Source organism: Aedes aegypti, chromosome 2 (genome assembly GCF_002204515.2).
Source record: "Aedes aegypti strain LVP_AGWG chromosome 2, AaegL5.0 Primary Assembly, whole genome shotgun sequence".
In the NCBI taxonomy this organism is placed as follows: domain Eukaryota; kingdom Metazoa; phylum Arthropoda; class Insecta; order Diptera; family Culicidae; genus Aedes; species Aedes aegypti.
The window spans coordinates 85,367,488-85,655,845 of NC_035108.1; the positions used below are offsets into that span (position 1 = coordinate 85,367,488).

Here is a 288,358-nt window from a genome sequence, read left to right on the forward strand (position 1 = left end):
ACACTATCCGATTAATTAATCAATTGATTTTGTATTTTATTGGTTCCCCAAGTGGAAACTCGAACAAATCACAAGTCACTAGCCGTCAATAGTGGAAAGCCATTCAAAAGTTTTAGTGCAACCTTTTTATTCAAATACAATGGGTTTTAGGTTTTGCTTCACATAAATTATTTTTATTCATATTTTAACCAAAGCAACGTATCAGATATTGATAGCGTGTTTTGAAATGGCCTCTGTAGGTCATTGAAAAGGCTGTGCTACTTTTCCCCGAATGTCGGTTCCCCGAATGTCTTTTCCCCGAACGCCAGTTCCCCGAATGCCTGTTCCCCGAATATCCCGTTTCCCCGAATAACCCACTTCCCCGAACAGTTTTTGGCAATCATAATTGTCATAACTTTTTACAATTCAGGTAAGTGAACGTACTGGTCATCTGATATGCACCCTTCTTTATTTGATTGGCGGTTCTTGGGAGTTTTACCGTCCTCAGCATTTTTGGCAACATATGTATAGTCAAGAAAGACCAAATACCTCCTTCTTTCGATTGCCTATCGTTCTTTCTAGTTCACCATCTTGCTACTTAAAAAGATTAGAGCTCCTATTCGAACAGTACCACTTTTCGGGGAACTGGGTCATTCGGGGAAATGGCATTCGGGGAAAAGGGTCATTCGGGAAACTGGCGTTCGGGGTATATACCAAACGTGTAATAAGTTGGTTAAGGTACAAAAATGTTAATGTAATTCTATAAATAAATGGTCAATCTTGCTTTTTCATGTGCTTTTGATGACAAGCGGCAGAAAACATCTTGCCATTGAAATTGAAATTGCTGTTGCAAGTTACACTACAAGGATAGTCAAAAATGATTTTTATTATTTTCAATGTTTAAACGTGAAATTAGCAAAACTTGTTCATTGTCCTTTTGTACACAATTAAATACAGTAACGGGTAGCAAATACATAGAATAACATTTATATCCCGTTTGTGTGGTACTATGAACGATTTTCATTCTTATTTTTATATGATCAAATGTGTGATATGATTTTCTCCTCCAGCAAACCAAACAAAATTTAAATGATACGCAAATCCTCACCAAAACCTCTATTTTTGTACCTTATGTCATTAACCGGTATACCAAATTAGAATAATTTTATTAAACGCTTTAGAAAACGTCAGTTCAGTTACATGTCGGTGTGTTGCAAGTTTTACCCCTGATGCATGTTACCCCGTTTGACGGTACCGTAATCCGGGGTATCATTGATCAGCGGGGTAACATTGATCGGAATGACTCATCTCGTTAAAAGTTCAAATAAAGATTTATTGATGAAACATTTTCGAATCATGAATGGTGCCTCTCTTTCTTATATTCATAAGCTAATGAAAATTGAGGTTTTTGCCAAAATTGCGTTTAGTTCATGCGTAAATTTGTCAACTTTTTGAAACAATGATTTCTATCATTTTCACTAACACTACCGAAAATTCATGTCGCACATGAGTTCTGCAGACGATGTGATCAAGAAAAATGTGGTTGTTACTAAATATGGCATCGCCGAAAACGATTTCGTTGTCAAATCTTTTATAAGTTTATTCAATTAGTCAACATTAACTAATTACTATTATGAAAGTAGAATTTTCTTAGGAAATTGCCTACTTTTAGGCGTATTCCGCGGTATAATGTGTTTTTAATTTTGAAATAACTCGAAAAGTAAATGATTTGTTAGAGTTTGGTCTTCATATTCGGCTTCAGGGGCCATGATTTTAGTAAGTAACGACATTTCCAATATTACCGAACGTTGTTTACTTGGGTGATGTTACCCCATATCGGCTGAATCAAAACATCACTTAAAACATTTATTTAAACCCGTTTAAATATTTCGGAAAACAAAATAAAGTATATAGTTAGGAGCGGTGCCAGTACTTTATTTTTTAAATATAAAACTTGTAACATTTGTATTGTGGAAAGAAACATTTAAGAAAAACGAAAAAAAATGATCAATGTTACCCCGGATTACGGTACAATTTTTGCGTGTCCCAAAGATCGAATTAGATGTCACCAATTAATTGGGGGTTGCTAAATCCAATGCCGCTCAATACACCACAATTTTAAGCAATAGATCATAAAATTTATGTAAAATACTTATGTTAAAAATTTTGAGTCAAATTTAAACTTTGATCATACCATATCAATGAACCATTCATAAACTCTTTGATTGTTTTATATGGTTTTCGATGCGATACTTTTACAAAAAAAAAAAAAATTGAAACGTACCTTTTAAATATCGAAAATATTACAAATTTCGTTTGTTCCTAAATAAACCAATTGGTCCGTAACGCAGGTAACATACCTTTACGCGGTAAGATCTGCCGAACGAATCGCTTAGCATAATATTTTTTCATACTAAAGTTATATTTCTGGTAATTCAATAGTTTGCAGTATTTAGTCCTAATTACCGGTACCCGTCGGCTTCGTAGCCGTGCATTCGATGATGTACATACAAATCTACAGAAATCGAGCTATTTCCAGATTGTGCCCGGTATTTGCAGCCACTTTTTATGTAATGTATATTTAAAAGTAATGTCAAAATTTATATTTACATTCACAAATTATTTAGTACGCTATAAAAATAATATTAATAAAACCAATATTTTTAAATTATTATTTAAGTGGCTTAAGGGTCCGGTAATGGAGGATCTCCCCTACTCAATTTAAATATTTTGTCGAATCAAGCATATTATGATTGCATTATAAAAGTTGATAAAATATTATAGAGAATCCATCAGAAATGTATCAGATTTTAGGTAATGTCGGTCATTTAGTAATACAAAATCAGGTTCAGAAAGTTCCGTAAATGTTACAATTTCCCACATTTGATCGAAATGAAAATGAAAATCGACACATAAAAATGTAGATTAAATCCTATACCAAAAGAAATGGTACGTTAAGTCAGAGAAAACATTATTAGAAAAATCAAATTTACACCCGATTCTGTTTTTGCACGGATTTATTTTACACGGCCGTGCAAAAAAAGTTTCCATACATATTTTTCCGCCAAAACCTTATTTTTGCATGAATCGTCGAGAAATGGTGTTACTTTTTTTGCACGGTTTTTGAAATTTGAACTGAAAACTTTTTTTTCACGGTACGCATCCCCCGTGCAAAAACAGAATCGGGTGTATTAATTAAAAGAAATTGAGTATAAGATCTAGATGACGCTTTGTTGGTATAATGACATTCCAATACAGTGGTCACCAAACTGGGCAAGGTTTTGTGCGGCCCGCGAACTGATTTAGAATCTGAAAGGGATGTGGCCCGCATATTATGATTTTATTTATCATAATCCTTCTTCGAATTACGATATGAGATAGATGTTGTTTGGTAGCATGCCAAGATTCTTTCACGTTCTTTCATAATAAGGCGTTGAATAGTGATCAGGAATACAAGAATACAAGAATAATGGTTTAAATATCTTAGTTCAGGGATAGTTCTGCATTTTCTATAAGTTTTGAGGTTTTCATGATTCTAAAAGATATACTTAATTTGACCAAGGGTTTTTGAAGTCTTTTAAAACCTAAAACTTAAAGTTTTCATAGTTTGAAAGTAGCCCTGAATAGCATTTTTTCAGTTCAGATAATCTCAAAACTGGGTATTTTTCAAGCAACCAAATATTCGGATTTTACTTAAGCAGTGAACTCAAAACTTCACTTATGGTAGAAACTATATCGCCGAATAAGAGAATATAAAGGACACTTGAAGAACTTGATTTTCTAAAAAATTAAGTGATGCGCCTATCAACAACTAGAGAGCTCAGAACAAGTTCATGACGAACTTTTTTCTTACTTTATGATTATCATCATTCTATTGGAGCAACATCAATTAACTTTTTGTGAACTGAAGTTCGATTACCTGCTAAAAAAATTAGCTGCTTAAGCCAAAACATGTCTTTTTATCTCTACTTCTGGTAGCTTGGGTTTACACCAAGAGAGAAAAAAAAAAGGAATTTGAAGAACATCAACGATTTCCTCGTGTTCATCTTGCCTGACTAGCATTGAAATTTCGATGGTTTTATAAGTCTGAGAAACGTCAGATTCCAAAAAGCTTTAGAATTAGCTTCAAAATTACACTGAAGTTTAGCTTGATTTGAGTGTTTTTAACAACAGTGAGCTCGTACTACTGTTGAAATTTCGATATGTTTGACACAGGGACTTTGGGGGGGCAGGATCCGTCATTGATTTCACAATTTTCAAAAGCAGTTTTTTCATTCAGAATCAATAAAATTTACAGGAAAGTGTGTTCACTGTACAGTCGAATTTCGTTCATTGCACTACGTTTAATTGCACTTCGTTTTAATTGGGCTCCCGTTAAGTGGGCTATAGCCCATCTAAAACGAAGGCAAACGTCACTTTCTGACATAAACCGCAATTTGGTAATGTTGGTAGCCCTGAATTTCTATTGTAATCGATTATTTGACAGCTTAAAACTTAGCCCGATTAGTGAAAGTCTTCATTCAGAAATAGAAATAGTCACAGAATTACTAAAGTTTATGCATTAATGACTATTTGATATCTGCCTCTCTTTCATTCTGCTGTGAATTTCTACGCTAAATGTAATTTCGCCTGAGTTGAAGCTTAGCGATGCTTCAACCCAGGCGAATTGACAAACAGGAATAAATTTCCCTTCAAAATGAAAGAGAGGCAGATAGAAAATAGTCATAAATTACTAAACTTTAGTCATCCGTGTTTCTGAGTGTTCCACTAGGTGGGCCACGGGTTTAGTTCAACGAACGAAAGTTGACTGCATTCTATTCTCCAACCGAAACACAGTGAACACATTTTCATTGAATAATTTTCAGTTTTGAACAGAAAAACTGCTTTTGAAGTTTTGATGATGACGATGATTACGATGACGGAGCGTTGAACGTTAAGGCAATATTTTAATGTTTACCGATTTTACAATATTTGTCTTGAAAACTGAATACTGCTGGAAATCTTTATGCCTTAACTAATAGAACGATTTTTTATGCACTAAGTGCACTTGGTCCATTCTGACCTGAAAGAGAGGAGAGAGCTGGCTTCGATTGTGAGCTCCCAAAAGTCAAGGGAACCTGTCACCAACTGTCACTGGAAATCCGCACAATCGAAGAATAGAGCGTGAAAACCAGTCAAAATTGAAGCAAACGTAATTAAAATTTCTAGGTGTTTTTCGATGATTTCCCATTTTGTATGTAGTAGTGTGTTGGCAAGCTGCGATTGATTTTTTATAATCATACCCTTTTTCATAGTGAACAACAAAAAGTGAATATGTTTTTGATCAAAATAAGTTCATCCGACTATTGTGCACCTGAGAGAGACTCGCGAAGAGGAAAAATATCAACGTCATATGCAGCCCAGATTCCGCTGTCACGAAACGTCAAATGCAACCCATCGTTTTTATGGCTGAAAATGTGAAAAGTTTTGTATTCAAAATAAACTACTATTAAAAAGCTCAGTCAGTGGAGCAGTTTTTCCAAAGATGCTGATAAATCTAAACATAAGACTAGTTATTAATAATGTCTGCTACGTTTCCTAGCATGAAATTTCACTCAAAATTCCGTTTATGCTTCGGCGTGATGCAAACGCAATTGTTTTTTTGCTGAGATGGTCACGTGAAAGCTTGAACGGCTTGCGCAAGATTGATGTACACACTGAGTGGAATAAGAAAGAAACTCAGCAATCGTACAAAAAGAAGGCCGATTCCGCGAGTCTCGTCTCAGTTGTGCACAACCCAAGAATTAAGAAAGAAGTCAAAGTTGTGAGACCAGAGGCAGGTTACGAAGTGGAATCACGCCGTTCGGAGGAACAAACACCGGGAAAATACGGGATTATCGGAGACGATTGTAAAAGCACGCGGCGTCGTTGCGAATCGTTTATTTACTATATTGAAAAAGGATCAAAGTGTGTTGAATGGACAAGGTATGATAACCATATAGTAGTGCGCGATCTTGCAGCACAAGGTGTGTGATAGAGGGGCGCACCGTTGTACCGGCTAACACTCCTCCTCAACGTAAGGCCCTTGATCAGCCGCCAGTCCGAGTTGTTCAGCAAAACGCTTATGCTTCACCGCTCCAAGCGGCTTCGTGAGAATGTCCGCCTTCATCTCGTCAGTGGGACAGTACTTCAGGTTCACAACACCACGGTCGACTAAGTCACGGATGAAGCACTGTTTGGTTTCTATGTGTTTCGACCTTCTAGTCGTTCTCTCCGAGTGCACGAAACTTAGACACCCTTGGTTGTCTTCATTGATCAGGGTAGGGTCCGTTTGTTTCTCACCCAAGTCTTGAAGTAGTCGCCTTGTCCACATCACCTCTTGGCACGCCTCGCCAAGGGCGACGTATTCCGCCTCCATCGATGAGAGGCTAACGCAATCCTGTCGTCGGCTCGTCCAAGTCACAGCTCCACCACCGAAAAACAATACATATCCGGTCATGGATTTTCTCGTCCTGGGGTCACCGGCCCAGTCCGCATCTGAGAATGCCTCCAGCATGGAAGCTGTGTCTCCTCCTAGCCTCAGTCGCCAATCAGCTGTACCTTTTAGGTACCGGACGACCCTTTTTGCTGCTATCCAGTCACTCTCCTTCGGAGCCTCGAAGCTCCTTCCCAATATGGAAGCACTCGTTGCGATATCGGGTCGAGCACAAGTTGCTATGTACATTAGAGCTCCCACAACGCTACGGTACTTCGTGTTGTCCGAGAATGCTTCGCCTTTCTCCTCCAGCTTCAGATGGCCCGTGTCCATTGGAGTTCGTGCAATCTTCGCGTTCTCAAGTCCGAGACTCTGGATCAACTTGCGAATGTACTGCTGTACACCCAAGCAAAACACTCCATCTGCATCTCTACGAATCTCCAATCCCAAAAAGAATTTCGGATCACCCAGCCAGTTCACCTCGAAGTGGTTCTTCAGCTCTTCGTACACCTGTGTAATCTCCTCCTCAACTGCGCATCCAACTAGCAAATCATCAACGTATACAAGGAGATACACTGTTCGTCCATTCCGGGTAGCGATGTACAAGCAGGGATCGGTGGGACTCGCAGTGAATCCCATTGCCTTCAGTACACTGGATAACTTTTTGTTCCAGCAACGGGCGGACTGCTTAAGTCCATAAATGCTTCGTCGCAATCGGCATACCTTCGTCTCTTGGCCGCGTACTGCGTAGCCGGGTGGCTGCCGCATGTAGACCTCCTCTTTAATCTCGCCATAAAGATAAGCGGTCTTGATATCCAGGTGTTTCAAAACCAGCTCATCCCTTCCAGCTATCACCAGCAGTGTCCTCAATGTCGAATAACGAGTAACGGGAGCGAAGATCTCGTCATAGTCGACGCCGAACTTCTGAACGTGACCTTGAGCCACCACACGAGCCTTGAAACGCGTCACTTGTCCTGCTTCATTTTGCTTGACCTTAAACACCCAGCGACTTCCCACAACCTTTCGTCCTGCTGGCAGATCCGCAAGTTCCCAGGTACCATTACGCTCATGCGACCGGATTTCGTCATCCATCGCCTGCTTCCAGGAGTCACGTTCCGCACAGTTTACTGCTTCATTGTAGGTCACCGGCTCTTTCACCATTTGCGTGGCTGCACCCACAACAAAATCGGAATACCGGTTGGGCATTTTACCGCGATTCTTTCGCTTTCCACGTATCTCACTCACTGGATTATCTTCGTCACTCATCAAATCGTCATTGTCACTCATCGGATAGTCAGTGTCACTTATCGGTTCATTTTTGATTGCCAAGGGATCTTCTGCCAATTCTGGCTCTTCCTCCACGTACTCTTCGCACTCATCGAATTCTTCGTCGTTAGACTCTTCGCACTCTTCACCTGGTACAGGGTCAGCAATCGGTTGCTCTCTTCCCTCCAGTTGCCGTGCCGGTGTGAATGGAATACCATCCTCTTCATTCAAGATTCCCTTTTCGCCAGATGGATCTTTCGCTTCGTTCATTTCGAGAAACCGTGCATCACGGCTTATGGTGACCTTCCACGTTGCCAGATCGACGAATCGATAGGCCTTGTGTTGGTCCGAATAGCCGATGAACACCAGCTTCTGAGCTTTACCGTCGAACTTTCCGCGTTTCACCGCTGGGATATGAACCCACGCTTCGCAGCCGTAAACCCGTAAGTGGTTCAATTTCGGCTTCCTACCATGCCACTTTTCGTATGGAGTAACATCAACCGATTTCGATGGCAGCCTGTTCTGCAGGTAAGCAGCGGTAAGGACTGCCTCACCCCAGAACCTATGGTCCAGCTTCGCATCCAGAAGCATCGCTGTGGCCATTTCCTGCAGATAACGGTTGCGCCGCTCGGCGACGCCGTTCTGCTGAGGTGTGTATGCCGTGGTATATTGCACCTTTATTCCCTCAGCAGCGAAAAACTTCTGCAGTCTCGCATTGGCATACTCGCCACCACCATCTGATCTTACTATACGCGGCTTTCTGCCAAACAAGTTTTCTACATACCTGACGTATTCCATGAGTCGATCGGCTGCCTCAGATTTCTTGCTAAGCAAGTACACGACGGTATACCGGCTGTAATCGTCGATTACCGTCATGAGGAAACGCTTTCCTCCCGGTGTGGTGGTGCGCATCGGGCCACACAGATCGGTGTGCACCAGATCTAGGACCTGTGTTGACTTCCTTTCGGCCGTTTTTGGAATGGCCGTTCGAGGCAACTTACCCTCAAGACATACCTCACACATGAGGCGGATTCCACAGTCCTTCACCTTCACACCATCAGCAAGATTACACATTTTCTGCACTATCGTGGGGTCTCGGTGCCCAAATCTTCGGTGCCATTGGTGCTGACACAATTCATTGTGCCGAGCACTGTTCGCACTCCTCACTACTTCGGACACTTTCAGATGATACACACATCCGCGAAGATCACCCCTGGCAACCACCTTTTCGGAATCGTCACAAATGTCACAACTGTTCTCCGCAAACACCACTTTCAATCCTCTTGCGGTGAGCTTTGGCACAGACACCAAGCTGCTGCTCAGCGACGGTACATACAGTACCTCACCAAGAGTAATTTCCACTGTGCCACCAGAGCCATCAACCCCAAACACAATCACTTTTCCGCGTCCCGCAGCCTTCACTGTGGTGCCATTAGCCAGCGACACATCCGGAGTAACGGTTTCGTCGAGCGAACAAAACCATTTTCGCTCGTTGCTCATGTGTGCAGTCGCACCACTATCAATGACCCAATCACAACTATGATTATCACCGGCCATAAACAACATTGCACTCGTACACTCCGCACTGACTTGCTTCGCCTTGTGGGGGCTCTTCTCGTTTTCCTTTGGCTCTTTCTTTGCCTGCAGCAACCGACAGTTGCGACGCAAGTGGCCTTTCTTCTTACAGAAGAAGCACACTTTTTCCGCGACACTATTCGAGTTCTTCACGTCACTTTTCATTACGCGCTCATGCGAGGGACCACCACCTCGCTCCCTGCGCCTTTCGTGTTCGTCGAGGAGTTTTGATTTGACGAGCTCGGTTGTCAAATCTTGGTCAGAGCGACTCTCTAACGCTGTCACGAGCCCACCGTATGACTCGGGCAAACTGCGAAGCATCATCGCAATTTTCATCGGCTGCTCCAGCTTCAAATCGGCATTTTCCAGCCGACTAAACAACTCCTCAACCTCGAACAAATGAGCCTCCATGTCCTCACCTTCCACTAGGTTTAGGTTACACAACTTCCGTAGAAGACTCACTCGAGAAGTGACCGTCACCTTCTCATGATAATCACGAAGCGCTTTCCAAAAATCTTTCGCGTTAGTCGCACCCTTCACGAGGCTATATTGACTGTCTTCAACACATAGCCCCATGGTAGCCCTCGCCTTTTTGTCATCCGTTGACCACTTAGGCGTCACGGGCTCCGGCTTTGGTTCTTCCACCACATACCAAAGCTCTTCGCGAATCAAGAGCATCTCCATTCTGAACTTCCATGACTGCCAGTTTTGGTTGTTCAGTTTGGAGAATTTGCTCAGCGCTTCCATCCCGACACACACGAACGAAACAGTTTTTCGGTCCGGCAAAGCACACGCACACTAATGCACCGCGGAAGCACCCGCCGAAAACGAGCCAAATCGCGACCAACTTTGCACCGGAAAAATCGACCGAAAAAACACTTTTTCCTCGGAACTTCCACCTGGGCCCATAACCTGTGAGACCAGAGGCAGGTTACGAAGTGGAATCACGCCGTTCGGAGGAACAAACACCGGGAAAATACGGGATTATCGGAGACGATTGTAAAAGCACGCGGCGTCGTTGCGAATCGTTTATTTACTATATTGAAAAAGGATCAAAGTGTGTTGAATGGACAAGGTATGATAACCATATAGTAGTGCGCGATCTTGCAGCACAAGGTGTGTGATAGAGGGGCGCACCGTTGTACCGGCTAACAAAAGTAGGCAAGAAAACATGCCAACTGTCAGTGAGCTGTCTCCTCTCTCTCAGATTCTGATCAGACATTACAATCTCATCTGATCCCCTAGATCAAGATTCTTTGAAGAGAGGTTCATCAATCTAAGCCCGTGGTCATCAAAGTGCGGCCCGCACGTGATGTGTGTATCTCTTAAATCTGATAAGTTTTGCATATATTTTCTTCGGGAAGCAGTTCTACTCCCAAAGTTATTAAGAACATCAAACAAGATTATTACGAAAACTAACCACTTTTTGAAAAAAAAAAAAAACAAAATGTTTGACAAAACAGGGCTGAGGATTTGTTTACTCTGGTTTTCACAGCCCGGTGGTATGCCATGTTTTCGAGGTCAGCATCTAATTCAAGAACAACAACGTACATTGGCGTAATCATATTAGGGAAATTTTTCTTCGATATTTAAATGTGTTCCGCGCTAACCATAGCAACTCTAATTACCTTGCTGTACTGCAAATGCATAGTTTGCAACCGTTTGTTTGTGCTAATACAACTGTTATTGTGAGAAAAGAAATTTTCCGGCTAATAAGATTTCGCCTTCCTCGGTTGTTAGTCCTTAAACGACTATTTGTTTACAAACATTGAGTTGTCAGTGGGAACCACTTCCTGTGGGAACCAGAGATGTTTGCTCGTTATTTTCCAATGGGATAGTATTGGCGGTGTCAGGAGGCTGGGTTTTTACTCTACCGTTTCTAAAGGGTTGTTAAGGATTATTGACTGCAACTTATACGATGAATAGAAAATTTTCTCCAGCGTCCATGGGCCTTTTTATCGCGACTTGACCGTCTTTTATTTATGTAAAAATACATTTATTCCGGTGTTAGAAACATTTTACTAAAAAACTTGGCATAGGAATGCCAGAAATGTGTACCGTATGAGTGCTTTGCAACGCCCTACACTCGAAATACATAAACTAGAAAGAAAACAGTTAAATTGATACCAAAACTAGTGAACCTATGTGCCTGATAAGCGAATATTTTTTAGGAACGTTGTATCAAGATAGTGATGATGGTATTATTTTATAACCAAAACAAACTCGCCAGCTGTCAATTCCTATTCCAAAATGGCTGAATGAGAAATACGACAGAGTGAACTACCGTCCTACTAGATATCTTGACTTACATCATCTTTGGATGGTGTTGAGATATAATCGGTATAATCCTCAATTTAATGATCGCTTCGATGAAATTCTATTATTCGATGTGATGCTTGACAGATGTTTTTTAATTATTTTTTTTTGTAAAAATGATGATCAATCCGATTTTTTAGCTAAAGCATCTCAGACAATTTTACGGTATTCTTACAACTAGGCTGTCAGGAGTATTAAATAAAGTAGATCCGTAAATTGACTGGCAATATTTTTCGGCTTGTTGACATAAGTGGCGATGAATTTCTATCGTTTATGGTTTGAAGATTCTCCAATCAATGAAGAAGAGGCTGCCATAAACCGGAAGTCTTTTGTTTAAAAACTAAACAAGTTATACAAATAGACACTTAAATGCTGAATCTCACGTTATGAAATGCGCCGCGAAAACCGAGTTTGGAAAGCTATGCCTTAGAGAAAAATTATTTTCAAAATTTTTGTCAATTGCGGGAGAATCTTCAAGTCACTAAAGAAAAATTGACTACTAAGCCATCTTTGGTTGAAAAAGCAATAAAAACATAAATTTTCTCGTTTTCCTCATACAAACTTCAAACCCACTGAGACTTCCCTGCTTAGACTTGATGGATTCTATTCATATTTTCACAGTGGCTTCTAGGGCTATCTAAAGACTTTTGCACTATTTTTAATTATGGACCTGTAGGTATATGTTCATTATTTATATTCTCATTCCTTACACAGAATTTCAAAATAATTCGTACGATTTTCAAGAAAATTCGTACAAGCCTGAATGTTTGTTCTCTGTGATCCTAATCATACTACCTCGTTCATTCCAGCTCTCTGGATGCCTGTCGGAACAACGATCCGCAATCGAAAACGGTACCATTCTGGAACTATTTCATTCTTAAATACCAATTCTTCATACTGTATTTTCTGGCCGGATTGAAAAAAATGTGCCCTGAATGGCTCTCTGGATATGCAATGACCAACCTAAGCTACCATTGGGTTTTCCTTCCGTTTAGGTAAGACAAATCGATTACACAGCGTAACAAAAATGACATTTTTGCGTGTCTCAAGAATCAAATTATGTTTCTCTAGTAGATTTGGGGTTGCTGAATCTGATGCCGTTCTCAGAAATGTTCCAGCACGTCACAATTTTTAGCTACAGGTCGCCAAAGTTGTATAAAACACTGGTTTCATTCATGTTTACATAAAATTTAAACAATGATTTATCAAAAAATATTATGAACTAATCTACGAAGCATGCAAAATAGGACTTAAACTTTCATTTCAGATATTATTTGATTGAAATTACACGATTAAATTGAGCTTAAATCGATTTGTTCAACCTTTTTCTTCGTTTCTCTTATATGGCAAAATGCAACACTTTTCTTAACCAACAAAAATTAACTTTTGAGCATCGGAATAATTATGAACTTTGTTGATAGGTATTGTTAAACACATGACGTTTGAGTTCTGAGGCTAATTAAGCAAATAAATTGCCATACAAGCTGGAAAACTTGCATGCAAGTTGACTGAAATAGTCAAATTTAGCATTTTTAACAGCCAGTATCTCAAAAACTAGACGTGCTATGATATTTCTGTAAATGGTAATGGATTCAGCAACCCTTAATTAAGTAAATAGCGGTATTTTGGTGCTTGAGACAAAATCGTGTTCCGCAGTGTTATCAACTACACAGTGTGTATTCTTAAGCTGATTTTTTATTTTCTAGATTACTGATGGGCCCGGAACTCACAGATCTGCTGATAATTCATTGGTTCGGCTGCATATTCGACACATCGGTTGTATTTTTCCTAGTGTATGCCCCGACTCGCAAAATAGCCACGCTTTTTGCATGTGCGTTTCACCTGATGAACTCACGACTTTTTCATATCGGTATGTTCCCATGGGTATGCTTAACGCAACTTCCACTGTACTACAGTGTCAGTTGGCCTCGGTTAGTGTGGAAGAAGTTATCAATCAAGAGTCGTGATAGCGATGCACCTGTACCAAAGAAAGTCCCTAACCATGTCAAGCAACAAACGGTCTCTGCCTTGTCATGTCGTAGAAGATTGGCCATGACGGTCATGCTCTCCTACTGTGGATTACAGTTGTTCCTACCGTATTCACACATCATCACCAAAGGCTACAACAACTGGACGAATGGTTTGTATGGATACTCCTGGGATATGATGGTACACGCGTGGGATACCGTTCCCACATCTATTAAGGTGGTGGACAATCATCAAAATCATTCCCTCTACCTTCTACCGTATGCCTTCGTGGATAATGATAGATGGACCAAGCATGCAGATATGGCTTATCAATTCGCTCACTGTATTGATCGTAACATTCGTGCAGAGTATCAAGAGGATCGTAGGCCAATCACAAATTTCTCAATTTACTTCGACATATGGTGCAGCATGAATGGACGATTTCTACAACGCATATTCAACCCTGAAGTGGACATACTGGCTGCTAGATGGTCTCCATTTAAACCGGTTGATTGGTTACTACCCTTGCTTAACGAATTCACCGAGATGCGATCTATGATCGACAAGACGACTCAAGAAGTACACTCTTGGAGCAACACTTCTGACGTTTTGTTTGTTGCTGACTTCCCCAGATTGACGTTGGATAACTATATAGTTCCCGATATGGACAATGTTACATTGACAATACTTGAAGGCAGCGTAGAATATCGTCACGCCAACGACACTAGGACTAATCATCTAAGCAAAGGGCAAAGTCTTTCGAATATCCCACCAATGTTCCACCATGTAACAACGACAAGTGCTTCACCGTCGTCCATGCTCTACACATACGTGAACAAATCGATGAAAGCTGGTCCCACCGATGACGAACTAGCCGAACGGAGACAATCAAAGCCCATTTTACCACTGTGGAAGGAGTTCAACAATCGGTTTGACAACTACGTCCGATTCTTGCAACATGTGGGCAATTCTTTGCTCTACGAAATCTACGGCGTTCCGATGCCCAGGAGGGTGAGAATTTCGCCCAGTGAAACCACGTGGACAACTGAGTGAAATAAAATAAGTGCAATCAAATGGATTCCAATATTATGAAAGAATTCCATATTATACCTTCGACTTGGTTCTTTGCCTTTCAAAAATTGTTCTATAATCAATTGCCTATTATTTGACCATTTCCACATATCTGACCATTTTGTATAGATAAAATGTCTAGGTCTATGTCTAACGGCTGAGTTGGTGGTTGGCGGCACGGGACGTCATCATAATCACCCTATCCATTTGAAGAAGCAAATCCCAAGAACTACTCCATATATCGACGTGAAAAATGTATCAATATGATTCTATATATGTAGTGCACAACCCAATAAAAATTCAGCTTAATCGGTTTACTAAAATTCGAGATTTGACAAAAGATAGGGAAAATAACACGGTCTCCCGTGTCACTTTTATTCACACTTTCACACTTGTGAGGCCGCACTTCGCAGTCCAGTGGTGAAAGAAATACACAATAGTTTTACATGATAATGATGCTTCAAACTCATCCACTGAACACAATAGGACTACACACAAGCGGTGGCGATCGAGGCGAGATATCAAAGAGAGTAGAACGAAAATAGCATGTGCTGATCAGTGCTCCCCAAACACCGATCATGAGGATCAACTCAACATCAGATGGAAATTAGGAACACAAATTTTGTTAAAAGTTTTAATTCTTCTATACAATCTAGAAATAGCAAATCGGCTCTGTTAAGCTGAATACGGCGTGTGAGCCTAAAATAAACGAATTGGTAAAAAAAAAGTTTTACATCTTCTCATAAGCATCCAGGTTGGTTTGAATCCATACTTTTTCTAATTCTTTATAAGTATCATTACAAATATTGCATTTATTTCTTTTATCTAGGTGTTCTGTGTTAGACAACATTATCATCCTTATTTGGTAAAACAAATTTAAGCTTATATTAACATTTTGTTAACTGCATGATTTCAATTACCGTAGCAGTTCAGATTTTTTACAGGTGAGTTGATTTCACCTGCTTATAAGAGAAAAAAATACTTACAATTTACTTAATCTAACTAAACCTAAATATATAACGCATTAATCGTGGCAATAGAATATTGCAACGATTTTCGTCTAAAATTATTAATTATTTTATTTCACTTTCATTCCAATGTTTCAACATTGGATTTGCTATGTAACTCATTGGTATAATAACAGGGAGAAAGCTTCAGGATCATTTTCAAAATTTTATTTTGAATTCTCTGTAGAGCTTTCTTCCTGGTATTACAACAGCTAGTCCATATTGGTATAGCATACAACATGGCTGGCCTGAACATTTGTTTGAATATCAAAAGCTTGTTCTTAAGACAAGGTTTTGATTTTCTATTAATAAGGGGATAGAGACATTTACATATCTGATACATTTGGCTTGAATGCCCTCAATGTGATTTTTGAACGTTTCTGAAATTCTTATCTAACTTGAGCCCTAGTCTACTTGAAGGTTTCAAATAAGAGCTTTTGATTTATGTGGGAATATTATTAGTTGAGTTTTGGAAGTATTAGGAGAAATCTTACATTTTTGCATGTATGAAGAAAAAATATCCAAACTTTTTTGCAATCGACTACAGATGACACGCAGACTTCGTTCTTTGGCGGAGAGGCCTGTGTCATCCGCAAACAAGGATTTTTGACATCTTTGAGGCTAAGTCAGATTTGAAAATATTGTATAATATTGATCCCAAAATGCTGCCTTGAGGACCACATAAGCTCTTACAGGAAGTCTTTCAGACCTGGAGTTCTGATAATTAACCTGAAGTATACGATTTGACAGGTAACTGTGAATTATTCTAACAATGTATGTTAGAAAAATAAAGTTTTTTAATTTTACGATCAAACCTTCATGCTAAACACTGTCAAATGCTTTTTCTGTGTCGCGAACAGCAAGACCAGTAGAATAGCCTACAAATTATTTGGAAAGGATCAAATTTGTTACACGTAATAGCTGATGAGTGGTCGAATGTCCATGGCGGAATCCAAACTGTTCATTGGTCCATTTGTCAGGAAAAAATGCTAATAGGGTCCTAAAGCCCTGTCCCAATTTTGATACCAAACGCTTAAGTTTAGGCTATAAACACATGCTTACTCAATTTATAAATGATTTTCGTTGGTTAAAGTCAATAAAACATTTTTTTATTGTTTTTGAGATTTTGTAACACCCCTTGGTTTAAACTGGGTATCTTTTGTTTTCCGTGTCAGATAGGAACAACCCCAGTGTTAAAACTAAAAGCCCTGTGGTACTTTTGTCGATAAAGTGAACGTCAAACATGATGAAAAGTATCAAAGTTCATATTTGGAACAATTTTTAAAATTAAATTTCAAATTTGTTATAGTTGTTATTTGAGCTGGAAAAATTGCTAAAGTAGTTGCAAGAACATGCTCTTTCGTATTATTGAATAAAAACATTAAACATTAAACATTTTAGGACCCAATTGAAAACATTTGTTAAATATATCCACTAAAAATGATAAGCTACTTTCTGGAAGTTTCTTGATGAGGATGTAGAAAATTCCATCATCGCCAGGGGCTTTCACATTTTTGTAATAATTTGTTTTTCCCTTTCAATGCCGGTATTGTATTCTGAGGTTTTTTTTTTTAAATTTTAGATAATTTCCAAAAGGGCTTAGAGCAGTGCTGGGAATGGTAATAGTAGTAGGCTTAAGTTTTTGCGAAAATCACGTGGCTCTCCTAATACAGTAGTTCAAAATTGTGAATCTCATCAAGTAGCCTATGTTGGGTACATGAATTTTCTAAATGAGGAGTGTCATTGAGGGCTGCAAATGCGGGAAATGCAACGGGAAATAGAACATTTTTCTACAGTAGTTTTGGATTGCCCTTAGCAACGGGTGTTTTGCTATTTTCACGGCATTTTGCCTACAGCAGCGATACGCGTGAGTTTCACTGGCACCGGTGACTGTGATTCGCTATTTCTGCAGATCCTGTTGAAGAATGCAATGATTGTGCCTCGTATGCAAAGCGACAGCACTGGATGTGTGTAGCTGTATGAGTAAGGTGGCGCTGAAGGCAGTCGGAGGTTATTAGAACTAAATTGGAGGTGATGATTTGGAGGTTATTTGGCAATTTGGAGGTTAAAATCCCCTCCAAACACTAGCGATTTTGCGGTGGGATGTTGACGTTTGATGACGAATAGGACGAAGAAAGGGAGAATGGAAAGTTTGCCATTCATCCGTAATGTGATTCACGATCCGTACAGACGTGTTTATAGTAAAGTCGTAAAGTTCTCTTGAGTTCAGTAGTTAATTTGTAGCTGTTTCTTTCCTACACGCTAAGAAAATATTATACTAAATGGCTTAAATACCATTCTAAAACCATATTCGGTCTATTCACTCATTGCTATGCATTTTAGCTTATTAAGCTTGGCTAGTATAAACAGGTTTTATATTGATAAATGATTATTCGGGAAATAAACATTTAACGTATAAAGTTCTAAAATCATGTGCTATGAATATAATCGGCCATTTTTCTTTATTTACGGTAAACAAAGGCCTAGAAAAACTTAACAATGTGAACTTTGTATATAGCGCATTTATTTTCATACCATTGGTCCAAATTTCCCGCATTTTCATATAAAATTGGTTTTATTCTTCCCTTGCTGCAGATGAATTTCCACATGCTCATCTCAGCGGATGTTTGGAGGCGTACATCTGTTTTTCAAAGTCACTTTAAACGGTGCGAAGAAACCCGTTATAGGTTGAAGATCCTTACCGGAAGTTGCGCTTGATAAATGGGGGATCATCCACGAAGTCGTACAGATTCCATCGGTGGTGTTTCTGGATCAGTTTTTTTGCGTTTGAAGACGAATCATATTCTGGGGAAAAGTTGCAATATTTAGAATATTTACATAGTTCCACAGCCGGGATGTACTGTTTGGGGAATACACTTACCAAGTGTGATTTGTTTTCTGTTATTTTGATACAATAAACAGCAAAATAGTGAAACGATAAAACTAGACCCGTGCAAGAAAGAAACTTTTTACAATGCAGCTGGAAAACGACTGAAAGCGAGAAACGTGCAAATTTTACAAAGTCCTCAGAGCAATATCGGACGATCAATATGTTTAGCTAATAATATTTCTAAATTATGCAAAGGAAAGCTTAAAATGACTCTGTTTTCTAAGCTTTGCAATGAATAAAATGTACAAATGAGTTCAATCGCATATAAAATATATTAACTAGAATTTTTCATTCTCTCCGTGTACCGAAATCCTGGTTCCGCGTTCTGCTTCGGTGACCTTGTTCTGCGTTGTGGTATGTCCACCTCTGCCCAACAGATCCTGTCATAGAATTTTCATAGCTAGATCGAGAGTGCGTTGAAATTGCTTTCTTCTCACGTTTTAAGATGGATAAAGAGTTTAAGATCATCGTCTATAATCACGGATTCAAATACTACTTCACATTTTGGTATAGCAATGCCCCTGGCTTCAACAATGGAATTTGTTAAAGTTTCAAGAGCATTGTCAATATCATGTTTTGTTTGTAAAGAAATGTTAACATCAAGATGACTATCGATATATGTTTCATACATATTTCAGTCGACTCGAAAATAACACTACGGAACACGTTTTTGTCTCCAGCATCAAAATACCTCTATTTACTCAATTAAGGGTTGCTGAATCCATCGATGTTTACAGAAATATCACAGCACGTCTAGTTTTTGAGATATTGATTGTTGAAAATGCAAAAATTTACTATTTCAGCCAACTTGCATGCAAGTTTGCCAGCTTGTATGGAAATTTATTTACTTAATTCGCCACAGAATAGGGTCCTAAAGCCCTGTCCTAATTTTAGTGCCAAATGCTTAAGTTTAGGTCAAAAACACATGTTTACTCAATTTTATAATGTTTTCCGTTGGTTTATGTCAATAATGCATATTTTTTAGATTTTGTCACACCCCTTGGCTTAAACTCAAATTTTGGGTGTATTTTGTTTTCCGTGTCCCTTCCGAAATGTCAGATAGGAACAACCCCGGTGTTAAAACTAAAACATCAAACATGATCAAAAGTGTCAAGGTTCATTTATGGACCCAATTTTCAAATTAAAGTTTAAACATGATATAGCCGTTATTTGTGCGGGAAAAATTGCTAAAGTAGTTGCAGTAACATGCTCTTTCGTGTTATTGCATAAAAACAAGATTTTATTAAAAATTTTAGGACCCAATTCAAACTTTATGTGGGGGGGGGGGGGGGTTCCTAAAATTTTTAATAAAATCTTGTTTTTATGCAATAACACGAAAGAGCATGTTACTGCAACTACTTTAGCAATTTTTCCCGCACAAATAACGGCTATATCATGTTTAAACTTTAATTTGAAAATTGGGTCCATAAATGAACCTTGACACTTTTGATCATGTTTGACGTTCGCTTAGTCGACAAAAACACCACAGGGGTTTTAGTTTTAACACCGGGGTTGTTCCTATCTGACATTTCGGAAGGGACACGGAAAACAAAATACACCCAAAATTTGAGTTTAAGCCAAGGGGTGTGACAAAATCTAAAAAATATGCATTATTGACATAAACCAACGGAAAACATTATAAAATAGAGTAAACATGTGTTTTTGACCTAAACTTAAGCGTTTGGCACTAAAATTAGGACAGGGCTTTAGGACCCTATACTCATCATCAAAGTTTATAACATTTTTGATACGGAAAAGTTATTTTTGATGGTTCAGAAAAGTATTGTATTTTTCCATATAAGAGAAATGAAGAATTTTGTATGAAGACTGCAAGCATGTTCAAAAAGATCAGTTTAATCTAAATTTAATCGTGAAATTTCAACCAAAATATATCTAAAACGAAAGTTTAAGTCCTCTTTTGCATGCTTGGCGGATTAGATCACAAAAAAGTTTGATGAAATATACTTCAAATTTTAGGTAAACATCAATAAAACCAATGTTTTATACAACTCTGGCGACCTGTAGCTAAAAATTGTGACGTGCTGGGAAATTTCTGAGAACGGCATCTGATTCAGCAACCCCAAATCTACCAGAGACACATAATTTGGTCCTTGAGACACGCAAAAATGTCATTTTTGTTGCGCTGTGTAATTAAAGGAGGTGCTGATAGCATTGAGAATCGCTTCATGGGATATTGCGACTTTTGCACCTATTTAGATTTACCCCAAATTTCTTTCTACAGTCAACTCTCCCTTACTCGATATTGAAGGGACCATCGAGTTAGGGAGGTATCGAGTTACAGAACACAAAACCAATGCAACTGCGATCCAAGGGACCATCGAGTTAGCCATGAAAACTAACTTTTACTATGGTTCTCTAACTCGATATCGAGATACGGAATATCGAGTAAGGGAGAGATAACTGTATCACAGTCGAATCTCGCACACAATTTCGCGGTGCAAATGTATACAAGCAAGGTCTATCATGAGAAAGGTTGTTTCAGCTTTTTCACAGTTGACCAGTTAGCTTACTCAGTTAAACAGATCTTGCTGTGCGCAACCGTGTGATTAGTGCGCAATAAATCGTACTGTGATAATCGTTGGTATCAGAAGGCCGGCTCCAAAGGCACGTTCCCCACCAGTTGGGAGATTTGTGCCATCGCCATATTTGAGCCTATTTCATCATCTACCCGATGGGAGAGGAAAGGGAAGGGAAAGATGGGAGGAAATAGGAGTGGGGTCCCTTGAAGAGAGAAGATCGCATAAGCGAAATGAGAGCATGTAGCTCCATACCACAATGGGTTCGAACAGCGCCCTAAAAAGGGCACTACAATATGCATGAGCGTAAAGATAGCCTTTAGCTCATTACCACAGCGGGTTAAGAATAACAGGATGTCCTGAAGATTCAGGCTTCTGTATTCAGTTTCACTTAATAAGTGTTTACCAAGTAATTGGAATCGCATTTGCGCAAAAACTGGACAGTTACATATCAGGTGATACGAAGTTCCATAATCGGAGTCACAACTATCACACACAAATGAGTCAGCACGCTGAATATTTGCCATGTGATAGTTGAGTCGGCAGTGGCCTGTCAACGCTCTGACCAAGAGACTGCAATTCTGCTTTGACAGATTTGTTAAATACTTCGCCACCTTTGGAGATGGCTCAGTAATGTACAATTTTGTTTGACGACACGACTCCAAACTATTCCAATATTGCTTGTGCTGAGTTGCCGCCCAAGAGTTTATCTGAAGCTTCACCCAGCACTTCGAAATTGGAATAGCCGGCTCAGGGCCAATGAAGTCATGCGATGCTCCATCGCGAGCTAGCTCATCAGCCAATTCATTTCCAGCGATGGAAGAATGGCCAGGTACCCATACAAGGTTTACAGAGTTGACTGAATTCAGTTCCTCAATTTGAGTTCGACATGCGATAACAAGCTTCGACCTTGAGTTGGCCGAAGCGAGAGCTTTTATAGCAGCCTGACTATCTGAACAGAAGTATATGACTTTACCCATTACGCGCTGTTGAAGTGCTGATTGCACTCCACACATAAGAGCAAATATTTCCGCCTGAAAAACGGTGCAGTTTCTACCAAGTGAGTAAAACTGATTCAGCCTTAGCTCACGAGAATATACTCCTGCACCAGCTCTACCTTCAAGAAGGGAGCCATCAGTGTAACATACTATATTGTTTGATATACTTCTTTCCAAATAGCCAGACGTCCACTCTTCCCGTGAAGGGAATTGTGTGGTAAATGTCCTGTAAGGAAAGTGACAAGCAATTGTGAGATCACTTGGAGCAAGGACAATTTTGTCCCAATTCACCAAAAGTGGAAACAACGAAGTGTGTGTAGATCTACGATTCACTGGATTTTTCTCCAGTAGATCCAGTACCCATAAACGGTAAGAGCAAGAAAGTGCTTCTTGTTTAAGATATATGTGTAGTGGCGCAACGTCGAAAAGGGCCTCGAGCGCTGCTGTGGGAGTTGTAGAGAACGCACCAGACATCGCCATCAAGCACATCCTTTGGAGATGGCCCAATTTTGATTGGATTGTTCACACTTCGCCCTTTTGCCACCACACAAGACATCCATATACCAATATTGGTCGAACAACTGTTGTGTAAATCCATTTGATATATTTGGGTTTGAGGCCCCAAGTTTTACCAAAGGTTCGCCGGCATTGACCGAAGGCCATACAAGCTTTTTTGACTCTGAAATCAATGTGAGCTGTCCATAGAAGTTTGGAATCTAGAATGACTCCGACATACTTTACTTGATCAGTCACATTAATCTCAGTGCCAAAAAGACGTAAAGGTCGAATTCCATCGCGGTTTCGTCTTTCCGTAAAAAGAACAATAGATGTTTTATTCGGGTTAACCGAAAGGCCATATTGGCGACACCAACTCTCGACTACCTGAAGAGCACTTTGCATCAGGTCGAATAGGGTGCTTATGCACATACCAACTATCAGAGCTAGATAGTCGTCGGCAAATCCATATGTTGGAAAATCGCTATTATTGAGTTGCCTCAATAGCGTATCTGCTACGAGATTCCACAAAAGTGGTGACAAGACTCCCCCTTGGGGGCATCCGCAAACACTCAATTTTCGAATCGCTGCTTGACGCAATGTCGAGAAGAGATGTCGGTTTTTGAGCATTTGATGAATCCAATTGGTAATCATTGTAGGTAGCCCATGGTTTCGTGCGGCATCCAATATGGCATCGAAAGACACGTTATCAAAGGCACCCTCAATATCCAAGAAAACACCCAAGCACGATTGCTTCTGAGCGAATGCTTTCTCGATATCGTATACAACTTTGTGTAGAAGAGTCACAGTGGACTTTCCAGATTGGTAAGCATGTTGATTCACATGAAGAGGCATGTTTGCCAAATAAACATCACGGATGTGATGATCGATAATGCGTTCCAGACGATTCTACCCCATTATCCCGAATCCCATTACCCCGAATGCCATTAACCCGAATGCCATTACCTCGAATTCCAAAACCCAGAACGACCCATCACCCCGAATGACATTACCCCGAATTCCAATATCATGGGAAAATGTCATCAATATCATCATGTGAAGATAATTGTAAATTCGGGGAAATAGCATTCGGGGTGATGGAATTCGGGGTAATGGTACATTCTGGGTAATGGAATTCGGGGTGACGGCATTCGGGGAAATGGCATTCGGGGTAATGGGGTAGAATCGTTCCAGACATTTCAGAAGAAAAGAGGTCAGACTGATTGGTCTAAAACTCTTCGCTTCCTCATACGACGCACGTCCTCCTTTTGGGATAAACTTTACAGTAATATCACGCCAGGATTTGGGAATGTACCCGGTAGCAAAACTGCTTACAAGTAGCTTTTTCAAAACATGTTTGATAGACTCAAATCCCTTTTGGAGCAGAACAGGATAAATCCCATCCACTCCTGGAGATTTGAAAGGAGCAAAACTATTAAGTGCCCATTGAATCGATTCAGTAGTTACGATACTGCGAGCCGAGGCCAGAGACTCGTAACTACATGAAAAGACATTTGGTTCATCCGTAGATGCTATGTCCACACATCCGGGGAAGTGTGTATTGAATAAACATTCTAAAACTTCTTCATCGGAAGAAGTAAAGTCACCATTAGGTAAGCGAATTTCGTTCACTTGGAAATCCTTAGACTTTGCAAGAATTTTGTTCAACCGACTGACTTCACTCAAACTGGAAACATTTGTACAAAGGTTTTTCCAGCCGGATCGTTCAGCAGAACGAAGAGCCTTCTTGTAAGCCTTGCGAGCCGACTTGAACGACTCTGATCCAGCTGAACGGCGTCTGTTCCAACTCCTTCTACATTGTTTCCTGAGTCTAGTCAGATCGGAATTCCACCATGGGGTCCCTCTTGTAGTCTTTACAGACCGCAGAGGACATGCTTCTTCAAAAGCTTCCATAATGTAGGATGTTGTAGTATCAACGGCATCATCCAGATCACTTGGATTTTCAATGGATGGAGAATATCCATGAAATTTGGTCGCAACCAATTCAATATAGAGTTCCCAGTTTGTTGACCGGGGATTCCTAAAACGCAAAGTCTGCGCAGTTACATTTGAATGTTCAAAGAAGATGTAGCGATGATCAGATAATGATTCCTCATCTGATACATGCCAATTCGTCAACTCGTGACTGATTCTATTCGAGCAGAGTGTTATGTCTAACACTTCTTCTCTATTAGAAACCATGAAGGTTGGGCGATTGCCTATGTTAAGTAATCCAAGTTCTGTACTACTTAAGTATTCCATCAGACTGGAGCCTCTCAAATTGATATCCGAGCTGCCCCAGATGATGTGATGAGCATTGGAATCACTGCCCACAATCAGCGGAAGGCCTTTTGTTACGCAGTGTACGACAACTCGTTTGAAGTCATCCGTTGGGGATGGTTCATCATGTGGTAAATATACCGAACAATAGACGTATTTCCTGTTGAGGTCACCAACAGAAACATCAATTGTGACAGCACATACATCTCTGGTCGTCAACTCAGAAATGAGTGTAGCAACGATTGCTTTATTAACGAGCACGCATGCGCGGGGCATGGAGCGCGAGTTTGCCATTTCAAGTTTGCTAAAAGTAGCAAAAACTGGGTCCACAAGGTTACCTAGATAGAAGTTCCCTCTACGAAAGTAGGGTTCTTGAACTAGCGCCACTTGGGCTGCACCATTTTGCATGAGTCTGCAAAGATTGATCGTTGCTGTTCTTTTATGCTGAAGATTGATCTGAGCTAACCTAACCGTAGCCACTACCCAAACTAGGCAGGATTAAGCTTTTTGCAATCTCAGCACGAAAAAGACCAGCAACGAAAAAACCAGATCGGTATCTATTTAAAGTCGCCAAAGGCGAAAGAGCACAGAATACACTGTGTAAAACGCATAATGCGAATCCATATAGGTGATAATTTAAATTAAATGTCAACATATTCATAATCCCACCCTTATTAAGCCTCAGGATAGAGACTGAAGAAGGGCAGCCGATTATCTCGGAGAAACACAAGGTCACCTGCACCATTGCTACGGGTAGCACAGGAAGGACTCAATACTGTGGAGGGCGCCCTGGTACCCCACAGGCTCCGTTAGCGGTTAGGTTTTATTTAGACCCCCCTAACCATTCATTCCTAGGCACGGTACGCATCACACCATAAATTAGGGGTCACCTGTGAGGTGGACTTTTACCACCGGAACAGGCAGTCCGTAGTGTTAATTCTTAGCCAGTTGAAACAACCGCTACCGACACTACGCGGCTATCTAGGCTGCTCGGGAAAAGGAGGTTAATATTGATGATTAACTCCTGACGTGCCCAAGCAGCCGCTAACTAATAACGGCTATATCATGTTTAAACTTTAATTTGAAAATTGGGTCCATAAATGAACCTTGACACTTTTGATCATGTTTGACGTTCGCTTAGTCGACAAAAACACCACAGGGGTTTTAGTTTTAACACCGGGGTTGTTCCTATCTGACATTTCGGAAGGGACACGGAAAACAAAATACACCCAAAATTTGAGTTTAAGCCAAGGGGTGTGACAAAATCTAAAAAATATGCATTATTGACATAAACCAACGGAAAACATTATAAAATAGAGTAAACATGTGTTTTTGACCTAAACTTAAGCGTTTGGCACTAAAATTAGGACAGGGCTTTAGGACCCTATACTCATCATCAAAGTTTATAACATTTTTGATACGGAAAAGTTATTTTTGATGGTTCAGAAAAGTATTGTATTTTTCCATATAAGAGAAATGAAGAATTTTGTATGAAGACTGCAAGCATGTTCAAAAAGATCAGTTTAATCTAAATTTAATCGTGAAATTTCAACCAAAATATATCTAAAACGAAAGTTTAAGTCCTCTTTTGCATGCTTGGCGGATTAGATCACAAAAAAGTTTGATGAAATATACTTCAAATTTTAGGTAAACATCAATAAAACCAATGTTTTATACAACTCTGGCGACCTGTAGCTAAAAATTGTGACGTGCTGGGAAATTTCTGAGAACGGCATCTGATTCAGCAACCCCAAATCTACCAGAGACACATAATTTGGTCCTTGAGACACGCAAAAATGTCATTTTTGTTGCGCTGTGTAATTAAAGGAGGTGCTGATAGCATTGAGAATCGCTTCATGGGATATTGCGACTTTTGCACCTATTTAGATTTACCCCAAATTTCTTTCTACAGTCAACTCTCCCTTACTCGATATTGAAGGGACCATCGAGTTAGGGAGGTATCGAGTTACAGAACACAAAACCAATGCAACTGCGATCCAAGGGACCATCGAGTTAGCCATGAAAACTAACTTTTACTATGGTTCTCTAACTCGATATCGAGATACGGAATATCGAGTAAGGGAGAGATAACTGTATCACAGTCGAATCTCGCACACAATTTCGCGGTGCAAATGTATACAAGCAAGGTCTATCATGAGAAAGGTTGTTTCAGCTTTTTCACAGTTGACCAGTTAGCTTACTCAGTTAAACAGATCTTGCTGTGCGCAACCGTGTGATTAGTGCGCAATAAATCGTACTGTGATAATCGTTGGTATCAGAAGGCCGGCTCCAAAGGCACGTTCCCCACCAGTTGGGAGATTTGTGCCATCGCCATATTTGAGCCTATTTCATCATCTACCCGATGGGAGAGGAAAGGGAAGGGAAAGATGGGAGGAAATAGGAGTGGGGTCCCTTGAAGAGAGAAGATCGCATAAGCGAAATGAGAGCATGTAGCTCCATACCACAATGGGTTCGAACAGCGCCCTAAAAAGGGCACTACAATATGCATGAGCGTAAAGATAGCCTTTAGCTCATTACCACAGCGGGTTAAGAATAACAGGATGTCCTGAAGATTCAGGCTTCTGTATTCAGTTTCACTTAATAAGTGTTTACCAAGTAATTGGAATCGCATTTGCGCAAAAACTGGACAGTTACATATCAGGTGATACGAAGTTCCATAATCGGAGTCACAACTATCACACACAAATGAGTCAGCACGCTGAATATTTGCCATGTGATAGTTGAGTCGGCAGTGGCCTGTCAACGCTCTGACCAAGAGACTGCAATTCTGCTTTGACAGATTTGTTAAATACTTCGCCACCTTTGGAGATGGCTCAGTAATGTACAATTTTGTTTGACGACACGACTCCAAACTATTCCAATATTGCTTGTGCTGAGTTGCCGCCCAAGAGTTTATCTGAAGCTTCACCCAGCACTTCGAAATTGGAATAGCCGGCTCAGGGCCAATGAAGTCATGCGATGCTCCATCGCGAGCTAGCTCATCAGCCAATTCATTTCCAGCGATGGAAGAATGGCCAGGTACCCATACAAGGTTTACAGAGTTGACTGAATTCAGTTCCTCAATTTGAGTTCGACATGCGATAACAAGCTTCGACCTTGAGTTGGCCGAAGCGAGAGCTTTTATAGCAGCCTGACTATCTGAACAGAAGTATATGACTTTACCCATTACGCGCTGTTGAAGTGCTGATTGCACTCCACACATAAGAGCAAATATTTCCGCCTGAAAAACGGTGCAGTTTCTACCAAGTGAGTAAAACTGATTCAGCCTTAGCTCACGAGAATATACTCCTGCACCAGCTCTACCTTCAAGAAGGGAGCCATCAGTGTAACATACTATATTGTTTGATATACTTCTTTCCAAATAGCCAGACGTCCACTCTTCCCGTGAAGGGAATTGTGTGGTAAATGTCCTGTAAGGAAAGTGACAAGCAATTGTGAGATCACTTGGAGCAAGGACAATTTTGTCCCAATTCACCAAAAGTGGAAACAACGAAGTGTGTGTAGATCTACGATTCACTGGATTTTTCTCCAGTAGATCCAGTACCCATAAACGGTAAGAGCAAGAAAGTGCTTCTTGTTTAAGATATATGTGTAGTGGCGCAACGTCGAAAAGGGCCTCGAGCGCTGCTGTGGGAGTTGTAGAGAACGCACCAGACATCGCCATCAAGCACATCCTTTGGAGATGGCCCAATTTTGATTGGATTGTTCACACTTCGCCCTTTTGCCACCACACAAGACATCCATATACCAATATTGGTCGAACAACTGTTGTGTAAATCCATTTGATATATTTGGGTTTGAGGCCCCAAGTTTTACCAAAGGTTCGCCGGCATTGACCGAAGGCCATACAAGCTTTTTTGACTCTGAAATCAATGTGAGCTGTCCATAGAAGTTTGGAATCTAGAATGACTCCGACATACTTTACTTGATCAGTCACATTAATCTCAGTGCCAAAAAGACGTAAAGGTCGAATTCCATCGCGGTTTCGTCTTTCCGTAAAAAGAACAATAGATGTTTTATTCGGGTTAACCGAAAGGCCATATTGGCGACACCAACTCTCGACTACCTGAAGAGCACTTTGCATCAGGTCGAATAGGGTGCTTATGCACATACCAACTATCAGAGCTAGATAGTCGTCGGCAAATCCATATGTTGGAAAATCGCTATTATTGAGTTGCCTCAATAGCGTATCTGCTACGAGATTCCACAAAAGTGGTGACAAGACTCCCCCTTGGGGGCATCCGCAAACACTCAATTTTCGAATCGCTGCTTGACGCAATGTCGAGAAGAGATGTCGGTTTTTGAGCATTTGATGAATCCAATTGGTAATCATTGTAGGTAGCCCATGGTTTCGTGCGGCATCCAATATGGCATCGAAAGACACGTTATCAAAGGCACCCTCAATATCCAAGAAAACACCCAAGCACGATTGCTTCTGAGCGAATGCTTTCTCGATATCGTATACAACTTTGTGTAGAAGAGTCACAGTGGACTTTCCAGATTGGTAAGCATGTTGATTCACATGAAGAGGCATGTTTGCCAAATAAACATCACGGATGTGATGATCGATAATGCGTTCCAGACGATTCTACCCCATTATCCCGAATCCCATTACCCCGAATGCCATTAACCCGAATGCCATTACCTCGAATTCCAAAACCCAGAACGACCCATCACCCCGAATGACATTACCCCGAATTCCAATATCATGGGAAAATGTCATCAATATCATCATGTGAAGATAATTGTAAATTCGGGGAAATAGCATTCGGGGTGATGGAATTCGGGGTAATGGTACATTCTGGGTAATGGAATTCGGGGTGACGGCATTCGGGGAAATGGCATTCGGGGTAATGGGGTAGAATCGTTCCAGACATTTCAGAAGAAAAGAGGTCAGACTGATTGGTCTAAAACTCTTCGCTTCCTCATACGACGCACGTCCTCCTTTTGGGATAAACTTTACAGTAATATCACGCCAGGATTTGGGAATGTACCCGGTAGCAAAACTGCTTACAAGTAGCTTTTTCAAAACATGTTTGATAGACTCAAATCCCTTTTGGAGCAGAACAGGATAAATCCCATCCACTCCTGGAGATTTGAAAGGAGCAAAACTATTAAGTGCCCATTGAATCGATTCAGTAGTTACGATACTGCGAGCCGAGGCCAGAGACTCGTAACTACATGAAAAGACATTTGGTTCATCCGTAGATGCTATGTCCACACATCCGGGGAAGTGTGTATTGAATAAACATTCTAAAACTTCTTCATCGGAAGAAGTAAAGTCACCATTAGGTAAGCGAATTTCGTTCACTTGGAAATCCTTAGACTTTGCAAGAATTTTGTTCAACCGACTGACTTCACTCAAACTGGAAACATTTGTACAAAGGTTTTTCCAGCCGGATCGTTCAGCAGAACGAAGAGCCTTCTTGTAAGCCTTGCGAGCCGACTTGAACGACTCTGATCCAGCTGAACGGCGTCTGTTCCAACTCCTTCTACATTGTTTCCTGAGTCTAGTCAGATCGGAATTCCACCATGGGGTCCCTCTTGTAGTCTTTACAGACCGCAGAGGACATGCTTCTTCAAAAGCTTCCATAATGTAGGATGTTGTAGTATCAACGGCATCATCCAGATCACTTGGATTTTCAATGGATGGAGAATATCCATGAAATTTGGTCGCAACCAATTCAATATAGAGTTCCCAGTTTGTTGACCGGGGATTCCTAAAACGCAAAGTCTGCGCAGTTACATTTGAATGTTCAAAGAAGATGTAGCGATGATCAGATAATGATTCCTCATCTGATACATGCCAATTCGTCAACTCGTGACTGATTCTATTCGAGCAGAGTGTTATGTCTAACACTTCTTCTCTATTAGAAACCATGAAGGTTGGGCGATTGCCTATGTTAAGTAATCCAAGTTCTGTACTACTTAAGTATTCCATCAGACTGGAGCCTCTCAAATTGATATCCGAGCTGCCCCAGATGATGTGATGAGCATTGGAATCACTGCCCACAATCAGCGGAAGGCCTTTTGTTACGCAGTGTACGACAACTCGTTTGAAGTCATCCGTTGGGGATGGTTCATCATGTGGTAAATATACCGAACAATAGACGTATTTCCTGTTGAGGTCACCAACAGAAACATCAATTGTGACAGCACATACATCTCTGGTCGTCAACTCAGAAATGAGTGTAGCAACGATTGCTTTATTAACGAGCACGCATGCGCGGGGCATGGAGCGCGAGTTTGCCATTTCAAGTTTGCTAAAAGTAGCAAAAACTGGGTCCACAAGGTTACCTAGATAGAAGTTCCCTCTACGAAAGTAGGGTTCTTGAACTAGCGCCACTTGGGCTGCACCATTTTGCATGAGTCTGCAAAGATTGATCGTTGCTGTTCTTTTATGCTGAAGATTGATCTGAGCTAACCTAACCGTAGCCACTACCCAAACTAGGCAGGATTAAGCTTTTTGCAATCTCAGCACGAAAAAGACCAGCAACGAAAAAACCAGATCGGTATCTATTTAAAGTCGCCAAAGGCGAAAGAGCACAGAATACACTGTGTAAAACGCATAATGCGAATCCATATAGGTGATAATTTAAATTAAATGTCAACATATTCATAATCCCACCCTTATTAAGCCTCAGGATAGAGACTGAAGAAGGGCAGCCGATTATCTCGGAGAAACACAAGGTCACCTGCACCATTGCTACGGGTAGCACAGGAAGGACTCAATACTGTGGAGGGCGCCCTGGTACCCCACAGGCTCCGTTAGCGGTTAGGTTTTATTTAGACCCCCCTAACCATTCATTCCTAGGCACGGTACGCATCACACCATAAATTAGGGGTCACCTGTGAGGTGGACTTTTACCACCGGAACAGGCAGTCCGTAGTGTTAATTCTTAGCCAGTTGAAACAACCGCTACCGACACTACGCGGCTATCTAGGCTGCTCGGGAAAAGGAGGTTAATATTGATGATTAACTCCTGACGTGCCCAAGCAGCCGCTAACTAATAACGGCTATATCATGTTTAAACTTTAATTTGAAAATTGGGTCCATAAATGAACCTTGACACTTTTGATCATGTTTGACGTTCGCTTAGTCGACAAAAACACCACAGGGGTTTTAGTTTTAACACCGGGGTTGTTCCTATCTGACATTTCGGAAGGGACACGGAAAACAAAATACACCCAAAATTTGAGTTTAAGCCAAGGGGTGTGACAAAATCTAAAAAATATGCATTATTGACATAAACCAACGGAAAACATTATAAAATAGAGTAAACATGTGTTTTTGACCTAAACTTAAGCGTTTGGCACTAAAATTAGGACAGGGCTTTAGGACCCTATACTCATCATCAAAGTTTATAACATTTTTGATACGGAAAAGTTATTTTTGATGGTTCAGAAAAGTATTGTATTTTTCCATATAAGAGAAATGAAGAATTTTGTATGAAGACTGCAAGCATGTTCAAAAAGATCAGTTTAATCTAAATTTAATCGTGAAATTTCAACCAAAATATATCTAAAACGAAAGTTTAAGTCCTCTTTTGCATGCTTGGCGGATTAGATCACAAAAAAGTTTGATGAAATATACTTCAAATTTTAGGTAAACATCAATAAAACCAATGTTTTATACAACTCTGGCGACCTGTAGCTAAAAATTGTGACGTGCTGGGAAATTTCTGAGAACGGCATCTGATTCAGCAACCCCAAATCTACCAGAGACACATAATTTGGTCCTTGAGACACGCAAAAATGTCATTTTTGTTGCGCTGTGTAATTAAAGGAGGTGCTGATAGCATTGAGAATCGCTTCATGGGATATTGCGACTTTTGCACCTATTTAGATTTACCCCAAATTTCTTTCTACAGTCAACTCTCCCTTACTCGATATTGAAGGGACCATCGAGTTAGGGAGGTATCGAGTTACAGAACACAAAACCAATGCAACTGCGATCCAAGGGACCATCGAGTTAGCCATGAAAACTAACTTTTACTATGGTTCTCTAACTCGATATCGAGATACGGAATATCGAGTAAGGGAGAGATAACTGTATCACAGTCGAATCTCGCACACAATTTCGCGGTGCAAATGTATACAAGCAAGGTCTATCATGAGAAAGGTTGTTTCAGCTTTTTCACAGTTGACCAGTTAGCTTACTCAGTTAAACAGATCTTGCTGTGCGCAACCGTGTGATTAGTGCGCAATAAATCGTACTGTGATAATCGTTGAGTCTAATCGGGAGAAAATGTCGCAGCGAAATCATGCTTGGAGAGATGTCAAAATTATCACTGAAATATAAACATTCTTGAAAGACCCAATATAAGCCATTTTATGAGACGTTTTGAATCATATTGTGTATTTCTTTCACTACTGGACTGCGAAGTGCGGCTTCGTAAGTGCGAAAATGCGAATAAAAGTGCGGGATTGCATCGAATCGTGTCGGTGTCTTCAGCGGGGTTATTACACTGAGAAAAATCTACACGTCAAGGTCGTGTGTTTTACTTATAGATTTGCGCAATGAGGAAAACCACATGATTTGAGTGTGGTAGCCATATGGATTTCATCATTGATTTCACGGTATAATAACATGTGTATCAACATTAGGTTGTCATGTGAAACAAACATGAATTTCCAAATATTAAATCATGAAAACCAACTGATTTGCTTATTGAATTCGAAATGTAGTAGCTTTAGATAGTCATGTGTGATAGAACATAAATGTCATGGGACTGAAAGAAGAAATTTGGTAGAAAAACTTTTGCTCCCCAAAATATGGATCCGAGGCTCCTCTGCTTGTCGCAAGCTCTCTTGATTTTTTTTTCAAACCCGTGAGCCAGCAACAAGCGGGGCGCGGCAAATCCATAATTTGGGAAGCCAGGGATAAGCATATTCCATTTTTTTCGAAAGTGAAAGCCAGGAAAATCTGTTAGTGGAATCAGATTTTTACACTAAACTATACATTATAATCAATGTTTTCTTATAGAAAGGTAGAATTCTCGTGTATCGATCAACTTCACTAATAAAAGAAAAATCGAATTCACAAATTTTCATCTAACACTTTCAGCTTCAAAATTTGCTTCTTCTCTTTGGAAGCATGATGATGACTGTCGTTCGACACGAGGTCCAACCGCAATTCAGTTCACTATGCATCCCATGGGTTGATCACAAACAATTTAGAAGCTTTGAACATGGAAATCGATAGCATAACTCATGGATTTCATTTTAACAATCTCATTGCGCAAATCAATGAATCGACCAACTTGAACATGATGATTATGACACAAGATAACCATAAGCAAAACACACTGAATCCGTGTTGGGGTGATGATCTATGCGTCCATAGGTTGACACATACGAATCTGAAGAGAAAACTTCGGGAACTTATGTGGAAAAAATATGGAATCCCTGTTTTCGGTTGATGAATCAATCCATGGAGCAAAACACAGGAATTTAATGTGTAACACACACGAAGTTTGTAAGAAAATCATAGCAAATCGATATGGACGTTCATGAATCAATCCATAATTTTAAACACACAGATCGAGCGTGTGGATTTTTATCAGTGAGTGGCCATTAATTTGGGTTGTTTCGGTTCTCCGTGTTTATTGAACGTTTCTAGGCCGATGAGGTCGGTGTGCCGCTTGTGAAAAAGCATCGATATTTTTGACAGCTACCTTTTGTTTTGGTTATCCGTGATTCGCAATCTCGAAGCATCTGGCAAAATCCAAACAAACTCACCGTGGTGACTTGATAAACTGATTGTTTAATAGTAAAATCGACGATTTAAGTACAAATCAATTCTGATTTTGGTCGGAAACAGATCCTCAAAATGTCCAGCGACGAAGGGAAGTTCGATCAGGTTTTGTTCACTCTGGCAGAGCAGCATCCGGGTGGCGTTCCGGACGTAAGTGCTTATTGATTGGTTAACCTCAATTTCGTTCTCGCTAAATCACAAATTATTTTCAGCTCCTCGCAACAATCGCCGGTTTCCTGAACCGGAAAACGGATTTCTACACCGGAGGCGACAAGGGCGAATGGGAGAAGCTGGTGTTGAAAATATTCCGTAAGGAAGCGGAAATTGCTCAGGAGGTTGCCCGTAAGAAACGTGAGGAACGTGAGGCAGCTGAGCGCAGAAGGGCAGAGGCTCGCCGGAAGAAGGAGGAAGAGGAACGGCTTCAACAGGAACAGCAATCAGCTGCCATTACTGAGCTTACCGATGCCGAGGCGGAGAAAATGCAGCAGGAAATTGCTGCCCAAAAGTACGTATCAATGTTTGCTGTAGTGGGTTTCCATGGAATCAAGTTTTACGCTCAACGCTCCGTCATCGTAATCATCGTCATCATCGAAACTTCAAAACAGTTTTTCTGTTCAAAACTGAAAATTATTCTATGAAAATATGGTTTTCAGTTTTGAACAGAAAAACTGGTTTTGAAGTTTCGATTATGACGATGATTACGATGATTACGATGACGGAGCGTTGAGCGTTAAGGCCGCACGGGACGTCATCATAATCACCCTATCCATTTCAAGAAGCAAATCCCAAGAACCACTCCATATATCGATGCGAAAATGTATCACTATGATTCTATATATGTAGTGCACAACCCGATAAATTTTCAGCTTCATCGGTTCACTAAAACTCGAGATTTGCTTCCACAAAGTTTTGATGATTATTGTTAGACTGAGACGAAAGATAGGTAAAATAACACGGTCTCCCGTGTCCCCTTAACGTTCTCTCAGTGCGCATCGTACTCTCGTGCGGTGCGTACACAAATGCCTTCGATTTTTCGTTGGACTCGTTAGCGAATGCTAGCGGTGGTAATCCATTTTAGACATCGTCTTGGGACTGATCAACTACGGGAATTGAAAAACACCTAGACATAAAAAATGAGTTTAATATTGGAAATCGAAAACGTTTAAACTTTTAAATTTTGCATTTTAGGAGCAAGGAGGAATCCAAACCAGTAACGGAGGCCACCCCAGATGCTGATGAGAAAAAGGACGATGACGAAGAACCAGAGGACAAGGGAAAACTGAAACCCAACCAAGGCAACGGATGCGATCTGGAGAAGTACACATGGACTCAAACGCTTCAGGAGCTGGAACTCCGCGTACCATTCGATGTCAAGTTCACGCTGAAGGCCAAGGACGTCGTGGTGAACATTCAACGAAAATCGCTCAAGGTTGGCCTCAAAGGACACCCACCGGTCATTGACGGTGAACTGCATGCCGATGTGAAAATGGAAGAGTCTCTGTGGCATCTTGACAAGAACACCGTTGTGGTCACTTTGGACAAAATCAACCAGATGAATTGGTGGGACAGATTGGTCGTGACCGATCCGCCAATCAATACGCGAAAAATCAATCCGGAATCGTCCAAGCTGTCCGATTTGGATGGACAGACGCGTGGTATGGTTGAGAAGATGATGTTCGACCAGCGACAGAAGGAGATGGGACTGCCGACAAGCGATGAGCAGAAAAAGCAAGATGTGCTGAAGAAGTAAGTCTCGGGTTTTTGGTGTTAATTATACAAATCATTACAAACATCTTTTTTTTCAGGTTTATGCAACAACATCCGGAGATGGACTTCTCCAAATGTAAATTTACATAAACCTATATTGGATTCTGATTTACCAAGAAACAAATATGTTCTGTAATAAGTTCGATACGCTTCCTCTCTTGGTTGGGAGTGCCGTACGCTTAATATAATTTCCATTAAGATATTTTAACCAGTTTTTTTTAATTATGCGTTACATTAATTCATGAATAGATTAAAATAAAAATACTTAAACTATATTGTTTGACTTACTTCATGTGCCGAAACGTCAATTCATATTTCCAAAGGCATTTCAGATTTTTGCCGTAGAAATACAATAATTTGGAAAAGTGGATTTTCTACAATTTGTTCAATTCACGCATCTACTCGTATGGCTCTTGAACCCTTTAGTTTTTTGGTATGACATTGACAGTTGCTTTGATGTAGGGGTCTATTTTATAAGTCGAGTCGATCAAAATGACTCGACTGGAGTCACTGTCGACCGAAAAAATCGCTCGACTCAGCTCTGTCACTCGAGTTTTTCGACAATTGTCACTCTATGTGACTTTATCACTATGGAAGTCGACGGGTGACATCTGAAATATGCCTGCTTACTTTGATCGACAGTGATTACAGACGAGTCACATGATTCTGCTCGATTTACAAAATAGACCTCGTAATATACGTTTGTAAAATGTTACGTTACAGTAAAGCTTATTCTACGAGTGGAGTGTGGGAAGGAATCTCGATTTCGTATAGCAAGATGTCCATATTCGATTCGAATGAAATTACTCGCCGAGGATTCGTTTCATTATTGTTAACCCAGACCGAGATTTCTGCCCTCATTTTAATTGTAGAATAAGCTCATATGTGATCTAATGTCAAGTGTTTATCCAACCCCGGTGTAATTTTCCTGTAGTATGTTTATAAGCGTGATCCGATCGTCCGTGCTATGGATGAATTAAACCTACATTTGGGTAGATTATTACTTCCGTGTAGATGTAGATTCAAAACTTAACGCCAACATGTATACTTGGTATACTTTGTTCAAAAGCTCTTTTTCTTTTGACCCGTGGTGACTGTTGTAATGTTTTATTTCGTGAACGTATACCTACGGTAAGAATGTTCTATTCAGTAGTTGAGTTACGATGATTCGGAGAAGTGCTTTGTGATAACACAAACTATAACGCGTCCTTGAAGTGATTTTTTTCTCGTTTTACATGCATATTGCTGGACAGTGCGCTATGTGTCAGAAATAAAAATTTCGCGACAGAAGTCATTTTTTTTAACCTTTCGATCGTCGCGCGAATTTTTGTAACGCGAGTAGTCGCGCGTTGTACTTTGTACAACACCCTTGGTTTTGCGAATATCCCAGGAGTCTGACCACTTAGAAAGATGACGTCTTCGGCAAAATTCTTCAGTAGCTTAAGGGCTATCACAGATAACAGATGTTCAAGTACGATTACAAAACTGTGTAAAATAATAAACGGTCGTTTTATATGGCAACACAAGCAGCAACACTGTGGTGGCGCTGTTATCGCTAAGTTTCCATGACGATGTGAGTGGTGAATATAAAACATTTCAAGATAATTATATTCACCACTGATTGACGCAATTCGTTGTGTGGCGGCGCTAGTGATTGCAAGGAGTTTCTGTTTGAATATTTACACAGGTTTTCAGAAAATTTTTGTTCTAGCATAAACATCTGTTATCTGTGGGGCTATTATTATTATAGCCAAGAAATTCGGGATTTTGCCACTAGGCGGCGCTAGTGAGTACGAAACTTTTGTTTCTCAGATCTCATGATCCTGACCACTTAGAAAGATGACTTCTTCGGCAAAGTTGTTCGGTAACTCAAGCATTATCATTGTTTGAGCTAGTTGATTCAAAATATTGCCACTAGACGGCGCTAGTGAGCATAAAACATTTGTTTCGCAAATATCTCAGGAGCCTGATCACTTAGAAAGATGGCGTCTTCGGCAGAGTTGTTCAGTAGCTCAAATTCTTTTATTTTGTTTAATTCTTAAAGTTCGATATTTTGCAAAATAATGATAGTCTATGAGCTTCTGAACAACTTTGCCGAAGGTGCCTGTCTAAAAAGTCGAGATCCTGCAGTATGAGATATCTGTAAACAAAAGTTTCATGCTCACTAGCGCAAAATTTTGAATCAACTAGCTCAAACAATGATAGTCCTTAACTTACTAAACAACTTTGCCAAAGACGACATCCTTCTTAATAGCCAGGATCCTGAAATATCTGCCAAACAAAAGTAAAACTTCCATGCCCACTAGTGCCACCTAGCGGTCAAATCAAAGACAAATTAAAGACCTCCATGTCCCTTGCAGTTGCCCAAAATTTTATGGCTCATAAGGTAATCTAGAATGCCGTGAAAAGTGTACTGCGATCTGTACCTTTTGTACTACCGAGGGACCAAATGCAGTACTAGAAGTGGTACCTAATCTGAGCCCGAGGTCAAATTCCGAATTAAATGAGGTACCATCATATAGCGCTTTACCTCCAGAACAACTTTAATAAAGACCCCAAGTTTCTATATTATCTGGATTTTAAGATATGACGATTTCAAACTGTGGTTTCCTCGAACCGTACATAGTGCGTTCATTATTATGCGACTTCCATGTATATTTGTTGATTTTGCCGTATTATAAAGGGCCAAACTGTAAATAAAAACTGTCAAGTATTGTTCTTAAGAAGATTCTTGAGGAATACATTTTGGTTTGGTGTCGATAGATATCTTTGTTGCAAAATGATAGCATATAAATCACAACTGTTGTCGCGCAACAGTAGGTTAAACAGTATGAGCCTCTGCACTTAAAATATTTTTTTTTGCTCTTTTGACTTTTACTGTGCGCCGTGTGTTGGTGCTGTCTCGCTTTATCTCATGGGTAACTTGAAAACAGCGCTCACAGTAAATGTCAAACATTTTATAGCATGCATACAGTGGCCCAATTGCATATTCGTATAGGACACTGGTGTCACATCAAGTTAGTATTAAACTAATAAATGATATATTCAGTTTGAAATGCTTTATCTATATTGATGGTCATATGTGTCATCGATTATTTAACAGTTATAGCACAGACAAAGTTATAACATAATATAATGTTTCCATTTACATTCATTTTTGAATCTGATGGGGGTGGTTCGACTTTGACGTTCCTTGGCCACAGATTTTATAGTATAATCCAAGCAAGCTGTAATCTGAAATTGTTGATTGGACTGTCAAAATTGTTCACTTTCTGTTTTGAATGTGCAAATTCTTAAATCATTCATTGCATTCTAAAATCAATTCTAAAATAATTATCGCTTTCTCTTATTAATCTTTTTTCTTCTACACTATTATAGGCACCTGAGAAACGTAGAACTACTCAAGCTTGTAGAAAGTACTATGGATAACCAATAACCTAGCCATAGAGCTAAATAAATTCATCAAAATCGTCAATGGAAGTCCATGGAATAAAGACGACAGAAATATATTTATTCCATCAAACGACAAGTTTAAAAATTAATTTGCTTGGTTTTTAAACAGCGCCATACATTGCATTGCTATGTGGTTTGCACATCCATTTATAACTTGTCCCATAGCTTGTTCGAACACTTCTTTCATGTTCAAAAAGTACAGTCAGGTCTCCTATTAGACACATGGTTGGGGGGCGTAATAGGAATCTGCGTTATAGGAGACCCAGGGCTTATGGGATTTCATCACTTTGGGGGTGTCGTTGAATATCTCGTATGCCAAAAGAGATAGCACAGTACTGTCTTCGGCGAAGTTTCAGTACTAAGTACGATCTACCTTTAGGAGTTGAGGACCATCCTTTTAGTTGAGAACTTGGCCGGTAGGGGCGCTTTTTCTGATTTGCACTATATGAACCATGAGGGATAAGAATGCAAAATTTTGTAACATATGATATCTCTGAATCCTGATGTGTTGGAAGGTTGGTATCTTCGGAAGAGTTGTTCAGTAGCTCAAAGGCTAACATGTGGTGGTTATTCTGATACGGAATTACGCCACCAGGCGGCGCTAGTGGGCATGGAAATTTTGTTTTGCGCATAGCTCAGTTGCCTGACCACTTAGAAAGATGGCGTCTTCGGCAAAGTTGCTCAGTACCACAAGGGCTAACATTATTTTAGCCGAAAGTTTCAAAATTTTGTCACTAGGCGGCGCTAGTGAGCCAAGAATTTTTGTTTTGCGCATAGCTCAGTAGCCCGACCACTTAGAAAGATGGCGTCTTCGGCAAAGTTGCTCAGTATCATAAGGGCTAACATTATTTGAGCTGAAAGTTTCGAAATGTTGCCACTAGGCGGCGCTAGTGAGCAATGAATTTTTGTTTCGTGGAAAGCTCAGTAGCCCGAGCATTTAGAAAGATGGCGTCTTCGGCAAAGTTGCTTAGTATCACAAGGGCTAACATTATTTGAGCCGAAAGTTTCGAGATTTTATATATACTTACAAATCGGGAGAAAAAGTTTTTTTTTATAAGATTGAATTAACGTTATGAAAAAGAAGGTTTATATTTTAAAAATATTCAAACAAGAGTGTCGTGTAAGTGGTCAGGCTACTGAGCTATCCACAAAACAAAAATTCCATGCTCACTAGCGCCGCCTAGTGGCAAAATTTTGAAACTTTCGGCTCAAATAATGTTAGCCCTTTTGATACTGAGCAACTTTGCCGAAGACGCCATCTTTCTAAGTGGTCAAGCAACTGAGCTATGCACAAAACAAAAATTATTTGCTCACTAGCGCCGCCTAGTGGCAAAATTTTGAATTTTTCGGCTCAAATAATGTTAGCCCTTGTGGTACTGAGCAAATTTGCCGAAGACGCCATCTTTCTAAGTAGTCAGGCTACTGAGCTATCTACGAAACAAAAATTATTTGCTCACTAGCGCCGCCTAGTGGCAAAATTTCGAAACTTTCGGCTCAAATAATGTTAGCCCTTGTGATATTGAGCAACTTATCCCTGACGGTTCATATAGTACAAATCAGAAAAAGCGCCCCTACCGGCCAAGTTCTCAACTAAAAAGATGATCCTCAACTCCTCAAGGTAGATCGTACTTAGTACTTAAACTTCGCCGAAAACTGTACTGTACTATCTCTTTTGGCATACGAGATATTCAACGACACCCCCAAAGTGATGAAACCCCATAAGCCCTGGGTCTCCTATAACGTCCTGGTGTGTCTAATAGGAGTGAGCGTAATAGGAGTGCACGTTATAGGAAAGCGTTTAATAGGAGACCCGACTGTATATATTTTGTGGGTGGAGGGATATTAAATATGCGTAACGGGAGGGTGGTGTGGCTAAGATTTGATTCCCATTTGAAGCATGAACTTAACGTTCATACCGGCATGAAAAACACAAGCTACGTTTTAAAGTGAAAGCCAACAAAAACAGTGATATGGCCACGATCAGAGTAATATCTTGTTTGACCTACTAATCATCCTCCAAACCACTTTGGACTTTGGGGCAAGTGTGCCATAGGGGCAAGTGTGCCACCCCTGCTTTTTATAAAAACTACAATATATATTTTCTCTTTGAGCTTAACATAAAGTTCCCCTATAGTTCACAATACAATGATCAAAATATGATGAAAATTGCTCTATTTTTCACGTATTTACATCGACTTTTGCAAAGACAACCAAATTTGAGTGGATTTTTATAAGATTTCGTTGTTTCTCAATAGGATGGTAAAAGGTAAATTATTAACAGAACTTTCTAATGTACTGTCCATCGTGAAACTATTCAAATGTGTCAGTTATTGTGGCATTTGAATCCCCTTATTACGGTAAACTTAAAATTATTTTTTAAATTATCGATTAGCGTCTGCTTTGTAAGTAATATTAATAGGAAATAAATAAAATTTCATTACAAGTAGAATTACATGCGATGTTCATTCTTGCCCATAGTGTCGAAAAATAGGTTATTTTGGATGATATTTGAAAAGCTCTAAAACTAATACTTTTAGAAATTATTTTCATTTTAAATGGCACAATGGTTATGAGAAGATGTGAAACTAACATCATGAGGCTAAATAGGTGGATTTTATAAGCTTTAGGCAAAGTTAGAGAACAATTTGCTAAAGGTGGCACACTTGCCCCAAATTCCGCTAGGACAAACTTTGGCTAATATTTTTTAACCCTATGCATTTCTAAATTGTAAATTGAAAGTTAAAAAAATAAATATTTACAAGGCTCTAACGCAAAGAGTGTCAGTCGTTACCACAAGATTTAGAAATCTTTCCGTCTTTACAGGGCTGGTAGCGACTGAGTACCTTAAAAATAAGATATTAACGACCTGTTGCCTGAAAAAAAAGGAACCAAAAAGAGGCCTAAAAGAGACCGAACAAGAAACTAGAAAATAAACGAAACTAGAAAATAAAACGAAAGTGTTGCTCAGACTCATTTCCCCGAAAATAACATTTTCCGAACTACGAAGCCACGAACTACTACAAACATGCTCTATCCTCCTAAGATAGCAAAACAGATGGTTAAGCTTGAGTACTGCACACAAAATCGATCAATTTTGATCCCAGAGAGCCACAATTCAAGTTTCGGTGAAATGAAATGAGTGAGTGAGTGAGTGCGAATTATTTCACCGAAACTTGAATTGCGGCCCACCGAAATCGAAACTGTCGGATCCCATGTGAAACACTCAAGCCCAACCAACTCCCCCTCCATCTCAGGAATACAACGCACAGTTATAACAGTTCATGGCTTCACCATTCGAATTTCGGGGAAATGAGTCTGGTCAACACTGATTATTTATACCATATGAGCAGATATATCTCTATAAGAACTTAGACTTTTTATTTGAGAATTCCTTGTGACGTTACGACAAGTATTACTGCTCGCTCTTATTACTGTATGTGTTTTTTTTCCATGATCTTCACAAGCAATTTCATCATAAATTATTTCAGGTTTGTTCGGATATTACTTCTGAAATTTCTAAAGGTGTACATTTAGCTATTATTTCCCAAGAAATTTCTCCACGAATATTCCTATGCAGTTTCTCCAAAAAAAATAAGATACCTCAAACATTCAGCCTTAATTTTCCCATGGTACTTACAGAAATGGAATTTTTACACAGATTATTTCACAAATCATAAAAGTTCTTCCAAAAATTCTTTGTGAAATTTTCTATGAAGTTGTATTTTAGGATGTATACAAAATTTTTACAAGATTTCAACTAGAAATTTATCTGAAAATACCTTCAGCAGATGCTCCAGAGATTCATTCTACGATTTCTACAGAATTTCCTCCCTTATGAGATTTTCTAAAGTAAGTCTTTGAAGTTTTTTTTATGGATTCTTCCAGGAATGTCTTCAGAGAACGCTAAGTTTTTTGTTTCAAAAAAAAAAAAAAATCCATGAGGTATTTCTGAAGAGAATCCTAAAGTAACCTCTGATAAAACCTGTGTAAGTGTTAAAGTCATCCTTAATTACAAAGAAATCCTGGACTTTCGAAGAAGTCTTGGAAGATTTCATGGATAATTTGCTGAGATAATCGGAAAAAAAAATTAATTAAATCTCGGGATAGTGTTTCGCAGGTTTTTGTAAAGGAACTTCTTTAAAAAAATGGACAGAATCTTGAAAGAAATTGTACAGGAATGATTTAAGGAATTATTGGGAAAATTGCTGCTGTATCAACTCATATAAAAACTAAAATAAAATATACTTTTTAAGATTGCATGAGAATGTTTCGAGAAACCTTTTATGACATATTTGGAAAAATTGCAGTGGTAATATTTGGATTGAATACTGGATAATACTCGAATGAAATGATAGAGAAATTCATATAAAACAATAGATTTTTTCGAAGTACTCCTCAAGAATTTTCTGAATTCCTGGGAGGAAACGTAGACGATTTCTTGAAGAAATCCACCCGAACAATTCTTGCATAGTTTCTTCAAAAACCCTAGAGCTATTTTTTTTTCAAAAATTCGGTGTGTTTTCTCGCGAGAAATCCTGTAGAAATCTTTAGAAGAGCTCCTACAGTAACAACTGGAGAATTTGGTTGAAGAATTAGTGAAAAATATGTGGAGGAAATTCTAGGATAGTTTTCGGAAAAAAATAATACTTGAGGAAATTATCAGAGGCAGTAGTTTTGGAGTTTTCACGGATTTCATGGAGCAACTTCTGGAGAAATTCTTCTAAGCATGCTTTGGAAAATCGCTGAATAATTTTCTTCGAGAATTGACAAAGAAATCTCTTAAAGAATTTCAGTAGAGATCTGTCAAGGACACCCTGAAATTATTCTAAATAAAATTACTGTTGATTTCTGAAGATTTTCCTCTGGGAATCTGAGAATTAATTCTTGAAGAGGCTGTTGAACTATTAGATTGTGTTTTGATGAAGCATCTTATTTCGTTGACTGAAATAAATGAGCCATTAGCTATTGTACAGGATGGACTAAGTTCTTCTAGTACATTGGAATCATTTTTGTGCAATTTTACATGGGATAGCATAGACATTAGAGTGACGCAAATTTTGTAATTTTGGCTCCCCTAAGGCATATTTTCTAATGCTTCTTCTTCTTCTTGGAATTACGTCCTCACAGAGCCTGCTTCTCAGTTTAGTGTCATTATGACCACTTCCACAGTTATTAACTTAGAACTTTCTTTGCCAAACTTGCCATTTCGTATACTCTGTGGCAGGTATGATGATACTCTATGCCCATGGAAGTCAAGGAAATTTTTAATTTACATTACGAAAAGATCCTGGACCGACCGGGAATCGAACCTAGACACCTTCAGCATGGCTGTGCTTTTTAGCCGCGGACTATAACCACTCGGCTAAGGAAGGCCCCCGTTCAAATATTTTGATTTGTAGGAATTTCTTTCGATGTAATAAACATGTGACACAGTCATTATTCATTTTATTTATTTGCACAATTCATTGTGTTCATAATTTAAATAAGTTAATAAATATCACAGAAAATAATAATGTAATAGCGTATGTCGTTTGAGGGAAGACAAAGGACAGAGCATAGTCAGTGGAGTTCAAGTATAGGAAATGCCTTCTAGACATTTACTCAAGTTTAAAAAAGGAAAGAATTTGGGCTACTGGATACCAGAACTCCGCAACCCAATAGGATTTCCGAACTAATAATACTAGCTAGGTAGGATTCCTTCGAATCAACCTACTTATTGGCAATGTAAATGTAACTGTGACGTTGATTCGGAAGGATTGATTAATACAGCGGTCTTCGATGAACTGTCGTTCTGATGAACATGAAATCTTGACTAAAATCGTCTGACCGCATAGCACTTTTTTGCCGTTTTGCTCAACTTTGTGCATGAACTTCAGGAATGTTGTAACAAGGGACATAGCGATTGAAAATGTAGTTATTGAGTTTTTAACAGTTCCTGCTTTTTATGTTCTTTCCGGCGTTTTAAGATTGATGTTGTAATAAATAGTGTGCTTGGCTCAGAACTATGTTAGTTTTTTGTTTCACTAGGAATGCTTAGAACTTAGAACAACTCTAGGTTAGGCATCACATTCGACCAAAGTGGATGCTTCGATGATTTTCTGTTCGCTTAATTTTAAATTCAAATATGGCTAGACGTGTGTCGGTTGTGGTATTTGATCAGGAAGCCTAATGATTCCCGAAGAACTCTATCTATAGCGTTTTGTTTTGCGTTGTTCCGATTTCGGTGTTCAGCTTGATGGCGTCGTTCTTCCTCGCGGCGTTTTTTTCTATCTGGGCATTTCTCTGGCTCGCACTGAAAGTAAATGAACAGACATAAAGGTGGTTAAATTAGATTTTAATGGTTTGTTTTAATTCTGAATATATAGCTGAGAATACAAATGAACGTTAGACGAGAACATCAAATATCTTTCTGTTAGTTCCCAGGTATCTAAATTTGAATTTGAGGTTCTGAATTCTAATTCAATTTTTTGATTAGCAGATTTCGTTTGTTAAGGCCCAAGTAAAATTGGTAGAAAAGTAAAAAATGGAAAAGCAGCTTTCTCTATATAAAGCCTGATTCGCTGCTGACAAGTAATTTCTTGGCCTATCTAGATGCATGGGAAATTTCTGCAAGGAATCGATCAAGTAAGCGCTTTTTTCTGATCGCGGTACACAGTTGAAAAGAAATGTCAGTTCAAACGGGAGTCGCTGTAGAAAATTTCTGCAAGGAATTGGCGAGAAATTTCTTCAGCGATTCCTTTCCAGCAGCAAATCAGGCTTAAAGCTAAGTATGCTGTTTCGCTCAAGAAAAGTAAAGAAATTCCTTGACTGAAAGGGTCAAGAAATTTCCTACAGAGAGCCCCCTTTGAAGTGACATTTCTTCTCAACTGCGTACTGCGATCAGAAAAAAGTGATTTTCTTGACCATTTCTTGGGAGAAATTTTCCACACATCGAGATAGGCGATTCCTTTTCTTCTCAGTAGCAAACCGGCCTTAAACCAACAAACCAAAGAAAATAAAAACACACAGCTGTTTTATTTGGCAAATAAAAGAACTGTGTGTTTTCATTTTCTTCGATTTGTCTATTCAAAAAGAGATAACTGCTTTTACACTTTTGATTTTTGCACCATTTTTTCTTGGGCTTTGAAAGTGTCAGATAATATTTCTTAGACAAGACGTCATCAACTCCAACAAGGATCCTTTACCACCCTTATGAAACTTTTCCTGCAAGCTTATAGAGCGTCAAAACACATTTTATTGGAGGGAACTCAAATCGAATGAGACTGTTTAAAGTTTTCCCAATAATTCTACGGTGTATGGGTCAACATATCTACATGTGTTAACACTGATTGAACAAAAACTATTGGGCATCAACAAATTCTCCAAAATCGTATTCCCACATCAGCTCCTCCCAAAATTTTGCCAAAAGGTTTATTCCCCGGAACACTAGAACTATTGCAGAATTTTTATTCTAAAATATTACTGAATTTACTTAAATCGCTTTTTACATAGCTTATAAAAAGGTTCCAGGATTGCAAGATTTTCGGATATTTTAGAACGGAATTGTGCTGATTGATTTTTAGTTTTGTAACTTTCCAAAAACATGTATCATCTGGAAATTGGCTTCATTATTCACTTAAAAAAAGCCATAAACTATTGAAATTGAACGTAAAATAAAAAAAATTGGACGTGTAATCACAGAAAAAAATAGCAGAATAATATATTTTTTAATTAAAGTTCGAGAAAAATCTATTTTTTTATCAAAATGAAATCAATAGAGTAAAGACTGTTTATTTCGTTCATAACCGCTAACAGTTGGCGCCAGCGGCAAAAATTACATACAACAACCTTTCGAACATTCAGTTTCTCTCATTCGCCGCCGAGCAGCGATACTGATGTTTGTATTCCACTCACTGATCGCGCTACGCTGAATTCTCAAATTTCTCAAACTTCCAACACAAGCGCATGGAAGAATGGTAGTCGAGAGCTGTCAAAACTAGAGTTTTCAAATTTCCCGGGATTTGATTTCCCGGGAAACGGGAAATAAAATTACCATTTCCCGGGAAATTCATAAAAACGTGAAAATAAAGCAAATTTGGTGGAATTTTATTTTTTAAATTATTCGTGTTTCGTGTAGGGTCGGTGTTTTCTTAGTAGACAGTCCCCTATTGTCGCACTAGTAGTTTTTACGGCCGTTTTGCTACAAATCGTTGCAAAATATTTTTAACATGAAGCTCGGGAACCATTTACCTAGGAACCATTGATACTCAACTCGATTTTGTTAAAAACAAAAATGATCGAAATATAGTTTTGCTTATAATTTAAGTTCCCTTGCATCTATAGCAAACCTATTGTTCCTATAGTAGCACTACTAAGAAAAATTATTTTTCAAAAAACATAATAATTATTTAAATTAGAACTTTTTATATCAATCAAAAGCTTTTGATCCACTTTTTAAAGCAAAAATGTAAAAGTTTTGTAAAAACACGGTTTTGATTTGTATTTTGCTTTGTATTATAGGCACAAGCGACAATAAATCCAAAAAAATTGGTTTCGTATTTTTTGTGTTTTTTTTTCACAAAACCGCGATAAAAAGCTCTCAGACGTAAAAACAATGCCAATGGCTTTATTTTCCGATTTTATTCGAAAATTTGTTCTTAGTCATGCGGCTCAATCGGTGTGAGTAATTTATTCATGTGTCTCTAAAGAAATGTTAGCTTCATTACAAACGCAAGGCTTCAGAACAACAAAGTTTATAACATTAAGCAAAAGTCCTCGTGGAGTTTATTCTTGATCCAACCAGAGTCTTTATATTGAAAATTGTGACTGTTACATCCATGAAAACTTTATAAGCCTACTGAATTCATAAAAAACATCCCTTGTAAATTCCTTTATTTTATATAGCAAAATTCGTCAAAAACGATATCTATTTTATGAACAACTTTTTCATTACAATAAAAAAAATCAGCATCGAAAGATAACTAGTGATGTAGTGAGTTTTTTGGTTAGAATTATATGATGGTTTTTGTTTGAAAATAGATAGTAATTCCTTTTTTTTATAAAGCTACCCGGGAAATAAGAAAATCCCGGGAAATACGGGAATCCCGGGAAACAGAAAATCATTTCCCGGGAAACGGGAATCCCGGGAAATCTCAATTCCTGGGAAATGTTCCCGGGAATGAAAACTCTAGTCAAAACGTATGGAAAATAATGAAAAACGTAAATTACTTGCAATCAGGAAACTGGATGAGAAAAGTAGTGATTAGAAATCATGCGAAATGTGAATACATAACTTTTTGTGTTTAATTCATTTGCTTCAGGATTTCATTTTTACTACCACTGGAAAAGAGCCATCTTTTGCCTTTTCAGTTTTGAATAACACGCTATTGCTGCGATCAATCTCAGACGTCCTAATCAAAAACCCATTAACAAATTTCGTAACGCTTGAAGGGGTGAGTCGTTGTCCTTACACTGTTACAACTTATATAAAAAGTAGCATATTTATGCAAAGAGCATTATATGGGGGTAGATTTTTATACAGGGTGGTTTTTATTTCCTGCCATCAAAATAAATGATCTTAGAAAAATGATGCTTGAATGAATTTAAATTTCTAGAGTACATCCAATATTGTACATCTATAACAATTGTATTAACTGTGTGAAGATTTTTCTTACCTTTTTGAAACTTTAATTTTTGTCATATTTAATGTTTAAAAGCTTTATGTTATCTAGAACCATATAAAAGGTGTACGGAATCATATTGCACCACTTTCAAATGGCTGTAACCGGTTTACACGTTGGGTGTTTTCTATTGAAATTTTGGGTGTAATTTGTTCAATGTGTATTTTTTTTATGCTGTGTAAGTTTTACTAGCAGATGTGCAATCTTTAAGAAAGTCCTTACATGTAAGCTCTGAACTGAAATATATCTGGTGTAGTAGTCGCTTGCTCCTGCGGGAGTGAGCGTTTGGATCGAAAGCACACTCGTTTAGCATGCAATGCGTATTCGAGCAATATCGCGAATCCGGTTAGGCGTGATTTTATCATGGATCCCACCTTATCCCACTAGCTCAATATCCTTTCCATGACAACTGTGGAGATGCAGATGTATATTCGGTTTCTAGTAGCAATGGTTATCTAACTAACATTCCTTCTCTTCCCTGATGACCGCATTGGGCCGATCGTGGCCGGTGTCGTTATTGACTTTTAAACTTTGAGCTCTTGACTTGTGCACATTGAGAATTGGTAGCTAAACCCATCATTTTCATCAAATTCATCAAATTCATCAAATCTCTGTGCAACTTCGAATGTTCTGGACAATCATGGAGTGCAACTACGAAGCGGTCATCTATGCTCATGCTCATGTAAGGACGTTGAAAGGCAATGATGCTTGGCTCTTTTTACCAATTCTTGAAGCCGCTTTCTTATGGGAAATAATCTGTTAAAATTATGTGTGGAGACACATTTCAAAAGTATTACAATTTTTACAGTGGGGATAATTTTTTTTTGAAGCGTTTAATTAGGGAAAATGTACCAGTTATGGCCATAGTGGTTCCCTGTTTGGCCATATGCAAAATTTGAATAACTTTCAAATTTTTAATCTTTTCGAATGTTTTAACATCAAGATTTATCCTATATCTTACTGCTAAAACACAAAAAAACTTTTCAAATTATTGAGACATTCAAGTTATCACGTATGGCGAAATAGGGAACCACTATGGCCATAACTAGTACACCTACCCTATATTCTGTTTTTTTTTTTCAAAACTTACTATCTTAACATTTTTATACAGGTGAGTGAATAACAATAACCAAAGATTGTCCGACGTTTCCCCGAAAACCATTTCTCCGAATGCAATTTCCTCGAATGACGTTTTCCCGAATGAACTATTTCCCCGAAAATTATTTTCTCGAATGTACCATTTCCCAGAAAAAATCGTAATGTAATTGACATACTTAAAGTTATTCATGATCCTGCTGCTAAATAGTATGTATGTAAAGTATGTTGATGTAAGAGTAGATGAAAATTGATCAATTTGTTATAAGATTCATGTGTTTAAAGTAAGAGATGTTCAAAATAATATGCCACGTGCATTTGACTCAACACAACTAATTTTTTTTTGGATAGCCTGATGAAAAAAAAAAAAAAAAACGAGCCCATGATAAGCAGTTTCATTGGAAGCGGTATCTTTGGAGTATAGTTATTTGGTTTAAGGACATTTGGCCGAATGAACATTCGGCTTAGTTTTGCCTTCTTAGAATAGGCTGTTCTTTATATTTATACCCTCCCAATATGTAGTGGCACTTAGCTGATAATATTTCAATTTGAATTTTATCTTCTTTTCATAATAGTTTGTTCTTTCACATTGTTTCGCATTTGTACACAAAGATGCCTTATTTGGCCAAACGCCCTCATATTATATATTCACTAGATTAAACGTAATTTCATTACACTTAGTGACAGTAGCTACAGTGAGCATATTTATCCTTAGAATCTATTATATCTTGCACTTCGTAATTTAACCTCGAGTCTTCCTTCTAGATATTTTGAAAAGACAACATGCTTCTTTATTGATTTACTGACAATCAATATAAGTTTTCCAGATAAAAATCTTTTTTTGTTTTGGATGGAAACCAAACGTATTGATTCCGAAACGTTCCTAAATGGGTCATCTAGTCAAATACAGAGAGCACGTTAGTAATGAAAACTAAAAATGCTAATTATCACTAATTAGAAATTAAAAACTCTATTTGAAAAAAATATCAATTAAGAGTAGATCGAAAGCATTGAAAATTTTGGATCTAAATAATAAACTCTGAAGTTTTCGTTCTTACAATGACGTTTGAAGTAATAGCATATAATTACCAAAAAAAAATTTGATTAAAGTTTCAGTAGTACAGTTATTTTTTAATGATATATTCATCTATAAAGAACAGCATTTTAATGAAAGAAGGGCAAATTTATGATGTAATGATGCAGCTGCAAGCAGTACAATTCATGTATAGTAAAGCTTCAAAGAACTGCCTACGATGATAAGAAGGCGAGACTAGCTTTAAAATTATCAACTTTTTTGATGCCAACGATTATCAGACCAGTGATATAAGAAATAATAACCTATGTTCTAAAGAAGGGATATTTATAAAATTCAAATCAAACAAGCCTGTTTTATGTTATAACTGTAGTTAGAAAAACAAAGAAATTAATCATCTATTTATGTAAAAAAAACAGAAACTACTAACGCGGTAGTAATGATCGAATGATAGACTGAACCCGGTCTGTCAGATGTGTCTCAAATCAACTTAATGACTCATTTATTATATCTAAGTTTCCATGCAGTCTTCATTGCATCTCATTGCACTTTGAATCCTGCAAGCTGTTTTCAACCAGTTCAACTTTATTTCATTATTCTTCCGTTGCCAGTTCAACCAGATTCAGTGTCATTCAGATGAATTAAACATCAGATTTGTTCATCTCTTGAATATTCTTTCTAGCCCTACCTGCTACATTTGATGCATTTATTACGACTCTTAACATAATAAAATGTTAATACCGGGCTTCATTTTTTAATATATTTTTTAAAGCCAGTGCTAGTAAAAACTGTCATCGATTTCCAATCTATATATCATATTTTTTCGATTCAAATCATTCATAAGAGAATCATTCGTTTGAAACGATTATCAAACTTGCTGAATATTCTATTACACCGATAATTAAAAAATGAATGAAAAATATCTTTAGAGAAAGAGAAGAAATAGTTCATTCGGGGAAATGGTTTTCGGGGAAATGTCAGACAATCATAACCAAAATCTTACAAACAAGAAAGCTTTCCATATCCCGGAATTGTTGCTACGTATCGAACACACTTGTGAAATTTGCCAACGACAAACAACTAAAACGATTGAATATAAGACGCTATTGCCAAAGTAATGCCATCTTCAGCATTTGGGTGATCGTGGTGTCTTTAATAACGACGGTTCTGTGTTGAAAGCCCTGGAGGTCCTTCCGGTTCCAGCAAGAAACCCTAAGCTGACAGTTTTCATTCAGATACTTAAGAGGGGTTCAGGTGTCCTATGATAACGGTTAATGAAACTATTGAAATAATTAAAATCGTGTTTGTTAATTGCTTGAATTATTGTTGAAGTTCAAATAGAAAGAAATATTTGGTAGCCTAAATTTACAATCTTTCGGTGAAAAGTTACCGATCATTTCGGTAGATTTGTCAACTGTGCTCCAACTTGCATGTTACATAACGTTCGGTAAGCATTTCGTTGACCGAAGTGATTTCGGAAAAAAGATTTACCTGATTCGGTAATTTTCTTTGAGCGAAGAGTGGCGGTGGGATTTGAACCCAGGTCCATTCGAATCTTCAGCTTTGTCTTGTTGAACAGCTGCGCGTTTACCGCTACAGTTAGGTATCTGGGAACATCACTTTGCTCTAAATGCACCGTACTCTGTATGAATTCATCTGAGCCAATTGCCACGACCTTGAACGACAGAGTCGTTACCGTTTTGTCTCAATCTACAAACTTGACTTACATTCCAAGCACTGAGCATTTAATAATGATTTTTCAAGTAAATCACTAAAATTTCTTCGCATGATGATCATTTGTTTCACACTACACGTCCACCATTTTAAAAAATTCAGGAAATTTTGAATTTTAATTTCGTATTTGAGCGGTTCCACGGCGTTTCGCAAACCCGATTATTTTTGTATTTTTTTAATCGCCTGAAAATTTGCATACAGATTCTTTATGATCAAAAATGCCATTATGCACTTTCAGACCGCCATTTTGAACCTCGCCTTATTTTTGAGAAGGGCGTATCGGAAAATGCATGGCAAATCTTTAAAAAACTGTAACTCGAAAACGGTTTGTCCGATCGATTTGAGATCTTCTACAAAGTTGTAGGTATTGCTTAGGACTATATGGTGAAAAATATGCACGGTAAAAAAAGATACAGGTTTTTTTTTTATTTCAAAAACAAAGTTTTAAAATCGATTTTCTCCAGAAACGCAGTTTCGATTTTTTTTATTTTTGGATATGTTTTAGGGAACAACTTATGTGATTTATTGCACAATGTTTTTTAAAAAAATACAGATTTTGAAAAAAAATCTAAATAGAGGAAAACAATAATTTTTTATGTGATTTGTTGAAAGTACAGAAAAATTGCAATCGAAAAGTACTTAAGTAAATTTTTTCTAGGTTGCATCAATTTCGAGATATACTCATATTTATATAAAATTTTCAAATAAAAAAAGAAAAATATGCCCTTATCAAGCATATTTCGTATTTCTCCATTCCAGAAAAAAAAATATTTTGATTGAGCGAATCGTAGCTAAATCGTTTATCGTTTGATCAAAACATTTATGCATAAGTATTGAAAAAAGAGTGCACAATAAAAAATATAAACGATATTTTCAAATGGAAATTTGAAGCTAATAGTTCTTAAAAATCGCAACATTGATGTTTTTAATTTTTGGATTTTTGGATTTTTTTACGTTATTGTTCTCCTCTATTTCGATTTTTTTTACAAAATCTGTATATTTTTAAAAAAATCATAACTTTTTTGTCCATAATTCTTCCATTTTGAAACATTGTGCAATAAATCACATAAGTTGTCCCCTAAAACATATCCAAAAATAAAAAAAAAATCGAAACTGCGTTTCTGGAGAAAGTTGATTTTAAAGGTTCACTTTATTCAACAAACTTTGGATGGTTCGCCACTGTAAGTGTCGGCATAAGAATAAGAGTGTTCTATGATGTCCCAACCAATCGAGTTTTTTGTTTCTTTTCAAATGAGTAAAATATAATAACACATGCTTTCGTCCTGACAGCTGTAGGAATGTTACATTTAGGTATTTGTTCAACAAACTTTGAATGGTTCGTCACCTCAAGTGGCATAATTTTCCTCTACATAGAAATTGTTCATATCAAATGAAAATATTATATTTACGTATAAGCATGTATATATCTCACAAATCATTGTTTATCATGGTCTAATCGTTTATCAAAGTGAATCCTATGACCCAACGATCTTCTCCATTAACAAACATCCCTCCCAGTAACCTTTGTGGAGATGCAGAGGCAAACACGGTCTCCAAAAAGCAAAGGTTACACACTAACATTCCTTCCCCCAATCCCACCTGACTGCAAGGACGTGGCCGGCGCTGTTATTGACCCTGTATAAATAGAGGCACTGAATTATGCACACTGAAGAAGATTATGGCCAATCCCAGCCGAACTTCTAGTTGATTCTTTGTGCATTTTCACTGACTTCGGTCAATCACGGAATAGCAACCATTGATATGTGTAGTCTAATATGTGCTAAGCTAAGCTAAGCTAAAAAAAAACCTGTAACTTTTTTTACCGTGCATATTTTTCTCCATATAGTCCTAAGCAATACCTACACTTTGTAGAAGATCTCAAATCGATTTGACAAACCGTTTTCGAGTTACAGTTTTTTAAAGATTTGCTATGCATTTTCAGATACGCCCTTCTCAAAAATAATACGAGGTTCAAAATGGCGGTCTGAAGGTGCAAAATGGCATTTTTGGTCGTAAAGAATCTGTTCAGGCGATTCAAAAAATACAAAAATTAAATTAAAAAAAAATTCGTCATGTTCGGTGGAATTGCTTATTTGCCACTGTTCGAAATCACCGTCCTTTCTAGAAAATTTATTGGAATATTTCATTGAAATGTTTCAACGAAATCTCCATACAAAACGCGAGTGTTCGGAATATGAGTCTTTTGGGAATTCGATGCAAAATGGTAGCTTAGATCAGTTTTTTGAGTTTGTTTTTATACCATATAAAGTAGTCCATTCTATGCAAGTGCACTACGATGAATATTGAAGAAACGCTTTATCACATGTGGTTTTCAATACCAAACAGAACCACTATCATAAACATAGCACGTACAGTCGCCCCAAATGGTTGAATCACCAACAATTATTGAATCGGATGACTTCAAAATGAAAATTTGTACACTAAAATAATAAAAAATCATACTCACTTTCGAGGAAGAACACGGCCGCACAGATTCCAACCATGAAAACGATGCTCATCGTCACGATCAGTATGGTGATCTGGTGTCCACGGGAGCAGATTCCGCCCTTGGGCAGCCGCTGGGGGCCACCCACTCCGTTGACCATGGTGAAATGCGTGGAACTGGCCATCGATACCGAATCGGGATCTTTGGTTTTCGCTGATCGATGGAACGATGGCAGCGAGTGGCGATGCGCTTGCTTCTGCTCATCCGATGCTGACTGGTGCTGCTGCTGCTGCGGAGAATCGGAATCGATTTCTTCGATGGAGATAATAGTCGCCGCGGATGCTGCCGTGGTCTCGTCCGCTCGGGCGCCGTACTTCATGGTGATATTGTTGTTGTACTTGCTGCCCACGGCGTCCATGATGGCTGCCGCCGGTACGATTCCCACCGTCGACGACAGGTACTCCTCCATGGCCTTGCTGGTGCCGTAACTGGACTCCTGCTTCTTGTGGATTTTGGCAAAGTTTTCCAAGTTCGCTACCGTCAACAGTAGCGAGCCGGATGAAGCGCTCTGAAATAGTCACAAAAAACACATTCTCAGCCGATGTCGGCACTTGAACTGGTTGGTAGAGTGAAGGAATGGGCTAATACAAGAGGGCACTATCGACGATCAGCAGTGTCCGTTGGCGTCGTCGTTATACTTGGATGCGCAACCAGAGGGATACGCTTGACTTACTCTTAAAGTGTGCTAGTTTAGAGAATAATTCGGGTTAGTTAGAAACAAAAATACACTTTCATCGAAAAGAAGCTTAACCCGTAAATAATCAGAACACGTTTTATTTCTTATACTACATTTCATAAATGGCTTTCAATGAGCACAGATAAGCAATATATAACTATTTAAAATAATCCATTCAAGCTATGTCCTCAAAGTTTTCCTAAACAAACCTGTTCTAGGCCAACCAAACTACTCTGTAAATACGATCTTCAAGATTAATATATTCTACCGTTCTACCGTCTACCACCTCCAGTTTTGCATGAATATTACGGTTTCTTGAAAGCTCATCAAGCACCTTACTGACACATACAATTTTTGACAATCCGAAACATTTTGGGTGATATTCACATAATCTTTCTTTATAAAAGTATCAAAAACAAACATTGAAGAAAGTTTTGAAATGAACCATTGGGCGCAGTTTGGCCAGTTATGCGAAAAGAATCAGTAAACCTCTTGATTGAAAGAAAACTAACCTCAAAAGGTTGAAGCCACCAAGTTATGAAACTTTTATCGAAATGACATAGTCCTGGGTATTTACGGGTTAAGACGTTCAGAGCGATTCAACCGATTTAGCCCTTAGCCTTTCCAAACTCAAATCAATCGTACCCCATACCAAACAGGTTCTGGAAAATGCATCAACTTACATGAGAACTATGACTACTATCGGTCGATCCCTGCGACGACCTTGATCCACGTTTTGGTGTTTTCGCACTGGTTCCCTTCAGTCTGCTGCCGACGCCGACGCCGCTGCCTCCGTTCTCAGTCGGTGACGTTCGTTCGTGGGTGTCCAAACTTTTGCTACCACTGTAGCCGCCAACAAGTCGTCCCCCACCACCAACGATAAATTGACTACCGTTCTGTTGCCGACGTGGACTAGAACGTCTATTTCTGCCTACTGCTCCCCCTTTGGTGCCCTCAGCAACCCCGCCTCTGCCAACGGCCGCCGACGAGCTGTACTCATCGAACCGTTGCTTCAAGTCATCCATTTTCAGCGCACTCAACTGGGCGATATGGTGCAAGCTGTGGCGTCGTCTATCGCCACTCCTGCGGTCCGATGGATCTACTGGGTAGTGCGAAGTTGCGAATACGAATCCACCTCCATATCCTGCTCCACCACGTGGAAATACTGACTGACTCTGCTGCTCTTGGTGCAGATACGGATCGTACTCGTTATGATGCATAAAACTACGGTTGGCATAGGCGGCTCTTTCCAACATTTTGTGACGATAGTTGCGGTCCGCTTGCCCTTTGGTGGCACTGGATCTCTTATTGCTACTGTAGGGATTTGGTTGGTAATGCGACTGCTGGTATTGTTGAGCGGCGCCGTCGAAATAGTTGTACGCTGGGATGTGCTGGAAGCTGGAACTTGGCGAGCTAGATCTGCTACTGCTACCACCGCTACCAGCTAGGAAGTCCAGCGTTCTGCGCGAGGGCGTCTCCCATTCGTCAGCCATCTGGAGGAGGAAAGAAATACGTAAAGAAGGATATTAGTTTGAAATTACTTCACATGAGTACCGTTTTGTCTCAAATTCCGAACAGACTCATATTCCGAACACTCGGTTTTTGTATGGCGATTTGGTTGAAATGTTTCGTTGAAATATGTCACCAAATATCAAGGAAACGGTAGTCAATTGCAATTCAATTTTAACGTCTCCAATATCATTTATACCGCGGGAGTAGTGATGATTCTCAAGTTTGAGACTAGTAGAACAAGCTCAGATACATTTATTTACGAAATTATTCATTTGAATACGATTTATTCGTGCTGTTCGGAATTTGAATCAAGGTGTTCGGAATATGAGACAGAATGAGCACAGTGTTCGGCATTTGAATCAAAATGTTGTTTCATACTTTAACGTAAAAACAATACTAAAACTAATTAAATTAACATTATTATCGGTACACCCAACAGCTAACAGTTAGACTTTGCGAAGAAATGGAAACTTACACAAATATCAGCCAATTTATGTCAATCAGATGCATTTGAAGTCACTGTTGGCCTTAAGTGTTCGGAATATGAGTCAAAACGGTAAGTAAGACATTGAAATATTTTTCATTTTCCCATGGTATTAGTTATATCTTCAGTTTTTGTTTTCTGTTCTATGAAGAACGTTCTAAGAGAACGTCGTTTAAAGTTTTATAATAAAACTAGTAGTGCCGGCAAACTTCGTCTTGCCATCAAGTAGGCTGTTGATAGCCGTTATGAATCGTCCCATACACAATGACAGTTCCGTTCACTCTCGTTTTTCCGACATTCCCGGTGAATATCCTGGAACTTTTATACACACAAACACGTCGGGACCCTTGACGAATAAAATGGAGAAATAATCATCCAAACTCGTTTACCCGTTCGTAAGCCATTTTGTGACATACAAACACCATTCCATTTTATTTATATAGAAATATTTTTTTAATAATTGGGTTAAGGTTGAAATTATAATCTTTGTTGAGAATGTCAGAGCATCTTTCGTAGGAATCTATTGAATCATGGTAAAAATCATCTCCAAATTAAGGGATAATTATCACATAATCTTGGGCTGATTTTTTACATAATTCTTGATAAAATTTGTACAGAATTCTGGACATAATTCTCATGAAGTACTGTACAGCATGTCTATAAATTCCAGAAATGAGTTTTTGAATGACACATGGACCAAATCCAGAAGAATGTAATATACAATTCGCACAGAATTATGCGTAAGATTCTTGTGAAATATTTTACAGCATTTTCAAGAAATTCGGCACGTTATTCTCATAGAACTCAGAGTAGGATTGTCACATGTCCCTAGGCAAGATTTTCCAACAATTCTAGATAGCATTCTGATGGACTCTATGTAAATTTTTGACACATTTTTAGTAGCTATACCCTTGTTTTAGCTACAGAGGTGTGTGCAAATATTTATAGTAGGCACCCAAATATTTTCCTATACTACTCTCCAGTTGTTGCAAGGATGTGGTCAGAAAAACTCTTGACTGCTGAAAAAGCATCAATCTGGTCTAGATTCTTAGAGATAATTTTCAAATGTCTGTATTAGATAAATGCGACGGGAAGAAGGAAACCACTCATTGTCTTTTCTTTATTCGCTCTTAGAATTCCTCTATAAACGTTTTTCAAAATCTTTAGAATGGGATTTGACGAAGTCATTCGTCAAAACCCATTCTAAAGATTTTGTCCAAACTGTCACCTAGAGTTATGAACAATCAATTATTGATGATTTTACAAAAAGCAGGTGAAATCAACTCACCTGTAAAAAATCTGAACTGCTACGGCAAATGAAATGTAATATGTTGTTAACAAAATGTTAATTAAATCTTAAATTTGTTTTACCAAATTAGGATGATAATGTTGTCTAATAACACAGAACACCTAGATATAAGAAATGAATGTAATGTTTGGAATGATACTAATAAAGATGATTTTATTAGACTTGATTTTTCTGTCGATTACCATCCTATACCGTCAATTTATGATACCTTTTAAACTATGTGACAATTATTTACACAGCTTGACTGCTTTATAAGACTTATCCTATACGTTAAACAATTTTTTCTTAGTGTTACGTCTTTTAGTCTGTGCATAAGCTATTCTGACAGATTTACGAAATATAACGCAAATGTCTCATATAGACTTCAAACACGAATCTGACTAGGTTTTTAAATTACAGTGGAAATCTATCAGTTGGGTTCTATAATTATTCCGAAAGATTTTCGAGCGAAACTTGAAGCCATGAGGATGAATTTCTGAAGTCTAGTTTAAGAACAATTTTGAGAATATGGTTGAGTAATTTGGAGGAAGTAAAAAATCGGAAGCATTAACCCTAAATCCTGAAAATAATGCTTGAAAACGGTGAATAAAACTGAGAAAGCTTCTGGTACTTGTCCGTAATCATTTTGGAAGTAATCCGAAACAGTTATGGAAAAGTTCTGAAATAAAAAGGCTGGAAGGAATTGTAAGAATAAAAGGCGATGTTATCTTTTCAAAGTTTTATTCCAGAATGGTCTTATTTGTCAATGTCCAAGTCAATTCCTACTCATCTCTAGAACTATACACCAAAGCCTACTACAGGAATTAATAGAATTATGGAAGAATTTCACGAGCAAAATAGTAAAAAATTCCAGAATGATTTCGAAAGAACTTCGGAAAGATTTTGTGTGCATCCAATTTAAAAGACATCATATGACACATTAGGGGCGGTCCATTAATTACGTAAGACAATTTTGTTGGTTTTTCGACCCCCCCTCCCCCCATGGTAAGATTTTAAGTATGAAAATTACAAATAATTTGTATGGCGCGTAAGAAATCTCAAACCCCCCCTCCCCCCATAATCCCTTACGTAATTAATGGACCGCCCCTTAATTTTAGCTTAGCTTAGCCTAGACTGACTACACATATCAATGGTTGCTATTCCGCGATTGACCGAAGTCAGTGAATATGCACAAAGAATCAACTAGAAGTTCGGCTGGGATTGGCCATAATCTTCTTCAGTGTGCATAATTCAGTGCCTCTATTTATACATGGTCAATAACGGCGCTGGCCACGTCCTTGCAGTCAGGTGGGATTGAGGGGAGGAATTTTAGTGTGTAACCTTTGCTATTTGGAGACCGTGTTTGCCTCTGCATCTCCACAAAGGTTACTGGGAGGGATGGTTGTTAATGGGGAGGATCGTTGGGTCACAGGATTCACTTTGATAAGCGATTAGACCATGATAAACGATTATTTGTGAGATAACATACTTAGGAATATAATATTTTCAATTGACATGAAAGTTTTTCAAATATGAGAAAATAATGTCGTTACTTGAAGTGACGAACCATTCAAAGTTTGTTGAACAAATAGCTAAAAGCAACATTCCTACAGCTGTTAGGATATTTTACTCAAATTGAAAAAAAAATCGATTGGCTGGACCATCACATAATATTCTTATGCCGACACTTACAGCGGCGAACCATTCAAAGTCTTTTGAATAGAATGAACGTTTTGCAAGTCTACACTTCTAGCACTGACAAACAGACTGAACCATTCAAAGCTTTTTTATTTATAAAAATAAAGGTAAGGGATTTTAAATAAAAATATAGAACAAAAAAGTTATGAAAAAGAGTTTATGCCGACATTCTTGATTTAATCTCTTGAAGAATTCCGGGTGAAATTTCAGAAGGAACTCTTGATGGAATCCCTGGAGGATCAAAACGCATTTTGACTTTCCACTCCTGATGAAATCTCCAGAAGCCCTAAAGGTACTCCCGATAGAATCACTACATGAGCACCTGATGAAATCCCTGGGGGAACTCCTGAAGGAATCCTTGGAACAATTTGTAAAGATATTCTTGAAGGAACTCTGGATGGAATCATTGGAGGAATTTCTGTTGAAATCCCGAGAAGAACTCCCTAGACCAACGACGGACAGAGTCCATGGAGGAATTCCAGGTGGAATCTCTGAAATATCTCCTGATAGAATCCCAGGAGAAACTTCAGATGAAATCTCTAGTTGAGTTCCAGGTGCAATCCCTGAAAGAACACCTCATCGAAAATCTGGAGGAATTCCAGATGAAATCCCTGAAGAATTCCTGATGGAATCCCTAGACGAACATCTGATGAAACCCCAGAAGAATTCTTGATGGAATTCCTAGAGGAACATCCGATGGAATCCGCAGAGGAACTTCCGATGGAATCCCTAGAGCTTATCCTGATAAAAACCCTGAAGGAACAGCTGAATGAAACCTTCGTGAAATTTATGATTGAATCTTTAGAAGTTCTCCTGATGGAATGCCCGGATGAAATCGTGTTTAATTCCCTAGAATAACTCCTGATTCTAGAAGCCTTTCTTAGTTGAGTGATCAGAATCCGCGGCTACAAAGCAAAACCTTGCTGAAATTTCCGGTCGGTCCAGGATCTTTTCGTAATGGAAATTTCCTTGATTTCCCTGGGCATAGAGTATCATCGTACCTACCCCACGATATATGAATGCGAAAATGGCAACTTTGGCAAAGAAAGCTCTCAGTTAAAAACTGTGGAAATGCCCATTGAACTCTAAGCTGAGAAGCAGGCTCTGTCCCAGTGAGGAAGTAACGCCAAGAAGAAGAAGAACTCCTGATTCACAGAGGAATCACTGATGGAATCCCTATAGGAACCCCTTAAAGAATTCCATGAGGAATTCTAGGTGAACTTTCGGAAGGAATTTATAAAGGAATTCTTGCAGGAATTTCTTGTTAAATCACTGGACAAAATGTTGATTACATTTCTGGAAGATGGAATCATGAAGCAGTTTTTTAATAATTCCTAAAGATATTACAAGAGGATTACCTGGAGAAATTTCTGGTAAAATTCCTGATGGAATCCCTGTAGTACAAATCTAGGTACAATCCATGGATGGATTTTTTGAATCACAGGTGAAACTGCTGAGGGATTCACTGAATATATTTCTGGAGAAATAGGTTGAGGAATAATCAAAGAATCCTTGGTGAATTTGCTAAAGAAAACGGTTAGAGATAGTTGGAAACGATAGTGAAATATATAGAAACAACTCAAGAGCGTGCATTTGATAGATTACTATGGCACCGACGCTGCGTAAACTCACGCATTTTGACTTCCCACCCATCTGCATCGACAGTTCATGGGACGTCGAAGCTTCAATTTGACATGATGATATCGGTGTTCGTGCAACATCCCTACAGACGGTACGATCGGTTCGTCGAACATTTGGCTCCGCCCACCGGTGGTTTGAGCAAAATCAAACTCGTTTGATTTTGGCCGACCGATTCGTCAACCGTCAAATTGGTTTCACAAACTGTCAAATTGGTTCGTCAAACAGCATCACACACGGCCAAACATAGCACCAACATGAGCAGCAACCTGGGGGGCGGAGTCAATGTTGGTCAAACCGTCTGAGCGTCTGTGGAGTGCATTACGCAGACATTTTTTTTTATTGACAGAATCGATAATATTCATGTTTCGAAAAAATGTATATTTAGTTTTGTTTTTTTGTTTAATACATACGACATTCTGTCTTACAGTGGAGTAATTTGATCCGATAATGGTCAAAATTAATTAAGTGTTACTAGGAAGCATTTTGAGGATGTCGTGCTTAGAAAAGTGTAGATTGCGCTCAGGGTCACCAGAAAAATCTGACCTTTATTTGGTTTATTTGGTTGTAGAAATATGTGCATTGTCAATAAGGGTCATAACATAAAAAAATGTAATAAAAACTTTTTAGTTAAAAAAAATATGTAGAGAAGGTATCGACCGTGATTGTTTTTATATTATTTGTTATGGCTATATCGGTCATGCGACTCAAAGGAAAAGGGAGTCTATAGAAGATTTTTTTAAATGATGAAATGAATAGGTCGGGATAGGCGTCGCAAGGGAGCGACAAGATTAAAATTAATTAAGCTGAGCATCAAAAAAAAAATGTCACAGTTTTTAAGATTAACCTAACTTTTCTGGCACAGGTCAGTATATATTCTTTACTTGTTTTTTTTTTTGGCATTTTTGCAACAAAATGGATCCGTTTTTGGCAACATTTTTCAATTCTATCAACATTAGTAAATTTTTGTAAACATCATCGTGTTTTATTTATTTATTTATTTTTTTTTCTTTAAAAAATACACTGATACGTTAATGCTTCCACTGGGCATTTATGCCCTTTGAAGGAAGCACCACACTAGACAACGGACTAGCATACAACGCCCAGTGGCACAGTCGGAAAACAGTCCTCACGAAAAGTTTACCGGCCTGAGGCGGGAATCGAACCCACACTCCCTAGCACGATGCGGCTAAATGCCTGATGACACTAACCGCACGGCTACGAAGCCAACAATTTGAACAGCAGGTCAGCTTCACGTTAATCGCATAACAGGGCTCCATCTCAGTCGATATTTCATCAAATCCCACCAATCAGTCGGGATCCCATATGCGATTATTTACTTCGGGATGGTCTTGTGTTCGCAAAGTTTCATGATGTCCTTAATCTCTATAAGTATCTCAACTATAGTTCCAACATGTTTTCTCAGGCATTCATACTGTGTAACCAGCCCACTTGAGTCTGTCGGCAATTGATCTTCTTCTTCTTTCTGCGTTACGTCCCAACTGGGACAGAGCCTGCTTCTCAGCTTAGTGTTCTTATGAGCACTTCCACAGTTATTAACTGAGAGCTTACTATGCCAATGACCATTTTTACATGCGTATATCGTGTGGCAGATACGATGATACTTCATGCCCTGGGAAGTCGAGAAAATTTCCAACCCGAAAAGATCCTCGACCGGTGGGATTCGAACCCACGACCCTCAGCATGGTCTTGCTGAATAGCTGCGCGTTTACCGCTACGGCTATCTGGGCCCCAATTGGGTCGCAATTGATACACTTAATAAAAATCATTCCTTCAGATTTGGAACAACCCGTTTGAACAAAGCACAAGCACTAACACAATAGCTTAGAATGAATGAATGCAATATATTTATGTATTCTTACACAGTTTTGAGGAAATGTACATACTAATAGAATAGAGTTTTTAAACATTGATTGAAGACTTTGCAGCAATAAAAGTGGAACGTCTGTCACAATTAAAGTTACAGGTATATGGATTCATACCATAATTCTATGCTACAGAAATCTGCTTCGAAGTGAATCTTTCCGAAGTTTGGCCGCCATACACACTTAGAAAATTTCACCGACTCCGGTAATTTTTTTACCGAAATATAAACCGCTGAGCGCTCAGTAATCCTTTCGGTAAAGTTAAGAATCACCGAACAATCAGTAATTTAAACCAAAACACAGCTGTCAAAATATTACAAACTGTTCGTTAATGGTTACCGAGCAAATCGTAAGATTTTTACCGAACGCATTGTTTTTATCAGCAGACAGCCAATATTCCATTCCGGATGATTGAAAAACATAAAAATAATGAAATTTATTTTAATAATCGATAAATTTATTTCGGATTCTGTTCTCTATACAAAAAAATATTGAACTGTATATAGACATTTGGAATGCACTTCCACAGCTACAGTGTTCTGAAGCACAATAAAGATCAAGGAATCACTTAATTTACCCGAACATCCTTATACGTGACGTTGTAATTCGTAATTGTAACGAAAACATTTTGCATTTAAAATAAGCTCTTCAATAAGAATCCACTGGTCATACCTACGGATAAGTACCAGACGCACATCTTGCTGCAACAGTTTTTCGAAAACAGTATCCACGTTCGAAAACATAGAATTAAAAAAAAACATTGGAGACGATCCAAAGCGTCGATTTGCACTTCAAAACAAATATGGCGGCATGTCTGCTGATCTCAAAAATCCCAAATTACCATTTGTTCGGTAAACCATTGTGACACTATGTACCGAAGTACGGTTAAATGTTACAGTCTACGGTTAATCTATACTATGTACTGGTTTTTCGGTAAATGAAACGACGATGTCAGTAAAAGAAGATGAATATATTTTCTATCTCCTTATTATTTCAAGTTTTTTCGGTAATTTTAGTTTGCAATACCGAAATTTCAGTAAACTATTTATTTACAGTTCGTTTTCGGTAATATTATTTACCGAACAACGAAAACAAATCTTAGTGTGTATGGTTACGTAGGGATAATAACACCGATTATGTTTGGGGAACTTGTTCATGGACCGCTCAGTGTACATTATATTTCGGAATTCGCTCATCAGGTGGCGCTGCAGCATGATCAAATGTACCTTACACCTGCTCATCCAACCCCCTAAAAAAGTCGGAAGTTCATCTTTGACAATGCGTAACTCTCTTGTTTTCGAAGCCATTTGAAAAATTCTTCCAGCAATGGAGCAGAGCACCATTCACGATCAACGCCCTCTTTATTTAGCTTTAAATAAATGCGAATACTCAAAATAATTTAGCAATAGACACTTCCCTGCATTTTGGAAAATACATTCAGCAATGAAATAAAATTTAAAGCGATGACATATAGTTTTTTATATAAAAGTTATTATAGAAGTGCAGTGAAAATGTTTTAGCAGAAATAGAGTTTTCTGATTACACATTTCTTTGACTAGAAAAATAATAATAAATACCCTTTATTTAAACTGTTTGCTTATAAACAAAATTCAAAGTGATGGCATGTAGTTTCTTCGACATCTATTTGACTGCAGTAGTCCAGTGAACATTTTTTGGGTAGAAATATAAATTATTGATTACACTCAAAATTTGTTCTACTCAAAAACTACAAGATACTTTAGGGTTCTGAGGTCAATCAAAATTTATAGTGATGATATCTAGCTTTTTCGGTATAAATTTGCTAGTACAAGTGCAGTGAACATATTTGAACAGACATAGAAATGATGGATTACACTTTTTTTTACCGAAAACCTACGAGTAACCCTAGTTTTTCAACCTCTCTACCTTTATGTGAATATATAAAGCATTGGAACTTCAGTGAGCATGTTTGGCAAAAAATAGTAAATTTTGAAAACACTCTAAAATAGAAATAGTAAAATTTGAAAACACACTACTAAAAGAGCAATGAAAAAACTTCTTTTGAATACTGTTTGCTCATAAATCGAGTTGCAAAGCAATGACATGTAGTTTTTAGTAATAATTTGATTGTACAAGAACAGTGATTATATGTAAGAAGAAAGATAAATTTTTGATTACACTCAAAATTTCTTTCGCCTGAAAATCTACAAGAAACCATTGTTTTGAACTTTTGGACTATAAATCGAAATTCAAAGCGATGACATTCCTTTTTTGTGCATTGATTTGGCTTATAAAAGTCCGGTGACCATGGTTAGTTCAAAATGAAAACGTCAGTTACACTCCAAATTTCTTTTGCTAAAAAATTGAGCAAACCGTTATTGTTCTAAATTATTTTCTAGTTAATCAAAATTTGAAGCGACGACATTAATTTTTTTGTATAAGTTTCGTTCTAGAAGTCAAGAATCGCATAAATAGACGCTCGATATTTATTATACTTTAAAACTACTTAAAATCTTGTTTGTTTCAAATTGTTTGCCAATAAGTCAAAATTCATGGTAATAACAGGTTTTTTTTCGACAAAAAATTCATTGCAGAAGTCTGTTCAACGCGTCAGAGCAGATATAAAACTTTTTTTTGGCCATTTTTAGCTCTACTAAGAACTCAAAGCTTTAGTTCTTTATTCTGTAAATATGTTTGAGCAAAAAAATAAATTTTAGAAAATTTATTATACAGGTCGGACTCGATTATCCGGAGACTCGATTCTCCGGGAACTCGATTATCCGGGATTCGATTATCCGGAATTTTAGACTCGATTATCCGGAATTTGTTTTTTGATGTTCTTGTTTTAAAATTTTTATGCATAAATCTGAGATAATTTGGTATTGCATGTTTTTGTTATTCTAATAAAAAAATGAGTATTATAAAAACTTTATTTTTCTTCCCAGATTTTCACTGCTGTCAAAAAAGTTACATGTCTTTGTTTAATTAATTGGATGACATCAACAAACAAAACAGGTCAATGACATATAACTCAAAACAGTTACAAACAAAAACACAATCCACGATAAAAATACAAATACAATGTAATTGATCGTCAAAAACAAAAGGAAAACAGCTTCAAACTTTCTACGGATCGTTTGTCGGGAAACGTGGAAGTTGAAACAGTGGTTTATAACTTAAATTAAAAAAAGGGTTTTCGTAGTGAGAAAACATGGTGTCATCGCATTAAGTTTTGATTTATTGGCAAATATTTTAAAATTTGGGGTTTTCGTAGTTTTTAAAATTGAAATCAATTTAAAGTGTAAAAAAATATATATTTCTGCACAAACACATTCAATATACTCCAGCAGTCAGGTTTCAGTTGAGAAAACCACCAGTCATTGCTTTGAAATTTTGCTTCATAGGCAGGCAGTGTAAAAAACATAAATTTTCTGTAGTTTTTTAATCTGTAAACAAAAAAATTTATATCTGCCCAAACATGTTTGCTGGGATCTACAATCAAATTCATGTAAAAAAAACAATTCGAATTTTAATTTATAGGACAGATTTCAAAATAGTATTCAAGGCATCTCGATTAAAACAAATTTTTAGTGTATTTAAAAGTTTACATTTCTACCCAAACATGTAAATTTGGTTTCTACAATTTATTTTTAGCAAGAGTCTTATAATTTATTTAACAACAACCGAAAAGCTAAACATTACATATACTTTGCAATTGGATTAAATGGACAAATTGATGTGAAGTTTTGCGAAAAAGTTACACGTCTACTCAGTGAGAATCGAACTCACGACTCCCTGATCTCTAGGTAGGGCGCGTTACTCCCACGCCATGAGAGGACTCATGAACGCAGAAGTTAACCTGAATTCGATTTCAGCTCAATAATCACGTGGTCCTTTTTCGCAAAGTGCACCTCTTTCGGAAGAATTAGATGCCCATCCAAACACAACGCTTTCTATATATATCCAATGCTTAGCCGGAGAGCGCATTTTTTTTAGGTAATGAAATAGCACGTAGCCAGCAACTGCGCTGGCTGAGGTTTCTATTGTGTGGGCTTCCAATGGGTCGCGACGTTCTCAAACGACCGGTTACGGAACATGAGTCCGTTGCTCGATAAATACTTGTTTTTAATTATGAATCGGGGTTTACGGCTAACCAGCCGAGTGGATAGCCGTAAACTGGTTAGCCGTAAACCACGATTCATAATTAAAAACAAGTTTTATAATTTATTACCTTACATTGTTTAGCTTGTGCAACAAATCCGTACCAGATAAAACTAGGAAGTACCTTATGTGTTTAAAAAAATGCTATGGATATATTATTTATTTACATTTTTTTAAGTGGATATTGACCTTGATCATGTCTGATACCATAGCTGCAAAAAAAAATATGAAAATCGCTTAGAAAACGACGAAGATATGCTTTGTCAAAATAGGACTTTTGAATTTTTCTACGGAATTCTACGGAACTATCAGATATCAACGACACACTTTCAAGAAATTATTTGGATCCTCACCATAGACTTTTATTTTACTGAAACTGTTTATTTTATAGGAATGTAACTGTTGATAACAATTTCAAGACTTAAGCACAATTGTGGAATATTTTGGGCGTTAACGCGGTCTTCTCATCATTATCAACTATCAAACCATACATTTTCAATACTGCCCATTACAAAGTGAATCACGCAAGTGCCCAAGTAGTTCTTTAGTCTATTATTGCATAACCCAATAAAACCATCAGGTCCTCAACATTCATCACACATTCTTTATATTCTGAACCTCTCTGATAAATACATCTCATCATCAAAATGATGCAATCACATTCTTCCTCCATGCAACCGTATTCGCAAAATCGCTACGTTCGTTTTCGCACGTAATCAACGCTCTTCAAAAGATCACTGCCCGACAGAGGGACACTCAACAAAGGACACCGTGTTACCACTTGCAGTGGATCAGAAGCCGATGCAAATATATCTATAGAGCAGTATGCAGTATAGTTGTAAACCAGATATCGTACAAATAACACACCCTCCCTGGCAATTGGAGCGCCCGCCAGTCGGATCGGGACGAATGTGAGCCAGATTGGCGAGCGGAAAATAAATAAAGCAATTCAAACTGGATGCAATCGAGCCCAACAGACCACACAGTAGTCCCGACCAGTGGATTAGAACAGAGTTGTAACAGGTTTTGTTACCTAGTTAGCGCGTTTTTTTTCTAACAAAATATGTAATTAAATTGGTTGGTTAGTAGTTAAAATAACAAGAAATATAACACAATTTCCTCTACACTAAACAGAATTGAAATATGATATTTTATAATAATGTAACTCATTGTGTTTCAAATCGAACAAAAATATAACACATTTTGTTATTTTCTATAACTGAATTATAACGAAATTTGTTATAAGTAATCGCTCTAAAAAAATATAACACATTTTGTTATAATTATGTTATAATTTGAAACAAATTTGAAACATACTTTGTTATTATAACTGATTTTGTTTTAATTATGTTATAATTTCCTCCATCAATTTAAAGTGCTTCTAACAAAAATGAAACAAAATTTGTTATTTGAAACAAATCTTGACATAATCTACTATTTTGTTGTAATCTACTGGTCGGGGTCTGATTGACCAGATTGCAATTTTTTTTGTGAAAAGAATCACATATATTTCTATACAGATTGCGTCCAGATCGAGTGGTATCCTGATTGGGTTAGTTCTGGTCGTCTGACATTGGCTGACTCACTCGGTTATGCAATCGAGAGGTTCGTTCATGTAACAATCAGGGCACTGATTTTGATTGAAATATTTACACGGTATTAGCTGGATAACTCTACAACTTGCTTCACCGTGCCTTTCGGTTGTGTATGTGTTGGAGGAAATGATTAATAACGACCAGTTGCTCCACCCTCACCTTCTAGACGGTCATTCTCTTTTTACTTGATTAAGACATATGTGAAAGGTAGGTATCAGCTGTGCTTCGATTGAGTAATTGCTCAAATGAACAGGTTATCTGTTCGGGTTGAAGTTTCTACTCCTGAACAATGTAGACCTATTCATATTTAAAAAATCAATGGCCGGAAATCTACCGGCCAATCAGTATTTTGATATTTTATACTTATAACAATGTCTGAACAAACATTTAGCTTATTTCATAATAATTAGGATATCCTTGAAGTTCGTTTTAATACTATTTAAAGGATTGAAAATCATAAATAATAAATCCATTTCCAAATATCATTATTTCAAAGATAATTATTCCCTTTTACAGTTTGTCAAACACACTTTTAAGCTTCAGGTATGTTTTAATATTTCTCAAATGTATGTTTATCAATGGAAACACTTCTTAAAAATAAATTTTTTAGAGTGCCTCAATAAAAAAACGTCGACCAAACCATGTTAAACTTGCTCAAATTGTAAAAGTGTATTTTTTTTGAATGCACAGATGTGCAGAAATTTATCTCAATCTCGAGAAGGATTCTTCATGTAATTTGTAAACGAAATCCAGGAGATTGAAAAAAAAATTCATGTAAGTATTCGAAGAAAAATGAAAAAAAATAGGCGACGGCGGCACTCTGGTATAGGTATACTAAACAACGACCATATTAGAATAATTTGCGACAAGATATAGTAAAACTCGAACAGGAGAAAAAATATATAAAAACAGCTTGCAAAACTTTGCATTCATCTATAAAGGTGATTCTATTTCAATATGTCACGGCTATCAGTAGTCGAAAAGAGGCTTCGAATCTAAGGTAAATGCACCAATGTAAATCTATTAAGGAAATTTGCTTTTACAAAAATCCTTTCTGCCGTCTTGAAAGAGCGAAATGACCAATGGAAAGTGATAGAATGCCCTACTTCAAAACTATTCTAAATGGTACAGTTATAGGTACAATCACCCTAGATAAGCTGGGTGAAAAAAAAACATGAGCGCCACAATCCACTGACTAATGCGATGCCACGATGCTCGTGCCACATCAATCCGCAGCACCTCACCTGTATCCAGAGTATAGTGAATGAACGACCTTCGTCCAACACCCGAAGCACGACTGGCTACAGACCGATGACTCCTCCCGTCTACGTCAACAGCAGGGTGCTGCTTATTTTTAAATAATTTCAAACCAAAAAAATCGTTCGCTCTGCTGGTTTTAAATAAAGAGAAACCTCAAAGTTTGAGCATGAAGTATTATGATTTGGAGGTAGTTCAAGCGATTTGAAAATAAATTTTTAAGTTGGCAAAATAACTTTATACAGGGGCATGGTATTTGTGTGTCACGAATTGGAATGAAAACGGGTAAACGGATTGAAAAAAAAAAAAGAGACACCGTGTCGTGTTAATGCTTCCAGCGGACGATTTTCTCTTTGAAGGAAGCACCACACTAGATCACGGACTAGCATGCAACGCCCAGTGGCACAGTCGAAATACATTCCTGACGAAAAGTTTTCTGGATTGAAGTGGGAATCGAACCCACATGCATAACTCGATGCTTGGTAACACTAACCACACGGTCACGAACGATATAACGTTTTTAAAATAAACTTAAGCTTATAAAACATTATATGATATCTACGTTATACGTAAGTTATGTGAAATTCGCACGATGTATTACAACTTGTAAACTTACTAGTTGTATAAATATTATTGATAATGAAAAGCCACCTTTTTATCTTTTTGTTTGGCTCAAACTTAAAGGATTTTCTTTTATGTGATTTGAATTCAGAAGGAAACGCGACCATGTGGTTAAGAACGTAAAAAAAACAAGCCGCACCCTACTTAACAGTCATTATCCGGTCCGAAATGATAAATTAATACGTGTGCAGAGCGTGAAAGGAGCTTTTCGAGGCGTTTTGATTTAGTTTTTATTGCTAGAGTTTGATGTTCTCAAGTGCTGGAGCAGCAGAGGCTACAAAGTGAGACGTACATATCTACTCGAAATTTGCATCAGGAAGCGATAGTGTGCAAGTTCGGGGCACAGCTGTCGACCAGCCCGTTTGGGTTGCGTTAAATGGGATGATATGGCAAATTGGTGTGGAATATAAAATATGTTTGTACCCGCGTGTTATTTGCTCATCAAAATCGTATTGTTCGGCGTGAGGTGATGTGTTTTAGATTCGAGGAAGTTAAATCAGGTTGGTGACCGCACTAAGAGATCGCTTTATCATATTATTTTTTGGTGTAAGCATTGACGTACACTCTTTTCCTTTTACTGCTTCTTTCTCATGGAATTACATCTCAACTAGGGCAGAACCTGCTTCTCGGCTTCATATGAGCACTCCTACACTTAATAATTGAGAGCGTTAAAAGCTATTATTATGGCCAAATCATTGAACTTCTCTAAAATAAAAGGTTGCCAAATAATACGATTTTAATATGTTTACTTCGGACAGCCGCTTAAAAGGAAGACGTTGATTGAAAAGTTCCAATATAAGAGACGCACGGAAATATCGTGGAATGTCTATGTAAAGCTAGTTCAAAACATAAAAAATGGGGTATTGGTCTATCCACATAAAAAAGTTTCTAAATACGTTATTGAATTATTCCGTTTGATTTCTCCCTAAGAGTTATCCGACGTCATACCCGATTTTCTTAAAAACAAATAACGAGCGGTGGAAATTCTACAGAAGACTCGGTGTTAAGCAGCCCACAGACGACTCAGACTGTTTGAACAACACTGACTCCGTCAGCCCTGACACTGTCAGGCCACACCAAGAATTTGTCCATGGATTATACCGAGGATTTCACAAAAGATTCGTTCAGAAATGTATTCAAAGATCCTTCCGGTAATCTCTACATAGTTCCTCCAGGGATATTTTTAGGAATTATTCCAGACTAAGAATTGGTTTAGAAATTACTCCACGCATACCTCCAAGAATTATTTCATAGATTCTACCAAGAATTTCTCAAGAAATTCTCTCAGATATTTCTCTAGGAACTTTCCAAGTTATTTCTCTAGGAATATGCCTCCGGGGATTGATCAACAATTTTCTCAGGGACTTCTTCAAATAATCTTCTAATGTTTCCTTCATGAATTCCACCAAGTGTTTCTCCAGTAAATACTCAAAAAAATCCAATAAAGACTTTCTTCTGAAATTCCTGAAGATATTCCTCAAGTACCTAATCTCTCTTTTAAAATTCCTATGAGGATTCCTCCATAAGTTTTTTCAGTGATATCTTAAAAAAAAAAAATCCTGAACTCCCTCTTGAGATTCTAGAAAACAAAACATGATGAGGAATTCATCCAAGGATTTGCACATCAATTCTTTCGAGGATTCTGCCAGAAATTCATCCTTTAAAAAGTACTTCATGAATGTATTCACGTATACCTCTAGGAATTAATTCAAAGATTCCATTACAAATCATTTGCAGAGATGTCTTCAAATAATCCACAAATTCTACAGGGATACTTTCCAGAATTTCTCCAGGAGTTCCTTTAGAGATTCCAGCAAGAACTCCTCCGCAGATTCTACTAGTCATTCCTCCAGGGGTTCTATCAGGGCTTATACAAGACATTGTTCAAGAATCCACCAGATTTTTTTTTTGCAAGGTTTTTTGAGAGATTTCTCATGGAAATGCCACTTAAATTTTTCAGAGGAATCTTCTACGAATAAATGCTGAGTTTTTCCAGAGATCCCTCCAGGATTTTTTTTCCAAATATTGCTGAAGGGATGCAACCAGGAATTCGTGCTAAGAATTTTTCAGAAATTCCTTCAGGAATATCAACAGGATTTCTACAATGATTCAAAGGATTTCCACTCTGTACTCCTTCGAGAAATCTTCCAGAGATTAATTTAGAAATTGGGATGGGATTTCGTCCCGAAGGAATTCCTGGTTGAATTACTGGAAGACTTCATGGTGTAATTTCTAGAAAAGTTCTGGGTGGAATTCCTGTACGAATTTGTACATATTTCTAGACATATCTGAATGATTTTTTCAATGGAATCTCTGGAGAAATTCCAGATGAAGTTCCTGGAGGTATTCCTGATGGAGTACCAGGAGGAATTCCTGGTAGAAATCCTGGCGAAATTCCTGGTGACGTTCCTGGTCAAATTCCTGAGGTAGTTACTGATAAAAATTTTGGAAATCCTGGAAGAATTCATGAAAGAATTATTAGAGGAATTTCTGGTGAAAATTCTAGAGGAATTCCTGGAGCTTATCCTAATAAATCTTGAAGGTTTTCTTGGTGTCATTCCTGGACAAAGTTCTGTAAGGATTATTTTTGTGAAATCTCTGGTGGAATTCTCAATGATTTTCCTGCAGGAATCCCTGAAAAAATATCTGATGCAATCCCTAGTGAAACTTCCTTGAATTCCGGAAAAAAAAATTGCGTGGACTTGAGTATTTTTTTGGAGAAATTCCTGGAGAAAATTCTGGAGGTATTTCTGTTGTTAGTGATCCATTATATGAAGGATCCATAGGCACAATAATTACCGCGACCACGAAACATAGCACCAACATGAGCATCAACCAGGGAGCGGGGTCAATGTTGGTCAAACGGTGTGAGCGTCTGTGGGCTGCATTAAGGGAGCTGGGCGAAAACGTGGTCAAAGCCAAACGTACCCAAAAAGGTGAGATGCTCTTTGAGTTGAAGGAGAAGTTTGACTATTCTGGAGCGCAGGAGACTGTCCTTGTCTGCAAGGATCTGGTCGAAATTACGTCAGAAGAACAGCTGAGTGGTGTACCTAAATCACAGTGTAACTTGCAAATGGCGATCCGATTGAGGAAGGTGTATGGAGGCACACAGATGGCTTTGATTCGTTTGCCGGTGACCGCTGCGAACAAGGTATTGGAGGTAGGCAAAGTGTCAATTGGTCGAAATGCCGATTGAGAGTCGCTCCGCGATTGAACAAACAGGCAGGAATGAAGTGCTTTGGAAGTCGGGCACTTGCAGATTCAAAATGTATTGGAATTGTGGGGGAACGAGTCATCTTATGAAAGACTGCACGCAGAACCAAAATGAGTGCCATGCACTCCCTGTCTATAAGAGAACATAATAGGCCAATATCAATGCTGGAGATAACCCAGATCAATATGAACTACTGCGACACCGCACAGCAGCTGTTCACGACAGAAAATATGTGTGACGTGGCGATTATTACAGAACCGTATCAAGTTCTACCTGATAACGGCAACTGGGTGGCGGACAGAAGGGGAACGGCTTCGATACATGTTATGGGCTGATTCCCTGTCCAGGAAGTGGTAGACAGTTCAGGTGAAGGCTTCGTCATCGCCAAAATCAACGGTGTTGATGTATGTAGTTGTTATGCACCTCCGAGGTGGAGAGTGGAGCAGTTCAGCCAGATGGTGGATCAGCTAACTGAAAAGTTGATCGGAAGGAAGCCGATACTCATTGAAGGGCCTTCAATGCTTGGGCTGTGGTGTGCGGCAGCAGAATGACCAACGCAAGAGGATATATCCTGCAGGAAACCTTAGCAAAGCTAGATGTACGATTGTGCAATGAAGACTCCGTTAGCGCAGTTCGGAGAAACGGAAGGGAATCCATCATTATGCAGTCCTGCACTGTTGGCGAATATGATTTGGAGAGTTTGAGAGGGGTACACCCATAGCGGCCATCTAGCGATTCGCTATGGGGGAAGAAAGACAAGCGAGCGGAAGTGGAAGATGAAAGCCTTTAACAAGGAGCTAATCGTTGAGGCACTTCGTCAATACGACGATAACGAGGATATCGACGCCACCGAGCTAACACAAAGGATGGTAACGGCTTGTGACGCAACTATTCCGCGAAATCTGGAACAGAGGAACAAACGGCGACGAGCTTACTGGGGTTTACTGCTCAGTACGCTTCGCGCTGCTTGTGTCAGAGCCAGAAAGCCCGCCTTCTGGACGTGGATCGTGGAGGATCTTTTCCCAAAGCACGATCCAAAGTCCTGTCCTGGCAACCAACGCCGTACAGTGAAGACCAGAAGAAATCGCTGAGGAACGGCAAGCGTTTAACGACGAGCTTGTAGAAGCGGCGAAGCAACTATAATCGAAGAAGGTCCCTGGTCCAGATGGAATACCGAACGTAGCGCTGAAAGTTGCCATCCTGGCATATCCGGACATGTTTGGGAAGATGTTGCAGAAGTGCCAGAAACTGGTACTACTGCCAAAGCCAGGGAAGCCACTGGGAGATCCAGCCTCGTTTATGCCCATTTGCCTGCTGGATACGCTCGGAAAACTCCTGGATAGAATCATGCTTAACAGGCTGACAAAGTGTACGGAGAGTGAGCGTGGGTTGTCGCAAATGCAGTTTGGATTCCTTAAAGGCTTATCGATGGTAGATGTGAAAAACGCATTCAACAGCGCCAGCTGGGAGGCCATCGCCGCAGCATTGCACAGCATGTAGGTTTCCGACTTTCTGTGCAAAATCCTGAAGAGCTACTTCCAGAGCAGAATCCTGGCGTACGGAAATAATGAAGAGCAGAAGTCAATGCAAGTGACAGCGGGCGTTTCTAAAGGTTCCATTCTCGGTTCAACTCTTTGGTACGAGATGTACGACGAGTCTTGACGCTGCGGCTACCCAGGAAGGGGAAGATTGTTGGGATGTTTCACTAACGGGGATGGGCGAGACGCTGGAAGAAGTGGAGATGTCAGTTATTGACGCAATCGAGGGCTGGATAAGCGAAATCAAATTGCGGATAGCACACCACAAAACAGAGGTACTGCTAGGCAGCAACTGCCAGGCGGTTCAACAGATGGAGGTCAACGCTGGAAGGTATGTGATTGCACCGAAGCGCGTGTTGAATCCCTAGGAGTAATGATCGATGATCGGCTAAATTTCAACAGCTACGTTGATTACTTGTTGTAGGTTATGGCCTTCAGTCTATTATGCCCAAAAACAGATTTTAAGTTTTCATTCGACGTTTCGGTAAAAGGCACAATAAATGTGTCCGAAACGTCGGATGATAACTTAAAATCCGTTTTTGAGCATAATAGACTGAAGGCCATAACCTACAACATAATCATCACAGTCGTATCCCTGAGAAAGTTGATTACTTTGGCAAACTTAGGCGGTCCAAGCAGCAGTAGGTGGACTGGGGGTAATATGCTCATGTTAAAGAAAGCAGTGAAAGCATTATTTCATGCTCCTTTTTAGATATGGTCGGCTAAACAAACATATTATCTGTTAAATAGTAGAAACAGCTATCAAGTTTAGCCCTTTTGTGGTTGATAAATCAATTTTCTAAAATGCTTGCTTAACTGCATATGTATTGTTTTGCGAAGTAAAACGCCCCGCTTGAGTTCGGTTTTACTCGTGCTGTAAACGTACACAATCATGCTTGCTTATATGCTGCATACATCCGGGCGTTTGTTCAGATGTTATTATTCAATAATAGTATTGGGGATTTTGCCCTCCAATAGACTCACACCTAAAAAATTTTGTCCCACCAAAATATTCTCCCACCATGTTTGCCATATATTGGATGGCCTCGTAGCTAAGAAAAATAACATGTAACGCACATGTAACGCACATGTAACGCACATGTAACGCACACTGTTGGATTGTGTATTGAATGCAAAGTGCGCGCTTCTGCTGAATTGCCATATAAACTGACGTGTGAAAATTTATTTCCTCACGTTGAAAATTTGCACGATAATCTATTCGCCATCAAAACGAACAATATACATGCTGATGCGAAAAATGCGCTTTTGTTAGGTTCCAAATTGCGCGTAGCTTCAACGCGGCATTGTATGGTAGAATTGTAATTCTAACGGCTGTTTTGGTGTTATGAAATAGGGGTGGGCGTTTTGCCCCACGAGTTGACTCAAGTTTAGGTTTTTCAATAAGCTATTTAAGGACAAATTTAACATAGTTTTTAAATGGAATACCAACTATGACAGTGCCCAAGTTGACTCTTATCGATAGTTTCAGAAATTTGATTATTTTTCGACCTTAAAATGGTCTAGAAAATCGCTCAAAGTTGCAACGAAAACAGGGAAAAAACGTTTTTATACATTTTTTTACGACTTTCTTGAGAAAAAACACCTAAAAATATGTTAAGAGAAGCAGTTCTATCTATTTACTACAATTTAGGGTGAAAAACTGCATTCTAAAACACATAGGGTAAAAGCGCCGGTTTTGGCCAGCCTAAGAGACAATGTCAATAAAAATTAAATGGGAAGCCGTATTTATACTACAAACATGTCAAATGCAAGCTTTCAATCCATATTATGTGTGTAAAATATCAAAACTGAGCTAAAACCATTTTTTCGCTTTGAAAATCCCATTGGTCAATACAGGCAAACGGAACCAGTTTCGGCCAGAGATTTAACTTCGGTTCCTTAATTGGTTGGTCAATTGCATTGATTTCTCAAGAGAGTGGCCAAATTAGGAGTGCCCTGGCCAAATTAGGTGTATGGGAGTTAAAATTATAAGGAAAATGAATTGTTTTTCTGATGTTTTGAATCAATCTGAACGAGTAAATGAATGTAGCTCTATCATATGAATATGATCTACTGAACACAAAAGATTCCATGCTGATTGGCTATAATCCACTATGGCTACAACTGGCGTATGACCAAAACCGGTGCTTCTACCCTAGTTCGTCCAAATCGAGGGTGACGCGTTTTGCCCCCTATGGGCAAATTACCCCAAGTTCCCCTATGAGGCGTCTGCTGGCTAACGTTTCGCCATCGATACTGAGGTATGGAGTTCTTGCTTGGGGCCAGGCACTAGAAACAAAGTGGAACCGTGAAAAGTTGAGCAGAGCGTTTCGGCTGATGGCAGTGCGAGTCACGAATGCATATAGAACGACATCGTCAGATGCTGTATTTATGCGTTACAGCCGGTATGATCCCCATTTGCATCACTTTGGCGGAGGATATCGCGTGCTACCAACGAAGAGACGTCAGAAACGTACGGAAGACGGCCAGAGATAGATCTAGGGCGAGGTGGCAGCACGAGTGGTGTCGACTCATCCCAAACCTGTCGACGTGGATGAATAGGAAGCATGGATAGGCGGACTTCTACCTGACACAGTTCCTATCAGGTCATGGATGTTTCAGAAAGTATCTCCATAAATTCGGACACGCAGAGTCGCCACACTGCCCAGTCTACCCATCGAGGAGACATTGCAACATGTAGTTTTTGACTGTTCAAGATACGCTGAAGTGCGGAACGAAATGTTCGGAAGCAGCGACGGGGATTCAAACCCCGACAACATCGTGCAGAAAATGTGTCAACATGTAAGCACCGTGAATAGAGCGATAACGCATTTCATGTCGTCGCTGCAACAGGAATGGCGAGAAGAGCAGAGGGCCTCGGGCCGCAATCGGAGTAGACTATATCCTCCGCCGGAGACTAGCTGAGTAGATCGCGAAACAGCACCGGCAAATGATCGTCGTGGCACCTGCGTACCGGGAGCTTCCGTTCAGTGGAATCGAAGGACCTCGGCATCTGCCCAGATAGCAACGGTCCTGGAGATCTTCCGCCGTCCGGGGAAATCTTCGTCGCCATTGTATTCATATCAGCTAATTGATAACATCTGATACTGTGATTCTTCAACAGTGGCCTTAAAAGTTCAACCTGAAAGCCTTGAACTCTGAGAGTTACTTTTGAATTTACGTCAATGAATGTCCGTTTTTCGAGTGAAATTATAGCGATTTGCTGTGCCTACATCAAGAAGGAAAGCGAGCTTATTTGATCGACTATGGTCGAACCGAGCTCTGAACAAAACCTATTTTACAACACAAATAACCCTATTGTATTACAATGAGCTTCTTTTGACTTCCTAATACACCATGATATCTCCAGTAACTAACAAAGCTGCTGGCACTAATTTGGATCACCGGGAAGGGCATCAATCCCTTTGACGGCGGCGAGTGTTTCCCATCAATTTATGTTGTCGAACAAGTGACTTCAACGCGTCTTCTAGGCAACGAACCCGGATTCTGATTACGACCATTCTTCTCTTGTCTTGTAATTGTACCGTTTTGTGCCGGCAAAAACAGTGAAATCATCCCACATAAAAAAATAGAGAAAACGGAACAGGTTGTCGTCTGGTCTGGTCTGATGCTGGCAAAAAGATGTCTGGCTCTGGATGTGTAATAGGGTGGAGGATGGGATTCTCGTCAGAGTATCTCGTTTTGGTAATCCGTTTTATGATTAGCAAAATGAATCACGATTCTACTGGTTGATTGACTTTTCTTGTTTAAAAAAATCAAAGGAGTTCAATTCAATTCAATCGATGCCATCCCCTAACTCGCTATGGAAATATTTCGTCGGATGTTTCTGGATCACGAAAAATCAACTTGTCATCGTTGTCGTCGTCATCATCGTCGATGCGAGAGCACCAACATAAATTAGCAACTTGTTGTTGTGCAGCTTCCTAAGCCCCAGAATGCTACAAAAACAATCCAAATGCGGATTCTTCTCCGATGATGAGACGCGACTTATTTGCCTTGCGGGCCTACGCTAAGCGAATGGCATGCTTTGTGTGGCGCTTGAGTTGAACGCGAGACAAGATCCGGTTTGACGAGATTGAATTTGGGTTCTTGCGATGGAGTCCAGTCGAAAACTCAATATTCAAATTTTATGGGTTAATGGTGGCGTTCGGGGCCTATTTTTGTCCTAAACATCTAATCTAGTGAAGAAACGAAAGAATTCGTTCGGTATACATTTCTGGAAATATCGCATTGGAGCAAAATGGAAACGTTGACCTTGTCGAAAATTTGTATTGGATGTTTGGCGGCAAAACAAAATACAGTGGGATTTCATTTTTGGAATTTTCCGCTTTTAACACACTCGATTATTGGCAATTGGGGACGTCAACAAAATGGTTTTGTTTGCCGCATTATTGTGGAGAAGAATCAGAAAAAGTGGGTTCCAACTAAAAACTTTGATTTTGTTTCAAAAACGGAATGTCACTGTACTGCCCATCAGCAATTTTTTTTTTGTTATTGAAATTTTTAGCGCTAAGCAGGTTTATCTCAACTCGGTGGAGTTAATCAGTCGTACACATACAAATGATGATCATTTAATGGAACTTGCTCCCATGGTTCCAGTCGCTTCATCGAAGGCACTCGTTTGGCCAATAAAGATAATGTTTTCCCGAGGCGGCCGGTATATCGTTTTCGTGGGTTTTTGTTGTCATTTCGACCATTCAGCCGGCCAGTTTTGCAGATGAAGTCAACACAAAAAGTTCAATGGATTTTAGATGTCTGGTTTTTTTTTTCGGGGTTTTTGTTTTGCGAAAGCCCGTTTGTGTACATGGGAGATAAACTTGGTGCTGCTGCTGTTGCTGTTTTTGGACCATGAAATAGGCGCTTTGTAGTAAAATGGATTTGCCGACGACGCCCCGGTGGAACCGGTTTCAAGAAAGAGGAAGGTCATTGGTGTTTTCGGTTTGTGGTGGTTGAATAAATTTTGCATGTCTTGCATTTTGAATAAACAAGGCATTTCGTCAAATGATGTTTTCGAAAACAACATTTCTAGTGGAATAAAAAGGAATAACTTATGTGAAATTTGAACCTTTCGCTCATCAGCATTACATGATATTTTTCTTTCAAGCATCACGTCCCAAATGAAACAAAGCCTGCTTCTCAGCTTAGTGTTCTTATGAGCACTTCCACAGTTATTATCTGTGCGCTTTCTTTGCCAATTAACCGTTCTTGCACGTGTAAATCGTGTGCGCGTTAACCGCTACGGCAATCGGGGCCTTTAAAATATACAACTCCCACTGGGAGTCAACACTGCTTACTCCTCAGCTCAGTTTCTATGGGCATTTCCACAGTTGTTATCTGATAGCTCTCTTTGCCAAAGTTGCGATTTAGGCAATCTGGTATTATTTTTTCGTCATGGGAATTCCTTTGACTTTTTTGGGTAGATATATATATATATATATATATATATATATATATATATATATATATATATATTTTATCACAAGACGGAAAGTTTGGTCGTTTGATTTATGCGCTTTCTCCTAAGAATTCCAGCGATTGAATCAGAGTTACAATTACCATGGACCCCATCGGAGGCGCGTCCACGTGCTATATCATGGGTATGACAAACGTTGGCAAATATTTTGAGCACAGTGAAGCTAAGAAAATTTAAAGCCTGGACTGGAATTTGAAAGTTACTATATTAGAGGAGCTCAAACGCAAATACACCACTTTGCGTCGGTTTTTAGTTGAGCTGAGGAAATTCTACTGTTTCCATGCGTTCTAACGATATGTTCAGTAGATTTTTCCGCTCAAACGAAAAAAATTACATAATTCTTAGACAACTGGGTTATTGCTTGACCCCCATACAATTTGCATAGAATGTTTTTGTTACTGATACCCCACTTTGCTTCTAACACCCTTTTCTCATGCTAGTAGTAACCTCAAGGCTAAGAAAGTTTTTCTTCTTTACAGGGTTGGTAGTGACTAAGTGCCTTAAAAATAGGAAATTGGAGACCTCTTGCTGAAAAAAAAGAGATTAAAAAGGGAATAAAAAGGGAATAAAAAGAGACCGAAAGAAGATCAAACAGGTACGAAAAAAAAACGTATCCAAATAGGAGCCAGGAGATAGACATATTTTTAAGGTACAAGACTTTTTTTTATAATTCCTCTTGACATTACGACAACTACCTTTTTTGTTTTTCAAGTATATTTCCATAATTTTCTCATCAGTATTTTTTTTTCAGATATTTGCTCAAACGTTCAGATATTACTCCGAAAATTTCTTAAAAAGCTCATTTAGTGATTATTTCCCAATGAATTTCTCCACGAAGTCTTGAAAGTATTTTTTTTTCAGGAATTGTTACAGGAATGTCTCCAGGCAAATGCAATATCCGTGAGGCATTTCTAGAGAAAATCCTAGAGCTACCTCTGAGTTGTGTAGGTTTTGAAGTCACCCTCAATGAACAAGGATCGTTGAAAAAACTCCTGGACTCTTGAGGAAGTTTTAGAACATTTTCTAGATAACTTTCTTAACATAATTGAAAAAAAATCAATCGAATTTTGGGATAATATTTCACAGGATTTGCTAAAGAAATTTCGGAAAAATATTTGATAGAATCTCTACAGAAATTTGTGTAGGAATGATTGGAGGAATTATTGGACAAATCACTGTCGTATAAACTGGTGTGCATGGCAATTTTTTTGAGAAATTTATTAGGAATTTTTTGGTGAAACTTCAGGAATGAAATGCTAGAAAATTCCTAAAAATGATAAATTTGTTTGGAGAACTCATCAAGGAATTTTGAATTTCTGGGAGAAAACGAGGATGAAGGATTTTCTGGCAGGGTTTCTTAAAAAAAAGAAGGAATATCTCTAAGAGTAACTACTGGAAAATTCGGTTGAAGTATTAGTTAAAACATATCTGGAGACAGAGGATAGTTTTGTACAAGAAAATCAATGGCATATCCAAGAAAATAACTGGAAGTTGTAGCTTTGGAGTTCTCAAACATTTCCTGGAGCAAATTCTTCTGAGAATCCTTTGAAATTTCTGGAAGAATTTTCGGACGAATCTGTGGAGCAATCTCTAGAAGAATTTCTGGAGAAATCCCTGTAGGAGGCCCTCAAAGCATTCCAAATAAAATTGCTATGGGGAATCTGAGACCAAGTTCACGAAGAGCCTGTTGAACCCTTCACAGTGTCTGAAGGATTCTTTAGAGCCTGTACAATTATAAAGCAGGTTTCAACGCAAGCAGAATAATGAAAAAATATGCTGGTCTCCTTTTGGTTAAAATAGATACTTTAGAGACCCTCTATTGAAAACAGAGATTTTTTAGAGACTTGCATTAAAAGTTTTCAGTAGTTTGAAAAATTTTTGATCGCACAGAAACTCCATCAAATATTTCGTTGGAATTTCTTCAACAATTCTGTAAAACAATCATTCAAAAAACTTCATAATCTGTTCAAAATAGTTTTATGAACGATGTCACAAAATGTCAGTAGGAATTTGAAGAAATTTCAGTGATTACAAATAAATTTCGGACATAATGATATAATTCACATTAACTTTGTATCATTTTAACGGAGCACCAGTGTAATGTTGTTAGCCGTTCGTTTCATGTTTGTTTAAATCCACTTGACTTAAAAGCAATTAACGATGTAAGTAATTTTAATTATTGTTTGGACTTGACTTTAACAATACCATAATTTTGTAAAATTGTAGTTTGCCCTGAAGATGAGCAAATAAATGCTCGAAACGTCGGCTTTAATCAAAACAATTGTTTTATTAAGAAACCCGAGGACCGATAATACGCCAAGAAATCTTGAAAAGCAGTCCCGACGGTCGATATCCCACCAAATATTTTTGGAGTTTCTCGAAAAATTTTCTCAAGGAGACATTTGCTTTCATGGAAAGCGAAATTCTTGGCAAAATATTTTGAACTGATTCTCTGAAAAATTCTCAACACGAATCATTTTTTTTGAAGACCTCCACAAAGTGGATAAATAAGACGAAGACAGTTCACACTGAGCCAGGAACAGAATTTAGCCAGACAAAACCTCTAGCGCTTTCGAAGTGTATTTTTTGGGTTGTTCTTTAATTTGTTGACAAATGTTAGTTATTCCGCGTCCTAGAGCTTTTGTGTTTTTGGCAAAATTTCAGAACGTGTAAAAATACGACAAGTTGTCGAAGGCACCAAAGTAAATCAGTTAAATTTTACGTTTTTCATACTTTTTACGACAAAATCGTAAAATGCTTCATTTTAAATATCATACGTAGCTTAAATTTGATAACATACATGAACTGTATGAATAAAATTCTTGTTTTAATTAAAATATTTAAATTTTTCAACAAATTATTGTTAAAATATCATAATTTTTAACATTAATTTACATAAAAAGTTGATACAACTACACGCCAAGGCCTACTATATGTCATCGCATTGAATTTTGAGCTACAGGCAAACGGGTCAAAAACAAATAGTGTTTTTCGTAATATTTCACTGCCGTGAATCGCAAGTCAGTCCCATCTGTAAAAAGTAGGCATTGAGAAAATGGGGTGTGAAGTTTCCGAACTCGTTTTCCATACGCATATTAAAAACTTTCCAGAGGATTTGAATTGGTTCAAATCGTAATGATACTTTCACAATTTGCTTTTCACTACGATATCTCTCTGGGAAAAATATTAAGATGATCAAAACACGGTTCATTTTGTGTAACACGGTGCGGAAATCTGTAGTGTTACTGATCTGCGGTTACATTTCATTATGGGACAATTTGACTTGCTGTTTTTTGCAACTTTTTCCGAACAAATCTTATTATCTTATAAGGGCAGCTGAAAGAGCATTGGAAGATATGTTGAAAACTGAACTCAACTCAATTTGGACGAAAATGCAGATGGGACTGACTTGCGATTCACAGCAGTTTAGGTAACATAAACTTCGAGCGTAATCAAAAATTTCGACTTCTACTCAATCATGTTCACTCGACTTCTACAAGTAAATTCTTGCCGAAAAAACTACATGTCATAGCCTTCAATTTTGATTTACAGGCGCAAAAGCTCAGGAAGGGTAAATGGAAGAGTTAAAATGATTGGCGTCATTTCAAGTTTTATGCAAAAATATATTATTTAAACAATAAAATAGGTCATAATCATTAGTCATTCGCTATTCTCCATCAAGAAAAATATGTTTTTGAGAGTATAGGTCGCATTTCTTTTTACTGACTTATTTTTCTGAAATAACTAAAGAAAATTGCTAATTTTATTATTTAAATAATAATTGTTTGCATTAAACTTGCTATAATGACTGCTTCTAGAGAAGTGATCATGATAATTATTATGGTACAGAAAAATTTTGAAAATGATGACAGTTATAGATCCAATTTTGTTTATTTTGCAAATAATCGCTCGGATCCATCAACAGATCCCAAAACAGGTTTCAAGAAAATTTAAATGCTAAATTGTAGATAATTCTTAATCAAAGTGAGGACAGTATATTTTATAACAAAGGCACTATCTCCTCTAGATAAATTAATCTTGAATCCATATTTGGCCCCCAAATTATTAGGTCCCCTATGCTGGACCGATTTTTCCCTGTTTAAATATTGACACCTACCTGAGCCAATTTTATGCACTTAAAATTACCACTTGGCTGACTTTCGTTGGAACTCACTAATTTTCAACTTTTGAACGTTATACTTTGAATTGCTGTCTGAGACTGGACCAAATCTCAAGGAATTCCTAAGTTAGTATCACGTTTGCCGATTTTATCACTCGATTATGTTCTACCGTGTGCTTCAGATACCTTGGGCGAGTTCTGCGTGCAGTTCTGAATCATCTTCTAGACGCCAGAGCAGTGACTAACAAACCAAGAATGCAGAAAATCCCCCTCATAATTATCTTCAAATCTTACGTCACCATAACACAGTAGGAGTTCTATCATGCATGAGGATGTGGTTACTTGAAATTGAAAAGAATGAAATAGACATTCGTAGAAGTACGGTACGTCACGGCCATGGTATTGATGCACGTCTTGGTAATCACGCGGAAGAACTTTCGTAGAAATTGTATTCATATCATGTCTCGACCATAATTAGTATATTTCTCTATCTCCCATTCATGAAATTGATGGGTATCTTGAATACCCATCTTGGACCACGATTTCCCTCGTAATGCCTCAAACGACCAAAAATAGGTGCTTTGTACAATACAGATCAATTTAACGCACCGATTATATGATACATTCTTTTCCGCGAACTAAAGCTAGTAGGTATATGATTGGTAAGATGATGCGAACGATTTGCTAAAGACTAGCTTGAGGCTGCCACTTTAGCAGTTTAGGACTTTTCCACATGTATGCCAATAATTGTTGCATAAGCCCTGCCCGCCCCTTTCAGTCAGTGACCTGAAAGAGAGTTTGAGTTGGCGGTACATTTGCATGGCGAGATACATACAATGAATTGGCAAATAATACAATTTACAAAGACGCTCTGCCAGAGGCTCGTTCGGTTATATTGTGTCTCATCTGCTGCTGCATCAACTACGATGACGGCCGATGCAGTGGTTCCTAAAGTATATGTCTAAAAAGTTGTTCTAAGAATTTTTTTTTGATTTTCTGTTCTGATGCTTAGTTAAATATTACATTCTTAGAAAACATAATGCGACATTGAGATCATTCCCACTGACAAAATTTTATGTATTTTTAATAATTTCAAAATATTCAAAATTTCTCTGTTTAACAAAAAAAGCTTAACATTTTCAAAATTTCTTGTTTTTTCTATTATTAAGAAGAATAAGTGCCAAAAGTTTACTTACCTATCCCAGAAGATTTAATTAATGCAGGACGTAGCTCAAATTTGTGATCATTTTTGAAAGCATTTAAAAAAAATCTGATAATATAAATCTTATAATTATTACCAGTTGTCTCACTTTCAACAACATTCCTGGAACAAATTGTGGATATATTTTTGAGAAACTACTCAACCTCAAATTGGGAAACACCATAGCCAACGTTTGCCAAAGCCGTTGAAACGTTTTGGTTTCGAAGCTTTCTGGTTTCAGAGTGACCTCGGTTGAACTCATGCCTGCCAGGGGAAGCATTGCATCTTAGTTATTCACATGCATCACTCATCTTTTCTCCCGGCAAAAAAGGTGGATACCTGTTCCAGTTGGTCCCAATTTGCAATACAGCGATGTTGTAGACAGGAATGTCAAAGATCAGGAAATCATTCCCATATAAGCGGTGGTGGTGACCTGCCGTATCAAAGACGGCACGAGCAGCTATTAGGAAACTTCAAAAGTCATTTAACCGTCGGGATGGAAGACGACTGAAGTGAGTTTCAGTCTCAGGGGTGAAGTACATTTCGTTTACGACCGGTCGTAAATGGTCAGTTAGTGCCGTGGTTGTGGGATTCCGCATTGTTCCGCACTAGGCCGTAGCGATAATGAGCTCCATCCGAAGCTTTGAAATAGTTTTTTTTTGTGAAGGTTAAGTCAGAAGAATTTCGCAGAATTTCCCAAGATCTCCTTGTTTGGCACAGGTGTGACATCGTTTTGAATGATTTGATTTGGAGGCACTGAGGTGGCTCGTGAACGAATTTATATGAGGAGGTCGTTTTTTGTCCATTGTTGGCGGAAACAGTTTTTGAAATGGAATTAGCAATGGTATTCTTACTCTTTTCACTCCAATAAATGGCATTCAAATGAAATTGAAACAGATCAAACTTTTATATGTTAGACTTGGAGGGGCTATAATATATAAATATAATTATCTCGAAAAAAAAATACTAATTTGCTCGCTCAATCTTCTGGGTTTTAGTTTTTCTTACAAAAGGAACCTTGATCAAAATTTTACTCTTAAACAAATATAATTGGAAATCTTTATGTAGATTATAACATTATTGAAAAAAAAACTTTTTTTATTACAATAATTTAATAAGGTTCGCGAATGTCCGTGAAAGTTTGCGAAGGCCTACTCGGATCTGTGAAAGTCTACACTGACTCTACAGAAGATTTGCAAACGTTCATGAAAATCTAAGAAGAGCGGTTTGAATAAAAACAACCTGAAGTTCTACTAAGGTGTGCAAAAGACTGTGATGGCCCGTGAAACTGGGCGAGTGATGAAGTATTGGATCAAAAAGAGCGCCCATTCAACATAACTCCTAATCCATCTTAAATGCATAAGTCTACTGCTGCTATGCTGGTGGTGATCTTTATTTCCAGAAGAAGTTGTACAACATACAATTTCTGTTGTATTCACTGAAATATGCAATTAAAGTCTTTAAACCTCCCTGAGCATATACAGAGTTTAATTTCTTCCAATAGATAACTAATTGGGTTTGTAGATATCAGTATCATATAATGATTTTTTTTGCATGACCCATATTGTCTGTAAGCAATATTGCCCATCAAATTCTATCAAAATTTCATAAAATTTACGTTCTTGTATTACTTTATACATGTCACTTATCACATCTTGAGACATAGGGGGAGATCCCCCCAGTACCGGACACTTAAGCCACTAAATTCATAATTCGAAAAATATTGATTTTATGGGCTCGTGTTACCCATTTATGATAAATATTATCATTTTTGTAATGTACAAAAATAAATATGAAAATATAAATATGAATTTTGACAATGTGTTCTGATGATGTATTTCAGTACCAAATTGATCGATCTTGAAAGGTGGCACCCAATACCGGACACGATCTAGAAATGCCTCGAATCCTGCAAATTTGAACATCATTGAATGTGTACACTATAGGAATAGTTTATAATTACCAATTCAATGCATTTGCAACATTTACAAGAATAATTTGAGTTTTTCTCAGTTTGCACAATGCCTATCAAAAACCTCTTCCATATATGATGAAAAATAGCACATTTTACGATGTTATTCTGAATGTTCATTCTTCTTAATTTTATTGTATGTTTGATACCATGATCGACGGAACCCATGAAAAATGAAAGTATTTTGAGACACTGACGCACTAATTACAAAGATATCAAATAACAAATCAAGCTGTCCTAAACTGAGGGACAGGAGATGCTTAACGAAAATTGTAATTTGTCCATATTTAGTTCAATTATGGTACAACATAATTCATAATTAGGATTATGCTCGATCATGCTTGCGTGATCCAACGTATTTTTTCATATTCAAAATAATTACTAAATAGGCTCAACATTAAAAGAATATGTCAATTTTTTTAAAGATTTTCAAACTTTTCTACTTTTTTAAAAAGGCATGCATTAGTTTACATAATAGCCTTCTTTTCTACTAATACAACATCTTGATTGGACTATGATTTCTCAATGTTTCGACTTTGTCCGGTATTGGGTGCTGTCCGGCACTGGGGTATCTCGCCCTATGTTCCAAGAAAATTTTGAAATACAACACCCTGAACTTCTTTGCACAAACAAAAATTTTCAAGAATTTAAAGATTACGCTTGTAGATCTATGTTATGTATCCAACCGTTATTATCTATTTAGTTTCGAATTCTATTTAAAGACATCGCTTTCACCTTTCTGTTATTTTTATATTGAACATTCCAAACCTAATCTCATTAAGTTCTGCTTGTTTTTTTTTTATTTATTTAAAACAGTAGGTAAACTAGTAGGAACCCGTTATTCAGAAGCTTTCTATTTTTAATCGATTATTCAAAACACCAGCGCGAAGGTCGAATCCCATATATCAAGCTGAAAAACACAAAACCGGAATCCTCGGTTCTTCATATCCCCCTAGATACCTAGCGATAGCACTCCTTCGTGAAATTCGTAAGCGAACTCAGCCGTGCCGGTCATGGTCAATTCAGCCGAAACAAATAACAGTCTCACGAAAGCACAACAACCTGCTATTGGCTTTCAATGTCAAGCGCTCAATTCTGCTAACAATATTATCGTTTATTCAACGCCTATCACGGCGGCGTCAGCTCGAACTTGATATCAATGTGCCATATGTAGCATAAGAGGGGCGACATTCCGCACCCAGCACGATCGAGTTCATATGATACTCGATCCTTTGCCGGAGTTGAACAATGACTACGGCGGTTGTTCGATATGCAAATCCGACAGTCCGATAGGCACATCGGGAACATGATATGCATACGATTGCCATGTGGCAGAAGTGCCTTTGGTTTGATATGGTTTCCGTATTGACTGCTGACGACGGACATCCATTGATGGTGATGTCCGGGTGATCGGCATGCCACGTTTAGCTGTACCGGGCACACTATGCAATTTGCAACACCTGGTAATACAGACGTAGATTGTATTCATTAGACTGGTTCAATTTTGTAACAGTGGATAGATCGATGTAACGTAACTCGAAGCAGATTTTTTCCTTGATTATGTTCAAACAGATAATGATAGCAGATGATAACAAAATAAACCTTAAATTAATGGCATTTAAATTGTTCAATGTCGGTTTGAAAGGTCTCTCATGAAGAGATCGAAATGGAATCAACTATTTACTTGAATTTTCCCCAGTCCAAGTAATTATTACGAAAAAGAGAAACCAATCTGGCATTCGTCGTAAAGGGCATTCTCAAGATTATTATTAAGTTCACTTCATCAAAATGGATCTAAATAATATTGTCCTATTAGCATAGCTTGTAAAAATTCATGGTGAAATTACTGGAGCATTTGTTTGAAGAAGAGCGCATTGAGCTAGAAATTACTGGAGCATAAGTTAGATGCACGACTTTCCACAACATATCGAGTTGTATAACTCGATGGATTTTTCGGTGCCTTCAAATTTCCATACATTGTGCTCTCCATAACTCGATATATCTACTAGTTGATGTCACGTAATAGGTATATTTGTTTTCATAGCTCGATTCTTATTCGGGGATCCTTGGACCAACTCTTGTTTAGAGGTGAAAAATTATTTGCAAAGTGTAATCTTAATTGAAAAACATTAAAATAAAAATATTGGCTGTCAGTAAGAATAACGTGTTTTTCCGAGCATCTCGAAAAAAGTTTTCAAATAAAAGTTTTTAAAATACTATCAACACAAAAATATAACTTTCTTACAGTAACGATCATATATGTATTGGGAAAACAAAAACTTGTTCCTTTGATTTTGTTTTTTTTTTGTGTCGGTGTATTCTATAACACGATATTTTTTTGAGTCGATGCTCTCCGTTGGAGAGTAAATATCATTGGAAAAATCATTTTAGCCCTATGAGAATTTCTAAAAAGAATTTCAGAATTATTTCACAGACGAATTCTTAGAAACTTCTAAAAGATAATTCATGGAGAAATCACTAGAGAACTTCATATGAAAAAAACTAGAATATAGAAAGATTTTGCATAAAAATGTTTCTGAACTAATACCTCGTAGAAATAATGGCGATAATTAGTGAGAAACCTTACACGATTTCCAAAGCCAATTATAGAGACATGTCACGAATAATTACTGGATTGTTTTTTAAAAGGGTCGTATGAATCTTTCATGGGAAAATTCATGGAGCGAAATAATCTTTAGACAAACTTCCGCAACAATGCTGGAATAATAATTATTTTAGGAGGCACTTCATCATGAATTTATAACGAAATTCATTGAAAACCATGTAGAAATAATTTGATGAAATTTTCAATTAAACAACCGGTCGAATTCTCAACCGGAATTCAGGAAACCTCTAAAGAAGGTCAAAATTTTAGAAGAGAATTTCTTGGAAACACTTCCTGGATTTTTCCTCATCGAATTTTTTGAAGATTTCCTGGACGAATGCTTGAACAATTTCTTTAGGGGACCCGCGGATGAGATTCTGATGAGATTCTTCGAGGAATCATCAAAGCAATCCGTATAGTCAATACTGATGATGAATAAATATAAGAACTCTTGGAGGAATCTCTGAAGAAATGCCTATGGAATTAATAAGAGGATCGTTCGAAAAATTTCTGGTGAAATCTTTGGAACTATTTTTAAAGTAATTCTTAGAAGTGGATGAACATTTGGAGGAATACCTAGAGGGGAATCCCTGTCGGAATTCTTCAAAAAATATCTGGTTTATTACTTAGAGTTGTTTTCCGAACAATCCCAAGAGAAGTTTAAGTAGTAATACTTATAGGATTATAAGAGGAAATCTTGCAAGAAGTACTGAAGGTGTTAGCTCAATAATTGTGGTAGATATTTCAGAGATATTATTGGAGGCATCCATTATTCTTAATGAAATCCGTAGATTAACACCTATAGGAATTCTCGGAGAAATACCTTTACAAATAATATGCCATAGAGCCCATATCCATCAAGAAGACTTTTTTCATGGAAGAAACTTTTGCAACCATAAACCATCCTAATCGCACGTGCACACAAACACAATCACCCATTTATCGTACATCCGTCAATGCAGTCGCACTTGGTTCGGCGTAATTTACTGCAAATGAAGACACCGCACCGGACAGCCCCCGGCATCGGATGTCGACTTCGTGCCGGCGCGGGAGTAAAAGGTTGATCTATGAACTTGAAATTTGCGCTTGCTGGTACCTACTTGTAGATAGGCGATGGTCGCGAGTGGGTAATAAATGTGAGCGAGACGCGCAGATGATCGACGACGCATCAAGCAGACGATTGGGACCGTCAAAACGCTCCGAGGTTGACTTGGACGATTGTTTTGGGTGATATAATGAGCAATTAGCCGGTAACGCAATCCGGTAGCCAACAGGTTGTTTTTATAGAACTTGCAACGTAGTCACAAACGTATTTATGATTCGGTGAAAGGGATAGTTTTTGCAACGCTTGATAAAACAGTTAGAACACTAATATTTATGTCAAATTTGAACTATGTTTTAAAAAACTTTTCAAAGATCTAATCCACTAAGTATGCAAAATAGGGCATAAACATGGCTTTAGGACATTTCGTCGAATGACGTTTGGTCGAATGACATTTGGTCGAAAGTACATTTGGTCGAAAGGACATTTGGTCGAATGGACATTTGGTCGAATTACCTTGGAACACTTATTTTGGTCGAATAACGTTTATTTGAACGAAAATTTGGTTCAAAGCTTATTTTGAAATGGTTTGAAAGATCAATTGGTAAAATTGATTATTGTTTTCCCAGTTTTGCAAAATTGGTAGGATGAGGTTTTTTTTTGAATAATCTGAATCATTAAAATCTAAATAAAAATATATATCTTTTTATTTGTAATTTGAATTTATTCCACTAGAATTTCGATAATTATTCAAATGAACTTTTAAGAAGTAGTTTTTTTGTACATTGGCTAAAATATTTAGCTCTAGTTAATTCATTATTCTTTGAAAATATAATCTTTCTTTCAAAACTGCTTAACAAGTTTTTTTTATTTCTCAACGATGTGAACATAATGTTTTAATTATTTATTATTCTTTTGAAATGTCATCGTTCTTCATTATGAACTGTTGATTTTCATCTGATGGAAGCATTCAGAGAGAGTGCTTGGGATCATTCTTTGAATTCCGGGTCTTGAAGTTTACGGACGCGGGTAAGATTTTTGAATGCGCAAATCAGAATTAAAACGGCAGGAAAAATTCGCTTTAAGGAAAACCCTCATGGCGAAGTGAATGTTAGGTGTCGGTTACTCTACTTATGGCCAATTGTGATGGTTTATTGTGAATTCCAGTTTATAACATTCCTTAAGCTAATATATGGCTTTGCTGACAGTGTTGATGAGCTCGGGTGATTAACAGAGTTCGCAGTAGAAACACTGAATTATTAAAACTGAAAGTTGTGCTAATTCTAATATTGTGGTAAGGGAAGACGAGTTGACTGAGGCGACAAAAGTTGGCTTGCTTCCATTTAAGATCAGCTTATCTCGAATCGCAAAACATGCCTGATCAAAAAAGCAGCATGAAACGTCAAAAACGCAAGAGGTTGATCAATATGTTGGGAAAATTTTGCTAATCGCATATAGGTTGTTGGTAAAATGGCTGATCACTCTTGTAATAGCGACAAATGGCTACTCTAGATGAAAGTCAGACTACAGGTAAAACTTGTTTCCATACTATTTAGATTAATCCTTTCCACGAAATGTTGATTCGACCAAATATCATATGCATTCTGTTGAGACTAAACCTTTTCGACCAAATGTCCATTCGACGAAATGTCCGTTCGACCAAATGTACTTTCGACCAAACGTCATTCGACTAAATGTCATTCGACCAAATGTCTTTCGACCAAATGTCATAGATTCATAAACATTTGGTTTAAATTGCACGATTTCGATTAAATATTTTTTTTGATTACCCACACTCTCCTTACAAATTTTCTTCATTTCTTTATGACCAGATACAATACCTGTCCAAAACATCATTGAATAACATTTGAGCATCAAAAGCATTACAAAGTTTGTGGAGAATTGTTCTTTAACACATGTAGTTTGAATTCTGTGTATAATTAAGCATGTAAATCGCCATACGCGCGGGTAAACTTGCTTGCAAGTTGACTGAAATCGTAAAATGAATTTTCAACAGCCAGTATCTCAAAAACTAGACGTGCTATGATATTTTGAAAATGGCAATGTATTTAACAACCCCTTATCAAGTAGATGGAGGTATTTTGAGGCTTTATAATAAAAAACAGTTCCGCACCGTAATTACCGTGAGGAACCGAAATCCGTACACTTGACCTAATTATAATTAGTTTGCTATTTAAATGGCTAAATACGCAGTTTCAAATGGACACATCTATTTACAATAGATTATAAGTTGCTGTTAATGCCAACTGTATATCAGTAGGCCATGATTTGAAAATTGTAAAAATCAAAACGTGATCGCTTGTTATTGTGCTGTGTGGTTTGTTTGCCTTCTTAGCGATTTGCTAACAAGAGTGGATATAGTTTTCAACAGATTAACAGTGAAACTCCTAAGTTTTTATGCCCGCTGCTTATCATGATGTTTTTGAATAGTAAGTATTTATTATTCCAATGTAGTATATGCCGTTTCTGACCAGTACAATAACTATTTTTGAGGTTTATTGTACTGTACGGATTTTGATTCATATTTTCAATTTAAATCTAAATTCGTACACAGGAAAATTTTAACATATTTCATCATGTTCTAGCCAAAACACATGATACAATGAAGTCCAAATATAGCGCTGGGGATTTGGAAAAAGCCGTTGAAGCAGTGCGCAATGGCCAATCGTTCCGGAAAGCTGCGGATGCTTTTGGTATACCGAAGACCACTGTCAGAGATGCTTTTATAAATCGGTATGCCCTAAAAAAGAAGCTCCCACAGTTTTCACACCCGATGAGGAAGCCGGAATTGTGAACTGGATCCTTGCAACGGCCGCAGCAGGATTATCGGTGGGTGAAAAGCAGGTATGTTAAATCTATCGATTTTGGTGACGTCTGTTCATTTATGCATTAATGTATAGGTAATTTCGTACGTCGGGAGGTAATTTCATACGTCACTGCATTTATTCACATACAATTCACAGTATACGATAAGCTAATGCAAAATATGTTATTTTGCGAAGAATTACGCTTAGCTTAGATTAATTTAGAATGACTACACATATCAATGGTTGCTATTCCGTGATTGACCGAAGTCGGTGAAAATGCACAAAGAATCAACTAGAAGTTCGGCTGGGATTGGCCATAATCTTCTTCAATGTGCATAATTCAGTGCCTCTATTTATAGGTACAGGGTCAATAACGGCGCCGGCCACGTCCTTGCAGTCAGGTGGAATTGGGGGAAGGAATGTTAGTGTGTAACCTTTGCTATTTGGAGACCGTGTTTGCCTCTGCAGCTGCACAAAAGTTACTGGGAGGGATGTTTGTTAATGGGGCGGATCGTTGGGTCACAGGATTCACTTTGATAAGCGATTAGACCATGATAAATAATGATTTCTGAGATATATACATGCTTATATGTAAACATAATATTTTCATTTGATATGAATAATTTCTATGTAGAGGAAAATTATGCCGACACTTGAGGTGACAAACCATTTAAAGTTTGTTGAACAAATACCTAAATGTAACATTCCTACAGCTATTAGGACGAAAGCATGTGTTATTATATTTTACTTATTTGAAAAGAAACAAAAAGCTCGATTGGTTGGAACATCATAAAACACTCTTATTCTTATGCCGACACTTATAGTGGTGAACCATCCAAAGTTTGTTGAATAAAGTGAACCTTTCAAAAGTCTACACTTGTAGTGTCGAACCATCCAAAGTTTTTTTGAATTACAAAAATAAAGATAAAAATAAAGGGGTGTTCTGAAAATAAAAAAAAAGCTAAACATAAATAAATCATGAATCAGTTTGTGTCGACACTCACAGTGACGAATCATTCATAGTTTGTTGAAAATTTATATTTACGTTCCACCATTGTAACGATTAAATGTGCAGTCATACATATTTTATAGATTAGAAATAGTAGCATGAAACGAGCTCACCAATTGATCCGTTATCCTTGACAGAGCAGCCACAATCCACTCTCATCTTCAATCACTTGCTCGGCTATATAAAAGCACTCAGAAAAAATAGGCGCGCGACCCGAAAAGGAAAAAAACACTGACGACTGTTCGGGCTTTCTTGACGCACTGCCCAGGAGTAAGCGTCAAGGTCGAAGGATCAAACAGAACTCAATGTTATTTTGCGAAGAATTACGAACTATGAAAGTGCTCTTAGAACACAAAGCTTAAAATGAGGCGTTGTCCAATTTGGTATGTAATGTCAGTAATAGAGAGAAGAAGATAAAAATGCCATCTTTAGCCTCCAGGTTTTGAATTTTTAGTAGCTGTACGGATTTCGAATCACAGGTGTACGGATTTTGATTCAATCTTATTCAGGTGTACGGATTTCGGTTCAAGGCAAGTCATTTTCATTCCTATTTTTCAATGATTTCTACTCAACTTTTAGATCTTGATGTGATTATTTACATCTATAAAGATGTTAAGGTAACAGAAAAAAGCTAATCGATTCTCTATACAACCCCACACATTTTAATCATAGGCTTGTATTTGGCTTACTGCTTAGGTATACGGATTTCGGTCCCACACGGTAACATATTTTCCATGAGTCCACTACAATGTGATCAGCTAGCAAACACGGTGTCGAGATCAAATAATGATCCCACGCATCCTTGAAGACTGGAACATTGATAACATAAGCACTGACAATTAATTTCACAGCGTGCGTGGGTCGTTTGAACCGATGATGGTGAAATCGGTCAGTCACCGGTTCAGAGAGTGGCAATGAACGTCCTTCATTGGTTCGTGCCATTAGTAATGGCCTCTCGATAGGGGCTACATATGACGCACCATTTCGAGTTTCAAGAAATAGTGACGGCATCGTTTTGCACTTCGTAGAGAAGCCTTTGTTCGGTTCTAATGAGACACGCTTTTTATCCTATTTTCGCTTGCGGATATGTGAATCACGATATCCGCGTTGTTAAGAACTCTAATCATCTGATCATCACCAGAGAGCAAGTAGAATATTTTTTGAGGAATTTCAATTTAATGAAGTTACATGTTTTGTGGAAAAATATCTTCTTCATTAATCGCAAAACTATATTATTGAATTTAGGTTGAGTTTCAATTTTACTGCTTCTTCTAGGTCAAACGGAACTCAGTCCCTTCTTGTCATTACGTCCTCAGTAAAAAAAAGAATTTTGAATTTTACTGAACTCATCTCGTCATTACCCACGCAAACGCCTAGGCATAGTACAACTCTCCGTGCATTTACCATGTGACATTCCATCACAAACAGATGAAACGGACCGCCTTCACCTACATCTGACAAGATCCCGTTAAAACCACTCTCAGTGCGAAGGAACGGCCAACATTAAACTTCTGTTTCGGTCAGCACACCTTCTACTGATCTGTCAACCAGGCACACACGGTTCAGTTAGGATTGACACCCAACTCACGTGCCTGACCGTGGACCAGTCAGTGGCGTGGTTTCACACCTCGAGACCCGTTTGTTGGTGGGATTCTTTCTCCGTAGCATTTGCTAAACGTTGCAAAACGGCGGGCGTTGCGGTCGTCCTGATGATAATGATGATGTTCACAGCTTCACACCACTACTGCTGGTCTGGTAGCCGTACCGTAAAACGGGGTGTCTTTGATGGTGTGGGTAATACTAAACGAAATAACATAATTATTGATAATAAGTTCGACAAACGAACGTTGAAGTGAAGAGTAAGTAATAGTATGACGCTTCATTTAAGGATTATTTTCGTTGGGCTCGAGAACATTTGAAACGTTGTAATCGAATATTAAAAACTGATGAGATTGAAACATTTTAAAATCGCTTACAAACTATCTATTCTACGATTATTATTGAATGAAGTGATAACGCCACTTATTTTTGACAGCCTAGTTATTGAGAGTAGTGTGTGATCTTTTGATTATATTGCGTGCTCCTGTGGGGCGAGCAACGGAATCAAAATATATCATATTCGCGTTGTGTGAGTGCGAAAAGATATTCGTGCTTAGTCGAGGGTGGATTGTTTGACATTATGAATGTCGACGTGCTTTTTTATTCTTCTACTAATATCTTCACAGAGAGATGAAAATGCAAAACTAGTTTTAAGAAAGAATCTTACTTTCCCCCCTCATCCATGGTTTGCATCACCGACCAAACGCGTACATCCAGATCTCTTTCCTCCCGTACTAATCAACATCCGTGGCGATTGTGGAGATGCAGAGGTATTCTCGGTCTCTAGAAGCAACAATTATTACACACAAACATTCCTTCCCCATCCCAACTGACTGTAAGGACTTGGTCGGCGTCGTTTTTGATCAATAATATGAGATTAGCTAAAATGTGCACTTCGAGAGTAAGCGGAAAACCTCATCCCTTATTCATTTGGATCGAAGTTACAATTCTTATCAGTTCAGTCTATGCTATCCTTGACAGCCTTATTATAGGAGAACATGAATTCGGTCTCAAATCTCTCTAGCGTTGATACAAATTCAATCAATATTGTTCGGAATATTCATATTTATATAGTGGGATTCCGTTTTTGCTTAAAAATTCTAAATTTTCAGTAACCAAAAACGATACCCAATGTAAGACTGGTTTCTATTCCGACAGGCCGAATGCTGTTAGGCTGAGAAGGTTGTTAGGCTGAAAGTGTCTTTAGGCCGATAGATAGCGCAATTAATGTACATGTTAATGTTGTAACGGGAAGTAACAATCATTGACTTAATGAGAAAAATGACTTCATCGCAGTAATCCACGGCATGTCAGTGAAAAATAATACCTCCACTATTGGTACACTGTTCCTTTAGTTGCGGTAAATTTTTAATTTGTGTTCCTATAGTTGCGGTATCCGTTGTTTTCTTATGTATTATATATCCTCCACTATAGGAACACTTTACCGCAACTATCGGTACAAACAAGAAAAGTTTGAGCAATTTTAGTGATATTTCATCAGTTTTTAAGCAATTAGAACGCTCTTTTCAACTATTCCGTGTATCAACAAGTCAATACGTCGATTAACAGTGTCGGTTCGGTGGCTAATATAATAAAATCAGTGAAAACGGCACTACCACAACTATAGGAACACCCACAACTAAGGGAACACTTACCCTAAATAATCGAGAATTTTTTTAAGAACACCCAGAATGAATTTCATAGAAATTTAAACCAGGCTTCCGAAGTAATCTGTTTAGGACAAACCTTCCCAACCTTTTTGAATCTTGGGCCGAATCTTAGGCACGATATTGTGTGGCGGGCCAATTTTTTCAGTGTTATAATTTCATTTTTTTCTAAATTAAAACCAAATAAGAATAATAAAAAAATCTTGAACATTTATATTTGTTTCTGTGATAATCTTGCCAGCTTCTATGAGAATTACGCTAAGGATTTCATCAGCATCTAGTTTCATTTTTTTTAAATAAAATCTGTCCTGAAACCTGAGTATTTTGTTCAAGATCCTTAGAAACATTAAATTAAATCTCATGAAAATTTCTGACATAATTTTAGAAAGATTTATTTAAGAAATTTTTATAATATTTTATCATTAATCTGGCACAGGACCATTTTATATATTGATTCCCAGATCCTGCATAGGATTCTGTGAAAATTGTCCTAAGGATTCCCACAGAACCTCATCAAGACTGATTTTGAAATGCTGTGCTGTAACCTAAGGAAGTCTCTCCTGCAGAGGATTCTACACGAATTTCACTAGGAATTTTGTGAAAACCTTTCTCGAGATAATGTCTCACATTCGATGATGGATAGGATTTTGAAAAATCTTACTTAGCATTATGTGACAATCTTGCCCAACATTTTGTGGGAAAACTGTCCAAATTTTCCGTAAAATTTATGTGAGAATCCTGTCTGAAATTGCATTATTCTGCTTCAACATCTGCCTAATATTTGTCATAATCTTACTCAGGAATAAAATTCTTGCTCAGAAGTCTGTGAGAATCCACATTTGAATTTAGTGAGAATGTCAGCAATTTATTTTAAATGAAATTTTTGAATGATTGAAAAATAAATCGAAAAAAAAATTAAACGGGAAAATATGTGAAGAATTTTCAAAATATAAGTAAAAGTTTGAAATTAAAATTTAAAGTTGCAGTTTGTAGCTTTGGGTTGTTAAAACATTATATTGGTAGAGCAGAGAAAGGCCAGCTTTGAGTAGGGTCTTCAGGATCTTTGAGGGCCGGATGCGATACGTTTGGCAGACTTTATTTTCGTTATTTTATAAAAAATTTGAATCTTTTAGCATTAAAACATAAATTTATGAAAAACATGAAGAATATTTGATATTGTTTTAATTTCGAGTTAAAAACCGCATATATTTCAAATAATTACAAAAACAAATTGTTATAAGATTTGTAAAAACTTGCTTCTAAAACCTTTTTGAATGTTTAACTGAGATAAACCAGTTTCAGCTTAAGTAGTAACGTTTAGCTTACAAAACATTGAAAAAATATTATGTTATCCGTTTAAAATCCTTGTTTTGGCTAGTTTTTGTCAAATAAGTAAGTCAAAACTATTTTTGAAATTAATTTGTTGTACCCACAATTTTAAAATTGTTAAATTTACTTCAAAAGCATCTAAAAAAATTTGGAATCTGATGATTATTCATGAAATTATTGTCGAACAAAAATTTTTTTAAAGTAAAAAGGGCAAAATTTTGAAAGAAATTACTTTGAACTAAGACTAGTTATGATTGTTGACAAATTTGATGTTCTTAAATTTTTTCATACATTTATTTTTGAAGAGAATGATGCTAAGAGCTTCTAAATTGGTTAGAAAATAACAAAGTTATGAAGACTTCACTGAAGGTCACATTTTATAACATGAAAATTCACCTTCCAGTTGCTTGCACCAGCTCTAAATCTTAGTATTTTTGGCAAAAAATTGGAGGTTTCCTTTTTTATGTGATTTCAATTTAAAAGCGCACGAACTTTCGGCTTTAAGAACTTTCAAAAAATAAGCCGCATCCTACAACTTATGGACCTATTTCAGGATGGCCACTACGGGATCAACTTGTCAGATTGATCAAAAACCAATTGTTTGTGACCAACCTTGGAGAACTCGTTTCATCATTCGTGGTTTGAAACCCAGACAAAATTAAGATATTCACTATAAAATACAAATTATAATCGTATTCAAGTATGTTGCCGAAAATGGATACTTTTTATTGCCAAAATATGGGATGACAAAGATAGAGCATGCAAAAAACGGAATCCCACTGTAATCCATAAACGATTGATTCATGTTGAGTCAACATGAGAAATCAATTTCAATTGATATCATTCGATGACAATTTAGAAATATGTATATTTTAAATAAATTCTTCTAATTATATTGGTGTTTGTCATGTTTATTACAACTCAAACACTTTTCTTCTTCTCATTCTTCTTGGCATGTCCTCACTGGAACGGAGTCTGCTTCTCAGCTTAGTCTTATGAGCACTTCCAAAGTTATTAACTGAGAGCTTTCTTTGCCAAAGTTGCCATTTTTGTATTCGTACATCGTGTGGCAGGTACGATGATACTCTATGCTCAGGGAAGTCAAGGAAATTTACATTACGAAAATATCCTGGACCGACCGGGAATCGAACCCAGACACCTTCAGCATGACTTTGCTTTGTAGCCGCGAATTCTAACCACTAGGCTAAGGAAGGATCCTATGTTGACATTCGTATTTATATTTTAAAGTTTACTTTTGTACGCTACAAAAATGATAACATTTATCATAAATGAGTGACAGGATCACATAAAAGCAATATTTTTTAACAATGAATTTAGTGGCTTATGTGTCTGGGACTCGGGGATCTATTATGAAAATTTTTAAAACAAAATTAAGAAATATCAAATCTCCTTCAGCAAAACTATCAAAGCTACCTCGTTCCACGGCACACAAAACTTGGCATTGAAATCTTTCCCTCATTACATCATCGCGACGCCTTCAGCGCGCGACGCATTCGCCCGGCAAAAGCCGTTGATTTTGACCGGTATTTACTCAGTTGATATACACACAGTTGCCAGTCAGTGTCAGCGACAGAATGCAGCATGCGCAAACCCAAAAGTGTGTCAATGTACTCCAACCTGAATACGGGTAAATCAGGTAAAAGATCGAAAACAGTCCACCGCCGCGTAGTCGGCTGATGACCATCGCCGGAATTATCGCGGAAAGTAAAAGTGTAACAGTTCTTTTTTGCGACTGATGCGGGATTTACATAACGCCCACCCAAGGGGAGTATCGCCTTCAGGCTGAGTTCGTTCGGGGTCGATCACTCAAGATCGCACAGAGTCGGATCAAACTAACGGCGGTTTAGTTTGAACTGGAATCTTTTCTGGTAGGGTTCCCTTGATTGGTAGCTGGATTTGTGGTGAATAAGAAAAATCAATGTCTCGTTGGTTTCTCGCGAAACGGGGTACCAATGACCGGGCCACGACCAGTACAAGCGATTTCGGTTGCAAATGTTTACCATTCATCATTGGCACCTTTCTGAGCGTTTTTTTTGCAGAAGGTAAGAAACAAGGCAGTACTTGTTATATGCATATTTGTACTATCGGATAGGGGAAGCGACTCTAAAAGTTTATTCTCAAATTTCGTGTTTAATCTAGGATGAATTACCTACTGGTGAGCTAGTTTCATACTTATGATAACACATTTTTACGTATCAACGTTACGTTTATGTACTTTTTAAACAAACTATGGATGGTTTGTTACCACAAGTGTCGGGATAAACCCTTATTCCAGTTATATATAATTTTATAATGGACATACCATTCTTTTTTCGTGATTACTAAGAGCAATCTTCGAAATCGTCGACATTATGAATGTTGACGTTTTTTTTTGTAATCTTCTAACAACATCTTTTTACAGCGAGACAAACAATTCATAACTAATTTTAAGTAAGAGTAATATTTTTTTCCTTGTCGATGAATCGCATCACCTACCAAAGGTGACTTCCAAATTTTTTCTTTCCTCTCTAATCAAAATCTTTTCCGTGGTGATTGTGGAGATGCAGAGGTATTCTCGATCTCTAGAAGCAATAATTATACCACACTAACATTCCTGGCCCATCCCAACTGACTGTTAGGACTGGGCCGGTGCCGTTATTGATCAATAATATGAGAGCTGCTGAAATGTGCTCTTCGAGAGTAAACGGAAAGTTCCAACCCTTAGTCGTTTGGATCGAAGTGCAATTCTTTCCAGTTCTGATCAATCACAAAGTAGCAACCATTGACATGTACAGCAAGTGTATGCTATGCTATTTTGTCATCAGCCTTTTTCGGGACATGGGACAGTTATGCGTCGAACGGCACAGCAGCACGTATCAGTCGCACCCGTTCCACGTCACGGTACGGTTCAAAAGACGTTTGAGATGAAAATAAAAGAAATGACATTGAAACATCAATGGTTAGCACCACTGCGCAAATTAACGGTTCGAGGTTGATGTTCTTTTTTTTTTCGTTATTTCGGTGATACCTATTTACCTATCAATGGAACAACGAGGTGGTATAGTCGTTTTTTTTTCTGGGCAAGGGTATCCACCCATACCGGGTTTTTGTTGTGGTGTTTTGTAATGCAGTATTTGTGCGGTGCAGTGTTTTGAAGACAGTCGAACTTGAATGCCGCTTTCACTACATGGGGGCACTTTGAAGGGCTTGGTTTTTTTGGTCTGCATTAATGTTGTTTTACAGTCAAGATAGCTGTAGTACGGCTGGTCGAACTGTCGCTGATGCTTGATCTGTGCTTCGATGCGCTATACCCAAGTAACGATTTTAATTCCATCTGAACTTATCCTATTTTCATTATGACCTTTATCAAAGCTTGACCAATCCATTAAGTTTTATTGTGAATAATTCAAATAAAAATATTCTTCATTTTAAAAATCTTCTGATCATCTGAAAGAATACTTGGTTTATGATTTATAAAATATTCATTTCACTAATATAGTTGATTTTGAAATTAACCTAAAATAATCTAAAAGTTATCTTCAATACAATGAACACTTGAGCCATTTGAACGATTTATGATTGAATCATCAAAACTAAGTATGCTTTACTGATGTTCTCATTAATCATCCATTAGCCCTAAAATTCAAGAATTATGCCCTTTGGAGAAGAGGTTCGGGGGTTTTCCCTGTTCCAAATAAAAATAATAGTAAGAATTACAATTCTGGAATAAGATTTTTATCATTATGTTGAAATGAGCAAACTGTTTATTCAAGTCGAGTAAAAAAGATTTCATTCAGAGCGATTGACGGATACTATTCATCGGTCATCTATGTACACGCTCATACATTAATTTTAAATTACATCCCAAATCTTTACCATATCCAAACTCTCAATGTTTTCTTGTGGAAGTGCAGAAGAAGTGCGGCTTCACATGAAGTATCAACATTTCCATCCTATCCCTAAATTGACCCGGAACTGTGGAAGCGCTTATAGCAACACTAAGCTGAGAAACAGGCTCTGTGTCCCAGTTGTAACGTTTCGCCAGGAAGAAGATGATGAAGAAGAAGAACAAGGAGAAGAAAAAGAAGAAGAAATAAATTTTCCATAACGATTCGTTGAAATTTCTCGAAATTATCGCGATTTGTACTAGGAGTCGATATAAGCCCAAAAAATGACAAATTACAATAGACGAATTCACCCAGAATGTGTCAAAAAAAAAAAAAAATAAAAATCGTGCTCGATAGTCTTAGATTTGGATTAAATTATGCACATGTTTTTGGTAGTGTTTTCCATAGAAAAATTGATCATTTTGACTCAAGTATGACTTTTGAAAATGTCCTATATATTTTTGCATGCAACTTTTTTGAAAAACTCTAACTCCGAAACTGTTGATTTTAGAGAAAAATGTTCTATGAAGAAGTTGTAGTGAACTTTTCACTATAAGAAAAAAAAATACGCTGAAAAAATATTTTATTTATTTTCATAAAAAAATCAAAAATAAATCTTAAATATTAAATTACACAAAAAACCCATTTTTAATATTTTCTAATTTTCACCATAGAATCTTGATAGCAAATAGATATTTGGGACAAAGTTTTAGGATGTAGACATTTTTAATGAAAAAGTTATTCTAAGAACAACTTTTGGTCGATTTTAAGAATTTTGATTTTTTGTCAAAATAAATGCGTTCTGATGATACGGTAGGTATCTTGAAATGGTTCTAAGCCATGATGATTATTTGAATAAATTCTCTAGAGATAGCAATTTTCGAATTTTATCGAGTTTAATGAAAAAAATATTATTTATATATTAAAGTAGGCCATTTTCATTAGTTATTCGCGATTCTCCATCAAGGAAAATAAGTAAGTGGAAAGAAATATGGTCTTTACCCTTGAAAACGTATTATTATTAAGGGAGAAACGCGAATAACTTATGAAAATGGTCGATTTTTATATTTAAACAATATTTTTTGTATTAAACTTGATATAATTCGAAAATGGCTACTTCTAGAGAAATTATTCATATCATCATTATGGCTTAGGATCATTTCAAGATACTTACTGTATCATCAGAACGTATTTATTTTGACAAAAAATCAATTTTATGAAAAACGATCGAAAGTTGTTCTTAGAAAAACTTTTTTATTTAAAATATCTCCATTATGATACTTTGCCCAAAACATCTGTTTACTATCAAGATTCTATGGTAAAAATTTAAAAAATATTGAAAATGGGGTTTTTGTGTAATTTAAAATTCAAGTTTTATTTTTGATTTTTCTATGAAAATAAATAAAATATTTTGCAGTGTATATTTTTTTTTCTAATAGTCCAAACGGTTCACTACAACTTCTTCATAAAACATTGTTCTCTAAAATCAACAGTTTCGGAGTTAGAATTTTTCAAATAAGTTGTATGCAAAAATGTATAGGCCATTTTCAAAAATGATCAATTTTTCTATGTAAAACACTTATTCTACCATACTAAAAATATGTACAAAATTTAATCCAAATCGAAGATGGTCGAGTTCTGTGACTGACCGATTTGACATGGAATCCGTCATTAACCTTTACAGTACCAGCATGAAAAATCGACCAATTTTTTCGTTAACTTGCAATAACTTTGTCAACTCTCAATCGATTTTGAGGATTTCATCACGATTAGATCGGGACTCTAATAAAGTTTCCAAAAAATTTTGAATGATTTTGAAAATTGGAGTTGTTTTAAAATAGGGCCAAAGTCGCGTGAGGTACCTAAGGCACCCAAAATATTATTCTCTATAATAAATACATTGAATCACTCTTTAACATCGATTAAAACATTATATGATGGAAATTTAGATATTAAAATACTATCCGAAGCAGCTTTGGATCATATTCAATTATTGTGGCCACATGGTCATCTGGAAGAGGTTCCGATAGGTAACCTAAGGAAACCCTTAAGGAATTTTACATATTAGTAGCATTCGACGGCTTGAAGTTCATGGGTTTTCAATAGACATGGTGCCATGGATCAATAACAAGACATGGCCCTATCCGGATGTTCCGACATCGATTCCGGTAGGGCTCAAATGGGACAATTATAGTGAAACCTCCATGAGTCAATATCTTAAGGGACCATCGACTCATGGAAATATCGAGCCATGGAAACAAATTCCTTGGAAAGCTGTTTGAGCGGGCCATCATAGTAACCATGAAATTTTGTTTTTAGTATAGTTCTATAAGTTGATATCGAGTCATGGAACATCGACTCATGGAGGTTTTACTGTATTAACTTTTCGGTATTTCAACTTTGCATAAAAAAATATAAAACTCTGAAAAAAAAATTACATGAAAAATTATAAATATTTCCTAAAAACAAGATTTTATTATATTTTTTTATGTACAGTGGGATTCCGTTTTTGACAACAAAGTCGATATTTTCAGTTGCCAAAAACGGAACAGTGCCAAAGTTGGAATCCATATTTTAAATTTTGTTTTTCTACTGTTGGTTTTAAAAACATCATAAGAATGTTATTACATCATTCTAATGGAAACATATGGCATCGAGACGTCGGAACGGCTCACTTCGAAGCAGTTTTCCGTAGGATTGTAGGTAGTATGGTATAAATCAATAGCCCTGTAATATTAATTGTGGCAACCGTTCTACATATTGTTTACGCCTCAACGTCTTTAATGGGTTTTTTAGAAGTAGTTTCATATTTATATTTGTATGGGAGGGCTATGTAAAATCAATAACCGCATAAGTGACCTTTATTCAAAAACTGGTTATTTTCTTAAAACTTTGTAAGGATACCAAAAAATTAAACGTATTGCTATACTGTTACACAGACTATTATCAAAACAAAAGCGCTGGGTATTCCTAAGTGGCATGAGCTTTTTTGCTTGGAGCAAGTTTGGAAATGCTCCTTCAATTTATTTTTATGATAAAGTATAGAATTCATAATGATTGATTGCAGTCAAAAGGGCAAACATAAACAATTACATCTCATGATGTAATTTTGTAGAATACACAAACAAGCTTCTTGTCATTTTAACTTAAAATGAGTTTTAATTGAGCTTGATATATGTTTTACACCTACCTTATGAAATCGATGGAAATTTACAGGATCCTGTTATCGAACCTCAAGTGCCTGATCAGAATCTTCAAGTGCACGTAAAGAATCTACAGAAAAATGCTAAGGCTTCGAAGCATCTAGCTAGAAATCCGTAGGATCTCACCTAAAATTCTCTGGAAGAATTTACTAGGAATTAACATCTTGGGATTCTGCTGCGGTATTGCTAAAAATTCTCAAGTCTCCGATGAAAATTTAGAATAATTTCTTACGCTACTATTACTACTTTTCAATTTCCTCTGGAATTTTTTTCAAAATCCCCAAGATTTCGCCAGAAATATTCAAAAACCACTTGAAATACACCTTTACCTGCTAGGAATTTACAGGACACCCTAGAAATCGTAAGAGTTTATTAGAAATTATCAGATTTTGGACATAACCACCAATTAGATTTCATAATCGTCTCTTAACAAATCTAACGTCTTACAGAATCTCTAACAAAGAGGGATCAGAGCTCTGAATAGTTGACGCAGAAGGATCAATATACATACTAATATCACAGAAATCACAGAAAAAAGGTAAAACATTATCAATCGTATTTCTCGCACGATTCAACGGCATTATTGAGAATAAAGTGTAGTTTGTACTGTGTTCGCATTTGTTGTAGTGCCGGAATTCTTAAAAACACAATGTACAATATAGTAAAATATGGACTATTTTTGCAACATATTTCTGCAATTCACTAAAATAACGCAATTTATTTAATGAAATTCTCTAAAAGCTTGCTGTACTTGTATCTATTTATGCGGTGCGTTTTCGCAAAGTATGTAACTTCATAATAACAAGAACAGTGAGCGAATAAGGCGATATGAAATTTATATAACTCTGTGTGAGTAATAGACTTTCTTTTTCTCTTGTCGATGCTTGTACTTTGTTCAAACAAGCTGTTTCAAATCTGAAGAAAAGTGTTTTTTTTTAGTGTATCACCTACTGGCAGACTTAAGTGGGCTGGCCACTTAGTATGAATGCCTATGAAAAGAGATTGATCTCAAGATTTTGTTGGAGATTAATGGTCTTATGAAACGTTGCGAATGCATAGCCAATTTACATCCTGGAGCAAATAAGCTCGTATGGGAGCCCTTAGTAGTTGGTGAGATTTAGTGGAATATCGACGACATTGAAGCTCTGAAATGAAATCGGTTTGTATTTGACCTGTTATTCAAATAACTAAAGCAACAGACACGTTAATATTTACAAACAATTAAATTTTTTAATATTATTCAAAAATGTAGCCAAAAACGGATCCTTTTTGTTGCCAAAATCGGGAGGTGCCAAAAATATTGCATGCCCAAAACGGAGCATGCCAAAAACGGAGCATGCCAAAAACGAAATCCCACTGTATCTCAAAACATAAAACAAAGCGATTCAAAAGTTATAATTTTTAAAAAAATAAAAATTTTGTAAAATCTCGATTTTTTTGGTCACCCTATTTCGGAAATGGTCACCCTAATAAAAAAAAAATCCAAAAACACGTGTATCCTTATTTCGGATACGGAACAATAGCAAATTTTCACGGAATTCGGTGACCCATTAGATCGGTTTTTCATGAAATGGCTGATATATTTTAAACCTGTCTTAAAATAAATATGATATCATATTTATATTTATATTTTTTTAGAGCAGGTTTTCTGCAGAGTGGCCATAATTTATTTCCAAAGGAAATCCGATGATATATGTAGGTACAACATTTATTTTAACAGTCTCAGGCTTTTGATGAAATTCATATCATATTCCTTAAGTAATTCATGAGAATTTTCTTCAAGGAATCTCTGAAGGTTGTCCTGAAGGAATCTCTGGAGGTATTCCTTGAGGAAACCCTGAAGGTATTCCTAGTGGAAGCCCTGGAGGTATTCCTGGATGGATTCTTGGAGGAATTCCTGGAGGTGTTCTAGGAGAGATCTTCTGAGATACCGGTGGAGTTTTTAAAGATATTCTTGGAGAAGCTTTTGGAGGGATTCCTGTATCAATTGGAGGTGTTCCTGGAGGTATTTCTGGAGGAATTCTTGGAGGAATCCCTATAGATGAACCTCGAGGAATTCCTTGAGGTAGTCCTGGAGGAATCTCTGGAAGTAGTCCTGGAGGAATCTCTGGAGGTATTCTTGTAGAAATTCCTGGAGGTATTTCTGGAGGAAGTCCTAGAGGTATTCCTGGAGGAATTCCTAGAGGTATTTTATGATGTATTCCTGGAAGAAGTCCTGCAGGTATTCCTGGAGGCCGGTACTTATGAGGGAAAGCAAAATTTGATTTAAGGTGAAGATGAATCGAAGCCAAACTTCAAATTTTCAAAAACACGGATCTGGAGAACCAAACATCCGTTTAAGCTGAAAACTTAATCGATTGGTCACTAGCTGGTGGTGACCAATCGATTAAGTGTTCAGCTCTAACGGATGTTTGGTTCTCCAGATCCGTGCTCTTGAAAATTTGAAGTTTGGCTTAGATTCATCTTCACCTTAAAAGAATGTTCTAGCACAGTATTCTTCGGAAACGATGTAGAGCATGCATTTCTATGCCTTGGTAAAGACAGTTATTTTTACGGCATTGAAAAATCAATCCTTGAAAATATTCTTTAAGTAATTCATGGAAATTTTCCTCAAGGAATCTCTGAAGGAGGTAGTCCTGGAGGAATCTCTGGAGGTATTCTTGGAGAAATTCCTGGTGGTATTCCTGGAGGAAGTCCTGGAGGCTTTCCTAGAGGTATTTCATTAAGTATTCTTGGAAGAAGTCCTGCAGGTATTCCTGAAGGCCGGTACGTATAAGGGCATGCAAAATTTGATTTAAAAAAATGTTCTAGCACACTATTCTTCGGAAACGATGTAGAGCATGCTATGCTATGCTATTCTATGCCTCAGTAATGACAATTTATTCATACTGCTTTTCCTATCAGAGGTGAGTTATTATTACGGCTGGTCGCGCTTTCTCGTAGTACTCTTTATTTTAAGATACTAACATCCAGCTTCTGGCAGCAATTTTCGTTCATATCAACTGTTTATCGACTTTGAGCAGTATATATTACCTCCCGCGCTACAGTGCTCACCACTGAATTTTGTCAAAACACATTCTTCATGCCATTGGGCTTATCATATGTCGGCAACACCATCGATTTTATCTCCACAATGGATAAATTTGTTCGTAGATTTCTTAAAAGCTTAATGATTCTCCATGATTTTTTTTCTCTATTCACTACATAACGCTTGTCATAGCACAGAACGAACGATACTTTTTCTGCAAGAATATGCAAATTCCAAATTCTAATTAGTGGTCATGTGTGATAATGGTTTTGCATCAGCATCGCCACATCTTCCAGTTAAGATTCACTTCATTAGCAATTGATGTACGAGATTCGCTCGCAGATATTTATCTCCGCAACTATCCGCGTCGGCATTTATGCAAATCCATATCGTTCACCACAGCAGCTCCGCTCCGCCATCAGAACCAGAAATCCTACCAATAAAAGCACAAATAGCTCCGCGAGGGTCACTGTCAATGTCAGCTCGCCCCGTGCAGTCTGCCAACGACGACGACGAGCAGAGCAGTTAGCTCTATAGATATCCAGTTGCTGATTTCCATTGAACCAGTGCTCTACCTAAGTGGATGTGCGATTCATGGGAGCTCCATGCATTTATCAGTCGGTAAGCCAATCCGTCACCACAGCAGCAGCATTAGCACAGTGTATTTCTCTGATGGTGGAAGTAGATGCCATGACCGCGACATTGACAACGGCGGCGTCGCCAACGACATCGCTGACGACGACGACGGCGAGACGCGTTTCCACCACCTGAATTAATAGCAACTGGAGGCGGCAGGTATTCCCCACCGGAGATGGTGATCTTTATTACAATAGCACTACCCAAGCAGCAGCCGTTGGATGGAGTAATCTGGGGAGGAACTTCGTTTTGCTTTGTCGAGCTCATGTGCAATGATACCCCATAACTCACGATTCCGCATCCAAACATATGTGAACTCGAGAATGGAGTGCATCGTGGCGATGTTTAAGGTAATCTGATAGCATAAGGCGCTCACGGAAGATCTAGGCGGTTCGTTGGGTATGTGCTATGCGATAAGGCTTCATAGACAATGTAAATTCTTCTTTTCTTACGTCCTCACTGGGACAGAGCCTGCTTCTCAGCTTAGTGTTTAATGAGCACTTCCACACTTATTAACTGATAGCTTTCTTTGCCAAAGTTGCCATTTTCACATGATGAATAACCCTCAATCACAGTTGTGTGATTACTCTAGTACTTGCTTCTCCAAAAAATCCCCGTTTCCCAAAAAAGCTCCAACTGTTTGATTTGTAGCAAATATTTGCCGACAAACATTGATTCAAGCTTCAAGTGGACCACCGCGCAAAACCGCTCCCACACCGGTCCGTCTACCGATAATTAGAACGACAAAAATTCTTCGCCACGCTCTTGGCTTCTCATCCTCATGAGTCTTTGTGTTGTTGCTGCTGCAAACATATCAGCGTCTGCCAATATTATTCCAAATTTGTACGGGGAATTGGAATTGTGGTGACTGTCAAATGGCAGTGCGCGGCAAGAAAAAAAAAAATGGCATCAGGAATTTTTTTTTCGAAAGGTCACGTAGCGTCGTCGTCGTTTCGAGAATGTGCTTCGAAGTGTAAAAGAACCGTCCAAGGCACCTGGAAAAAAGTGGAGACTGTCGTGGTCTAGGAGCAAAGACGCTCGAGTTGCAGCCAAGTAATTCATTATTCTAGGAAGTGCTTCGGATAAGCAAAAGCAGAAATCGCACCACACTGCGAAAGACAACAATGGAGCTAACGACGCTTCAGAGGGTGGTGGGAGATGTAGTGGGTGGTGGGGTATCACATCGACTCACAATGGCACTATGACCAAATGAGCCAATGATTAATTGTTACGATCGCGCAGCTCAAGTGCATCGCGCATAAATTATCTCGCTTCTCGCTCATTATGTGACCGGGGTAGTGTGAAATTCCTTGTCAGATTATTTACGTTTTCCTAATTTGGACATCCACTGCGGTATTCGTTGCACAAGGGTTGCATTTACTCCAACAGCCGGATGGTGGAATTTTATTTGGATTTTAATATTTATATGTTAAAATTCAGCTCCATGTGTATTTATGCATGTTCTTACAGGCTGAAAGATCGTTGTTTTATGCTTTTGTCAGCAGTGTTTGAAGCAACGGATTTTTTTTTCTCTTTAGGTTTTACAATGTAACACCATACAGGGTGCCCGCAAATTATCCGTACAAACTTTGAAGGCATGACTCTGAGTAATCAATCGGAATCAATTCAGTATTCTTGCATGGTTCAATACATCGGTCTATTATATTGTTAAGCAGTAAGTTTGATATATTTCCGATTTTAAATATTTGTAAAACCAAGCCAAATGTGTTGAATGGTATTAAAGAGAGCTGTTTTCCGAGTAATATGACGGAAGAGAAATGTTGATAGAACTCACAAGATTTGGATCGTATAGTTTTCTATTTCCAGCCTTTCTTGAAGCCAATATGGTGTAGGTTACTTGAAATATTTATAGGATATTTGAATTTATCTATTTTAGATTTTAAAGAGAAAACACTAGCGGCTCTCAGCAACAACGTCTCCGAAAAAATTAAATTTGCCTGTTTCAATAAGAAGCAATCATTTCGAAATTATTTAAAATTCCATTTTGTGTTACCATATAGATGTATTAAAAAAGGTACATGGCCATTGATTTTTTAACATAATCAATGCGAGATCATCTTTCCTATATTTTGTTGTTCGGATAATTGACGGACACTTTGTAAAGCTAAGTACAATGTGTAAAATTAAATGGCCTTAGTTTAATTTTTCTACTTGTTTTTATAGATTTTGAATAAACAATCAAATATTTATGGATATTTAATATATTCGAGGTTTTTAAATAGCATGGCGTAGGGTAGGGTAACTTCTTGTATGTTCGGCAGCTTAGTTTTCTGCGTCATAGGGTAAGCTTTTAGACTGAAAAGCATCGACACTTTATATAGCATATAAGGTACAGTGGGGGAAGTGTATCAGTGGGGTAAGTGGATCATTTGTCCATATTAAGCATAATTACTTGAATATGTTGAATGTTTTTGCACCATTGCTTCGTTTTAGGTTATATTCTTACGTCCACACTAATACTATTGCAAAACTGGTACTACACGTACACCAACACAATCAAACTTTTCACCTGCAAAAATAAATTAATTTTAAAATTGTTGTTCATCAGTAAAAAAATCATTGTATCTCTGTCTTAAATCGAATAATAGTAGTTTTTTCAACACGTGGTGAGCATTTCAGTTCTTATTGAATGAATCACAATGAAAAATATGTGATTTTTATGAATAATCACCAATATATTGGACATGGTACACTTACCCCTACTTTTAGAAGGTGTGGGGTAAGTGGATCAATTATTATTATCATTTATTGGCAGACTGCTTACGAGAACTTGAATGAGTTTTAATATCCGCAAATGTTGTTTCCCTTCAACTTTTTGCATTCCTAGCTTAAATTTGTCAAATTGACCATAGAAAATTTGAATTAATCCATCTAAAAGTTTTTTTTCATCTCTCTGGTATAAAAATATATAAAAGAATGAATATTGCAAAATTCAATCAAAACTTTTCGTGGATTATCTAAGCAAAAGAGCAAAATATACAATTGAAAGCTTATTGTCGTACTTAATTTGACCATATAAACTATTCTAGACAGATGATACAAATATAATCATAAATAGAATAAAATGATTTCAGTTTGTTAAAAAAAGTAAATGTAACTCATATTTTTAAACAACGAATATTTTTTGAAAACATCATTAGGAATAATCCTACAATACTTCTGTACAACTTTTATGTATAAATGGATGAATTTTTTCCAAATTATTCTAGTTACAATGCTATTTTTTGTTCGAATTAGTGTGAAACATGTATGACTATGTTTTATAATGTTTTGATAAAATAAAGCTACTTTTTTATTTTTAAAGTATCAAAATGCAACAAAACTAGCACTAAAAATAATAACGTGAGTAATATAATTCTTACTATACATAATTACACCACATTTGTTTTGAGAACAGATTTTTTTTATTGGTGATCCACTTACCCCACCATGGTGGGGCAGGTGCATCATTTGGCGCAAATTTTCAAATCCCTCATACTCAATACATAAGAATCAGAAAAAATCGAAATATGTGACAATTTGAAGTATATTAGTCCCTCTTTTGTTATCCATAGAAAAAAGTTTGAATTACATTATTCACGTTAGCTGTACATAACAATGAAGTTGACTATTGATTTTCCTGTATCCACTTACCCCACGGTACCTTACTGCATACTTTCAGAAGATTTGATCCACAAAAACCTCCATGACCGAAGTGAACAAAACTGCCGAAAAAACTTAGTTCCCCTATATTATTACTAACAAAGTGTTACAAAAATAACAGTTTTACGTGTTCCAAGGATCAAATTGTGTGTCTCTAGTAAATTTCAGTTTGCTGAATCTGATGCCGATGCCAATGTTGTCAATCGTGTCACAATTATGAGCTACATGTCGTCAAGGTTGTATGAAATTCTGATTTTATTATTCTTTGCATATAACACTACACTACACTACACTACACGGTATTGTCTCAAGAACTAAAATACCGCTATTTACTAAATTAAGGGTTGCTGAGTCCATTGCCGTTTTCAGAAACATCATGGCACGTCTAGTTTTTGAGATATTGACTGTTGAAAATGCTAAATTTGACTGTTTCTGCCAACTTGCATGCAAGTTTTCCAACTTGTACGGCAATTTGTTTGCTCAATTTGTCACAGAATTCAAACTTTATGTATAGTACAATAATTATCAATGAAGTTCATAATATTTTCGATGGTAAAATGTTTATTTTTGGTGGTCCAGAAAAGTATTGTATTATGCCATATAAGAGAAACGAAGAATTTCAGATGAAGACTGCAAACATGTTGAAAAAAATTGATTTAACCTAAATTTTATCATAAAATTTCAACTGATTTGTATTTAAATTGAAAGTTCAAGTCCTATTAAGCATGTTTGGTAAATTATATCACAAAAAAGTTTGATAAATCATACTTTAAATTTCATGTAGACATCAATAAAACCAGTGTTTTATACAACTTTGGCGACCTGTAGCTAAAAATTGTGACGTGCTGGATCATTTCTGAGAACGGCATCAGATTCAGCGACCCAAAATCTACTAAAAACACATAATTTGATCCTTGAGACACGCGAAAGTGTCATTTTTGTTACGCTGTGTAATTTACTGTTCCCCTACTCGAGTTTTCAAAGGCACTAAACTGGAGAAATAGTTGGCAAACGTTTCTGATCTTCTTATTTTAAACATTCTGCTAGTGCACAAAGCTAAAATAAAAAGTGCACTGTTGTAGGATACTTTCTTTGCGAGAATTGTGCCTTTGAAGTTTTAGTGCAATCTTAGAAGTTGATTACAAACTGTTTCACCTTAAACAAGAATTTACCAAACCGCTCAGTAATATGATTCACCAAACATGCAAATATAGTTTGGTTCAAATCGAATAATCGATTTTTCAACACGTTTCAATAACATTTTGACGCAACGTTTTTAACAGTATCGATACAATTTTTTTTTGTTTCTTTCATAGGGGAAATTACAACGCTTAAAAAAAAAAGAATACGCCAGGACATTGAGAGTTTTACGAACTTTGTTGATTAATATTATTTCTCACGTTCAGAATCATAAGAGCGAACCTGCAATGATCGATTCTAAATAGAAAATCGACGAGAGAAATCGATCACTGCAGACACGCCTGTATGATACTAAACGCGAGAATTAGTTCTAATAAGTTTTTAATACATGCTATGATAATTTTGAAAAATAGCAACAGAGCCAGCAGCCCTAAATTACATAAACAGCAGCATTTTGGTGCTTCCATTGTATTTCAAAAAATTATATTAATATAATGTTTGACGTTTTAGTAAGCTTTATCGAAGAAATTGTTATGCGCTTCAATCGACCTCATGCTCCAATGTGCTTGTAAAATGCTTGTAAATTTTACAGATTTCTCTATGACTACATTTTCATTCACCATCCGAAATATTTGTACTTGACAAAATCATCCGATTCAGCAACTTATAAAAATATACGTGAAATACATGTTTTACTAAACATAGATGAGTGTATTCGTTTTTTTTTATTAAACCTCATCATCAGCCCTAAGCAGGACCAGTCGCACTTAGTCGCCGACTAAGAAGCTTTTTTGTGATTTTTGTTTACAATTTTTATCCAAATTCATAAAAAATGTAGGTAGTCTAATAGAGAAATCAGCTGCAAACTAACGCCCTATAAATCATAAATCAAAACTTTACCAATGTTCTGGAGTAGTTTGAACTTATCCTTAAGTAGATCGGGTTCTTCTTAACTCCATGCATGACACCAATCTAAACTGTCAAGCTGTATCAACGTCCTGGTGTAATTGGACTTTACTCCTCATAGCTCAGGAGTTTCTCAATGCCCTGTAGAAAATCAATCAAATTTTACTAGCTGTATCGACGACCAGGAGTAATTTTACCTTGTTAAGTGTAGATCAAGTGCATCTTAATGCTCTGTAGGACATGAATTCAGAAATAAAGCTATATCAACCTTACTCCGCGTAAAACAGGTTTAACGCCCTTTGGGACATCATGCATCAATGATTAGGATTAATTAGACCTTACTTTACGTTGATCAGGTGCATTTTAACGCCCTGTAAAATTCATTATCAACGCCATAGAGTAATTTGACCTTATTCCATGCAGATTAAGTGCCTCTCAACGCCCTGTATGACTTCAATCTGAATTGTCAAGCTGTAGATTAAGTAGATTAAGTACATCTTATCGCCCTGTAGAACATCAATCGGAAATTCCAAGCTGTATCAACGCCCTCAAATCATTTGGCCTTTCCCTATGTAGAGCAGATGCATCTTAACGCCCTATAGGACATCAATCCAAACTTCCAAACTGTTTCAACATTTTGGAGCAATTGGACCTTATGTAGATCAGATGCATCTCAACGGCAAGCTATATTAACGCCATAGAATAGGAGCTTACTCCACGTAGATCAGGCGCATCCTAACGCCCTCTAGAACGTCAATTTAAAATACCAAGCATTATCAACACTCTGAAGTGATTTGGCCTTATCTCATGTAAATTGGGTACATCTCAACGCCCTAGATGACCTCATCCGGAATTGTCAACCTGCATCAACGCCCAGGAATAATTTGACCTTGTCTCCTGCGACTTAACGCCCTGTAAAACATCAGTCGAGAAATTTTCACGCTGTATCAGTGCCAAAAAATAATTTGAACCAATCTCATTTAGTTCTCTGTGGGGTCATGAGCATGTTATCGTCTTAATACAGCTCAGAAATTTATATTGTGCAACTAATTTCGTAAAGACCTGCGTAAGACAAGTTCATATTATTCCCTTGTGCTTATTAAAACAAAATTGTTATATGTTGTCTGACAAATCGTTAACAGTACCCAAGTAACCATGGAGCATTATAGCATTGCTTATATAGAGCAGCTGCATTGCCGTAAGCCTACCATCAAAGTAATTTAAAAGTGGAAAAAGGCCCTGATATAGTCGAACTAATGCAAAAATGTTTATAAAGCAACCAAGCAATTCATAAAGTAATATTAGTGCATTGATACATTTGTAATGTAGCGTTAATGCTCTTTTGCTTGACAGCTCTTGTAATTTGTCGAATAAAAGCAATGTCGCACCAGTATTGTTGATATGCAGTAGAGTGGGTGCAGAACCACTTGGACACTTCCATGATTCACTTTGGCATGGGGGGTTTTTCTCGGCCGAATCGTCTAAAATGTTGCAATAAGAAGCGCTTCAGTACGACGCATATTGTGGCCAAATATAAGTTCTGTAGCTTTCAAAAAACCCCACTACCCAAGTGAATCAAAAGTGCCAAGAATAGGATCCGGCTCCCTACTCGTTTCATAGAAAAAATAAAAACTTTATTGCCTTCATAAATCTCAAAAGTTTTTTTTTCATAACCGTAATCCGGGGTAACATTGATCATTTTTTTGAATATTTCTCAAGTATTCCGTTTCCAAATGCAAATGTTGCAAATTTTATATTTTTAAAACAAGTACTGCCACCCATAGCTCGTGACTACATATTGTATTTTGCTTTTTGAAAAAATTAAGGATGTTTAAAAAAATATTTTAAACGATTTTTTAATTTAGCTGATATGGGGTAACTTTGATCACCTATGTAAACAACGTTCGGTAATATTGAAAATGACGTTACTTACTTAAACCATGGCCCCCAAAGCCGAATATGAAGGCCAAACGCTTACAAATCATTTACTTTTTGAATTATTTTAAAATTAAAAACACCTCGAACCACGGAATACGCCTAAAGTTAGGCAATTTCCTAAGGGATTTCTATGTTCTTAACAGTAATTCGTTAATGTTGCCTAATTGAGAATATATATGAAAGTTTTGACAACGGATTCGTTTTCAGCGATGCCATTTTGAGTAAGAACCGCATTTTCCTTGCTCATATCGTTTGCGGAACGAATGTGAGACATGAATCTTCGGTAGTGTCATCCTTAACCATTGAAATCATTGTTTCGAAAAGTTGACAAATTTACGCGTAAGGTAAACGCAATTTTCGCAAAAATGTTCACTTTCAATAGTCCATGAATATAAGTAAAAGAAGCACCATTCATGATTTGGAAAAATTTCATCAATAAATGATGATACGAATTTTTTACATGATGAGTCATTCCGATCAATGTTACCCCACTGATCAATGATACCCCGGATTACGGTTTCATATATTTTTTTTCCAAGTAGGTATGTTTTATATATTAAATCAAACACAACCAAACATTTCTAATATCATATCTTAAAAAACAATGCTTTTTTCCTAGTTGAGCCTTTATGTTTCGCTAGGCTGAAAAAAAAAGAGCAGCTTCAAAATACCATTTGTGCAATGGTTCTTGTTCTTTCTGGCATTACGTCCCCACTGGGACAGAGCCTGCTTCTCAGCTTAGTATTCTTATGAGCACTTCCACAGTAGGGTGCGGCTTATTTTTCAAAAGTTCTCAAAACCAAAAATTCGTGTGCTCTACTGAATTCAAATCACATTAAAAGAGAAACCTCAAAATCTGAGCCAAAAATATTAACATTTAGAGGTGACGCAAGCGTCTTGAAGTTGAATTTTCAGGTTATAAAAAATGACCTTCAGTGAAGTACACATAACTTTGTTATTTTTCAACCGATTTCTAAACTTTTAGCATCAATACCTTCAAAATTAAATTTGTAAAAACTTTGTTGAACACTAAAGTTGTCTAAAATCAAAACAAGTTTTAGTTAAAAGTAATTTATTCCTAATTTTTCCTCATTTTACTAAAAATTTCAACTTTGTTTGACCATAACTTCATGATTACTCAACCGATTCCAACTCTTTTTACATGCTTTTGAAGCTAATTTAATTGTTTTCAAACCTTTCATATAGCACATTTCACTAAAAAAATGTCTTGACCAAGTTATTCAGCAAAAACTGCACAAAAACATGATTTTTTAACGAAAAATGCCAGTTTTGTCAAATCTTTGGCAGTTAAATATTGTCTCTCAAGCTGAAACTGATTTTTCTCATTTGTTAAACCTTTGGGAAGGACTTTGCAACAATTTTTAAATAATTTTGAAACAAAATTATGTTTGCATATGTTAAAAAATATGTGCACTATTCAACTCGTAATTAAGGCAAGATGCTTTACATATTTAAGTTTTATAGAAAAAATGCTATTTTCGGCAAAAAAAACTTAAATAATCCAAAGAAATTTGATTTTTTCATCGAAAAATCATGTTTTTGGGTAGTTTTTGTTGAATACATAAGTCAAAAATATTTTTTAGAAAAAAATTGTGTATGTACAGTTTGAAAACAAATAAATTTGCTTCAAAAGTATGTAAAAAGATTTGGAATCGATTGAGTTTCAATGAAGTTATGGTCAAACAAAAATGATTTTTTGTAGTAAAATGAGGAAAAATATGGATAAAAGTATTTTTAACTAAGACAAGTTTTGATTTTAGACAAATTTGATGTTCTACAAAATTTTAATAAATTTAATTTGAAAGAAAATGGTGCTAAAAGTTTTGAAATCGGTTGAAAAATAACAAAGTTATGTTTACTTAACTGCAGGTCATTTTTTATAACTTGAAAATTCACCTTCAACACACTTGCGCCACCTCTAAATGTTAATATTTTTGCCTCAGATTTTGAGGTTTCTCTTTTAATGCGATTTGAATTCAGTAGAGCACACGAATTTTCGGTTTTGAGAACTTTTGAAAAATAAGCCGCACCCTATTCCACAGTTATTAACTGAGAGCTTACTGTGCCAATGACCATTTATGCATGCGTATATCGTGTGGCAGGTACGAAGATACTCTATGACCTGGGAAGTCGAGAAAATTTCCAGACCGAAAAGATCCTCGACCGGTGGGATTCGAACCCACGACCCTCAGCTTGGTCTTGCTGAATAGCTGCGCGTTTACCGCCACGGTTATCTGGGCCCCTGCAATGGTAATTACCCAATCAAATAATGTTCTTCAATTTTCATGAGCTTTATACATGTTGAGTGGTGCCAGAAACATAAATTATTAAAATATTCTTTTAAATGTCAATTACCGAACATGAGAAAAATGTTGGGGCCTTAGATATTTAAGTGAGTAGTTGGTCCACCAAGGAGTTTCTGAATATCCCCGGAACAAGAAGACCAATTATCCAAATCATCACATATTCTAAAAATAAAAGAGTTTTCAGAACATGCTGAAAAATTGAGCGAAACCTTCGAAAACAGAAAAAGATTGTCGAAATTAAAATAATAAATTATTCTGGTTAAAAAGATGCTGCAGGTTGAGGGGTTAATTGTAAATGTTTGTGATCAACTTCTAAACTATTCCTGCAAAAAATTCAGAGGAATTTTTACACAAACATTGCTCAGAACATTTTTCAGTCACTTGAAATATATGTGATTAAGCTTGTGAATGGTGAAGTCATGGAAACTTAAATGGTAAGGTATTGTAATTTGTCTTTGGTAATACTTCAATCAAGAAAGAATGTTTAACCAGGAGAATTTTTCATACAGATCGGTTCCTTAACTTCAGAGAAAGTCTAAAAGTACAGTTTGATCAGTTCATGTAATGTTCTGCAAATTAAACAGTCACGGTAATATCAGTAAACACCGGTCATGCAGCTGCATTTTAAAAATTATCGGATTATTCTTTGAATTAGAAGCTTTGAAAAAACAATGAGTCACAATGCATCGATTCGATTGAATTTTTGGAATTTATTAAACCAAAAATCCAATTGAATCGATGCGTTTTTACTTATTTCACAATTCCTCCTATAGAATCAGGAAATAAAAATATGACTCTGTCCCTGTAGAGACGCATCTCCAGAAAATGAGATAATGCAGGTTATTTATTTTGACTGTTGGAAATACCAGTTCCATGTTATTAATTGAATATTTGACATGGAGAATAAATTGATTTAATTAATAATCTAAATCACTTGTTCTGAATATGTGCACCTTTCAAATAACATTGACATTTAAACATATCATACATCTGTTAATACAAGTTGTGGTGAATTTTAAGAATGTACTTGATCTCTTCGTTCCACATTCCAAACAGAACTCAAGAAAATACATTTAAATACTCGTTTGTTTGGAATAGAGATGGGCGAAAAGAATCGGAGCCGTTGGCTCTTTTTTTATCGAGAGTCGGTTCATTTGATCAGCACCGGTCAGATAAAAAGTGACCCGGAATAAGAACAAACAGATTTTTCATCTATTCGACTCGTTCGTTTCTCGGCTTTATTATAACGCTTGACACGTGCTTTGTTTGCGCGCCACGCCACACTTGCAAACATAGTTTTCTGCTGCACCGTGCTCTCTGCGCTCTCAGCATAGACAGACAAATTTGCCCCGCCCACGTGCACACAGGAAGATGTAAGATAAAGAGAAGAAGTGCCCTCTTGAATGGCTAGCACATTTTTTTGCTTCTTCTTTTTGGTTCGGGTAGGGGAAATCGGCCGAGTGTATCGTGAGTTTCTGGGGAAGAATGTACGAAGAATGGGAAAAGGAAAAATTCGTAAGGAACGCATGTCGCGCAACAGGGAGTGAACCGCTCTTTTTTTCGTTCTTCGGTACAGTTCGTTCTTTTTTTTGCGAGCCGCTGAGCCACTGAACCGTTCAAAAGATCCGGTTCACTAAAATGAGTGATTCGGGTCGGATCCGTTCATTGAAATGAGCCGTTTTGCCCATCTCTAGTTTGGAATGAAAATCAAAGTGACAATTTTCTTATGAGACGACCTCATTAACGCCTGGGAGTAGAAGCGCCCTGTGGGCTATAGCAACGGCCTCTTCAAAAAACAAAGAACGACTAAGAAACTCAAATTGGTTGTTTTTTGCATCCAAACCTAGGGTAAAAGCACCGGTTTTGGCCAGCCTAAGAGATAATGTCAGTAAAAATTAAATGGGAAGCCCTATTTATACAGTCGACTCTCCACATCTCGATGTTCTACATCTCGATATCTCTCCCTATGTCGATGATTGCTTCAGTCCCTTCATTCTGCATACGACTTCACTCTCCATATCTCGATATTCTCCATATCTCGATATCTCCATATCTCGATGTATTCCTGTTGATTGTTTGTTCCCAATTTTCTCTCCATATGTCGATATGAACATTATCAAAGGTTACTAGACCGGATTTAAATTATTCAGAACAATTTGGAAACTCGAAATGAAGTTTGTTTGTTTATTATTTTCCTAGTAACGGAGTGATTTTCAATCTAGTGTTCATTGAATTATTGTTCTTTGTCTCGATCTCTCCCTATCTCGATGGTCCCTTCGATATCGAGATGTGGAGAGGCGACTGTACTACAAATATGTCAAATGCAAGCTTTCAGTCCATATTATATGTGTTAAATTTCAAATCTGAGCCAAAACCATTTTTTCGCTTTGAAAATCCCACTGGTCAATATAGGCCAACGGAACCAGTTTAGGCCATAGATTTAACTTCGGTTCGTAAATTGGCCAATTGCATTGATTTCTCATGAGAGTGGCTTAATTAGGAGTGCCCTGGCCAAATTAGGAGTATGGGAGTTAAAATTATAAGGAAAATGAATTGTTTTTCTTATGTTTTGAATCAATTTGGACGAGTGCATTATTTGTCAATGCTCTTTTTCAATACGAAATAGACGAAATGAAAATTCTTTCGAAACATCTACAAATTACATTGTTGAAGCAAGGTGTTTTTCAATACCAAATATATGAAGTGAAATTCGACTTTGTTATGATGGGCGACTATCCTTAATACCTGATCTACCTAACGTATGGAGAAAGCATTTTCAACGTGCCCGAGATACTGTTATAAAAATTCTAAGCAGAATCTACAAAGAATATTGTTCCTAATTTAAAAACTTTATTCTCAAACAACACTTGGCTCTAATCCTTTTAGGGAATCATATTAAACTTCGAAAAAGTAGCCTCAAAAGTCAATTTCGGTGTTGAAAAAGGAGAATCAAAATATTATCAATCAATAGCGAAAAACCCCAAAATTTGCTATGGAGTTTAAAAGCGTACGAAATTTTTATTTAAACCTCAGTAGTAAAATTTAGAATATTTTGAAAGTATTCTCAGTTAAGAGAAGTTTTCAACAATTCCTGTAGAACTAATTTGGAAATAATAAAAACTATTCTTACAAAAAAATGGAAGCTCTTGAAGATGACGGATTTTTTTCATTCTCATCTACAAACTTCCGGAAAGAAGATTCATGTTCTTTGTTGACATAATCATCGAATGTTTTAGTTGACACATTTTCGTGAAAAAATAAAAATTCCTGGGTTGAATTGGAACAGAATGATGGTTCCCATCAATTAAATTTTCATATTTTAGCAACAACCCACTCCTATTTGTAACAAATTTGATTCGGTCCAACAAATCTGGAGGCGATTCAACTGGTTAAACTGTAGACTCTAGGCTCTAGCTCTATATACAGTGTTAAACATATAGGCTTGATTGTTAAAAAGTATCTTAACGATTATTTTAGAAATAATTCAAAGTTATCTTTCAATTCGTACTCTTAAATTATCATATCTCCAAGTCCGATAGACTTTTGTTAGACCTAACGTACTTCAAGACAGTATTCTGGAACATAATTTTGTACAATATCTTAACAAGTGACTTACCAGAAACATGACAGAAATACTAAGAGTTACGTGTGATATCAGATAAATGTTTCTGATAATGTACAAAAATCCAAGTACTAACAAAAACGGTACATGCTGCACGCTATGTCTGAATCAGACGATTACAAAAACCGAATGTACATTGGATTTTTTCTCGCTAGAGATCAGTATTTGATCCATATTTTCATAATCGGAAGGTTTTAAAATATTCTATCGGGTAATTTTGATTTTTTACACTTTTCAGCTATTTTTCATAATAAAACCCATGAAAACCTCGTTTTTCGGCACATTTCAGTCCATACCAGGGATGAAAAAAATCATGCTCACTATACTGAATTCACTGAATTTATGCCACCATCAAAGTAACCGCACCACCACCAATAAGATTGTACCAATGAAGATGGCACAAAAGTAGATGGGCAAAACAAACAACGATGCCCGTATGTCGTTGGTGTTTTGGATTATCAGAAGCAGAAGAGTGTCAGTTTTAACAAATTGATTATCAATGAGATTCAAATTAATTAAAAAATATGCTGCTATACGGGTAATGAAGGATCCGATGCACGGAATGGATTATATTGACGCGTCATTAGTGTGTCTCGTGCAAAAATTACAACTTCCCGAAGCGGAATGTAAAAAAGTCAAGCTGGATAGAATGAATATCATTTTTTGTTTCCGATTATCAAAAATTGGTTGAGTAGCAGCAGGTTAAAAGGAAACTGACAATCTTACGCAAGCGCTTTGCCAATCTTCGTTGTGCTGTCAACGTGAGGATAAAAACAAAAAAAAAATCAACGAAGATTCTACCCAGCAAGTATCAATGTAGGCGAGGGTAGATTGAGTATTTTCGTCCCTGGTCCATACAAAATTTATGGAAAAATTTCATCGATAGAATATTTTAAAACCTTCCGATTATTAAAAGCGAGCGAGAAAAAATCCGATGTACATTCGATTTTTATAATCGTCTGGTTCAGACATAGCGTGTGCTGTTTCTCATTTTCTCAGCTTTCTCCAACCCAATTTCTCACGAAAACGATTTTCATTATACGCATTGCTAGTGGGAAAAAAACTGTCCCATTTCCCGTTCAATCTACATCCCAATTAAGATCCCTTGAGAAGCTTGACAAGTTCCAACGTGACCGAGAGCCAATTAACGCATGAAACCAGCTTAAATGGTCAACACAGTGAAAACATGATGGGTTCACCGATCTAATGAAGCACTGCCCATGTTTCCGAAGCTCTTCCTACTCACTCTTTAGGCAAGACAAAGCTGTATACACCGTAGGGTGGCGAAACCTAGAGTTATATGGTCGGGGTTCTGCTAAACCGCACCAAGTGCCAAACATGTTGTTCCGAGATATTTTACTTTAAAGTCTTATCGGGTACTAGTTAATCGCGGACGATTAATTTTAATTTTTCATAGCTCACATGCAATTAACAGCGTCCAATAAATAAACTCAAATTAAATATACAAATAAATATACATATACATCATAAATTGTCGATGTAGTTGGATTGTATTAGAAAATATGAAGCACTCAGTTCGCTCTGGCTGAACAAAAATTGAAAAATATGGCTCTTAGTTCGGTATAGTTGGATGTTTTTCATAGTTTTCAACAACACAAGTAAAATTGGAGACAAATGATGTTTATCATCACCATGCATGTTGGAATCCATGTCCAAGTGTTTATGTACTATGATTGGGAAGGATTCGTTTGTATTTAATCAAGGTCCTCACGTGTTCATACATAGATTCTAATGATCGAAGAAAACCATGAATTTGCTCTGCCAAAGCGCACCAAGTTGCTCCCGTTTGGTGCACTTTTGCTGATCAAGTTCGCAGTTCAATGCGTGAAGTGTTCACCACGAATGATTATCATTTCAGCTGTACATTAACCTGCTGATGTTTTACTGCAATATAAAAATAACCACATAATCTAAAAGTTGTTTGATTGCTATTACCATCGGATAGAACAACAGAAAAAAGTTTCATCGGGATTCGAACTCGTGCCTTCTGAGTGGTGATCTAGTGAGCTACTATTACTTCTTGAATGAAGAGTGATAAACTTGAAACAAGTAATGTGCACTTTGCCTGACGTGGTTTGATGGCGATAATGCAACTTTCTGAACAACTAAAGCGCACCAAGTCCACCTCCAGTTCACACAGTATCAGATTAAATTAATTCGTTATTTCATTATGGCTCCGGTGTTGTTTGGTTATCATATTATATAACAAGCTAATGTAAGTATTTATTGCATGTTAATGTCTTCACTTCATGTCAAAATGTAATTTTCAGATAAACAGCACTTAGTGCGGTGTGGCTTGATAAAATTTGAAAGATAATAGATCAACGTCACCGAAACAATATTAAATTTAACAGAATAATGTTCCGGTATGTACTATAACTATCTCCATTTTGTTAAAATGTTTTCTCTGAGTGGTTATTGAACACTGTTCAAAGTCATCAATCTCAATTATGAAGGACTAGTCATAATAGGATACCTTCGAACAATAACTTCAATACAGTTGGCTACTTTTCTCTGTACCTTTTCGTCTTCCCTTCTTTATTCAGTAGAGTTAGATGGGTCTTCTTCATCGTATTGGACGAAGCAACTACTAACCTCTTTAGGTTTCCATAGATAAACGCTTCCAACTATGGCTAGCATCTCCCCTCGTCTGATATCTTATTGCAGTAGCTACATAGGCAGTCGCTATAAAGTGCGATACTAACTGAATGCTACCATAGAGCCGGCCTTCGTCCGTTAATAATAGTAATAATTATTCAATGTTAGACGAGGAATAATAATAAAATGGTAGCTCACCAGAAGCTAGAGCCTCCGCGTCTACAATCTCACCTCATAAAGAGCGAAGGTGGGTTAAGCGGTCATCGGAACTGCTCGGAACAGATGTTTAAATGGATTGTTTCTCTCAGGCCATGCTCTCCCATCTGGCATATGTTACTATTCTAGGGTAGGGTACTCAGTAGGCACATGAAGGGACCTCACGTTTACTGATCGAAAACTCATCGTCACGTGAAATGTTTTTTTTTTTTATGGAGAGCCCATGACAATTCGTGAACTTCAGCTTGGCAAATGATCCAGGTCCACAACATGAACTACCACCCTACCCAGATAGCAGGGCAATCATTCGTCTATCCCTGTACCTCAGCAGCACTATTGTCGACTGCGCCCTGGGGGTAATCGGCAGTAAACTGGCCAAGCCTGTTGCTATTAAAAATCGAGTGATAGTAGCTATTAAGTGGTTCACAACATTGAACCGATGTTTATTGCCACCTTAAGACATACGCAGACATACGCTGACTGCCAGAAGAATAGCCACATTATTGAATAATATCTTTTACTACATCTCTGGAGGCGGGTAGTTCACGGCAATGTTCGACCGAATGAATCTGATTGGATGTTGTGTGATTGAATCTAAACTCCTCCCAGATGGATTTATACTACCTTAGCATTAATTCATGTGGAAATATTCATACCTGGAATAAGAAGAGAAAAAAGTTAATCAATTAACTGTTGAAATTAGTAGTTTGCATCATGATGGGATTTCATGAGTAAGATAGTTATAAGAGGCAAAATGGACATTTCGATTCTACTTGGAAACTGTCATTTTTTTTCATAAGCTTTATTCCCATAGATATGTGTTTTATGTTACCATTATATGTCCCAATCAGCGAAATTTATGGCTGCGCGTGCTTATTGGTTACCTGGGTAGTTCAATTTAGATTAAATAAATCAATTTTACCGAAAACTAATCATACAACTGAAAGAAAAGAGATGCTTGTTTACCCATGAAAACCAACATCGATAAAGACAGCTTTTCGAAATTCTCCCACACTTCATCGATTCTCCTCTGCTGGCTCATCACGGTTATTGCATTAATCGATTTCGTCCACGGCGCGCGTGCCTATAAACAGCCAATCTCGTTGATGATCATCTCCACACCAAAACAATGACCGATTGCTTACAGCTTCGTCGATGATACCTAATATGCCTCTAGGTCTGAGAATAAAATGAATGAATGGTACGAATGTCGTCTAGCGGTGTACAGGGGCTAGAAAGCAGAAAGCGAAACTCACAACCACCATCAGCAACGAACCGGTAGGTCGTTTGATCGCCAGGTGGTAGAGCGGTTGCTTCCACACGATTGCTGACGGACGATCGACAGATCAATGATGGATGTTGTTTATAAAGTCAGGCCCAGATGTAGCAAACCCCTCAACTGGCAAGCCGAAGCCACCATGTGCAGTAGGGTGTCCAAAAGTTTCACTTTTTCGAAAATCTTCCGGCGTTCAACCTCGAAGTGGTAGCTCACAATGGTAACCATTTTTATTTTTGAGAGGAACTCTGAAGAGGAGGAACCTTCAGCGTTATGAACAGATCACGATACATCAATCTTCAAGATTTTACAACAGAATTGTAATACATTGCATATCAAGTAATTGTATGCAACATACGACTATCTACAAGGACTACCGTAATATCCTAAAGCTGTTTCGGGAACCCTGGAAAAAGACATTGATCCGATGATTGCAAATCAGAGGCGCGTCCACGTTCGGAACATTTGGTAGGACAAACGGTGGCTAATATTTTGTGCATTTTTTTAACCCTTGGGATTCCTAAACTGGAAATTGACTGTTACTTTATTTATTTATTTCAAACGCAAAGAGTTCCAGTCGTTACCGCAAGTCTGAGAAAGCTTTCTGTCTTTACAGGGCTGGTAGCGACTGTATACCTTTAAAATAGGGTATTAAACACCTGTTGCCTGAAAAAAAACTAAAAGAAATAAAAAAATGGCCAAAAGAGACCAATCAGGAAGCAAGAAAACAAACAAAAATATTTGGAGAAACTCTAGGATAGTTTCGGAAAAAATCAAAATGATATCCGAGGAAATTACTGAAAGCAGTAGCTTTGGAGTTTTAACAGGTTTTTCTGGAGCAAATTCTGGATAAATTCTTCTAAGCATGCTTTGTACAATCGCTGGAAGAATTTCTGGGAGCTTTGGCAGAGAAATCGAAAGGCAGATAATTTCAAAAGAGATCCCTCTAGGAGACCACGAAAGCGTTATAAATAAAATCACTATGATAATTTGAGATGATTTTCTTCGGTGAATCTGAGACGAAATTCTTGAAGAGTCAGTTGAACCCGATATAGTTTCTGAAGGTTTCTCTGGATCCTGTACAATTTCACATCAGGATTCAATGCAATCAGAATAAGGAAAAAAGAGACTTTGTTTTTACCAACATGGTAAACAGAGACTTTGAAGATTATCCATTCAAGTAGAGACTTTTCGGAGACTTGTATTGAAAAACTTCTTGACACTTAGGGAGTTCTATAGGAATTGTTCTGAAAATCGTCAAGAGATTTAGCAATGCTTTGATGGATTATATCAAGAGTGATCGCACGTTCAGAAATCACAAGTACCAACACAATCGGGCTTTGTATAACACGATGCGACTGGTCTTAGATTAATTCAAAGCTTCTTTCAAAGATTGTCCAAACATATTCTGATAATTCTCTATGGATATTCCCAAAATATCTTATCAATTACTTCCATAAATTCTCACACAAATTTGTCCAGGAAATACACAGAGATTTTGTTTTTGTTGAATCGTGGGTAGGACAATCCTTTGACTGTCTTACGCAAGTTTTATTATGCGTAGTACATGTCCTACACAGTTAAAACGAAAATGTAAATTTAAGTTTATTTTCATGCACATATTTGGAGCATCGAAATGAACTCAAATTTCAATCTGCTAATAAATTTGCATGGCTTGGAAACTAGTCAGAGACGTGTAATTTTACATGTCGTTGAAATCTACTTCGTTGACAGCACGTGGTTTGTTTATTGTGTTCCTTTCCCAGTTGTTCTTTTTGTTTGACTTTCCCCGGCCGGCAATTGGCAATCGGATATCATTATAAAATGAACATAAATCATTTACAGCGCATATTTATCCTTTATTTCGATTCAAACGTTTTCACATGTTTCAAATTCCACACTAGTTTACACATTTTCACCTGGGTCAATCACTGGTATGAGGATGCTGATTATGAGGAGCAATCAGTATGAACACGGATGCGGGTATCTGGAACAATTCGTGTCTTTTTTAGCTTTAACGGAGACACTAAATAGTAAGAGAGAACATACCTGTAGGTTTTTTCGCCGATAGGTTTACGTCTGCTGGTAAAATAACTGTGTGGATCACCTCTTAACGACAGGAAGGACACAATTTAGCAAGCGGACCGAAAACTTCGATTCCAACACGTCATCCATGTTACTTTCTGATGGGTGTTGGGTAATTTATTTTTACACATCGATTGAAATTTAAATTTGTTTCTATTGAAAACCTCATGCATATTACTTTATTCGTGCAAAACACATTGAAAAATAAAGTTTCTAGTAAAATTATGTCAATAAAACTTGAATATTATATGTTTTTTCATGCTCAAAAAATGTGCATTGAATTCAACTCAATTTTAAACGATGCTTTGCTTTCCAGTAATGTATTTTCACAAACAACTTGTTTTACATGTCATTTGAATTTCAGCAATTTTTGCTGTGTACCTGTTCTACCCACATTCCGCGCCACTGTTGCACATCATGTCATACGACATATCAATCTTCAAGATTTTTCTCCAGGAGTATAATATGATGCAAATTGAGTCATATCTTACAACATAGGAACAGTCTTCCCAAACGAACACCGCACACGTTGGTTCAGGCGGTTTCGTACTCTTCTTGTACTCTGATCTCGTGTGCAAACCGAAACGCGCGAACCTGAACCTAAACCCAAACTTGTGTAGAGTGAACATCGGTGCAAACGCCGGTTTGAAAACCGGTCCATTTGTACCTCGATTGCAATCGCGGTTCAAATGTTGGTGCTAATCTTGGATTGCATCCGAGGTTCAGAACGATGACACAAACGGAGAGACAGAAAATTGTTGATATCCACGCTTATCAATTTCTACTTGTCTTGTTGTTTGATATAGTAAAATTCGTGGTTTTTTCATAAAGTTACCGCTAAATGTTATTTAAAGTATTGATCCTACTTGAACCAAGAAGTTCCATATATGATCATAGAAATATTGCTGTGTGCGTTTGAAATACAAATATCAAATGCGGGAACACCAAACTCGGTAAGATTTTTCATAAGAAATGCGATGTCAAAGATAGATTTTTCTTTCTAGAGCGGCGGTGATTTATGTAATCGTTGCTAGGTGTCCTTTGATTAATTTGTGTTACCGCATTTGGTGGACGTTAACCGGGTTCGGTTTGATACACTGGTACAGAGACAAAGCGCGTTTGCGGTTCAACACATGTTGCAAGGTTCAGACTGAAGTTGTACATCGGTTCGGTTCATGGGAAGACTGCATAGGAACATTTAAAAAGTACTCCGAGATGTATTGGAGTTGATTAAGAAACCCTAGAAAATGACGTCAAACTGATGATAACAAACCCTATCTTGCGTCACATCAATCTTCAAGATTTTACGCTAAGGGTATGAAACGATGAAAAATCAATTTTTCATTGCAACATAGGATCAATTACAAATACTTCCGCAATATTCTGAAGCCAACTCCAAGACCCTGGAGAAGGACATCAATCCTATTATTGCAGACACTTCAATCTCCATTTGTTTTTCACTGGGAGTATAATATGATGCAAATGGACTAACTGTTATAACAGAGGGTTAAAGGTAAATTTGGGTCATATCATACTCCCAGTGAAAAAAACTTGAAGGTTGATGTATTGCATGATAGGGCTTGCAATCATCGGATTGTTGTTCTTTTCCAGGGTCCCTGCATTGGCTCCAGAATACCCCGGAAGTACTTGTAGCTCTTTGATGCATGAAATCTCTCAATTTACATCATATTATACTCCTGGTGAAAAATCTTGAATATTGATGTGGCGTACGATATGGTTTGCAGATAAGGGTCTGAGGCCAAGGGTGATGTCGTTGCACTGTACACCACTTGAGCAATTCAACAAGAATTGCTTAAGTACAGTGCATTTACTGGTTTTAGTGGGTCGTCGTTGGTGCCATATCCCCGCACTCCCTTCTCAAGGGGTCTGTTTGCAGATTCCCCCTTGTAATAAACAAAAAAATGATATGGTTCGCAAACATTGGATTGATGCCCTTTTCCAGGCCTCCGGATTCGGCTCTACGATATTCCGGAAGTACTTGGGCCATCTCTATGTTGCATGCAATAACTCAATATGCATTATATTACAATTCTGCTGTAAAATCTTGAATATTGATCTATAGCATGATATGGTTTGTGCTTTTGATGCTTGTATGTTTCGCACTGGGGGATTTTTTCGGTAATTATTACGACAAAAATTTGTTCTATGCCCGATATTTCAATGGTATATGTCATCTAATTCTTAAAAAAGATGGCATAGACCATTGAAACGTCGGGCATAGAACAAATTTTGTCGTTTTAATTGCTCCTAAGACTGCATTGCCGAAAAAATCCCCCAGTGCGATTTGGTTTGAGCTGATCTAGTTTTGATCCCCAACTGATGCCCCAGGAGCCGGTTCCAGGGAATTCGCAATTGGTCAGAATGGTAATTTACCTTTATTTTCTAGGTCAGCCTCGAACTTCGTGGAAAACAAACTTCCAGATCTACACGCGTAGTTAGTGATCTCTAGAAAATTTTGAACAACATATAAACATGAAAATATGTTCAGTAATTTTTTTTGAGTTCAACGACCGTTTGAGATTATACAAGAGTTTCTTGGGGTATACGCTTTCAGATCTACAAGCGTAACCACTAATTTTTCAAAGGATAATGAACCAGGGTGATGTGAAATCTTTTAATATTATCAAGATTTGTTCACTCACACAATTATGTACGGTTGATCCGAGAACTACTCGAAATATAGGTCATCATATCTACACGCATAACAAGTGAATTTTTTGAACATTGCTTATAGGAATATTCATATTCAAATAGTTAAGTTCTACCATCCGTAGAACACAAAGACTGTTTAAGTAATTAGTGTTCAAGTGTACTCCTGCAGGTCTTTAGATCTATGATCGTAACCAGTGACCGGTCGATCAACTTTTATACCTACACAAGTATGTAATTGCAACACCGAGCATTGCAAAACTCGATTTCAATACTGCTACACCCCCGAAAAGTTTTGAATCACTACAGCAGCAACTTGTGCTTACCGGCACAACTTGTGCTTTTGCTTTAAAAAGCAAAACTTATGTTCGATGTCCGTGTGGCATGCGAGCATTTCCAGAAACCTGGAGGAAATTTTAAGAACCCAACTTAGTGCCATCGGTATCAAAAGTTGGGTCATGGCACAAAAAATTGTCGCATTGATGCAAAATGCATGAATTGCGGAGCTTCTTCTCAGGCTAAGGACGTCTGTCATATGAAAGAAGATGTCTATTTTTTGGGATCGCCCTCCGCCCAAACGTATTGATGAGGCTCTTACCAGGCACATAAGCGTAGCTAGGATTTTTTCCTGGAGAGGGCCAATAATAATTCATGTTGAAAGTATGAACAAATCTGACAATTCTGTTTGACTAATTACTAAGAGATTTGTGGCAAATGTTCTGAAGCCGCACTTCGATATTCCTTTTAAACACAACTTAGCCAGGTTTAAATTTAAAAAAATGAGTTATATTTTTCGCTATCTATCGAGAAAGAAGTAATTTTTCCTATTTTTTTTTAAAGTTTTGTTGAACATTATATATAAGTTGTATAGATAGATTCATTTAACGAATTTTTATAAGGGGAATCATCGTAACCAAACACCTCGAGCAGGGCATCCTCCAAAAACATGGGATATCATAATGTAGTGAGTATGTTGCTGTATGATAATACATTAAAAACAACATTGTTTGCATTATTCAGAGAATAATAAAGAATTTCGGGAGCGGTAGTTTTTGCAACGAAGATGTCAAGAAATTGCGCTTTTCGCACGTACACAACAGCAAGCTGGTTCATGTAAATTGATTCAGATTCATTTTTCTTCACGTTAGAATCATGTAAATTGTCTCAACTAGGGTTGTCATGTCTATTACGGCTTAACCAGCCGACGGTATTTTGAAAATACCTGAAGGTCGTAGACACAAAAGTCAATTTGGACAAATTGAGTTGTAAGATTGTGAAAAATAATAGAATCCCAATATTGGGAGTCGTGGGATCGAAGCCCACCAGAACGATTCTATTATTTTTCACAATCTTACAACTCAATTTGTCCAAATTGACTTTTGTGTCTACGACCTTCAGGTATTATGTAAATTGTTTTTTTTTCTAAATATTTACTATCATTGAAAATTCTGGAGTGCGGCTGGCCTACGCCAATAACCAGGCAGATAAGCGGCAACGTTTTTCGTATCCGGTATTCCCCAGGCAGAATCTCAAACAATTCTCATTTTTCAGTTATCGATCGCTTGCTTTATAATCATTCCTATGAGGTAAATTATAATCATGCTCATTCACAAACTAATTTTCATCCGCCGGGTAACTGTTCGAAACTTTGCCAATGTTGTCGCAGGTAATTTCAGTTCCTCACCTTCAAGCTTTCTGCCTACGGGTAACCGTTCTAAATGTTTTGAAATCAAATAAAAATACCCATGCTTATGCAACCGTAGGCTATTTCTATTTGGTCTCTTCATCAACGGAAAGTCAACAGAAAATGTGCCTACTTCAAGTATGTCTCCCTCTGATTTTGATTTTGTAAATGAACAATCGGAACAAATGATTAATGCAATATTGAAAACCAGCACTATGACTGAAGCAGTCTGAGTTGGTGTAAAATTTGCCAATAGAATTGTTACTAGATTACGGTTCTCTAGTAAGTCCAAATTTATGTTTTTTCAAATATGTTGGATTGGAATACTCGTCCTTTGAATCATATAGAGCACGAGCAGTTTAATTTTCTAAAAACATACATATAGCAGTAATTACTGAAACTTATTTGAATTCTGAACTCAAGCTCAAAAGGGATCCAATCTTTTTTGTTTATCGTAATGATCGACTTGATGGGGCCTGTGGGGGAGTTGCAATCATCATTCATAGGCGTGTAACACCAACTTTCATCGTCATTTGAAACTAACATTTCTGAAACTTTGGGTGTTTCTGTTGAAACACAGCTTGGTAAATATGCTTTCATAGCTGCCTGTTTGCCTTTTCAATGCTCTGGGCAGCAAGTTGATTTGCTCCAAATTCACTTGCAAAAATTGACTGGTACGTTCAACTCTTGAAACCGCTTTAACTGTGTGGACACTGTGGAGTCCGTACCACGACGTCAGGATAAAGCGAATCAAGTCAATACAGGCTAAATTTATTCGTTACGCATTGTGGTTTCTTCCATTGAGCAACCCTGAGCTTCCTTCATATGAGAACCGATGCCGCTTGTTGGAAAAGGACACACTTGAAAATCGGAGAGAGATAATGATAGCCGTTTTAGCTGGAAAAATCATTACTGCGAACATTGATGTCCCTACGTTCTTGAAATTTTCTTAGGCTGGATTTCCAACGTACTGACTACGCTCAGCACGAGCCAATTCAAAGAATGTGCGAAGTTTTTAACTGTGTGTATGACCTGTTTGATTTTAATATTAGCATTGATGTCTTCCGTAATCGTTTATATTCTAGACATCAATCAAGAATATTCATGTAGACATTTTTGTTCGATGAATTATGATATAAACACAAAAATAAATACACTTAACAAATGTTTTCAGTTGGGATATTTTCCTGACAAATGGAAAAATGCTAAGGTTGCACCAATTTTAAAACCAGACAAATGTCTTATAGAATTTTGGATTACCCTAACGTATAGGCAAGCGGGCAAACAACCTGAAAAACAGCATGTTTGGGCTGGTCCGACAGCAACACAGTGAACGAACGTGACGACGAAGACATGGAAGCAGCGCAGCCTCACCTCAGCTGTAGCTCCAGTCACTGACTGATTGCATAATTGTGCCAAGGTCATGGAGCATGATCATCATCTGGTGGTGTGTCGGGTGGTGAGAAGTCGTCGTCTGAAGCGATGTGTCGATTGGGTGGTGTGTTGTTTCTCCGGTTTTTCCTACACCCAGCTATTATGGCGCATCGGTTTGCATGTACGGAAATCGTTAGGGTTAAGAGATCAGCTGAGACCGTTGATTTATGGTGTGAGGTATCGGATTCGCTGTCTGACCCTTCGATGCGGAATGTAGGTAAGCACAATTATTTTGATGAGAGCATCCGAAAGCAAATTTGCAGAACAGTGGTGCGGTTTTATGCCACATGATGCCCAGCGGAGTAATTTACATCTAAATTGAATATTAAAAGCGATGCATCTCTACAACTAATCGACCCATAAAATTAGCAACGACGACTATGGACGATGGATGCTGCGGGTACACAGGTCTACTTGTCCGACGATGATGGTCCTCAAATGTTGACACAAAAACCTCGTGCATAGTTATAGTGAGAAATAAATGGCGTGTCCATAGATGTGATGCGAAACAAGGCAAAAACACAGCGTACCCATTTGGTTTAGCATGACCGCATTGGACGCCTCCAATATTGTGCTAGGCGCGGTTGTAAAACGATTATTGTCCACAAGTAGGTGATGGCAATTGAGGTGGTTTGAGGAGATGACACTTGTATGACAAGAAATGTAAGGCTGGCCAGAAATATGCTTCTGTATTGTAATATGGTTTGTAGTGTTTATCTAAAATAACTTGAATATGTTTTCATAAAACTGATATATCTCTGCAATCTGGAATTAACAATCAAAGTCATGCCCCATAGATATAATCTCAACAAAGAGGCACTTACTACAAAGGTTTGGTTCTATGATTGAAGGCTTGAATAATCATGTTCAACTGATTCAATTTACTGAAATTGTCTAGCTTTTGAACTACATGTCAAAGATAAAACTACATTCAAAACTATTCTTCGTCAACAACGTACTGTATCGATGCCCACCTCGGTATGACCTTGAGCGACTGTAGCAGCAAGATGTCACCACCGCATGCGCCCAAAATCTCGAACAAACGTTCGTGTTTGGAAAAGGATGGCCGGAGCCCCTCTCGAACACTATTGGAGTACGACTAGAGCAGCTATCAACGTTGAAGGTTAGACTATTTCTGGGTACGTTGAACAAAGTCGACATTATGATTGGTTCGACGAAGAGTGTAGAGTTTTTCTGGAGGAGAAGATCGATGTGAGGGCAGTAATTCTGCAGCAAGGTACTAGGCAAAACGTCCAGGAGAATAAGTGCTACTAGGAGGAAGTGGAATGTAAAAAATTGAACTGCTGAACCGCACTCAAGAAACGCGGAAGTTTTATCAAAAACTCAATGCAACTTGCAATAGCTCCGTGTTGCGAACAGAAAAGTACTGGGACAAAGATTAGAGAATTTTGTAGGGTGGGCGCGAGGTGCTTGAAAGGTGGAAGCAGCACTACAATGAGTAATTGAATGACACTGCAGGCACAGGCATATGCACGGCGGTTCAAGCTAGCGAGAGACATAACTACGTCGGAATGTTGGACAATAGCAACCAACTAGCTCCCACTTTGAGGGAAGTAAAGGATGCCTTTCAACAGCTGAAGAGTAACTAGGCAGTTAGAAAAGAAGGTTCCAGAGTGGAACTTTTTAACTCTTAGTAATCCATTTTGAGATTAGAAACCTCAAACGCCCAATGTTTTTTTTTTATTGATTTTCAGTTACTTCAATGGATACAGTTGTAAAAGAGCTCAAGTACCGTCTAATCACAATTTTTTGGATTGAGATTTCTTCCACTAGCTTTATGCTACAACATGCATGGTTTCCAAACCAATAGGATCCACTGTGAATCCTTGAATGCCAGTGTGGATTCTGAGAATCCAGTGAGAATTATGAAATTTAAAAATAGATCATGGGATTTCTGGATAGATACTGGGATTGGAAATCCAGTGAGGATCCTGGAATCCCAGTGTGAATTTTGAGCTATCAAATCAATAGTTTTGATCCGTTTTCTTTAGTATTATACCTTTGATTCTAGTATGAATCGTAAAGAAAATTGAAATGTCTCTTGCCCTCGAGCCTTTAAAGGAGATTTGTTGAAAAACCCCAGGAAAACTTTTGCTTCTGAAATTAGCATAGCGGTTAAGGAATCTATAGAGAAACATGTAGCAAAATAACTGGGAAGATGAAGATGAAAAGGATTTATTGAGATATTCATAAAACAATTATATTGAACTTTAAACCTAAAACACTTCTTTACAAATATTCTTTATCAATTATTGTCGGAATCCATATTTTTGGATTCAATTTTTGTGCGATATAAAGACGGACTTTCTAGATGCTTTCTGGCAAAATTCTAGAATACCAGAAGTCAAGGAGGGATAATGATAATTTCTAAAGAAGATTCGGATGGAACTTCTTGAGAAATTTGATTTTATGATTCTACCCCGTTACTCCGAATGCCATTACCCCGAATTCCAAATCCCCGAACGACCCATTATCCCGATTAAAATTATCCCGAATTCCAATATCATGGAGAAATCAATGTAATCATGTCAACATAATTGTAAATTCAGCGAACTAGCATTCGACATAATGGAATTCTGGGTAATGGGATTCGGGATGATGGCATTCGAGGAAATGGCATTCAGGGTAATGGGATAGAATCGCCCATTGTTCAATCTGCTTCAATCGCCCATCTATTTTTCTGTCTGCTTTGTGTTTTTTCCTTCCTTCGCAATTCTTATATGTGTGGTTCCTGATTTCTGAAAATCCATCAGGAATCACTCAAAAAAAAAAAAAAATCAAAGTGATGCAAAAGTTTTCCCTAAAATTTCAATTTATTAAAATCTTACATTACGAATTTTACCACAATATATCTTTGGTAATGTTCTTGGAAAATACCGGGTATATTTTCACGTTAAACTTCTACAGTACACTTTTAGTAAAAATTCCATCCGCTTAATACCAACCATTTTCTAGTTATTAGAAAAGACGAACAAACTTTTTGCAGTAGTCCTATACTGCCCATAACTGCATAACAGTCACATTCGACATTTTTGACAAATTGGAGTTAATGCCATGGAGAGTCATCACATGAAAAATACTTTCTATTAACTTACTAAAATCTGTGAGATTGTTCTAGAAAATTCGAAAAAAATACCAAGTTGTTTTGTCACATTGGCAATTGTAACCGCATAACAGTCACATTGAGATTATACATGAGCCTCAAAATGTAGTAGCAACGAAATTTCTATCAGAATTATTTTCTTACTATTCATCCAATATGCGATATGAGTTGTACAAAATTTCAGCCTCAAATAAGCTCTTTTGAATTTTTAATGATTTTTTGAAATTTTAGTTTCCTCCCATACTGCAGTAAAATGCAAACTTGGTATCCCATTTACTCAATGCCTACTTTTGTCGAATGTTACAAATATGCAGTTATGGGCAGTATAATAACCTCTTAAGCTTTTCTGTTAGGTACATTGTAACCAAGTTTCAGAAATTCTACGGTTTGGTTCTTGAATTTTACGAAAGGAATTTGGGTTTTTTTTTCCGAATTATATTCAAGTTGCAATTATTAAAAATATTAGCAACAAAGTTTTTCAAACATATCTTTGTATGTATTTCTTTAGAAATCTACCCCCAAAAATATTGAAATATTTCTGGAGTAGTTTTTGGCAGAGTTGCTCGCTTCACTATCAACGCTTGAAATTTGCTGATTTGTACAGGCCGACTGCGATACATTTCTGATCAATCTATATCACATCAACATCATGCTGTTTACTCCATCACAAGTGCATTGATGGCGATAGACTATGGACATCACTGATGGGTTAAGTTTAGCCTTAAATTAAACAGTCAAAATGGCAATTAATCAGTACGATATTTTTTTACAGTATTGCAGATAGATTGAAACTATTTGTTGGTCACTGAAAAATAGTAATAACATGGATAATTACCACGTGATCACTCCTTCCGCAGTGATTACACTGCGGAACACGTTTTTGTCTCCAGCACCAAAATACCGCTATTGACTTAATTAAGGGTTGCTGAATCCATTGCCGTTTTCATAAATATCATAGCACGTCTAGTTTTTGAGATATTGACTGTTGAAAATGCAAAAATTGACTATTTCAGCCAACTTGCATGCAAGTTTGCCAGCTTGTACGGAAATTTATTTGCTTAATTTGCCATAGAATTCAAGATTTATGAGTATAACAATACTTTTCATCAATGTTTATTATACTTTGATGCGGAAAAGTTATTTTTTGATAGTTTTGAAAAGTATTGTATTTTGCCATATAAGAGAAACAAAGAATTTTCTATGGAGACTGCAAGCATGTTGAAAAAATCGTTTTAATTGAAATTTAATCGTGCAATTCTAATTAAATTATATCTGAAATGAAAGTTCAAGTTCTATTTTGCATGTTCGGTGGATAAGATTACAAAAAACTTATATAAATTGTACTTAAAATTTCATGTAAACATCAATTAAACCAGTGTTTTATGCAACTTTGGCGACCTGTAGCTAAAAATTGTGACGTGCTGGAACATTTCTGAGAATGGCATCAGATTCAGCAACTCCAAATCTACTAGAGACACATAATTTGATTCTTGAGACACGCAAAAATGTCATTTTTGTTACGCTGTGTTATGATCTAGAGTGCGATGTCGCATCACTGCTGTTGGTTGTCAAAACAAAGTGATATTGATAGCTCGCAAGTGATAGTGATAGTTTTAGACCATCAGCCGTCAGCTGATATGATCGATATTAACCAACTCTGGTTTTTGGACCAACAAATTTATAATGGATAAATTTTAAATGTTATTATCAAGGAACCCTAAGATTACCGTTCAGAAAAAATGGAGTTATTTCTAGAACCTAAAATAATACTTGATAGAACTTCTATGAAGAATCTCTGATAAATGATTCGGAAACATCTAAGGAGAACAATACTTCAATTCTTTAAGGAATCCCTGAGCAAATTACATGGAAAATGTTTTTTTGTGGAAGAGTTTTTTAAAGAACTGTGAACGTATTCCGCTAGAAACTTGATAGGAATGCTTAAATTCTTCAAACATTTCTTAAAAAGGAATGTTTGAAAAAATATTTGGACGCTGCTCTTTGATTTTAGATAAATCTAAAAATAATTTAAAAGTGAAAAAATACAGATAGACCTGCGGAAAACAGCTTTGAGAAGTCATGAATAACATTTTCCCAATTGAACTCTTCTCAATTGCTCATGAAATTCTTGTTGAATATTACGAGGAATTTTTAGAGTAACACCTTGAAGAATAATAAGTCAGGATATTTTTTGCTGTGATATTTTCAAACAGTTCTGTAGAGAAACTTTAGGAAGAACTTCAAAAGCAAAGTTGAAAAAAACTGTTGGCGAACTGTCTGAAGAATTCGTGGATTGAATCCTTGTTTGGTGATCTAAAGCATTCTCTGGCAGAATTTTTCATGATTTTTTTTACGCAAATCCATAGAGATTCTTCGGGAAATTTTCTGGTAAGATCAGAAAGTCTGGGAATGATTTTCCGTGGAAATCCTAGTACTAACTCAGAGAAAACTGATAAAGAAGTTCTTGAAAATTCCCGTTGGAATTCTCAAGGGAATCTCTACAAAGCACATGGTTGAATATCTGAAAAAAAAGTGGAATCACAAAAGACATTTCTTGTGAGTTTTTTGCTAGAATTTTTAAAGGATTTTTGATTGGATTACAAAAAGAATGAATATTTTACATAACAAAATTTAAATTTAAAAATATCACTGAAGTTAGATTTAAAAAGTAAATGCAATACAAATCTGTGAAAACCACAAAATTTGAGAAAGTCGTGATTATTACGACCGACATATCTGTAAACAAGTATTTGCTAGGCCCCTCCAGAAAAAAATCCTAGCGACGCTAATGATCATGTGATTCAAATGTTGATCTTAGTATTACAGTGTGGATTTTTCGATCATGCTGGGATGCTGGGACGAAGATATTCAAGACTTTTAAATTTTATAAAAAATTTGGCGTGCATATGGCCCACCGTGTACTGTGTAGATCGTAGTAGGCAGTGACACTTGCATATCATTTACGCAGGTGTTTTTTTTTTCAAAATATTTTCTCTGCGATTCCGCTAATGATTCGGCTGGAGCTACGCCACTCGTATGTTATTTTAAAATACAATTATTATACTCACAAAAGTGATAGTGAAAAAAATTATAAATAGAAACTGATTTCTTGACTTGTGTTCTCGGTACTGCGAATCAGCTAGATTAATACCGCTTCAAGCTTTGTAAGGAATCGTCCGAAATTATGTGTTGCCCGTAAGCTCCCAACCATAATTTCTGAGAATCAATCCGGTGAATTTGTTTCATTATACTAAGAATCGAATTTCTACTAAACTTTCCGTTTAGATTCCAGGACTACATGTTTCCCTTTGGATTTTTTGTGCCCCTTCCAGATCGTTTTTTTTGCCGTGTGGTCGTTTCTTGTTTTTGCGTTTGTTTTCGGAGTTTAATATGCCGATGTTATGCAGCTTACAATGGGCGTGGATGCTTTTTTTTATTTAACGGTTTTTTTCCGACTTTGCTAGGGAATCGTCAGACTTTTTTTTTTCCTTTTTCTACCGGCGCAATTACTATTCATGCAATAAATAACTATTGTATTCTCTTTTGACTGCCGGCATTCAAATGATTAAACTTAAAACACTTAAACAACAAATTCGCACAATATATCGCCACCTTTCAGACAAATCCTGACCATATACATCTCACAACCTCTAGCTCCGTAGCACATGGCTGAGTTGGTGGCCTCTTTTTAAGTAAGTGCTACATCAACATGTGCTTCCCCTACCCCAAGTTACGGAAAAGATGGACGTGGCCGGAAATAACGATATTCATGCTTTTAGTATTCTTGTGTATCATTAGAATTAGGTATATTCACCTGCCTTGTTCCTGAAAGATTGATTTCCATTTAAATGACGGTTTTTGCATTTGTTTTTCAAACTGCGATATTGCAGAAGTATGAGGTGATTATTATGCATGTGAAATAATTCGGACGTTGAGTTTGGGCCCGGAGAAGTTGGTCGCTTGTCTGCATCGATCAATCGTCAGAATCCGGGAGACAGAACAGCGATTGGAGAAAATGGAAGAAAAGGGATTATATGCCTCTATCTTCAAAAAATAAAAAGACGACAAGCTGGAATGTGAGAACTATCGAGCAAGCATAATTCTAAGTGCCGCCAAAAAAGTACAACCGTGATGCATCAAAACCCGGACGGTACCAATACCCGGACACTCCAAACATGTTATAAGAATAATTTTAGGTGAAGATGCATCGAAGCCAAACGTCAAATTTTCAAAAGCACGAATCTGGAGAACCAATCATCCGTTTTAGCTGAAAACTTAATCGATTGGTCACTAGCTGGTGGTGACCAATCGATTAAGTTTTCAGCTCAAACGGGTGTTCGGTTCTCCAGATTTGTGCTTTTGAAAATTTGAGGTTTGGCTTCGATTCATCTTCACCTTAAAATAACTGATAAAACGTTTGTTTTGTTCGTATCTTTTACTTTCAACATCGCTGATCACTTTAAAATCATTTGCAATATAGTAACCATCGTCAATCAAATAATAAAAATACGATCAAAAACGATCAACTGATGGAACATACACTTCGTAGTTGCTACTCCGTGATCAATCAGGATAGTGATATTGCACAGAGAACCACTCAGATGAAGCTTGGGTTTATGCTTTTTCCATCTTCAATGTACAATCACACTACCTTGATATTTTTCGATTGATAACGGCGCCGGCCACGTCCTTATGTCCACCGGGGAGAGGAAGGAAGTTAATTAGTTAGCTGTTATTACTAAGAAAACCGGAGAATCTCCTGCATTTCCAACAGCTACCTTGGAAGTAAGAGTTTTGTTAGTGGTGGATGAGGTATTCGACCGTATGGATACCACTGTGGTAAGCGGTTCAGTCGATATAATCAATTCTAGCGATAGATAAAACTGATGATGTTTGCGCCATAATGACGCAGAGAGATAGAGAAAGACAGCTATTAGAAATTATTGTTACGAATATGTGGAAGGGACGGGCCTGGGATTGAACCCACGACCTTCTGCTTGCAAAGCAGAAGCGATAGCCATTAGACCACCAACCCCGTCAATCAATTAATAAAAATAAACACAAAAATAGTCACTCCGGTTGAAGGTCTTTACGTTGCTCACAAGATGTTTTGGTGAAACATTCGACAATATACTGATGGTTATTAATTCGCGATAATGTGTCTGAATTGTAATACTCAAGAAGTGTTTTCAGCAGAGATGTTCATGAAACTATAGATACTCGGGTTTGTGGTACCACGGTCGTGAAATATTGTGAGAAAACTGATTAACGGTGTGAAAAAAGAATGTCCGGGATTGAGAGCAAGTAATTTTAAATCCAGACATTATGATGTTACAGTATGTTTAACAGGTTATATTATGAAATTAACATCTGTACCACAAAAAAACTCAAAGATTGTGATAGAAGTGATCATAGAAATGTTTAGATATGCAGAAAACCTGGGAAACGTCTAATTCGTACAGTTTGAATCTCGAAGCACTCCATTCTAGTAATCGAAACTCAGTTTTTTATTCATTTATCTCACTTTGTAATTTTGTATGACACCTACAGACATCGAGTGCTCAAAAATAGGGTCAATAGCTCTAATCTGATGCAGTTTGTAGTGTTTTATTGCTTATGTTCCATATTAATGTATATGCCCGGATATTGATTCGACGGTGTCCGGATTTTAAGACATGACTTGCATCGTGTGGTCCGGATTTAAGGACAAGGCATGCCCCAATGTTTTAACGATTTTAACCCCTCTACCGGCAGCTTCATTTCTTACCGCTAAATAAATATTCAAATCGTTATAACTTTTTTGTTTTTCAATATTTTTGCACTATTTTTTTCACAAGTTCTCAAAAAACTCTTCTTGTTTAGAAATCCGTGTCGATATTAATTATTGGTCATCTGGTTTCAAAGATATTCCGATGTTCCTTGGGGGACCGACATGTTCCATATAAAATGTCTTTGGCGGCTATTTTGTTTTTGATCAATTTATCAAAAAATAAAATATGGGCTATATAATACCAGGTAATAAGGAGCTTCTCTGAAAAAATCATACAAAGCGGTTTAGTATTCTTGGAGATATCTGAAAATTACGATATGATGATTTTTGAAGTTTTTATGTTCTTTATTTGGCCAGCGTGGTTCCAGAAACCTAAATGGCCATTTCGCAAAGACGGCTGCACCAAATTGCTTCATTTTTTCACAACATACTCTCATTAATGTAGTGTTCCGAAGAGTGAATATTTGAATACGATAAAAAAAAACCGGAGCCAGAGGAATCAATGGGGGATTCTAGTTACGGGTCGGTCCCCAAGGAAGTTTGGAATATCTTCAAAACCAGATGACCAATGATCAATATCGACACAGATCCTAAAACTAGAAGAGTTTTTTGAAAACTTGTGAAAAAATGGTGCAAAAATATTGAAAAACAAAAAAGTTATAACGATTTGAATTTGAATTTTGCGGTAAAAAATGAAGCTGCCGGTAGAGGGGTTAATGATAAAATTGTATCTTTTATGGGAAAACTCGTCATTTCAACTTAAGGCTAAGTAGCCCGTCATTCGTTTTGGTAACAATGATGATTTTTCTGCTTGCATTTCAAAGTGATAAAACTCAGTCTTGATAGTTTATATTGACTTGAAAATGTATCACTGTACGCGCTAACATGCATAAAGTATGCTGATACTTTTTCTGCTGTGTCAATGTAAAACCAACTGATTTTCTTTGACTCGAAATCGTGAGATGAATTAGCAACAATCAACAACGATGCGTACAAATTCCAATGACGGCCTACTTCGCCTTAAATAAGGGTTGAAACTGTATGTTACATGAAAAAAGTTTTAATTAGATCCCAATCAAACTAACTTCAATTAGAGGTTGAACATTCGTCTCTGCTTAAGCGTCCGGGTATTGATACAGCACGGTATACCAAATCATCTTTCTTCGTCCGTCACCTATTGCAAACGAATACGTTGGAAGTAAGCGGCATGCGAAATTATCGACCGTATTGAGCTAAAGGAAATCATGGAAGAGAGAAGTTTTCTTGCGAAGGCCAAAATAATAAAAGGAGCGACGATTGACGGAGTGTTGAATTTCGAAAAGATTTCGGGTGAACACTTCAGTTCGTGAGTGAAAGAATTTCGTGCCTTTTGTTCAATATTTCACTATAGGGTGTCATGCAAGGAGCCGGATCTCTGAAGACATGACACAGTGGTCCAGGAATCAGTTTTACGCGGAAAGATGCATTTTGAGCTTTAGAATGAAACATTAGACAAAAACGGTCTTCTACAAAGTTGTTTCTATTAGTTAAGCCCTTTGTTTGGTGTTATTGAAAATTAGGGTGGACCACATTTGCATAGAAACTGTGTAACTTACTTTCTCATTTGCAGAAATTATATTATACATTCTTCAGCAAAGTAGTATATGAACGACTTTTAGAACTTAACAAAACGCAAATTTTCATGTAAAAATATTGTTGATATCTATTTTAGTTCAATAGTTATTAAAGTTTTTGTTATAAAAAATATTTGTTTTTCAAGCCATTTTATAAGAGTTACAAAAATAACACATCTGTCATTTTTTGATATAATATACAATTTTATTCTGTCTTTTGAATGCCGTCAAAAGATATTTTTCATGTTTGCCCCAATCAGAGATATTCTCAAATCAAAGTAGGCATGTTTTTGAGAGAAAAACAACAATAACTCCCAAACGGAAGGAGATGGCGAGTTTTTTTTTTTTTTTTTCCTAGTTCGTTTATTTGGGCTCAAATGCGTGTAACGCTTTACGGAGCCGAAGTTCGTTTTTGTACTATTTACAATTTATTTACATTTTCATTACCAAAGTTAGTATGGGATGGAGCCAGGGTACTCGTGGCAACTCGAGGTTAATGGTCACAATTTTGAAAGGGAAGGACATGGTAAGGATTGGGTTTAGGGTTCTCTGCAGCTCATCCGGGAGGTAAAGCGTTGTAGCTCTATTATCGTGTCATGGCGTTGGTACCAATTTCTTGCCGGTATTCGTCTGCCGGATGGCCAGGATCCTCAATCCAACACAAAAGGGACAACACAGAGAAAAAAAAAACTGGAGAAGAGAACACAAGAGAATTAAACTTTTATACAAGACAAGCGAAGGAATTGTAAATTGCGACCATATAAGTGAAATCGCGGGTGCCCAACACATCTCTAACTGGAACATAGGGTTGTCTACCTCGGGCCGCAAGGGTATCCAAAAGTTGCGCTCTGGAGGCGTCCATATCCGGGCACTGCCAAACTACGTGATCGATGTCATCATAACCGGAACCACACCTACTACAAATATTGCTCAGCGCGAGGTTAATCCTGTGTAGATGTGCATCTAGCGAGTAATGGTTGGCCATAAGTCTTGACATCACGCGAATGAAATCTCGACTTATGTCCAAACCTTTCCACCAGGCTCGCAAGGAAACTCTAGGAATTATGGAATGTAACCACCGTCCCAGTTGGTCATTTAGCCAATCGCTTTGCCAACCGTGAAGAGAATTTTGACGTACTAAATGAAAAAAATTCATCGTGTGAAATTCGTCTATCATAAATCTCACCTTCCTCAGCGCCCACCTTTGCGAGAGAGTCCGCCTTCTCATTGCCATAAATTAAGCAATGTGAGGGGACCCATACAAAGGTAATCTTATATGATCTTTCGACCAGTGCACACATCTGCTCTCTTATTTTTGTAAGAAAGTAAGATGCATGCTTTACAGGTTTCATCGATCGGAGAGCCTCAATAAACTGATACTATCCGAGAAGATGAAGAAGTGCGTCTGCGGGCATGTTTGAGATCATCCCCAAAGCGAAGTTGATTGCTGCCAGCTCAGCAACATAAACCGTGCAAGGTTCCTGAAGTTTTCGGAAGGCGGAAGAGTTTCATTGAAGACACCGAAGCCAGTGGATCCATTTATACGGGACCCGTCAGTGAAATATCTCCTGTAGGAATCGACATTCTGGTACTTTGCGTTAAAAATACGTGGGATAGTAATACATCGAAGTTGATCTGGAATTCCATGAATAGCTTGTTTCATGGACAGATCATATTCAACAGAGGAACTGTCATTGGTGAAGCGTACACGTGGGGGGGTTGTAACATGGAAGGCTAATGTTCAGATGGACATGTAGTAGAGATAAACTCTCATGAATTTTGACTGAGCATTCAGTTTGAGCAATTCTTCGAAATTTTCGATAACGAGTGTGTTGCTCACTCCACACTTGATCAGTATTCTTAGCGAGAGCTCCCAGAATCGGTTCTGTAGCGGTAAAACCCCTGCCAGAACCTCTAGGCTCGCATTATGTGTTTGAGTGCATACACCCTAAGGCGATACGCAAACAACGATATTGAATTCGTTCCAATTTAATCAGGTGGCAGTTTGCTGCTGAGAGAAAACAGAAAGAGCCATACTCTAGAACAGAGAGAATGGTTGTTTTATAGAGTTTTATGAGGTCTTCCGGGTGAGCACCCACCATGTTCCGGTAATTGTTCGTAGAAATTGATCCTTTGTTGGCATTTTTCCGTTAAATACCTAATATGGGTTCGCCAAGTGCCTTTTGAATCAAACCAGACCCCAAGGTATTTTGAAGTCAAAGACTGGTCGATGTCTGTTCCCAAAAGCTTAAGCTTCAGTTGGGCAGGATTCCGCTTCCTAGAAAATACAACCAGTTGAGTTTTTTGCGGAGCAAACTCGATCCCTAAGTTTCTAGCCCAAGTGGATAGATTATCAAGGGAATTTTGCAATGGTCTTTGCAGGATTTCCGCTCGTGGACCCTTCATAGAGACCACAGCATCATCTGCAAGTTGTCTAAGCGTGCATGGTTTCTTCCAAACAGTTGTCAATATCTTTAACATAAAATTATAAAGCAAGGGACTTAGACATGAGCCTTGGGGAAGACCCATATAGCTAATTCTGGAAGTTGTCAGTTGACCGAGAGTGAAGCTCATGTGTTTTTCTGACAACAAATTGTACAAGAAATTATTCAACATTCCAGGTAGTCCACTATTGTGCAGGCTTCCTGACAATATTTCTATGGAAACTGAATCAAAAGCGCCCTTAATGTCCAAGAAAACCGAAGCCAATTGCTCCTTGTCCGCAAAGGCTAGTTGAATATCTGATGAAAGCAACGCTAGACAATCGTTTGTTCCTTTGCCCTTGCGAAAGCCAAATTGTGTACTGGGAAAGCATGTTGTTTGATTCGACCCAATGATCGAGTCGGGATAGGATCATTTTTTCTAACAATTTCCTTAAACATGATAACATAGCGATCGGGCGGTACGAATTATGATCAGACGCTGGTTTCCCAGGCTTTTGAATAGCTATTACTTTGACCTGTCTCCATTCAGGTGGAACAATGTTGTGTTCCATGAATGAGTTGAACAGGTCAAGCAACCGTCTTTTAGCGATATCAGGGAGATTTTTAAGAAGATTGAACTTAATCATATCGCTTCCCGGAGAGGAGTTGTTTGTTGAAAGAAGAGCCATAGAAAAATTCCAGCATAGTGAATGGTCTATCCAAAGCATCGTCTCTTGGAGTTTCCCAAAAAGGCGGATGAGCTGGAACTGAGTCTGGACAGACCTTTTTTGCGAAGTTGAATATCCAACGATTGGAGTATTCGTCACTCTCATTTGAGGATGAGCGGTTTCGCATGTTGCGAGCCACTCTCCAAAGCGTCGTCATTGAAGTTTCTCGTGAGAGGCCATCGATGAAACGTCGCCAATAGCTACGCTTCTTCGCTTTAATAAGATTCTTCAGTCTTTTTTCGAGCTTCGAGTACTCTAAATAAAGTTCTGAGGTACCATATCTACGAAAAGCTTTAAAGGCATTAGATTTTTCTCGATACAACTGAGTGCATTCATCATCCCAACCAGGTGTGGCTGGTCGTCTTTTGAAGGATGCACTTGGAACTCGTTGCTTTTGGGATTCTAATGCACTTTTATAAATCAATTCTGTTAGGAATCGATACTCATCCAACGGTGGGAGAGTGTTGAATGATTCGATACCAAAAGTTACCGCTGATGCAAATTTTTGCCAATCGATATTCCTAGTGAGGTCAAAAGGAACCTGAATTGACTGTTCTGACCTTTCACAATTAGTTCTGATAGAGGTTATTATGGGCAAGTGATCACTACCATGGGATCATCGATAACCTTCCACATGCAATCGAATGATAGTGAGCTTGATCCTAAAGACAGGTCAAGACGGCTTCCTTTGCCGTCGGATGAAATACGTGTCGGTTCACCTGTGTTCAAAATGTTCAAGTTGAAATCGTCGCATAAGTCATAGAAAATAGCCGCTCTATAATCGTCATAAGATTCGCCCCTCCAGTACCATGTGAGTTCATATCACCAGTATTAAAACTGGAGATGAGAGCATGGAGACTGCATTCCAGAGATGACGGCGGTTTATTGAAACTCTTGGAGGAATATAAACAGAAGCTACGCAAAGGTCTTTACCCTTTACGCTTATTGGCAAGCAACGATTTCTATGCCTGGATGAGTCGGATGGGGATTCTGTAGAATGAATGGCACTTTTTGATCCCTAAAAGCACACCCCCGTAATTATCATCTCGATCCTGGCGTATAATGTTAAAATCGTAGAAGTTAAGATCATCTTCAGAAGAAAGCCATGTTTCACAAAGTGCAAATATATCACAATCGGAATGTGACAGCAAAAACTTAAAATGTGTCTAATTTAGGTATTTAGACTATGACAGTAATTCCTACTGCTAACACAGTGTCATATCTTGTACCTCACTCGATGAAATTATCCATCGAAAGCATATGATTCGAAAGCAAGGAGGCGGCCATGGAATAAGTAATTCCCTGAAGATACTCTTCTATTGCGGGGAGAAAAAGGTCGAGGTATTGCCCCTGAATGAGTCTGAAAACTCCGAGAGCATACATATGCGATCCACAAGAGCCGTAAAAGTTATCAGACCTCGCTTGGCCCTGGGGGTTTTTGAGGAAGAGCGAGGGAGCTTCAGTAGCATTTCTTTTGCTTTCTTGTCTAGAGCTTCTTTTCGAAGTGTATTTTATCTGTGGAGGCGGGGGCGGCAGATCTTTGCTGGCAACACGGAACGGAAGCATCAAAGACCTGTTTCTTCGGGATTTTCAAATTTGCCCCACCACCTTTGGAATTAGGCAACTTCTGAGGGAAGATTTTAATACCTTACGGCGCAATCCCGGAGAAGATGGAGACTTTCTTTTACCGGGTGCGTGTACCTCCGAAGAATCTCCCCCATCGGTTTCGTCGTCGTTCGCTTCATCGGAAGACAACTCTTGAAAAGAGTTACCAACTGGGATGGCTGATGAAGACTCTTTTGCAGGCGGATTAGAGCTTTCACCATCTCCGCATACGTCTTCTTGGAGCGCTTCACAATTGAGCGACTCTCATTTCGAATGCGTCTTTTGTATGCGGGCATTTCTGCAAGTCATGCAGATCCTTGCTACAGTAGCTGCATTTTTCAGCTTCCTGTGTGCAAGCATCTTCTAAATGAGCTTGGTTGCATTTGCCACAACGGGGCTTGTTGTTCGCAAAAGCTAGCACTGTGGCCAAGCTGCTTTGCAGTTGGTACAATTGAATACCTTCGCACGTAAAGACGCACTGGGTTAAAAAAACACTATCAATGCAAACAAATTTCGGGAGGACGGAACCAGGAAAAGTTCACTCGAAACGAGGCGGACGGCGAAAAACTTTCTTATTCCTTCCATGGAAACTGATTGCAACTGTTTGGCAATCCCGTATAGCCACATCAGGAATTGGACCGGTTCTCAAAAACGCCTTATGCCAGTCTTAATGTCTTCACATGTCAGACTCGCGTCGATGATTTTCCCTTCCACCTCGACTTCTCGTGCAGGGAATGTAGATAAGTATTCCACAGTAACAAGCCTCATTGCTGAGCAATTTCGTTCGCTGCTTTGTAACTAGGTGCAGTTACAACGCAGCTTGGATTGCTTCACTTGGTGAATAACGGTCCCAGGATATTTACGCGTCAGCTCTCTGGAAATCGAGAGCACATTCAAAATCTTATTTTTGCGCCGGAAATAGACAACCCAAGGCCCAGCCGAAGGACGGTTGATAAAACCGCGTTCGAGCAACGAGATCTTTAGGAGGCGTATCGCCTCCATCCGATTCGTCCATTGCGGGGAAAATCCAACCGCAACCGAATCAACAAAAATTAAAAAAAAAAAAAAAAAAAATGCGGAAGAAAAAAAAATGAGCAGAAAAAAACTAATCAATTAGTGAGCTATTTTGTACACACCTCCCCTATAAGGGCAAAAAATAAATAAAAATAATTAAAAAAAAAAAAAAAAAAACAAAACTTTTCGAGAGAAAAAAAAAAAGTCAGTGGACTATTTTGTACACACTTCCCCTAACAGAGCCACACGCAAAAAAATTGTGCGGTAAGATCTACCGTTTTAGGGGGTTAACTTAAGCGCTCGCACCGCAATTTTCAGCAGACCAGAAATGCGCTTGATTTTACTATGTCCGTAGTTGGAATCAAATTGTTGTAAATTATTTCTGTCAAATTGTACCAGCAATGCGCTGGGGTGTACCGTAAACATAGTAGATTTGGTCTGAATTTTCCATGTAATTTTAAGAATGGGCGTAGTCAGCTAAAATAGTTATTTTACCACAGAATTTTTTCCCGTGCAGCAAAATAGCTCCGGAGAGAGACAGAGGCGAAGCGAAAAACAACTTTGAACTGCAACACTGTTTGTTCTGGGAGATGCAAAGCAGTTCAATAGAGTATGGATAGGTATAGAAATTGCTACTTATCCGTTCCCGTTCGATGACCGCAAAGCAGCTAGCCTTCCACGTCGTAGGTAGGCAAAAATCGTATCACCGTCTTCGCTGTTGATTGCACGGGGGGAACCAATCACCGGGGGATGAAGGTGACAATGTTTATTGTGGCACGATACCAGTTGACCCTTGTCAATCTGGTTCGCTTCCTTCACGATGCGCGGTTTAAAGCACTACGGTACAATACTGCACTGGTAAAAACCACACGGGCGGTGGGAAGAAAAAACCAAAACACTACCGACTGCCAAAAACTGAACTTGGCTTGTTCAAGCGCACAGCAAGGAATGATGGCGAGTTTCAACTCACCAAATAACGCAATTTTTTAGGCTCTAAAAGTGTTTAATAGACTACTTTGACTAGAAATTTGAATTGAAAACTCTAGAGCCAGAAAACCAGTTTTGTTCGAACCACCTATGTCACCGTAGGAAAATAGCTCTAAATCGGTCAATTTAAGAGAAACAAAAAAAAAATTCTTCGGCAAAGTTGCTTGAAATTGAATGGTCTACAACTTTGCTGAAGCATGTATAATATAATTTTACAAATAAGAAAGTTAGTTACACAATTTCTATGAAATTGTGGTCCACCCTAATTTTAAATAACACCAAACAAAGGACCTTACTAATACAAACAACTTTGTAGAAGACCGTTTTTGTCTAATGTTTCATTCTAGAGCTCAAAATGCAACCATACCACAGAGCAAACTCATGGAGAAACATGGTTGCTAACTACTAGTTCTCCATTCTAAATGGCATTCTACCAACTCCATTTGGTCATTTTGAACCATCCCCTTTTTTCAACCAACTTTTTTAAGCGATTTTAACCCGTTAAAAACTCAAATTCGGGAAATGTTGTCATGATGGTAGCTAGCAAATATTGTAAAGTTACTGTTAGGGCTTCGAATGGCGTTAAAATGTGGATCTCATTAGAAGAAAACGACACAAATCCTTAAAGTGGCATTTTGGACCCTTCATGCTGAGGATCGTATCGATGGAGTGGTGAAGAGGTCCTTAACTTCGTATTCTTACTGCAGGCGGACAATAACCTTAGCCGAGATATAGGAGCCAAATGTACCATGTACAAAATGCTCATAAGACTGCTAGTCCTCTACGGCATGAAATATGGACTAAGATCAAGGAGGACCTGCAAGCACTTGAGGTTTCGAACGTCGGGTGCTTAATCTTAATCGATAAATCCTACACAGAAGCAAACAATGATTTCAAAGGACTCTTTTCTATTCAAAACATAACTTTTTTTTGTATAAGTCAACAGGTGTTCACCTATTAGCTATATACTACAAATAATGGTGGATATTAAAAGGAATATTGTGTATGCAGCCCTACTAAACTAGTTGGCTACTTTTCGGCCCTTTTGACGCCACAAATCACCAATCCGGTCATTTGGTTCAACTTAACTAGGTAAGCTACATTAACTTCTGGGTTCATACATACTTAAGTTTCGCAAAAATCGCGCCATAAACAATGCGGCGAGCATCGATCGTTCTGGTTAGCCGCCGGGTAATTGCTCATTGCTCTGTTGATAGGGGCATGCGCTGCCGCTGCCGTCTCAACATTTTGTGTCATTCGGAAGGTAAAACAAAAACAAACCGCGCGGCGATTGTGAATGGCAACCGCAAATGTGGCACTGTTGTCTGTTGTGGGATCGTTCATAAAATACGTAGCATTTTTTTTGCTGATTTCTATAAATCCCTCCCAATGCTTCAATTTGGTCACAAATAAGAATAATCGCTTAGTTTAAAGTGCTGCATTTTTCCCCATGTAGGTATTCCTCTGAACAGTTCGAAAATTTATCATACTAATTTGAGCTGGGTTATTTTGAAATCTTCAATATAATTTGGATTTGTTGTCCTTATTATCATTTAGGATATTCCATCTACATCTAGAGCATTTAGTCGAGCACTCGGAATTGAAGAAGTCTGTAAGTTGCAGACAAATAAATCCTATATTGCACAAGAACAACAAAATAGAGTTATTCGGGGCGAAAAATCGAAGCGCAAATTGTCAAAAAATTCATGAATCCACCCCCTACCCTCTAAAACACGTAATTTATGGATGACCCCTTCCCAAGTGTTAATGCTTGTCGCTTGTGGCTTATGGCGCACATTTGTCAGTCTGTTTTGCCACTATCATTTCGAAAGCCTCTCCGGTCCGGGCTTCCACACCAAACCAAAGGCGGACTAGGTAACTGGCTTATGGCTGGAAATGTTCGTCACAAATAATAATAATGAATGTAACGCGTTGCCTAATGTTCTCATGGCAGGGGGGCTCCATAAGAAGGGCAGGCAGCTGCATCCTATTGTAGGAGGGCCAAGATCGCTGACGAGCGATAAGAACCCTTCTGGTCCTATGGTGGCCTATGCGCGTGAGACTGTTTTGCTCTTCTCGTACTTTTCCGTTCAGATCCCAATCGTGGTTGGTGCTCATGCATCGTGCGGAGATTTATGCAAGCATGCTTGAAAATAACAGTGACAAATTGTGTTCTTGTTTTGAGATCTTCATTCGCTATCTAGGCTGCAATAAAGAGTTTAGTATACAACATTTTAAATTACTATAAAACGCTGCAAAGTCTATGGAAATGCATGATGTGGGTGAACCAATGTCCGTTGCACTTAGGTGGTATGTTGGACAGTTAAAGTTTTGAAATGCAAAACATCGCTTATGGAATAGTTTGCAAAAACCAATTCCAACGGCAGGATTTTATTGGTTGAGTGCTCTTCTGGATATTCTCAATTCAATACCCTGATAGCCCTCGTTTCCCTCTTCTCAAAACCCTTCTACGATTAATTTGGTCTTAATCGACTGTAGTCACCTTTGAAGCCAACTAGTTACTCATCCTGATTTTGATTCTGATCATGTCCTGGTACTTGTACTTTTCAAATATTCCATGAAGCGATACTCAATCCTATCAGCTCCAATTTTAATTATTTACGAGCCGACTGGAATACATATGAAACATACATCGATAGTAATCTTGATGTTAACATTTCTTTGCACACTAAACTTGATATTGATAATGCTGTCGAAGCTTCAACAAATTTCTTCGATAAAGCAAAGAGCATTATAATAACAAAATGAAAAGTAAAACTCGAACCGTGATTATATACGATGTTCTTGAACTCTTGATCCATCTAAAAAACGTGAGTTTAAAGCAATTGTAACGCACTCGCGATCAAGCTATGAAAATTATATGGCAAGGTCTGCAAAAAGAAATTAAACAACGCGTTACCCAATTAAGAAACAACAAATTTGAATTTGGGGCCCAGATAGCCGTAGCGGTAAACGCGCAGCTATTCAGCATGACCATGCTGAGGGTCGTGGGTTCGAATTCCGCTGGTCGAGGATCTTTTCGTAATGGAAATTTTCTCGATTCCCAGGGCATAGAGTGTCTTCGTACCTGCCACACGATATACACATGCAAAAATGGTCAATCGGCAAAGAAAGCTCTCAGTTAATAACTGTGGAAGTGCTCATAAGAACACTAATCTGAGAAGCAGGCTTTGTCCCAGTTGGGACGTAACGCCACAAAGAAGAAGAAGAAGAAATTTGAAAATAAATTTTCTCATTTGGAAAGCCTTATTTTGGAAATTATCTCTTTTTTTTGAAAAAAAAACCTCAGAAGCCAATTCTTCCGGTCACAACCATCCTGTGTTCAATTCTAGATTAGAGATCAATTCCACCGCGCCGCCCGTCACCGTCAAACACCCTCTCAACAGCGTCAAGTGCACAGCATCCGGCTGTCGATGGCTTGTGCGCAACAAACCCGGATACCGCTCTCAGCATTCTGGACAAGGTGTGATGCTGTGCTCTTTCAAACACATTCCATACCACACAAAAAAAGAACAATCTCTCAAAATCCCATACACGGAATGTTCCTATCGATTCTTCGAACACCCCACGCAGCAGCCGACTGAGTTCAAGATTGATCACGCTGCCGCATGTATGTAGGTAAGTACCTACTACTAAACTAAAGGAACTCATTCCGGCTCACGTGCACGCGCGGATGGCTGCTTGGTTTAATGGCGGAGACATGGGCGTAGCCAGGAATTCCATCGTAGGGAGGAGGAAGTGTTTTTGAACAATCATCCACCGGCTTCTTGGAAAATTACTATGTTCAATGCGATGCGGAGGGCATCGTTTTTATGTGATGAGCAATGGTCATTTGAGGGGAGGGCTAAAGACCACATCAATACAAATTTTAACATTTTTGTACGGAAAAATGACCATGAGGAGGAATCTGTCTGAATATCCGGAAAAAGCCCATATACATAGGAACTAGTGGGGCAAGAGATTGGTTTTAACATTTTTAGCTCAATTCAACACAAATGTTATAAAGGTCATGTTGGTTCAAATGCTATTCAACTAAGAGACTTTCATTCCAAATAGTATAGCAGTCGATTGAGTTTTGGAAAAGTTATGGTTATTGATTGTTTTTTAGACGTGAAAACTGTTATTTACAGTCGATCCTTCATTGCATGGAACAAAATAAAAATAAAATCTTATTCAAATATTCATTTAATGGCATTTGGGGCCATAATAAGGCTGCGTCCATTACTTACGTAAAGGGTCTTACGTACGTTAAATTTCTTAAGCACAATACATTTTTTTAATCTCATACAAAAAATCTTACCATGAAGGGAAGGGGATTCGAGAAAAACTCCAAAATCGCCTTACGTTAATGGACAGCCCCTAAAGATGCTCTGAGCTCTATTAGTTTTTGCATAATTATGCTTTGAAACCATTTTTGCTATGCTAGTTCTTTTAAATCTCACTCAACACTTTCCTTACCCACAAAATATATAGGTTAACATTTTGCATGATAATTATTCTAAGGTGTTGTCATGGATTCTTCACATCTTCCTATACTAAGAAGTTTTTTCAGGACATCTCTCTATTTAAAAAAATGGAGTGATGTTTGTTTGTCACGAGTTGACTTGAGAACGGGTCAAGGGATTTGTATAATTGTTTCACTGTAGCATTTGTCGAGGACTCGGACATGTTTGTTTGAAAAAGAAGTTAAGGAAAGGCTATTTAAAAAGTCGGGAAAATGGAAGAAACGAAATGTATCATTTTGTAGTCTCCGTTACGTTTTCCAACAACCTACTTGGGGCAGGACAAATTTTACCGGAACCACTAGTTACTAATCAAAAGCATCGAACGATTTAACCGTTAGTCCAGAGACACCCCTTAAAATCTTTTCAAGAGTTCATCTAGACGTTTCTTCTTTGATTCTATTGGGACTAAGTTTGGAAACTATTTCAGTAATCTTGATACATCTATCAGGTAACTTAAAATATTAAAAAAAATCATTCAAGTCTTTCTCCATGGATAGCACTACAAACTTGTCCAAAATACTACCGGTAATTTCTTCAGAAGCTTCTCTTGCGATTCCTTTTGTGATGATTTGACATTTTTGTTAACAGTATACGGTATAATTTTTGACCGAAGTTTCATAAACTGACCATATCGGTAAAACTTTAAGGCTTTGTTATATATTGAGTTTTTAGAAAAATATGTTGATTTGGGTTTGTTCGATTTCAAGCCATGGTAGATTTTTTATCTAAATTTTGGCTTACAAAAGTTTGGCAAAATTTCTGAGGTAATTCCATTGAGAGAGGTAGTAGGTCATTTGGCATAAAGTGGTTTGGCTTAACACCACTTGGCATATGATCGTTTGGCATAAAGGTCATTTGGCATAAAGCCGTTTGACATAATGGCGATTTGGTATAATGGTCGTTTGGCACAATAAGTTTGGTAACAAAGATTTATTCGGTTTGACAGGCTTTTTCATGTTTTTCTCCAATTCCTCCGACAATTTCAGGGTTATGTTGAAATTAATTGGAACAAATAACGGTACACTTCACCCCATATTCCTGTTCGTCTGAAAAACAAAATGAGGTAGCTCAAGCCACATGAACATGAGTTATGTTGTGTAGTATGGAACGTAAGAAATATCATATCCCCCCTCCCCCATAAACCCTTACGTAGATAATAGACGGCCCCTAACGATAAAGGGAGATTGCATTAATAATTTTATTATTCAAGCGGTAACTTCTTCTAAATATAAGTGTTTAATTTAATTTGCGCTGTAAGAATCAACCTTTGTTTTGGAACGCATTCTTCCATATATAGGATGTTCGTGGTAGTTTTTCAAGTTACAATAATTCAAAATGTTAAGGCTTAGTAGCCCGTCATTCGTTTTGGCAACAATGATGACTTTTCAGCTTGCATTACAAAGTGATAAAACTCAGACTTGATAGTTTATATTGACTTGAAAAAGTATCACTGTACGCGCTAACATGCATAAAGTATGTTGATACTTCTTCAGCTGTGCCAGTGCAAAACCAACTGATTTTCTTTGATTCGAAATCGTGAGATGAATTAGCAACAATCATCTACGACGTGTACAAATTTCAATGACGGCCTACTTCGCCTTAATGCTGATAACATTCAAAGTATAAATTTCACATTCTTGAAAAAATTGGCTGTTCATTTGAGTTAGCTTTTATTATGTGGAAATAATTATTGGCACTCAATTTCTAAATATTTTTTTTTTGTTTTTTTTTTTACATGAACTTCACTTTTTTCTTTTTATTATTGGATTGGAAATTTAATCATAAATACGCTGTATTTAAGATATGCTCCGGCATTATGTTTAAATAAACAATGTTTTTAAAGCTATCAATATTCCGAACACATACTTTACTTTCTTTCAAACATTATTAAAATATTTTAATGAAAATATAAAATTTGATTGAGTATTATGAAGTTTAAAAAAAACTGTTAAATTTATGCTGTGTTTAGGTATTGCCTTCATACAAATTCGCCTAATTCAAGCTCTTGATGTAGAGCTCATAAATTTATTTTATTCATACATAATCTACTTTTCGAAATTGTGTTGTTTTACTTATTTTCGACATTAAAGCTATTGATATTACAAACAGAAATTTCATTACGCCAAACGGGGCACATAAAAAATATTGCCTCCAAAAATTTCGCAGAGTTTTTTCTAGAATTACTCCAGACTTCTCTACAGTAATTTCTCATGTAATAAAAAAGTAACATTCTACTCAACCCAAGAAAAAATTTCTCAAGGAATTACCTTCTTTGTGTTTATTCTTCATGTTGCCTTAAAAGAACTACTGGAAGATTTTTTTTATAGAATTCAGAATATAGTAAATATATTTGGACTTTATGCTAAAGAAATGGTGGAAAAATATTTGTTAAATCCTGGAGAACATCAAGAAAAGATATTTATTAAATACTTGAAAAGGATTTTTTGAATAAATGACTTGATTGTTTCCGAATCAAATCTTGACAAAAAATGAAAAACCTTCAAAAAAATTAAACTTATTTTTTTTCATTCATGCAATAAAATCTTGAGAAATTTCAAAGAATAAATTAAAAAAATCTTTATTAAGACTTCTGTTAAAAACTCTGTTGGAATCAATGAGTATCTTTTTATGAAATTCGTGTGAGAACCGCACTAGAAACTCTATGATGTTGTACTTCGATTTATACCTAGCATATACTAGCTACAAATTCCTATCAACATTCTCGAGTGAACAGTTAAAATCCCTGTAAAAATATAAAGGAAAATACCATACCATATTCAAGGCAATTCCTTGAAAACAAAAAAAATCTTGTAGTAATTTTTGAAGAAAATATAGTTATAAATAATGAATCCCTAATAGAACTTCTAAAGCAATCTCTGCCAAGAGAAATGCTTGAAAGTGACCTTAGCGGAGTTCTTGAATATTTCAAAGATCCTGTTGGAATGATTCAAAAATATTATAGGAAATTGAAGTTTCATGGAAAATTATTGCGAGTTAATATTTCTTATGAAATCTGAGAATATTTATTGAGTAATATATGGCCAATTGCATCGCAATTTTCCCAAGAAATTTTGGTTGAAAATAAGGGGAAATTGATTTTGCATTAAGCAATTCGCATAAATAAGTTTTTTTCTGCGGGCCTAGACCGCTACATGACGGTTGCCTCGTTCTTGTTCGTTACCATAGAAAAAGATTTGGAACAAATCTCTGTCTCTTAGATTAAATTGACGCATCTTCCAACACTAAAAAGTTGTCCTGGCCACTTCCTTGGGAAAGCTGAGGGATAGGAAAGGATAATTGATTAGACACCTGTTTAAAATGTGAGTATATATTGAGGTGAGGAAGAAGACATTTAGTGTCGTCTGATTGTTACGCTAAATCTGCTTATTGTTTAATGATCTGGCAAACTCTTCAGTAGTGAAATTGTTCGCTTCACGAAGCACCTCACGAGTGTAAACGAGCGCAAAAGAAACATGAAAGACTCGCGAACAGGCTTGGTGTTCGCAAACATTTACTCGTGAATAACCAAACAATGTGTAAACCTACTATGATTTTTAAAAGAAATCAATTGTCTATTTATCATATCGATAGTAAACCGCCAGTTGGTAGTCATAAACTCTTGAAAACCAGAAATCTCGGAGCAAAGCTACCTTGTTTTTTTTTTTTTTCCTAAAGCGCATTTTTTAACAGCTTGGAACACGTTTGTGATTTATAAGCTTCGTTTACTCGCAAGCACGACATATGCGAGCAAGCATGGGAAACATTCACTCGATTATTACTTTCCCCTCCGATTCCGCTTGAGTGTCATTTGTATGGTGCAAGTGAGTGCGAATCCGTTCATTCGGCTCAATGCATTTGATGACTGTAAGCTGAACGAGATTTTTTTTCGTATGGGTTGGTTCTCATTGCACTCCGTGTGTCTTTTGATTTTCGGTTTATCTCAATCGTGTGTTATTCGGCGGGATTGCGCTCACCCTAGTAGCGTTTAGCACTCACTGAACATTCAGTGGCTGCCGATGACCTATGCACGGGTTCACTATTTGACGTTTTAGCAGTGCCGTGTTTACGTGATTTACGTGATCATGGAAACCAGTGAACTCGGCACCGCTCAAACGTCAATTTATCGTTCGGGTGAGTTAGTGAATTTCCCATTGCTACATGTCAATTAGCACTCTGGTGCTCGAGAGTATTTTCTTTTCTATAATTTCGGTTCAGCAGACATGTTCACCACTTTCCCTCACGGGTTTGTTTTTTTTTTTCTTTATGGGTTGTATGCAGGCTTGATAATACTCCTCAACATCATCAGAGTTCGATTACGTACTCTAGAGCAGCGTGCCACCTTTGCCTCTTCGTGAGGGAGCGAAAAAATGCTAAGCAGAGAGGAAACGAAAACTGAGCGAGGAAGGTGCAGCACAAAACACACCAGAGTAAAATTCCATAAAAAAATATTGCTATCACAGCTCCCCGAAGACTGTATCTCCGTTAATTCGATTTCACCAAACTGTTCAGTTGTTGAGATTCCAACGGAATCCGTGATATAATTTATGTGTGTACGTTAGTTTATGCAACTATACAAACAAAAAATTGTAAAAAGTCATCTAATATTTAAACTTGATATTTGCTCTAAAAAGTTCATTGTTATCACTTTACAAAATAAACGCTTTTTCTTGAATAATTTGCCCATCAGCCAATTCAATTTTCTATCGGCTGAATCGAAAATTACGCGGAACTGAGGTCAACTTGTTAGACAATTTTTATACGCATAGCAAACCTAAAACCTGAGATCTCAGGTTTTCTGCAAAACACAATTGGAAGTAAATGCTTGTATTTTTTTTTTCAAAAATGATAAAAAGAGTAACTAAAAGTAGTCCTAATAAATCTCTTCAAAAAATCCACATGTTCGAGTTGAAAGAGTTTAATAGAAAATGTCCGATGTAATTCTATGAATAATATGCAATGATTTAACTGGATGTGCCATATAGAATTTTTAGACAAATATTTAATATGATATGAAAGAATCATCTGATTTTTTGGAAATATTCCACAAAATTCTCGGATAAATTCATGGAATATTTTTTGTAGAACATCGACAAAATCCTGTTGAAATACCTAGAGAAATGGCTAAGGACTCCCTGAAAAATACCGAATGATCATCTGGAAAAAAAAAATGCTGCAGCAATTCCCTGAATAATTTCTAGATGCATTTAGAGAAGACGTTGACAGGAATATCTTAAGGCAACCTTAAGTATTACGGCCATACTTCCTGAATGAATTTATTTATTAAAACATGATAGTTCTTCTGGCAAGATTTTTGAATTTCTTATGAATTTCGACACCGATAAATTTATCACATTTGAACGTCGGGACAGTTATTTAATAATTTGAAGAACAAAAATAATACCGATTGTAGTAAATTTATAAGGGAAATCCCCTTACGCTGCAAGTATTTTTCATTAAGTATTAAATAAAAATAAAAATAATATATTAATATTTTGTAACAAACCAGTTTATTTTGAATTTTCCTTCGGCCAAGGGCACAGGGAAGCTCTTTTTACGCCCATGGCCGGATAAGTAGCTATCCATAGTACTGCTAGTTAGAACTAGAACCGGTCGGATCGGAGCGCATGCATTTGCGGAATTTAAGTGACTAATAATCGTCATCCTGCATCGCAACGCCGCCGTTGAACTCGAGTGCCCTCCGTCGGTTGTCGTCAGAGCAGAATGATCTTAGTGCGGCCAGTTGGCCGCAAGCTGAGATTTTGCCCTACTGATTGAACAAATTCCTTAACTAATCCATTTGGTTACCTAAATCCCTGTAGGCACATTCCTGCTCGACAGGATTTGAGTACATGAGCAATTCGCATGGACACTGGAATTCAAAATTTGCTTGTGCTTAGTCGGAGATTAAGGTGAAGATGAATCGAAGCCAAAGTTCAAATTTTCAAGAGCACGGATCTGGAGAACCAAACATCCGTTTGAGCTGAAAACCTAATCGATTGGTCACCACCAGCTAGTGACCAATCGATTAAGTTTTCAGCTTGAACGGATGTTCGGTTCTCCAGATCCGTGCTCTTGAAAATTTGAACTTTGGTTTCGATTCATCTTCACCTTGGGGATTATGTGACGTTCAGCTTTCGCGTATACCAGGAATCAGCTTTTCATCGTTGAGTAATTGCATCGAGGTATACCACAAACTTTGACCAAGCAGCTAATTTTAGAACGTTCATTGTAAGAAAACGGTTCAACTCAAAACCTGGGCGAAGACTTATTCAGCTGGTTGTTGTTGGTGACGATGTGAACCAGTTTGGTCGGCTTGCACTCCACGAAACCGGATTTGATATTCTGTCCAACAATGCTGGTGAGGTGAATGCGCCAGCTGGGATTCGACGAGAAGATTTCCGATTCGCCATCGCTGGGGCAATATTTCAACTGCAGGGACAATAACATGTATGGTAAGTCAATGGGAGAGGGAACGTAAGGAGAGAATATTATAATCCGCACGTGGAGTACTGCACTAGGACTGATCTTGCTTCTGAGATTGGTATTATTATCTTACTGATTTGAAGAACCAAAATAGATTAGATAGTTAGGTTTGGTTTGTAAATTGTTTTGGATCATTAAAATCTATTATAGTAACCTTCGATAAGGAAGGGAGGATAAGGATAAGGAAGATATAGAGATATGAAGAGTAAAAATATATGCAGCATGAAGGGATCGAAAAAACATCGACATTTAAAACATCGAGATGTGGAGAGCCGACTATAGTAACGGGCAAAGGAATCGAAATAGCCGAAAATAAATACAGATTCGGAGTGGGGGTGTCGAAACGCTCATAATGACATTTAAAATACATTTGGAATGGCTTAGTCAAATTTAAATAGGCATGTAATGCCAAGAAGTAGATAACAAGAAAATAAATATCATCATCGAACAAACTATACTTGTCATCAAATAATTAGCTGCATATTTTAACAATAAGTTTAAAACCTACCCACCAAATCGTTCAACAAATATAAACAAAAACCACCTCGCCACACGTGCTTCATTGCACCGTTCAGTCAGCTGAACGCGCCAAGTTCCGGCCATAATCCCCTCAATCCAATCAGACACCCAAGGCTGCTCAGAGCATATGCAGCGCTACTTCAGTTTGCCCTATTGACGAGAAATGAAACCAGCAGCAGCTTTACCTAGTTATTTGCTCGTTCAGTAGATGCACGAGACCTTTGAATAAATTTCCATAAGTTTATGCTTCTTTTTATCCGGCTACCGATTAGCATACAATAAAAATGCTCCCACCTCCAAGCAGACGGTCGGTTTTATATTCACATTAGCCACACTTGAACGTCTGTTGGATGAAATGCCGGTCGACACAGGGCTTGACCTCCTCAGCGAGCCGCTGGTTGCCGTCCAAGTGAGAGGGTGAGAGTGATCTCACATTTCTCGAGATGCACTATCAATCAGCTGCGCGCGCTTTGGTGACTTCAAGAAGCTTCTTCTTTTAACTTTTCTTGGCGTTTCGTTTCCACTGAGACAGAGCCTGTTTAGTGTGCTGTCATCAGTTCCATATTTTTTGTCCTTTATTAAGCATAATTTCAAGGCATGATGTGTTAGGCTATACTATTATCTTAATTTTATAAAACTAAGCCAAGCTTTTATTATCATTTTGTTAACAATATCTTACATATCATTTGTCGTAGCAGTCCAGAATTTTTACAGGTGAGTTGATTTCACCTGCTTAAGGCTTGTTTGCTACTGACAAGAAAAGGAATCGCCTATCTCGATGCGTGCAAAATTTCTTCCAAGAAATGGTCAAGAAAATATCATTTTTCTGATCACAGTACGCAGTTGAGAAGAAATGTCACTTGGGGCTCTCTGTAGAAAATTTCCTAACCCATTCAGTCAAGGAATTTCTTTACTTTTCTTGGGCGAAACAGCATACTTAGCTTTATAAGAGAAAAAAAATGCAATATCTCATCGCAATAGGCTGTTTTTCATCATGTCAATCTGTCATGAAATAGCCTACATTACTGCACTGAAGTATGCAGTGCGTGAAAAGTAATTATGCAGCTGAAACCAGTGATGTAATGGTTCATTACGTAACGTTTTCTCATTACGCAACTGTTTTGAGTTGCGTAACGAATCGTAACACAACAATTTTTCAGAAATTGTAAAATAGTGCTGAATGCATTCCGATATAATTTCTGATACCTTAAGTGGTCTTCTACGAAATTGCAAAAAATGTTGTACGTACCTCGTTGCAGAACTTGATTTGTACAGCACTCATTGTAATTATCCTACTCGGCAAGCCTCGTAGGATAAATTTACGACTCGTGCTGTAAAAATCATCATTCTGCAACTTCTTCCGTAAACTACTATTTCAATCCTGCAGACTTTTTTGTGAGATTACAAAAGCTTATCTTAATTAGCTGGCCTACAACATGGCTGACCTAAAAATGTGTTCGAAGATCAAAAGCTTGTTGAGTGTGGATGAAGACATTTTACATATTTGTTACATTTGGCTTAAAGGCGCTCAATGTGATTTTTGAAGATTAATTTTTTATCTATCATAAGCCTTAGATATAAAACTTTATCTGACCAATTTATTGGAACCTCTCTCAACGTGACAACATGTCTACTTGAAGGTTTCAAATAAAGAGCTTTTGGTTTATGTGGGAATATTATTAGTTGAGTTTTTGAAGCATTGACAGAATTCTTTCATTTTTGTAAGTATGAAGAAAAAAATCCAAACTTTTTTGCAATCTACTACAGATGAAACGCAGACTTCGTCCTTTGGCAGCGAGGCCTGTGTCATCCGCAAACAAAAATTTTTGACATCCCTGAAGTAACTAAGCCTGAGGTAACTCAGGTAAGCTAGATGGAAAAATATTGTATGATATTGGTCCCAAAATGCTGCCATGAGGAACTTCTGCTCTTACAGGAAGTCCTTCAGATCTGAAGTTCTGATAATTAACCTGAAGTGTACGATTAGACAGATAACTTTGGATTATTCTAACAATGTTTGTTGGAAAATTAAAGTTTTTTAATTTTAGAATCAAGTTTTCATGCCAAACACTGTCGAATGCTTTTTTATGTCTAGAAGAGCAAGATCAGTAGAATAGCCTTCAGATTTGTTGGAACGGATCAAATTTGTTACACGTAAAAGTTGATGAGTAGTCGAATGTCCATGGCGGAATCCGAACTGTTCATTGGCAAAAATTGAATTTTCGTTGATGTGGACCATCATTCTGTTCAAAATGACCTTTTCAAAAAGTTTACTGATGGAGGAAAGCAAACTGATTGGACGATAGCTAGAAGCTTCTGCAGGATTTTTGTCTGGTGTTAAAATTGGAACAACCTTAGCATTTTTTCATTTGTCAGGAAAATATTCTAATTGAAAACATTTGTTAAATATATCAACTAAAAATGATAAGCTACTTTCTGGAAGTTTCTTGAAGAGGATGTAGAAAATTCCATCATCGCCAGGAGCTTTCATATTTTTGAATTTTTTTTAATAATAGTTCTCACTTCGTCCAAATCAGTCTCACAGGCATTTTCGAAAACGTTCTCTTGATTGAGAATATTTTCGAAGACCTGAGTAACTCGAATTTCAATTGGACTAGTAAGTCCTAAATTAAAATTGTGCGCACTTTTAAACTGCATAGCAAGTTTTTGAGCTTTTTCGCAATTGGTTAGTAATAATTTGTTTTCCTCTTCCTATGCCGGTATTGGCTTCTGAGGTTTTTTTCATCAAAATTTTAGATAATTTCCAAAAGGGCTTAGAGCCAGGGTCCAACTGAGAAATCATATTTTCAAAATTATTGTTTCTTAATTGTGCAAAACGTTTCTTGATTTCTTTCTGAAAATCCTGCCATATAATTTTCATAGCAGGATCGCGAATGCGTTGAAATTGCCTTCCCCTCACGTTTTTAAGACGGATTAAGAATTTAAGATCATCGTCTATAATCACGGATTCAAATTTCAGATTTTGGAATTGCAATGCTCCTGGTATCAACAATGAAATTTGTTAAAGTTTCAAGAGCATTGTCAATATCAAGCTTTGTTTGTAAATGCATATCAACATTAAGATTAGAGTCAATAAATGTTTCATATATATTCCAGTCGGCTCGAAAATAATTGAAAGTGGAGCTGATAGGATTGAGAATCACTTCTTGGGATATTTGAAATGTAACAGGGACATGATCAGAATCAAAATCAGCATGAGTAACTAATTGGCTACAAAGATGACTAGAGTCGGTTAAGACCAAGTCAATCGTAGATGGATTTCTAGAAGAGGAAAAACATGTAGGGCTATCAGGGTATTGAATTGAGAAATATCCTGAAGAGCACTCATCAAATACAATTCTGCCGTTGGAATTACTTTGAGAATTATTCCATGACCGATGTTTGGCATTAGAGTCACCAATGACAACCAAATTTGACTTATTGCGAGTCAGTTTGAAGCAATTTGAACTTGCTGTCCAGAGCATTGAAAAGGCAAATACGCAGCTATGAAAGTATATTTACCAAACTGTGTTTCAACAGAAACACCTAAAGTTTCAAAAACTTTAGTTTCAAATGACGAAAAAAGTTGATTTTTTATACTCCTATGAATGATGATTGCCACTCCCCACATGTCCCATCAAGTCGATCATTACGATAAACGAAAAAGCTAGGATCTCTTTTGAGTTTGGATCCAGGTTTTACATAGGTTTCAGTAATAACTGCTATATGCACGTTATTAGCTGTAAGAAAATTAAACAACTTGTCCTCTTTACTATTTAAAGAACGAGCATTCCAATTTAAAATATTTAAATTATTATTTATTGGATCCTTTACAAAAATGTTATCCAATAACAATTTGATTTGTAAATTTTACACCAACTTGGACTGCTTCAGCCATAGTAGTGGCTTTGAACAATGAATCAATCATTTGATCCAATTGTTCAGTTAGAAAAATAAAATCAGAGGTAGATATATCACTTGAAGTGGGTACATTATCTGTTGATTTCCCATTTGAATTTTCGGTAGACGAAGAAGCGGAGTAGAAGTTTCCTGTGGCGGCAGGATTTGGTTTGAAAACAATTAGAATGGGTACTCATAGCATGGAAAGGGGAGGCGTTTTAAATCACCTGCTACGATATCGGCAAAGGATTTTCCGTGGGTAGATACATTTGAAAATGAAAGATTCGAACGGCTACCCGGCGGATTCAAATTAGTTTGTGAATAAGCATGATTATGATCTTCCTGTTGGGTATGATTTCTAATCAAGCGATCGTTTACTGAAAAATGAGCATTGTTCGATACACTACCAGGCAAATTCCGACCGTTATTGTAACGGATATTATCTTTCATATGCCTGACACGAGCCTCAACGACTCACCTACGCGAAGGGCAAGCCCAAAATTTGACTTATGATTGCCCCCGCGATTCGAGCATATTAACTTGGTGGTATCTTCCTTCACTGGACAGACGTCCTTAGCGTGAGAAGAACCTCCGCTTAATCATGCATTTAGAATCCATGCGGAAATGTTTTGTACCATGACCCCACTTTTAGCACCGGCGACACTGAGTGGGGTTCAGATAATTCCTCCAGGTTTCTGGAAATGTTGCCATGTCACACGGACATCGAACATAAGTCTAGCTTTTTCTAAAGCTTTAATATTATTTAGATCTTTGTTTGTTAAAGTGAACTAAATAATATTCTTGAGAAAGCCCTTCCGAACAATGCCAGATTGGGTTTTCTTTTTCATAATGATTACTTGGACTGGGGAAAATCCAAGTAAATCGTTTATTCCATTTTTGATCTCTTCATGTGACTTATAGTCACTTGAGAGACCATTCATGACGACTTTGGAAAACGTTGAGTTTTGTCTTCATAAGTAAACAAATGAGCTCCTTTTCTTCACGATGTTCGAGAAGAAGTTCACGGTTTTTGAGAGTTTCCGGCAAAACGCGACATTCTCCTTTCTTTGCGATTTGGAACGAAACCTTGGTTCCCCTTATGGAGTTCAAGATCTTCTGCCTAAATCCTCCAAATTCGGAACAACCGAAACGATAGGCGACACTTTTTGCTTCATCGAGACGAGACTTTCTTAGAGGATTTTTTTCCAAGACGATGTCCAAGAAGGATTACCAGCGCTAGCATTTGCTAACGAGTCCAACGAAAAGTCGAAGGCACGGGTCCAAACTAGGATCGTAAAGGGATGAATAGTAGAAAAATAGTACTAAAAAGTACAGTTTTTGTAGCAGTGTGATGTACTGTTTTATTGCTTTAAGTAGTTTTAAAAACTTATATATTAACAGAAACCGTATTTCCGAGAGCAGAAATGTGATGCGTGTGGCGCTTGCTAAAGGCACCAAGATCTCCGCTAAAGCCATTAGATGGTATTTAAAATCAATCGATTAAGGGTTTAAAGGTGTACGCGCCATGCAATCATTTCGACGTGTGCTCGTGCCCTTCGTGAGGCAATGATTAACTCTAAGCTTATTGCAAAATTCGATTCCAATGGTTAATAGATAGATTGAAAAGCTGTCGACACCGATCGGCACTTTGATGACGATGGTATTGAGCTTGGGACGCGATGGCTATGGACCCATAGGTCTGCTAATGGAGACGTGATTTTGGTGGCGCTTGTTGATTGGTCGATCGATTATGCTATTGTGGATCGGATTTGGGCATATCACGATTCTAAGAATGTATTCGGAGGAGTGATCGACATTTCCAAGAGCAATCATGATTGGTTCTGTTTTCCGGCTTGTATGACGATTACTTTCTTTAGATGAGGAATGGAAATAGAAAATTGGCGATCAATGTGAGGTTGGGTTTAATTGAAGAGCATATTTGCAGTTCACCGTGCATATGATTGCAAAATGTGACTGGAGTTTACTGCTTTGTTCAACAGACCACATGACGTATTTACATGCTAGTTACTATTTAGTTCAGAGTCCACTTACCAAAAACAGTATGAGAATACTGGCATGGCGATGGTCACGCAAGCAAATTGTTCAAAATTCCACGCTGATGTCTGAGTTCTGCCATAAAACGTCAAGCGTGCACCTCCACCCATTAAACATTGTTTCGTTTTTCACCTGCAATTCTCAACAGTCATCGGGCGGTGACGACGCTGATGATGGTGACATCCGCATTCCCTCAAGACTCACTTATTATCGACTCTAGGGAACCATACCGTATGTCTGAGTCTGGCTAACGGTGTGTCCAATCAGCATAAAGCTGTCAACGGGTGAAATTTGAATGGCTCATAACCTGCCCCAACCCGCTCTCTGGAACTATGAATACTACGACAAGTGAGTGCTTGTGCTCCCGGTCCAAAAGGGTACGGAGCTTGTTTTATGGTTTATGGATTGAAGCAGAGTTGTATTGCATGTAGTTTAGTTGACTACTATTTTTACTAGTACTTTGAAGGACGATACTTTTGTCTGGTGATTGTCGGATCTGCAGTGTAGAACGGTTTGTTTAAACTGTGTACATCATGGAATCCGTAATCAATTAATGAGATCTATAAAAAATGATGGACATCTGTGTCAATTGTTTCGATAGTGGATTGACCATCAAGAATAAGAAGCAAAGAAGCATGGACTATATTAGGCCAGTCCAACCTGTTTGGTTCTTTTCCGACATACAGTCAACTCAGCCTAATTCGATATATAAGGGACCATCGAGTTAGGGAGGTATCGAGTTATAGAACACAAAACCAATGCAAATGCGATCCTAGGGGTAGCCATGAAAACCAACATTTACTTTGGTTCTCTAACTCGATATCGAGATACGGAGATATGGTTGATGTGAGGTATATACTAGGCTTATTCTTCCAGTCTCCAATGCCGCCTGCGAATGAAAGGTCTTTGACAGTTCAATTGTTGGCGCGATGATCGTGTCAGTCGTCGGCATTGATGCAGAGCCCGAGTGCGACTGCTTTCCGCCAATTCAGTAAACATTGAAGCCTCCAGCAGGCAAGACGCTGAGTGAACTTGTGTGTTCTAATGTCGAGTGATTTCTCCGACATTATTAGCAAATGGATTCCAGTCCATTATAAGACATTTACATTGGCGATCCTGCCAGGAGATTAATGTTCCGGAGAAATCACTCGGCATTAAAGTACTGAAGACGGAAAAAGTGTAAGTGTAAGGCGAGTAAAGAAAACCGCCGACGGCAGTAACGAAAACTGCTTGGAGAAGCGTGTTGTGATAACCGCTTTGGAACCCAAAGGTGTGTAATGAAAACCACCTTGGTCAGAACAAAATGGCGAGTAATGAAAACCGCCAGTTGCAGTAATGAAAACTGCTCCAGCGCGTAAAAGAAACCGCTTGGTAAAAAACAAATTGATGAGATGTGACAACCGCCTAAAATGTGCACGTAAGGAAAAACTGCTCTTGAAAAAGCGTGTGATCGGTCAACCGCTACGAAGTAAGAGAGATGTGTAAAAAAAACCATCTGCTCGAGACACACCGACGTGTTAACAAAAAACCGCGCCGGGTTGTAGTAATGAAAAACTGCTAAGTGCGTAAACCGCTACACAGTGGCCGCCTCCATACAATGTTGACCAATAAGTGCCATGTCTCACTCAAACGTTCGAAAATGCTAATTATTTCGACATAGGTATGAGTTTTGAGGGTTATTTGATTAGAAATATCGCTGAAAACAGAAAAATCGAAAATTTCCGGTACGTTTGACAGACATAGGGCGATATTCAAAACTGAAAAGACAACAGATGGCTCTATCCTGAAGCAAAAAAAAAGCGTTGTGACAACTGCCTGAATATGCATGAGGAATCCTACGTGCCTAGTGAGCAGTGAGGAATTTCTATCCTACAAAACAAGAAAGATGGGTAAAGAAAAACCGAAACAAAATGGCGAATAAAGAAAACCGTCGAAAGTGCCCTGTAATGAAAACAGCTTGAATCATGAAAGGGTTGTTCAGTGGGAGAAACTTGTAGTAACTGACAGTTTTTTTTTTATGAGATGGTATGAGCAATCTCAAACGTTGATATTCTATGGACATGTACTAGCTTGATGGAATGCAAGAAAATGAGTCGTTAAGCACGCATTTCATACCACATTCAACCAATACAACCGAATACAGTATGTGACTGCATGACTTTCGAACCTTTCGAACCGATGCAAAACCGAAAGGGGAGCTTTCGTCAGTCAGAACATCAAATTGAGCTCTCGCCGAGCGGTGTCACGAACACATGCGCCAATTTGCTGGTTGAAAATACTGCCATTTGATTTTGCTGGGAACAGCTGATTTTGTTTATATTTCCACCAGCAATTTTTAAGTAGTGGTGGTACATGTATGTACACGGAGCGCAGAAACCACTATTAAATGCTTATCGCATATACACGGAAAAATCAGATAATCCAAAAAAAATGTTCTAAAAACTCAAATTAAAGTGAACCGATTTTAGTTTTTACCCATTGCTGGGTTGTTTTGTCTCTCTCACTCCAGCAATGTTATCAAAAACAGAGATAGCGGTGTCGATTCAGCGATGAATGTCCGTGGATTAAGTTAAATATTTAAAACATAAAATATTTGAACCCTTTGGGAGAACTTCAAAAGCGAACACTGGGTAGGAAACACTCTATACTGAGTAGGTTTTTTTTTGTTATTGTGAAACGAAAATTATGCACTGAGAGCTTTATACCAGTTAAGCCAAATGTAATCCAAAAGAAAAGCCGAATTGAGTAAAAGGAAGGCAGAAGGCACGGAGAGAAGTATTTCATGGAAATTTGCATGTCGCACATTCTCTAGTGGTTATCACACTCAATGACATGGGTGCCAGAGTGTAGATGTAGTTGCGAAATTCAGAGGAAAACAATATGCACTGTCTCAAAAACACCCAGAAATTGAGTGTAAGTTTTTCAAAATGGGTAGCATTTCTATTTTTTTTTTTGAGACTGCAAAGCATGAGCAAGTTTCTTTGAGCAAAACATAAACAAATTGTGTATGGCGAGTGTATGTCAGTGGGTCGTGAGTCACTAAGCTCTCTACACCACAACAGACAGGTACATTCCGAAATGGAAAGTCGGAAATGTTAGAAATCCACAAAGAGTTAAGTGAAAGTTTCACTGGATTTTGTTGATTCGTATAACATTAGAGTCAAAGAGATCAAATTAAATTTCAATAATGATAAAGTTATGTAAGGTTTGTACTTTGATTGTCAACCTTCATGTTTGATAAAGGTTAAAAGAGAAATTTTGGATAAAGCATGAATTCAGTTAGTTTAGTCGGAATATCGAGAATAAAGTGTCGTTTAAAGGAATTTGAAACAATACAGATGGCATCGAGGTAAAAAAGCGCCAAAATAAACAAAAAAATTAATAAGTAGCTAGATGAATAATATTTGCAGAGGCACTGTGGAATAAGAAGTAGTTTTTGTTTAAATGTAATATGTATCAGAAATTAGCAAAAAAGTATGCTGACTTGAAGCATTCGAAACATTTTTTTTTAACAAGCTATCAAAAATGTTGCTACAGACTTTGTTTTATATAATGTTTTGAAAATATCAATATTGTTTAAAAATAATAGTATTTGTTGGAAATATGAATATTACGGCAGGTAGAGGCTAGTTACCTTGATTTAAACATCCACAATAAAATTAAAATAATCAGATTAACAATTTCGGTAGGGAGTGTAGAACTAGCCCTCGTGCGTTAAAATACACTCTAATAAAGATTAAAAAAAAAAAAAAATTTCGGTAGGGTCATGAAAATGACATAATGACAGATTTTGATTGCAAGAAGATCTAGCAACAGTACAGAAGATTCTTGTGAAAAAAAATGCATATGTATTTTGCATGTTCGAGTATAATAAAACAAATTTGGAAGCAGTTAAATTATTCTTTTTATAGTCTGTCTATAGCTTAGAACAATTCAATAGTAAAAATGAAAAAGTATACGATTGAACTTTATATATCATTTAAAGAAAAGGAAAGCAATACCCAAACGCGTCAGTAGTGTTGGATCCGCTGAATCTGTTGTATGCTTCTTGTGGGCGAGCGACGGAACCCGGATCAATTATGTCCAGTTTGCGCTGCGCGGAAGAAACAACTAAATGCGCCGGCGAAAAACAAAAAAAACGCGTCAGTAGAGTTTGATACGTTGAGACTGTTGTATGCTCCTGTCGAGCGAGCAACGAAATCAGTGTCGTGTCTAGTTTGCATAGTGCGGTCATTCGTGTATATGCTCACGTATTCATTTCGAATTACATATTTATCGTTTACCAAAACGAATCCTTTCCCATATCCAAACTCCCAGTGTTTTCTTGTGGAAGTGCAGAGGACTCCTCCGGCTTCTCTAAAGCAAGTAACACGTCAACATTTCCCTCCCATTCCCAAATTGACCTGCATTCGGACGCAGCCGGCGCCGGTATTGTTTATTATAATAATAAAAGCACCATACACATTGAGGATGATACTGATCCCGAGTAGCGTCTGTAGGTTCCCTGTGTAAGTACAGCTGTTCTTGCAATAACGGAGTAGCAACTGCGGGCGGTCAATCATGCTCATGCTCATACTCATGCTCATTTAAAGAAGTGGAAAGCAATACCTTAAAAAAATCGATTAATTTTTGTATTGTATATGATGTGTAATAGAGGTTTTGTATTCGAACAATTTATGAACAAAAATAGTTTAAAATATATTTGAATGCGTTGTCAATACGAAAGGTATTATGGAGAAGAAAGTAATTGACAGAAAAATTACTAAGGATTCTGTTTTGTGGTATAATTTTCTTAGATTATGTTCAAAAACATTGCCTCGAATTCTCAAGCTGATTTTAGATACCTCATGCGTTCAAAGTAATAGCAGAAAATCATGTGATTGAGAGTTTAATAGCCTACTTGCGATAAAGCTTAAACAACATTCGCGATCTTGTTCAGTGAATCGTAACAGATTCTATGCCTAGAAAGTCAGGTGCAAAAGTACATATACTGACATATACTGATTGAAATTTATGTAACATTGGTTTGAAATTTAGCTGTTTTGGACATAACATAATACAAAAATTGATAAATGTAAGGGGAATCGTCCTATTAATAGTAATCACAGCTGGATGAATGTTGACCGTAGGAAGTTTTTTTTTTAGAGAAGAAGGAGAATGTGAGGTATATACTAGGCTTATTCTTCCAGTCTCCAATGCCGCCTGCGAATGAAAGGTCTTTGACAGTTCAATTGTTGGTGCGATGATCGTGTCAGTCGTCGGCATTGATGCAGAGCCCGAGTGCGACTGCTTTCCGCCAAATTCAGTAAACATTGAAGCCTCCAGCAGGCAAGACGCTGAGTGAACTTGTGTGTTCTAATGTCGAGTGATTTCTCCGACATTATTAGCAAATGGATTTCCCGTCCATTATAAGACATTTACAGTTGACTGTATATAATCGGTGCGTTTGCAAAAATAAATATTCGGATGTGAGAAATTTTCATATCATATCTGAATAATCCAAGTGGAACAATTCAATTTTATGTTGAACTCTTTGCTAGCGATGCAGTGGAATACTTATTTTGAGTGGAACTTATCATAGTCATGTACACCAGACAGGGATAAACTGTTGAAGTAGCTAGATTAAATATGTTCTCATCTAAATTGTTTTATTTTTTTTGTTTCATATATTACATGATTTATCTTTGATGTTTGTTCGAGTCACTGAATCGTTCAAAAGAATCGATTCACTTTTGTGAATGATTCACTTTTATGAATGAGATTGGCTCCCAGAACTGGACCATTTTGTCTTTCTGTAACATATTTTACTACAGTGCACTGTGTTTTATTTTATCGATTGCATGCGCTTTTTGAATAGCGCCCAAACCATAGATTTATCGATATCGTTTGTTCGGAGAAGTTTCTTGGTATATTAAAGCGCAACTTTTGACGAAAAAAGTTTTGTGATCAATCCACCTTGCAGTGAGATAGAAAAACTATTTGTTCAAAATATTAAGATAGACATATGGTGCTTTTGGCAAAGTTATAGAATTGACAATTTGAAACAACTTTGTCGAAGATATAATTTTTCTGTCTCTTTTACTTTTTAAGAGGTATGCCGTTGTATGTGAATGGCCCCTATGAATCATATATTTTATCATAACTTTTTTTCCAAGATTTTTAACATTTTTTTGCTTTCTACAAAGTTGTTTGTCATGGAAAAACCCATGGTTTTGCTGTTCATAACTTTTTACTTAAATTTTTAACATTTTTTTTGCCTTCTACAAAGTTGTTAAACATCTTAAAAACGCGTGTTTTTGCTGAACATTGCACCTCTCTATCTCTTAAAGTAAAAGAATTATCAGTTGAATTTGTTTTAATAAGGCTTATTTGTTTGATAGTAAAAACCCATGCAAAGACGCTTATACACAAAAGTTTTTATCAACTGCTGAAAGGGGAGATATGGTACTTTCATGATTTGTTAGAGTTGTCTGCACCATTTTGCGTCGAAGCCAGTTAAAGAGGCCTTAACTACCCCTTGAAAAAAGAGTAATTCATGAATAACTCTGTTATTTCAGAAGATAGGGTGATGATATGTTCAGCAAAAACATGGGTTTTTCCATGACAAACAACTTTGTAGAAAGCACAAAAAATGTTGAAAATCTTGGAAAAATTTTATGATAAAAAATATGATTTTTAGGGGCCATTCACATACAATGGCAAATATCTCAAAAAGTATAAGAGGTAGAAAAATCGTGTCTTCGACAAAGTTGTTTCAAATTGTCAATCATGCAACTTTGCCAAAGACACCATATGTCTATCTAAATATTTTGAAAAAATAGTTTTTCTCTCTCACTGCTGGGCGGATTGATCACAAAACTTTTTTCGTCAAAAGTTGTGCTTTAATATACCAAGAAACTTCTCCGAACAAACTATATCGCTAACATCAACGGTTTGGGCGCTATTCAAAAAGCGCATGAAATCGAGAAAATAAAACACAGTGCAGTATTGGTTTTGGAAGCCGTTGCGCATTGGCGTAGGAACAGAGGGTACAGATGGGCCAGCAAACCCACCCCCTACTATATCTTATTGACAAAAAATCAGTAATTAGGCTGATTTGTTTGTACAACAATAGTGGGGAAACCTCGTTTGTCGTATACAGCATCAGTGTGGTGACTCTGACTTCAGGGAATCGCGAAAGAGAGATTACTATAGAAATCCATAGATGGATGATTTATCTCATGGCAAACAAAAAAAAGTCAGGATTACTGAAGTGATTTCTTGGACAATAGACAGCGGGAATTTCAAGTGACATTTTATACTTAATTCAAAACAGATATTTTCAAGGAAATTCAATTTGGCCAAGTTTTCTTTTAATATATGGCGGAAATCATAATGCCAAAAAGTTCAACAAAGTAAACTAATTTTTTTTTCAATCCCAGCAACATTTTTTTTGTCTCGCTTCAATTTTTTCAAGTATTTCCGCATGAATAAACTAATTGCTTTAAATTTAAACAACATTTTTCTAAAAAAATCTTTTCAGGTTTAAAAATTCTTAAGAATTTGTATATCAAAATTCCTCAAGGAATATCGAAAGGTGGCTTTAGAAATCTATCGGGTATCTTCTATGTATCTGCTAGAAATTATTCTGATTACTTTGTGAGATTATTTCATACTTTCAACGTCAACTACTGCAGCAGCTCAATCATTCCATGTCTTCTTTTTATATAGAAATTGATTCCGGATGTTCCCGGATGCAAAAAAATTGGACATTTTTAAAGTTCAACATTTTTTTCGTTATTCTTCTATGATTTGCTTTGAATACTCTTCCTAAAATTTGAATAGCATTTTTTTTGCAAAGTTCATCAAAATACTCCAGAAATATTTTCAGATTACATCACAAATTACCTTAGAGATTCGTCTATGACTTGCTCAGGAAATTCTGCTTCAAATACTCGGATCGCACAAGATATTTTCCAAGAAGTGTTATTGAAATGTCTCCTGAATATTTGTATTTTAATTTTCAATGTAAATTTATGAGGAAATATGTTGAAAAAAAAACCTAAAGAATACTTACGCTTCCGAAACTATCATAGCGGTAAGTAAATCTGTGAAACAAAGTTTACCAAAATTACTGGATGTAAGGATCTTTTTTAGGAATTTATAGAAAATTTATTTTTGCATACTGAAACATGTATATTGAGATGCTCAGTATTCCAATCCGAATGGTTATTAAATTCGGTCGGTATTCGAACTAGGACTCGCTCTGCGTGCGTGTGTAGTGTATTGGATGGATAGATATGGGTTATGAAAAGGGTCTGCTTGATCTGTGGGAATTTGAATTCGATACTTGTAGCCTTCTGAGGAATTGGGTCACCAGGCTCGGTAGCTTAGTTGGTAAAGCGCTCGGCCAGCATACAAGAATCCTGGGTTCGAATCTCAGCCGAGCACGTCGATTTTTTTCATAATCTCACCCATAATGTATCCATCGTTACCACGTGTTGAGAGTTAATTGATGTGTTTTACCAATTTTTAACAGAATCCATATTCGCAGCTTCTTTTTCAATCCCAGGGCAGATATCATAGAGGCTTTCTGACTGAATTTGAGAGAATCCAGATGTCAAAAGATGGAGTTAGGCTAGATTTTTTGATAACCCTGAAAAATTCTATCACAATAATCCAAAATATTTCCACCAAGTTCATTTGGTATTTACACAGCAAGGAAAAATCTGTTTCTGCTCCAATCTATTTATTACAGTATCAGCAAGCTACAGAAACATGTGTAGAAAATTTTCTATGATGTTAGATCCAAATAACATCAGTAGTAATTCCGTCTGTATAAACGCCATCGTTAAATACATTTTCCATTATGAAAGATGAAGGAAAAGCCACTTCATTTTTTCTAAGAATATTATCAAAAAGAATTATGTGAAGAAGTTCCAGAAATTCATGAAACAATTGGAAAAATGTGAAGTAATTTATAAACCCTAAAAGGATCTGATATAATTGCTAGAAAGTTTAGGAATGAAATGTAAAATCCTGTAGTAAACCTGTTGAAATTAAAAAAAACAACAAACTTAAAAGAATCGCCACCGAAATAAATTGTCTTGAAAATACTCTGATGAATGAAGAATGAAACTTTGATGGTGGATTTTACTGATGTACTAGAAAACAAGATTACTCAATAAATCTTTGAAAAAAATTCTCGGAAAGTATTTTCGTAGAAGTTTTTGTAAGAATAGCTGACCTATTTCAATAGATATTTTCAATTGAGACAATTTCTTTTTGAATTCTTTAAAGCAAATATTTTTAAATAGATTTGTAACAATGCGAAAGAGGAACATCAAATTGATTTTCAAAGCAATCTAAATACCTGAGAAAGAAATTGAAGAATTATCTGTGAAAAAAAAATGCAAAAACTTCTGTGGAGAAATCGATCTTCCCAACTGAATCATGTGTAATTGCTTATGAACATTCCTGGAAAATATTATCAGTTTATCGATTCTTCCTCGAGAGAATTATTTGGTGATTTTTTTTATTATGGATTGCAGAAAAATTTTCAACCGTACCGTAGAGAAAAGAATTGAGGAAGAATCTCAAAAACAGCGTTTGAAACTTTCTTGTGAACCTTTCGCCCTGGAAATAATTCTGATAAGACTCGTTGAATTTCTTATTACTTTTTCTTGGTGAAATCTTCAGAAATTCTAAGAAAACTTAAACAAAAACTAAGTGAAACGACTGAATAATAATTAATTTCCATCCACATGTGTGGCATATCGCCTACAGGTATACCACCCGCTTTCAACTTGTATGGCGGAACATGCATCTCACTTTGCTTGCAAGCATTATAGATGGGGAGATAGAGTTAAAGATATATAGACATAACGACAGATTTCGGCTTTTTTTATACATAATATTTTATTATAGAATTTCAAGTTGTTTTAAATGCATCACACAAAAAAAGTTAACTATGAAGCAGAAACATTTTAATAATTACACTCCAACCTCTTTTTACGACCGTTATTTTTACCGACGGTTCTTTTTCCGACCACTTTTTTACGACTGAAATTCAGATTAACGACCGTTTTTATGAATGATCATTATCATAAAAAGTATTCAAAATTGAGGATCATGATGTTCAGCAAAATTGTTCAGTAGTTCAAGGACTAACATATGGATATCATTATAAAAGTAATGAGATTCGAAATTTTGCCACCAGGCGGTGCTAGTGAGCATGAAACTTTAGTTTTGCGAATATCTCAGGATCCTGGCCACTTAGAAAGATTTTTTGTTTTCCGAATAGCTCAGGATCCCGGCCACTTAGAAAGATGGCGTCTTCGACAAAGTTGTTCAGTTGCTCAAGGACTATCATTATTCTAGCCAAGAGATTCAAGATTTTGCCACCAGGCGGCGCTTGTGAGCATAGAATTTTTGTTTTCCCGATAGCTCAGGATCCTGACCACTTAGAAGATCCTGAGCTATCCGCAAAACAAACATTCTATGCTCACTAGCGCCGCCTGGTGGCAAAATTTCGAATCTCATAACTTTTATAATGATAGCGCTTGAGCTACTGAACAACTTTGCTGAAGGCGCCATCTTTCTAAGTGGCTAGGATCCTAAGATAACCGCAAAACAAAAGTTTCACGCTCACTAGCGCCGCCTGATGGCAAAATTTTGAATCTCATAGAGTTTACGCCAGAAGACGCCATCTTTCTAAGTGGTCAGGATCCTGATATATACGCAAAACAATAGTTGCATGCACACTTGAACTACCTGGTGACACAATTTCACTTAAGCAGTGTTGCCAGCCACGAAAAAAATTTGAATCCTTCATGAAAAACTGGATTACAGTTGAAGAGTATTGCTATGTTGCTAAGCATTATATTTTTCTGTTCCGCTCAAGTTTGATGGTTTTGATCTTTACTTTATTCTTCTTAAACAGTGTTTCCAGCCACATGAACATTTATGATTCGGCCGACTGTATGGCACGCAACACTTCCTTCAACTTTGGTGAAGATTCGGTATCGTTATCTTTAATTTTTTTGGTATTTGCATATCACATCCCCATAAAATTGGCTCTTTTGATAACAATCGAGCAGTGTTGCCATCTATTACCAAAATATGAAAACTTGAACGGCCATTTTGGAAAGTTCTCAACCCATGCTTCAACTTTGCCGAATATGTCGAATCAGTATTTCCGCATCTAGACGTTGCATTTTTCAAAAACATAATTATAACCCTGATTTTTTTACGACCGATTTTTTTTACGACTCCCGATAACGGTCGTAAAAAAAGGTTGGGGTGTATTTTTTCTTCCGAATTTTCCCGTTTGATCATGATTATGATTTTTTCTCTCAGTGTTCATTTTTAATTGTCCCTGTTATTTCCTTAAGCTTTTTATGAATAAATCTTTTTAAACGTTGGATAATATTTTATAAAAAAAGGTTTTTAATAATCAATCTGTTTATGATATTATCATTAATATTAAACTGTTAAATAAATAATATTGTTATTATTAAACAGCAAAGTTTCAACTTTCGATCACCTTGATATTCTTCTTTTTCTTGGCATTAACGTCCCCACTGGGACAGAGCCTGCTTCTCAGCTTAGTGTTCTTATGAGCACTTCCACAGTTATTAACTGAGAGCTTTCTATGCCAACATTGCCATTTTCGCATTCGTATATCGTGTGGCAGGTACGATTATACTCTATGCCCAGGGAAGTCAAGGATATTTCCATTACGAAAAGATCCTGGACCGACCGGGAATTGAACCCAGACACCTTCAGCATGGCTTTGCTTTGTAGCCGCGGACTCTTACCACTCGGCTAAGGAAGGACTGTTATGCGGTTATAATCACCTTGATATCTATTGCTATTTTTTAATCAAATGCATCGTTTTCGAATTAGACATTTTCAAACTCAAGGTCCTATTCAAGACGTAGTCTAGGGAATCAAGCTTAGTTTTGATGGGAGTTTCATTTTGCATAGCTACTAATACATGCACAAAGTTTCATTTACATTGAGAAATGTCGGTTTTGATTTTTTTGTGTTTTATTTGCGTTTTGAGCTGGAAATGCTCCAACGTGATATTGGATTTTTTTTATCAACTCAAAGCTTATTGAAATGTAACTGGACAGTGATGATGAAGAGTACATACTTACTGACAAATATTCGAAGATCAGTTTTACTGATATCAGATGAAGTACTGTATTATTACCTGCAAATGAAAAGATAAGAAATGAAAATCAATGAGAATCCAGATTGGAAAACATCAATGTTCGTTACAGGAAAAATCTATAAAATTATATAAATGTAAAACGTTGAAAATTTGAGATTTAAATAATTAGGAAGTTTTTTTTAATTCGCCAAAGTCCAATGGTTTTAGTAATTGAAGAACAAAAATCATCTTTTTAATGTATTCGAATCCTCTTAGCAGAATCTCAATAGAGTAACAAAAAAGTAGATTGGAGTACCTTGTACCTTTCAATTCCGCCCTAAATGCTTATCTTTGACAGATACGCGTATGTCGACTACCGCTTGCAGTCTTCTTCAGTGTCAGTTACTCGTATCCACTGTGGATCCACGCGTATTTCTCAAAGATAAGCAATAGGGGCGGTTATGGTTAACAAAATTATAAATAAGTCATAAAGAAGACTGCTGAAAAGCATTTGTGCTGCAGGCTGCTCTATCTAAGAAGATTGATTGCTTAGCTGTTTGGAATGGACAAAACCACTGCTGCTTAAAATCTTTTGGTCGGTTAGAAGCATTTTCACTGCAAAGACTGTTTTGATACCGATGCAATCAAAATGCCTTCTTCTTGCTATACGATTGCTAGAGAGATCAGCAAAGATATATGTACGAATTTGACAACACATTCCATCTCTCATACGAGTGGGTCGTCCCTGTGAACAGCTGAGTGGCTGCTCTCTCACTCGAAATAGCACTGCTACATACAAATGGGAAACCATACTTTTCTACCTGTTAGATTTCTTTTTAAAAAGGTAAAATAAATTACCGAAACCATCGGATAGTGAAGCAACACTATTTTTGCTGCTTTCTAAGACTGAAACGGCCGAAAACATCTTGTTTACCAGCTATAATATCCAATCGTTAAGCAACTTTAAGGATATCGATCATACTAATCATGGCACGTTAGGAATCCCATTTTCTAAGTATTTTTTTTTGTATAGAAAATAAAAGACAGCGCTAATAGTCGCTGCATCTGAAGCGTATTATTGAGCGCTGCACATCACCTATCGTGTTTAGTGAGAAATAACTACTAATAGAGTCTAGAGATCAAGTCGCGAAAAGGGAACAAAGCAACAAATACTGTGTGACGACTGAAGAAAGAGGATGACATATTGCGTAACGTTTTTTTCACAGTCATTGAAATGTTTCTGAAGGTTGGACACTTAGCGCCAAAACCTGCAGATGATCTTACAATTTTGTTTTTGGTGTACGAGACTCGGCACTTTAATTATTTTCGTGTATATTTTGCCATATTTTTTCATCATCAATACATATTTTTCAAATGTCAACAATGTTATAGGAGACAACTTACTCTCACGAAACAAAGACAATATGACTAAAAATATGCAATTCCAAGCTTCAGTAGTATTAAAGTGAAGTAGTTGTGGCGACACACCGCCTCAACTGTTTCAAAACTTAATTAGTTGTGAAATATTTCACATCCAATCGCTCAGTTTGCGATTGTCACGAAATCGAGTTCTGCGCCAACGACAATCTGACATCTCGAACGCCTTGATATTGCACCACCATGCATAGGCATCAATCGATAAACCGATGGCCCCCTCTAGTAACTACAAGACAATCACGATCAAAAGTCATTTCATAGATAGCATGTGATCACGTACCTACGATACTAACACGACACCATATCAAGTGGTAGTTACGATAGCTTTATGTTCCACGACCTCATTTTCCCGGCCTTTGCTTGCCAAGGAAAACTCCGATCTCGCCAAACGACAGAGAGAGTTCAACGCTAAGGGTGACAAACGACGACGAACCCAATTAGTTGGCTTGGGCCCTGCACTTTGGCGTCGTTGAATGTCGTTTGCCGAAGAACTCTTAAAACCACGCGCATGTCCGAATCTCTTTGCAACACATAGGGTAAAAGGGTTCAAAATGCTAATGCTTTCAATTAACTAAACCTGACTTAACCTTAACTTAACGCTTTGTGGCGATTTTTGTCTAAAATTTTAAAAAATATTATACACACTAAACACACTACGGTGTATTTCACCGTAATCTCAACAGCTGAACAGTTTGGTGAAATAAAACACCGTATTTCGTCGGAATTCAACGGATTATGGTGATTTTTTACAGAATACTGTAAAAAATAACCGTGCTCCGTTAATTTATTTCACCGAACTGTTCAGCTGTTGAGATTTCACAGGAATCCGTAAAATAATTTAAGTGTGTATATAACTCATTAGTGCTATTTCATGGATGAAGCTCCGGAATCATTTTCAAAATATTATTTTGAATCCTCTGCAGAGCTTTTTTCCTGGTATTACAACAGCTAGTCCAAATTGGTACAACATTCAACATGGCTGGCTTGAAAATTTGTTTGAAGATCAAAAGCTTGTTCTCAAGACAAAGTTTCAATTTTCTGTTAATAAGTGCATACATACATTTCAGATATCCGTAACAATTGGCTTTAATGCCCCCAATGTGATTTCTGATAGCTAAATTTTTATCTGGCATGAGCCTTAGATACATAACTTCATCTGACTAATTTATTGGCACCCCTCTCATCGTGACAAAATGTCTACGAAAATGTTTCATAAAAAGAACTTTTGGTTTATGTGGGAATATTGGAAGTAGATCATTAGGATAAAACTCAAATTTTTGAAAGTATGAAGAAAGAATATTCAAGCTTTTCTGACCCGCAGGCTTCGTCTTTTGGCGGAGAGCCATGTGTCATTCGCAAACAAAGATCTATGACGTCCCTGAGGTAACTCAGGTAAGTCATATCCCCATAGGTGCATTTCGTACCACTTTGCCCTACACGGTACAAACGTGTACGTCTCGTGAGATTAATTAAGCTGTCACAAATCTTGAGCGACTCGCCCCGGTAGATCACTGCCTAGCCTAGTCATGCTGACTTACTCGAGGGGAAGGGGAGACGGTCATGGGTGCACATATGTTTGCAGGTTGCTGTCGAAAAGGGGTGGAGTGGCCACCCGCCGGGTGGTCAAGATTGATTCGCTTCTTCTTATATGGAACCGGTTGAGCGGAGGAGATATTGAGACACACCACCGTATGACCACTTCTTGGCGGTCAGTACGCGGTGCCTGCTCATTGCCTGCCAAATGGCCGTGTAAAGTATTCAATGAACAGTGAAGAATCGGTAAGTGAGCTATACTAATTACATTAACGCTGATTTGAGATCATCCGTCGGGTGATGGACTTGTATGTAGCTTCTGGTCATGACAGAACAAATTGAGCTGGACAGTAAGTGAGCTTTTTAAAATTTCGATAATGAGCTTTAATCGGTGTCAGTTACTTGCTTCGGGCAAGTTAAGGATTTTGATTGGCAAGCGTGTTTTCCCACGCAGTTTACACACAATTCGTACACTTTAAAAATATGTTTTCGCAACAGCTGCTCGCATGATTAGCTCTGAGATTTTCTCCGAGGAACATCGCCCGAATCTTGAACAACGTTACTGTGTCACTTTTTTGTGGGTCAAGCTGTGAGATTGAGATAAATAGTACATATGGTTGTCACGTTGTGCTTGATTCGGTTCGCAGCAACAAAGTCGTCTGCGGTGGAGCAACAAAACATGACAAAATCGTGATATTCCATACCCAGTGAATGTGAACTAATACGTACAGATAATATGGGAGAGCTCCCACGATTTTTCAACAAATGAGAGTCCAAAATACGCCTTAGTACACATTGGTCGTTATTTCGACACTAATTGGTTAATCGGGCTTGAAGTTTTAAATCAATCAAATTTGGGAAAAAAGGGTGTGCTGACTGAATGTGCCTCAAATAATGTAATAATAAGTTTGAGTAACACGAGATTAACATAGCTGGGTTAGATTTGAAGCGTGTTCTAGTACAGATACAATCTTTTACATGAAGATGAGAGACGGGTATGAGTAATTTCGAATACATGGAACGGCGTCGATGAATAATATGTTTTGCGAGACTTTGGAAGAGATTCAACCGAAGGTTGAACTCTGTAGTTCGAAATTGGTACAGAGGATCCCCATTTTTCGAAAAAAAAAACACAGTCTGATGCTCACATTTTCTCGAGAATGGTTCGTGCCGGAAGATGAACAGAAACCAACAGGAGCATACCCAACTAACAATTTTAGTGCTATAAGCCAAGATTATTTGCTTTGTGCTGTATAACTGTTGAATTGAAGCAGCGAACGCAGCAAAAAATGAAAGCTGTCAAAAAATAGAACGATTAGCGTTAATACAGCTGTAACCCAAACGTTTTGCAGCTACAAATCTTAGCTGAATAAATTTCGTCAGTTATCGCTTTTGCTGCTTTCACTAAGCTGTAACTCAACACCGTAAAAGATAGCACCCTAATGATGTGGAATAAAACTCGTTATCATCAATTCGGCTGCTTCTTTACAATATGATTTGTTATGCTGCTCAATATATATTTAAGAAGCGCTTTGTCGTTAGTTATACAGCGAGCATACAGCAGTATGCTGTAAAACAACAACTTGTGGCGCATCTCCTCAGCTTGTTAGATGTAAACATTGCGTTTGACGTTTCGCATCCTTTTACAGCCTGATGAAGTGGTGTAAGCGCGGCTATGGCATCTTTTACGATCATTATAAAATATTGTGTGAACCGTTTTCGATGTAGAACAAAACGGTGTGTTTTCTTTGCCTTTCGATATAGACTGTGGTGGCAACAAGGACAACGTCGAGACTTGTGGATGCAGAGATCGTGAGTTCGATTCCAAGCGGTGTCAGGTAACGTTGGGAACTTTAAATTCAGATACTTATGATATGAATTCCGGGAGCTGTGAAACAGCTTGAAAAGGTGGTAGGTCATTTGGCATAAAGTCGTTTGGCATAAAGTCGTTTGGCATAATGGTCATTTGGCATAAAGTCGTTTGGCATAACGGTCGTTTGGCATAATGAGTCTGAAAACAAGAATTTCTTAAGATGACATTCGTTTCTACAAAATTGAATCTTTCTGATGGCATCAGGCTTGTTTTGGAGTCAATTGAAACAAAATAACACACTATCCAACAATTATATACTCTTGAATAAACTTAAGCATACCGTCGGACGGGGCTACTTTTGATTCCAGGGGCTACTTTGGACACTCATCTTTTGTATTTATTAGCAGCGTAAATATTAATCTGAGCAATTTTGTGTCTTCAGCACTTTTATTAACCAATGTATGCTCTACCACTAGGCACGATTTGTTTTTGGAACAACATCAACAATAACAGGATAAACAAGAAAACATTTCAAAAAAGCCCGAATGAATATTCACAAGATATAAAACATTGGCTATGCAACCATTGTTTGAATTTTACCCATGTCCTGGAAACTTATTGGGAGCATCACAAAACTATCAAATCGTCATGTTTCATGAAAATATTGTGATTTGGTTTGCTTAATATTGTTGTTTTATTAAAATAATTGATCGAAGGTCTTATTTTTGCGACTTTCATTTTATTATAACGTTTTAGTTTGTATATTTTACAACGTAAAAATAATAAAATAAATGTTTGTTAAAGTGAATAGACATAAAACGCACATATTTCAAAACGTACCAATGACAAGTTCACAACATTATCTTTAAAAAAAATTCGATCATATTTAATATCAATTTGCAGTACAAAACAATTGCATCTTTCAAATGCTTAAAATAAACTACTCTTAAGCCAGCTTTAAAATGCTAATAAGCTAAAAGCATATTACAAAAGCAAACTTACTTCTTTACGATCTTGCAAAACTTTAATTCATTGATTGCGTTTTTAATGAAAATTACTTACTGGTGTTAAATTAGTTAGTGGTATTATGTGATCCTTCTTCATATCGTCCATATAACAGTAAGAATAGAAAAAGAAAACAGTTTTTGTACATAACTCATCAATCATCGCAGTACCTAGTAGTAAGATCGTTCGTTTATGTCATCTTAAAAATCAAGCATTCGAAACTGATAGTTACATTTAAGAGGAAGTTGAAAGTTTAAGTTTCAAACTGCAAACTGAAAATAGTGAATGGCATGTTTCGTTGACATTTGTTATATGTGTGTAACTGTTTCTAGCTTTGCAATTTTCTAAATTATGTTTATCAATGAAAAACGTTCAATAACATCACAATGGACGATTATCTATAAAATCAGTTTGACAGTTATAAGGAAAAATCATTTCATTATCAAATTGTGAAAATGTCCAAAGTAGCCCCTTTTTTGTCTTGAAGGACACACTTTTTTCGCTATTCAAGCATTTTTGTTATTTCTTGATGGATTTGCCTCATATTTTGCACATTTGTTACGTACATATACAACCTAAATATAGGCAAGAATTATCAATATCTATCCATAATTCTAAGAGTTACAAATCCTCAAAGTTAAAGAATGTGGAAATAATGCCAAAAGAAGCCCCGTTTGACGGTATTAGGAAAGTTATTACTAATAGTTTTTTATTATTTATCCAGAAATTAACCTTCTTTCAAATATTAATGCTTCTTTTAAGATTCGCTATTGTAATATTTTTTTTTGCACTGAAGATTCGATGTATTTAGCACAAATTTACCCTTCTTTCAAACATTCTATGTTTTTTCTTCGAAACATGATGTAACCATAATTATAGGTATAAAGAGTGTTGGTTTAAAATTTTAATAAATTTCACCTTCTTCTATACATAGGCAGTTCTTTGGAGCTTTATTTGTTTCCAATTGACAGAAGGACGGCAATCGATAACATTGATTTGCTCAAGTCATTGACGAAAAAAGAAATCGATTACTGCAGTTACTTCGGAGGGTTGTGCTACTTTTCTCCGAATGTCGTTTCCCTGAACGTCAGTTCCCCGAATGCCAGTTCCCTGAATATCCCGTTTCCCCGATTAGCCCACGCCTCGAAAAGTTTTTGCAACTACTAATTGTCGTAACTTTATACATTTAAGGTGAAACTTCTCAGAATCCAAAGATGGCCGGCACAATGGCCGACTTGTGCCCCTACTCACGATTTCAAAGGCACAAAACTGGAGAAATAGTTGGCAATCGTTTCTGATCTTCTTATTTTAAGCTTTCTGCTAGTGCACAAAGCCAAAATAAAAAGTGCACGGTTGTTGGATGCTTTCTTTGTGAGATTTGTGCCTTTGAAGTTTTAGTGCAATCTTAGAAGTTGATTCAAAACTGTTTCACCTTAAGGGTGATGAACGAACTAGCCATCTAATATACACCCTTCTTTATATTATTGGCGGTTCTTTCGAGTTTTATCGTCCTCAGCATTTTTGCTAACATGTGCATAGCTAATAAAAACATAATACCTCCTTCTTTTGATTGCTTATCGTTCTTTTTCGTTCACTATCCAGCCACTGAAGACTATAATAGCTTCTATTCAAATTGTACCACTTTTCGGGGAAACAGGTAATTAGGGGAACTGGCAGTCGGGGAACCGATGATTCTGAACGCAATTTTGTATGTCTTTTCGTTGTATTATTCCGCGATTATTTTTGGCGTCTTCTTCGATATTTAATCATAAATGTAGCCTTCTTTGAAAAATAGGCTGTTCTTTATATTTATACTGTTTTAAATTTTTATTATTTGGTAAAGCTAAATGGTAACCTTTTTTTATATTTTGCTGTATTATCAATTCTTGCAAGACATAGCACGAATTGTGAAAATTGAATTTTAACATATATTTTTGAGCGATTTTTCCAATCACGAGTTCAAAAACAGTAACGTTTGATTGAAGTGATTTTTTTGACAAATTTTAATAATTTACGTAACTTAAAATGTTGAATGAATAGCTTTATGGTATCTTCAGCAAAGTTGTTTTTTGAGATGACATGCCCAACTTTGCCAAAGATAGTTTTTGTGTGGGACTTCCTATTTTCAGATAAATCGTTTATATTTTTTCGTCAAGAAATTCACTTTTGTCAAACCGTTATTGCTTATGAATTCGTGATATGAAAATTCGCTCGAAAATATATGCTAAAATTTATGTTATATCTGATGTGATATGAGAATTTCGTTCAAATCGATCTATAAACAACTTAGATCTAGCCTACCAAAGTTGATCATTTTGAATGGAAAATCGAAAAAAGTTGCAAATGTTTTGTCCCATACTGTAGATGATAATGACGGATTGATGATTTGTGTGTTGTACCATTCATAATGTCTACCAACCAAAAATCGATATTTTATAACGGAAACCGCAAGATCGATTCAAGAATTCAGTAGAAAACGTTTTGGATGTATGGAGAACAGTTGTGGTATAAGATAAAGAATGATTGAATTTATAAATTATCATAAGATAAATTAATAAACGATTTTTACTTAATTTCATGTTAACAATTATAAAAGCAGTGTTTTATACAACCAGGGTTGTAATGACTATTACGGCTCATCAGCCGATTGCTGATAACAGACGTTCATGGACACAAGTGTTAATTTAAACAAATTGAGATGCTAAATTATGAAAAGTAATGGAACTGTTCTGGTGCGCCTCGATTATACGACTCCCCAGTACGCTAGATAGAGCGCGGTAACCAATTACGTCACAGAACGGGCAGCGCCGTCGGCCAAACTGAAAACGAAGTCCTTGACGACCCCACATTCTGATGTTGAGCTATGATATATAATATGGGGTTGAGGTTCGGGTTATGAAATGATGAAAAAGGAAGGAACTACAATACAGAGCGTTTTATTTACGATGCGATTACAATCGAAACTGAAGATGGTTGCGATTTTCTGTTATCGCGTTCAGTAGTCAACAGTGTGCCCAGATTGGCTGCCCAGACCACCAAAATGTACGTATGACGAAATCACCTGGAGGCTTTGTATGTGCAAAATTTCACGAAAAGGCCTTCTACGTACACCCCCGTGCAAAAATTTGGGTTCACCCCCTCAAAAACATACAAAAGTGTTCTGTCCATATCTCTGTGATTATACGTCCAATTGAAACTCTTTAAGCCGCATTCGAAAGGCAAAGAGTAATTCTTACTTCGTATGTATTTTTCCAACAACATTTTTTTTAATTTTGTATACTAAATTTATATTCAAAGTTGTGACATTTTTCAAAAAACACACTGAAATATCATACCTAATTTCCTCAGCATTGAGTCGACCAAAATTTTTAAATCAAAGTGTCATTAGAATCGTAATCTTCTATTATTATAAGAGACCCCACGAAATTTTGGCGGAAAAATCTGGAAAGTATTCAAAATCAATGAAACAGTCAGTCAAGTCATCGTGCAAAAGTTTGGGTTCACCCCTCAGTATGTTGCAAATCGTGCAAAAGTTTGGGTTCACCTGAGCCACACGGACATCATTTTTGTCAATATCTCTGCCATTTTTCAACCGATTTTAATAGTTTAAAGCTATTTTGAGCGCAAATAATGGTGCGTACATGATTGGTTTAAGATTTCACAGATTCGAGTAAGTTCAGGTGAACCCAAACTTTTGCACGATACACCATACTGAGGGGTGAACCCAAACTTTTGCACGATGACTTCACTGACTGTTTCATTAATTTTGAATACTTTTCAGATTTTTCCGCAAAAATTTCGGGGAATCTCTTCAAAGAATAAAAGATTACGATTCTAATGACACTTTGATTTGAAATTTTGGTCGACCCAATGCTAAGGAAATTAGGTATGATTTTTCAGTGTGTTTTTTGAAAAATGTCACAACTTTAAGTACAAATTCAGTATACAAAGTTCAAAGAATAATTTTGGAAAAATACATACGAAGTAAGAATAACTCTTTGCCTTTCGAATGCGGCTTAAAGAGTTTCAATAGGACGTGTAATCACAGAGATATGGACTGAACACTTTTGCATGTTTTTAGGGGGTGAACCCAAACTTATGCACGGGAGTGTACAAAAGTGGAGGCAATATGCGTGCATATATTATGTGATGAATATGCGAGTGTATAAATATTCTACCGAACTAACCTTTGATCTTATGCGACTTAACTTATTATAATAAATGTTGATTTCACAGCTGCTACGGTTTGATTCGAGTTACTTTGTACGAGTGAACGGGACGAAGCAAAATGTACTCAGAAAAAAGTGTTTTATGCGAGGAAAATCATCAATCTGACGAGTTTATCCACCGTGTTTTGCGGGTTTGATGTAATTATTCATACTAATACTAAACAAACGAGTTATAACGTGAACTTTCATGCGATTTCTGGTTGTCTGGGTGGGCACCACAAGGGTCGTGAAGGACTTCCCAACATAATGTGAAAACAGTGCCCTGTATAAAAATAAGATTGAGTCACTTTACATTAAAGTGGCACGTTTATATTAAAAAAACTCGTATAAATCTTAACTCACACCCCCAACATTTGTTCAGTTGGTCCCTCATAAGCTGTGAAAATTTGAGCGGAATACGTCAAATCTAAGGAGAGGGGGGCCAAACGTGCTGGCAGTTTGTAGGAAGGAAATCGGCCAAATATATGGAAAAGATGGTTCAAATTACATTTTTTGCGCTGTATTTATTTCATTATTTACTGAAAGAACGTTGTGCCAAGCTGAAGAAGAAATATCATTGATGAAAGTTATCAAAAGAGAAACCAACGGAACTAAATGACCCCGTCTATAAACCCTTAAAGACCTATATATAAGACTACGTTTTTGTGAAGAACTAGTCATTCCGTTGTAGAATTCAGAATAATAAAGTTGAAAAAAAAAACGTGTTTGTTACAGTGATGGAAAGAGGCTAACATGTTTGCTAAGCTGGAACAAAAAAAAAATGCTCGCTGGCATCAGAGTGCTGATTTACTCGCATCTGTCGTGCTCGCGAATAAACGAAGCAAAAGGGATTCAAGAGCGTGTTCGGAGCTATTCAGAGCCAATTGTGCGTTTGGGAAAAAGCTATTTTCCCTCCAAAACTTCTCGCTTTCATGGATTTCTTACTACAAACTAATAGTTTACAGTCGATTTGTTATACATTGACTTGATTTGACTGGTAAAACCATAATAAATGAAACCTTGATCGGTTGCTCGCGAATAAAAGTTCACGAACTTTTTGCTATTCCTCTTGGTATGCTCTCCCGAGCAGGCGTGTGCGAACGTACTCACACCAAGCTTGTTTGCGAGCGTGTCATGTTTGTTATGCATTGGTTTACACTCGTGAATTGCTTCGTGATGCAAACAATTTCACCACTGGTTCGTTGAGCGCTGAGTCCTTTTTCCAGTTCAATTTAATGCATTCATCATTAATTAGAAATGTGTCTACGCTTGTTTGATTAAATGACGATTATTTGTTAATCTTGACAGTCCTTTTTGGGACTTTGCTAAGAAATATCATTTCAATCTGTGGACATTATGTAACCTATTGAGTGCAGTGCCCGTTTTTGTATTTCAATCGTCGTCTGTTGGGAACACTATTTCAACTGTGGTTGATTTATTGACCCATCCCTTCCTTTATTGCTTCCAGTCATCGCTTCTGGTCAATCGTCAGCATGCAAACTGCTCCCGGCAATACACGCTGACTACCTATGCTAATAATTAACATGTCAAAAGCAAAACACTGCTGTTACCTAACCAACAAACTTCTCTCATTGAGTCCAAATCGCGAAGCAATGATTTATCGCTTTCCTCACCCCTTCGCAGCTACTTCCAAATTGAGATGGTAGAAATGTATAACGTCAAGTTTGACCATTTTCGAAGGGAATTATTTCGCCAAAAATTTTGCAATAACCCCCGTATCATTTCAGCGAACCCAAATCTGATGGGGTCCAACCCCATCTCACAAAGTGTCAAGCCAAGACGCATGGTTATTGTAAGCTCATCATCCGCCAATTGATGGTCATTTGGCGGATGACGGAGATGGCGATAATCACGCCAAACAAGGAAAAAAAATTATCGCAACCAGTTATGATACAATGTGTAACATTGTTATTCCACCTTATTTTACGGCTTCTGGCGAAAAACTTGCATGAAACTACCGGCAACCTGTTGCTCCAAGCAAAGCGCGAATGGCGCGAATCGGAAAAAGTATAAAGATTCTCCTTTGTGTTTCGATCCAAGAGCGGAGAAGACCCCGCACCTGACACTGAATGGGAAGATGATTTGTTTTGAATCGCGTGAAAAATCTCATCCACCATGGTTCACCAAAGCAACAACGCACAAGGGAGTAACTAGAACAAATTCATGACCATAATTTCAAATTTTAAAAGTTTAGAATTTTTGATCCCACTATATTTTAAAAGTTAAATGGAAGGCCCCCCTTAGCCGAGTGGTTAGAGTTCGTGGCTATGAAGCAAAGACACGCTGAAGGTGCCTGGGTTCGATTCCCGATTGGTCCAGAATATTTTCGTAATGAAAATTTCTTTCACTTCCCTGAGCATAGAGTATCATCGTACATGCCACACGATATACGAATGCGAATATGGCAACTTTGGCCAAGTAAATTTACAGTAGATAACAGTGGAAGTGCTCATGAGGCCCCACTGCCAATAAGAAAAGAAAAACAAGACAACTTATTTATCAAATTTTTGGCCTATGGGCGACACCACTGTGCGTCATCGTCTTCATCGCAGCATCTCTATGCAGTGACTTCGAGCTTCCTTGAAATGGCGGTGACCTTCTCCCTCGGGTATTGTGTGCTAGTGCTAGTGGCAATATCTTGCTGATCTGGTTATACATCTGGTAGCTGTGAGATGGGTTGGCGCACGTATTCAGCTCTATTTTCGGTTCGTGTCCGTCCGTCCGTCTGTCTATCGAATGCAATTGTTTGTCATGAATCTGCGCACGGGGCATCCGATTCGATCAAGCCAGAGCTCCGTGTTCTTGTCCGCCAGCAAACGTGATCACGTAGATCATTTGATCTACCAGGCGAGATTCATCAGATCCGAAGCAATTTGCATCTCGTTTGATCGGGTAACGCTTAGTGGTAACGTTAACGGCTACAAAGCAGAGCCATGCTGAAGGTGTCTGGGTTCGAATCACACTTGGTCCAGGATCTCTTCACAATGGGATTTTCTTGACTACCCTGTGTATTCAGCATCATCGTGCCTGCCTCACGCTATACGAATGCGAAAATGGCAACTTTGGCAAAGAAAGCTCTCAGTTAATAACTGTGGAAGTGGTCTTAGTACAAGCTGATGAGTAGGCTCTTTCCCAGTGCGGGCGTAAAACCAAGGAGACGAGAAGAAGTGATCGGGCGGTAGAATCTGCGCTCGGACCAATTCCGTCTCCAGCGTTATTGACGTCTAGGAAATTATCTTGTTATTTTGTTCGAGTTGGTTCTACTGCAGGCGTCTGGTGGTCTAGAAAACTGCTATGTATAGCTGAAGGTGGCCGAACATTGCCATGTGTCAAGCTCTCGATGTTAGATGCTGGAATGTTGACTGACTTTGGCGTGATTTCCTCTCGTGATCCTGACAGATGTATGGATGTTTGGTTCCGATCGGCAGCGTCGGGCCTGATTTCGTCGCGTGATTTGGCCGTCAAGTAACTCGGTAGTGCTGTCAGCTGGCGATCAACGAAGGTTCGATTTGTGTGAATTCAAATGTCTGGGATGTCAATCAATAAAATAGGTAAAAATGGTCCAGGGTTTTATTTGCGTTTGATTTACAAATTTCTGAATTTTCGACATGTGTGGCGTCAAGATGTTACGTCGAATGTTATTAGGTCAAATCCTAGCAAATACACGATTGAATATGATAAGATATGAAGACCTCAAGGGTGACGATAACTGATTAGTAGACCAAATCGAAGTGGTGTTGTTTGTTTCATTTTTTCTGTAACAGGTTGTGTTGTTTTGAGCTGATAAGCTGTTGAAATAATCAAAAACATAACACAATATACACTGACTGTAACAAAATTATAACGGACATTGATACGATTATTTCAAACTTATAACACATTTTGTTACATATAAAACATTGGGTAAAATCTAATTTGGGTTAATTTCAATTCATTTTCTATGAAAAATTTTAAAGATTTTTATTTTGTTTTAAGAACATCAAAATAGTAAACAAAATTTCGACTTAAAAAATAGACCAAGATGGGAATTGAACTCGGGTCTGCGACTTGTGTGCCTCTACCATTGAGGTTGTCCATGCACATTAGTGAGAAGCTGATTTTCCGACCTGAACCATATAACAAGAATACAACACATTTCTAATAACATCAGTTAAAAATAACAGAAGTTGATATGATTTTGTTATCAAATTGGCTTTATTCGTAACATTTTTGGTTACTGATTTTAAACAACATTTATCATTATTTTTTGGGAGTTTGTTGTAAATTACATCCGAGCTTATGAATAGTAACATAATTTGAAATAATTTTGTTATTTTGTAACATCCTTGGAATAGATTCTATAATAAATTTATGGTGGTTTTAACAGAATTTGTACCATTATAGTTTTACTTTACGTAAATTTCGTAAGAATTTTTGTTATTTTAAGTACTAGCAGAACATATTTTAAAACAAATCATAACAGAGATATTCCTTCTGCTTAATCTTGGTTTTTTTCGTCTAATAGGTATATCTGACCAGAGTCACATAACAAGTTTATAATGTAATTCCATCAACAATAGTTACAAAAAATAGAAGTTGATATAAATTTGTTAAAAGATAACTTTGTTTTTTATAGCAAAATGTGCCATATTTTTGACATGGTATTTGTACGTTTGTTGTCATCAACAACTGAAGTTTTAAACTGGAACATAATTCGCAATTATTGTGTTATTTTGGAACAACCTTGAATCACATTCTGTAATAATTTTGTTATGATTATAAAAGAATCTGTTAAAATCTTGTATTAGGGGCCGACCATTAATTACGTAAGGGTTCAGGGGGGGGGGGGAGGAGAAGTTGCTTACGCACCATACAATTTATTTTTAATTTCCATGCAAAAAGTCTTACCATGGGGGGGGGAGTGTTGAAAAATGCTTAAAATTGTCTTACGTAATTAATGGACCGCCCCTTATTTGGTGCAAATTCCAAGAGAATTTTTATACTACCTACCAATTGTAGAGTAATGAGAGACAAAAGTTAGACTGAGCAACAGTTTGTGTTCTCAACTTTTTTTAGCTAAACTCATAACAAATTTTATAAATGTTATGGTGGTTCGAGTGCTATTCAAGAGACTTATGCTACAAATATCATAGACATCGATAGAGACTTCAATAAGCAATAGCGATTACTGATTTTAGAAGTTCCATTGCATGTAATAAAATTTAAATAAAATATTGTTAGATTGTTGGGCTTAGCTAAGGATGTTTTGAGATGTTATAGTTTTTGTGTAAATGTTTGGAAACCAACTCTGACCATAAAGGGGCATCATTTCGAATCAGCGGGGCAAAGTTCGAGCCCTATATTATCTAATGAAAGAACTATTAAATTGCCTTAAACCTACAAAGAACCTTCACATTTAGTGAAATGCATCTGATCGTCTGAATAAAAGTACCGAAAATTCACATTTTACCACAGTTTTAAAAAAAAATGCTATTTTTGCTGTTTAGTGTAAATTTATGACCAAATTTAAGAATGTTTTCGATGCAAACATAATTTTACGGTAAGGAAAAGGTATTCTTGACATTGAAGTATCAATATTCGGCATTTTAGTTTGCGAACTTCTGCCCCACACTTGATTCGAACTCTTGCCACTTGTGACGGAACTTCGTTTAAGACAATCATTTTTAAAACTGTTATACCTGAAAAAGGGGAAATAACTTTCACAAGTTTGTTCAGCAACATTGTAGCCAATATATTGAAGATCCACTGTTTGTTATTTATTACTTTTTGAATTTTATTGTTTTTCCAAAAATATTGATTCTACCACTTTGGCCACACCTTACTTTAAATGTGTTATAACAACTGATGATATAAAATAAATTCACATTCTGTTATACTCTTGTTTCTTTCATCTGGTCGAGATGAATCGGAGTAGTTCTACATTTACAACTATTTCCAATTCAGACACCTTTACCTCCGTCCCTCAGCATGTCTTTTCCCCGCTTTAGACGATCGTGCTATGATGTGTGGAGGGCTAATTAGTACACAAAGGGAACATATCTCGCATAACTTGTGATATCGCCCTGAATACCATTGGTACGCTTGCACCTTGGGGCTGTCCATTTATTACGTAAGACAATTTTGGCGTTTTTGAGACCCCCTCCCCCATAATATTTTTTTTGTAAGAATATTAAAAATATTTTGTATGGCGCGTAATAATTCTCAAACTCCCCTGGTCCCATAAACCTTACGTAATTAATAGACGACCCCCTACATCGCCTCCACTTTTGTACGCTTATGCGCTATTGTATAAAAGTTTGTGTTCACTGAGATGTTTTGAGGCCGAACACCATAAGGCCGTATTCTTATTAACCGAAAGGTTCGTTAAGTCAGAAAAGTCGTTAGTCTGAATTATCTTAAGCAAAATGTCTTCATCTCGGATGCCATTCGGATGAATAAGATATGGAAAAAAAGATCGTTATGCCGAAAAGGCCTTTAGCTAGCAAAGCTTGTTAGACTGAAAGCGTAGGGCCGAAAGGTTTTAAAACCGAAAGGCCATTAGGGTGAATGACGGCAGTCCGAAATGGACAGGAATCGCCATATATCTGAAAGCTCAAGTTATACAGTGTTGGAAGTAAAAAAGTAAACAAATGTGGATTTTCATACAAATTGTCATTGCTGTAATGATCCGAATGACATGAAATTTTGGCAGCGAACTGAAAATAACGTGAATTTGCCATTTTTGCTGGATTGGAACATTATAATTCATATAACTTGAAGCTTCAGAGTCTAGACGGTTCCAAATTGAATTCAAAAAGGTAACAACACCAATTTGAAATAACTATCAGAAATATATTTCAAAATCATCTCATATTTGCTTGTGCTAGGGCTGTCCTGGATTACATATGGGAGATAAAAAAACATCCGAGACAATTTATTTCTCAACTTACAAGACAATGATTACTTTTTTATTTCCAAATTGAAACCGCCCAAAAGTTTAGGGCATGTATATGTTTTTTTTTTAATTCTTCAAATCTGGAAAAGTGGTAGTTTCAAGTTATTACTTGCTCACCGCCATAATCCCATGTCGCTCGAACTACAGGCCTCCAAACATGAACATTTAATATGAAAATTGGCATTTGTTTACTCCTTTTTATTTCAAACACTGCTAGTGCATATTACTAAGGCGAAGGCTCGTCAGGCTTGTAAAACGATCCGTTTCACTTAGAGTTGTTTTGTGTAAAAACGTTTTACATAAATACGTAATTGGACTTGAAATTAGGCCAAAATATACCATAATAAGGTACCGTGGGGTAAGTGGATACAGAAAAATCAATAGTTAACTTCATTATGATGTACAGCTAACGTGAATAATGTAACTCAAACTTTTTTTCTGTGGATAACAAATAAGGGACTATTATACTTCAAATCGTCATTTATTTCGATTTTTCTGATTGTTATGTATTGAGTATGAGAGACTTAAAAATTTGCGCCAAATGATCTACTTGCCCCACCTTGGTGGGGTAAGTGGATCATCTTTAAAAAAAAATCTGTTCTCGAAACAAATGTAGTGTGATTATGTTTAATAAGAATGATTTTACCCACGCTCTTGTTATTAGTGCTACTTATGTTACATTTTAATACTTTAAAATTAAAAAGTATTTTTATTAAATCAAAATATTATAAAAAGTATGTATATATTAATTCATACTAATATGAACAAAAAAAAAACATTGTAACTAGAATAATTTGGAGAAAATTCTTCCTTTTATACGCATAAGTTATACAGAAGTATTGTAGGATTATTCTTAAAGATATTTTCGAAAAACACTCATGGTTTAAAAACATTAGTTACATTTACTTTTGAATAACAAACTGAAATCCTTCTATTTTATTTATGAATATATGTGTATCATCTGTCTAGAACAATTTATATGGTCAAATAAAGTACGATACTATGCTTTCGATTGGAAAATAAGTATATTTTGCTCTTTTACAACTCAGCTTAGATAAACCACGAAAAGTTTCGTGTGAATTTTGATTTTATTTTTCTTTTAATATTTTTTTATACAAGAAAGGGTAAAAAAAAACTTTTAGGTGGATTAATTCAAATTTTCTATGGCCAATTTGACAAATTCAAGCTTTGAATGGAACAAAATAAAGGAAAACAACATATGCGGATATTATAGCTTATTAAATTTCTCGTGAGCAGTCTGCCAATAAATCATAATTATTCTTGATCCACTTACCCCACCCCATTAAAAAGTAGGGGTAAGTATACCATGTCCAATATATTTGTATTTATTTCTAAAAATGACATATTTTTCATTGTGATTCATTCAATTAGAGCTGAAATGCTCACCATGTGTCGAAAAAAATAATAGAATTCGATTTTAGACAAAGATACAATGAATTTTTGATTGATGGAAAACAATTTTCAAATTAATTACTTTTTGCAGCTAACAAGTTTGCTTGTGTTAATAGTTCTGTTTGATCTTTCGACCTTGACACTTGCTTTTCCCGGAGCAAGCGACGAGGGCAGGATCAAACATGTCGCGCGTCGGTCTCGTAAGTGAAAAAGTGGCGTGATTGGTGAGTTCGGTTGGAGTAACTGAAAAAGTGCCGCGATCGGTTAGTTCTGTTTGATCCTTCGACCTTGACGCTTGCTCCTGGGCAGTGCGTCAAGAAAGCCCGAACAGTTTTTTTTTATTCTTTTTGGGTCGCACGCATATTTTTTTTTCCTGAGTGCTTTTTTATAGCCGAGCAAACGAGTGAAGCCGAAAGTGGATTGTGGCTGCTCTGTCAAGGATAACGGATTAATTGGTGAGCTCGTTTCATGCTACTATTTCTAATCTATAAAATATGTATGACTGTACATTCAATCGTTACAATGGTGGGATGTAAATATGATTTTTCAACAAACTATGGATGGTTCGTCACTGTGAGTGTCGACACAAACTCTGATTCATGATTTATTTATGTTTAACATTTTTTTTTTTCAGAACACCTCTTATATACCTTTATTTTTGTAATTAAAAAAACTTTGAATGGTTCGACACTACAAGTGTAGACTTGCGAAAGGTTCACTTTATTCAACAAACTTTGGATGGTTCGCCACTGTAAGTGTCGGCATAATTTTCCTCTACATAGAAATTGTTCATATCAAATGAAAATATTATATTTACGTATAAGCATGTATATATCTCACAAATCATTGTTTATCATGGTCTAATCGCTTATCAAAGTGAATCATATGACCCAACGATCCTCCCCATTAACAAGCATCCCTCCCAGTAACCTTTGTGGAGATGCAGAGGCAAACACGGTCTCCAAAAAGCACAGGTTACACACTAACATCCCTTCCCCCAATCCCACCTGACTGCAAGGACGTGGCCGGCGCCGTTATCGACCCTGTATAAATAGAGGCACTGAATTATGCACACTGAAGAAGATTATGGCCAATCCCAGCCGAACTTCTAGTTGATTCTTTGTGCATTTTCACTGACTTCGGTCAATCACGGAATAGCAACCATTGATATGTGTGGTCAGTCTAAGCTAAGCTAAGCTAAGCTAACAAGTTTGCTTGTGTTAGTGTACGTGTAGTTCCAGTTTTGCAATAGTTTCAGTATGGGCGTAAGAATATAACCTAAAACGAAGCAATGGTGCGAAAACATTCAACATATTCAAGTATTTATGCTTTATATTGACAAATGATCCACTTACCCCACTGCTACACTTCCCCCACTGTACCTTATATTTATATTTCGGTTTTAGAGATCTTGAAATAGATGAGAGATAGAATTATTTTGCTTTGAAGAAGCGGCAAGGTTGAAAATACTCAAAAATATTAACTGCTTCTAAATCCTGTAATTGTAATAAAATGCAGAATAATGGAATTTTGATGAAGTTGATTTTGTAATAGGGAAAGAAACATGTTTATGAAAATGTACTAATTTACTATTCACTCGTAATTTTTCAAACATTTTTGTATAGTACTTGCCATTTATTGAATTCGTCCAAATTGGACACGACATATATATGATGACTGTTTCAAAAAGCACCACTATGTTGTTTGTCCAGGATATGTACAGCACTTGAAGAGCTCTTAAGTACTTTTCTGGATTTTTAAATATATTTAGTTCCCAAGAATTGTTTTGGGACTATTACCATGTTTCCAAGACATTTCCGATAAAGTCGTTGAAACGAAAACTCATCATGATTTTGCGTATAAAAGCTTGCACTCTTTATTCTAGTAAGATGAACAAAATAAATCCAGCGAGAAACTCAAAAGATAACTCTGAGAAACAATTAGGAACTTGTCTGTCATATAAAATATAAGTACAAATACTCTTTTTCGTTTTAGTAACCCGACCAGTGGATAACAACAAAATTGTAGCACAACTATATCAAGATTTGTTTCAAATAAAACATTTTGTTTCATTTTTGCTAGAAGCACTTTGAGTTGGAAATTATAACATGATTAAATCAAAATCAGTTATAATAACAAAGGCTGTTTCATATTTATTTCAATTTAAAATTTCATTATAACACAATTTGTTATAAAAACTTTGAGAGCAATTGATTATAACAAATTTTGTTATAATTCAGTTATAGAAAGTAACACAATGAGTTATATTTTTGTTAAAATTACGGGTAGGCAGTCTTTAGGGAATTGGAAATGCTGGGTAATTTTTGTTTTCCGAATCGTTGGACCCTTTTCAAGAGCTCAACTTGTATGGTTTTGCTTAGCCAATATTTAAAACAACATAACCCCAGCTGTTATTCATACCAAAGATTTCAATCGAAATCCAGTGAGAATCTTCCTAGGAAGCGTTCTTGTTTTCAATAATATGTATGATAAGAAATATGTTATATATTTGTCTCACCAGGGATCAAACTTAGTATCAGTATGCAAAAAATATCACTTAATGACTACCAAAGCGTCTGTCAATGATTTTACCAAGAATTATGCCATGAAATAAGAGACCTTGGGAATAGACGAAGCTACAATGCTATGTTTTGTTGAAAAAGTCGTGGTTCGTTTCTTAGGCATAGAGTGTCATTCTTGTCACACATATTCAAAATGGCAACTATGGCGAAAACAACTTTCAGTTTAAAAAAAGTGTAGAGGCTCTCTTTTCACACTTAGCTTAGAAGTAGGCTTTTTTATATTAGGGATGTAATGCCTAAATGGAGTAGATAGTAGATAACAGTTCAATATTACAGAATCGTGTACTTTTTACCTGTAAACTTTCCAAAAGTTTAGACCGGAAACGCTGAAAAGTTACAAGTTGCAGCTATTTACAGTGTTTCAACTATGCTTGCCGATGTTTTGAAAAGCTATTTATTTGTGAAATTATCGTAGTGTCAAATTCGAGATGGAATCGAAGTCAAGAGCATGCAGTATGCGCATAAAGTAAAACGGGAGTAGGTAAAGATCAAATTGCTAGTTATTACGAGTATGAAATTATTCGAAGTGTACCAATTATACAAGAGATTATTTCAGCATCAACAAAAATAAGGCGTTATTGCTTTCATTAATAACATCTTTCTTCAAAGTTAGAAACGGTCATGGACTCAATCCAAACCAACTATTAAAAAGAAGGTAATGTTCTCTTTCTAATAGTCATGGCTGGGCATGTATACGCATCCCCAGCGCTATTAGTGAAAGAAAATAATCTTTTTTGAATTGTAGTATTCAGCAATACGAAGGAAGTTTGAATAGTGAAATGCGAACAAGACAAAGTAGTTGGAAATCTTTACTTAGAATTTAACCATCTTCCATATTTCTGTATATAATCGTGAATATACGTATCGGTATCTCGTTTCGTATAACTTTTTTTTCTATATCAATGTCGATTATTCAGAGGATTCATTGATGATTGTTCAAAGTAGAAGCCATGGTTTGAGTTAAATGTGAAATATACGAGCTGACAAGTGTTTCGATTACTTGCAATTTCTGGATGTGCACTTGAACATTCAAGTACTCGGAAAATTAAGTCTTCTTGAACCTGTGTACAGAAATGGTAATGGTATGGCATGACTATTAACAGCTCCGTGTCTTCCGGAGTTCATCATACTGTCCGCAATCCACCGCTGAAATCGATCTCATTCTATAATTGTTCCCAATCATCATTTTTGCTAAAATTTCCTTATGATAATGACAAGCCTGTTTCCTCCCGTAATTGTTGATCATCTGCATCCATCCATTAGTGGTGCGGCATCTTCACGCCGCCGAAGAGCACACGATCGTCCAAATACTCGCAATTACCTCGAATAAATGCCCTATCAATGGATAATGATTCCCGCTTTATCGGAAAACTCCTGAACAGGCAATCACGTGCCGCTTGGATTGGAGATTGGCATTTTTTTACTCATCGAAAATTGTGATGATGACATTGATATCCGATGCGTTCTGCCTTGAAGCAACGCCAAGCCGCATTTTTGTAACTCATCTTCAAAATCAATCATCTTCCACTTCTATGGATTACAGCGAATTTACACTAGAATTGTGGTAGAATCGTGTATTGGTCTCTAGCGAACTATTCGAACAGCGTCGGAGCGATGTCGACCTCGCACTCAGTGGTTTACATAATTCCTGCAACAAACAATTGTTGACCTACAAATTAGCGGTGCGCACGCGAAACAAGCCTTATGACATAAGGATCCTCCTTCGCACCATTATCGCTAGTAAGTATTCCCATGCTGGCTGATGGCTTGTTTATGATGCTGCACGAACCTCGCGATGTGTACAAAGTGTGGCTTGGAGGTCGTTTGGCATCCATCATTATCGGTGACTCTATGCCATCCATCAACACCCGCCTCCCGCAGATTTTAGAGCTCTAACATGATCCTCGTCATTGGTTTGGACGAGATGGGATTGTACAGTATTGGACGATTGGTTTGTAACTTCTAAGATTTTCCATACAAAATGGTCAATTGTGGTAGGCTAGATCTCATTGTCTTATGAACTGGTTTGAATGAAATTTTGCTTCTACTTCAGATGTAACTAGGATTTTAACATATTTTCGTGTTTTTTTTTCGACCCCCGATTTTTCTTATTATACCAACTGACCGGATTCGATTATCATTAATTCTTAAAGATTCTCAGACAAATATCCTGAATTGAAAAATATCAGCAATAAATGGAGAAATATAGAAGGAATTCTTGATGACGTGTCTCCAGTATAACATCAAGATTTATCATATAACTTCTAGAAAAGTGTCTTCATAATTCTCCACAAAAAATCTTTATTTGAATTTTGGTAGCTAACTGTAATATAAAGTGGGTAAAGCTATATTTTGCTTTCATTAAAACCTCTGTAACTATTGCAATTCATCGTCGTTCTCAGAGAAGTTTCAGAAAAAAAGTGAGTTAACCTCGTTAAATCTCCACTAGTTTTTTGGTGTATATGGACTTGTACAGGAAATGAAGGTTAATTATTCGTAGGCAATCCTAAAAAAACATTGGGTGAATGCATTCATTTGTTCAAAGTATAAGTTACACACGTCTTCAGCCATCTCAAATTTCTAGGAAATGATCAAATGATTTCTCATATCGAACAGATATTTTTTTCTTGATTCATATATTCTTTTAAAAGTGATTGACATTCACAAAAAAATCAAACATTTCCAGTCATCTGTTCCACTTGACTTAATTATTCTATTTCCATGTTATTTTAATGACAATGTAAAACGTTTTCACCTTTCTACTCACAGTTCTAAAACAATTTTAGGATTTTCTGGCAGTCCTACAACGGTCTCATTTTGTTTGATAATCTTTTTGAAGTCTGTAAGCTTCCACCAAAAATTCAGAAATAATATAAGATTTTTTCCTTATCGAAGTCCCAATTTCCCCCCAAATTCCAAGAAGACTTATTTGAGAACTCCTCAGAAAAAAATCTGATATTAATTAATTGAAGGAAGGATATAACGATATTCCAATGTTCACCAGAAATTCCCATTTTGCTGTCACTTTTGGAAGAATAAAATAGTCTAATGGGTAGACGAAACCTGATAAATTGGATGAGAGCAATCTGGTGGTGGATGTGATTGGAACTACCAGCTTACATTGTTTTTTAAACACTGTTTTCGAATTTTTCAAATTTATCATGAGAGGGAAAAGGAGGGTCTGAAGGCAGAAAAAATGGCCACGTAGTTCATGAACGACCCCTATTGAATATAACTACAGTTCTGCTTCGAAGCCTTTCCTTCAATTCTGGAATTTTTGAAAAAATCACTTTACTCAATTTATTAGTTTTGCAGTCGTGTAAAAAAACGGATTTTTCAATTCGAGTTATGTCTCAATTTTTGTGAAAAATTCATACAAAACGATCAATTAATAATTCAGATCTTACCCATTAAACCACCACAATCCACCAACACATAGGTGGTTGATTACGATCTGAGCTGATCGCATGATTTGTCGTAAAAACTTAACCGATACACAATGTGTTGTTATTTGAATAGCATCCAAACCATTGATTTCAGCAATATGGTTTGTTCGGAAAAGTTTCTTGTATAGTGCATCTTTTGATGCAAAAATTTGAGTGATTTATCATTTTTTTTTTATTTCATAGTTTTCATATAAACATAGGGGTCTTGCACAAAATATGTCACGGAGGTGGTCAAGCCAAGCGTGACAAACCTTACAAAATGTTTGCATTCCTCATACAAAAAACGTGACAATGGTGGGGAAGGTGGTCGAAAAGGTTGAAATTTAGGCGACCCAGTTTATTTTCGTATACAAGAGAATAAAAATGGATACCTAGTTATGATTAAGACTTAAAAGCCAAATTATTGATAATGTGTATGTTGAATGCGCTTTTCAAAACTATTAGACCTCTTACTCTAAATTGCAAGTTGCATTATACAGCTCTATTCCTTTCAAAATCGGATGAAGCTAGAAAAGTCGTGATAGCGCCCTGTGAAAGCGAATTTATTATTCGTTTTACAAAAGCAAATCAGTGTTGCTAGATTAACAATTTCAAAATCACTGTATTTATTTAACAAAGAAAACTATATATAAACCAGGTACTCCAGTCTACTTTTTTGTTTCTCTATTGAGATTCTGCTCTTCTTCTTTCTGGCGTTACGTCCCCACTGGGACAGAGCCTGCTTCTCAGCTAAGTTTTCTTATGAGCACTTCCACAGTTATTAACTGAGAGCTTACTATGCCAATGACCATTTTTGCATGCGTATATCGTGTGGCAGGTACGATGATACTTTATGCCCTGGGAAGTCGAGAAAATTTCCAACCCGAAAAGATCCTCGACCGATAGGATTTAAACCCACGACCCTCAGCTTGGTCTTGCTGAATAGCTGCGCGTTTACCGCTACGGCTATCTGGGCCAGATTCTGCTCAGAGGGTTCGAATACATTAAAAAAAGTTAAAAAGAATGATGAATCACGATGCTTTAATCGATAGAATAAACGTTGGATGGATATCAGGGGTGTATGTAAAGTAGTTGAAAAATCTGCAATAACAATATAACATTGGGGTACAATTTTCAGCAAAATAATTCTTTACGAATCCTTGAAATTAACATGAACAGGTGAATGAATTACAAATTGCATTGAGTTTTGTGAAATTTTCAATTGACTCTTATTTGTTTTCGAAAATATCAGTATGTTTCAGATTTTTATAAAAAATATCCATGCAGTTTAACTAAAAATCTTGGCACATGTTTGCGACAATAACTAGCAAACTAAAACATTTTTACTTTGTTTTATTCTCAAAATTTACGAAATACCTACTTAAAGTGAAGATGAATCGAAGCCAAACTTCAAATTTTCAAGAGCACAAATCTGGAGAACGGAACACCCGTTTGAGCTGAAAACATAATCAATTGGTCACCACCAGATAGTGACGAATGTTTCGTTCGCCAGATTTGTGCTTTTGAACATTTGAGGTTTGGCTTCGATTTATCTTCACCTTAAATCTCCTATTTGTCCCAAAACAATTGTCAGCAAAATGTTGTACACGTCACAAATTACTTTACTGTTGGTTTTAAATTTGAACAGCTTTTCATGAAGCGTGCGCTGAAAGATTTCTTATTTAAATCTAATTTAAGCATTCTTTAGTGATTTTATGTTATTTTTTGTAGGTTATTGGAGTTGCTGGCAACACTGCATTAAAAATGCTGGCAACACTACACAATGGTCTAGACACAGAAAAAATGTCTTCTCTGTACTCGTTGATTTTAGAGGTATGATTTTTGAATCATCTTTTTTTTTTGTTTGAGGAAATGTGTGGCTGCGTTCTACTGCCAACTTTTAGAAAACTTTTTTCATGAACAATTCTGCCGTATACCCTTTTCATATAATTCTTCAATTGAGCTGACCCGTCCATAAACCACGTGATCATTTATGGGAGGAAAGGAGCGTAATGACCCTTAACTTAGGGTATACCCGTAAAACCAGTTTTTTTGGTTTAAATTTTTTGATTACAGTTTTACAATGTAGTTTTCAGAAGAGTTGTAAAGGAAGTAATGATGCACATCTTTGTTGAACATTGCAAGTTTGTAATTCTTGTGATTTTGAGTTTATAAGAAAATTTTGATGAAAAACTATGAAATCTCCAGACGCCTATAATTCATGGAATTGGCTCGAAAAAAAAATTGTCTTCTAACGGTATTCGAAAGGTCGTACATTGAGCAACAAACGCTTCAAAAACTGTGGGAACGTAATTTTTGTAAATTGAAAAAGATCGCCTAAAAATACACTTGACAAACTCGAAATGCACTCGGAACCCATGAGATTTTAAAGTTATCGGTGTGCTGCCTTCAGCGAATTTGTTTCATATGTGCCGAAAGAAAAAAATCCAACTAACTTCTTGAGTCAGAGGCATCTAAAAATTTCATAGTTTTGCACTTAAATTTTCATATAACATTACAAACTTCTGAAAACTACATACAAAAAAAAAAACAAAAAAGTCAAACCAAAAAACTGATTTTTCGGATCCATTCCAAGCTGAAATTTTCAGAATTTATTTACTTTGCTTGTATGAAGAGTAAAGTCGTTAGATCAAAAGTGGCTTCAAAAAATTTGTTCATGAAAACGTTTTTTAAAATTTCGCAGAAGAACGTAGCCTCAAATTTCCGTCATCAAAAAAATTTGATTCTTATTCTAAACCTAAATAAGGGTCATCATATTCAGCTTTTTCAAAGAAGATGCAAAACTCAATTGATATCAACGAGAACAGAGAAAACACTTTTTTTCCTACTAAAGCATCGATTCGGACCATTGTGCATGGTTATCATGAAGTTCAAGGCACCGTTGGTATTTACACAATGTGCAACTGTGCTGTCGATGCAATGAAATCGGAAGAGTTATATTTAGTTGGTTATGTGATCACATTTTATTATGCTGGAATAAATCTTGAATTTTTCTTATGTCATTTTTAATCAGAATGTGTTGAAGGAGGAAGCAATAAATAATAAAATGGCAATTCAGGAATATCCCACATTTATAAATCTTAATTACAAAAAAAAAAAAAAAATCTGACAAACATATACTGATCAAACCAAAATTTTTAATTAATTATTCATTGAAATCAATCTGTAGATTGATAAGAAATCGTTACCTTGAGATAATTCGCACTTATATTGGTTTTGTAATGCAAAAAACTAAAATTTTGAAACTTATGTTTATAATTTTAAAAAACTGATGCAACATAAGTTTAATTTAAGATCACGTGTATTGTCATTAGAAATGTCAAAGTTAATAAAAAAAATTACTATTTTTTTCTGTGAACTATAGTATAGGTGATTGAAGTAAAATATTTAGTAATGTTTCTGACACACAGGTGTTTTATATTAATATTTCTTTCCACAAATGTGAATCAATTTTACAATTGAAGATAGTGAAGTTTGTCAAAAGACATTGGTATTTAGAAAGAATAAACACATCTTAATGAAAAAAGAGAACACCCGACACCGTAAAATGTCAAAAAAATTGGACTTGCAGTTTCATTTACTAGCGTTCTTACTTGACCCAATCTCACCCCCATTTTTGATGTTTTAGACACCAAACCGAAAAAAAAATTGTTTGTTGAAAAATCAAATAGATTCCGGAAAATACGTGTGAAGTATATTGAAAAGACTTTCATCCTTCAACTTATATAACAATAGAGGTTAAAGTACATGTGTGATACTTTGTACAGGAGAAATTTAATGTTGTAAATTTTATCTATTTTCAACATACAAGTTTATCGATATAGTAAACAAAAACTACTATTTCTAAAAATGTTTATTGTGATGAATTACGTGTAATTATATGTTCCCTAACATATAAATTATTAATTTTAGTAATATTAGCGTTATTGGCCGAAATATTTTATAAATAATATTTTTTCCGTTTTGACCCAATCTTACCCCCTAGACCCATTGTCACCCCCATCGACGGTATCTCAAAAAGTATATGAGACGGAAATATCGTTTCTTCATCAATGTTGTTCAAATCAGAAATTTCTACAACTTTGTCGAAGTCATCATATGTCTATCTTCGGAGATTGAACTTCAGTGATGTACTAGCCGTATGCCGTATGTTACAAACAAACGCCTATCTAAATATTTTGAAAAAAAAAAAAGAAAACTGCCTCATTGCTAATGGGATGATGTTGTTTAATATACCAAGAAACTTCTTACTACAAATAAAAATATCGACAAATTAAAACACTGTGTAATGATAATACAGCGCAACAAAAAAGACATTTTTGCGTGTCTCAAGGATCAAATTATGTGTCTCTTGTAGATTTGGAGTTGCTGTGTCTGATGCCGTTCTCAGAAATTGTCTGGTCGCCAAAATTGTACAAAACACTGTTTTATAGTTGTTCACATGAAATTTAGAGTATGACTTATCACACTTTGTTGTGATCTAATCCACCCAGCATGCAAAATATGACTTTAACTGTCATTTCAGATATAATTTGGTTGAAATTGCACAATAAAATTTAGATTAAATCGATTTTTCCAACATGCTTCCAGTCTTCATACAAAATTCTTTGTTTCTCTTTTGCTGAATACAATACTTTACGAAACCACCGAAAAATAACTTTTGATCATTAAAAGTATCATGAACTTTGTTGATAATAACTGTACGAATTCTGTTGCACATTAATAAATCGCCATACAAGCTGGCAAACTTGCATGCAAGTTGACTGAAATACTCGAATTTTACATTTACAAAGGGAAATATATAAAAAACTAGGCGTGCTATGATATATTTGAAAACGAGGGGGACGGACCTGGTGTAGTGGTTAGAACACACGCCTCTCACGCCGAGGACCTGGGATCAAATCCCATCCCCAAGATAGTCACTGAAAAAAAAAGTTCTAGTGATGACTTCCTTCGGAAGGGAAGTAAAGCCGTTGGTCCCGAGATGAACTAGCCCAGGGGTAAAAATCTCGTAAATAAAGATAGAAAAAAAAAGACTTGAAAACAACAATGGATTAAGCAACCCTTAATCTAGTAAATAGTGGTATTTTCGTGCTTGAGACAAAAACGTGTTCCGCAGTGTAATATTTGCAACCTTTATCTACCGAGCTAACCACTTGCTACAATGAATGCGCAAGACCGAAGGTAAAACAGCAGAGTTTGCAATGTTTCTTCTTTTTGTCTCCGCCTCGGGTATGACTTGATCACACACAACCAATAAGCCGGTATGCAAATCATCTGCCGAATGGACTGCGTGAAAATGATGAACATAAATACAGTTTAGCCACTTGCGTATTGGTAGTTGGTTGTTACCTGTTGGTAGTTGCTGTTGGAAATGTTTGACACAGAAACCAATAATCATTTCTGTTGAATGAACTCTGATTGGGCCGTTTACACTGGGGTGAGGAGAAACAGTAGCTATTGGTAAATAATGAGAGGTCGTAAACGAAAAGTGTTGCGACTCATATGTCAAATGTTAGAGTGTTATGCAAAAACATGATTGCACCTGGTAGTTTTTTTTTGAACATGTGCAAAAGTTAAGATTTGTGATTCGACTCGTATGAGAATGCTTTATGAATTTGCTATTTCTGAATTTCGCTAGCATTAAAATAAAACAGGTAGCAATTTAAAGAACACTTTATGCCAATGTTGACTATGTGATTGCAGAATTGATGAAAGTAGTATATGTTCGACTCTTCTTTTTTTAGAAAAGGGTGTCACTACTCCACTACTAACAGTGCAGCCTTGTACTTATCACGTAGCTGCCATCTATCAAACAAACTACTCCACCCTCTCGTTCGCTCAAGCTTGGCGTTGCGCTTTCGCGCACTTACCCACGCTAGAAAGAAGCAGCTCGTTGCCTCCAACAAACCTTACATCACATAGAGCTGGAAAGACTGCACTAAGGGCGCACAGGTGGTCAAAAATCGTAGAAAATAATTGTTCTGGTAGGTTCTATTGAAATATTCCTGGATTCTTCTGTGAATTTCTTGATACAGTATGCAAAATTTATTTTTTAGGGATAAAAATGCAAAGCAAACACAGCGCGTTAGTTGAATGAAATGTACTATATTATCGTAATATTTAATATAGATCTTTATTTACTTTTTAAATGCTTACTGAAAGAACTATCTCAACAGAACATTAAATTCGTATCATAAAATTCAAATCTATTTTTGGACGCCAGAGTACATAGAAACTGCCCATAGTAGACTTAGAGGATGATAGGTATAGTAGTTATTAAATTTACCTGCATAACCGCCGTTGTGTTAAAACTCATGCTTGACGATTCTGTTTGCTGCCTTGGCACAGCTGATGTTTTGGGCTGGATTTTTTCTGCTTCTAATTTCACGCCGCCCCTATGGCTCGTTTCCAAGATTGTATGCCGGTCGAATCCAACAAATCCTCCTTCTCCTCGTCTTGATCGGCTGTTGAAGTTTCTTCTATTTTGACCCCCTTTCTTCGTCAACACTGAGACACTCCTTCTCTACACTCACACGGCTCGGAGAGGGTTTTTTCTTCTTCGGCTTCTACAGATTTGGGCTGCAGCACGATACGCGCATTTTCCGATTGATTCGCTCGACAATGTGCAATTTTTCACCCTCTAGTTTTTCTTCTATTGCGGCAACCCCCCTAATGAGTTATGAACTTCAATGATGCGGCGGTGTTCGGTCGGTATCAATCACTCAGCCACACGCTCTGGGGCTGCTGTCGATTATTCAACGAAGGAGAGTTACCTACTTTTCAGCGATTTTTTTATGATCCTGGGCTGACATTTGATAGGTTTTTTTTGCAAATCTTCTTAGAAAATGGCAAACGATCATCAGATTGCTGTAGGAAAACGATCAAGATTTATTATTACTTTTTTTTCGATGTGGTAAAAATATTTGTTCAACACCTTCCATGGTGCTCTCCAGACCGTTGATATCAGAAAAAAAACTTCATTAAATCTCTGCTAATCAGTCGATTTTGATAACTAAACTGCATATCTTGGAAAAATACAAAAGAAACGTAGAGCCCATTTCGAAGCTACGCCCTATAATTTTAAAAATCTTAAAAAACTGGTTTTATGTTTCGTCATTATAATAAGGAATGTATAATCGAAGTTTGGCTTATTTGTACATCAATACTCAATCTCTAGACGGAATTCTAACACTTCAGTCTAACACACTGTTTTTTTCCTTTATTAACGAGATTTTCGGCCATTGGCCGGTTCATCTCGGAAAACACACTGTTGTATTGTGTACCGTAAAACGGGGTAACTTTGATAGTTTTTTCGAAGAAAACTTCAATATTTATGCATGCTGTTTCAAAGATTTACAATTTATATTTTTAAAACAAGTACTGACATCCTAGCTATCGATTGCACTTGATAGATTGCCAAAAGATTTATTCTGAATGGATATATAATTTTTCATATAATCGAAAGTCGGTTTTCTGTTTTGGGGTAACTTTGATAATAGAGTATAAATCGAACAAGATTGAATGAATCACGGAACATTTATAGGGCGTTGCATACCTCTAGGCGTTTATCGCTATATGGAAATTTCTGACTTAGATTACAAAAATGGTCCCAGTTTGTAAAAATGGTTTTCGCTAAGAGATTTGAGACCGAATTCATGTTCTACTATAACTAGGCTATCATGGGTAAGTGACGAACTCATTATGACTTTATTAAATAGTGGTCGTAGAACAGATTGTTTGTAAGCGTTGCAAAAATGCTAAAATCTTGTAAATTTTTGATATTTGCATAAAAATCCTCAAATGCACTTGATTTCAACAAAAATAGCTTTGACATGAAGTATCATACTAATACTCTTTACTTTTGCATTCATTTTCCTTAACTGATTGACAGAATCTTCGATATTTCGTTTACTATGTTGGGGGTCTCGCACTATCAAAGTTACCCGCATTATCAAAGTTACCCCGTTTTACGGTACTACACTTTTGGAAAATCAGTCTTTACAGCAGTACGGTAAACCGAGCGACAGCTGGAATGTTAAAATAGGATAAATCAGCAAATTTTGTAACGCTTGTTTCGAAACCTATCCGGTAAAAACATTAATTAAAAGAAGATTAATGTTGGCATTTAAATTCCGTTTATTGAAGTAGAATCTATTCAATGATAAATTCCAATTACATGAAGATTAATCTTAATAAAATCCTTTTGCAGGGGTTGAATTCTGAGAAAATTGAGAGTATCTCTCACTTATCGCTCTCTGTAGCAGGTCTAATGATACTTGGGTCTTAACAAAACAATATCTGTAATCACTCCATATCAAATGTATCTTTTCTGATGAGTTTTCGAGTCTTACTCTAGTTAACAATAAAAAAAAATTGGTTGACATTCGATGTAATCGGCGTGTGAAATGAAGGAAGTAACGACAGTCACTTTGAAGTTAAAGACAAACATGTCAAATCAAGCTTTGCAAATGCTTTGGACTTCTATGGAATAAAGCTATAATGGAAGGCGCAACTTAGTTTCAGAAACTTCCCAAAACGGAAATTTCGTGTAGTCTCCTGAATTAATATCAAAAAGAGAAAATTCAAAGTTTGAGCTTAAAATATTAAGCTTTAGGGGTGGTGCTAGCGACTTGACTGTTATTATTTTGAACAAATTTTGAATCCATTAGCACCATTCTCTTAAAAAAAGTTGTTTAGGTTTATTCAAAACTATAATTGAGGGGCCCAAGTGCAAAGGGGTATAAGTGACATTTTTGTCGGTTTTGTGTAACGTATACTGAAATATTCTACAGTGTACAAGCTTTCCAACGCTAATTTTAGGTAATCTTTACGTCCAACAAAAAAAAAATCACATAATTCGTGGAAGATTGACTTAATCTTTTGACTTAATTTTCAATTTTTTGTCTCTCATGCATTTTGTATGAAATGAAAAATTGCTGACAAAATTTCTAAGTCTATTTTCTCAAAACTAGCCTTTTGTCACATATGCCCATTTGTTTCTCCCCCCCTCCATTATCATATGTCACAATGTTCGATCTTATACCGAGTGATGCTGCCGTTGTCGGTATAAGATCGAACACACAAGTAGTTTTCTCTTTATTTTACTAAGCAATACACTGCCCATAACTGCAAAACAGTCACATACGACATTTTTGAACAATTGGAGTTAAAACCATGGAGAGTCATCAAATGATAAATACTTTCGATCAACTTACTAAAATCTGTGACATTGTTCTAGAAAATTCGAAAAAGTACCAAGTTGTTTTGTCACGTTGGTAATTATAACCGCATAACAGTCACATTGAGATTATAAATGAGCCTCGTAATGTGATATCAATGAAATTTTTAACAGAATTATTTTTTGACTGTTCACCTAGTATGCGATATGAGTTGTACAAAGTACCAGCCTCAAATAAGCACTTTTGAGTTTCTGGTAATTTTTAGAAATTTTAGTTTCCTCCCATACTGCCATAAAATGCACACTTGGTAGTCCATTTACTCAACGCTTACTTTTGTCGAATGCTACAAATATGCAGTTATGAGCAGTACACTGTACCCTCAATTTACGAACTAGATCGGAGGTTCGTAAATTGAATCAATGCATAAAACGAGGTTTTGCCTTTTGGAGTCTACTTGTAAGAAATTAATTTGTCTTAATTTAGAGAACTTATGCTCTTTTAGTATAATAACATATTATTGATGTATTTGTTCCTTAGTCAGGCTAGAATGTATACAAGTCTTCCAAGAGCTGTTTGGAGTTTGGGCATATGAATCACTTGAGTTAATGGAGATCAATTTATCTTTTTTATGTAGAAGAATCATTTGTTTTATCAGATTCGAATTTTGGTAACTAAGTTAGTAAAACCGGTGTTCCACTTCATCCAAAAACTTCCTGGAATTCATAGCTGCAATGTACTGACGTATTTAGCGAACCTTTGATGATCTATTCGTAGCAGTAAACTGAGTATTCTTATAATTTGTACCGATGTCCTAGGTCCTCCAAGGACTTCATCGAATATAAGCCTTAGGATCTACAAGCGTGATCAATGATCTATCGATTATGTTTTTAATGGCACAGTCTCTTAACCATTCGATTTGTACGGATGTTTTAAGTCTTCCAAGGACTAGGCCTTGGAATCTACGACCTTTATAAGTAATTTAAGGTAAGATTTCAAATACTCCAAAGGCTTTTAACTATTGATGTCCCTAATTATTCATATTAGTCAATGAATCCATTTATTTATTTGAAGTGATTTTATGCCATAACTAAATATCATCAATAAACAACTGTTTAAAGGCCTATATTCCGAGGATTCCTAGGAATTCCAAGAACATCTACACAACTCAATGCAATACGAGTTGTGTAGATGTTCTTGGAATTCTAAGGAATCCTCGGAATATAGGCCTTTATGCAGTTGTTTATTGATGATATTTAGTTATGGCATAAAATCACTTCAAATAAATAAATGGATCAATGTACTGATCTGTACTGAAGTTCTTGGTTCTTCAAAAACTCCATGTAATACAGGCCTCAGGATCTACAAGTGTAACCAGTGCTCTAGCATTTTTTTAGTTATGTTATTTAGTCATCACCTTGTCAGTCTTCCTTCCGAAAATATCCAAATTGCATGGTTTCCAACAATTTTCCAAAATGGCATCGGACATCGATTGTCAGTCTTCCTTCCGAAAATATCCAAATTGCATGGTTTCCAACAATTTTCCAAAATGGCATCGGACATCGATTTTCGTCATCCCCTCGTCGTGCCCGTTACAAAAATGCATAGTTTCCAACGATTTACTCCAACCGAAGGTCGCCATCTTGAATTTCAAAATGGCGTCGAATATCGATTATCGTCATCCCCTTGTCGTGCCCGTTTTTTAAACACCCATATTGAATAGATTTCCAAAGATTTTCTCCAACCGGAAGTCAATACATTGTTCAAGGCAGCGTCCATTTCTCGCAAAACATTACTAAAGAACCTATGTAAAAATGAGAGATTCTCTCCTCTCTCGCTCTCTTTCGATTATAACAGTGGAATACTAAAGCTTTTGGGAAGTTTTTCACTACAGATCGAAAGGCAGTTTCCATGACTAGCGTTTCATACAAAAAACGCAACAGAAGAGGTTAATGTGACTCAGTTATTGATCAAAGAGAAAGTAAACAAAGAGAGCCTCTCATTTGTACATAGGTCCTTTACTAATGTTTCGCGAGATTTAATACGTAACGCTGAAATTGACAATTTTCGACTCCCTCCCCCCGTCTGTAACGCATTTTGTATAAAAAATTTCCAATTTTTGTATGAGCCGTAACGCTTTCTGGAGAGGGAGTGTCTCCCCTCTAGAGCATTACGTGCCGTAAACTGAAACTGAGTGAGTGACGTAAACCGAATTAACTTGGTAAAATAAGTGACCTTAATTGAATTTGCGTAGAAAATGACTCCGTAAAATGAATTTTAGTGTGTAAATAAAAATCGAATGGTGTTTGTATGTCACGAGTTAGCTTCAGAACGGGTCAACGGATTTATATACTGCTTTCTCTGTTCAATTCGTTCAGGACTCTGACGTGTTCGTGCGTTGAAAAAGTACAGGATACTCTCCAGAATGGTCGGACAATGGGAGAAAACTAAAGTATCATTTTGTATAGGTGAATACACAAATTTGAGCATGAGTTAACTCATGCATTAGTCCATGTATGTAATTCCTAGGATTTTATATTCTGATTGGCTAACTCTGTTGCATATGTGAATATAAGTAGGGGGAGATCCCCCAGTACCGGACACTTAAGCCACTAAATTCATAATTCAAAAAATATTGATTTTATGGGCTCGTGTTACCCATTTATGATAAATATTATCATTTTTATAGTGTACAAAAATAAATTTGAAAATATAAATATGAATTTTGACATTGTGTTTTGATGATGTATTTTAGTACCAAATTGATCGATCTTGAAAGGTGGCACCCAATACCGGACACGATCTGGAAATACCTCGAATTCTGTAAATTTGAACATCATTGAATGTATACACTATAGAAATAGTTTATAATTAACAATTCAATGCAATTGCAACATTTACAAAAATAATTTGAGTTTTTCTTAGTTTGCAAGATGCCTATCAAAAACCTCTTTCATATATGATGAAAAATAGCACATTTTACGATTATGTTATGAATGTTTATTCTTCTTAATTTTATTGCATGTTTGATCCATGGTCGACGGAACCCATGAAAAATGAAAGTATTTTGAGACACTGATGCAATAATTACAAAGATATCATATAACATATCAAGCTGTCCGAAACTGAGGGACAGGAGGTGCTTAACCAAAATTGCAATCTGTCCATATTTACTTCAATTATGGTACAAAATACATTCATACTATCAAATTAGGATTATGTTCGATCATGCTTGCGGGATCCAAAGTATTTTTTCATATTCAAAATAATTACTAAATAGGCTGATAGCTCCATGCATTGCGTAGTTTGTGCTACGATAGGGCAGTCGCAGCATTGCACTGTTACGCAAAGCCCGAGGTTGAACGTTGACGTTTATCTGTTGCAATATAGATGGGCAGTCAATCCGGTTACCCAGTGCATCAGCGATCAGAAGAGCCTAAGGACTAAGGAAGATGAATGAACGTCGGTGAAGTTTTTGGCACAGCGAAAAATAAACCCAAGCGTCCTGGATGCCTTGTCTACTACGTACGAAATATGCTGTTTGTACGTGAGTTGGGAATCCAAAATTACTCCCAAGTCCTTAACATGCTCTACTCGTTCTATGTCCGTTCCACGCAAAGTGTATTGATAGACAAACGGTTGCTTTTTCCTTGAGAAGGTTATCACAGAGCACTTGTCAGGGTTGACTACCATGCGATTCACACTGCACCAGTTGGCAAAGGCGTCAAGTTGCTGTTGCAGAAAACGGCAATCGTCGATGGAGCGTATGCGGAGAAATAATTTGAGATCGTCCGCGTAAGACAATCGTGGTCCTTTAAGCGCCAAATTCACATCGTTGAAATACAGGAGAAATATCAGGGGGCCCAGGTGGCTTCCTTGAGGGATACCCGATGATGCAGAGAAAGTGTCAGAGTGACAGTCTCCTATGGCAACAAGTAGATGGCGGTCTGTCAAATAGCTATGAAACCATTGTAAAAGATTCCCGTTAATTCCAAGCCTTTCTAATTTTGCGATCGCTATGGCATGGTTTAGCTTGTCAAAGGCCGCGGACAAATCAGTATAAATCACATCTGTCTGCGCTCTTTGGGTCATACTTTCAGTAGCGTATGAAGTGAGACACAACAAGTTGGTGGTTGTAGAGCGCCCAGCGATGAACCCGTGCTGATCATCGCTCAAATACTGTTTGCAGTGGGAAAGTAATGGTCCCATGACTACTAGTTCGAATAACTTCGAAACTGCACTCAGCGATGTTATTCCTCGATAATTATTTACATCTCGTTTGCATCCTTTCTTATGAACCGGGAACATATGTGCTTTCTTCCAGAGCGAAGGGAAAGTTCCGCATGATAATGACAATCGGAACAGCCGACAAAGAGGATGCAGTAAGTGATCGATATTTGTCTTAAGAAAAGCTGGAGGTACACCGTCAGGTCCTGGATTGAATGATGTTTTAAGTTGGGAAGCAGCATCGGCTATCATCGATTCATCAATATGGAAGGTGCTTAGCGAATGACTAAATATAGGCAGCCCATTGACGGCAAGATTGACTTGGTCCGCATCCAACGTTTCGGTGGAGAACACTTCGGCGAATTTGGCACCGAAGAGTTGACAAATCTCTGAAGTTGATGATCCCAATCGGCCGTTGTATAACATTGATGAGGGCAAGCCAGACTCTTTACGCTGCTCATTTGATTCAGCTTTTATGATCAATTCATGGGCATGGAAACAATGTAGACACCTGATGGAAAATACATTCATCATTTAAGACCTCTACAAAAAATGTTGCAGGCTCCGTAACTTTCGATTTTCATCGTAAATCGTGAATTTAGGCTTTAGGAAATTTGGTCGAAACAACGGTTGGTCAAATAATATTTGGTCGAAAGCATATTTAGTCGAAGGGACAGTTGGTCGAAAACCTTTAGAACATTTCGTCAAATGCGGTTTTATCGAACGGAAATTTGATTGAGAGCTTATTTTGAATTGGCTTATTGAAAACTCGTTTGATAAATTGAACACATAGCCGAAATACAACCTTTGCACGATGAAATGCATGGTTTGAGCTTTAAAACATATGGTCAAAAGTTTATTTTAAGTAAACTGACACGCATTCCCCAAATGGCTGGGAACGTGCTTCTGAAGTTAAGCAAATATCCGAGATTTCGAAGGTTTTTCAATTTTGCTTTAGATAATTTATTATTCTTTTAAAATGTCATAATTCTTTGTATAATTGCTCAACAAGCTATTTCATTACTAAATTATGTGAACATTTTTAGTGTATTATTATTTATTTATTATTCTTTCAAAATGTCATCGTTCTTCGTAATAAACTGCTGATTTCCATCTGTTGGAAACATTCGAAGAGAGTGATCTAGTCTTATCTTAAAGTTTACAGACGTGGGTACGATTTTGGAATGCGGAAACCATACTTAAAACGGCAGAAAAAAAAATACCGAAGTGAATCTTAAGTATCGCCAATAGGAAGAGTTCCTCTAATTTTGGGCCACTCGCTTATTGAGACTTTCAGTTAAACATCATTTCGTAAGTAAATATGTGGCTTTGCTGATGCTGTTCATGACATTAGATAAATAGTTAAGTTTGCGTGGAAGTTTTGGGTTCATTCACAAAATTCATAACGGTGAAAATGGCCATTTTTTACACCCACCCACCCCCTCGTTACGCTTTTTTTATGGATATGCTACGAATTTTATAGGTGCTGTAACATTTCGAGGACACCTACCCACCTTCTACAGCTTTATGAAATTTATGAATTCATTATGGTTTCTATGAGAGCACCGAGAAAAAGTTCGATCTATTCGAAGGTCGGCTCCAGAGGCAAGTTCCTCGTCAATTGGATGATTTGTGCCATTGTGAAAACTGTTCTTATTCTTTATATCGGGAAGATCAGACGAATTGACTGAGGAAATTTGGCTTGCTTCCATTAGACTAGCATCTTGATTAGCAGAACAAGCGTCAAAAAAAGTGTTATCGATAAAATTCTACTCTCAAAAATAATTGAACTAAACTTAAAACTTTGTTTTCATTGTTATTATTTAGATTTGACCAAATGTCCTTTCGAAGAAATGTCAGTTACACCCAATGTCATAAGTTTTCTACTGCAATAAAACTTTTTCGACTAAACGTCATTCGACAAAACGTCATTCGACCAAATGTCTTTCGACCAAATGTCAAAGATTTAGTATATTATTCTATTCAACTATTCTTTAGAACTACTTTTTCGTGTAAAACACAACAAATCGAAGCTTTCCCAAATCAACAGAATTACAAGTCGTTAGTTCTCAAAAGAAATTTTCAAAATAGTTAAAACGATATGTTGAATGATTGTATGAAGTGCTAATGGAACACACAGTTGGAACGTCTTACCAGCAAGAAGAATACAAAGCATTTGTATGAGAAAATAACAATTCTGAAAGGAAAAGTGAAATTTTTGATTATATAAATGCGACATATCACCATGGGTCGGCCATACTGTGTTGATATACGTCGAAAATGATGCTCAACTTAAAATTTATTAAATTTTTGAAATTAGTGTAATTCTATATAAATCCATGAATGTGATAGAGTCAAAAATACAAAAGTTAACTTTTTCGAATTTTTGCCGATGAAATATTTTTCAATAGCTGTAAGCTTTTTTTTTACTACAAAGGATAATTTTCAGTGAAAAGAGATCGGAAGTTAATGTGAATTCAATAATATGTGGGTTCAGCACACTGTGTAACGCTCAATATTTTTGGCTCAAAGTTAGAGGTTTCTTTATCATGTGGTTTGAATACAGTAGAGTACCAAACTTTTGGTTTCTAGAACTTTTAAAACATAAGCCGCATCGTAATGTTCTGTTCTTGAAAATAATGAATCATACTTAGACTTTTTTTATACGAAGTGCACCCATTGAGTGTGTATTACAAAGCAAAGCAAACAATAGTCCACCTTTATTTCCAATTTAAAAGCAAAATAACTATCATCGATTTCGAAATTTTCGAAACCAGTTTTTTGCACAAAACTGAAGCAATTTCTATGAAAATATATCATTGGATAACATCAACTATCTGTAATGCAGTGATAGATTTTCAAAGGTTTTTTTTTATTTCACTACAATACAATAAAATTACGATACAATGAGCCTTAATGAACCTCAATAGTAGTGCTACAAAAGAACATTATTAAATGATGACTATGATTTTTTCAAGCATAGGAAACGTGTACCAGTTGTGGATATAATGTTTCCCTGTTTGGCCATATGTAGCTTTTCAAAAACTTTCACATTTTGAAAACCTCTGAATATTTTAACACAGTGGTTCTCAAGCTTTAGCATTTTACGAGCCAAAATCATGATTTTCAATCAGAGTTGCGGGCCACATAATGAAATTTCAATAATTGTGTCCTGAGTTATGTCAAAATGCATATGCGTCTGATCTCATTGACTCCTATTTTTTTAACAAAAAAGAAAAACAAATGAAATTTGGATGTATTTTAGATTTGTTTTGTTTTTTTTAAACACAAAATATGGAGATATCCTCTAAGTAAGTTTTTTTTCGAAAGAGATTGACTAAATTTCTCCCGATCACCTTCGAATTTATCTTTCTAAGAGATTTTATTGGTTTTGTTGCTAAAGAAACATTAATTATCATTAGCATATATTTTTCCAATTTTATCATTTGAGAAATTGTATTTTTTTCGGTATTTCCACTCATTATAAACATTGAAAAATCACTCGTTGTTAAAGAGCCAGATTTAAATTCGGGATCCTTTTCGAAATTCTGTAAATTTTTTTTGAAAATATTTTAAATTTTTGGCTTAAGTTAATTTTTTTCAACATTTGATAGTGATTTGTTTTACCGATGATTTAGAAGATTGCTCTCAAAACATTGCACAGTGAGAAAATCGAGCTCCAAAACGCGACTAAATGCAATATCTCAGCTGGGTAACGGTTCCAGGAAATGATTTTGGCCATTCTAGATCGGAAAAAGTCTTCTGAATCGATTGGTGGTGGTCCTATTGACCGGAGACTTCGCCCTGGCCACCTAGAGCCCTGGAATCATCCTGAGTTCCTTACAGCATGTAGGATTAATGGACTGAAATTAACTGTCATGATTACGTTTTGCTGCGAAGCCGCACACGAAAATATTCTTACATAGGGGATTTAGTGAAATGAATGATTGACCGTTATGGCCATTTTATGGTATCGAAGCAAACCCGGAACATCCGTAAAATTGGAAATATTAAAAAAAAATATATTCTGATAGTTCCTTTGTATCTTGTTTGTTAGAAATAAGTATTCTTACAATTTGTATTTAATAATCTGAATGTTTGACCATTACGGCCATTTTATGGTTCCGGACTAACCCGGAACATCTGTAAAATTTTCCATATTGAAAAAAAAAGATTATTCATATGTTCCTTGTTGATTAAAATTAAGTATTCTAACATATTGGATTTAGTGATATAAATGTTTGATCACTATGACCATCTTATGGTTCCGTAATTAACCCGGAACATCCGTTAAATTGAAAAAAAAAAATGTTTTGATAGGTTCTACGTTCTATGTTTGTTTTAATTAAGTATTCTTAAATGTCGAATTAAGTTATATGGATGTTTAACCATTATGGTCATTTTATGATTCCTAAACTAACCCGGAATAACCGTATATATTCCATATTGGAAAAAAAATCTGATAGTTCAGGAAGAATGCTAATAGAAATTATTGAAAGAACTCCTGGAAGTATAGAAGAAACTTCAGGAGAATCTCTGAAGGAACTCCTAGAAAAACAACTGTAGAAATCCATAAGGTAAAATCTCTGGAGGAACTTGAAGAAATCCTTTAAGGGATTCAAGGAAGAATTCCTGGAAGAACTTCTAAGGGATCTCTAGCGGATCTCCTTTAAGAATCTCTTGTGAAACGCTTGGAGGAATCGCTGGAGAAGCTCCTGAAGGAAAATAACTCTGAAGGAATTCCCGAAGGAACTCCTGGAGGAATATTTGGAGTAATATTCAAAAGAATACTTGGAGGAACTCCTGGAGGAATTTCCGAAGAACCTCCTGGAGGAATTTCTAAACGAACTCCAGGAGGAATTCCTAAAGGAACTCCTAGAGAAATTCTTGAAAGAATTTCTGGAGGTATTACTGAAGGAATTCCTGGACAAAGTCATGAAGATACTCCTGGAGGAAACTCCAAAAGGAACTCTAGAAAAAAAAAACCTGAAGGATCTTCTGAGGGAATTTCTTGAGCAACTGGATGAATTCCTGAAAGAACTCTTGGAATAATTCCTGAAGGATATATATATATATATATATATATATATATATATATATATATATATATATATATATATATATATATATATATATATATATATATATATATATATATATATATATATATATATATATTTTTTTTTTTTTTTTTGATTTGAACTCCTGGAGGAATTCCTTAAGGAACTCTTGGACGTATTACCGGAGGAACACCTGGAGGAATTCCTTGAAGAACTCATGGTAAAATTACTGAAGGAACTCCTGAAACCCTGTAGAAATCTCGTGGAGGAATTTCTAAATGCACTCTTAAAGAAACTCCTGAAGGATTATCCTGAAGGAGCTCCTGAAGTAATTCCTGAAAAAACTCCTGGAGGAATCCCATAAGGGGTTCCTAGTGGAACTCTTGTAGGAATTCCTGAAGGAACTTCTAGAATAATTCCTAAAGGAACTCCTGAAAAAATTCCTGAAAGAACCCCTGCAGAAATTCCTGAAGCTACTACGGGAGGAATTCCTGAAAATAATCCTGAAGGAATTCCCGAAGGAACTCCTGCAGGAATATTTGGAGTGAAATTTGAAGGAATATCTGGAGAAATTTCCGAACAACCTCCTGGAGGAGTTCCTGAAAGAACTCCTGGAAAAAATCCTGAAGAATTCCTGGAGGAATCCCTAGGAAACTTCCGGAGGAATTCCCGAAGGGTTTCCTACAGGAACTCTTGGAGGAATTCCTGAAGGAACTCCCTGATGGAATACGTGTAGGATGTCCTGAAGTAAATCATCGAAGATTCCCTGGAGTAAATCTTGAAGGAACTCCTGGAAAAATTCTTGTAGGAAATCATGGATGAATTCCAGGAGGAATTGTTGAAGGAAACCCTGGAGGATTTCCTGAAAGATCTCCTGGAGGAATTCCTGAAGGAACTTCTGGAAGTATATTTGGAGGAATTCCTGGATGAATACCTGGAGGAGCTCCTGGGCTAATCTCAGAAGAAACTCTTTCAAGAATTCTTGGAAGAACTCCTGAAGGTATAACTAAAGAAACTCCGTGATGAATTCCTGGAGATACTCCTGGAAAGGTTCCTGAAGGTACTCTTGGAGTAATTCCTGAAGGAACTTCTTAAGGAATTCCTGTAGAAACTTCTGAAGGAACCCTTGAGGTATTACAGAAGGAACACCTGGAGAAATTCCTGAAGAATCTCTTGGAGTAATTCTTGAACGAACTCTTGGTAAAATTCCTGAAGGAACTCCTGGAGCAATTCTTGAAGCGAACCCTGGAGGAAATCTTTATAGATCTTCAAAAGTAAATTATGAAGGAATTGTTAGAGGAATTCCTGAAGATATACCTGGAGTATTTTCCCGAAAGAACTCATCAAAAGACTCCTGGAAGAATTTCTGTAGAATTTCCTGGAGGAATTCCTGAAAGCACTTTCTGCAGAATTTCTGGAGATATCCCTGAAGAATTCCTGGAGATATCCCTAAGATACTCCTGGAGCAATTCTTAAAGGGTTTCCTAAAGAAACTCTTGGAGTAATTCCTGAAGGAACTCCTGAAATAATTTCTGGGGGAATTCCGGAAGAAAATCCTAGAGTAACTCCTAAAGGAATTCCTTAAGTAAATCCTTGAAGATTTTCTGAAAGATTTCTTGGAGTAATTCCTGAAGGAACTTCTGGAAGAATTATCGAAGGAATTCATGAAGGAATTCCTGAAGAAGTTTTTGAAGGAAACTCTGGAGAATTTCCTGAAAGATCTGCTAGAGGATTTTCTGATTACGCTCATGGAGGAATTTTTGAAGATACTCCTGGAAGATTTTCTTGAAGGAACTCTTGGAGGAATCTTAAAGAAAAAACTTCTGTCAGAATTCCTGTAAGAGCTCATTGAGAAATTCCTAAAAAAAAAACTCTTGGAGGAATTCATGAACGAACTTCTTGATAAATTCCTGAAGGAATTCCTTTGTATTTCCTGGAGGATTTCGATGGAAGATTCCACAAGAACAAATAAAAGAATCACTCATAATTAATAATTCATAAATTAATATTAATAAGAGATCCCATGTGAGTTTGCTAGTGGAATTCCGAAGATTTTCTCGAATAAATCTTTCGGAAACCCCCTCTGAAATCACATCGTCAGGATTAGAGAAGTACTATTTCATATACAGTCATCTCTCCCTCACTCGATATTCCGTATGTCGATATCGAACCATAGCAAAAGTTGATTTTTAAGGATGCCTCGATGGTCGAATAACATCTGTAAAATTTTCCACATTGAAAAAAAAAACTGATAATTCATATAAATCAGGAATTCTCACAGAAGTTTTTTTTTAGGATTTCTCCAAGAGTTCTTTCAAGAAAATCTTCCAGAAGTATCTTCAAGAATTCCTCCATGAGCGTTTTCAGAAAATCCTCTAGCAGATCTTTCAGGAAATCCTCCAGAGTTACCTTCAAAAACTCCTTCAGGAATTCCGCCATGAATTCCTTCGATAATTCTTCCAGGAGTTCCTTCAGGAATTACTCCAGGAAATCTTTCAGAAAATCTTCAAGGATTTACTTCAGGAATTCCTTCAGGAGTTACTCCAGGATTTTCTTCCGGAATTAACCCAGAAATTCTTTCAAGAGTTCCTTCAGGAATTACTCCAAGAATTTCTCTAGGAATTGCTGAAAGAGTATCTTAGGGATATCTCCAGGAATTCTGCAGGAAGTGCTTTCAGGAATTCCTCCAGGAAATTCTACAGAAATTCCTCCAGGAGTTTTTGAGGTGTTCTTTCGGGAAAATACTCCAGGTATATCTTCAGGAATTCCTCTAACAATTTCTTCATAAATTACTTTTGGAGATCTATAAAGATTTCCTCCGGGGTTCGCTTCAAGAATTGCCCAGGAGTTCCTTCAGGAATTTTACCAAGAGTTCATTCAAGAATTACTCCAAGAGATTCTTCAGAAATTTCTCCAGGTATTCCTTCAAATTTCACTCCAAATATTCCTGCAGGAGTTCCTTCGGGAATTCCTTCAGGATTATTTTCAGGAATTCCTCCCGTAGTAGCTTCAGGAATTTCTACAGGTATTTCTCAGGAATTTCTGCAGGGGTTCTTTCAGGAATTTTTTCAGGAGTTCCTTTAGGAATTGTTCTAGAAGTTCCTTCAGGAATTCCTACAAGAGTTCCACTAGGAAACTCTTATGGGATTCCTCCAGGAGTTTCTTCAGGAATTACTTCAGGAGGTCCTTCAGAATAATCCTTCAGGAGTTTCTTTAAGAGTGCATTCAGAAATTGCTCCACGAGATTTCTACAGGGTTTCAGGAGTTCCATCAGAAATTTTACCAAGAGTTCTTCAAGGAATTCCTCCAGGTGTTCCTCCGGTAATACGTCCAAGAGTTCCTTAAGGAATTCCTCCAGGAGATTAAATAAAAAAAAAAATATATATATATATATATATATATATATATATATATATATATATATATATGTATATATATTTATATATATATATATATATATATGTATATATATATATATATATATATATTTATATATATATATATATATATATATATATATATATATATATATATATATATATATATATATATATATATATATATATATATATATATATATATATCTTTCAGGAATTATTCCAAGAGTTCTTTCAGGAATTCATCCAGTTGCTCAAGAAATTCCCTCAGAAGATCCTTCAGGTTTTTTTTTCTAGAGTTCCTTCTGGAGTTTCCTCCAGGAGTATCTCCATGCCTTGGTCCAGGCATTCCTTCAGTAATACCTCCAGAAATTCTTTCAAGAATTTCTCTAGGAGTTCCTTCAGGAATTCCTCCTGGAGTTCGTTCAGAAATTCCTCCAGGAGGTTCTTCGGAAATTCTTCCAGGAGTTCATCCAAGTATTCTTTTGAATATTACTCCAAATATTCCTCCAGGAGTTCCTTCGGGAATTCCTTCAGAATTATTTTCCTTCAGGATTTACTTCGGGAATTACTCCAGGAGTCCCTTAAGAAATTCCTCCAGGAGCTGCTCCAGCGATTCCTCCAAGCGTTTCACGAGAGATTCTTGAAGGAGATCCGCTAGAGATCCTTTAGGAGTTCTTCCAGGAATTCGTTCTTGAATCCCTCCAGTTGTTTTTCTAGGAGTTCCTTCAGGGATTCTCCTGAAGTTTCTTCAGGAATTATTCCAGGAATACTTCCAGGAGTTCTTTCAAAGATTTCTATTAGCTTTCTTCCTGAACTATCAGATTTTTTTTGCAATATGGAATATTTACGGTTTTTTTTTCTTCTATCTTTATTAACGAGATTTTTAGCCCTGGGCTAGTTCATCTCGGGACCAACGGCTTTACTTCCCTTCCGAAGGAAGTCGTCACTGAAATTTTTTAGTGACTATCTCGGGGATGGGATTCGATCCCAGGTTCTCGGCGTGAGAGGCGTGTGTTCTAACCACTACACCAGGTCCGTCCCACATATTTACGGTTGTTCCGGGTTAGTTTAGGAAGCATAAAATGACCATAATGGTCAAACATTCATATAACTTAATTCGACATTTAAGAATACTTAATTAAAACTAACATGGAACATAGAAACTATCAGAACTTTTTTTTCAATTTAACGGATGTTCCGGGTTAATTACGGAACCATAAGATGGTCAAAGTGATCAAATATTCATAGCACTAAATCCAACATGTTAGAATACTTAATTTTAATCAACAAGGAACATATGAATAATGTTTTTTTTTTCAATATGGAATATTTTACAGATGTTCCGGGTTAGTTCCGGAACCATAAAATGGCCGTAATGGTCAAACATTCAGATTACTAAATACGAATTGTAAGAGTACTTCTTTCTAACAAACAAGAGACAAAGGAACTATCAGAAAAAAAAATGTTTTCAGTATTTCCATTTTTTCGGATATTCCGGGTTTGTCCCGGAACCATAAAATGGCCGTAATGGGCAAATATTCAGATTATTAAATACGAATTGTAAGAATACTTATTTCTAACAAACAAGAGACAAAGGAACTATCAGAATATATATTTTTTTAATATTGCCAATTTTACGGATGTTCCGGGTTTGCTTCGATACCATAAAATGGCCATAACGGTCAATCATTCATTTCACTAAATCCCCCATGTATGAATATTTTCGTATGCAGCTTCGCAGCAAAACGTAATCATGACAGTTTATTTCAGTTCTATTAATTCTACTTGCTGTAAGGAACTCAGGACGATTCTAGGGCTCTAGGTGGCCAGGGCGAAGTCTCCGGTCAATGGGACCACCACCAATCGATTCAGAAGACTTTTTCCGATCTAGAATGGCCAAAATCATTTCCTGGAACCGTTACCCAGCTGAGATATTGCATTTAGTCGCGTTTTGGAGCCCGATTTTCTCACTGTGCATTGAAACGAAACCCACGAGAATGCCTAAATTGAACAATTGTTTTTATTCAAATTTGTATCATCGTTCAACAAAATTTAACAATTTTGGACATGGTGAACCTTAAAAAAATCCATTTTTTGTACAGTAAAACCTCCATGAGTCAATGTTTAATGAATCGATATCGACTCATGGAAACATACTAAAAACAAAATATCATGGTTACTTTGATGGACCCTTCAAACAGCTGACTAAAGCTGAGGGGTGCGGACTCGAACATTTTAGTCATTCAATTTGAGCACAATATTTTCCACCAGTGCTAACCGTTGTTTGTTTGCTTGTCTCACAGGAAACCATTTTCAATGTGCACACTTAAAATGCTTCACACAAAGCTTCTGCAGTTTGATGCAGGCAATAAGTCCAATAATTCAGCTGAATCAGATAGTTTCTGACCGTACACTAGTAGAGAATATATTTTACAACAGTTTTAAAAAAGTTATGCATAAACAAGACCAAGTATAACGTTTCTTCAAAGTTTTCAATTTTTGTGTAACATGAAACATCTAACATATTTTAGCGTGACTAAGTAATGACCGCAGACTCCTAGGCATACTCTGATAACTTTTATGAAAATTTTAGCTTGACAGTAGCCAGGCTGCTTGTTGATATCTACTTCGCACCCCCCAGGTCCAAAGCATTTCTGTTCCATGACTCGATATCTTCATGGTCCTTTCATATATCGATCTATGGAGGTTTGACTGTGTATGCCAAAATCGAACGGGCACTGCAATTCCATACGAGTTAGTCTCCAGTTTTTTTTGCTTTTGAAGCCCATTGTTTGCTATTTTTCTTGTAGAACACCTTTTCTCTTCTCGAAGATAAAAAAATAAAGGAAAATTTAACAATTGTAGGGCTTAGTCGGTTCTGAGTTGAGTTTATATAAAATTGTACTATTTTCAAAATTGACAAAGATAATTTTAAGTGTTTTTTTTTTGATCAGCAGGAAAAATGACATAAATTGTAGAAATTTTACTTGTTTATTGGTTCCCATACATTTTGTATGAAATGAAAAATAGTTGAAAAAACTTCAAAGATTTCTCAAACCAGGGTTTTGTCACTTACACCCATACCGTTTAGATTCATATTACAGACACTTAAGGCTTCTTTGAAGTATAAGCCATCTGAAAGCATATCAATTAAATCATTCTATATGATACCTCAGCGTTATCATGATATCAAAACACTTACCTTTCGAATGGTTGGTGAAGATTTGAATTCCACAACTTGAATAAGTTTAAATAAATAGAAATGTGGGCAATCTCCATGATCCTTATTCCAGAAGCCACCTTACTTTTGCTTCTTATTCTGGACGCTATGATTCGAATTCTGGACAACTCGTTAAAAGCAAAGTTGAAAAGTAAAACCGTGAATTAAAGACTACCAGCCGTTAGCCGTCGTGGGTTCGAATCCCACCGGTCGAGGATCTTTTCGGGTTGGAAAATTTCTCGACTTCACAGGGCATAGAGTATCTTCGTACCTGCCACACGATATACACATGCAAAAATGGTCATTGGCATAGTAAGCTCTCAGTGAATAACTGTGGAAGTGCTCATAAGAACACTAAGCTGAGAAGCAGGCTCTGTCCCAGTGGGGACGTAACGCCAGAAAGAAGAAGAAGCCGTTAGCCGTTGAGGGGCCCAGATAGCCGTAGCGGTAAACGCGCAGCTATTTCAGCATGAGGGTCGTGGGTTCGAATCCCGCTGGTCGAGGATCTTTTCGTATAGGAAATTTTCTTGATTCCCAGGGCATAGAGTATCTTCGTACCTGCCACACGATATACACATGCAAAAATGATCAATCGGCAACGAAAGCTCTCAGTTAATAACTGTGGAAGTGCTCATAAGAACACTAATCTGAGAAGCAGGCTTTGTCCCAGTTGGGACGTAATGCCACAAAGAACCTTTAACTCTTTCATGAAATTTGTAAACAACAAGGCCAGCAAAAGTCAAAATCCCATACAAAATCAAAACAATGCAAAGGCCTATAATTAGTTGAGGATTGTAAATTTTCATGGATTGCTATGGAAAAAGCTTATTAACCCTTCAGTCGTCGCGCGGTTTGCCACCGTCAGAACCACCACGCTGATTCTGTGTACGATAAGCGAGGTGTTTTCGCCACTGTTGTACAAAATACAACAGCGTGACGACTGAAGTGTTAAAACGAATCTCCAAATTGGCAGCTTTTGAACGGCGAATTTTGAAACATTTCAATTGACACCTTCCCCATATAAAGTTGAGTGTCCGGAAATTAAAGCTGTCCGGAATTTGAATCACAACGGTATCGAACTTCTTAAACACACAAAATGATAAAAATTGAAAACAATTAAATAATCACAAAACAGGCTCCAAAACGCAAAATTTCGTTTTACGAACCAAACTCACTCGATCTACGAACTGATTCACAATTTACGAACCAATTTAATTTACGATCTAGTTCATTTGTTATTGTGGTTATAGTGTATATACTATATGTAATGTTGATCCATTATTTCATGAACTCTCTCAGAAGTTAGGAAAGCATATGCAAACTACTTTGGAAATATTGCTGTTACTTTGGAAATATTGCTGAATTCGTGTAGTTAGGCCATCAATAAGGCCAAGCATCAAAACGATCCTTGCGATTTTTTCAAACATTTTTCAGACAAACAGTTGAGTTAAAGAAATCAATTGGTAAGCGCTGATTTGATGGAGGTTTTTTTCTGGTAACAACGGTCTGGAGAGCACCATGATTCTGCTCTGCAACTTACATCACATTTGTTGGTGCGAAAATTGGAATCACTCTCGTGAAGGGCACGCCGCACCTCTTGGCTTGGTTTTGTGGCGACCCAAAAACAACTCCCACTGGTAATTGTCAAAAAAAAATCTGCTTACTCGACCTTGGCGGCACAAGTGCAGCTATGGGTAGGCAATTTCACTTTCATGTGCACACCCGTACGTACGGTGTCAGGATTGTGTTCCACCAGCAGAGTTACTCAATTGTGACCGTGCTGCTCAGCGTGTGCTTTTGTTGCTTTCCTTCATTCCACCCGATGGTTGAGGTCTCGATTGCATGCGTCAGTACCAGCGAAACGAAATGTCACTGCTGCAGCGATGCAATGCTCAAGCACGCCGGCAATGCACTTCCACCCAGAAGAAACCAAATTCACTCGAGTGCTTCAATTATATCGCCTTGTGGAGTCTCACTTCACTCTCGGAGGTGCCTGAAATGCCACGAATTTCCCCGTTTCGTCTTCTTCTGCATCCACCGAATCTGACAAGAACGAACGATACGCGATCACCTTTGTTGCACTCGCGCTTACACACACTCATACACTGCCACCCCCCGAAAAGTTAAGGGTGGCAATCTTATGCTGAGAATTCGACACCCTTCGGAATGACTCGCGAAAATTTGCGAAAACAGAACTCGTCTCAAAGGTGCTTTCAATGCCGCGAACAGCTTCTCGCAAATCGAAGAGAGAAAGATACCCGAGCACACTCCGCAAAGGCTGTGCATAAACTGACGATCGGATCTTCGGAGCCGGCGGAGATATACGGGAATTATATAAATTCACCCAAAGCATAGCACAAAGCTTCGGCGCGAAAGAGCAACTTCTCAGCGTCCAAGATCGCCGCCGCGAAGATCGGCGGAGAGAATGAGATGCTGCTCAGCAGCCGACGGTGACGTCAGCTCATCACCACACGCGAACAGTGACGTCATGGATGGGTGGAATGCACCTCAACACGATAAGCTCAGCTGTTTCAGACGATGACGAGTGACGACGCCGATGGGAGCCGGTGGCGTCCGCCAATGTGGACGATGACGTAGCAGCGAGGCCGCGTGGTTGAGGGTGGCTTGAGCGTTTTCTCTTTGCTCTGACTTCTGGGAGATGCGAGACTCGAATCGATCTCCGAAGAAAAGAGAGGCTGAGATAACTTGGGGGAGAACCCTTTCGAGACTGTTGATCGTTCGGCGAATGTTCAATTCATTGGATCGAGTTTATCTCCATGGGTTGTGTTTTGGATGGATGAATAAAAATGCCTACGTTTTAATAAATAAGCATCATAATTTAGGGGCAACTTTATAATTTTACACAAATATTTATTTAAATTTAAATTATTTATTTATTTCTTCAATTATACTTTTAGAATAATCTCACCCTAAAAGCCATAGGTAACCAAGTGTATAGCTTGCTGTTACTATAAAAACGAATGGATTTACGCGTTATTTAACGCTCCTTTGTTAAAGTGAAGAACTTACTCTATCACCCAGTGGTGATAGTTTTTGTCTTTGTCCTTTCATTTGTTTATATACTACTCTATGACTTTTAGGGCAAGATCATAAGTTATGCGAGAGTTATACGGATTAATCTGATTCTTGAATCACGTTTCATAAGTCAAGAGATTCATAAATTGGTTAAGTCATGACGAGTACCCTTGGAAATAGATTTTAGCCTAGAACAACTTGGGACAAAAATATGAGATGTGTAAAGTTTGATTTGATTTGATTTTTTAGTGTAGTCCACATATTTAGCCAAACTAAAGTACGAATTTTTATTTAATTTTAACGTTAGTTTTTTTATAAGCTTTTGAGCAGTGTATAAAGATGTACAAAAATAGTACAATAATGCAGCATACCGTGCTGCATCGAAAGCCGGACACTGACCTTTTTAAAGGCCGGTGCCTGGAATTTGAAGCATTCGGACACTACGAATCATGACGGTACTTCATTCAAAGTATACCTTGTGTTTGCATTAAATTCCCTATTTTTCTCATCAACCCTAACTCTAACATACTGATGATGATGATGATGATGATGATAATGGTCCCGCCACATACGCCTTGGTTTTAGCAAGGCAATATATCTTTAAGATAGTTAATTATGATCAATGTTAACCAGATTTGCAAACAGCAAACGGTTTGAATATTTCAACTAATATAAACAACAATTGATGCTTCTATACTATACAGTAAAAAAAATGGTAAAAATCTGTTGGTTTCAACCACACTTTTTCATAAGTTTTACTAGTGATCAAGAAAATTAAATAAATTCAAAACATTGCCAGAATTGATAACACCGCAAGATGATTTCTAAAACTATCAGCATTATTCGCATTTTCGAGAAATTTTCGACATTCAACCAGAAAACTCATTAGTCATTGAGTCATTACTAATACATGGCATCCTGCAACAGCCTAAATTCTCAATTCAAATCATAAGTAATCAAACATTCGTTTATACGTGTGTACCATGCGCGCTCTGTAGATTACACACAAGGGATTAAGCTATAACCATGTTAAGTCTGAATAGTTGAAATTTTAAGCTTTCATTCCATACAAAAAGATTGGAAATCGGTTGAGCTGTTCAAAAGTTATAATTTTTTTAAACATTACAAATCTCATGCGCTGAGACCTACAGTGTGTGCCGATAAAAAATGACTGATTTTTTATTTTCAAAAAAATATATCTCAAAAACATAAAAACATACATCGCTGAAAATTTAAAAGTATACGTGGTCCCGAGGCCTTCAAAACACGAAAAATTGAAACTATTGAGTTTTTTCATGTAAAAAACACAATTTTTGTGAAATTTTATATTTTTCCTGAATAGTCAAAATCTTTAGCCTTCATTTCGTCCAAAAAAATGAAAATCGGTCAAACGGTTCAAAAGTTAAAATTTTTTTAAAAATATAAATTTTGCAAAATCGCGATTTTTCTGGTCACCTTATTTCGGAAATGGTCACCCTAATAAAAAAATCCAAAAATACGTGTATCCTTATTTCGGATAAGGAACAAAATAGCAAATTTGCACGGAATTCGGAGACCCACTAGATCGGTTTTTCATGGAATGGCTGAATTTATATAAAAAGTCCATCATCATCGTCGAGCCGCACATCGTAGTTTATTAGTGCCCCAATAATGATTAAACATATTTTACAATATAGTCAACACAAAATATCCGTTAGTCAAAACTTCGTCAATATAGCTTGAGCTTGAGCTTGAGCTTGAGCTTGATTGGCCGCCCGTGGATGCACTCCAGTATCGCCAGATCAGCTGCACTTACACAAGGAACCAACCGAATGACTGCTTGGGACTAACAGGCATCCTCAGTGTATAAGTGCTGGTGATCTTCTATTTTTAGGCAACAATGGCACCTGCCACGTCAGAATGCAGACCAATGAGGGGAAGGGGGAGGAATTGATGATGCATTGAACTGACTCCCACGTAGACCGTATATTCCACTGCATCCACGTCAGTTCATGCGGGAGTGTATGGATTGGGGGAAAGGCATGGCAGAGAGGTTTGCTTTTGTGGTTAGCAGACTGCCTTTGTATCAGGCGTAAGAAAGGCGTGCGCGTGGAAGTAGGAAGCGTTAGGGAAACGGTGTCTTGTCCGTCTCTGGTTCTAGCGTTTGCTATGAACGAATAGTTTGATTGTGATATATTTAGAATGGAAGATAGAAGCAAGTGAGAGATATACAACTACTAAGTACGAGGAAAGGGACGGGCCTGGGATTGAACCCATGACCTTCTGCATATGAAGCAGAAGCGGTAGCCATCAGACCACCAACCCCGTCACCAATACCGTCAAAACTTCGTCAATATATAATATAAAGTTAAAAAGTTCCTATTTCAATGAAACTACAAACGAACATTCAATAGAAGTGTTGAATATGTAATGACAAGAAAAATCTATACGAAATCGTTAGTTTTTTGATTATTGGCCACTTGATCGCCCATAGTGCTAATTGTTTTCGATTGGAAGGTTCGTGGTTCAAATCCCATTCAACTATTTTAATTTTTTGCCTAGTTTTACAACTTGAACAGAACACTACGATATGATGAGTCCAAATCACAGTGTATTCTAAAAGATGAAAAAAAACAATGATAGCTAAAGTGTGGGTAAAACAGGAAGAGGGGTAAATGAACATGTTCGTGTTCTACAATAGAGTAGAGAGGAGCACTAGTTTCTTTTTAAGATTTCTAGCTCAATTTAAACAAAAAATCATAAATGTCATGGTGGTTTAAATGCTATTTAGGTAAGAGATTTTCACTCCAAATATCATAAAAATCGATTGAGATTTGGAAAAGTTATGGCTATTTGTTGTTTTTCGACGTGAATATTTAAATTTTTGGAACTGGAAATAAAAAAAAAAGAAAAAATCTTTTTCAATATTCTATGGATGCTTTGAGGTGTATAAGTTTTTGCATAAATGCTTGGAAACAATTTTTGGCCCATATTATCTTCAAATTAAGCCAAATTTGCATGATCGTGCGAAAAATGTCACTAAAATTTTACATTTCCACTTAGTTTTGCGTAGGGATGTTCCGATATTGCGAAGTATCGATATTTGATTCGATACGATTATCAAATCGAAATATCGATACCACCGATATATTGAATCAATTGATATATTTTAAAGGCGCAAAACACTTGTATCTATTAGTTTACTGACGTTGAGTTTCCTACGATTCGCAAACCATTTTTTGAACCCTCAATATTATCGGAATTTTAATCGATATAAGCATGAATATCTTCTTTTACGATACATCATGTAACAATTGGTATGTGAACTGATTTGCTTTACGAGAAAACCCTACAATTGTCATCCAAATATTGGTTTACGATATATCGGAAGGAAATATCGATACCACCGATATATTGAAAAGGAAATATCGATACCAAAATATCGAATATCGAAAGCAAAATATCGATATTCCGATATATCGGAAGTATCGGAACGTCTCTAGTTTTGCGAAAAACTGCTAGTTTTGGATATATTACAATTAACCCTATTTTGGGCAATTTTTTGATGAAAATTTAGTGTGTATTTTTCGGCAAAGTATCGATATTTTGTGTTCCAGCCAGCGAACTTTTGCCCCACCGGTGGGGCAAAAGTTCGTTCAAGACAATCAATTTTGAAACTGTCCTAGCTAAAAATGGGTAAATATGTTGACACAAGTTTGTTTAGCAAAATTATAGCCAATATGTTAAAGGTCACAGTATGGTATTTGTTTTGTTTCATTTGCTATTGTTGTCCTGGAAACTTTGATTATACTACTAAGATCGAACTTTTGCCCCACCTTACTCTAGTTATATATCATTCGAGAATCTTAATAACAAATGATTTAAGATGTTGGTTCTTCATAGGTAAAATGAATCACTAAAGATGGGGGTAATATGGACACCGTGCATGGTAAATAACAACGGATTACATTTTGGATGCTGAGAGTTTACAAATGGCCGCAACTAAATGTGCTATCGATTGCGAAGTGACTGTGAGGTCTGCATCGATCATGTATCAAAATCCGAGAATTATTTTTTCGCGATATGAGTGAAATCGCCTCTGAAGAAAAAAAAGGTGTTTATTTTACATCCTCATTTGATTTTGAAGTACGATCACAGCAAGCGAAGAAAATCAACCCATCTGTATCGATCGATTATCGGCAATGTTTCTCAAGTTGTTACAAGCTTGATAACTAACAGCAGCGAACAAGAGCCCCATAGAGAGAGGTAAAACAAACCAGATAGGGTTTGACGTTTTATTTTAGGGCGTAGCAGAAGATGATAAACAGACTCTCATGATGTGCTGCGGATCATGATTGTTACAGAGGCCAATAAATTAGAAATACTATCAATTATCTCCGAATCCATCCCCTGTCCATTTTACACCCGGCATGTGCTCTTATTAACTCCATTACATATTTTTAACCCCCAATATATGTTCATTTTATCTTCATTACATGCAATGGCGTAAATAGAGTTCTTGAGGCCCGATAATGAGATAAAGTAGTTATATTTGTGTCAATATACTAATGCAGAGTCCCTGCACTGAAAAAGCTGAACTCAGTGAAAATAAATATACCTATTATTTTTGAATTTTAATGTACCTTCAGGATTTTCATCGTAAAGTAATTTGGGGTGTTGGGTTCTGAGGTTTTATCGAATTAAAAGAACATGGTATGCCTCAAAAAGGCTTACAGAAACGTTGAGATTAACAGGACTGGTGACTGACCCATGATTCATTTTTAGGAATGTGCATTTCCGTGTGTCTAAAATCGAACGGTAAAGTTACAGTGCCAAAATCGAAAAAAAACGCTGCACGCGTTACGATAACTTGCGGGACAGGTTCTGCATTCTCTTCTGTGATAATCTGCCCTTGTGAAGTTATGCTTCTTAAGTACACTAATGTTTTTTTACGTGGGGGATACGTGCCGTGCAAAAAAAAAACGGTGCTAATTCTGGAATCCCCGTTAAAATAAACCGTGTTACTTTTGAAATCTGTGTAAATGAGGAAAAAAACCGAATTAATTCCGAATTCCGTACAAAAAAATACCGAATTAATTCCGAAAGGCGCACAGTGCGTTGCTCCATAGACAAAAATCAAATTTCAAGTTGTTTTACACGGCGAAAATAAGTATCCACAAGTGTTTATAGATAGCATCCGTTATTGAAACAAGTATTTAGAAGCTATACAACGCATTAAAACTACTGCAACAAGCGTCGCAAGTGACAGTTGTCGGAGTAGCAGAAAAACAATATTTTGTCGCATGTTCTCAGCAATCCTTTCAACTAGCACGGAGAGTGTTGAAACCAATTTATTCAATCAAAATCAAAAAGAAATGGCTGAAGGTTGGTAAAGTATATTTGATGTGATAAGAACACCAAATTTCAACTTTGAATATGAGAAATTGGCACGTTGAGTTGGCTATGAAATCAAACTTATGAAATACTAACACGTAACTTTGATTGTCGATTTAAAAAAAAGTTCCACCGAGTTCCACCCTAAATCACACACAGACATGATTCTTAGAGTTTCCTCTGAAAGGGTCTGTAAGATACAGCTGCAACTCCCTGCAACTCTTCGAGATTTTTGACTATTTTTAAGTATACTCCTTATCCAGCACAATTATGAAAATGAGTTGTTTGTGATAAAAAATACGAAAATCTTGCAACGCTATGTAGCCTCGGCTCAACCAGACATTACACCAAAGCAAGTTAATGCTTAAAATAATATATGTTAAATGTTCTTTCAAAGATTTTATTAAAATTTTATATTAAAAGTTGATAAATTGAAAACAAAATCGATTTTTTGTATGAAGGCGTATAAGTCACTTTTGCAGCTACGAGTGAGATGAGACATATTTGCACATAACTTCTTACATCATTATGAGCAATAAAAGTACAAATTGCAAGGTTTTATTTGGAAAATAATGTAATTGGCGCTAAGGACAGTTTCATGATTATGTGTATATTATATGTCATTGACCAGAAACAACTTTCCCTTCCATACCAAGGTGCTCAAATGGCTTGATCTTCCAGTTTTGATTTTTGTCCCGTATCTCCATACATTCAACGCACTGTGAGGCGTGTAAAAAAACATTTAAAAAAAAAAAATCTTTGGTGTACTTCAATTAAACTAATTTCCAAATAGGATTTAAGACACAACTATGAAGATGAAATCTCAAACAAATGATTCTACGTATATCTTACATAACATTGTAGGTGGATTTCGTTATCAAAATGACACAATCACGCAATCGAAATGCAACCGTCATCTGATCTTCAAGCACCTTCATCCGAGCGCATCTCCAAATTATCATCTTATGTTCGCACCTAGATCGATAGCCGTAAGAAACAAAACCATATCTGACGGTGCTTAGTTGCACCATACCTACTTGTGCTCTGCGCAGAATGGAGAACAGCAAATATTGTGAATCAATTAATGCTAGCATGGTAATGTGTTACCTACATCTTAGAATGGGCATTCCCCAGACAGTAGTGGCACATCCGAGGAGCTGTTTGCACCGGATTTGCTCATGTTAATCGCAATATTATGCAATATTGAGTCTGATGGGATTGGGACATTTTTGATTTGGTTGATGAACGGGAACTAATTGAATGTTTCGTTCAAAACAAGATGAAGTCTCATCTCATCATATCCTGTAATCTACTTATTACATATTATTCATAGAAAAAGTTATTCAAAACATTACAATTTAACTAAATTTCGCCTTCAAAAAATTGTTAACTTCAAGATCACTATCTATGTATGCTACAAATGCATATCAATTAGCTCTTGAATAACTATAAGTGTAACTGATAGAATTGGAATCACTTCATGGGAAATTTAAATAGCCTCACCAGGTTATCAAAAACAAATTGAAATGGATTAAGAAACATATTATACAGTGAGAGGCAAAATAAAGTGCCCACCTTACCAGTTTTCGAATTTCTCTCATTGATTTGGTTCAAATTAAAGTTAACACACCTAAATCTTTTGTGATATTTTATTTTTGATGTTCTTTTAAAGTTGCACTTACGAAATTTTGATAAAAAAAAGAATTTTACTTAAAGAAAAAGAAAATCAATTTGTATTGAAAAAAAAGTAGTGACAAAAATAAGTGCCCACTTCCTTCTTGGCCCCAGAAAAGATGATTTAAGAAAAATAAAAAGCAATTTAATAGTTAATGTGTCCTCCTTTGGCCTTAAGGACTTGCTGGAGGCTCTTCGGCATGCTTTTCACCAGGTTTTGTAGGTGTTGTGGATCTAGTTCTTCCCAGGCGCGCTCCAAGGCTTCAAAATAATTATTTTTGTTGGTAACACCAGTTTTTTCAACCCTGGCATCGAGAATCGCCCACAAATTCTCGATGGGGTTGAGGTCTGGGCTTTGTGGAGGCCATTCCAGCGGTTTAATCCGACAAGACCGGAAAAAAGACTTGGTCTTCTTTCCAGTATGCTTCGGGTCGTTGTTCTAGAGAAATATGAATTTCTCTTCAAGGCCCGTCTGGATCAGCGAAACCTCCAGATTTTCCAGCAAGATGTTAATGTAGGAATCTGCCATCATTATTCCGTCGATTTTCACGAGGTTTTCTACTCCACTCCATGAAAAACACCCCCAGACCATCACATTTCCTCCTCCATGCTTCACCGTTCCTTGGATGTGGTGCTCTGCATCACACACGAGCCCGCCGCTCTCGGTTAGACAGCTCGAGCTTCAGGAGCGCCACATCCAAGGAACGGTGACGCATGGAAGTGTGATGTGATGAAATGTGATGGTCTGGGGGTGTTTTTCATGGAGTGGAGTAGGAAGCGTCGTGAAAATCGACGGAATAATGACGGCAGATTCCTACATTAACATCTTGCTGGAAAATCTGGAGGTTTCGCTGATCCAGACGGGCCTTGAAGAGAAATTCATATTTCTCTAGAACAACGACCCGAAGCATACTGGAAAGAAGACCAAGTCTTTCTTCCGGTCTTGTCGGATTAAACCGCTGGAATGGCCTCCACAAAGCCCAGACCTCAACCCCATCGAGAATTTGTGGGCGATTCTCGATGCTAGGGTTGAAAAAACTGGTGTTACCAACAAAAATAATTATTTTGAAGCCTTGGAGCGCGCCTGGGAAGAACTAGATCCACAACACCTACAAAACCTGGTGAAAAGCATGCCGAAGAGCCTCCAGCAAGTCCTTAAGGCCAAAGGAGGACACATTAACTATTAAATTGCTTTTTATTTTTCTTAAATCATCTTTTCTGGGGCCAAGAAGGAAGTGGGCACTTATTTTTGTCACTACTTTTTTTTTCAATACAAATTGATTTTCTTTTTCTTTAAGTAAAATTCTTTTTTTAATCAAAATTTCGTAAGTGCAACTTTAAAAGAACATCAAAAATAAAATATCACAAAAGATTTAGGTGTGTTAACTTTAATTTGAACCAAATCAATGAGAGAAATTCGAAAACTGGTAAGGTGGGCACTTTATTTTGCCTCTCACTGTACATCCATTTTTATTAGTTAACTTTAGTTCACCAAAATGATCGTGAGTCACGGTTAATCAATCAAAATAGTCTATTTCATTATTTAGATAATTTCGCACTGCTGACAATGTGTGCTTTCATCTATCACTCAATCTTTTATCAGCACCTTCACATCTCATTACAATCAATTTCCGTTTCAAGGTTATCTAGCTGTATCACAGATAAAGATGAACGATTTAACGCTTTTTCAATCAGAGAGTTTGTCAATCAACATGTGGTTTTGAGGTGAATGTTAATCGATATCCGTCAATAGTCAATGAAATAATATGTATCATTATTTTATCAGAGCGAGTATGATGAATAAACTTAACGTGACTCTTCTAAGCAATCAACGAATCTCGCAGGTAAGCTAATACGTAAACGAATGTTCTTTTTTTCATCAGAGGTTTGCATATTGCCATTAGGTTTCCAATTCGTAATCAAGCCGAGAAACTATAAAATTTGATATCCATTATTCAAGGTTGTTTCCAGTAGGAATCGTTAAACAGTGTTGCTGGGAAAAAAATGAGCAATTTTACTGCAGCTCCCAGTATTATCCTCAAAAATGCCCGTTCGATCGGTGTGGATATCAGCTGACAATAAATCAGACCACCTCCTGATGCAAATCGTAGGAATGCCAAACAGCTCGCAAAATTCACGATCTCCATAAAATTACCCAAACTGCTCACGACAGCACTCCCGACGACTCATTACGTTGTCTCTGTTGGCAGCAGTTAGGGGGAATAAGTGCGAAATGCGTCATCTGGGTAATACGCACCACCACATCTCGAAGATAAAACTTATTTTGGTCAAATTCGGTCATTTCATACGATATCTCTATCAATTTTAACGTTTCCAACAGAAACATTTTACCCAAATTTCACATGAAATTATAAACAATTCAAAAATGATTTTGACAACCGACACAATTCACAGTCAAAGTTGAGTTTTCCTTTAAAAGGCGCACATTAGCCCCGTCTTCCCTTACGTTCTAAATGTGTGTGTGCCAGAGAAGAATTAGTGGTAATTAGCATTTTGTGATGAGATCGCAGCAAAAAATAAAATATGTTCTACCACTGCATACGACAACCATCCATAAATGAGTCATTTTTAGAAGTTCGGTAATGTTCGAATCGTGCGCGCACTCGCACTCTTCCGCATATCCAGGAAGAAATCTAACGCACTTTATGCTTGGGGTGGAATTCAAGAGATGTTTTTTTTATTGATGTCTGGAGATGCCATACAAGCATGAGCGTTGCCAGAGAGGGTAGGAAGAGAGTTTTGTGCCCCCTCCTGGCCAAGGCAAAAATATCAAAATCAACTGATTGACTACGAAGATTATTACTTAGTTTGAATTCTTTGAAGATTGTTTTAGCATTCATCTTAAGGACTGTGTCGAAAGGGAAATAAGCAACATTCAAGATGGTTGATCTCCGACATATTTTTGTATCGATATTTCTGGCAAATTTTCAATATAATATATTGTATATATTAAACTATATTTTAAATATTTAATTTAATTTCAGATACTGCAATAAGTTTTTTTTATTAATTGTATTGAAAATAGGCAAGAGTTTGCCCACCTTCTTTGTTTCATATTTGTTTTTTGTTTTTTAACACTTTTTTGGGCAATTCATTTATTGTAAGCAAATTTGTAATAGCATTCAATACTCAAAATGTATGGTATGAATTGTTTCCAATTGAAAAAAAAGTTTTTTTTCCTGTTTGGAGGCTCTTACTGGCATAAACGTGTATCTATGGAGTAACTTAAATAGTAGTATGTTGATTTTTTTTCGATACAGTCCTTGATGGAAGAATTGCATCATGAACATATACTTGACAACATTGATTTTCAACTGAAAATCAAAGATCATACCAGAAAACATTAAAAAAATTATTGAACAAAAATCCGCAAATGACCTGATAAGAAACTTGTCAAAAATTTAGGTCATGAAACTGCTTGAAATTTCCCAGTAGAACTACTACTCATCTTAAAATACATCAATTTAGAAAGGATGGAAGATGCATCAAGGAAACTCCTAAAAGGTTCCTTTTGATATTTCTCTGAATGTTTCTCTTGAGATTTTCCAATCAATTCGCCCTGCAACATTTTCTCGCATTTAATGGATCCATTTTGAAACTGAAAAATATTTCTAAGAGTTCTTCCAGATAATCTTTCATGAACTCCTTGAAGAGTTTGTCATACATTTTGATTCTCTACATGGTTGCCTTGGTACTTGTACTTTTTTAAATAAAAATATTGAAATTCCTTGAAATCTTGTTCGTAAATACATATATTTAACCAAAACATTATAATTTAAAGATACTTGTTTGCAGTCTAAAAAATCTTTTGAATTTTTATAAGGTTCATCAACCATCATACTTCGAAAGCATTTCTTCGTAATGACGTTCGTAATTGTTTCCGAAGGCTGATTGTGCATTTTTCCTGCAAAGAGCTAAGTTTATGTTATAATTGCATAATACATCATTGTTTACCATAAGTTCATTCTTAACTTTGACAGGCGACAACACAAATCAGAACAACATATATCACTCTTTTTTCTCGTAATCATGACCAAGGCGGAGAATGCCACAATTATTGCAAACTGGCAATAACATTATGTGCAAGAATGTGTATCAGACAAAGGCATTTGTTGTATTTTAGTTTTTTTTTACAACAAAAATGCTTTTATGAACAATTTTATTATATCTTAGAATTCCTGTTGTCTTATGAATTTTTAAATTGAAATAGAAATATTTAAATATTGAGACAACGCATTAACATAAATTATTTGACAAATTATTCAAATTGAAATAAACAAGAAGAAAAAAGAATATTTATTATAGGTTCAAAAACGTGGATTTATTTTGCGTGTATGATTTCTTTAGAACATAGAGAAACTTGCGCCGTTCTCTTTAATTAAGTTTTATTTGTTTTGATATATTTTGTGCGAGAAATATAACAAGTCACTATTTTGACTTATTCTTGAGAATCTACTTATTGCATCTGCAGGCAATCTACTTATTGCATCTGCAGGCAATAATATAATATAGTTTTTACGATTTTTTCCCAGGGTTCGTTCATAAATAATAACTGCCATTTCTGTAGAAATAATGTAAGTACTTATTTAGTTATCACATCGTGACATTTTTCGATTATTTCTAGAATAATATTTTCTTTTTTTGTGATGATACCGTGAATATTTTCTTGAGATATATTTTAAACTAGTGGTCCCGGCAAACTTGGTTTTGCCATCAAGTAGGCTGTTGGAAAACGTCATGTAGGGTTTTGTTCTACTTCGTCGTAAGCGCTACTATTCGTCGTATCAAACTTTAAATGTTCCACTACGGCGGATATTCAAACTTACCTGCAACATAGATTTATTTATTTATTTGATTCTTGATCAACAAGCTTAATTTAGCCCCAATGATCTAAAAAATTATTATCTAATGAGCATCAAAACAAAAAACAAATCAAGACATAGAAGAAACGAAGCATTAAATATCCTATTGCTATTCAAATATAAACATGTATGTATTGATTCAGGGCTCCCAGTAGTAGGATTCACGATGTACGAATTCCCGGAACAGCAATCCAGCAGGCCAAGTTGATTCCAAGACGGCTTTCTCCCTGTGCTTCCAATCAACACCAACTTTGAAGGAGATGTACTTTAAGTTGTCGTAGTTTCCCCAACGCGGCAAGAGTTTAATCACATCAGGTGAATCGTGAGTTTTCAATGAACTTGTGACCATTTCGCGCATGACATCGACGGAAACATGTTTGGCTACTCTAGTGAAATATATCCAAAATTTGCGACATCCACGAGACGTAGGTTCAACGTTAGACCCCTTCAGCAACTCAGAGCATTCATTCGTATCCAACGACGATGTTCTAGATTCATTATCCAAGTGTAATTTTGTGAAAGCTGTTATGGTCTGTACACTTGTACACCAAAAATGCAATAAAACTACTGTATTTCGGTAAATAACTTCAGTTCAATTATCCACTTTTCACTTTTTCACCGAAATCGCATGGACGAATACGATTTGAGAGAAATGTTTAGCGATCGACTGAGCCACACTACTTCCCAACACAAGTTTCTTCCCGCCCCCCGTGTGTGACTTACTTCGCCGGGCACTTATTTTCACTATGGAAAACCTTCGTACTTCTTCACTGAAGGATTTCATTCCAATCACACGCCGTAAAACTTCAATAAATCACCAAATTTTACGAAATTTCCTTAACCGCCGCGTATAATTGAGAATGTAAACAAAGTTCAATCCGTCGTACTGAGAAAAAAAAGTTTGTGCGTATCAATGTGTGCGCGACGCTCGACGTAAAAATACGGTTCCTTTGATTGTGTTGTTTTTGCTGTACTGTGAGCAAATGCCATAAATGTACGGTCAAAAAGTATTGTGTTCATATGTTTTGGCTGAATTATGATGACAAACAATTGATTTTAAAGGAAATTAGTATATTCCATCATGCTGAAGGAATGGAAGGAGATGCCCGTAGATCTATATATTCTAGTAAAATATTTTATTATAGCGTTGATATGTTGTGTTTTAACCATTCAATACACACAGTGAGCCGTAAGTTGTGAGACGAATCTGGAAACTGATTGCGACGGAGTTGAAAACGATACGACGGACTGAGAATACGGTAAGATGCATTTTCTTTGCATTATTTCCTAAAAGAGATCAAGATTTATCAAAATGTTATTGTACAATGCTAAAGCCGTTTTGAGAAAGAATTGTTTGGCATCGGTTTGTATCAGCATCATTCACCGCAATACTGGGAAAATTGCAGTTCTCACTGACCAATGCTTAATACGATGGATACTAGCACAACACCCTAATCCCCCATACAAAATGAAACATTTTCCTGTTATTCCTCAGACTGTTTCAAACTGTGGAATGCACCTGTGAAAAACTCATGTCAATCTATTTATCTGTCCTAAAGCTATTTTGTGACATACATTTTTATTTATATTGATAGCTCTTAATATCCCTTAAGGGATTCTTCGATGAATAACTCCAAAAAATCTTTTTCTAATACATTTTGATAAACTGAAATTTGTTAGTAGATGAAAAAACCGAATTTAGTACTATACCATTTAATTCCACTAGAGTTTGTATCCTTTGACAGATACGCGTATTTCGACCTCAACTGTAAGGCCGTCTTCAGTGTCGTGTACTAGACTCGACGGAAGTGGAATTAAATGGTATAGTACTAAATTCGGTTTTTTCATCTACTTATAGGTATTCTACTAAACAGCTCGAAGATTTATTATGAAATTTGTTATTCGCATAAATCATAGTTTGAAGATACCAATATACAAAGCCTTCTAGAGATTTATGAAAAATCACTTATTTTGCTTCTAGATTTCTTTCAGAAAAACTCTTTAGTTATTTTATAAGGATGTTATACAAGAATTTAAAATACTGCCCTTATTACCCAGTGGTCATGATTACACTATATAATGGAGCTTGAAATACCATACAATTTTTTATCTAAGGATAAATTTTTATAATTTTTCAAGAAAATTAGTAAAAATACTCTTGAAATATGTTTGAAGGATTCGATCAGAATATCGTTCAGAACACCCCGAGCATTTCTCAGAGCAAGGGTTGCCCAAAATAGATTGAATAATCAGTCATTTGTAAAAGCATACAACAATAAGAGTGACGAACGAAGCAAAAAATTGTGCCTTCTAATTCTTTATGGAATTTCAGAAAAAAAATTGCGTATTTCAAGTTAATTCGTTTACGTAAGTTTCAGAAGTGTCAACATATAATTCATAACCTTGACAATATTTAGATAAATAAACGACCTCCACACTTCTTTTATACGCCGTTTGTAGCATTCCCATGACAAATTGGAACATAGCCCAAACTAAAATCAATTCTTGATAAGTTGCCCCTAGTTGCGGCCCTGGAGAACCCTAGTTGGGTCTAGGAGTTTTCTAACTGGATTCTGAAAAAATCTTGGGGGTCCTTTGTTCTTATAGTAGATTCTGAGAATGTATAATTAGTTATTGGAGATGTTGTGTGAAACCTATGGATTTTTAGTAAACTCTCAAGACTTCTAAGGCGTCCCGTGAATTTCTAGCGGAATACGATGAATTTATAGTTGTATTCTGAATATATTTTGCAAAATCATGAGGATTCTTGGTTATTCTGAATATGTTAATATGTACATGTTGCAGCGGAATCTTAAAATTCCAAGCGATATCCTGAAAATTCCTAGCAAGCTATTGAATACATGTCAATTCTTATCTAAATCCTAAGCAAGATCCTGAGAGTTATCAGCAAAATCCTGTGGATTCCTAGCGAGCTACTTCAGAATTCTAGCGGGTTTCTGTGGATTACTAACGGACACCTTGAGATTCTTATCGGGCTCTCGGGGTTTCATAGCGGAATCCTGTGAATTTCTGTTGATTTCATATTGTTGATTTATATCATAAGAGCTCAAATACTAAAACACAATTGAAACTTATTTCAAATTGAAGTGATGAAATTGACTGTGGCCCATTATTTCGATAAATACACCAATAATCAGGTGTATTTAACGAAATAATGGGCCACTTGGGGTGCTCACGCAGCTTGTGGGCCGCATGTTGAGTATCACTGGTCTATAACATTGTATTAATAATTCTAGCGGAATTTCACATCCATGTTTATATAGAATTGAAAGCTAAGTCATTGCCTTGTGTACAGCAATCAATTTCATCTAATTCTGTGTGCCCTTTTGAATGTAATCAATCATTTAATACGAGATACTTTACTACGCAAGAATATAATTAATATAATTTTGAGTCATTTTCATACTATCAAATTTGATGCTTGGGCTTGATGAATTTATTTGTTATGTTTATTGAATCAGAAAAATCATTCAGCTTTGTAACACATAGAACTTGTTTTTGTAAATGCGACTTGACTGTACTAGATACGACACTGAAGACGGCCTTACAGTTGAGGTCAAAATACGCGTATCTGTCAAAGGAAACAAACTATAGTGGAATTAAATGGTATAGTACTAAATTCGGTTATTCATTTACTTAAGCATATTCCAATCCTACGGAAATCTGCTTCGAAATGGATCGTTCGAAAGTCTGGCCATAATTTGGTTCCATAATGATAATGTAACAACGTTCATATGATTTTCTTGAAATTAAAAAAATGTGTCCCGTTTTTGGCAACTGAAAATTTAGACTTTGCTGCCCAAAATGGAATCCCAGTGTACTATAGGAATTCTTCTCATATTTTAAAGATATTGTTCTTGCAATTTTTTCAGTAATTCTAACGGCGTTATCTCGAAAAAGTTTATAGGAAATCTATAAAGGTTTGTTTTTTAATATTTTTCTGGCCTTTCGTTTTCGTGACATTACATTATAGAATTTCCACATCGATTACTGCAGCTAATTTTTGTGAGTCTATGGTAATTTCAACGATTCCAGCGTAGATTTTTGCAACATTTTAACTTAAGAATCTGTCTGTTGGATGGATCTGAAATTTAAACTGAGACTTCAGGAACTTATTAAATGTTTATAAGGTTTTCTTCATGAGTTTTTTTAGAAAACTTGTCAGAAATTATTTAGAATCAATGGTCTCAGCAAACGCGTCGTGTCTTTAAGTACCGCTGTTGGAAAATGGCATGGCGTGGCAATCTGCCATACAAAATGACACATTAGTTTTCACCCCTTTTTCGACTATTACGGAGACTTCTCCAAATTATTTCTACGCACTAACTGATTCCTGACAAAAAATGCAGTTTCACTGAAAAAATCCTTTGAACCATTAATGGTGTTATTCTTGAAGAAACTAAGATAACTTTCTCTTAAGTTTGAAAAACCGGGAAAGGACATTGAAGGAATACATAGACATATAACCTGTGGAATCTTTGGAAAATTCTTTGAAAGAGAAATTCTTGGTCAAATTCTTAAAAAAAAACTCGTAAACTTTTACTGTTCTCTTTTTTTCTCGAAATTAAAGCAATGTATATGAAAATCTATCATTGCACTATATTTGTTACCTGGAATGCAGTGAAATGTTTTTTGTAAGTGTTTCATTGACGAAAAAACAGACAGCTGATGATAGAATGATGGAGTCATGAGCCTTTACTGAAATATTTTTGATGGAATACTCTTTTTATTAGTTAGAAGAGTCTTAGTTTTTTTTTGCAGAATTATCTGAAAGAATTTATTTATTGTTTGTCTCTTTATATTCCTAATAAATTATTGTAGGAATAGTTAAACAACTACCGAAAAACTAAACATTACATAAGTTTTGCAATTGAATAAAAAGGACAGAATGAAATTTGTGAAATTTGCGAAAAAGTTTCACGTCCTCTCGGTGGAATCGAACTAACGACTCCCTGTTCACTACATAGGGCGCGTTACCCCTACACCACGAGTGGACTCATGGACGTGGAATTCGATTCAACTCAATAATCCCTTGAGTAGTCCTCTTTCGCAAAGCGTGGTAACGTGCCCTATCTAGTGAACAGGGAGGCGTAAGTTCGATTTTCACCGAGAAGATATGTAACTTTTTCGTAAATTTTACATCAATTTGTCTATTTAATCCAATTGCAAAGCATATGTAATTAGTTGTTCGGTAGTTTTTGCATGAAAGATGAAATCATCTCAGGTGCAGATTTTTTTTGCATGCGATAAAATTACACATCTGATGTGTAATTGGTCCAGAAAACCTTGATTTTATGCGAAACGTACTCAGTTTCGTGTAACTTATTAAACGTGCACTAAAAGTATGCTGGAGGTAAGAACTTGTGTCATTTTGTAGGAAACTGGTTAATTAGGTCGTTTACCCCTCTGAAAGAAATCCTTGCTACACCTATGCATACAAGCTACAAACAAGCGTATCATAGAAGATTCCTCTTACAATGAGGAATTTGCGTTTTTTTTATATTCGCATTAGAATCTCCGTGCGTAATTAAAGCCAATATTTGTGCCATTCACTACGCGTATGTATATTGACATGGCTCGAGTGGCTGAGTGATCTTATGAGTTGTCAAACTCGTTACGACCGGATCAGAGGTAATTCGATTCGCATTTGCCTGGTTATGGTTTGCCCGGAATTATGGGAGCTGAGAACGAGTTGTCAATAATGTTTAACAAGCCGGTCGTTTACGATGGACCACAATAATGTGATGGGAAGTACCGGTGGTGCTTTTTGGAATATGATCTTAGAGGCTTTCACGATGGTTGATTGTTGATATTTTGGTTCAGGCAAACGATTAGTTCTCATAGTTGTTAAAAGCTTCCGCGAAAACGTGTGTTTTCAGCATGACTTGTGCATAATTGAATCGGAATGATGTGAGCTGGATCGGATTAGATCAGATCATGACGGTTTGCTTGAGCGTCGGAGTCACGGTGGATGTCTCAGAAAACTTTTTGAATTTTTAGAGGTAGAGTCATGTCAAAGATGATATAAAAATTCTCAAAATTTCAACACAATCCCACCCAAAATTATTCGAAAATCTTGCCTAGAATTATGTGAGAATCCTACGTGACATTTAGGAAAATTTCAAAACGGGATTCTGTAAAAAATATGTTCCTATGATTTTCTCAGAAACTTCATTATAAAATTGATGTAATGGAATCTGTGAAATATCTGTCCAGGGTTCAATAAGAATTCATAATTCGGTCAGCAATTCACTCAGGAATATTTCGAAACCTTGCCTAGAGTACTGTAAAAAATGTGTTTCACGATTCTGAGAAATCCTGCTTTTAGTTTTTTGAGAACTTTCCCCAAGTTTTCCGTAAAATATTTCTTCAGAATTTTAAAGAATCAAGCCTTTGCTGTGATATTCCGTTCGACTTTTAAAACCTTTTACCATTATATTTTACTGAATTGAAGTTCAGTTTTCCTTATCAAGTATTATTGTAATCTTGATTTAATTATTCTTATTATAAAATAGTACGGTTTCTCATTATGGTTCTCCCAAGCAAGATATATGTATTGGATAATTTTAACGTTTCTTCATTAAAAAAGAAGTGATACCAAGTTTTTCAATATTTTGAAAAAATGAAATTTAATCATTTAGAATCATTTATTTAACCAATTTAGCTATCTGAGTCTGAATTCGTGTCGCTGAGTTAGATAACATCTCTTTTTTTGGTATTGTTCTATAGAACTATACGAATTCTTCGATTTCCATTTCAATCAAAAGATATTCTTAAGGTGTTCATTCTACTTCATACTCATTAAAGCTTCTGCAATAACCTGTTGAAAATGAAATATTAATCACTAATATTGCATAACCTGTTCTTCCAAGCTTTGAAATAATAAAAATTAACTTGTTCCCCAACAATCCAGAATCCCTGTTCTCGGCTGGTTACAAGTTGGTCCGAATTCCAGTTCAATCGTTAACTTAATCATTTTTTAGCAAAAAAAAAACAATCTGAATCAGTCGTTGATCCAGAACGCAAAAAAGTACATATAGGGTAGAACCGGTTTGGCCATACGCCAGTTGTAGCCATAGTGGATTATACACCGTTTTACATAGCCAATCAGCATGAAACCTTTTGTGTGCAGTAGATACCATTCATATGATAGAGCTACATTCATTTACTTGTCCAAATCCAAATGATTCAAAACATAAGAAAAACAATTGATTTTCCTTATAATTTTAACTCCCATACACGTAATTTGGCCAGGGCACTCCTAATTTGGCCACTCTCATGAGAAATCAATGCAATTGGCCAATTTAGGAACCGAAGTTAAATCTCTGGCCAAAACTGGTTCCGTTGGCCTATATTGACCAACGGGATTTTCAAAGCGAAGAAATGGTTTTGGTTCAGTTTTGATATTTTACACATATAATATGGATTGAAAGCTTGCATTTGACATATTTGTTGTATAAATACGGCTTTCCATTCAGTTTTTATTGACATTTTCTCTTAGGCTGGCCAAAACCGGTGCTTTTACCCTATCAGAACATTTGACCGCTCCCGGCACCAAACGAAACAATTGCCATTTGATGAGTTTTTGTTTTTTGCTTTCATTTCCTATCGTCTCGCCGTATGGCGTCTTGACCAAAAATAAGTCGCTGATGGGTGTTCTGTTCTTTTTTCCAACTCCTCAATCAAGCTACTCCTGCAGGTGTCAAAGCTTGAGGTGGAATGTGTGATCACTTCCAGAGATTGATTTTTTTACCCCAGGGATTCAGAAGCCGGTAACTGGAATACAATCGCGACCGATGCATGACAGAGGAAGGAATTTGAGAACATTGGTTTTTAATAATGGGACTGCTTCAACTGGAAGTATGGTGGAACCTTCCGAACGAATGTCGATCATCAGTGCATGACACGCGATTGTCGTCCGCATATACGAATTACGTAACGTTCTAATACATGGTAATCGGATGCGTGCTTGAGACGTGCACGAATTTCAGTACAGGTTGTCAAGAGTTAAAACTTAATTGCGGATAATTGTCGCACCGGGAGATGATTTACTGAAGATATAACATCGGGATTGGGATATGCATAGATTTGGGTGACAAATGAGATGGTGATATGCGCGGTTGACACACGTTACTGTATTTTTAAACGTTTGAAACCACAGATTTAGAACGCTTCATGTTGACTACCGCTACACTTAGCGTGATCAGCAATTGTTGAATTTTAAATGATTAAGAGTTATTTAAAGAATTTAACTGTATTTTATAATGATTGTACCCCGTTTGGCATAAAGTCGTTTGGCATAAGGTCGTTTGGCATAAAGCCGTTTGGCATAAAGTCGTTTGGCATAATGGCCGTTTGGCATAATGGTCGTTTGGCATAATGGCCGTTTGGCATAATGGTCGTTTGGCATAATGGCCGTTTGGCATAATGGCCGTTTGGCATAATGATTGAGTTAGAATGAATATCGGAATTTTGGAAGCTTTTACCGAGATCAGCACCACTGAGCCCATAGCAAAAAGAACATAAAGTATCGTTGAGTTGTTGCGATATACATATTTGAAAATAGTAAATTGGCAAAGAAAGTTCGCAGTTATCAATAAAAGGAACGCACATATTTTGCTGCAGATCAAGCTCTGTCCCAGTTTGTACGTAACACTTGATGAAAATTTATTTGCAAAATATTAAAAGCTCTTATCCAAAGATCTATTATTGCAGCATAATGCAAAAATAGCCTATATACGAGAGCAGATTATTTTTCGTTTGAAATGTGAAAGGCTCTAACACTACATATCTTCTCACAACATAACTCAAATAAACAACACATTATTGAAAGAAAATATATGTGGCAAAACTTTTGAACAATTCAATATAAATTTTAATTTTGAAAGTGTACATCAAAAACACTGTCTACTATCGAAAGGAGGGAAAATTTGTGATTGAAATAATATTTTTCCAGCAGAGATCTTGTGTTTGCAAAAAATATGTTGAATATTTACAGGTTCTAAAGTAATAATTATTTTAGCAGCACATCTTGCAAGAATTGCGAAATATATAAATGGTAAACATTTAATTTGACTAAATAATATAATTTAAAACAGTATAGATATACAGTGAGAGGCAAAATAAAGTGCCCACCTTACCAGTTTTCGAATTTCTCTCATTGATTTGGTTCAAATTAAAGTTAACACACCTAAATCTTTTGTGATATTTTATTTTTGATGTTCTTTTAAAGTTGCACTTACGAAATTTTGATTAAAAAAAGAATTTTACTTAAAGAAAAAGAAAATCAATTTGTATTGAAAAAAAAGTAGTGACAAAAATAAGTGCCCACTTCCTTCTTGGCCCCAGAAAAGATGATTTAAGAAAAATAAAAAGCAATTTAATAGTTAATGTGTCCTCCTTTGGCCTTAAGGACTTGCTGGAGGCTCTTCGGCATGCTTTTCACCAGGTTTTGTAGGTGTTGTGGATCTAGTTCTTCCCAGGCGCGCTCCAAGGCTTCAAAATAATTATTTTTGTTGGTAACACCAGTTTTTTCAACCCTAGCATCGAGAATCGCCCACAAATTCTCGATGGGGTTGAGGTCTGGGCTTTGTGGAGGCCATTCCAGCGGTTTAATCCGACAAGACCGGAAGAAAGACTTGGTCTTCTTTCCAGTATGCTTCGGGTCGTTGTTCTAGAGAAATATGAATTTCTCTTCAAGGCCCGTCTGGATCAGCGAAACCTCCAGATTTTCCAGCAAGATGTTAATGTAGGAATCTGCCGTCATTATTCCGTCGATTTTCACGACGCTTCCTACTCCACTCCATGAAAAACACCCCCAGACCATCACATTTCATCACATCACACTTCCATGCGTCACCGTTCCTTGGATGTGGCGCTCCTGAAGCTCGAGCTGTCTAACCGAGAGCGGCGGGCTCGTGTGTGATGCAGAGCACCACATCCAAGGAACGGTGAAGCATGGAGGAGGAAATGTGATGGTCTGGGGGTGTTTTTCATGGAGTGGAGTAGAAAACCTCGTGAAAATCGACGGAATAATGATGGCAGATTCCTACATTAACATCTTGCTGGAAAATCTGGAGGTTTCGCTGATCCAGACGGGCCTTGAAGAGAAATTCATATTTCTCTAGAACAACGACCCGAAGCATACTGGAAAGAAGACCAAGTCTTTTTTCCGGTCTTGTCGGATTAAACCGCTGGAATGGCCTCCACAAAGCCCAGACCTCAACCCCATCGAGAATTTGTGGGCGATTCTCGATGCCAGGGTTGAAAAAACTGGTGTTACCAACAAAAATAATTATTTTGAAGCCTTGGAGCGCGCCTGGGAAGAACTAGATCCACAACACCTACAAAACCTGGTGAAAAGCATGCCGAAGAGCCTCCAGCAAGTCCTTAAGGCCAAAGGAGGACACATTAACTATTAAATTGCTTTTTATTTTTCTTAAATCATCTTTTCTGGGGCCAAGAAGGAAGTGGGCACTTATTTTTGTCACTACTTTTTTTTCAATACAAATTGATTTTCTTTTTCTTTAAGTAAAATTCTTTTTTTTATCAAAATTTCGTAAGTGCAACTTTAAAAGAACATCAAAAATAAAATATCACAAAAGATTTAGGTGTGTTAACTTTAATTTGAACCAAATCAATGAGAGAAATTCGAAAACTGGTAAGGTGGGCACTTTATTTTGCCTCTCACTGTAAAGAACAGCCTATTTTTAGAAGAATTCAAAATTTATTATTAAATCAATAGAAGATTGGACGCCAAAAACTATTGCGGCATAGTAAAACGAAAAGACATCAAAAATTGCGTTCAGAATCATAGCTCTCCTACTTTTCCCCGAATGTCGTTTCTCTGAATGTCGGTTCCCCGAATGCCAGTTCCTATAATGACTAGTTTCCCCGAAATGTGATGCAGTTTAAATAGGAGCTATAATAGTCTTTAGTGGCTGGAAGGTGAACGAGCAAGAACGATAAGCAATCAAAAGAAGCTGGTATTCTGTAATTCTTGGCTATACATATGTTGGCAAAAATATTGAGGACGATAAAACTCGAAAGAACCGCCAATTAAATAAAGAAGGGTGTATATCAGATGGTCAGTTCGCTCACCACCCTGAAATGTTTAAAGTTACGACAAGTATGAGTGCCACAAACTTTTCGGAGAAGTGAACTTTTTGTTGAAGCGGGATATTCGGGGAACTGGTATTCGGAATACTGGCGTTTGGGGTAATGACATTCCGGGAACCGACATTACGGGAAAAGTAGCACAACCCATCGAAGTAACAGCAGGAATCGATTTCTCTTTTCGCTGATAACTTGAGCAGATCAATGTTATCAATTGCCACCATTTTGTCAGTTGGGGACAACAAAATATCTAAAAAATAAAGAAATCTTAAAAGAACAGCCTATGTATAGAAGAAGGTGAAATTTGTTTCAGTTTCAAATGAACAGTTTTTATGCCTATAATTAGTTACATCATATTTAAAAAAAATCCAATGTTCGAAAGAAGGGCAAATTAGTGCTAAATATTTCAAAATCTTTAGTGCAAAAAATTATTCCAATAGTTCCGCTATTGATTTAGAATAAATATTTGGAAGAAGGGTTATTTCTGCATAAATTATAAAATATTATTGGCAATAACTTTCCTAATATGCTTTAGTTTATTCAAGAGCATATGTTTGTAGAATAAAGTGACAATTTGTATCAATTATTATCAATTATTGACTCCAAAACAAGCCCGAATCTCATCTTAAGAAATGTTTGGTTTCAGACTCATTATGCCAAACGACCATTATGCCAAACGACCATTATGCCAAACGACCGTTATGCCAAACGACCGTTATGCCAAACGACTTTATGCCAAATGACCATTATGCCAAACGACTTTATGCCAAACGGCTTTATGCCAAACGACTTTATGCCAAATGACCTACCACCTTTTATAATAATTGAAGTATTGTTCTTCATCATTGTATATTTCTCTTCATATTCAATCTAGAGCGCTAATGATTAACCGGTAGCAATGATTAATTGAGTGATTAATGGTCAGAATAATTGCTTAAAGAACTGCTCTCGATTCGGAAATTTCGGTGGTACCGAATTTTTAAAGTACGTTTATTTGGCTTTCTCAGTCATGGGAAAAAAAATCAAAACGGTATGTTTTGCTTTGCCCGACGTTTCGGATCTTTTATTGGGTCTTTTCAAGGGTATAGCTGTCAATCGTTTTTTGACAATTTTTAAGAATAATTGCCGTTTTTTGATAGAGAGCTTCCCGTACATAATTTTACACATAGATCAATAATTTTGGGCACTGAGACACTATGACTATTATCAACGTCTCAATTATGCCGCTTAAGCCAAAGCTCTCTTTCTTTAAATTGAACATATTTCGCCTATAATGTTATTCATTCGTGAATAACCTGATCGTCGTTATTTTTCCAGTTGTCTTCAATCCCAAAGTCTGCACAGTGGGTCTAGCCATTTTATTACTTGTATAATATCACCGATATTCTACAAATATTAATGCTGTCAAGAAAATACCTTAGCAAATCTTGGTATTTCTAGGATGGTTTTCAATATTGGCTGTGCAAGTGCTTGGATTAAATTGGATTAGATTAGATAAAAAAGAGGTTCTTAACGGGGGGCGGGTGGGTTATTGTGAAAAAGTAAAAATAAAACATGAAGTATGGAAACTTTGAACGCTTATATCTCAGAAACAGTGAAGATTTGCAACAGGATTAGGGCTACTTTATTGCTATCTTTATTATCTAGACTTTAAGTTAGTGTCTGGTTCGTCTCTAAACCCGAGGCGAATTAGTTAAATACAATGCAACAGTTATTTGAATATGATTAATCTAATAGTATTAATGATTAATCTAATAGTAAAACTATTGATGCATAATCACTTACTTACCAGTCAGGCTAAGGCCTGGGTGGCCTCTGCTGTACGTAGGAGACGTCTCCATTCGACTCGGTCCATGGCTGCCCGTCGCCAGCCACGCATTCTGCGAAGGGTCCGCAGATCGTCCTCAACTTGATCGACCCATCTCGCTCGCTGCGCACCACGTCGTCTTGTGCCGGTCGGATTGTTTTCGAGAACCATTTTCACCGGGTTGGTATCCGACATTTTGGTGACATGCCCGGCCCACCGCAGCCTCCCAATTTTTGCGAGGTGGACAATGGTTGGTTCTCCCAGCAGCTGGTGCAATTCATGGTTCATCCGCCTTCTCCATGTTCCGTCTTCCATCTGCACTCCGCCGTAGATGGTCCGCAACACCTTCCGTTCGAAAACACCAAGGGCGCGTTGATCCTCTGCACGTAGGGTCCATGTTTCGTGCCCATAGAGGAGTACCGGTCTAATCAGCGTCTTGTAGATGGTCAACTTCGTGCGATGGCGAACTTTGCTCGATCGGAGCGTTCTGCGGAGTCCAAAGTAGGCACGATTTCCAGCAACGATGCGTCTCTGGATTTCTCTGCTGGTGTCGTTGTCGGCGGTCACCAGTGAGCCCAAGTACACGAATTCTTCGACAACCTCGATTTCATCACCGTCAATATGAACTCGAGGTGGGGGGCGTGCCGTGTCTTCTCTTGAGCCCCTCGCTATCATGTACTTCGTCTTTGACACATTGATGTTCAGTCCGATTCGCCTAGCTTCAGCCCTTAGTCGGATGTACGTATCCGCCATCGTCTCAAAGTTCCGTGCTACGATATCAATGTCGTCGGCGAAACCAAGTAACTGAACGGACTTTCTGAAAATCGTGCCACTCGTGTCTATCCCCGCTCTTCTTATCACACCCTCTAAAGCAATGTTGAACAGTAAACACGAAAGGCCATCACCTTGCCGTAACCCTCTGCGAGATTCGAAGGGACTCGAGAGTGTCCCTGATACTCGGACTACGCACATCACTCGCTCCATCGTCGCCTTGATCAATCTTATCAGTTTGTCCGGGAAACCGTATTCGTACATAATCTGCCATAGCTGTTCTCTCTCTGGGCTGCAAAACGGTGAGTCGACAACAAGGAAGGAGCGTTCAACACAGCTCTGGTCCTCACAAGTTCCTACCTCACGCTCAAAATACCCTTCGTTATTCCTATTTCGTTAACATAATTCCTAGAAAGTACTAGAATACATCTAAAGAAAAATCTTTAATTAGATTTAATGAAATAATGCAGCAATCCTTAGAGAAATGTTAAAAGAGTACACAAAAGCTCTACTGTTATTCCAAGAATTCAACAAATAATTCATGTAAAGATCTTGAAGAAGGGTTAGTATAAAAATACAAGAATCATGAATAATATTTATCATCGATACAGAAATAATCTAAACTTTTTTCATAGATTTAATATGTTTGAAGTGTTTTTGATTGTTAAGGCTATATCTTTGAATTATTCGTGTCAGTCAGAAATTCTTGTTGCTTCAATGGTCTTACAAATCCGTAGGAAAATTAATTAAAGTTCTCTTAATGAATTCGCAAAACAATTATGCAAAAGTTCTTCACAAAAATCTCTGTTATTTATTCCTAAAGGAATTAACCCCTCTACCGGCAGCTTCATTTTTAACTACTAAAAAAATATTCAAATCGCGATAACTTTTTTGTTTCTCAATATTTTTGCACCATTATTTCACAAGTTCTTAAAAACTCTTCTTGTTTCAGAATATGTGTCGATATTGATAATTGGTCATCTGGATCCGGAGATATTCCAAAATTCCTTGGGGGACTAACGTGTAGCTATAACCTACGTCAATATCTCAGGCTACAGATTTTTTATCGTATTCGGATATTCACTCCTCGGAATGATACATTAATGCAAGTATGTTGTGAAAAAATGAAGTAATTTGGTGCAGCCGTCTTTGAGTCACTACACCTTTTTTGTCAGTGACTATCTCGGGAATGGGATTCGATCCCAGGTCCTCGGCATGAGAGGCGTGTGTTCCAACCACTACACTAGGTCCGTCCCCAGGAAAGATCTTGTCGTAATTTTTAGATTTCTCCAAGAATACTGTACTGTATAGCTAGCTCGTGGTTAATCCTTCGCCGCCACACGCCGTTCTCCTGTACGCCGCCGAAGATTGTCCTTAGCACTCGGCGTTCGAAAACCCCAAGAGCTTGCAAATCCTCCTCGAGCATAGTCCACGCCTCATGCCCATAGAGGACTACCGGTCTTATGAGCGTTTTTTACATCGTACATTTGGTGCGGGGGTGAATCTTTCTTGACCGTAGTTTCTTCTGGAGCCCGCAGTAGGCACGAGGCCGTAAACAAGGATCCGAGGTAGACGAACTCGTCCACCACCTCGAAGGTATCTCCGTCTATCGTAACACTGCTTCCTAGGCGGGTCCTGTCGCGCTCAGTTCCGCCAACCAGCATGTACTTTGTTTTCGACGCATTCACCATTAGACCGACTCTTGTTGCTTTGCGTTTTAGGCGGGTGAACAAATCTGTCACCGTTTCAAATTGTCTCCCAATAATATCCATGTCGTCCGCGAAGCAAACAAATTGTCCGGATCTCGTGAAAATCGTGCCTCGACTGTTAAGTCCGGCTCTCCGCATAACACCTTCAAACGCAATATTGAAAAAAAGTGCACGAAAGTCCATCACCCTGTCGTAGTCCCCGCCGAGACTAGAATAAACTGGAGTGTTCGCCCGAGATCTTCACGCAGTTTTGCACATCGTCCATCGTTGCTCTGATCAATCTTGTGAGCTTTCCGGGAAAGCTGTTCTCGTCCATGATTTTCCATAGCTCTACGCGGTCAGAACTATCGTATGCCGCCTTGAAATCGATGAACAAATGGTGCGTAGGGACCTGGTACTCACGGCATTCCTGGAGGATTTGCCGCACGGAAAAGATCTGGTCCGTTGTCGAGCGGCCGTCGATGAAACCTGCTTGATAACTTCCCACGAACTCGTTTGCTATAAATGATAGACGACGGAAGAGAATCTGGGATAGCACTTCGTAGGCGGCGTTTAGGATGGTGATTGTACGATAATTTCCACACTCCAGTTTGTCGCCCTTTTTGTATATAGGGCATATAACGCCTTGCTTCCACTCCTCCGGTAGTTGTTCCGTTTCCCAGATTCTGACTAACAGCCGATGCAGACAAGCGGCCAACCTGTCCGGGCCCATCTTGATGAGTTTGGCTCCGAAACCATCCTTGCCAGCGGCCTTGTTGTTCTTGAGCTGTTGAATGGCATCCTTAACTTCCCCCATCGTGGGAGCTGGTTGATTTCCGCTGTCCGCTGTGCTGACGTAGCCATCGCCTTCGTTGTCCTGACCTTCTGTGCTTGTGTTCTCTACGCCATTCAGGTGTTCATCGTAGTGCTGCTTCCACCTTTCGATCACCTCGCGTCCGTCCGTCAAGATGCTCCCATCCTTATCCCGGCACATCTCAGCTCGCGGCACGAAGCCATTGCGGGATGTGTTGAGCTTCTGATAGAACTTCCGCGTTTCTTGAGAGCGGTACAGCAACTCCATCTCTTGGCATTCCACCTCTTCCAGGCGGTGCTTTTTGTCCCAGAATAGGCGGGTTTGCTGTTTCTGCTTCAGTCTGTATCGTTCCACGTTTTGCCGCGTACCATGCTGCAGCATTGCAGCCCGCGCTGCATTCTTCTCCTCTAAAGCGCCCTGGCACTCCTCGTCAAACCAATCGTTTCTTGAGCTCCGTTCCACATATCCGACAATGCTTTCGGCAGCGTCGTTAATGGCTGCTTTGACTGTCCTCCAGCAAGAGGGGCCCTATTGAGCTCGCCCTCATCCGCCAACGCTGCCTCAAGATGCTGCGCGTACGCATTGGCGACATCCGGTTGTTTCAGTCGCTCGAGATTGTACCGGGGCGGGCGTCGGTACCGTACATTGTTGATGACGGATAGTTTTGGGCGCAGTTTCACCATCACCAGGTAATGGTCGGAGTCAATGTTGGCGCCATGATAGGTTCTGAAATCGGTTATGTCGGAGAAGTGACGTCCATCGATCAAAACGTGGTCGATTTGCGATTCTGTCTGCTGAGGTGATCTCCAGGTGTACCGATACGGGAGGCTGTGCTGGAAATAGGTGCTACGAATGGCCATATTCTTGGAGGCGGCAAAATCTATCAGTCGTAGGCCGTTCTCGTTCGTCAGCCGGTGGGCGCTGAACTTTCGAATCGTCGGTCTGAACTCCTCCTCCTGGCCAACTTGAGCGTTCAAATCTCCTATGATGATCTAGACGTCGTGGCTTGGGCAGCGGTCGTACTCGCGTTCGAGCTGCTTGAAAATGCGTCCTTGTCATCATCAGTGCTTCTAGAGTGTGGGCTATGCACGTTGATTATGCTGAAGTTAAAGAATCGGCCTTTGATTCTTAACTTACACATTCGTTCATTGACCGGCCACCACCCGATCACGCGCCTTTGCATATCACCCATCACTATGAAAGCTGTTCCCAGCTCGCGTGTGTTGCCGCAGCTCTGGTAGATGGTATGATTATCTCTAAACGTTCGCATCAATGCTCCTGTCCAGCACACCTCCTGCAGCGCTACGATGTCGAAACCGCGGGTCTACAGTACATCAGAGAGTATGCGAGTACTTTCAATGAAGTTGAGAGATTTGCAGTTCCACGTACCGAGTTTCCAATCGCTAGTCCTTTTTCGTCGCTGTGGTCTTTGCCGATTGTTCCGGTCCGTATTCTCTCGTTGACGTTCCTGTGCTGATGTTTTTTTACGGTTGGCTTGCAGAGCCTTACACCAACCCCCTAGATTTCCAGAGGACCATTCCCCCTAAATGTTCGGAGGGCCATAGTGCGCAGTTTAGCTTAGAGTCCTTCTCTGGCACTCGGACGATGATCAGCCGCCCCTGACATGGGAAACAGACGCCCCTTCCCTGTCAGCATACGACCAAGGTTCCCACCGGGGGTTGGTTACCCGATCTTCTCCAAAGTTACTCGTACCCCTGCCAATACCACGAGGAGGCAGGGATAGGAGTTGCTGGGCAAGAGGCTAAGGACCACACAAAGAGGTCTATTTTATTCCTGCAGGAACGCGAGGTACCAATGGTACGCAATGCCCATCCATTTACCGCGCCTGGGATCTGGGATGTATAAAATAGTTTATTTAAATGGTGAATTTATATAGCCTTGACAATAGTCGATTGTTTGGAGAAGAACCCTTCAACAGTTCATCAAATATTTCATAGAAAACATGTTTTTCCACGGTATACTTTTCTTGAATATAAAAACGAATTTCAGAACATCAAGAACAGCTATCAGGTAATGCAAAATCACAGAAATTGCATTTGGATCATAGCTCTTTTGACATTTTATACATATGGGTACGAGGATGATCAACTTTCCCCACAGACAAACTACACCCCGAGTTACAGTAAGGTACCCCGGGGCTAGTGGGACCTAAAAAAACGATAGTTAAAACAAATTGTTCAATGTGGTTTTCAAATGTCAATATTTTTCAAATCCAACAACACGGTCACATTTTGGCAATATGTTTTCACAATTTCGAAATTGTGAAAAACTTAGAAAATAGTTTTACCTCACCAAACAGGGCTAAACAGGGGGAGTGGAACATATCCAGTTTCATGCGTCAATCCACATCAGTAAGCTTACCATTATCATAATAGGATTAATGAATCATAGATTTTAAGTTTTGAGTACATTTTTTAAGTACATCAATACATAAAATAACATAAAATACGTAACGCTCTGAGAAGAAAACATTTTTTTTGATAGTCTGTCACATCGCCCTTAATAATAACTGAGAATTCCTCACTAAAAGAGGAATAAAACATGTTCAAAATATATCAAATATGAGATATTAATTAAAAATTTTCACATAAACTTTCAATAATTGAAAAAAATAAAAATATATTCTGTTATTATTGAAATGCATGGCAGAACACCACTGAATGGGATGGCATTGTTTTCCGAAACTACTAAATTTAGTAGAAATAACAAATAAAGTTTAATTCAAACAGATAAGTATTCGTTCTCATGATGCATTTCAAATTTCATCTCTGTCTTTGGTCAACTTTGAATTCGCATTGAAAAATAGAATAATAACACATTTTTCCTTCTTATGCAATTACGTAATTTGAGATACAGTTGTGTTCAGAATAATAGTAGTGAAAGCCGATGTTCATACAAAATGCTCAACTTTGGCATGCTGTAACTTTGTTTCCATATGACCAATCGACATGAAATTTTGACAGTGATCTACGAATTTACTCAAATTTAATATCACAAGATTTGAAAACTTTCACACTACCGGCTAAAAAATTAAGCACCAGGTGAAATCGCTCAAAATAATAGTAGTTTTTCTTTTGCAAATTTTTGTTCAGCAACAATTTTGTAAAAAAATTGGGTTGTTTATATATTTATAGCTTAGGTGGAAATGATTGAAACGATTAATAAAGAAAAATTCAAAAAATTAAAATGCAGCAGATATTTAAATTATTAAAGATAAGATATTTCAGGGTAAGTTAGACCATAGAAATTTTCAGATGAAATAATAACAAAATACCTGTTTATCACGAGCCACTTGTAATCATACTCAAAATTGTTGCTTACTGACAGTAATTCCATTTATAAAATATTTAATTTTTGCGAGTCCATGCAAGACGTGAAACTTGTCACAATTTATCATGCAAGTTGTAGTGTCGAGCAATTCAAAGATTTTTTAAAATTAGAAATATAAAAGTAAAACAAAACGGGTGTTTAAAAAAAGCAAGTGTAAAACATAAATAATTTATTAAATTCAATTTATTAATCAACTCATTACAGTATTCAGAATCATCAATCAGAAAATAGGTTGTTATATGTCAAAAATTCCATTCTTGCATTACATAACAAACGGTAGAAGACAATTAGTATGATTAGCCAAAAACGTCTCACATCAACGTTTATGTTTTGAATGAGATATACTGTTTTGAGCACCAAAGTAATCCATAATCGTGTGTGATTCGTAGCTGTGTGGGCATCGTATGAGAAATTTATAGCTTAGAATCAAAACAACTTTATGTTAATAAATACTATTCATTTCAATACACGGAACTCACAATGATTGCTATTTTTATCACTCACAATGATTGCTAAGTTATCATTTGTTGTTGAATACTATACTTACCTATTATGAAGAAATGCTTTACGTTCTGAAATAAAAAAAGAAAAGTATCCAATTAGTATAAATCACTCCACGTCCTAGACGACACTTGCCAACACATTGGGCACACTCCATCACGTGTGGGACCACCCATTGCTAAACTCATTTCTAATTAATCACAATTCGCAACGCTCATTTTTCGCAAAAAAATAATTTTGCAGCTGTAACGCTCGTAACGAATTGAGTTCTACTGTTGCCGCCGCCATCGGCATCTTGTACCCAGAATTACGTAATCGATGATTTGGCCCATTTTTTCCGCCAAATCATCCTTTCTTCCCAACCCATCGCGGGGAGATCTGCCTCAATCGCTCCCTGCTGATAGATAGGCATTCCACCAACTCTTCAGGAATCGCACAAAGGTGGGTATCGTTGACCAAGCAGAGCGACCGCTGCTATGCTGACTGATTGCTCGTCCCGCACAGACAGAACCACGACTTGTTAGATTCGGATCTTGAGATTACGACCGCTCTTTACAGTTCATTGGTTCCCGAGCCCTCATATCCGGGACGTTGCGGATCCAACGGTGAGAGGTGTTTTTTTTTTGTCTTTTGGGGTCCAAAATTTGCCGAACAACCAGCAGCAGCTGGCAGTGGTCGAATGAGATCATTTATTTATTTTTGCATTTGCTCAATCTTATTTCGCTTCATGTTTAGCGGTAATACTTGTAGTCAAGCTTTGCGCATGGGCCGCAGCACGGAGATTAATCGTTTTTCGCGATCTAGTTTTTATTTGTGTGCTAACGTTCGACTGGGGAGTTTGTTCCCGGACTTATTCTATCGGTCGGTGCGGTCCGATTGCTGGCTTTCACTTTGCGGTCCCATTGGAAGGGGAATTATTTGGTAATGATCGATTGGTGACACCGAACGGTAGACGGCCCACACATGGAGGCGAATGATAATTGATTTGGGGCAGGTGTTCATGAGCTGACCAACATTTGAGTTGAAAAATCACTATCGAATGGTTTAAAATTGATCTGAACCAAATGATTCTAGCATTGATCCAGAAATGTATGCATGTAATTGGCACTTTTATATTAGAGTAATTCTCGCTGAGACGGGACCACTTCAACACTTGGTCTTTCAAAATGTTAAAATTTTTGCTCATTCTAAAGATCCTGTCGAATAAGTGAAGAAACTGCACTTGGTGGTCAAATTGATGGACCCCTTGGTTGTTTTGATTAAAATAGGTGTTAAAAAACGGTTTCGCAGTTCGGTTTTTCCGCTAACTCGACTGGAAATAATAGTTTTATTAGGTGTCTTATAAATGCAATAAATTCATAATTCACTTACAAATTAGTTTCCTAACTGTCCGAGTAATCCAATTATTCTCCAGTTTGAGCTGTTTAGGTTAAGTTATTTGCTCACATAAAATTTCAATTATTGTTGGAATCCTTATCAATTAACAATCTTTACTTACATATCCGTACTATTTAGCTTATAATTTAGGATGTAAGATCGTTTTAGGCTAGATAATATGTATTGCACTCACTGTAATTTTAGGAATAATTCATGAGATCACATGTTTACATTGCATGTTCAGAAATAGTTATCAAATGCACGATTCGTTAAAATAGATAACTAAGAAAAGTACAAACCTCAACTAGAAGATTTAGACTATTGAATTCAGTTTATAAATCGAATAGTTAATAAGAAATGCAAACAGAACTGTGTTTTTCATTAACTGTTAATTTTACAATAGCTTGCTTCAGTGCGTATTTTGCTGATGTCATTGCTATAGATCTGTCACAGACAAGTCAAGTTTGACATTCAACAGCTTGACAGTATTACGCTGCGGCGCCTTAGTGTGGAGCAGATCTAAAGGGCCTATCACTCGTATTCCGCAACAATAGGTTTGAGGACCTCTCGATTTTTGACAATTCATAGCTCATTCAAACTGCCATAACTCAGACATTTGTTCAAAAATCCCTACACGTGTATGCACAATGTCATGGTTTTGGAAAGAGAAAACCTAGGAGAACAAATATTGAATTTGATAAAATTGAATTTTCATAGCGTTCGCAACCACCGATTTGGAAAGTTTTTGCATCATTGGTTTTTGCTGAGCTAGTTTTACACAAAATATGAAAAAATCAGAGGTGTATGTTCCTTTGATTAAAAGTTGTGTGCGATTTTGTTATCGCGCTGGTACAATTTGAGGACAATAATGCTACTTAACTACGAATTACGCTTGCTGTGATGTATATGAATTGTAAAAAATACCTGTACGATATTTTACATGACATATTATATGAGTTGGTGCTAGAAAGAAGGAAGGGGGTGAAGAGACCCCCCCCCTCTTAGTATGAAAATATAGTTTTCTCTTGTAATGATACGCAAATCATGTCCGCTGCAGGGGGTGATGGAAGTCAGGTTGAGCGTGACAAGCGTTAAAATATCGTGGAAGATTTTTAACAAAAATACGTTTCATGGAAAGGTGGGGGGAATAAGCGGTCAAAAATGTCCCAATTTAGCGTTATATAATGCGACCAACTAAGGCCTTGTGATAAAGTACGCGGTTACATAGCAAAGCCATGCTGATGGCGTCTGGGTTCGATTCCCGGTCGGTTCAAAACCTTTTCGTAACTTTAATTTATCCATTTATTTAACATCATCTTCAGCAAAATTATTCCACAGAATGCTATTTAAAACAAGATACATAACACATACGAATCTACAAGATACATAAACTGAAAAGGTACATACTGGATCGAGAATATTCCTTTCAAAAACATATTAAGCAAGTAACAAATCAACAGAGTTGGTTCATACTTGGAAATCATATTCAAAACAAACTTCCTTGACTTCCCTGAGAATAGATAGGGCATCATTATACTTGCCCTTAGAGTGTCCCATTCCCGGCCATTTTTCCCGTCCCGGGATTCAGGACAAAAATCTAAGCTTATCCCGGGATTTCTGAAATTTTCAATAAATCATCTTGTATTTTGGTTGAAATAAAAGTACAAATTAAACAAAAAAGACAGTAAAAGATTATGTAACTTTCCAAGATAATAGGTTAATTATTAATTATAAAAAACCACATTTCAAGTATTACTTTCTTATTCTGATGTTCAAACCTTAGCTAGACTAATTACTGGTTTGCTAGGGATTTTTTAAATTCTCTATAACACTTATGAATGGAAGTATGGTAAAAATCAGTCATATTATTAAAGAAATTTGCTTCGAATATTTGAAAAGTCATCAAATCTCTAGAACAAATATTTTTTTAGAACAAAGAAAAGATTTAAGATTATTGAGTATTGTAGAAGATCATGCAAAAAGTAATTACTGAAAATTATTGACTGAAGTTTAGGTGTATTTTCAATTTTGCTTTATCAGTCAAGGCTTATAAAACCAGCTAATGTTGAAGTGAAAAGCATTGAAACTTTGCAACTAGACAAACAAAATGTGTCTTTTACTTAGTAAATTGTTCTTTTTATGAAAATAATAACTCGTTGATTCATTTTTCATGATGCTTTTCTATTTTATCAAATAAGCCTTGATAATGAGGAAATGTTCCATAGTTTTGCATAGACTGGTTTTCATCGAATTCTACGTACATTTCGGGAATCTCGGGATTCCCAGGATGTCAGAACTAAAATCCCGGGAAACGAGAAATCCCGAAATTTGTCGAATCCCAAGATTTTTTGTCCTGGGAGTCCCGGGAAGGACACTCTACTTGCCACACGATATGCGGATGCGAAAAATGGCAACAATTACAATGAAAGCTCTCAGTAAAGAATTTGTGTGAAGAAGAATTTGTGTGTCATCCAATTATAAGTATTGTATAAGTATAAACGTTTAAAATTGAATTGCCAGAACGCTTCGAATCTCGGATACCGGCCTTAACTCAACCAAAAAATATTATTTCGTAAACTTTTTTGAATGCAGCACGTAGAAGGCGTTATAATTATGCAGCCCAATCTAAACAAATCAAAATTCAGTCCAAAAGTACCGTAAAAAAGGCGGGTATCCGGCAAGGGGGTGACCCATTTCGCATAAAGCAGTTTGATTGATCAGCGGGGTAAAATTGATCGGAATGACTCATCTTGTAAAAAGCTCGTATAACCATTTATTGATGGAACTTTTCCAAATCATGAATGGTGCTTCTCTTTATTCTATTCATAAGCTAAAAAAAGTGAAGATTTTTGCTAAAATTGCGTTTACCTTATGCGTAAATTTGGCAACTTTTCGAAAGAATAGTTTTAAAGGTTAAGGATGACACTACAAAAGATACATGTCTCACATAAGATCTGCAAACAATATGAGCAAGGAAAATGCGGTTCTTACTAAAAATGGCATCGTCGAGAACGATTCCGTTGTCAAAATTTTCAAAAGTATACTCAATTAGGCAACATTACCGAATTACTGTTAAGAATGTAAAATTTCCTTAGGAAATTGCCTACCTTTAGGCGTATTCCGTGGTTCGAGTAGTTTTTAATTTTAAAATAACTCAAAAAGTAAATGACTTGTAAGCGTTTGGCCTTCATATTCGGCTTCAAGGGCCATGATTTAAGTAAGTAACGACATTTTCAATATTACCAAATGTTGTTTACATAGGTGATCAATGTTGCCCCATATCAGCCTAATCAAAAAATCACTTAAAACATTTTTTTAATCATGCTTAAATCTTTCTTAAAACAAAATACAGTATATAGCCACGAGCTATGGGAGGCAGTACTTGTTTTAAAAATATAAAATTTTCAACATTTGCATTTTCTAACGAAATATTTAAGAAATATTCAAAAAAATGATCAATGTTACCCCGGATTACGGTAAGCCACAGACCTTCGAAGATTTTGTTAACGCTTGTGACCCTCTGCCTGACCTCCATCATCCCTTGGAGGGAACATAATTTGCGTTTGACCCCTAATAACTATCTAGCATGAGAACAACAAAGTTTGTGTGCCCGATACCGAAATTTATGATCAGAAATCAGGGAAAACTATTAGGGAATTGTGGGTATAACGCGCCAGCTAAGGAAGGAAGCGATTTTAGCAGAGAAATACATTATTCTAACCTGTTCTTAAATCATCATGTAATAGACGATTCTACCCCATTAACCCGAAACCCATTACCCCGTAAGACATTACCCAATTCCAATATCATGGAGAAATGTCATCAATATCAACATGTCAAGATAATTGTAAATTCGAGGAAATAGCATTCGGGGTGATGAAATTCGGGGTAATGGAATTCTGGGTGATGGCATTCGGGGAAATGACATTCGGGGTAATGGGGTAGAATCTTTTAAAAAAATGCTTGCTTATCTGCTTTTTTTGCGGGGTAAAACGCGCCGTACGCGTGTACGCATTCGCAATCATGCTTGCATATAGGTACGTGGCATATATAAGAGCGTTTGATCAGATGTTGTTGTTCAATTATAGAAGGGGTTTTCAGCCTTTCCGGCTCGCGGAGCACTATTTGAAACAAATTTGTTGCGCTTAGCACCAGGGATTGAATCCTGAGGAAATTGAGAGAATCTTTCACGTATCGCTCTCCGTAACTATCAAAACATGCAGCACTTTTTGAGAGACTGTTTATCGTATACTGCTACAACTTTGATCAGATCGGGGGGATAGCAATGCATGATGGCACTATTGCTATCGGGAGTTCATGAATTGTTGATCATGCCAGTAAAGTAAAACACCTACCCCCAACGGAAAGCAAGCGAGAAAAATGGATTTTATTATCACTCTCTCTTTGGGACGACAAATGTTGCATGAGAAAAAAAAAAAATTGTTTTATTATTTGGTCGGCGTTAAGTCAGAGTGGACCAAGTGACATTTTTCATATTTTGAGAAAAATGGGTTTAAAGTCTAACGCTCTGTAATTTTTGAAGTCGTTTAAATTTGGGTTCAATATTTCTACACATATTCGTGTTACTTTCAAACAATATGATGTGAAGCGATAATCATAAAAAATCATAATCCAAATCTCTGATAGAACGATTTTCTGATGGACTATGTGCACTTGGTCCACTCTGACTGAACTAAAGACCACCGTTCAGTGAGTTGGTTCACTCTGACTGAACAATTTCTAGGAAAATAACAATCATTCAATGTTGCATGGTCAAACTGGGTGCATATCTCTAAGAAAAACAGATTATCAAGACCCTTCGACACCAGTATCGTAAATTCTTTAAGAATCCATATCGTCAATACTGAAATCAGTGGCATTACGATAGCTTGAAAATTAAGGTTTTGCAGGGTCAGAGTATCGATGGCCAGAAATATTCAAAAATGTGTTCAGTCAGAGTGGACCAAGTGAAAATCTTGAGTACCGACCAAAATATACTGGTCCAATAAGCGGATTCTAGCACATTCCATACATACACCATAGAACTACCATAAACTTCTATCGGACTCTGAAATTGACTATAAAAATGCAATAATCAATCAGTGTATTGCTTTTCAGCACATGGTCCACTCTGTCTGCACATAAATTGTTGCATTTTCTGACCACCCATCGAAGTATGATAAATGGTTAAAAATCAAAATCAAATGCATCGAATTAAATAATATTTATACATTTCTTTTGTTGGATAAGCAGAAGAATCATTCGTTGTCTAAAAATCGGACAAATCTCTTGGAATGTTTTTCATTTCCTCGCATTTTTCAGCGCGCTGATCATTTTCGCTGATATGCTAATAAGCACTTGGTCCACTCGGACTGCACACTTTTATCGAGTTTTATTGATCATCCAAAGAAAATTTGTTACACATCTCGCGCAGTTTACAGCATTCTTAAAATCTGATCGAAGTGAAAGGGAGGTAAGGTAATTTCGCATCTAACGAGAGAATAATCCAATTTTCCTAAGTTTTGTACTTGGTCCCCTCTGACTTAACGCCGACCATTTCGCCTAATGATATGTGACTGCAGAAAACAGGATAAAATTATACGCACTTAAGGCGAAGTAGGCTGTCATTGAAATTTGTACGCGTCGTTGATGATTGTTGCTAAATCATCTCACGATTCCGAATCAAAGAAAATCAGTTGATTTTGCACTGACACAGCTGAAAAAGTATCAGCATACTTTATGCATGTTAGCGCGTACAGTGATACTTTTCAAGTCAATATAAAGTATCAAGACTGAGTTTTATCACTTTAAAATGCAAGCTGAAATCATCATTGTTGCTAAAATGAATGACGGGCTACTTAGCCTTAACATCAGAGTGATAAGTGAAATATAAATGTCGCATTCGAAAACGAGTGTGTTTCGTACTTGAATCGGTATTTGAGGACGAGCTGTCAAATCAGCACCGAATTTCTAGCTAAACTTCCAGTAGTTTTTGTGAGAAATTGTCTAAAACCGAATACTGATGATGTTCCACGATCGTCATTGTATCGCAAGGTGTAACAAGTTTGATAAATGGAAGCAGCGAGCGAGAGCCCCAAAAAGAGAGCGATGATAAAATCCATTTTTCTCGCTTGTTTACCGTTGGGGATAGGTGTTTTTCTTTACTGCCACGATAAACAATCCACAAACTTCCAATAGCAATAGTGTCCTCCAGGCTTGGAGCATGTTTAGAGGGGTTTTATCATGCACTACTATCCCCCCAATCTGATCAAAGTTGTTGCAGTATACGATAAACAGTCTCTCATAATGTGCAGCATGTTATGATAGTTACGGAGAGCGATTCGTGAGAGATTCTCTCAATTTTCTCAGGATTCAATCCCTGGTGCTAAGCGCAACAAATTTGTTCCATATCTCTCGCAGTTTACAGCATTCATCAAATCTGGTCAAAGTGAAACGGAGGTAAGGTAATTTTGTATTTAATGAAAGAATAATTCAATTTTCCCAAGTTCTGTACATGGTCCCCTCTGACTTAACGCCGACCAAATGTGCTTTGGGCTGCGTGGTATCGAGTTGTCTCATTTTCACTCTTTACGTTTCGTACACGCGTAAGCTAATTCACTTGAATTCATTTCATTAATGTAAGAGGACTTCAAGAAGGACACTTTCTTCGAGAAGGGCACTTTCTGAGCGAATGTTCGTATTCGACGTGCTGTCTGGCAATTTGGATTGCCCAGAACTTCTCCAAAGGATTAATTTCTCCGTTTCGTCACGTTCGCTCCGTCGACATTCTGCACTGTGGCTGCCCAGGCATCGCACACATTTCGGTGAAAATAATCCGGTAGATCGCTGTTGTCGCGAATTCAATGAAATAGCTCATCTACATGAATTTGGCCTATCCAAAAATGTTTTTAAATGTCGCATCCGTAATGTTTTATAGTTTTAAGCATCATTCTGTAGATGTAGTACAATAAATAAATATATGACTGTCGAAACTGGTATACACGATGATCATAATTCATCACTACCTATTTTGTCCGACAGTACCAAATATATTAAGATCCACAACTATAATTTTTTGCAAAGCCCTTGTTTGCTTTCGAAGCATACTTTGTTGAAAATATTCTAGAGTGATTTTTTGTGCTTTCACGAAAGAAACTGAAAGAGTAGAGATTGTGCTTTGCTTTGTCTCGCACAAAAACAAATTGTCTCCTGCACCTTGCTTTGAGTTTACTAGGACAATTGGAGGCGCACAATTAATTTGTGTGTGGCCCGCATGTTTTGGCACAGCACTGAGTTGTCAGACATGCCCTGCTTGGTTGGTGTGGTGAAGTTCTAAGAAGACCCGAATAATTCCGTTCGAAAAGGTGCATTAAACAGTACTTGGATAAGCAAGCAGTTAATTGTATGACCAAGTTTTGAGTGCTTTTATCAGTGAAGAGCTTTGGTGAAGATTTGAGCTACATATAATTCGGTGCAAGGCAGACGAATAGCTAGCGAAATTGTTGTTCATCCCCAGTGGAATTATTGTACGCACATCTTCTGGGCCGTCTACAGCATAGACGGTGGAAAATCCCCAGAGAAGGAATTGGTAAGCTCTAAGTGGTCCAGGCTCCTGTGATACCCTTCTGGTATGTTTACCCTATAACATCAATCCTGAGCTAGAGAAACAGTAGGAGAGAAAATATGTGTGTTGCCATATTAGAATTCGCAATGAATCAGATATAGGATACATATGTATAACAGTTATAAAACTGAAATATATAAAGCCTGTCCACGATAAATTTCGGACACTGATGGCGGGTGTACTACAGAAAGTTCAAGAATTTTACAGAAAGAAGGATTAACATCCTTGTCAACTGTTTATTTTGTAGATATAACTCTTTTATTCTGAAATAAACAATTGTTTTGTTGAATTATGAGTAACTTTTTTTTTGCTGCCATTATTTGGGTGTCCGAAATTTAACGTGGACAGGCTTTAGGTGAGCCACTCCCAGTAAGTCAACCGCCAAATCAAAAACTAGGTTATTATTATTAGTACACCCCACATATTCAACACATTACATGACAACACTAACGGGGGGTGACATAAGGATTAGGGGGGCGTTGGAATTGAGAAAAGGATATGGGAAAAGGAATTGTGGTACAGTGGAGGCTCGGAGAAGAGGATGAAGATCTGGGGAGGTCAGCTAATATGTTCAGAGCACAAGATCGGTCTTTTCATCTTGAACTTCCAAAATGATCACATCGTAAAGAAACATGTTAAGTCAAGTGCCAATAAGCCAAGTGAGAAGAAGTGAATCTTGTGCATTAGGAAAAGTTAAGTCAGGTATGATCTCCGAAGTACCTTTAGTAGAGAGACCTAATCCTCAGATATTCCTCCTCCGTGCCCCATTAGGACCCATTAATTCCCGGCTAAATGTTCTACAACCCAAAGCCACCAAGTAGATCGGCATAGCCGCCGGTTAGCCAATAGACATAGCCGCCCAACTCGCCATCTTGGCCTGGAGACCACGCGACAGCATCATCCCACGCCGAACCGCCCACCCATCCGTATCGCCCCGAAGATCCCGTCATAGCTGGCCAGCATACACTACACCTCACACACGACACACGACAAGAAGGTAATAAATCTGTATAAAAGTCAACAGTGTCATTGTGTTACTTTGTTCCCTGATCAGTGAAAAAATGAAGAGCCGGCCCTGGGAAAAGAGGTGGTTGTTACCCGCCCAGACGACTTCCGTGGCCGTGACCAGAAGTCAGGGGTACCCCGGTGACAAGGCCCATCTGGCCAAGTCACCCTAGATTCTAGATTGTTTTATAATACCAGAGATATCTTCCACGCTCACTAGCATCACCGAGTGGCAAAATTCTGAATCAACTAGCATGACTCCATAACTTACTGAACAACTTTGTCGAAGACACCATCCTTCTGAATGGTCAGCATCTTGAAATATCAGCAAAAAATAGTAGTACAGTGAAACCTTCATGAGTCGATGTTCCATGACTCGATATCGACTCATGAAACCATACCAAAATTAAAAATTCATGGTTACTATGATGGCCCCTTCAAACAGCTTTCCAAGGCGTTTGTTTCCAATAGGGTAAAGTGGGGCAAAAGTTCGAGTGGGGTAAGAGTTTCTTTTTAAGATTTCCAGCTCAATTCAAAACAAATCTTATAAATGTCATGGTGGTTCGAATGCTATTCAAGTAAGAGACTTTCAATCCAAATATCATGAAAATCGATTGAGATTTGGAAAAGTTATGGCTATTTGTTGTTTTTCGACGTGAATATTGTAATTTTTGGTCAAACTTTCGTTGCATGGAACCAATTGAAGATAAAATCTTTTTCAATATTTTATGTAGGGCGTTTCTAGGCCTATCATAAGGTTGCTTTGAGGTGTATTAGTTTTTGCATAAATGCTTGAAAACAATTTTTGGCCCATAGTGGGGCAAAAGTTCGACCCATGTATAAAATCACGGAAAAATTTACAAATTGCCTAAAATCCACATATTATCTTCAAATTTAGTTAAATTTGACTGATCGTGTGAAAATTGTCACCAAAATTTTACATTTCCACTTAGTTTTGCTAAAACCTGCTTTTGGGCAATTTTTTGATGAAAATTTAGTGTGTATTTTTCGTCAAACTTATGTTTACGGCTGGTGTAAAGTATGCCTATCATAAAAGGATCGATATTTTGTGTTTAAGCCAGCGAACTTTTGCCCCACACTAGATTCGAACTCTTGCCCCACCGGTGGGGCAAAAGTTCGAATAAGACAATTAATTTTGAAACTGTTATAACTAAAAATGGGTAAATATTTTGACACAAGTTTGTTCAGCAAAATTATAGCCAATATGTTGAAGGTTCACTGTATGGTATTTGTTTTGTTTTAACTGCTATTGTTTTCCTGGAAACTTTGATTATACCACTAAGGTAGGCTGACCACAAGGTAAAAGGTTAAAAACGGGACAAAAAAAAAAAAACAAAATCGGGACAATTTTTAAAACTGATAAATAGCGTTCTTTTGGAAGTTTTAAGAAAATTTGTAACAATTTTAAGCTTTTTGGAACTTACGAAAAACATATTTATCTGGTGTTAGAAGAATCATTTAATGTTTTCGTTATGATGATTAATCTGAGTTAAAGTAGATGTTTTGAGGGAGTGCGATTATTGAGCTTTGGAACTATTTTGACAATTTTTAGATTTCAAAATCTGGATTACAAGTCATTTGTGAACTTCAAATTAAAATGAAAAGATCATCCAGGCTGTTTCAGACAACTTCGTTTTTAACCTTCGTAATTCGTAACAAATTATGCACACTATTTTCGATGACAATCTTCCTAAACCTTTGAGTTCTGGTGAAACGTTTGAAAATCCAAACGAAACCTTTGCGATTTTTGCATGATCCTTTCGAATATCTGTAGGAGTCTTCGAAATTTGTAAGAGTAATCGCTAAGTCTTCCATAGGAGTCCTGGAATTTGAAATCCCAAAAATTCAAGCTTCTTTTCTTTCAAGAAATCCAGGAATCTAACTGAAATCTTGAAATTTCTATCGGAATTCCACAAACTATCTTTGAATTTTTCGAGATTCCAACCACCGCTCCATAATGATTAATCCTAAGACTTTCATAAACTTTTTCTACGCACAATCACGTTGGAGTCCTGGATAAATTCAACAGTGAAAGTACCGTAATCCGGGGACAAATTGATCAGTGGGGTGAATTTGATCAGGTCGGTACCAAATAGCATTTCCTTTCAAGGATGCTTAATACTTCTTTGCCATCATAGACATTCAATATTTTCTGGTTCATAGATGCCTTATGATGATTTTAAACTATTTCATTTTTATTAAGGTCAGTTTTGCATAGAAATATTCACAGTTTTTGAAGGTGTTAGCAATACTGTTGAAAATGTCGGTACTAAACAATCCGCTGGTGTTAAGCCTGCATGTAAATTTTGAGTAAGGTACAGTGGGGGAAGTGTATCAGTGGGGTAAGTGGATCATTCGTCAATATTAAGCATAAATACTTGAATATGTTCAATGTTTTCGCGCCATTGCTTCGTTTTAGGTTATATTCTTACGTCCACACTGATACTATTGCAAAAATGGTACTACACATACACTAACACAAGCAAACTTATTAGCTGCAAAAATTAATTAATTTCAAAATTGTTTTCCATCAGTCAAAAATTCATTGTATCTCTGTCTAAAATCGAATTATATTAGTTTTTTCGACACATGGTGAGCATTTCAGTTCTAATTGAATGAATCACAATGAAAAATATGTGATTTTTATAAATAAATACAGATATATTGTACATGGTACACTTACCCCTACTTTTTAATGGGGTGGGGTAAGTGGATCAAGTATTATTATCATTTATTGGCAGACTGCTTACGAGAATTTTAATAAGTTTTAATATTCGCAAATGTTGTTTTCCTTTATTTTTTTCATTCCCGGCTTAAATTTGTCAAATTGACCATAGAGAATTTGAATTAATCCACCTGAAACCTTTTTTAACCTTTCTGGTATAAAAAAAATATATAAAATAATAATAATTTCAAAACCTATACGAAACTTTTCGTGATTTATCTAAGTTGAGTTGCAAAAGAGCAAAATATACTAATTCTCCAATTGAAAACATATTGTCGTACCTTATTTGACCATATAAATTATTCTAGACAGATGACACAAACATATTCATAAATAGAATAAAAAGATTTCAGTTTGTTATTCAAAAATAAATGTAACTAATATTTTCAAACTACGAGTGTTTATCAAAAACATCGTTAGGAATAATCCTACAATGCTTCTATTTAACTTTTGTGTATAAATGAATGAATTTTCTCCAAATTATTCTAGTTACAATGTTTTTTTTGTTGTGCGAATTAGTGTAAACTAATGTAAACATATTTTTAAATATATTTTGATTAAATGAAGATACTTTTTAATTTTAAAGTATTAAAATGTACCATTACTAGCACTAATAATAAGAACGAGAGTAATATCATTCTTACTATACATAATTACATCACATTTCTTTTGAGAACAGATTTTTTTCTATTGGTGATCCACTTACCCCACCATGGTGGAGCAAATGGATTATTTGGCGCAAATGTTTAAGTCCCTCATACTCAATACATAACAATCAGAAAAATCGAAATTATCGATGATTTGAAGTGTATTAGTCCCTCATTTGTTATCCACAGAAAAAAGTTTGAATTACATTATTCACGTTAGCTGTACATAACAATGAAGTTGACTTTTGATTTTTCTGTATCCACTTACCCCACGGTACCTTATTAAAAATGTTGTGTAAGCTACAGTGTGAACCGCTGGACTCATTTTTGAAGTCGTACAGCATAACAATTTTTTTTGCTCATAAACCGTTTATTGTTGAATAACGTGCTTATTTCAAGGGAAATTGCATACATTTAGGCGTATTATGCAGATTTACAAAGTTTAATTTTGCAATAAAATAATGATATACACGAGTTGTAAGAATTTTGACATCATTTTCAGATTCAGGAGACCCAAACTTAGTAGATAGGGAAGTTTTACATTCTAAAATATATTTTATTATATATTGATCAATTTCGCCCCAATGTGTCATTTCCATTTTTTGGTATAGAAACTAATTTTAGGAAATTTTAGATTTAGATCTATAAAAAATGGATTAGATAAACTGATAGAGATTTATGGAGCACTGATTTAAAAAAAAATGTCAATTTTTGAATTCCGAAGAAAAACATAACAAAAAGTTGTGAAATAGTGATCAATTTGCCCCCGGATTACGGTACCACGCAAATCCAATGACCAGTTCTCGAGCCAACTCGTGACATAAAAACGCCCTTCCTTTTATGAAAAAACTGAATTTAGTACTATACCATTTAATTCCACTAGAGTTTGTAGTTACTAGTACACGACACTGAAGACGGCCTTACAGTTGAGGTCGAAATACGCGTATCTGTCAAAGGATACAAACTCTAGTGGAATTAAATGGTATAGTACTAAATTCGGTTTTTTCATCTACTTATAGGTATTCTATTAAACAGCTCGAAGATTTATTATCTTCCTTTTATATTTATATAGATAGGCAAAAATAACGTAACGCTCTTGGGAGAGGAGGGAGTCAGCTCAAGCGTTAAGGCTCACACGAAAATTTGGGAGGGGATCACAAATTTCAATTTTAACGTTGTTTAATAATGGACGCTCCCATATCCAATAGGGTGTTGTAAATCTACATAAATTTTAAGAGTCAGAAGATTGGACCGTAATATTACCGAGATCTTAGTAATCCAAACTGAGAACAAAAACCAAAAAATCGTCATGTTCGTAGGAGGTGGAAAATTTGGTTGGATATTGAGAATAGATCGGATTGCTTGACTTATCTAACAAATTGGTTTCTCCAAATTCTAGAAATTAGCCTTAAATTTAGGTCACGTTTCAGAATATTTACAATTTTAATTAAAATATTTCATTTTTTATGAATCGGGATTATTAAAGGTCTTATATGAAAACTAATCAAATAGGATCCATGTTTCGAAAAAGTGGTTGAGAATTTGCATAGATTTGAGTATGAGTACTCTGAATCAGCATCTGTTAACCATAGAATAATAGATGAATATGATAAAACCTTGCAAAAATGATTTGAATCTTTTTACTTTACTGCTGTTATATACTGCTTTTTTGTGGGGAATATCATCAGTTCCGAAAATACGGGACAATTTGAGTATTTTCAATGAACCGACGGGACAGCTCGTCAAGGTGGTGAAAACGGTACTGTCACGTAAAATACGGTACGTATGGTCAGCCTACACTAAGGTCGAACTTTTGCCCCACCTTACTCTACTCGATATTTCCATGAGTCGATGGTCCCTTCAGATATCGACTCATGGAAGTTTGACTGTAAAAGATTCATGTCCACTAGTGCCACTTTGCGGTCAAGACCAAAATTAAACATCAGATAGCGCTCCACCTCCAAAACAACTTTACTGAAGATCCCAAGTTTTGAAATTATTCGGGTTTTGAGATACAGGGGATAGGCAAAATGATTGAAATAGGCAAAATTTTGCCCAATTTCAAATGATCATAACTTTATGAAAAATGGATGTAATTAGATGCATCTGGAAGCAGTCGACGAAAAATTTGGTCTTGTTTCAGGAACTTGCTTGACCCTGCATATTGGCCACCGAACACCGGAGATTTTCCGGATTTTCCGAGGTCATGTACAAATGTCATTTTTTCTGTAGCTTGTATTTTTGTGCGGTGTGAAGTTGCGTAGATGTTTACATTTTTCTAGAAACCGGAACTAAAAGGAAGTTTAATGTCGCCGGACGCATTAAGATTCGCTGAAAATCTCCAGAAATATGACCATTTCCGTAGAACAGCTTCCGGAAAATATGGTCAGCTATGTTTGTATTTCCAATTATGTAAATATCATACCGAGCTATATCTAAATGAGCATCAATTTGCAAGATGATACTTCTGGTAGCATATTCAGAACCTGGGAGGGAGGCACCGATACTACACACGAAATATTGAACAACACTTTTCCAAATTGCAAGATAACTTCCGCTTACCAACGACAATCAAGGCAGGCTTGGGAAACATTGCTAGTTTTCTTTTGATGTGTACCTGCGATCTTTCTGGACAAACTTGAAAAAAGGGCCACAGTTCTATGTGCATTTAATTTAAAATTTTGATTGCAAAAGAGTAAAAACATGCGTGTTTCAGTACTTTATATTCGATCAAATTGAAATGTGCTATCGTGGCATTGCTTTTGGGTGTGCAGGAATTCATTTTCAACCGATTGTTGTCAACTTTGTTGAAATGCAAAAATATGTTTTGATCAATTACGCGCTTTTTTCATGTTTGTCCATTCTTTAAGATCTGGGCTCACAGTGACAGTTCGTGACAGCAGAATCTCGGCTCACTATGACGTACATAAATTTTGTATCGGTTTCTCCCTCCCATGTCAGAACCATTAGACGTACTGACCACTCTATAATAGATTCCATGTGCCTTGGAGGAAGTGGTCAATTATGAACACGTGATAAGAAATTTGAGAAGATTTTTATGAGAATCTGGAGAAGATTATGCTGAGAGTTTCCAAAATTTCTGATAAGAATCCAACACTGCCTGTTGTGAAAAACTCAATTTCTCATAACTCACGCTTGAGATACTTAATGCGTGAGCTGTCAATCACGCATCTTAGCAGTCAAAAAATCTTGGATGAGTTAGCTCACCTTTTTGACTCATTGTTTTGTATTTCCACAGTTTACTCACACACAGCAACAATTTCTTGCTAGCCTGATTAAATTATAGTAATCCTTCCTATCGTACCTAAACAACAACATTCGGGTTTCATGAGTTTTTGACGATTTTTGCGACTGAATCATTTTTTACGGTTTGAGTTGATTGAGTGATTTTGTATCAAATTCTCAAGCGTGAGCAAGCAGAATCTTTTATGAGTTTGCTCTTACGGGAGAGCGTGTTGATTGAGATTTGAGTGTGAGTCTATCAACACTGCTGAGAGGATTCTGATGAGAAACCTGAGAGAGATGAGAATCCTCATAGGATTCCGATGACAATCATGAGAGTATTATGATAAGAATCCAGAGATGCTTCTGATGAGAATCCAGAGACGTTTCTGATGAGAATACTGATATTGATCGGATGAGAGGAGAAGAGATTTTAATGACAAACCTTCCAGGATTCTGATTAAATTATTTGTTTCCAAGGCTAAAGCATTGATCTCCCGAAATTCAGAAGCGAAACTTTGTTACTGAACCAGAGCTCCGGCATAATTTTCGTACTATCCAAAATACTCCATTTAAGCTCCTAAATATTTAACATTTACGAAATAGTTGGGTTTATATATTTCATGATGAGAACTTCCTATAAATTCGCATTTATGCGAGACAAAATAATTAATCCATAAACAAGATTTTGAATTCCAGGCTCTGAACAAAATCTTTAATACGTTCAGATTGTCCCAACTTTTCCGCCAATAGCTGCTGAAACAGTGTTGTTTGGTGTTTATCATAATAGGTGTTTTTAATGACAATACTTAAAACACTAGAACCAGCGTTCTGAAACTGGACCACAAGTATTGAAAATCACCAGATTATCCAATGGTTATTTTTTGATAAGTTAATGCGATTTTATTTGTTAAAGCATGCAAATCAGCATTGGAATTGAGTTCGTTCTCCAAAATCGCATACTTAAGCTTCGACCTCATAGATCAGAACATGTCAACTGGTTAAGATTATTTTTGTTCAAAGTTGTTCTTCATGAGATCACATATATACTATATTCATATACATCCACAACAAAATTCTCGAAATATATTGATATGTTATCGAAAATCATTGATGAAATACACTACATTTCCGGCCATGTATCCGGATTGGCCATTGGTATCCTTGTAAGGGTTAATTATATAATTTGACCCCCTAATTTACGCTGAACACCCCACGTGTTCTTATCACCGCATTTTAAAGTACGTATCAAGCTTAACTAGTTATGTAATAGAAGAAGGTCCAAATAGCCGTAGTGATAAATGCGCAGCAAGACTAAGCTCGGGCTCGTGGATTCAGGTCCCATCGGTCGAGAATCTTTCCGGATGCAAATTTTCTCGACTTCGCAGAGCATTGAGTATCCTCGCACTTGCCATACGATAAACGCATTCAAAAATGATCAGTTGGTATAAGTAAGCTCTCAGTTAATAAATGAGGAAGTGATCATAAGAACACTAAGCTGAGAAGCAGGCTCTTTCTCATTAGAGACGATATGTCAGAAAGGAGAAGTGTAGTAGAGAAGCCATCAATCAATAAATGATAATGCCACTTTTCGAAAATCCATATGGGACTTATAGATGTCTGAACATCAAAAGAACTAAAAATAGTAGGTTTAAATCATTGAATTAACATAGCCGTCACTCACAGACTTCTCATCTCTTCCCAAAACAGTTTAGGATTAGAAAAACTCCGTC

The 288,358-nt window shown here is 37.0% G+C and overlaps 3 protein-coding genes across 3 annotated transcripts in view; 2 read left to right on the forward strand and 1 right to left on the reverse strand.

Moving 5' to 3' along the window:
• The window catches only part of LOC110675715 (vitamin K-dependent gamma-carboxylase), a 16,070-nt gene extending 1,438 nt beyond the window's left edge, over positions 1 to 14,632 (forward strand). The window contains exons 2-3 of the mRNA XM_021841422.1: positions 12,400 to 12,585; positions 13,297 to 14,632. Coding sequence (XP_021697114.1) covers positions 12,400 to 12,585; positions 13,297 to 14,611 — 1,501 coding nt within the window. The 3' untranslated portion in view covers positions 14,612 to 14,632. The remainder of the gene's footprint in view (positions 1 to 12,399; positions 12,586 to 13,296) is intronic.
• Positions 14,633 to 34,548: 19,916 nt separating this feature from the next.
• Positions 34,549 to 36,656, forward strand: LOC5571809 (nuclear migration protein nudC). Its single transcript, XM_001659890.2, has 4 exons — positions 34,549 to 34,764; positions 34,827 to 35,119; positions 35,803 to 36,360; positions 36,420 to 36,656. The coding sequence occupies exons 1-4, from the start codon at positions 34,690 to 34,692 to the stop codon at positions 36,469 to 36,471; spliced, it is 978 nt and encodes a 325-aa protein (XP_001659940.1). The 5' UTR covers positions 34,549 to 34,689; the 3' UTR covers positions 36,472 to 36,656.
• An 8,611-nt stretch (positions 36,657 to 45,267) lies between these two features.
• Positions 45,268 to 237,262, reverse strand: LOC5571808. The gene is made up of 5 exons (XM_021841423.1): positions 236,490 to 237,262; positions 216,173 to 216,753; positions 57,221 to 58,030; positions 55,823 to 56,369; positions 45,268 to 46,126 (listed from the first exon to the last, which is right to left on the reverse strand). Exons 2-5 carry the CDS (start codon positions 216,200 to 216,202, stop codon positions 46,101 to 46,103), a joined length of 1,413 nt encoding a protein of 470 aa, XP_021697115.1. The 5' UTR covers positions 216,203 to 216,753; positions 236,490 to 237,262; the 3' UTR covers positions 45,268 to 46,100.
• Positions 237,263 to 288,358: the final 51,096 nt, after the last annotated feature.

Coding starts and splice junctions, on each gene's coding strand:
- LOC5571809 (XM_001659890.2), top strand. CDS start 34,690: ATGTCCAGCGACGAAGGGAAGTTCGATCAGGTTTTGTTCACTCTGGCA. Junction 34,765..34,826: donor ATCCGGGTGGCGTTCCGGAC/GTAAGTGCTTAT, acceptor AATTATTTTCAG/CTCCTCGCAACAATCGCCGG. Junction 35,120..35,802: donor CAGGAAATTGCTGCCCAAAA/GTACGTATCAAT, acceptor TTTGCATTTTAG/GAGCAAGGAGGAATCCAAAC.
- LOC5571808 (XM_021841423.1), bottom strand. CDS start 216,202: ATGAGTTTTAACACAACGGCGGTTATGCAG. Junction 56,370..57,220: donor ATAGTAGTCATAGTTCTCAT/GTAAGTTGATGC, acceptor TGACTATTTCAG/AGCGCTTCATCCGGCTCGCT. Junction 46,127..55,822: donor GGCCGTGTTCTTCCTCGAAA/GTGAGTATGATT, acceptor ATTTACTTTCAG/TGCGAGCCAGAGAAATGCCC.